At 38.7% G+C, this 270622-nt stretch overlaps 6 protein-coding genes across 13 annotated transcripts; 4 read left to right on the forward strand and 2 right to left on the reverse strand.

The window, feature by feature from the left end:
- Window positions 1-12351: 12351 nt before the first annotated feature.
- On the reverse strand, window positions 12352-138373 carry LRAT (lecithin retinol acyltransferase). 6 transcript variants are annotated; one of them, XR_003609481.2, is made up of 9 exons: window positions 138226-138373; window positions 126725-126763; window positions 121307-121395; window positions 110848-110925; window positions 104725-104853; window positions 98815-98925; window positions 89076-89309; window positions 59619-59730; window positions 12994-13079 (listed from the first exon to the last, which is right to left on the reverse strand). XR_003609481.2 is itself a non-coding variant. In XM_028104418.2 (2 exons), the coding sequence occupies exons 1-2, from the start codon at window positions 17379-17381 to the stop codon at window positions 12927-12929; spliced, it is 693 nt and encodes a 230-aa protein (XP_027960219.1). In that variant the 5' UTR covers window positions 17382-17462; the 3' UTR covers window positions 12352-12926. The 6 variants fall into 6 exon arrangements, 1 of the variants encoding a protein (XP_027960219.1); XR_003609480.2 differs by lacking the exon at window positions 12994-13079 and adding an exon at window positions 44113-45135; XR_015767767.1 differs by lacking the exons at window positions 12994-13079; window positions 89076-89309 and adding an exon at window positions 44113-45135.
- Window positions 138374-153323: 14950 nt separating this feature from the next.
- Window positions 153324-161193, forward strand: FGG (fibrinogen gamma chain). Its single transcript, XM_028104317.2, has 9 exons — window positions 153324-153401; window positions 153503-153547; window positions 153966-154149; window positions 154261-154354; window positions 156006-156136; window positions 156459-156592; window positions 157517-157701; window positions 159169-159446; window positions 160985-161193. The coding sequence occupies exons 1-9, from the start codon at window positions 153324-153326 to the stop codon at window positions 161191-161193; spliced, it is 1338 nt and encodes a 445-aa protein (XP_027960118.1).
- Window positions 161194-172843: 11650 nt separating this feature from the next.
- On the forward strand, window positions 172844-179313 carry FGA (fibrinogen alpha chain). The gene is made up of 5 exons (XM_028104376.2): window positions 172844-172897; window positions 174962-175087; window positions 175539-175722; window positions 177124-177269; window positions 177868-179313. Exons 1-5 carry the CDS (start codon window positions 172844-172846, stop codon window positions 179311-179313), a joined length of 1956 nt encoding a protein of 651 aa, XP_027960177.2.
- An 839-nt stretch (window positions 179314-180152) lies between these two features.
- On the forward strand, window positions 180153-180716 carry LOC148164847 (fibrinogen alpha chain-like). Its single transcript, XM_088021326.1, has one exon. The coding sequence runs from the start codon at window positions 180153-180155 to the stop codon at window positions 180714-180716; it is 564 nt and encodes a 187-aa protein (XP_087877452.1).
- A 10940-nt stretch (window positions 180717-191656) lies between these two features.
- Window positions 191657-209388, reverse strand: FGB (fibrinogen beta chain). The gene is made up of 10 exons (XM_028104374.2): window positions 209180-209388; window positions 199203-199326; window positions 198960-198980; window positions 195972-196163; window positions 195317-195500; window positions 194163-194390; window positions 193505-193618; window positions 193008-193133; window positions 192518-192803; window positions 191657-191888 (listed from the first exon to the last, which is right to left on the reverse strand). The coding sequence occupies exons 1-10, from the start codon at window positions 209386-209388 to the stop codon at window positions 191657-191659; spliced, it is 1716 nt and encodes a 571-aa protein (XP_027960175.2).
- Window positions 209287-225050, forward strand: PLRG1 (pleiotropic regulator 1). Of its 3 annotated transcripts, none has more exons than XM_028104433.2 (15): window positions 209287-209395; window positions 210745-210851; window positions 211881-212023; window positions 212708-212761; window positions 213571-213664; window positions 213869-213956; window positions 216409-216510; window positions 217617-217709; window positions 219799-219948; window positions 220038-220139; window positions 220662-220764; window positions 221494-221602; window positions 222763-222902; window positions 223393-223586; window positions 224555-225050. In XM_028104433.2, the coding sequence occupies exons 1-15, from the start codon at window positions 209387-209389 to the stop codon at window positions 224612-224614; spliced, it is 1548 nt and encodes a 515-aa protein (XP_027960234.1). In that variant the 5' UTR covers window positions 209287-209386; the 3' UTR covers window positions 224615-225050. The 3 variants fall into 3 exon arrangements, with proteins under 3 accessions (XP_027960234.1, XP_087877144.1, XP_087877143.1); XM_088021018.1 differs by lacking the exon at window positions 209287-209395 and adding an exon at window positions 211139-211214 and having other exon boundaries at window positions 210827-210851; XM_088021017.1 differs by lacking the exons at window positions 209287-209395; window positions 210745-210851 and adding an exon at window positions 211148-211210.
- The last annotated feature ends 45572 nt before the right edge of the window (window positions 225051-270622 follow it).

A 270622-nucleotide genomic window follows, 5' to 3' on the forward strand; every position in this document is an offset into this window, starting at 1 on the left:
GGGGAATCACAGATAAATGTGATAATGTTTATGAAACAACAGAAAAATTAAAGGATTAGAGGAAACCAACATTTCCAGGATGAATACATGCTCTTCCCATGAAATCTAGAAATACAATTATATTGACAATCTCCCATAGATTAGATGGTGGACAAACAGGAACACTTGCAAGACAGAACAGGACGTTTGGCAGCTAATCAGAGTCATCAAGGGAATGCATCACGTAGCCAGTCTGCAAGCCTACGCACCTCGCTGAGAGGTGCGCCTGCTGGGGCAGCGAGCTGGGCAACGGGCCCACGCCCTGGGAAGCAGAGCCAGCCAAAGACACTTGAAATTGGTGCATGGCCCAAACTCTTTCTTGTACATTAGTTATCTGGGCAACAGAAGAAATTTAGCAAGGAGGAGAAAAGAAAGGCCATTTGTACCTTAAACTCAGAACCAAGTGCTAAGAAGCAAGATGTTAAACCATGGAATGAGAGGAACAAAGGATTAAACAAGAAGTTTACAACGCTCGTGATGTACTATACGTTGACTAGTTGAATTTAAGTTAAAAAATAAAATAAAGAAAAAGAAAAAGAAATTGACAACACTTAGGGATAAGTGCCATGTTCATGCCTATAAAACCCAGCCTGATTAATATCACCATTAACACTGCCAGGCCCGAGATTATGAGAGACAACACAGGGCCACCCTTGGCCTTCTGGTGGTAAGGAAGACCTAGGGCCTCATCGTCCACATCCAGAGCACATAAAGCACCTTACACTCAAATACTCAATGTATATGTGTTGAGAGGAAGAAAGTAAAAAGAAAAAGAAAGTGTGGCCGGTTAGATGTTTGAATGTAAGTCTGCTACGGATCTAAAAGTGAGAGAGTGCTCTTCCTTTGGCTGAATGTCTATAGGGGGAAAATAAAAACGTGGGAGACAGTGAAATTGTACTCATTTTTCAGAATTTATTAAGCACTATACCAGATACTCAAACACTTTAAAAGAACTTATAATCTAATGCAGGAGCCTGGCAAACCAGCTGTCGACAAGGCACATGCATTGATTTTAAACCTGCAGCATGGGATGTTCTGGGTCATTTTAGCCTCTTGAACTTGGCCCTAGGCCCCCTTTGAGAATCACAAATAAAGGCAGCTGCTGGGCCTGCATCCACCAGTTCACCTCGTGCACTCCAGGTGTAGTCTTTCTGTTTTTTCCCCTCACACTGCTACAAACATTCGGTCTGGGTCCTAACGGGTGCACAGTGGGGCCACGTGAAGCTGGGAGGCCTATACTTATGAGACCAGGCCAATTCTGTGGCTTTCCGACAAGTGCCATCCTACATCGGGCTCCTTGCTCAGTGGGGAGTCTGCTTCTCCCTCTCCCTCTGCCTGCTGCTCCCCCTGCTTGTGCTCTCCCTCTCTCTCTCTCTCACAAATAAATAAATAAAATCTTTAAAAAAAAGAAACAAATACGTCAATCAGAGAAAGACATGTATCATATGATCTCACTGATCTGAGGAATTCTTAATCTCAGGAAACAAACAGGGTTGCTGGAGTGGTGGGCGGTGGGAGGGATGGGGTGGCTGGGTGATAGACATTGGGGAGGGTATGTGCTATGGTGAGCGCTGTGAATTGTGTAAGACTGATGAATCATAGACCTGTACCTCTGAAACAAATAATACATTATATGTTAAAAAAAAAAAGAAGAAGAAGAAGAAGAAGATAGTAGGAAGGGAAAAATGAAGGGGGGGAATCGGAGGGAGAGACAAACGAGACTATGGACTCTGAGAAACAAACTGAGGGTTCTAGAGGGGAGGGGGTGGGGGGATGGGTTAGCCTGGTGATGGGTATTAAAGAGGGCACGTTCTGCACGGAGCCCTGGGTGTTATAGGCAAACAATGAATCATGGAACCCTACATCCAAAAAATAAATAGGAAGAGCAAAAATCAAACACCTAGGAGCTCTGGCCCTGGGACATTCTTGCTTCCCACCTCACCTTACCTTCCCTCTCCACAGCCTAAGGAGTTGGTTCACCCTGGTTACCAATCTAAAAGATGGTCTTTTAAAGAAAAAACAAAAACAAAAACCTGTCTCTCCCCCCACCTGTCTCTCACTATGCCTTCTGACACATGTCCATCTCCTAAGCTCATTTCCTCTACAGGGGCCGCACCCTTCAGGTGGGTCTTCAGACCCATCACCTCTGTCCTCCTTATCCAGCGGTGTCATCAGCAAGGATTCTAGAGCATAGTTCATAAGAATAGAGACTGGAGGCAAAATGTTGAGAACTATAGGAGGATATTCAATCCTGTCTGTTCTCAGAAAATGGCCAAGACAGTTTGCTGCTGAATCAACAATATTAGATATATCACACATGTAAATAACGTCCTTCAATCTGTAACCTAGGCCTGTCATTATTTGTGATTCTACCACTCACGATAAACCTTTTGTTTGAAAAGGCTTTTCACCATTCCCCACTGGTGGAGAGCCAGGTTGGTTCATTTGCCACCCCTGTTTCTCAGCTTTTCAATATTCACCAGTTGAGCTGGTCTATAATTTGGAATATGAATCGCATGGCCCAAATATTAAGTCCCAAATAAGATGTGCAGTTTAGGGAACTGTGTGTGCATCTGTGTGTTTACCAACAAACAGATGGTAGAGGAACACACCTGTTGTTCTTATTACAGGTTTTTGTTTTATCTTTGTATCTGCCTTGGCATTGCTTCACAAAAGGAAGCTGCCTTATGAAGAAATCGGTATGGAATTTAGAGTGTTCACCGCGGTGTCAGTTTAGAAACTCTGTATTGTCCACATCAGAAGGCTGCTGAGCATGAACAATATACCGGCTGTAACTGGGTACACTCAGCATACCGTAACAGAACTAAAACCAGACATCAGCTGTGTTAGTGAAACTCTCCGATTCCAGGGACAGGGACCAGCTTGCCTTTCCATATCACTTTCTTGTGAGGATTTAAGATCTTCAGAACAGTTACATCATATTGAACTTTAAGCTCTACAACCAAAAAGCACAGGTAAAGATGAGGCAAGTAAATGCGCCCTCTTCCCATGACAAGACTGCTGGCTAGATGCCTCAGTATGATCTCGGAAAAAAATTGATGACTTCGTTTACTTGGTTGCCCACAATTAGGGCAATGGGATAGGATTCTACAGAATTTAGAGTAAAAACACCAAGGCTTGAGTCCCGATACTGCATTGCTGACTACAGGATCATGAACATTGAACCCTCTTAGCCTCAATTTCCCGGACTATTAAACGAGAATAACACCTTTGTGGTTAAAAATGAAGTCATTTAATATTTATAGGCCCCGTTTCTTCTTTATGGGGTAATAGTTATTAAAAAAGCAAATGTGTGTGACAGCACTTTATAAAATAATAAATGAGAAAAATGTTAGGTATTTTCTAAAGCCACCTTCAACTCAGATAGTTCTAAAACTATGGTCACAACATGCCTTCTCATTTGAGAGTGAAAACTTTCATCTTTCACCTCTGTAGCCCCTTTACCAAGCTCAGTGATTACTATATAATGGACACTCAGTACAGGTGAGCTGAATGAGAGGAATGCAGCAAAATCCGAATTCTCTGCCATGGGAATGAGTTGACTGCCTTGCCCTACCAAAAAGTAGTTAGTATACTAAGCCCGTAAGTAGCAATGTGGAGCGGTTGGTAAGTGAGCCCCCAGATTCTGGGTACCTAAGAGAGACCTCCCTGACCGCACTGTGTCGCCCTCATACCAGGAAAAAAAAATGTGTGCTTAGGAGCACATCCAAACGTGCTGACTTTAGAGCACGTGTTGTGAATGATGTGCAGTATTAGTCACTGTCACCGCAGGTCAGTATACCATCGTTTCAGCATACTACTTAAATAAATCTTAAAGCTTCCACGTTCCGGTCTCTTGCCGAGTGTCCGTTCTGCATGGCACATCAGGTCACCTTGGGTTGAAAAGTCTGGATGAGCAGGTGAAGCCACTGAGATCTGCAGCGCCTGAGTCCAGACACAATGGAAAGATGAACAACTTTTACAGAGGAAAAAATAAAGATAAAGCTCCAAGAATGAAAATGGACTCATGTCCCTAAGTAAAATAATAATAATAATGATAATAATGATAATAATAAAAAAGCAAAATAATAATAAAGGATAAAAAGGAAACCAGCAAATTTACAAATTATATTTAATCATACTTAATGACACAGCAAGGGGGTAAACTCTGAAATGCTCACACAAAGCCAAGATTACGACTCCTTCAGTTCATGCCCATTCAAGCCACATAGCCCTCTCGCATGGTGACTTAAACTTTTATTTCTGCCTCGTTATAAGAAGACAAAGACTGCAGTTCATCAATCCCACCCACTCCCACTCTCTAGTACGAACCAATGGATGGACCTACTTTGGGGGGGATCAGTTTGAGGCCTGGCAGGAAAACCAAGGAAAAGGCCATATTCAGAGAATCACTGCTCTGAAAGAAAGTCTTCTTGTTGGTTTGTCCACCTATTACTGAGGTGTCTAAAGAAAAAATGCAAAAAGTACCTTTTCTCAAAACCTCAAGATATCCATAGCTCTTGGTTTCAGAGTGGTCAGGGGAAGGAGCGCCAGCAATGTGGAGAAATCCAAGCTACGGAAGGAGGGGTGCCAGTCCCCCACAGCAGCCACAGAGAGAAACACGGATGGAGTGGCTGCTTTCCTCCTGAGGAGCTAGTCCCTCAGACGGCTGTGGTGCTCTAAAGCCATTTCCTTCTGGGTACACTCTCCTTACTTTCAGTTTTTCCCGTCTTATGTCTTAAATTCCTTTATAGCTTTTAAGGTAACTGAGACAAATGTTATTGACATTTGAAGTCCTTTCCCAGGAAAAATTAGATGTAAGGACGAAACAAAGAGAATTGACCACTGTTAATTTCTCCGACAGTCCTTCGTGACTTGCCAGAGGTGAAGTGGAGAGAGATGTGTGTGCAGTGGTGGAGTGTGGAGCTGAGTTGGGGAGTCTCAAAGAGGAAATAAATCTTGATGATGCTTCAGCATGTAGCAATTGCTACATTTTGGGTTTCCACCCAGCAGTGAGGCACCTGGTCAGATCAGGCGTCTGGACCAACATGGAGCTTACAGCTCTGGTTCTTCTGCTTGAGCAGAACCTTAGGGGGCGGCTGCAGGCTGAGCCAGGCTTAGCAGACAAGAGCGGTTTATCTGATAAATTTTGGAGTTTCAGCTCATTGATTTACTCAGTACAAACAAGAAGATTTACTTAGGAATACTAACACATTCTTCTTCAAAGAATAGATGATTCAGCCAAGTAGCAGATAAAATGATCTCAAAATTTTACATGCATTGAGATCAATATAGATCTAATGGATAAGAAACCATTATTTTGTATAATATGCGTTGAACATGTTAGCAGCTTGGATTGGTTAATCTTCCATTATGGTTTTTATGACTTTTATTTTTTATTTTTTTTAAAGATTTTATTTACTTATTTGACAGAGAGAGACAGCGAGAGAGGGAACACAAACAGGGGAAGTGGGAGTAGGAGAAGCAAGCAGGCTTCCCGCTGAGCAGGGAGCCTGATGCGGGGCTCAATCCCAGGACCCTGGGATCATGACCTGAGCCGAAGGCAGATGCTTAATGACTGAGCCACCCAGGCGCCCCTGACTATTTTAATCTGTAGAGAATCTGAAGTACTTATGAGGTTATGATGCCCCCCAAAATTCCAATAGCATTTGAATCTGAGTCTTACACTGTGTCTTAATCTCTCCATCATTCTGTGAAAGAGAAGAAATGGTAATGGACTCCCCTCGACAGGTTGTCTGGATGAGAGCCCAAGACTCTAGAGTCCTATGCCCTATGGTTTTTGTTTTTACTCCTTCCCATACCCCTCCCCCGCCGACCTTATCAGACTTTCCATCTGAACAGGTGTTCTTTTCAAAGAAGACAATAGAAATGGGAATGTTCATTGATTTAATCTCTTGATACTAATCACCACTCTGAAAGAAAAGTGCCGTTCTAATATCCCAAAAAGAGTGTTTGTCCCTCAGAAAATAATTATGAAAATTAACTTGATTTATGCTTCTTAAATGAGGCATAAAGCAGTTCACGGTATGTTCCCGTCTAAAGAATGCTGAAGGGGAAACAGAGGATGTCAGATATTATTCTGTTTTTTGAATTGTTGGGCTTTATTTGTTTACTTCCTTTTCCCACCAAGCTATGACAAAAGGAAGTCCACACTTATTTTCCATTTACATTTCAACCCATAATTTGCCTTCTCCCTTAACCTCCCAAACACCCCCTTACCTAACAATAGTGGGATGCTTATTCATCAAGGCCACTCAATCCCCTTATTGGTCAAATCCACTGTGTGATGAGAGTCCCTATCTCTCTTCTATATGGCAATGCTATTCAGATTTTTAGCTTCTAAAACTCACCCCTTCCTGGCCTCCTCACACAGTCCCTCCTTGGTCTACTCTTAACATTTGTGCCATTATTCCTCAGTCTACTTCTAGAACTGTTCTTGATCTTTCTTCTTCCCTTTTATATTTTTGTGACCTTAATCTCAACTCCTTCCACTTTTTAAAAATTCTGCATAGACTCTCCCAGATGGTCTAATTCATATCCTTGGCTTCAACCACCACCGTTATGACTCCTGTATATATCCCCATCCCCGAGCTCTGTCTTGATCATGAGACTCCAGCTTCCACTTGTCTACTCTATTTCCACCTATGAGACCAGAGGCTTCTCAAACTTACATATCCCAGACCAGGCTTGCCCTACTTCTCCCAAGGCCGACGTCCCCAAATTAGCCAGTATGTCACATACAACCAGTTACACTTATCCCGGTGCCCAATCGCAGCCTGTTATGCCTCAGACGCATTTCTTGCCTTTCTTGGCAGTCTTCTGCCAGCTGGCTTCTGGCTTAGTTGGCCAATGTGAGGCCCTCGTGGGAGATTGGACAGTGAGAAGAAAGGGGAAACCAGGGTACTATACGCATATACATATACCCCCCGCCCCACAAGACTTAGAATGGTTTCTGTTTTCTTCACTGGACCTGTCTGAGACGCCCTCCTTCTCACCCCTCAAATCAATCCATTCTCTCTTCTGCATCCTCATTGCCATTGAATTACTGCTGGTCTTCATCATTTCCCTCCTACATTTTGGTGATAGAATTTATGTCCTTTAAGTTACATCTCCTCATTTAATCCATTCTCTACATACTTGCAGAACAAGCTCTGATGATAATGAGATGTTTCTCTCTTCTTTAAACTAAAACTGATAGCTATCTTCAAAGGAAAATCAGTCACAAGTAGCCCCATTAGAATAGATCACCATCCCTTGGAACCTGTCATTGTGCAACTTGGCAACAACTGATTGGCCCAAGGATGTCATCTGATCTGAAGGGAACAGACCGAAAGGATATGGGAAGAACCAATGGCTATGAGGTAGCCAGGCAGAGAACTTTGTTCATGACCACCAATATTGCATAATGACTGGTCAGCTTAATTAGATCCTCTGGAAATTTTAAACGAGAGAGACAGAGGCCCAGCAGAGTGGAGAAGTAGAAGAAACACAAAATCAAGGTGTAAGGAAAACCATGAGGCAGCAGAAGCGTCAATACACCAAAGGTTAGGAGCGGTAGGTGGGCAGCAATAGGAGTAGCAGCTATAAGCTCAGTGGAAAGAAGTATCTGGGACAAAATCTAGAACCAAGAGGAGGGTTGTTGTGGGAACGTGGGAGCAGTGGTGAGCTGACTGGGGACATGTGGCCTTTCATCCTTTGATTCCAATATTCCCACTTCTCCACGTACCCTTCAATAAACCCCCATCCATAAACCTTACATTTCTCTTCCTAACAACCTAATCCCACCCCTAGTCATCATGTGTTTGACAGTGCTCGCTTCGGCAGCACATATACTAAAATTGGAACCATCATGTGTTTGACAAAACTGCCTGCTCATAAGGCTCACCTGAGGTACTTGGAAAGTTTAGGAAATGCTTTCTTTCCACTCCAGACTCTCATAGTGTCAAGTTCTCCATGATCTTGCCTCTTGTCTCTACCATCACCTGAGTCTAGCGTTGTCTTCCTCAAAGGAACGGTGGAACAGTAGGGGTACTTTTCAATCAAAGCAGCAATATAAACACAGGTAATTGTTCTCAGGGACTGGTAGTAATCCAACTGTGCTTTGGGTTCTCCTGGCTCTGTGCCTTTGTATGTGCTTCTCCAGGTGCCTGTACTGGCCCGGAGAAAGGTCTCTTTCACTGCAAATGTTTGTACTCCATACAACTCAATTAAGGTATCATTGAAAACTTGTTTCACGTCTCTCTCCTTCGCTGGCCCCCAACAGACAGGTATAGGCTTTGTCTCTGCCCTTCTGACACTTGTACAAGCTTATCATTGTTTTGAAACCTATTTGCTTGCCATTCTTTCTCATAAGACTAAGCAACCATAGGACTAAGATTCCAACTAGTCCATTCTCTTGTGGCCCTGCCTGGAGCACACAAAAGGTCTGCAAGAAACTAATACATTCACTGGATGAAAGCTTGCCTTATTTACGGGAGGCCTCGGGAAGCCAAAGTCATATAGAGGAAAGAAAACTGGAGTCCAACTGTGGCTCTGCCTCTGGTTATTTGTGTAATTGCGAAGTATCTCAACCTCTGTGCCTGATTTTTCATGTCTGAAACGTGGTTAGATGTTTAAGGGTTTGGCTCAGTAACTTCTGTGGTTCTTTGCAATGCTGTAAATGTGTCTCAACACTGACCCTGGGATTTGCTCCTACCCACACTTCATCCCTGCTCGATCCATAGCCAGAGTAAAATGGCAGGCCACGCTGGTACTGTTAAACATCTGGTGATTGAGTTCATGCGCAGGGCTCTATGCGTTGTTGCTGCTTGGCTTTGTGGAATGGAGAGGAGACTTGTTATTTAATATCATGCAGAAACTTTTTCTACATAATCAAGGTCGGCTTCCAGATGTAGATAACATAGATCATACCAATGGGAAGGCAGATCCACATAGTTTTAATTTCAAATGTCTAAAGCTAGCTATGTTCAGTAAAGGAAGTCTTGAAAGACAAAATTCTTCAGGCTACCATGTTCAGAAAAATATTTATGTATATCAAATTCAAAGACAAGAGAGGACAGTATATAAAATTGATTTTATTTCATGCACATATATACCAAATATAAAACTAGTTGAGCTAACAGATCTCGGTTAGATAAAAATCTCTAAACAGATTATATAAAACACAATATTGGCAACCATCATTTCTTATATGCTTCTCATCTATCACAACAAGACTTGGCCATTGATGTAACTGTGATATCACTGGGAAACATTTTTTTTTTTACATATTTGACAGTAATAGTATAAAACAGAAATGGAAAAATAAGAAATACATCTCTATTCCGAAAAAAAATTTTTAAACAACAAATCTGTAATTCTTTGCTTGTCCTTGCAAAGACACAGAACTAACAGAACAAAGATCTGGAATATCCAATATACATACAGTCACCACACGAAGTTATATTTCAGGAACTAATTTTTTGGCAGGAAGGGATGCATGACTCCTCCCTGACACCCTACCAACAGTTACTCATGAGTCAAATAGAAGGATTTGGCTAGTCTGCTGACATTTCCTTGACATGTTTGCTCCCCACCCTCACAATTACAGGCCCTGATTTGAGAGATTAAGGACCATAACTAGTCTCCTAAGAGAGCCCTTTGTCCTGTCTTGCCCCATGCCCTATCCTTCCTCTATACTTTTGGGAGTTACCTTGCTGAACTCAAACCTCCACTGCCTGTTCATAAAGTCTAAACTTCTTGGTCTGCACAAAACTTGTACTCACCTGATCACTGTTCTCTTTTTCCAACACCTCTCCTTATCAACCTTGCTCCACTCTAGCGTCTGAACCACTTGCCTCTGCCTGAATGCCCCATGCAGTTCCATGCTTCAGTCAACGAACAGTCGAGTGCCTCCCACTTGTGTGCAAGGCATGGTGTGGGTAGTTTTCCTGCATTCGCTCATACTGTTCCCAATGTGTAGAATGTCCTACTCAAAATCTGTATCCCTGGAAAACATCCCATGTTTCCAAGTCTCAGTACCCAGTCCCTATAATTTTGGCCTTATCGGTTAAAACTAACCAGGTCATTTTCTGTGCTTTACACCAGCTCTATTGCATAGTCTTAATGCTTCTATGTCAGTGAGGCCATAAACTTTGAGGTCCATGTCTCCTTCTTTTCATTCCTATTATCTGCATGGTACTTGACACATAATTTCACCTTAGCCCCGGCTAGTTCTTTGGCCTTCATCTACATATGACAACAAAATAAGCAACAAAAAGCTGCCTTAGGCAGTACTCATTTCACAAGTTAGAAGGTAAATTTAGAACAGTAAGGGACTTGCAGAATCCTAAGGATGAATCTTAACTAATGAAGCCCAGAGGCATTCATCAGAGACACAGGAATGGCTCAGTTTCTTCCATGACCGCGATCAGAGATCTGTGCTGCTTCTACCTTGTTTAGCAACTAATCAAACTGAGCACAACAAAACAAAACTTTCCTTTGTCCTAAGTTCAACAAACTCTAGAGTTGTGGAATATTGGATAAATAAAACCTTCCAGTTTCCTCTTCCTATAAATAGTAGAACACATGGGTGTGATGAAATTACCTCCTACTACTTCTCAACCTAATGCCAGATTGCCTACTTCAGATTTCTCTGACCTTCGGGAATTGCTTAATTGCTTCTTCCTCTGTATTCCCGTAGCACTGTATACACTCTAATATAGGTAGTTTAAAAATAATAATATTAATTCTAGACCATGAAATTACAACAGGTCAATGCCTGGCATATAATGAACACTCAGATGAATGAGGAATTGGATCTTACTTTAAGGATATGAAGTAAGACTAATTATGTTAATTCTAACCTTAATACTTCCCTTAGCATTTAATAAGGGATTATTATCTGTGAACACAGATTTAACATCAGGCAGTGGCTTTTGCTACCTGAAATACTGAAGTCTGCAAAAAAGGTATTTATTTAAGAGGACACCGTATATTTAAAAAAATCAATTTATTTAAACAGATGCTACAAAGGTAATATACAGTAAGTAAAAAAAACACTAATACAATAAAATTGCTTTCATGTATACACACTTAAGATAATTTTAAGTGTTTGGAATAGGCCCAGAGAGCCTTTATTCTGTGGTGTTGCCATTTTGTGTTTTGACTATTTAAAAACATTTTAAATGACTAAACACAAAGTTCGATTATTATTAAACTCCAACTGAATTTGTTGTAAATTAGTGGCAGTAAAACATCAGCTACACTAAAATCTGCTCTTAAATTTGTTCTGGTTAGATCACTGAGTAACCAACTCTAGTCTCCCCATATCACTCATTATGTGACTTATCATCTTGTGATTCCTGATAGTTTATAAGGCAATCTGAATACTTGAAATGCAAGTCTAGCTTGTGGCCTAGTTTTTATAATTTGGTAATTCTATGAAAGTATTTGAAGCTTGCTTTAACAGTGCTACATCTCAACCCTGACATTAAAACAGCCTCAGTGTAATCAATTTACACACCTGGTGGCACTAAGACACTCAGGAACTACTTCAAACAGTTATTTCCTTGTGGCATCCTTCTTTTAAGGATGGAAACTATACTTTGCAATGAAATTAAGAAATCTGTTAGAAGACAAATCTGAGGACTTTTAAAAATTATACAGTACATTAGTAAGTGCTTTAAAAGGTAAACCATCCAATGACATAAATGAAAGTTATACCATGGATGCAAGGTCATAAGAAAACAGATTAAACTTGTTTTTCCATTCACTTCTACAAATGCTCTCTAGTAACCACACTGGTATTATAAAGCAATCAAGAACAACATTTGTTTCTCATCAGTCTGTGTATATGCAGACATTTGCCTATTTAATTGGCACATACACACTCCAAGTATACAAATTACTTCAATCCTATATCCATTTACCTCTCAGAGTGGTTTAATGTCACCAGAGTGACACATAAAAGGAAAAAAAAAACAAAAATGAATGCCAGGCTTCCGAGTAAGTAAAGCCAAATCAGATTGTTCAACTGATGCTATAGTAGCTTATTTCTGCAGGAAAACACAGATTTCTATAGTTCTAGTCAGTTACTTTATCATTAAACTCTAACTTCGCCAACATGGTTTCAAGTAATGAAAGTATTTTTGACTTATTGGGAATTATATATAATGCGTGGAAAAAAAACAGATTGGGAATTTTTTTTTTGCCAATCATCAAACATGTTCTCATCTGAACGAGGGAAATTCTTTTAGTTTAATATAAGTTTTTCAATGAAACAATAAATTTACAATGAAGTTAGTGGTCTTATTCAATAAGTCTTCTAATCTTCCAACTCAGGCCTGAGAAGAACAATGATTATAGGAGAAAAAAAATAAATAAATAATCTCCTGTGGCCATCATCTTAGGGGTCGGTTCTCTTGTAATGATGAATTCTTTTTTTTTTTTAAGATTTTATTTATTTATTTGACAGATAGAGACACAGTGAGAGAGGAAACACAAGCAGGGGGAGAGGGAGAGGCAGACTTCCAGTACAGCAGGGAGCCCGACGCGGGGCTCAATCCCCCAAACCTGGGATCATGACCTGAGCCAAAGGCAGATGCCCAACGACTGAGCCACCCAGGAGCCCCTGTAATGATGAATTCTATCACAAGTTGTCATGTTTCCAAGATCTGCACAGGGCTTTAAAATCGAACTGAGAAGATTCAGAAAGCCTTTGTTCTTGGGCTTACACAGTAAGCACTTTGGGTGATTCTTAGTCACATTTTTATCCAGAATACAGTGTTACAGGTCACATTTTTCTCGACGATGCTTATACTGACTTGTGCTCTCTCTATATAAACATATTTACACACAGAATATAACACTGACATGGGGATATGAAGTTAGCCAGCCATCCATAAGAAGAATGGGATAAAAATTGCAGGAAGGGTAGTATAGGATGCCAAGCCCAGATAGACTATAGATGCCAATCCCAAGACCGCTGAAGCGAGAACACTTCTCTCATCACGAATAATTATCTTCACATTCTCACAGAACTGGAAAATAAAATTTAAGAATATTAGAAAAGGGGGCTGAACCTAAGAAGAATCACATGTACCAAATAGTAAAGCATAATTTTCTCACCTATTTTCTCTCTAACAGAAAAACCAGAATTTCTCTTATGACTTTGGAAAGAATTTAAGGTGTGAATAGTTCAGTTTCTTGATTCCACATCCCATAGTAACTGAAATGATGCTTCAGGCAACTAGGTTCACAAAGGCAACTGCCTTTGTAAATACAGACTTTTTATAGAAAACTACAGAGAATGTAACCACATAAAAGTTATTCAGGATTAACGGTTAAAACTTTAAACTGCCTGTCAATAACAATAACATATTCTAAAATTTCATAAGCAAAGGAATCTCTAATCTTGATAAAATTTAGCCTATTATTATTGGTGAATTCAGTTCCTACAACTCATCGTTCGAAAATTTGATGATACCAATGAAAACTGTCCTCAGAGGTCTCAAAATCTAAAGGCATAGAAAGTCTAATTTTTTGATCATATCCCATTCTCTGAGTAAATTAAATTCAATCAAAAATTGGCTGCTGGAGATAAAGATAAATTAAATATGATCCCTACCCCTGAGGAAGTCATTCTTCTAATATGTGAAATTGTTCTCCTTTAAAAACCAAATTTACTCAGAAGTGATGGCTTATGTTTGAGTCCTGGCTCACCTCTTACTAGCTCCAGTAAATCTCATGTAAATCATTTAACTTGTCCAGACTACCCTCTTCTCCTCCATGGGAATAAGAAGGTTGTTGTGAGGATCAGGTGAGATCTTTAATGCAAAAGTATTCCTCTACGTGCTGCGTAAATGTAAGGCATTACAATGATTATTATTACTGCTACATCTGTTGACAGTTAGCTCTACCTCATCACTGTCTGGGCAAAATTTAGCAATGAACTGCTCCATTTTTTATATGTGACTTGTGCTATTCGTGCTAGTTTTAAGCTCCTTTCCTAGACATGACATTGTATATGCTTTGAGGGTCTCCTACAGTGGCCTATATGGTCCTGGACAGCCAGGTTTCTAAATTCTTAATGGCCAGAGTATACGAGCCCAGTATATTTTAATGCACTATCTTGACTGTAAAGTTGTCTCTAGCCATACCTTTATACAATTTCTAGACAAATTCCTGTTCCTGTTAGTTATCCAGATGTTGTCTTCTTACACGTCAAACAGACGATTTGTCTCTTTCTGCTAAACAAAAACATTGAGTCCCAAATACACAATCTTAAAGTGGTGAAGATCAAACTAAACGAAGTTTTCAGGACAATGAGAAAAGGTGCTTGGCAAATAATGGGAAGATTAACTGTCTTCGTACAGTTACGCTCTTTTTGTCTTTTTCCCAATAATTGTTAATTAAGGAAAACAGAGAATCATGATGGACTCCTTTCCCCAAAAGCAGATTTTCTCAAGGAGCATCTTATTTCTAATGTCCTTATTTCTAATGTCCATTAGCCCAAGGAGGCATCTCTAGTGGTGCTCAACAGGAGGGAATGTCCTGCATTGCTAGAAGGTAGCCTGTAGCGGCACTTTTTGAGTACGGAAACCCCAGAAATTAAAAGGGGTATTTCCATTCATTTTTTGGCAATAAAAAGCAGTACCAGCAACATTAAAAAAAAGAGTTGAAAAAGCATAAGGCATAATAAGAGTAATTAAGGGCTTTATAGTTTACAGAACACTGAAATTGTTAATAGTAATATAAAACTCCCTTAATTTTATGACTTCTAAACTTGTTAAAAAGAGCTTCACACTACAAAAAAGCAAAATGTTTTCTTCCAATTTATTTTCAAATTATTTGCTGTGCTTTCATGAGGGAAAGTGCTCTTCAAAGTGTTTATAAACTTAAATTTAACTTTAAGTAAGAGACAACTTGCAACTCTCAGTGTCAGGCTTACAGTAGTATATACATAGATGGAGAACTCAACAATCAGACCCTGAGTCAAGTAATTCCTTACATCTCTGAAAAGTAGAAATCAGTCCTCCTTCAATAATAATGACCTACTTCTCTCAAGGCATGTTCAAAAAAAACAGTTCTTAGAATTGGAAAATTTGGGATGGGGATTTCCCCCCCCCCCCCCGGGGAAATCTACTCTGGCCAAATTGTTTGTTACACCATTCAAAGTGAAGACAAAAACTCAGTTTCACAAGAGGTGCTATGCAGCAACAGCAATTAAAACATTTCTCTACTTCTGTAAAACCTTACAAAGTTTCCAAAGATGAAAAACTACTCCAGCTAGTTATTTATGCAGATTAAATATTTTACTACCTCGAAAAAAGCACTTGTGACGTGTTTTGTTTGTTTGGTTGGTTGGTTTTGGTCAAAATACAGAATACAGTGCTATATGTGTTCCATGAAAGGGTAACTCCTAATTACTGGATAGAAGTACTGTTTTTCCTTAGAGAAATAATTTGCTTGGTTCCTAAGTAAATCTGACCTGTTTCCTTTTGTACACTTTTGGAGCCAGTGTTTGTAAATGTAGTGAAGTTCATTTCTAATCAGGCCTGGACTGTGGCTGTGATTCTTAAATCATTGCACACTGCTCAAACTATATTTTTATTTTACTAGATTGAGTCTGTTGTGGCTCTATAAATAATCTATAAGAAGTTTCATATATTGATGTATAAAAAGCATAGTACTTGTATGTTCTGCCACAGAGGAGAAAAAGATTTTCCCATATGGGTCAAAAAATTAATCAAGATGTGAAGCAATACAAAATCGGTTGCATGGACTCATTCTTTTGGTCCAGAAAGTATCTAAACATGAAGGTTAAAATGTGAAGCTCATTAGGTGATGGCCCAGGTTTCAGTTAAGAGTGAACATTAACAATAACCTCTTTAACAACTACAGTGAAGCCTGAGAAAGCTACTAATTGCAAATGCAGTTGCAGGCTTAAAAAGTTAACTATCTTTAAGTTAAGAGGTTTCAAAAGGAAATAAAAAATCCACCCCCCCACCCCTTTGGATTTGTGGGTAATTTAATCATCTTCAATGCTAATACTGTTTGTTTGGTTTTAAGTGCTCATAAAAATTACATTGAACGGACCTTCTTGAAAACCAATTGTTTTTATCTCTGAGGAACCCATAAACAATCCCACCTTTGGAGCTAAGGGTTAAAGGATGCCTAACAATGAGGAAGTCTAGATGGGGATTAAAGCCTTCAAAGAAAGAATTCAGAATACCAAGGAAATGACTTCTCTGAAGCCAGACACGGGAGTAAGGGATCTACCAGGGAGGTCTTCCTACTGGGAATTTTGATGGTTTCTATTAAGCAAAGGGAATTCACTCTGCAGCTTACAGATGGAGAAACCTGCATGCTTCCTTAATTTTAAAGGCACAATTTATACACAGGGTTATAGATAAAATACAAACCCTGTCGCCTTTCTTCCAATTGTAATTCTTGGGAAAATTTGCAAGCACACAGCGACAGATTTTCTCTTGACCCCCCCCCCAACCTCCACCTGCCCTTTTGTCATTTCGACGACGCTGGGTGGACACCCTGACACCTCTGCAGCAATAACTGGGTAGATTTGGAATCGCTGGCAGCGGTACTGCATTGTCACACTCTTTAACCCCCCATTTTGAGGTTACCTTCAAGGGACAACGCTATTTATTTACTTGGCCTCCTTTAGGAACACCAGAGAGATCGTTACTCATTCTAGAACTCAATCCCTGATTCCAGAGTATAGAAAAAGGTTAGAGATGGGAAAGGGTGTCCCCACCGAACCCAATGGCGAGTCACACGTGTACCTTGTCGGCCTGGGGGCTGATCGAGGTGCCGAATCTGCAGTAGGTCACAAAGTGCTCACAGTTGTTCCACAGTAGGCTGTAGGGAGTTAGGCCCAGCAGCTTCTCCGCCCGCTGCGCCACCTCTTCGTTGAGCAACGCCTTCTTCTTGAGGGACTTGTCCAGGTGATTGACCAGGATGTCGGCTCCATAGGCGAAGTCCTCCACTGTGTCCACGCGGATGCTGGCTATCCTGCCAATGACGCCCAGGATGAGACGCTTATTGGAGACCACCTTCTGCGTGCGCCCCTTGTCTTTGGTCAGGGCCAACAGGATGTCGGGCATCATGTGGGCAACACGGTTGTCGCCCAGGTAGATGCCGTAGTGGGTCAGGTGGGTCCGGGGCACTTCCAGCACGTCGCCGCGAAGGAAGGAGCTGATCTCATAGTAACTATTCCTCGCCTTGTCTTCGTCCGGGGTGCCCGAACTGAAGAGCTTGAAGTTGGAGATGAGGAGCAGCTTCTCCAGCAATTGGGACAGCGCCTCCAGCATTGGGTTCTTCATCCTGCAGGGGAAAGGGAGCGTCGGGGGGACCGCCGCTGCTCGGGCCCGGGCCGGACTAGGTGAGGTCGCCGCACTGGGGCGCTGCGCTGCTCCTCACCTGCAGGCCGGTGACCCGGGAAGGAGAGAAGCCTGGAGATTAGCTTGACCGCCCCGCCCTGGGAACTGAGGAGAATGAGGACCTGACCGAGGCAGACCGCGGGGACAGTGGCACCGGCGCTGAGAGCAACAAGCTACGAAACCCACCTGGGGGCCGTGTCGGGGCGCAGGACAGCGCGCGGAACCCTGGGCTGAAGCCTTCTCTGAGGCCTTTTAGCCCAGTCAAGGGGCGGGGCCGAACGCCGTCACAGACCCGGCGAGAGCGCTGATTGGGCGCCGGTTACCAGCGCCGCTCGCCGCGAGGGGCGCGCGGGACCGCGGGTTCTTTGGAAGAGGGCTGGCGGGTCCCCCGGGTCCGGTGTTCTTCCCTGAGACCCGCTTCCAGACGCAGGTTCCCCTTGGCACTCGCGACCTAAGCTCTTGCGGCCTCTAAGCGGCCGTTTAGAGCAGTGGCCGAGGCGCGGCCGCGCAAAAGTTCCTGCACCTGTCTGGACTGGGGCGCATTCTGGGCAAAGTTTTCGGTGGAAAAGTCCCTTCCGGCGAGATTTCTGAGCCAAACCACCTCCCTCTAAAGGGTTGGATACCCAGAGACCTCGACTTACTAAAGTGTTTGCATTAATCTGCGAAGCGTGCGCACCTCCAAAGCCTGTGGATTCCTCCCTAGAGACCTAGTCCCAAGCGCCGCGGATCGTCCTCCCTTTTACATGCCCCGAATCCTTTTTGCTCTCAGCTGGCGCGCGGGTCGGTAGAGACCCGCGCGTCCAGGTCCCGAGCTCTGGCGATTGGAACCCCAGGCGCCTCTGCGCTCGGACGCACCAGTGACCGTTGAGCGCGCGGCTCTCAACGGTCAGCCGGCGAAGCCCCCAACGACCGTCTGGAAAGCCAGATTAATGTCAAGTTTATTCCTTCGGCTTCAGGGTCAGATGGACCCTGAGTGGGTTCATCCCCCAAAACGTTGCCGCTTTCAAAGCGCAGCCGCCCGGGCTTGGCCAAGACGGATGTAGCACTGCGTTCCTTGCCAGAGCAGAGCGCCTGCCGCGTGACCCAGGCGCAACAGCGAGGGTGGTCCCCGGGAGCAGCCGGGTGAGGGCGCTGCAGAGGCGCGGTCCGCGCCAGGCTCGGCACGCGGTGTCCCGACCCTGAGCGGAGTTCGATGCTAATGCATTATGTAAATGCTTAAATTCCGCAGACAAAGGCCACAATAGAGAGCCTTGGTTGGGTCCACAAAGCTGCCCAATTCGGGGCTAATAGGTTTCTTCGGGAAGCAGATTCTCCGCTCGCCTGGGGGAGGAGGCTGCCTGTGGATGATGAATGAAGGGCCATTCATCTTACCTGGAAGAAGAAGGGGACCATGGAGACCAGGCGGGGAGGAGGCTGGCTCCCAATTATCCTCGGAGGCCCGGCCTTTGCTCCTACCCTGAGTCTGCCATCAGCGTTCTGCCCCAGCCGTCCCGTTTGCGCGTCACTTTTGTTCATCTCACAAATGATCCCGAATCACGTTAGAGTCTCAGCAAAGAGAAGTAAACTCCATTTCCCACAACCGAATCGGAAAGAGGACGATGGAGAAGGGGAGAGAGGCAGTGCACTGGAAATTTTAAATCGTTATTTCCCCAGTCTGCCCCCAAAATTTAAAGCGCAGAGCTACGGAGCTGCTGAAATTAATCAAACACCTCCGCACGTGGGCGTCTGTTAGCTTCCAGCCACACACCAGCTCAGCCGCTGGATTTAAAATCTGGGGAGTCTGTGGAAATTTTTTAAAATCTGATTCAGATCTCCGCGCACACGTTAAACTGCAGATCCCACGTCTGACTCTAAGGCTCTGGACACACTAGGCTGGTACAGTTCTAAGAAAGCATAGATGCCGGAACCTCCAATGTCAGGAGCCAAACGGCTGGGGGAGATCAAAGGAGACTTAGTAATTAGTGATTTCCGTCTCTGGTGGTCACTAATGCAGCTTATTAACGCCTACGACTGTCTCCACCTGGGGAATTTGGGGAGACAAAAGTATGGAGGACTGCCCGCCGGCTCCACAAGAGAACTCCTTTAGAGCAAAAAATATTAAGAAATCACCTCTAGACCTTCAATAGCCTCATCCCCACACAGGGTTTTATGAAAGATAGGCAGTGCCAAGCTGATTTGCAATTCCCCTGCCCCGCCTGAGGAAACTCGGCCCTGGATAACCCAAAGGAGGCTGTAGAACACTGCCGTTTGTCGCGTTTTTGAAGTCGTCTGAGACCTCTTAAGCGGGGAGTGGTTAGGAAAGATTAGGCTGCTTCACAACTGAAAAAATGCAGCGTCCTCAAATGAGCTCTTGTAGGCTCAACTGATTTGCCCTCCCCATGGTAACCCTACCTTACAAAAGGCAACTCTCAAAGTTCTCAGACTTGCATATATTTTTGTGGCTGAGCGGTCAGTTTTTGATTGCTCCCTAGAGGCACACTTCATAAATATGCTTATATGCTAATAGTCACACTCCCACTAATAGTCTGCGTCAGTTTTAGGTAAACTGGGAAGGGACAATGCTGTTAGAAGGAAAGACCCAAGAAAATCTCACAGAAATTTCTCCTTGGGGGTGCCTGGGTGGCACAATTGGTTTAAGCGTGGGACTCCTGGTTTCTGCTGGGGTTGGAATCTCATGGTCCTGAGATGCAGCCCAGTGTGGGGCTCCGCGCTCTGTGTGGGATCTGCTTAAGGCTCTCTCTCTGCCCCTCCCCCCTCACTTTCTCTCTCTGTCTCTCTAAAATAAATAAGTAAATCTTAAAAGAAACAAAGAAAAGAAAAGAAAAAAATTTCTTCTTCCTAAACCAGAAACCATTCCTTTAGAAGAAGGAGCATCCCCATGGGTTGCTAGAAAGACCTCTTGTTTTCCAGACTGTATGAAAGTCAGCTACATTCAACAAGTCTCCATGTGCAAATGCCTTAAATGCACGCAAATGGGTCGCCAGGTCTGGCCTGGGGATTCTAAAAGAGCTGAGGCTTTCCAGGTCACACACAGACTTCACTGAAAGGTCCACCGACTCTCACCCCAGCCACCGCTTCCCTATCCTCCCACTAGACAGTGATAGCATCCCCACCTGCAGTTCTCATGCCTGGGTCCGTTTCTCCCAGCTGTACAGGCCAAGACTCGCTGGGTTTCTGTGCAGAGCAGGCTGAAATTGGGCTCATAGAGCCCACCTAAATTCTGGGCTTCATCTAGGAGCCCTTGATCTCATCAAGGGTCCCAGGAGAAAGCGGTCCCACTCTCAGAGACAAGGTGCAGAGTCCGGCAGAAATCTGGAAGGCTAACGGATTTCCTACCTGCACACTTCTTGCCTCTGGAGCCTCCTTGTTCCTCAGAGGACTCTTTAGAGTAGAGGATATGATCACAAAATTCTGTGCTTCTTATGTGCTGGGCCCTGAAAGCATTTTCTCACTTCATCATTACCCTGTGAAGTATCTCCATTTTACACAGGAAGAAACTGATGCTTATAATTCTGCCTCTATCACTGTGTTGGTGTGGATCAGGACTCAACCACAGGTTTCTTTGCCCCCAGGTCCATCATCACTGGGGAAGGACTGACCTTCCATCAGTCCATCCACCTGTCATCCATTCATTTATTAAATACCTGCTATATGTCAGGTGCTGTGCTTGCCTTGGAAGTTCAATGAAATACCTAACCCTAAACTTGATCCCATGCCTTTTCTTTTTAATTTGGACTTCATTTCCCTGCTTCTCTAGTGGGGGTCTAATTTTTAGCATCAGTTATTTTATTGCAATGGTGAGGAAGGTCTGATGAAGATTCTGGTTAATAGCATTCTCTTGCCAGGAAGACCCTAGCACTTGAGTGGCCATGTAGTCTCAGACCCTCCTTAGACCTAGGTGTTCAGGTCTTGCCCAAGGGCATGAGCTCAGAAGCAGCACCTAGGTTATCCCAGACTTCTTACCTTGTACACCTTCTTTCCCCTGGCCCCTAAGACTGATAAATTTGGTTTTCTAAACTTCATATTTCAAAATTATTGCTCTCCTTTAAGATTATTTTGTTGTTGTTCTTAGATTTTTAAGATTATTAAATTTAGGGGCACATAAATACCATAATCTTACCATTTGTTTTTCTTCTGAGCTATCCTTCTGCCTTCAGTTCATTTACAAATGCTCAGGTCTGTCCCCATGGACTCAGAGGCCCTGACTGGCTAATTCTAAGGGAGTGGGGAGAATAAAGGCTTTGTGCACTTCCCTCTAGAAACAGGGGGAAAAGAGCAGACACCTTTTCATGGAGCCTCCAAACTCAGTGCTACCTGGAGTGTTAGGAATCAATTACCTCCTGGGAGGAGGACTTCCTTTCCCAGCTTCCTTCCTGTTTGGCTAGCACCTTATTATGAGGGCCTCAGTCCTGCCTATTGTCTTTAGAAAGATTAAAGGCTGCAGTTCCAGCCGGACAGGATTTAGGGTTTTTTTGTTTGTTTGTTTGTTTGCTTTGCTAACCATAAAATAAAAACATTGAGCAAAAAATGAAGAATGTACATTTACTATCAAGAATCATGACCAAAGTAAATACAGCTTCATATAAACGAATAACAGGTTGAGGCAGCTGTGACATAGAAGAAGGAGGCAAAAATCCCAAGCTGAAGGCCTTATAGAGCCATTTACAGCTAAATGAACTCAGACAAGTCATTTGTCACCTCTGAGCCTCAATGTCAACTTTCTAAAATGGGAATCACTTTTCAAAGGGATACTTGGAGGATTAAACACTATCAAATATACTCTATCATTTGTATTATTCTTCAGAAAAACAAAGTAAGGCAGGGGTGCTTTTCCTTTCTGCTTTGACAGCACAGTTATCCAAGAATGCAGTGCAGACAAAGAATATGCTTCTACTCAGAGACCCTTCCTGATGACTCAGCCCAGAGCCAGAGGGTGAGCAGAAAGTAGGCATATAAGTGCTCTGGCATTGAGTGCAACCACAGAGGGACAGTCAGTAGAGAGTGGGCCTGGGGAGAATCACACTGGGGAGATCCGGAAGCTTCCACAGAGCTCTGCTCCTCCAGCTGCTCACCACCAGTGAAGCCGTTTATAATTCATAAAAACAGAGACAAAGGCCAGTCTTTTGTTTGAAGATGCCTCTCAAAACATACAAACCCCCCAAATGTCCATGTTTGAAATGATCAAATGACATAATACCAAGGAATGACTAAAAATTTCGAGATGCCCCACGACATGTAAAGCACATTTCATTTCAAAATACAAATGATTAAATGGCAAGCCATGGGACTTCTTCTAACTTCTTCTTGCTTCCTTTCAATTTTAATTTGTCATTGTGAGGCAATAGTAAATATGAACATTTGGTGACCCGAATTTGTTAACAATAGACTCTGGCTGCATATTTGAAAGGCAAATACAACCACCACTGTATTCATATATAAAATATACAGAGAAATGAGGGATTGCTATCACCCAAACAGGACAGTATTGGCGATCACCAGTAATACTAAGTACTAGGAACAGTGAAAAATGCCATGTTATTAATTATATTTCAAAAATCCTTTGTAAATGCATAGACATTCTAAGGATATAATGACAGGTAACTGAACGCTGAACTTTCTTAATATCAGGCTTAGCTTTAGATGCTCCTATCTGATGGTGTGTGAGATCTCAGAGGCTCCTGGGGCCTATAGGGCCTCAAATATAAAGTGTCCTGAGCTGGAATAGAATGAGATGCTCTCTAAACCCTCCAAGTGTGAATGGTCCTGGGGCTTATGAAAACCAGATTACTCAGGCCCTTCAGAGAGTCTTAACTATTGTTCTTGGTGAAATTTCACAGGAAGTAATTACCAGAAAAAGAAGATAAATCACTGTCTAGTACTTAGAAAATCTAAATAGAATTCACAAATAACTGCTTTAAACAATGCAATGCCTCACTGAATTTAAAAAAAAAAAAAAGTGAGAGAAATCACTCATACTCCAGTGAAGCAGTCATTCCATAAGAGGGCAGGAGAGACAGGGCAAAAGTTTGGTAGCAGTTGGTGCTGATAATCAGTGGCTCCTTTGATTACGTGTTTGATCGTACAGAAACTTTAAATGATATAAACACACTGCTTCATTAATATTTTGTAGCAATATATATTATTGATATGTTCTTGAAAAGAATAATATCTCTTTGATTTCTAAACTGAATTTGAAGGGAAGTAAGCATATCATTCTGGTATTTTTGTAATTACATTGACTCTTAACCCACCCCACACTAAAACAAAATTCAGTGTGGTTCAGCTAAAGCTGACTCATACCTAAACAGCTCAAGCAACTATAAAAAAAAGGGGGGGGTGAGGAATTTGATTTTAAATTGTTGCAAACTTCTTAACTGGAAGACATCCAAGTGGATAGATCTCTCTTTAAGAACCAGGCTGCCTTGTTCTGCGTGGAGCACTGGATGTTATGCACAAACAATGAATCATGGAACACTACATCAAAAAGTAATGATGTAATGTATGGTGATTAACATAACAATAAAAAATACAAAAAAAAGAACCAGGCTGCCTGTGTTCTCTGTGGGCACAAACCTTCACGTTTGAATTAAGTTCACCTATTTTTTTCCTGGTTGCCCTCTACAGGGACTTCCCATTAAGTTGGATTACTTGCATTTTATTTACACCATTCTTTACATGGAAAGCACAGGAGCGGGGGGTGCTTGCCTGGCTCTGTCAGTAGAGCACGCGACTTTTGATCTCAGGGTTGTGAGTTCAAGCCCCATGTTGGGTGCAAGAGATTACTTAAAAACAAAACAAAACAAAACAAAAAGCATATGAGTGGAACCGAACTTGGATCACACAGAATTAACATAGAAAATAAATTCAATAAATTTTTCTTTAAAGATGAATTAAAAATCTGTGTAATTATTTTCATCCAATAGAAGTTTAAATCAGAAATCACTGTAATTTTAATGTTCAATTAGTTTAACTTTCAAAAAGAATAAACCAAGATATTTGTCCTTTGGTCAAATCTATTTCGTGTTCTAACACATATCTATTACACTCCTATCTGTTATTCTTTTATCTCTCTTATTTAATTCTGGAAAGTGCTAATCTTGAAGGGAGGGTTCTGATATTTTTCTATGGTATCCTTTAAGGGCACCATCCCCACTGGCTCTAATCTTTGTGGATCAGATGACATCCAGAAAATCAGAATCCTAAATGCATTTTGGAACCTGAGAATGCAGGCTTACAGTCAGCATGAGAGTGGCCTATGAGATGACTTGTCTTTTCCACTGATGACCTTCCTCCACAGAAGGGTAAATAACCAAACCATCCATGCTGTGAACCTCAGGGTGCCAGGCCACAGTCAGCAGGCCATACCAATAGGGGAGCCATTATAGAGTGATGTTGGTGCCAGACCCAAAGTTTTAGCCAAACTTAGACATCCTTGACATCATTAGTAGATTTCCTACATTCAGTCCAATATCACCCAATATTGTCACAACTCACTTTGTGATTCTAAGTAAATTGGTTCAACTCATGTCCTGTCACCTCATGTACAAAAGTGGTGACAGTATCCATTTACCTCTCTGCTGATGACTTTCATTGTCTCTTCACCTCCTGAACTTTCTGGAATTCAATCTAGCAATAGCTAGAGACAGTCATTCTCCATGCCTCACTGCCAAGTCAAATATAAGATGACAGTCTCAACTCTGTTTCTTCTGTTTCCTCGAACGATGGCCCTTCAAGCCTTTGTTTTTACTTTTGATTAGAGGGACCAGATTTTCTTATACAATGCCGCCCCCGCCCCCCTCCCCGGCCATCTGAGTTTTGCTTCATTTAGTTTCAGTTAATCACAGTTAACCACAGTCTGGAGGCAGATGATCCTCCTTCTGACATATCCTCAGAAGGTTATTAGGAGCCTAACACTACATCCAGTGCCTACGTCTTCCACCTCACTGCATCTCATCATGGAGGCTTTTTATCATCTCATCACAAGAAGAGGAAGAAGAAGGGTGAGTACAGCACAATAAGATATTTTGAGAGAGACCACATTCACATAACATTTGTTACAGTTTATTGTTATAATTGTTCTATCATTAGTTATTATTGTTAATCTCCGACTGCACTTAATTGTATAAATTAAACTTTATCATAGGTATGTATGTATAGGAAAACAACATAGCATATATAGGGTTTGGTAGTATCTGTGGTTTCAGGCATCCACTGGGGGACTTGGAACTATCTCCCAAAGATAAGGGGGACTACTGTATGTCTTTTATGGCTGTACCATTTGGTTTTCAAATAACACTTTCTGGTTTTTGTCTTTCAAAAAAATGACAATTATAAATTAGCCAAGTATTTGGAGCACCTGGTTGGCTCTGAATCTTGAGCTCAGCTCAGGTCTTGACCTCAGAGTTGTTGTGAGTTTAAGCCCCATGTTGGGCTCCACACTCGGCATGGAGCCTACTTCAATAATAATAATAATAATAATAATAATAATAATAATAATAATTTAGCCCAGTATTTTACTGTATAGATTAAATGGAAGAAATCTTCAAGATTTTTCTCTATTTATTTAATCTTTCAATGTAGAAGAGGTATCAATTTGTTCTTTTTTCAGAATGCCAAATTCAGGAAGAATAAATAAGAAAGAGTAATTATTGATATTTTTTAAAAAATGTTTATTTCCAAGATTATTGACCAAAAATGTGGCTTAAAACAACCTCATTTTAGCAATATTATCTAGAAATGCATCAAAACTAAGTATTCCTAAGTGTTCTGAGTTCACAGTGGGCATTCAATAGAACTCCCATTTAAATTTTATCTAACATTTACAATTTTGGTTATGAAGTCACACTTATTTGAATTAGTTGAGAACCTTAAATCTTGTTGGTTGATATTTCAAAATTATTCCTGTTTTTAAGATTGTATTACTTTGGATCTAGAGTCATTTTTCTGAGTGAACTTCAAAGTCCTTTTGACTCTGAAATTCCATAGATACCTTTTTGAGAAAGATGAAGGTAGCATATTTTAGTATTTTCTCATTAGCCAAATGTCAAATTTATAAAATTGTCAAAGGTCATAAAATAATAAAATATTAGCATAATTTATGTTGTATTTAACTAATTTTAAGTTACAGATTATATATCCAAAAATTGTACATATCAATAAAATGTTTCCATGTTTTTAGAGCCAAATAGATTAGATGAAGTATACCTACTTATAATATTTGCCTAATTCTGAAGAAGCATATATTTGTTTCTCTCAAATAATTAAGAACCCAGGGGGAGGGTGGATCAGACCAAGGGGTCAGAGTCAGGCAATAGAAAGGGCTAGGCAAATCTATTGAGTGTCCATAGTTCTCATGTAATGGGAATGAAAATGGGATGATATAATGTTCAGGCATGTCTACTCTGTAGCCAAATTGCCTGGGTTCAAATCCTGGCTCTTTTATTTTCATAGCTTTGTGACCTTGGGCAAGTGGTTTAACTCCTCTGGTCTGAGTTATCTCCACTTTCAAATGAGAATGCTAATAAAAATGATGGATACCTCATAAAGTTGTTGTAACGATTAAAAACTTAATATGTATATGTTCTTTGAAGACCTAGTAAGAACTCAAGAAATGATAATTTTCTTTCTGGAACACATTTAACAGTCTATTGATTGCCCATAGTACTCATGGAAATTTGCAAGAGGCAGCAAAGATCCAGAGGGTAGTAGGAAATTCTAGAAATGGAGATGGGAGAATTCTAATCTCTAATCCACTTCCACAAATATTGTTGATCTCCAGGTGAGTCTCAGGTTCTGTGTGCGCACCCAGAAATACAATAATAAATGAGATTCAATCCCCTTCCTAATGAAACACAGAGCCATTAGGTAGGGAACAGACGGACCTAAATAAAGCTTCCATAGTTCAGTGTGATGTGCTGAACAGCAGCAGGCACTAACAGTCCTGGGACACTTCGGAGGGACCAAACATTTTTAATTGGGGCAAGAACAGGGAGAGAAGGGGTAGCACCTAAGCTGTACCACAAGGAGTCAGAGTTTGCCAGGTACACGGGTGGACCTGGTTGGTGCCAAGAGGTCACGCAAAGGCACAGAATGAATAATAAAAAAGTCTTTGGTGTATTTTGCAAGTTCAACTAGAATATAAGGTGTATGCTTCTCTGAATAGCGGTTAGAGCTCCCACTGGGAGTTTGTGGTGGCCAGGTGGCGAAGGCCTCCCATGCCGCGCTGGGATTTCAGGCTTTACTCTGTAGGGAGCAGAGAGCCAGTGCGGGCTTACAAGAAGGGGAATGATTTGCTCCAAGATAACTCTGAGGGCAGGGTGGAGAATGGATTGAAGGGCAAAGAGAGAGAAACTGGAGGCAGAGACCAGTTGGACGGACACGTAGCGGTCCAGGGAAGAGAGCTAGAATAAGGCGAGGGGGGAAGGAGATGGAGGGGCATGGAAAAAAGATGAAAGATATTTCTGGAGACAAACTGCCAAGGCTGGTAACCTGGATGTAGCGGTGGTGGCAGGAGTGGTGAGAGGAATAAGGTGGGTCCAGGCATGTCTCTCAAGTCCATTATGGAGCAACTGGACCAACAGTAAGAGGAGGAGGAAGGGAGGACTAGAAACAGGGTTTATGCGAGGAAGAAAATGAGTTTAATTTTTTATATTTTCCTTCTGCTAAGGATTTACCATACGATGACAAGTATTTGAATTTCATCATTGGGTAGATTATAGGCTTAGATAAGAAGCACAGCTGAAGAGGTGAGTTGTTTTGAGCAACTTTACAATTCGTTCCTTTAACCAACGATGGAAGCTTAGAATGACTTCATGCGCTTCCAGTAATTCCAACGATGGATTGAAAAACAGCAGAGCTACAGAGAAGCTGCATTTTGGATAATTTATGTACTTCTAGCCTCCTAAGATTTAGATCAAAAAAAATCATTTCTATGGTTTTTCGTGTTTGAGATACTAATACGTGATGTGGTAAAAAATATGAAAGAGATGTAAGAGTCTGAAGTACATTCACTGTTACAAGTTGCCTTTCAGGCAAGTTTTACTGAGAATGTTTTTCCCATGTAGGATACCTAAGGATCACTTCCTGGAGCCTCCCATCAACAGCCTCTGACTGAATAGGTCTGAGGTGTAGGCAGGAATCTTCATTCTAACAAGCACCCCAGGTGATTTTCAGGCAAGTGGCCCTCACACCTTGAGAACCACCTTGACTGAAGCTGTTCTTTGCAAATCTGCCCAACCCCAGGTCATTGACAAAAGGTAATGGGGCTCAGTGAGATTGATAGTGGAGTCCTCATGGAAAGGCAACTCATACATATATACACGTGAGAACTTACAAGAAACTCCCACTACACAAGATTTTGTAACACTTTTATTAAAAATTACATAGCTACACTAGTTGTCAATGATAATTAAGAAGATCTAAATGTAGCAATGTTTCAAAGTAATAGGCAAGTTTCAAGACTAAGTGATACACTGAACTGAGCTAGTTACTGATTTGAGTTCCTTCTCGGGATGACCCAGTCATATTTCAACCCAGTTCCATAGTACATGGGTGGCTTCAACTGGTTCTGGACAACAATAATACGTAATAACTTTCTTTACCTCAAATAATGGCTTTCCTTAATCTATAGAATACCAAATACTCTTTAGCTTCGAGATTAAATCATATATGAACTGTTTTCTTAAATCTTGAGATCTAAGTTTTCAAAGCAACATTCATAACTGTTTGCACTAAGTTCTCTAAAGAGACTTCCCTCCTATTGTCTTTCTCATTCTGAAGGGAAAATTCTGTAGTATTAGTGCATAGTTATATTTTATAGGATGTTGCCGATACAAGCTAATGTCAACAACACATGGAGAAGACACAAAAGGGAAAACATTCAGTGTTTAGGTGCTCACTTAAGGATCACTCCTCAGTGAGGTGGTGCTTCCACCACCAAGAGAATTTTTCCAAAACAAAGTTCAATACATATGTTCCTAGCAATCCATATCTATACAATTAAGAAAAGATGAACTATAATAAATTTTACCAAATATAAGTGCTGCTAAAGGAAGTGGCTACCTCCCAAGGAAACCCCATGGCAGCCTTATTATAGCCATAAAAAATTAAGAAAGGAGGGGCGCCTGAGTGGCTCAGTGGGTTAAGCAGCTGCCTTAGGTTCAGGTCATGATACCAGCGTGCTGGGATCCAGCCCCACCTCGGGCTCTCTGCTCATCGGAAAGCCTGCTTTTCCCTCTCCCTCTGTCTCCTGGCTTGTGCTCTCACTCTCTCTCTCTGTCAAATAAATAAATAAAATCTTAAAAAAAAATTAAGAAAGGAGATTTAGATGTAAATACGCATATAAATAGATCTTTTACCCAAGAATGCCCTGAGTGAGGGGCACCTCAGTGGTTCAGTCCATTAAGCGGCTGACTCCTGATTAAGGCTCAGGTCATGATCTCAGGGTTGTGAGATTAAGCCCTGCGTCAGGCCTGCTTAACATGCTCTCTGTCCCTTCCTGCTCATGCTCTCTCTTTCTCTCTTAAAAACAAAAAAATGCAGTAAGTGAAACACCAAGGCTGAATTCACCCTCACCCAAGATAACCTTTACTCAAAAAAGAAAAGCACTTGTAAATGGGAAGAGAAAGACATTTTTTCTTTTAACTTTTGATACAATTACAAACAGTTGCAAAAATTATGTAAAGAATTCTCATGTATTCTTCACGCAGATTTTCCAAATTTTGCTTTATCCTTTCTCCCTATATATACACACACATATATACACATACATACACACACACATATATATATATACATTTTTTCTGAACTATTTGAGAGTAAGTTGTAGATATGATGCCCCATCACCCCTAAATTCTTCAATGTCCTTCCTAAAAGTAGACATTCTCTTAAATATCACAGTATCATTATCAAAGTCAGAAAATTAACATCACTACAATGATCTAAACTACAGATTTATTTAGGATTTGCCAATTATCCTAGTAATAATGTCTGCTATCGCAAAAGAAAATTCCAATTCATTGGTTGGAGGCAGTTGTTATAGTTGGCTCATCTCCTTTAATCTAGGACAACTCCTCAACCTCTTTCTTTCACAACATTGACATTTTTGAGGAATGCAGGCCCGCTCTTTTGTAGCATATCCACCAATTTGTGTTTGATATTCCTCTTGATTAGGTTCAGGGTATGCATTTTTGGCAGAAATGCCCCAAGAGTACTGTTGTTCTCCTTTTCATATCAGTAGGTGTGTGATGTTGATCCAGTTGATTCTGGTTAAGGGGTTACTATTGAGAAAGAGAAAAGCAGTCCCTGACACCTGGCATCTGAGAATGCCACCAGCCAGGCCTTGGGATTGCTAGGAGGTGCCCCGGCAGCCAGAGCTTGGTGTTCTTGTGTTGAACATAAACTGTTTCACAGAACATCAGTATTCATCAAGGCCATTCTGCGACCTTGTGACAAGACCCCTCCATTATCATGTCTGAACACGGACAAGACAATGAACGCTGTCATCATTGCACAAAAGGCCAAGGCTCCTCCCTCTCTCCTGGCTAAAATATGTACCCCTGTGGCTGCTCTGCCAATTACAGCTCTGCTTCAGCCCTACCCTTCCTTCCTTCTGCCTAAGATCTCCAGAGATACCCAACGGATAGGGTTACCCACACTTCCTGACAGCTTCCAATCAAGAACCGCTCTCCTTACCCCTCTCCAGTTACCTAACACCCTCTCACCGAACCACCCCGTGGTTTCCCAGGGGGTGCATTCTTCCTTACTGCCACCATTCATAATCCCAGCTTGTTCAACTATAGGCGTGCTCCCAGTTGGTCTCAGTCTGCAAGCCACTGATAATAGTTGAGACTATTTCTATGTCCTGGTGATATCTAACTTTCTCCCACAGTTTTAGCATCCACTGTTGATTCTTGCCTGAATCAGTTCTTACCAAGATGGTTGCCTGTAATGTTGTGATTTATAATAAGAAATATATTTGGTCTTCCTCCCATTTCTGACACAAACCTCCTAAAACCTTTGGAATTTCTTAAGTGATGAGAGCAATAAAGGTGTCTTTTGTTATGTTAATGAGGTGACTTTTGCAATGCCCCTAGATCACCTAAGGATGGGGGCTGTCACCTGAGGAACAAACCATGTAATTAGAAGGTTGGAAGTTTCAGTCCCATCCCCCTGACCTCCACTGAGGAGGGAATGGCTGGAGGTTAAATCAGTCACCAATGGTCAATGATTTAATCAACCATGCTTATGTAATGAAGCCCCCATAAAAACTCCAAGAGATAAGGGTTCCTAGAGCTTCCAAGTTGGTGAACACCTGGAGATGCAGGGAGACTGCCACGCCTGGAAGGAGCTCAGAAACTCTGGTGTCTTCCCACACACGTTGCTCAATGTATCTCTTCCATCTGGCTATTGTTGAGTTGTATCCTTTTACAGTAAGTAGGTAATCTCGTGAATAAATGGGTTTCCTGAGTTCTGTGAGCCACTCTAGCAAATCAGTCAAACCCAAGGAGAGACTTATGGGAACCTCTGATCTATAGCCAGTCAGTCAGAAGTACAGGTAATCACCTAGTCTTTAGACTAGCATCTGACTTGGGGCTGGAGGGGAAGAGTCCTGTAGAGCTGAGCCCATAAACTGCATGTATCTCCAGGTTGTTGTGTCCTGGTTTGCTATCTCCAGGTAGATAGTGTCAGAATTGAGTTGAATTGTAGGACACCCATTTGGAGTTGGTGTCCAAAGGATTGTTGGTGTTTAGGGAAAACTGTACTCTGATCTTGCCGCATTGAAATTGGATCTAGGAATCCAATATATTGTCAAATGGTAATTTTCCTATTTTCATTATCCTTTCTACAGTAAGAAATTAGATTTCTATCATAAGGAAAACCTTTCCATTCTCCCCTACTTATTAATATTATTTTATACTTCATTGTATTCTTATTTTATTCAGTGGGTTACAATCCATTAATATATTATTTATTTTGATGGTCAAATTATTACAAGTTTGTCTTGTGGGAGTTTCCTCAGATTGACCTGTGTATTCTTTGGATTTGTCTCTCATTCTTTGAGCATTTCTCCACTTTCTGCTACCATAAGATGTTCCAAGCTTATCTTTTCCTTTACTACCCCAATCCTTAATCAACCATTTATCCACATAGCCCTTGTTCCTCCTAGTGTAGAATGATATTTAGAAATAAAAATCTGGATACTCGGTATATTCATTACTACTGCTTCTAGGCCCTCTCAGCTGACAGAAAAAAAAAATAGTGGTATGCATATATATACGTATATACATGTCCACATACATTGTAATCTATATTTATTTCCATGTCTGTCTTTACATATTAAAAACCATGAGTTTATACTGATACCTCTAATCTAACCCCATAGGGGTCCTTGTAGAACTGGAAGGCATTTTAAATACACTCACACATCATGGATGAAAGGTAAAAAGCATGTCCTTGGCAATAGCAGCTTTAGCTGAAGAGCATTTTACAGGATGGGTATAGTATGGTTCTTATGGACAAGTGTGTATGGTGCTGTATATTAGCAATCCCTCTTTCTAACCTCTGATTAGAGTCTAGCCATAGGTTCTTCCAGCCACCATCCTACACTTACTGGTCTATCCTCCCATGTATCAGCAGTAGTAATGATGTCAGCAATGGGCCTCCACCAATCCTAGGTTGATTTTCCCTGCTGTTTCATTCACAATTAGCTGAAGAAGACTTATGCCATGGTGAAACTTGCATTTTAGCGTACAGAAACATCCTTCCAGTTTCTTTGCTTTAGCATCAGCACCAGCACTGGCATACTACTATCAGCCTTAAAATTCAAAACTGTTTGCCACGGTGCAAAACTGGTGGTAGAAAGCAAGAAGTCTACACGCAGCACATATTATGTTCATCATGAGGCTGGTATCAAGATGTTATTTTTTTCCCCTAAGATTTTTTGCCTTCAAGCTTTAGCCTTTGAGCATGGACCAAACCATATGCCACAAAGTATATGCTGAAGTCAGAATATCTCAATAGATAGTTCATGAGAGTGTAATAGAAAAGAAGAAATTAAATGAAAAGGGAAAGTTAGACGAATTGCTTGGATATGGTATAGATACTGTCATCTAGTAAAAAATATTTTCCTTATGATATTTTAAATATTGTTTTTGTTAATTTCTTGAATAATAATGTGGAAAAAACGAATATAATTGCAATTATGCAAGGATGTATAAGAGCAATAAAATTATTAAGGATGTAGAATAAATAACATGATTGATTATATAGGCACTGATATAAGAATTTACACATTCAATATTTGTCCTAGCATTAAGACTGACAGAAGATAGCTTGATGGTCAATGTTTTAAAACAATTCTTCATTTTCTTCATATGTTCATTTTGTAGCATATATTATGTTAATCACCAGACTGGTATCAGGGAGGATTATTATTTCCTCTTAGACTTTTTACCTTGAGGAATTGAAACAACTAGCCTTTGATTTTGTTTTTCCACTGTGCAATTTCAGCTACCAATTTTACATAGTACTGAATATATTCATGGGGTGCCTGGGTGGCTTCTCGGTTAAGTATCTGACTTCAGTTTAGGTCATGCTCTCAGGGTCCTGGGATCCAGCCAAGTAGGGCTCCATACTCATCTGGGAGTCTGCTTGTCCCTCTCCCTTTGCCTCTGCCCCTGCCCCACTGCTCCTGTAGGCTCTCTCCCAAACAAATACGTAAAATCTTTAAAAAAAATACATTCGTTATTACTCGAATAAAATCCACGTTTAAGAGCAATTTCTAAATGTGTTATTTCAAGCAAAGATTAATTTTAAATAAGAGAACCTGCCCTAGGTTACTATTTCCTTTGTAAGGTAATGACTCTCAATATGAATTTGACCTGGGGTGTCTGGGTGGCTCAGTCGGTTAAGTGGCTGCCTTTGGCTCAGGTCATGATCCCAGGGTCCTAGGATCGAGCCCCGCATCAGGCTCCCTGCTTATCGGAGAGCCTGCTTCTCCCTCTCCCTCTGCCTGCCACTCTGTCTACTTGTGCTCTCTCTTTCTCTCTCTATCAAATAAATAAATAAAATCTTTAAAAAATATATACATATATCAATTTGACCCATTTTTTCCTTCTACATATAACCAGGTGGGATGTGGGCTTAATGAAGAGATTGAACATTATGTAAGAACTGTTATTAATCATACTTTTATAATTAATGCAATTATATTCAAAAAGAAAAGTCTGCTCCTGAATTTCAGGGGATACAGAATTCTCCCCAGACTTCTTTTATTTATTTCCTGATTTCCTGGACAGATATTTCTGCCCTGCAGGATGTAGACCAGTCTTCTGTAACAATCCAGGGCCCCGTGTGACAAGAGAATAATGTGAGGTCCTTTAGGAGTTCAAAGGATGAAATGTTGGCCAAGATTGACTCATATTTTTTAAATATCAATCGCTTTAAGTGTATTAGTGCTAGAAGAAGGTGAAGCCTCAAGCCTACATGTACCACACATCCCATTATATCTTGGAAGCAATATTGTCCAACTCTGAAAAAAGAAATAATGCAAGAGAGGGATACCTTGTTGCAGACAGAGAGATTGTGAATAGGATCAACAATTTATTTACAAAAATAACCAGACTTCAGAAAATGAAGAATCAAGATATTAATCTTAATATTTAAAAACTATAAAAATATTTTACCAGAGACTTGAAAAATGTTTCAATATCCTGTTCAAACCAGCATCAAACTAGGCTCATGATATTCACAGTATTAAAATTTGGATCACTGTAAACATATCAATGTTAGATCAAGGCAAAGCCTCAAACCCACGTGTACCACACATCCCACTACACCTTGGAAGCAAAAATGTCTGACTCTGCCAAAAGAAATAATGCAAGGGAGAGTGTCACCTCGCTGCAGAGATAAAGACTGTGATGGGCACTGCTCTGAGAGGTAAGGTAATGTAGTGTCATCATCAAAGGCACAGATCTGGGAGCTACACTGCCTGGCTGAATCCTGGCTGGACTACCATGACCTTGGGTAAATTATTTCTTCACTGTGTGCTGTACCTCCTGCCCAGTATAATTAGGTTGTGAGGAGGAATAAGTGAATTAATAAGTGCTGAAAGACCCTCAGTAGGTCAGTTAGACTTCTAAAAAATAATGCTCATTGAATGAACTGATATAACTCAAAATATGCTAATAAGGTCCTTCTACATGCAGGACATGGTGCTTGGGCTTAGACGCTACCTCCTACAAGGATCTTTAATATGGCTGATGTGAAATTACCTGGCAAGCTTTACAAAACTGATTCAATAACCCTTGTATATACCAGCCAATGTATGTCCTATGTTCACTTTCACTTATTTAATCAAGAGTAAGTTGGGAACATATGCTATAGTAAGTGCTGGAAATATGAAGAGATGTGAGACATCATCTCTGCCTTGGAGGGCCTTCAGTGGTAGTTGAAGATGGGACAGACACAACCAATGATTACAAAAGGTGGCATGTACCAAGTGATGGCATAGACAGAAGCTATGTATGTATGGGTACAATACTCAAGTGAACAGTTATTATCAGGGTCATTCTTTTCTCAGTTAAGCATGATTGACTCAACCGTTTTCCCTTGAATTGCTGTTTCAATTCGGTATTCTGTATTTGTACTCCAGGCTTGATGTTTATTTGGTCCGCTCTGCTTCTAAACATTCTATTTCTCTGTGATTTTGTTTTGTTGTCATATTATTGTTTTGTTTAATATTCAGAAAGAGCTTCAAAGCAACTCAAGCACTGGATCCATATGTTAAATGTTTTGTATCACTAGCTCACTTTGCACAGTACATTACATGTTGGTGCCACACACACATCTATATATATATATATATATATATATATATATATATATATTAGTAAATATAATACATAGAAACCAAAAGTTAGCCCACATACCAAAGTCTAAATTAGACAAGTCTCTTTTCAATTGAAACACTATATAGATTATTTTTTTATTTTTTTAAAGATTTTATTTATTTATTTGACAGAGAGAGAGATAGCGAGAGCAGGAACACAAGCAGAAGGAGTGGGAGAGGGAGAAGCAGGCTTCCTGCCGAGCAGGGAGCCCGATGTGGGGTTCGATCCCAGGACCCTGGGATCATGACCTGAGCCGAAGGCAGACGCTTTAACGACTGAGCCACCCAGGCGCCCCCACTATATAGATTATTAAGTTCACTTTGCATATCTACAACTGGAGGATGATGCAAACAACTAGTAGGAGAAATGAAAGAGAGCAGTTAACAATGATGAAAGATTTACAGCATCAATTTTATAAAAAGCTGAAGAGATTTGTATCTAGCCGCAAGAAAATAACCTAATGACTGAATGTCACTCCATAGGGATTGTCTAAAGATCATTTCCAAAGGAAGAAGGATACAGGTACTTGGCCTTGGAGTGAAGCCAGAATCATTTAAGTTAGAGATTAGAAAAATGAAAAGAACTGCAAAGCAGCACTCCTCCAACAGTGACCTGTGGGCAGGCAGCATCGGCATAGTTAGTCAGAATTGCAAATGTCCAATTTCCATCGCAGAAGGGGGTGCACTTAGCAATCTGTTTTAACAAGCCCTCCAGGTGACTGATGCAAGCTCAAAATTTCTTAAGCACTGCTCTAAAAGATCTTTGCTGGGAAAAACGTATTTGAAATACTCATCGGAGAGGGTGGGCTTTTATTTCTCACAAAATGTCAAATCTGAATAGCAATCTAACTGACTGAGTGATTATCTCTGGACCTAAACTGGCACGGGGCACCATTTATTGCAAGTGTTACTTGCAAGCCCATTAGATTTCTGCCCCCAAAGAGATGGGAACAAGTGCTTGGCTCAGGCTTGGGAGTGCTGAGCACTCACTCTCATACCTTGAGAGCTCAGGGCCCTGAAAAGCCTGCCAGCTAAGGATTTTAGGAAAGGTAAACATGCTGGAAAAAGGGGAGAGAAGAGGGGGAAAATGGCAGAAGATAGAGTAGTGACCCAAATAGGGGAGAATGGGCCGAAAAAAAAAAGAGTAAGAAGAAAGTATGGACATAAAAATATCAGAAGAAAGAGAGGAGATTCTATCTAAAGTCAGAGTTGAGTTCAGCGAGAGGCAAGAGAACAGAGGAGTTTAAAGGAAGATTCAAGAGACTCGCTCTAAGGGTTACAGGAATCAATATGTGAAAAGTGCAGCAGTGCTTGGCAAATAGCACTATAAAAAGGCCAGTTATGACTAGGACTGCAATGAAGAAAAACAAAGTGTAAGAGCAAGAGATAAGAAAAACATTAGCTAACCATGTTCCAGGGGTAATAATAGGAGCAGCCCTTTCTGAAGTAAGGTGATAAACCAGATGACCTCTACAGTGTTTCACAATTAATGGTTCTTACATGGCTGGTATGTTAGATGGCCTGTGCATGCATGCGCGCGCGCACACACACACACACACACACACTTAACTGAAAAATACTTGTGGTATTTATTCTTATTATTTTTTTGCAAATTGAATAGGTATTTTACTGGCATATCTAGGCCATTTGTTTCAAAAAGTCATCTTTAAGTGACATGAAGAATAATTAAAAGTATATATTTATAGAGTAGTATTGCTACTAACAAATTCTTTTAAATTTTTGTTTTAAAATGTAACATACTTTAAATTTGACAAAAGCTCATAAAAATAGAAAAATCCCGTTTTAGCTGACCTAGCATATCTAAACACAATGGGGTGCCTTCTTAATTACTTCCTTTAATACGCTGAGCTTAGTTTCAGAATTCATTAGAGATCAGACTTCCAGAAGAATTTCCTGTTTGTTTTGGCTAAATTGTTATTGGTGAATTTTAGAGAAAAAATAGAACATATCAATTGATTATTCTTTGGAAAGTATGAAATGAAAATACAAGAAAGAAAATGTATCTGCACAGAACCTAGCTATAGAAACAACAGATGATCAGAGCACATCTCAGAAAACACTAGTGAAATTCAACTCTCTCATTGGCCAGTATTAGTAATGACCGGCAGCATATGGGTTTGTTCAAAGCAACTAGAAACGTATTTACTCCTTCCTTCTTAGGTTACCAGATGGCCCCAAAGAAAGGATATGATTTTTCTCTAGTTTTACTTATCCTGAAAATAAAGATCTTAAATCGAACGTATTCTAGCTTTCACGATTTCCTTGTGATTGAGCACACCAACAAAATGATGTTATATAAAGAAAACCTTAACCCTTTATGAACCAATCTAAGCATGAAGTCACTCAAAGACATTCAAAGAGGTGCTTTGTGTGGTGTTCCCTGGTACTGATAGGAAACATAAGTTTATTAGGAAGAATGACAAAACAGGCTCTTTGTTCTCAGGAAAATTGCAGCAGTGTGTGTGTGTGTGTGTGTGTGTGTGTGTGTGTGTGTGTGTGTGTGTGTGTTGTGTGAGGGAGCTGGTGAGTGGCTGTATTACTGACCATGTGCTGGCCACATGCTTCTCTGGTTAACAGAATCAGAAAACATTTCTTAGGTCTACACATTTCCTAGGATTTGGTTCTTCAAGTACAGATTCCATTATCCAAATACTTATAATGGCCATACTATTTTAAAAATCATTGTATTCTGGAGTGATGTTTAAATTCAACAACCCATGTTATTGTTATTGGTGCTAGTTAGTCCAACTGATTAGGGAAATTTTTTAATGAGTATTAAATTGGAATTACACATTAATATTTTAGTCCCTAGTGCAAATGGCTCTTTTCAGGACATGCTATAAGTAACAAAGGGGGTAGGATGAGAGTGTGAGGATGAACTGGAAGATCTAGCAACATCCTTAGAGATCAATGAATATACCACATCTGCTTAAATATTTAAAATGTGGGTGGGTTTAGGTGGTGCATGCTTCAAAATAACCATCTCCTATGGAAAGACATATGTGGACACAAATCTAGAACTGTGCCTGACTCAGACACACAAGATTAAACTTGATTTAATGCTGAATATTTAAGGAGCTATTACATTCTTAGGAAATATATTTTATTACTTTATTCAAATATTGAATATTCACTGAAATAAACTGAAAAGCAATAGAATATATAAGGCTTGCTTTTTCTAAATGCCTCCATTATGATGCAAATTAATTTCTTGGGGGCAAAAGTTTTGTTTTGTTTTTAAGACAAAACTAAAAAAATTTAGAAACCTGAAAAATGTAAATTTTCCTAAAATACTTTTATTTAATTATGTAACTATTCATAAATGACATTCACAATGAAAAAACAGCTGACTGAATCTTTCCACCTACTTAAAACTAACTTAAAAAGTAAACTTTTAGAAACTAAGACATCTTAACATAATCCTTATAATTCTCATAAATTAAATAAAAATTTTTAACTTTTCCTCCAGTAGCTTTTACTTTCCACTCTCAAAAATTCATTCTAATACCAATAAAAAACAGACCCCAAATTATACAATTTAATAATTCAAAGTATTTTTAAATGCCACAAAACAACTCTCAAAAAAGAAGTAGTTTTAATGATTTCCTTTACTAAAGATACTTTCTTATTGAAAAAGATGTTCTGAAAACAAAGGTATTCTGTTTACTACTAAATACTAGCTTATAAATTGATATGGAAAATCTGAAAAAGTGATCCAAGGGTCACAAATATTTATTGAGCATCTGCTATGCACTTAGTGCCCAGAACAAAAGAATATAAGGACATAATAGAGTGAGAACAAAATATACTCCTTATCCTTCAAGGAGCTGATGGCGCTAGAAAGGGTCTCCAACAACATTAATACAAGATAAACAGACACATGCCAAAGCAAAGCAGAAGGGGATTAAAGAGTAAAACTGGAGATTTTTTCTGCTTGGGAGAATTAAGGACAGTTCATAGGGTTAGAATCACTTGAGCTAGGGTTTATAAGGGTAATAGGAATATTTGGTTGTGAAAAGATGGACAGGAAGAAGAGCAAGTTGATGGAAATACTGAGATCCAAGACATGGAGTTGGGAAAGCAGAGGTTATATATTGGGAATGGTAAAGTCTAAGCTCTTTAGTGTGTCAAAGAGACTCTCCATTTCCTGACTAAAGTTCCCATCCTCAGACTCATCTGTTCCTATTTCCTACTTGCAAATTCTCTCTGTTCCCTGAGCTTGGAATGCCCTTTCTCCCATTCTCTCTACTATACTGTAGGTAGTCTATTAAGTATGCAATATCATTCTGTCTAAAAAAACAAAGTACAACTAATTAAAAAATAATTTATTGCTAAAAAATGCTAACCATCATCTGAGCTTTCAATGAGTCCTAATCTTTTTGCTGGTGGAGGGTTTTGCCTTGATGTTGATGGCTGTCGACTGATCAAGGTGGTGGCTGCTGAAGGTCAGGGTGGCTGTGGCACTTTTTTAAAATAAGACAACAATGAAGTCTACTACATGTATTGACTCTTCCTTTCACACACCATTTCTCTGTAGCTTGCAACTATGTTTGATAGCATTTTACCCATAGAACTTCTTTCAAAATTGGTCAACTCTCTCAAACCCTACCCCTGCTTTATCAACTAAATTTATGTAATATTCTAAATCCTTTATTGTCATTTCAATAATCTTCACAGCCTCTTCACCAGGAGTAGATTCCATCTCAAAAAAACATTTTCTTTGCTCATCTATAAGAAGTAACTCACCTGTGAAAGTCTGATCATGAGCTTGCAGCAATTCAGTTACAGCTTCAGGCTCCACATCTAATTCTAGCTCTCTCACTATCCCCACCACATCTGCAGTGACTTCCTCCACTGAAGTCTTGAGCTCCTCAAAGTCATCCATGAGAACTGTAATCAATTTCTTCCAAAGTCTTCATAATGTTGATATTTTTTACCTCTTCCCATGAATCACAAATGTGTTTAATGGCATCTAGAATGGTGAGTCTTTTCCAGAAGGTGTTAGTTTACTTTGCCCAGATCCATCCGAGGAGTCACTATCTATGACAGCTACAGCTTTATGAAACGTATTTCTTAAATGTTAAGACTTGAAAGTCTAATACTCCTTGCTCCATGGGCTACATAGTGGAAGTTGTGTTCGCAGGCATGAAAACATTAATTTCATTGTTCATCAGATCTCCTAGGTGACCAGGTGCATTGTCAATGAGCAATTAAAGAACTTTTTTCTGAACAATGGGTCTCAACAGTGGGCTTAAAATATTCAGTAAACCATGTTGTAAACAGATGTGCTGTCATCCAGATTTTGTTGTTCCACTGTAGAGCACAGGCAGAGTAAATTTAGTATAATTCTTAAGGGTTCCAGGCGTTTCAGAATGGCAAATGAGCATTGGCTTCAACTTAACGTCACCACTTGCATTAGCCCCTAACAAGAGAGTCAGCCTGTCCTTCGAAGATTTGAAGCCAGGCACTGACTTCTTTCTAGCTCTAAAAGTCTTAGATGGCATCTTCTTCTAATAGAAATCTGTTTCATTTACACTGAAAATCTATCAGTTAGTGAGGCCACCTTCATGAATTATCTTAGCTGGATCTTCTGGAGAACTTGCTGCAGCTTCTCCATCAGCACTTGCTGCTTCATCTTGGACTTCATGTCATAGAGCTGGCTTCTTTCCTTAAACCTCATGAACCAACCTATGCTGGCTTCCAACATTTCCTCTGCAGCATCCTCATCTTTCTTAGCCTTCATAGAATTGAAAAAAGTTAGGGCCTTGCCCTGGATTAGGCTTTGGCTTAATGGAATGTTGTAGCTGGTTTGATCTTCTATCCAGACCACTCAAACTTTCTCCATATCAGCAATAAGACTGTTTCCCTTTCTTATCATTCATGTATTCACTGGGGTAGCACTTTTAATTTCCTTCAAGAACTTCTCCTTTACCATTCACAACTTGGCCAACTGTTTGGCACAGGAGGCCTAACTTTCAGCCTATCTTGGCTTTTGACATGCCTTCCTCACTAAGTTGAATCATTTCTAGCTTTTGATTTAAAGTGAGAGGCAGGCAACTCTTCTTTCCACGTGAACACTTAGAGGTCATTGTAGGGTTGTTAATTGGCCTAATTTCAACACTGCTGTGTCTCAGGGAAGAGAGAGGCCCAAGGAGAGGAAGAAAGACAGGGTAATGGCAGTCAGAACACACACAACATTTATTAAGTTTGTTGTCTTATATGGGCACAGTCTGTGATACCCCAACACAATTACAATGGTAACGTCAAAGATCACTGATCACAGATCTCCCTAACAAATATAACATTAATGACAAAGTTTGAAATATTGCAAGAATTACCAAAATGTGACAGAGAAACACAAAGTGAGCAAATGCTCTTGGAAAATGGCACCCACAGACTTGTTGGACACAGGGTTGCCACAAACGTTCAATTTGTAAAAAAACGCAGTATCTGTAAAGTGCAATAAAGTACAGCACAGTAAAACAAGGTATGCCTGTAAAAGGGAATATTTAAAATCTTTGAGGGAGAGTTACCAGACTCATTGGATTTAGTGACTGTGGAAGGGTCAGAGAATACTGAGGTTTGTAACTTGGGTAAGTAGGAAAATGCTAGTATCATTGACATTGATAGGAAAGAAACTAGAAGGTACTGGCTTGGAAGAAGACAAGGCAGATTCACTCAAAAGGTATTTGTGTAGTACCTACTCTGTGCTAAGCACCAGCCCAGGCACTGGACCACAGATATGAAAGACACAGTCTATTTTCTAAGGAACCTCATGACTTCACTCACTCATCAATTTCCTTACTATCCAATTAACATTTCTGAAGCACTAGATATTAGGGCAAAATTAAATAAGAAACCATCCTTGTCTTCAAGGAGTTCCCAGGTTGGTAGGGAAGACAGTCACCTATAAAAATGATCACCAAACTTCAAGTGCTGTAAAAGAAACACACCAGAATGTTTTAGATTTTATTATTTTAAATTTAGAGAGTGGTAGTGGACCAGCCAGATGGAATTATCTGTCGGGTAAATAATAGTCTGGCCTGAAGTTGAAGAATGGCATTATGACTAGGAATGTTGGTAGATTTGAGGATCATTCACTTGGTTGCGAAGAAGGCCAATGACACTGAGTAGAGGGTGGCTAACACCTGCATTCAGTGTATGGCAAAGGGAGGAGGAAAAGGAGCCCCAAAGACGGGATAGCCAGAGTCCTGGACATATACAAGTAGTGGAAACACGTAAATACTAAAAGGGAGTGCAGGAAAATGAAGAACCTCACCTCGTGTGGCTGGCCCTACTCTTCTTGGGACCAATCAAGTGGCAAGCTGAAGAAAAATGGGGAGGAATGATCTTTAATAAGTGATTTATCAAGGATCTAATTCTGTAAAGAAATCCAAGGAATTTGAAGAGTGAGTGGTCTGGCAACTGGCCATTGAAGTAACCTTCAGCAGAGCAGAATTAGGAGAGTGGAAATTACCTTATGAGGGTTTTAGGAGCCAGTAGATGTTAAAGAAATAGAACCAGTGAGTGCTTAAAATGCTTTATAGACACTGCGCCCTACGTGGAAGAAATGAAGTGGAATGTTAACTTGAGGGGTTAAGTAGTAGGTTTAAGAGTTCTGTCTTTGCTTTTATTTGATCTTTGGGACAGAAAAACTCAAGTACTTTTCTAAGGCGAGGAAAGGACTGGCAAAGCATTAAAGATGCAAGAGACAGAAACAGAGTTGGGGATGGGGTGGGGTGTGGGGGGATGGGAAGGGACGAAAGGCTTGGGTGGAGCTTTTGTGATCCTTGGAAAGGAGGTGAAAAATTCCTTTTTCTGAGGGGGCAGGAAGGAGAACAGGGGGGCACAGAGAGAGGAGTAAAGGGAAGAGGGAGGGAATTTGAGTAAGTTTTTGTTGAGTGAAGAGTCTGAGGAAACAAGAAGATGAACTGAGGGCTGTAACTGAGTGGTTTTGAGAAGAACAGAAATAGTTTGGGACAGTCACTAATGGAAATGCAACTGGGAGTCCACTAGAGATCACTCACTACAAGTATTGTCAGTCCTGCGTGTGTTGTGGGAATTTTGTGCAGGACTGTCATGTGCATTGTAGGAAGCTTAGCATCACTGGCTTCCATCCATTCAATGCCAGGATTGCTCCCCTGTCATTGTGATAACCAAGGAAATAGCCCGATTCTTTTCTATATGCCCTGGGTTGAGAATCACTTAGCCCGACACCGCAGCAGAATCAAATCACAGTAGTACATAGCTTTCCCAAGTAACACTTAGGAACTTGAGATCAGAGGTCAGTGGTTATAAAAGCTTTGACAAGGAGACAGTGAAAGAAATGTTTCTAGATTATTTTCCTCCATTGGTTGAGAATGTTTATATCATCCCTAACCCAAACTCGGCAGATTTGGTTCCAGTAAGAGCAATTGCTAAAGACATATAGCATTTTAAAGCCAAGTACAGTTGCACAGGAGATTATTGCCAATTCAGAGACATTTTTATAGACTATGTATGTCTAAACCCTGATCCAAAGTCTGGGGTTTTATAAGCCTGGCCCTTGGCCCAGAATGTAGGGGTGAGGAGGGACTAGAGCAAAAGTCCCATGAAGGAGGCTAGGCTAAAAGGAAATCAGAGGACTTAGCTTCTGAGCGAGCTTCTGCTGAGGTCTCTGGGCAGAGCACTACTGTCCCACGTAAATATGGCTCAGGTCCTGGGAGTTTGAAAATACAGCTGCTGATATGCCTCAGTAGTCTTAGAAATACCAACACAGTAGCAAAGCTGTCTATGGAAGACTTGTACCTGTCCAGACAGAGAAAAGGCAAGTTAAATATAGCTAATCAAAATAATTGACAGGAACTGATACATAGTACTATTTCAGAGCTAGAACTCAGCTTATCTCGCTGTCTTCTGTTCCTTAAGAAATTCTCAGTATGTCTTGCTAACTTCTCTGATCATGACCACACGCTTCCCTGGGGAAGGCTAAGCTATTGGGTTGCAACCTGTTAATACTTTGGCCCTACTGTGACCCCATTCTACTTAGTCATGGCCTTCAATTAAACCTTGCCTGAATGATTCCTCAGGTTGCAATCCCAGCCCATTCCAAACACTCCCACTCAAAACACTGATGGTGATCTGTCTGGTTTTGGTCCCTGCTTGTTTTCCCAAAACCCTTGAATAAACCTTCTAACTGCAATGCCCTGCCTTCTAAACTTCTTTATCAAAGTATAGTGGCACTGATAATCTCCAAGAGCTATTGATCTCGCATATCCAAAGACCTAAAATAGGTCAAAGGTGGAGGCACCTGGGAGGCTCAGTTGGTTAAATGCCAGACTTTTGATCTCAGCTCAGGTTTTGATCTCAGGGTTTTCAGTTCAAGCCCCCACATTGGGCTCCCTGCCAAGCGTGGAGCCTACTTAAAAAAAATAATAATAAAATAAAAAGGGTCAAACCTTTTCATAAGACCCACGCAGAGTTGGAAGGAGTGACAAATGGCTTTATTTGGGGGTGAAGGAGGGCCAAAAATAATGTAGAGCCTCACTGTTGCTTTTAGCCAGGCATAAAACACCAGTAAATCAAAATAAAGAAAGTGTTTAAGTAGGAACATATTCGAAAATCAAAGATGACCGAAAAGATTATTTATATAGTAGTAGGAGCTTCTATTATACCACCTTTAGGTTTGATTGTTCTGATTGTTGATTTGGGGTGGTAAATAAATTCATCTAATTATTTATTGCAATCCTCTGGTCTTAGACTATTAAGGTATATGAATTTCTAAAAGTTTGCTATCAGAAAATGAATAGAAGTTTGGGGGGAGGTACAAGATGGCGGGGAAGTAGGAGACCTAAATTTTGTCTGGTCCCAGGAATACAGCTAGATAGGGATCAAACCATTCAGAATACCTACAAACTCAACAGGAGATTGAAGAAAAGAATAGCAGCAACTCTCTGCCAGAAAAGTGACCACTTTCTGGAAGGTAGGACGTGCGGAGAAGTGAATCCAAGGCAATATTCAGGAAGATAGATGATGGGGGAGGGGGCCTCCGTCAGCCACGACCAGCAAGTAATAGAGCAGCGGAGCACAAAATCAGAGCTTTTAGAAGTCGGCTCTGCTGAGGGACGTCACTCCAGTGGCTAAGTGGGAGGTGGGACCCTCGTGGGACAGTGTGGTCTCAGGACCCTCGGGGTCACAAAAAGACCGGGGGTGCCTGAGTGTGGCACAGCTCCCAGGTATCGGAGCAGGGAAGCCGGTTGCAGAGATGGAGCCGAGGAATGGGCTCTCAGCTCGGGGTTGCCATAAACCATGAGCCCCGGCACAGGCAGTGCGGCCGGAGACCGGGAAGACAGGAGTGATTGACTGCTTTTCTCTGGGGGCTCACTGAGGAGTGGGGACCTGAGTTCCCGCCTCCGGGGTGGAGATTGGGAGGCCACCATTTTCACTCTCATCCTCCAAAGCTGTACGGAAAGCTTGCAGGGAACAAAAGCTCCCAACAGCAAACCTGAGCAGATTACTTAGCCCGGACTGGCAAGGGTGGGGCAATTCCACCTCCAGCAAAGACATTTGGGAACCATGGCAACAGGCCCCTCCCCCAGAAGATCAGCAAGAACAGCCAGCCAAGACCAAGTTTACTGATCAATGAGAATGGCAGAACTCCAGCACTAGGGGAATACTGCACATAGAATTCATGGCTTTTTTCCCATGATTCTTTAGTATTTCAAAGTTAATTTTTTAAATTTTCTTTATTTTTTTCTGTTTCTATTTTTTTAGTTGAATTTTTCTTCTCTCCTTTTTCAACCAGCATCTTAGCAATTCTTTTTTAAAATTTTTTTAAATTTTTCATTTTTACAGTCGTATTCTATCTCTTCATTGTATTTAACCTTATTTTTTGTATATATATAATTTTTTATTTCTTTAAATTTTGGGATACAGTTTCTTCTAACAGACCAAAATATACCCTAAATCTAGTGTATGCCATTGTCCTAGTTGCCTGCCTGATCACATTCTCTTTTTTTAAAATTTTTATCATTCTTTTTTAAAACTTCTTATCAATTCCTTTTTAAAAGTCTTTTTTAATTTTCATCTTTACAGTCACAGTCCATCCCTTCATAGTATTTACCCTTACTTTTGTATATATATAAGTTTTTCTTTCTTTAAAATTTTGGGAGGCAATTTCATTTAACAGACCAAAATATACCCAAAATCTAGTGTGTGGCTCTGTTCTATTCAACAGCCAGCCTGATCATATTCTTTTTTTTCCCCCCCTTCCTTCCCCCCACCCCACCCTGGTTTCAGGTCTCTTCTGATTTGTTTAGTGTATATTTTTCTGGGGTTCTGTTACCCTTTAGCATTTTTTTAGTGTTTTGTTCTCTCATTCATCTATTCTCCTCTGGACAAATGACAAGACAGAAAAGAATCATCTCAAAAAAAAGAACAAGAGGCAGTACCGACTGCGAGGGACCTAATCAATACAGACATTAGTAAAATGTCGGAACTAGAGGTCAGAATGACAATTATAAAGATTCTAGCTGGGCTTGAAAAAAGCATATTAAGGTGCTAGAGAATCCTTTTCTGGAGAAATAAAAGAACTAAAATCTAACCAAGTCGAAACCAAAAAGGCTATTAATAAGTTGTAATAAAAAATGGAGGCTCTAACTGCTAGGATGAATGGGGCAGAAGAGAGAGTTAGTGATATAGAAGACCAAATGATGGAGAATAAAGAAGCTGAGAAAAAGAGAGATAAACAACTACTGGATCACGAAGGCAGAACTTGAGAGATAGGTGATACCACAAAGTGAAACAACATTGGAATAATTGGGATCCCAGAAGAAGAAAGAGGAAGGCAGAAGGTATATTGGAGCGAATTATACCAGGGCACTTCCCTAATTTGGGGAAGGAAACAGGAATCAAAATCGAGGAGGCACAGAGAACCCCCCCCCTCAAAATCAATAAAAATAGGTCAACACCCCAACATCTAATAGTAAAACTCACAAGTCTCAGAGACAAAGAGAAAATCCTGAAAGCAGCTCGGGACAAGAGGTCTGTAACCTACAACAGTAGGAACATTAGATTGAAAGTACCTTATATGCTTTTTTCAAGCCCAGCTAGTATCTTTATAATCATCATTCTGAACTCTAGTTCCGACATCTTACTAATGTCTGTATTGATTAAGTCCCTCGCAGTCTGTACTGCCTCTTGTTCTTTTTTTTGAGATGATTTTTTTCTGTCTTGTCATTTGTCCAGAGGAGAATGGATGAATGAGAGAACAAAACACTAAAAAAAATGCTAAAGGGTAACAGAACCCCAGACCTATCCACAGAGACCTGGCAGGCCAGAAAGGACTGGCACAATTCAGAGCACTAAATGAGAAAAATATGCAGCCAAGAATATTATATCCAGCTAGGCTGTCATTAAAAATAGACGGAGAGATAAAAAGCTCCCAGGACAAACAAAAACTAAAAGAATTTGCGAACACCAAACCAGCCCTACAAGAAATATTGAAAGGGGTACTTTAAGCAAAGAGAGAACCTAAAAGTAACACAGACCAGAAAGGAACAGAGACAATATACAGTAACAGTCACCTTACAGGCAATACAATGGCACTAAATTTTTGTCTTTCAATAGTTACCCTGAATGTGAATGGGCTAAATGCCCCAATCAAAGGACACAGGCTATCAGACTGGATAAAAAAACAAGACCCGTCGATATGCTGTCTGCAAGAGACTCATTTTAGACCCAAGGACACCCCCAGACTGAAAATGAGGGGGTGGAAAACCATTTACCATGCTAATGGACACCAAAAGAAAGCTGGGGTGGCAATCCTTATATCAGACAAATTAGATTTTAAACCAAAGACTATAATAAGAGATGAGGAAGGACACTATATCCTACTTAAAGGGCTTATCCAACAAGAAGATCTAACAATTGTAAATATCTATGCTCCTAACATGGGAGCAGCCAATTATATAAGCCAATTGATAACAAAATCAAAGAAACACATCAACAATAATACAATAATAGTGGGGGACTTTAACACCCCCTCACTGAAATGGACAGATCATCTAAGCAAAAGATCAACAAGGAAATAAAGGCTATAAATGACACACTGGACCAGATGGACTTCACAGATCTATTCAGAACATTCCATCCCAAAGCAACAGAATACAAATTCTTCTCTAGTGCCCATGGAACATTCTCCAGAATAGATCACAGCCTAAGTCACAAGTCAGGTCTCAACCGGTACCAAAAGATTGGGATCATTCCCTGCATATTTTTGGATCACAAAGCTTTGAAAGTAGAACTCAATCATGAGAGGAGAGCTGGAAAGAACTCAAATACATGGAGGCTAAAGAGCATCCTACTAAAGAATGAATGGGTCAACCAGGAAATTAAAGAAGAATTGAAAAAATTCATGGAAACTAATGAAAATGAAAACACAACTGTTCAAAATCTTGGGGATGCAGCAAAGGCGGTCCTAAGAGGAAAGTATATAGCAATATAAGCCTTTCTCAAGAAACAAGAAAGGTCTCAAATACACAACCTAACCCTACACCTAAAGGAGCTGGAGAAAGAACAGCAAATAAAGCCTAAACCCAGCAGGAGAAGAGAAATCATAAAGATCAGAGCAGAAATCAATGAAATAGAAACCAAAAGGACAGTAGAACAGATCAACAAAACTAGGAGCTGGTTCTTTGAAAGAATTAATAATATTGATAAACCCCTGGACAGACTTATCAAAAAGAAAAGAGAAAGGACCCAAATAAGTAAAATCATGAATGAAAGAGGAGCGATCACAACCAACACCAAAGAAATACAAACAATTATAAGAACATATTATGAGCAACTCTATGCCAGCAAATTAGATAATCTGGAAGAAATGGATGCATTCCTAGAGATGTATCAACTACCAAAACTGAACCAGGAAGAAATAGAAAACTGGAACACACCCATAACCAGTAAGGAAATTGAAGCAGTAATCAAAAATCTCCCAACAAACAAGAGCCCGGGGCCAGATGGCTTCCCAGGGGAACTCTACCAACCATTTCAAGAAGAATTAATACCTATTCTTCTAAAACTGTTCCAAAAAATAGAAATGGAAGGAGAACTTCCAAACTCATTTTATGAGGCCACCATTACCTTGATCCCCAAACCAGACAAAGACCCCATCAAAAAGGAGAATTACAGACCAATATCCCTGATGAACATGGATGCAAAAATTCTCACCAAAATACTAGCCAATAGGATCCAACAGTACATTAAAAGGATTATTCACCACGACCAAGTGGGATTTATCCCTGGGCTGCAAGGTTGGTTCAACATCCACAAATCAATCAATGTGATACAATACATTAATAAAAGAAAGAGCAAGAAACATATGATCCTCTCAATAGATGCAGAAAAAGCATTTGATAAAGTTAAGCATCCTTTCTTCATTAAAACTCTTCAGAGTGTAGGGATAGAGGGTACATACCTCAATATCATAAAAGCCATCTATGAAAAACCCACAGCGAATATCATACTCAACGGGGAAAAACTGAGAGCTTTTCCCCTATGGTCAGGAACATCGCAGGGATGTCCACTATCACCACTGCTATTCAACATAGTATTAGAAGTCCTAGCCTCAGCAATCAGACAACAAAAAGAAATAAATGGCATCTGAATCGGCAAAGAAGATGTGAAACTCTCACTCTTTGCAGGTGATATGATACTTTATGTGGAAAGCCTAAAAGATTCCACCCCAAAACCGCTAGAACTCATACAGGAATTCAGTAAAGTGGCAGGATATAAAATCAATGCACAGAAATCAGTGGCATTTCTAAACACCGCTTTTCTCAGTGCAAAGTCTGCCTGTCCCTGTCCCTCTCCCTCTGCCCCTCCCCCTGCCCCCCAAATAAATAAATAAAATATTAAAAAGAAAAAAGATTTTGACACCCAGGCAATATCTAAAAGGCTACTATTTCTATCAAGTTTTTCCCTAGCCATGTCACAGACCTCTCTCCCATCTCTAGATTTAGTGTTTGGATCACCCAATTTAGCCTATGTCAAAGGGTCTCATATTGACCTCTAGATATTCCAAATCCTGTCAGTTTAACAAGTGTACAAGGAGTGTCTATTTAGTAAGACTATTAGTTCACTTTGAAAGAAGACAATCATGTATTCTGCTTTTTTGTTGTTGTTGTTATCTCCTATAATGTGGGCAAAAGATAGAGGTCCCAGAATCAAAATAAAAGCTATTGATCTGCTATTTCAAAATTAATATCCTTAAATACTTGTAAGCCCCAGATATATACATGGTAATACAATCACTTAAATTGAATCATACTTTATTACTTCATTTCCTTCTGGTTGTTCTTTATGCAGAATATGATGGAAGTAACCTTGACTGCTTGAGCAGTTAGAAATATTTTTAAGTATGGGTAGTAGAGAGGTGCTGTGTTATGATGTCTATTTGAATACAAAATATCACCTAAGTAAGCACATATGCTAAAGATTGATCAAGATAACTAGTTGATTTGAAGTATTTTAATCTGATTCTGTAGGGATACTGTGTAATAGGTGGGGATGGGAGTGGTAGAGGTTGTGAGGGATTCACTGGGCAAATTGTTGCCATTGAAGTGAATCACCTGGTGGTGAATGTCATTCTCACTGCTTTGGCCATGTCCAGTTTCTCTAATTTAGTTTGCCATATTTAAGTATGTCTAATACGCCATAACTAAAATTGCATGGGACACATTTATACTAAAAATTATTCACTGTTTAGGGGCGCCTGGGTGGCTCAGATGGTTAAGCGTTTGCCTTCTGCTCAGGTTATGATCTCTAGGTCCTGGGATTGAGCCCCACGTCTGGCTCCCAGCTCAGCAGGGAGTCTGCATCTCACTCTGCCTCTCACCCTACTTGTGCTTTCTCTGTGTGTCTCTCTCTCTCACAAATGAATAAAATCGTAAAAAAATTATTCACTGCTTATCTGAAATTTAAGTTTAACAAGGCATTCCATATTTTATCTGGCAACTCTACCCCGATTATCTCAAGGGGTATTATGAAATTCTAAGAAAATTTATTTTGTTTAATTTTCAAAACTAGGCATATGCCCTATAACTTCAACTTGCGAAGGGTGGACAGAAGATCAATGTAAAATCAAAGGAAGGATATTAGGATACTAACTTTAAAAGATTATACATTTCAGAAGTCAAGGACCTTGGCTAGCATGCTCACTGTTCTATTCCTGTGCACAACTGATGTTCTAGGGAATAGAAGGTGCTAAATATTTTTTGAGTAAAAAATGGCATATATAAATGTCTCCATTTATTTTGAGAATATAAACTCTTCTCTTTTATCATCAGGAATAAAAAGCTGATTAATCCATTCCTTTTAGTAACCTCAGCTCAAAGAGCTCAAATAAATACAACAGGTAACAGTGAAGGTGAAGTATAGAAACTGGCTGTGGCTATAATCCAGATAGCCTGCCAAGCATAGACAGAGTGTCAATGGAGTCATTGTTTGTAAGATTTCAGATATAGGCATCTTTAACAGTAATGTGCACATTTGCATTACAAACTCACTCAACAATAGAGATTTACGTCCACCCTGATTTTTATATATTAGTTTTACAAAGGGACTTTGTACATTTACAAGTGATTTTATAGTCTACTTAAAGGCATTTATTTAAAAATATTCTAATTATTTGTGGGATTTCAGTAAAGAGGTGAGTCAATGGCATTCAATTGTTAAATTGTGTTAAAAGGAAAAGAACTAGGAAAATCCTTCTACGGAGGAGAGTATCCAGCAATTTCTAGAGAGGAAAATGTAGAAAGGAGTTTTGCAAGTGAAGAGATATTCTTTAAAAATACATAAATAAAGGAAATATATATGAGTAAGGAAAAGCAGAAATATGGTGATAATAATGAAGTATTGTACTATTGAGAGAACATTAGGGAAAAGATTGAAAGGGAACTCTTGGCAAAAGGCCAATTCATAGAATATGAGCATTATAACACTATAAAATAGGAGTGGATTTTTCTGGCCTCAACAATGTTTAAAATATGTATTTTTTGCAAAGATTAATTATTATATTGAGAGCCACAACTTTTTTGAAGCATACAGTTTGATTTGTTATGTCATTAAGTAAAAGCTATAAAGCACTGAAAACCTAATATAACTTAACCAATACAGTAAATGAAATCTTATTTAATTGTTTAAATCCAAGTGAAAACTGACTAAATGACTGAATCAAGTTTAGACATGAAAAATGGTCTTTATAGGCAAAAATACCTATTTTTGAAGAGATTGTTCCCGCTTGTTGTAATAGGCCAGACGCTCTAAGTGATATGTCAGCAAGCTACTTGGTAGATCTACCAATGGAAGAAAATTGAAAAGATACATATATAAAAAAAAAATTAAAACATGTCATATGGAATGTGGTGGTTCTGACATGGAAGTTACATAGAACAGCTTAGTTGGTCAAAATTAGATAATCCCTTTGTGGAGGAATCTTAGCATCTCGGTTGGATATTCTGTGTGTTTCTTTAGACCTCTAAGAACACTTGACCTTTATGAGGCATAAATATATGTTTTGCTTAAAAATTTTCCAATTTTTATGTAAAACCAATAGTAAAAATGAGAGTAGGTGACAATGTTAGTTGAATTGTTAAAAAATTTCAACTATTTGAAGATCTAATTGGCTTTATTCAGTGATTCATGAATGGAGCAGCAGCCCATCTAGCAAGAAAGGAGCTCTGAGGGACTGTACAAAATGGAGGATTTTATAGGAACAAAGAAGGCAGGACAAGGGTGTTAAAAGAATGGATTATTTCAGGCAAGGTTACTTTCCTTTAGGGGAAGGCAGAGGTCTTATCAAGGAGGTTACCCTACAAATGCTGATCAGGAACTTCCAGACTGACTTACTTAAATTCTAGCTAGTTAATATACAATATAATACTGCTTTCAGGAATAGAATTTCGTGATTCATCACTTACATTTAACACCCAGTGCCCACCACAAGTGCCTTCCTTAATACCCATCACCAATTTAGCCCATCCCCCCACTCACCGCCCCTCCAGCAACTCTCAGTTTGTTCTTTATAGTTAAGAGTCTCTTATGGTTTGCCTCTCTCTTTTATTTTTTTCTCCCTTCCACATGTTCATCTATTTTGTTTCTTAAATTCCACTTGTAAGTGAAATCCTATGGTATTTGTCTTTCTCTGTCTGACTTATTTTGCTTCATATAATACATTCTAGCTCTATCCACATCATTGTGAAGGGCAAGATTTTGGGTTTTTTTGATGGCTGAGTAATATTCCAGTGTGTGTGTGTGTGTGTGTGTGTGTGTGTGTGTGTGTGTGTGCGTGTGCGCCACATCTTCTTTATCCATTCATCAGTCAACGGACATTTGGGCTCTTTCCATAATTTGGCTATTGTTGATAATGCTGCTGTAAACATTGGGGTGTATGTGCCCCTTTGAATCAGTATTTTTGTATCCTTTGGAAAAATACCTAGTAGTGCAACAGCTGGGTCATAGGACAGTACTATTTTTAACTTTTTGAGGAAACTCCATACTGTTTTCCAGAGCAGCTGCACCAGTTTGCATTCCCACCAACAGTGTAAGAGGGTTCCCTTTCTTCATATCTTCATCAACATCTGTTGTTCCCTGTGTGTTAATTTTAGCCGTTCTGACTGGTGTGAGGTGATAGCTCACTGTAGTTTTGATTTGTATTTCCCTGATGATGAGTGATGTTGAGTGTCTTTTCATGTGTCTGTTAGCCATCTGGATGTCTTCTTGGGAAAAATGTCTATTCATGTCTTCTGCCCATTTCTTAACTAGATTATTTGTTTTTTGGGGGTGTTGAGTTTGATAAGTTCTTTATAGACTTTGGATATTAACCCTTTATCAGATATGTCATTTGCAAATATCTTTTCCCATTCTGTAGGTTGCCTTTTTGTTTTGTTAATTATTTTCTTTCCTGTGCAGAAGCTCTCTTTCTTGATGGAGTCCCAATAGTTTATTTTTGCTTTTGTTTCCCTTGCTTCCTGTGATGTGTCTAGTAAGAAGTTGCTACAGGTGAGGTCAAAGAAGTTGCTGCCTGTGTTCTCCTCTAAGATTTTGATGGTTTCCTATATCACATTTAGGTCTTTAATCCATTTTGAATTTGTTTTTGTGTATGGTGTAAAAAAGTGGCCCAGTTTCATTTCTTTGCATGTGGCTGTTCAGTTTTTCTAACACCATTTGCTGAAAAGACCGTGTTTTTTCCATTGATAATTCTTTCCTGCTTTGTCAAAGATTAGTTGACCATTGAGTTGTGGCTCTATTTCCGGGTTTTCTATTCTGTTCCACTGATCTATATGTCTGTTTTTGTGCCAGTACCATACTGTCTTGATCACTACAGCTTTGTAATAAAGCTTGAAGTCCAGAATTCTGATGCTTCCAGCTTTGCTTTTCTTTTTCATGGTTGCTTTGGCTATTTGGGGTCTTTGGTGGTTCCATACAATTTAAGGATTATTTGTTTTAGCTCTGTGAAAAATGCTGGTGGTATTTTGATAGGGATTGCATTAAATGTGTACATTGCTTTGGGTAGTATAGACATTCTAACAATATTTGGTCTCCTAATCCACAAGCATGGAAAGTATTTCTATTTCTTTGTGTCATCTTCAATTTCTTTCATGAGTGTTCTCTTTCATGAGTGTTCTATAGTTTTTAGAGTACAGTCCTTTTATCTCTTTGGTTAGGTTATTCCTAGGTATCTTATGGTTTTTGGTGCAATTGTAAATGGGATCGACTCTTTGATTTCTCTTTCTGCTGCTTCATTATTGGTGTATAGAAATGGAACAGATTTCATTACATTGATTTTGTATCCTGTGACTGTTGAACTTACGTATCAGTTCTAGCAATTTTTTGGTTAAGTCTTTCAGTTTTCTACATAGAGTATCATGTCATCTGTGAATAGTGAAATTTTGACTTCTTCCTTAACGATTTGGATGGCTTTTATTTCTTTTTGTTGTCTGATTGGTGAAGCTAGGACTTCCAGTACTATGCTAAATAACAATGATGAGAGACAACATCCCTGTCTTGCTCTTGATTGTAAAGGAAAAGCTCTTAGTTTCTCCCTGTTGAGGATGATATTAGCTGTGGGTCTTTTGTATATGGCCTTTATGATGTTGAGGTATGCTCCCTCTATCCCTACTTTGTTGAGGGTTTTTATCAAGAATGGATGCTGCACTTTGTCATATGCTTTTTCTGTAATCTATTGAGAGGATCATATATGGTTCTTATCTTTTCTTTGATTAATATGGTGTATCACGTTGATTGATTTGCAAATATTAAACCACCCTTGCCGCCCAGGAATAAATTCCACTTGACTGTGGTGAATAATTCTTTTAATGTACTGTTGGATTCGATTTGCCAGTATCTTGTTGAGAATTTTTGCATCCATGTTTATCAGGGATATTGGCATATAATTCTCCTGTTTAGTGGGGTCTTCATCTGGTTTTGGAATCAAGGTAATCCTAGCCTTGTAGAATGAGTTTGGAAGTTTTCCTTCCATTTCTATTTTTTGGAACAGTTTGAGAAGAATAGGTATTAGCTCTTCTTTAAATGTTTGGTAGAATTCCCCTGGGAAGCCATTTAGTCCTGGACTTTTGTTTGTTGGGAAATTTTTGATTACTGCTTCAGTTTCTTTGCTGGTTATAGGTCTTTTCAAATTTTCTATTTCTTTCTGTTTCAGTTTTGGTAGTTTATATGTTTCTAGGAATTTGTCCATTTCTTAGAGATTGCCCAATTTGTTGACACATAATTTTTCATAATATTCTCATAATTCTTTGTATTTCTGTGGTATTGGTTATGATCTCTCCTCTTTCATTCATGATTTTATTTATTTAGGTCCTTTCTCCTTTTCTTTTTGATAAGACTGGCTTATCAGTTTTATAAGGGGTTTATCAGTTTTACTAATTCTTCCAAAGAACCAGCTCCTGGTTTCATTGATCTATTCTATTGTGTTTTTTTGTTTGTTTGTTTATTTCTGTATCATTTATTTCTGCTCAAATCTTTAGTATTTCCCTTTTTCTGCTGGCTTTAGGCTTTATTTGCTGTTCCTTTTCTAGTTCCTTTAGGTGTAAGTTTAGGTTGTGTATGTGAAGTTTCAAAGAAGTCTTGCTTCTTGCGGTAGGGCTGTATTACTATATATTTCCCTCTTACGACCACTTTTGCTGCTTCCCAAGGGTTTTGGACTGGGCCTATTGTTTTCTTTCTAATAAGATATTTGTGCCATTCTAAATGAGTGTACCTATATAACTGCTAAAAAGTTAAATACCTACAGCCTCAATTAGCAAATGGGAAGCAGAATATTTCAGTTTTTCTTTTTATGATGATGTTGTGGGAATAATAACTCTTTGTTTAGACTCTAATTCTACACCTCATTTTCATGGGAAACCAAAATTTTATAGATACTCATTAAGGTCAAACAGCATTTAATTTAATGCAGGGAATCATGCAATACAGTTCACCAAGATAAAGGTAAAGAATAACAAAACCAGTAAGACCTCCTTAAAATGAATTAGTAAGAAAACCATTCCAACAAATCGGGAAAAATATCCTCAATTTTGAATTATCCTTAAAGCAAATTTCGTAAACATACAAAAATTAAAACTGGGCCAAGTAGCACATGGGCAGTTATAAGGTAAACCCTTTGAATATGTAGGAAGTCCTCACTTTGCACATTTTCAGTATGCACAAAATTTGGTTACCAAGATTTAGGTGATTAACACCAGTTCCCCAACAACACAGTTCCAATTTCAGTTACCATGATATGTCAACTGGGTATAATTAAATAAGTATTAATTTCACTCACACATGGCAAAGTGTGTAGTTGTCTTGCCTCCTTATCTCCCATGATGTTTTGAAAAAATGGATCCTTGAGAGAATTGGCCAAGAAAAATTAGAGTGTAGTAAAGAAACCATAACTGACAGCAGGGAAGTAAAATTGAATCAACTGTAAATGGAATTTCAGAAGAGAGAGCTGATGGTGAGAAAGTTGACACTGTGGATGTATATGTAGCCAGAGGGGATGGGTGAAGGCAAACATACCATCATAAATGGAGAAAGTGATTGTGCCTGAAAGAGGGAGAAGTCCCCGAGGAAATGATGCCTGCTAAAAAAAAACCTTCACCCAAAAGGCTTTCTCGGAAATATTTCACAACATTTGAAAGTGCAAAGGATAAAATGTTGGAAGCTGCTCCAAACTTAGCGAGGAGCATAACGAGTCAGAGTAGACTTGTGGATTTATTTTAGTTTCCTGAAGCTAAGTCTCTAAAAGGCTGAGAACTTTCCAAAGCTGTCCCTCTCTTTCTGATTCAAATATTCTATTCATGACTGTTTTCCATGACAATAATCTTTTATGTGCTCTTCCTACCTTCCCTAGAGTGTTAGATCTCCTCCCCTACCTAGGATAAGATCATTTTTCTGAAATGTTATCTCTCCAGCCTTCCACTTGTACGGGCATATCCTTGATTTATGCAATAATAGACTTTACATTTGCTTGGATCCTCTCATTAAGAAAGAGAAGAGAGATCAAGTGGAATTGTAGGCTCACCATTTTCTCCATGAATCTCAGTTCATGGGGACATGTCGTCCCCCACTTTACCCCTGGTTTCCCTTTCCTTGGTTTCCATTACCCGCAGTAAACCCCACCATCCAGCAGCAGGTGATTCTCCTTCTGATGTACCTTCAGAAGGTCAATAGTATCTCATGCTACATCACAATGCCTATATCATTCACCTCAGTTCATCTCATCACATAGCATTTTATCATCTCACACCGTCACAAGGGTGAGTACAGTACAGTAAGATTTTTGAGAGACCACATTCACATAACTTGTATTACAGTATAGTGTTATAATTATTCTATTTTATTATTATTATTATTAATCTCTTACTGTGCCTAATTTATAAGTTAAATTTTCATAGGTATGTAGGTACAGGAAAAAACATAGTATATAAAAATGTTCAGTACTATTCACAATTTTAGCCATCCAGTGGGGATCTTGGGACTTATACCCCATGGATAAGGGGGAGACTATTATATTCAGTATTTTTAATGAACTACACCCCCAGCGCTGCCCTGTATGTCACATCCAGTTCTTGCCATGCACTGACCTCAAATAAACCATATTAGTACTTCCTGCCATAATGTCCTACATACTTGTCACATCATCTTTATAGATGCTAAAAAGAAAGAATAAGCAATGAAAAATAGAAAGAACAACAGCTTTGGCAGAAAATGCCAGATAGAGAAAATGAACATACCTTTTAGGTCATCATCTATCTTGGGTAAACTTGGTGAAGCCAATGTGTCCAGTGTAAAAGCGAGATCTTTGTGAAAGGTTTCAACGTGTTCTTCATTAATATGGACAGCAATCTGAAAAACATTTTTAAGCCAGGAAATGAGAAAAAAAAAGATTTTATGAATAAGAAAGTCTGTACTTATACTTTCATTTAATTGGAATGCTAATTGGTCGGTTCTCTATTCCCTCCTTAGAAGCTCTGTTTTTGAAGATTTTATGGAACATGGAGCATACTGCTTTGTCATTCCTTAGTAAAGAAAAACAACAACAACAACAACAAAGAACAAAAACCATATAACCTTCTTCCAACTTCTCTGCTTCTGGGCAAGCATTTCTCTCTCAGAAGTTCCTGCTTTTGCTTACTGTTGGCGAGGAAGAGAGTGGCAATGAACTTTATCTGGTAGTCTGGGCAGCGTAAGTTGAAGCACCAGCAAGTATGGCCTTGCAGCTGACACTGAAATCAAAGACTCTTTGTTTCTTGGGGACTGATGACTGATTGCTGCCTCATCAGTACAGTCTCCCTGGAAAAGCATTTCCAGCTTCCTCTCCCTGTCTCTGAGAACTGAATCAGGTGTGAGGCACACCTTTTCCCAAGAACCAGGACCTCACAAAGGAGCTTTCTCTGTCAAAAGCAACGTCTGCCTCATTTTTTTTTTATTTGCATTTATTCTGCAGAATTTACTCCTGGGTCATAAGTTTTTGTTTCTTCAGTTTCATCTGGGATATCTTTTTCTTTTGTGCATCCTCCTCTTCTGGTTTAGGAACAATCTGCTCTTTTTCAGTAAGGATCATCTCAATGTGGCAGGGAGAGCTCATGTATGGGTTAATCTGACCATGAGCCCTGTATGTTCTACGCCGCATCTTGGGGGCTTTGTTCACCTGGATGTGCTCAATGACCAGAGAATCAACATCTAAACCCTTAAGTTCAGCGTTACTCTCTGCATTTTTAAGCATGTGCAGTAAAAATTCAGCACTCTTCTTGGGCCACCGACCCTGTGTCCAGCCCCACTGTTTGTCCTGGGCACACCTACCAACTCCACCATTGTAGCGACGGAATGGCACACACTGCTTCTGTAAAGTGACGTCTTTCAGATACTTGGTGGCTTTTTGGATATGCATACCCTTGATGGCCTGGGCAGTTTCACGTGTGTTCTTAAAGTGAACACGAAGATTTGAACCTCTTGATTTACATGATTTCGTAGGGTTTTCTGGGTCAAGCGAATAGTGAACCATTTTCAGAGGTCACCTCAGGCCGCTTAGGGGAAAGAGCAGCCTCTTTTTTTTTTTTAATCAGGGTGTGGCAAATCTGGCTCACACGCCAAGGTACAGTCAACTCGCAATGTGACAGGAAATGTGGAATAGCATGTCTTAAATTGATTTATATGACTGCATTAGTTCATATGATTACATGAGGTGGAGCCATGCCTTTTTCTTCTTTATTCCTAATGCAGAGCACAGTCAGTGCATGCAACATATAAGCTCTCAGTAAATGTTGTGTTAAACTTAAGAGTTTTACTTGTTTGTTGTTTTCCAAGGCTGCCCTTGTAATTACTCTTGATCCTTTCTGTGACCAATGCAAGTGCTATGAGAACTGGAACTGAGTTACACAGAGTAGGCAGGCAACAAATATCAGCTGGAATGGTATTCTGTATATATTCCAGGATTATTTTATTTTCAAGCTGTTCCATGTAAACAAATGGCACCCTCACTCTCCTCCCATCCTGTCCAGCGTGCTTAAAACTGCTGATTAGTTTTTCTTGCTCAAGATTACTAAGGCAAAAGTAACTGCATTATGCCACTGTTTTTTAATATACTGAGGGTTCACAGTTTGCCCATGCTTCCTGCTATTGCAAGTTCTTGGCAAAACTGAGATCTCTGGCAATAGCAGGTTTCACTCATTTTACAGGGTGATCTGGCAAAAATGGATGCAGCCATACTGAATGCTATTCCCACATACTTACCTACGGGTTCTCATTCAGGATATGTTCCTTCCAAATGTTAAGAAATACACCAAAGCAGAGGCATTTGAATATTTACTCTGATAAACAATCTTTCAAATATTTCCAGGTGGGGACTTTCACTAGCTATGAATCAGCTTATCCATTTCCTTATTTTTTATGACTTCACAGGCCTATGACTAGCAGATTAGTCATCGTGTCTCTTTATTAAGGAGTGAAAAGGATCCTTTTTAAAATCAAATGATAAATGTGAATTGTAAATCCCTTTTAAAAATTACCTTCATACTCCTACCATACATTGGCAGTCCTAGAAACTCCTTATCAATATGTGATGGCTCAAATTCCCAGTAATTACATAAAAAATCTGCAGACAGCATTGACTGGTGACGCTACTCACTCCTTTTCCATCATGGAACATTCTTTCATTTTCTATGACCAACAAGGCTGGATCATTTCAAGTTTCAATTATATTATGGATAATTGAGACCTTGGCCATATTGCTAAGAATCAGGTTGCCATGAGTACCACCAATGAATTCATCAATGTAAAACCTTATATTGTGCTATTGTATTTTTTTAAAACTCTAAGCAATTGTCTTTTCACAACAGAGGACAATTCAGGAAGATCATCGTCCAGGTGGATTATAAGGGCAAGTCCAGACACTCCTGCACAGAATATATTTATACTATGGTTTATGATAAAGATGAAGTGACTGTAAGAAGCTTATTTTTGGGAAGAGGAAGAGTCTCAAAACTTCCACTTGGAGTTTAAGAAGAAAGTAGAAAGGGAAAAGAAATTATTCAGACAGAAATTATTCAAACAGGAAAATAATTATTCATTATTTCTGGAAAGAAGGAAAGAACAAATTCTATGACACAAGAAAACCAATGAATCCCAAATAAGGTAGGAAGGAATGGATGGATACGTACCTAGACATAACATGGTGAAACTGTAGAATACCAAAGACAAAAAGAAGCCAGAAAAGAGAAGAGTTGTTACCATCAAAGGACTGCCAAACTGACAGCTGATTTTTCAGCAGAAATAGTGGAGTAAGGAAGTGCTACAACTTTCGGCCTATAAATATCCCTCGTAAAATTCCTTTCAGGCATAGGGGAGAAATACACTCCTTTTTTTAAGACTTTATTTTTTAGGGAAGTTTTAGGTTCACAGTAAAATTGAGCAAAAAATCACAGAGAGTTTATTTTCTTTCTTTTATTTTTTTTAAAGACTTTATTTATTTATTTGACAGAGAGAGATAGCGAGAGCAGGAACCACAAGAAGGGGCAGAGGGAAAGGGAGAAGCAGGCCTCCTGTCGAGCAGGGAGCCAAATGTGGGGCTCGATCCCAGGACCCTGGGGTCGTGACCTGAGCCGAAGGTAGATGCTTAAAGACTGAGCCACCCAGGCATCCCAAACCCAGAGAGTTTCTATATATACTTTACCCCCACACATACACAGCCTTCCCCACTATCAATATCCTGTACTAGAGTGGTACATTTGTTAAAATCTTCAAACCCATCATTATCACCAAAATTCATAGTTCACGTTAGGGTTCACTCTTGGTGTTGTGCATTTTATGGGTTTGGACAAACATACAATGACATGTATCCATCGTTATAGTATTATATATTATTCTATATATAGTATTATATAGAATAGTCTTACTGCCCTAAAAATCCTCTGTGCTTTGCCTATTCATCCCTACCCCACACCCCTATGAAGCCCTGGCAACCACGGATCTTTTTCCTGTCTCATAGTTTTGCCTTTGCCAAATGTCATATACTTGGGATCATACAGTATGTATGGCTTCTTTCACGTAGCAATACACATTTAAGTTTCCTCCATGTCTTTTCACAGGTATTAGCTCATTTCTTCTTAGCACTGAATACTATTTCATTGTTTGATGTACCATAGTTTATTTATCTATTCACCTATTAAAGAATATCTTGGTTGCTTTCAAGTTTCAGCAACTATGAAATAAAAGCTACCATAAATATCTGTGTGCAGGATATTATATGGATATAGGTTTTCAAATCATTTGGGCAAATAATCAAGAAACACAATTGTTGATTCATATGGTAAGAGTATGTTTAGTTTGTAAGAAACTGCCAAACTATCTTCTAAAGTGGTTGGTCCATTTTGCATTTCCACCTGCAATGAATAAGAGTTCCTGTTGCAGACATACTCATCAGCATTTAGTGTTGTCAGTGTTCTGGATTTTGGCCATTCTAAGAGGTGTGTAGTAGTATCTCATTGTTTTAATTTGCATTTCCCTAATGACATGATATTGAGCATCTTTTCAAAAGCTTATTTGCTATTTATTTATCTTCTTTGGTGTAGTGTCTTTTAAGGTCTTTTGGTCATATTTTAACTGGGTTGTTTTATTATTGTTGAGTTTTAATAGTTCATTGTATATTTTGGATAACAATCTAATCAGACAAGTTATTTTGCAAATATTTTCTCTCAGTCTGCGGTTTATCTTCCGATTATCTTGACAGTGTCTTTAACAGAACAGAAATTTTTAAGTGCAACTTATTGATTATTTCTTTCATGGACTGTGCCTTTGGTGTTGTATCTAAAAAGTCATCACCATACCTAAGGTATCTAAGTTTTCTTATGTTATCTTCTAGGAGTTTTATAGTTTTGTATTTTACATTTAGGTCAATAATCTATTTTGTATTTTTTTTGTGAAGGATATAATGTTTCTCTGTGTCTAGTTCATTTTGTTTGTTTGTTGTTTGCCGGTGGATATCCAGTTGTTCCAGCACCATTTATTGGAAAGACAATCTTTTCTCCATTGAATTCTTTTCCCTTTGTCAAAGATTAGTTGAGTATATTTGTGTGGGTCTATTTCTGGACTTTCTATTCTGTTTCACTGATCTGTTCTTTCATCAATACCACACTGTTTTGAATACTGTAGCTTTATAGTGAGTCTTGAAGTCCCCAACTTTGTTCTTCTCCTTCAATGTTGCCTTGGCTATTCTGAGTCTTTGGTCTCTCCACTTTAGAATCATTTTGTCTCTATCCACAATATAACTTGTTGGGATTTTGACTGGAACTGTGTTAAATCTATAGAACAAGTTGGGAAGATCTGAGAGCTTGACAATATTGAGTCTTCTTATCCATCAACATAGAATAGCTCTCCATTTATTTAGCTTTGATTTCTTTCTTCAGACTTTTGTAATTTTCCTTGTACAGGTTTTTTTTACAAAATTTCATATTTTAGTTTGTTAGACTTATACTTGAGTACTTAACTTTTTTTGCATGCTAATGTAAATGATAATTTTTTGTTGTTGTTTGTTTGCTTTTTCAAATTCCAGTTGTTCATTGCTGGCAGAGAGGAAAGTAATTGGCTTTTTATATTAACCTTATATCCTGCAATCTTGCTATAAATGCTTATTAGTTTCAGGAGTTTTTTGGTTGATTCTTTTAGATTTTCTATATAGCCAATCATCTCATCTGTGGACGAAAACAATTTTATTTCAATTTCCCCAAACTGTATACCTTTTAGTTCCTTTTCTTGCATTAGCTAGGACTTTCATTATGATATTAAAAAGAAGTGCTGAATCGTGACATCCTTGCCTTGTTCTTGATCTTAGTGAAAAGTTTCTTATAATTACACTTTTTTTAGGGATTAAAAACTCAGATTGCCACCAACAGTCTGCACCAAAAATTTTTTAATAAAAGGTTTAATGAACTTTTTAGTGCAAGTTTTTTTATGCCCTAAATGAAAGGATTGGTTAATTTTGTTTTGGTTTATGCATCTTTGTTTTGCCTAGCTTGCTTCTTTACTGAAACTTGATGGTGGTAGCTGAAAGAGTTCATTCATTCTTGGATGCTTATGTGTTTTCTTATTTTTTATTTTTATTTTATTTTAATTTTTTAAAGATTTTATTTATTTTTATTATTTGCGAGAGAGAGTGAGAGAGAGCACAAGCAAAGGGCAGAGCGAGAAGCAGGCTTCCCGCAGAGTAGGGAGCCCGATGTAGGACTCAATCCCAGGACTCCGGGATCATGACCTGAACTGAAGGCACAGGCTTAGCCAACTAAGCCATCCAGGTGCTTATGTGCTTTTTTTTTTTTTTAAGTACTTTACTGAATAATTTACATATAGTAAAATGGGCAAATATTAAGTGTACAGTTTAATGACTATACATACACACATATGTGTGTGTATACTTATAGCCATGGGACCACCTCCTATATCAAGATATTTCCACGACCTCAGAGTTCCCTTGTGACTTTCCAGTCAATAGCAACTCCCATACCTCTCCTTTGTGGTTAATCACTATTTTTTATTTCTTTCACCATAAGTTGGTTTTGCCTATTCCTGAATTTTACATAAACAGCATAATAGAGTATATCCTTGTTAGTACCTGTCTTCTTTCACCAACAACATATTACTGATAGCTAAAGGTGGAAGAAAAATGATCCCAGAAGGATGGTCTAAGGTGGAAAAATTAATGAACCAAGCAAATGTAAACATGTGTAAATCTGAAAAAAAACCTGCATAAAGTAATAATACTTATTTCGGATCTGTGGGGTTAAACAAAGTTAGAACCACAATAGCACATGTGGGGTGACCAACAAACTCATCCTTGTTTGCCTTGGAGTTTTTTGATTTTAAAACGGAAAGTCTTATTAACAGGAACACCTTCAATCCTGGGCAAAACAGGGATGTTGGTCACCTAAATATTTCAGGAAGGGTGACTGGAAATAAGGCATTGTAGCGTCCTTATATTGTAAGGAAAGGTGAAGATCTAGATTAATTCTCACTTGTTAAGATGTACATTAAATTTCTAGAAGTAATCATAAAAAACATAGAAAGGTGTGTAAGTTTCAAAATGGTAATGAGAATAAATGAAATGAATATGTTTACAAAAAAAAATCAATAAAAACATCCAGTTAACCCAAAAGAGGACAAGCAGGGAGAAAAAGAGAAACAGAAAGCCAAAATAGATAAAAATAAATCAGAATATATTGATAAACATATGTAAATTGACTACTGTAATTAAAAGACAAACGTTGTCACCTGGAATCAAACAAACGAGCATACAGATTCAGTTGTTTACAATAACCACATCTAAAACATATTGAGGCAAAGTAAAAGTATTAAAAAATATATCTACCAAATCAATAGTAATAAAAAGTTAGATAATGTAGATATATTAGTACTAACAAAATATACCTAATAGAAAAAAGCATCACCAGATACAAAATTAAAATTTCTGCATAATGACAAAAGGTCATTATGCACAAGTTTGGAACATGTGCATTTAATAACTTAACTTCAAAATGTAGAGAGAAAAACTGAGATAACTATAACAAGAAATTGAAAAATCTACCATTATGATACTGTAATACAGTCTTTTAGCAAACACCTCAAACAGCCAAAAGCAAAAAAAAAAAAAAAAAAAAAAGTCATTTGGAATACATATATCAGCAAGCTTGAATTTGGAATGTGTGTGTGTGTGTGTGTGTGTTTATGTATACATACTTGCCAATTAGAGAACACACACATATATTTCTGTACTTGCCATTAAGAGAATACATATTGTTTTCAAGCATATAAGAAATATCTAGGAGACTAACCACATACTAAGCTATAAAGTCAATCTCAACAAATTAAAAAAAAACAGTATTGTTTATTATCCCTTTATCATAATACAATTAGGTTAGAAAGTAATAACAAAATGATAAGTAGAAAACCACATATATTTGGAAATTTTAAAGTATAATAAATATCTAAATAACTCATGAGTAAAAAAGGAGCATAAAAGAATTTTAAAAAATAATAAAACAAAATTTTAAATCATGTAAAACGTCGGTATTGTGGCACTTAGAGAGATATTTATAGCCCTAATTCCTTATATGAGGAAAGAAAAAAGATTGAAAATCAATGAGCTGAGCACTCAGCATAAGAAATTAGGAAAAGATCAGCAAAACAGACACAAAGTAGAAGTAATAAAGGCAAGAGGAGAAATTAATGAAATAAAGTAAATGTACAATAGAGTAAATAAGAAACCCAGGTATTGGTTTTTGAATGAATAATAATAATGAGAAAACTTTAGCAAGGTTAGATCATGACAAAAATGCAGAAAGAACAAACGAAATCACAACGAAAAGGGGGCACTATTTCAGATGCAAAAGAGATTAAAATATAGAATGATTATGTAATTATTCACTTTTGATAGTAAATTTGAAAAAATCAAACAACAAGTTGCTAGAAAAATATAACTAGAAAAACTAATTTAAGAAAAAAATTTAAAAACTGAATCATTATAATGGTTCTGTAACCATTATAGAAATTAAATCAGTAAAGTTTTTTCTCACATAGAAAGCACCAGGCACAAATTTTATAAGGCAAGTTCTGTAAGAAGAAAAAGTAATTTTAATCATCTTTCAGAAGATAGAAAAAAGAGAACACACCACAATTAATTTTAGTAAGCTAAAATAATTTGATACCACAAAATAATAATTTGATACCAAAACCAAGGAAAATTCTAGATAAATCTCCCTTATGAAAATCAAAAAGAAAATATTCACAAACTAAATTGAGCAATGTACACCATGATCAAGTTGGATTTATTTCAAGAACACAAGGTCAAGTTGATGTTATCACTCTAATACGACCTTAACAGACTGTGAAGAAAGAAAACACAATTATGTCAATATGTTAAGACAATTATGGAGAAAATTACAAAACGTTATTGGAAATGCATTAAAGGAATTCAGATTGAAGTAAGGACTTAAATATGAGAGGCAAAACTTTAAAACTTAGAAGGTAATATTGGAGAATAAATTATTTCAAAACATAAGAATTTCTTTAAAAATTCTAGACCATTAAGACATTTTAGAGCAAATCCTTAAGAAAAAAATTTGAGGATGCCCTCTATAATGGCTGCACCAGTTCATACTCCTACTTGCAAGGTATAAAATTGCCTGTTCTCAGGATATCTTCATCAACACAGCATGCTATCAAAGTTTTGGATCTTTGGTGATTTGATTAGCAGAAATCCATATCTCATTGTAGTTTAAAAAATTTTTATGAAGATGTTCAAAAAATTTGGAGACATGAACTACATTAAAATGAATAATTCTGTTCATTAATAAATCCTGTAAAGCCATAACTAGGGCAGAAATTATATGTGATGTATATACCTGGCAAAGGATTAGTTTACAGAGTATATGGAATGTAAAAGAGAACTTAACTCAAAATCATTCAGAGAAAGACAGACAATCCAACAGAAAAAAGTGAACAAAAGACACAAATGGACATTTCCCAGAAAGGCAACAAGACTGGTCATAAACATGGGAAATGCAAATTAGAACTACATGCAGTACTACTTTGTAACCAATCACACTGGCAATAACTAAAAAGTTGGAAAGCACCAAGTGTTGGAGAGACTCTCAAATACTGATATACTGCAGGGATGAGTGTAAATTAGTACTACAGAAAACAAGTTGCATTATCCAGTAAATTTAGATGCACATACCCAATGCCTCAACATTCTACTTCTAGGTAAATACCTAGAAAAACCTTTGCACATAAGTACCAAGGAGATATACGAGAATGTTCAAAGGCAGCCATGTTTGTAAGAGCAAAGCAGACAAACAAAAACTACACCTACCCCCACCCCTGCAAAAAAAACCTACAAAAACCAACAAAAATCTCAGTGTTCTTCTAAAATAAAAATAAGTTTATAAATTATGGCATACCCATAAAATGGAGGATTCTATAGTTGACAGAAACTAAATGAATTATTTCTGCATGTCTCAACACTATTTCAGAAGATAATTTTGAGTGGAAAAAAAGACAAGTTACAGAAGAAAACAAAAGCTTGATTGCACATACACATATAAAGTTCAAAACTATGTAAAACTAAACAATACATTGGCAATACTGTACAGACAAGCAAGAGAACAATAAACATAAAATTAAAGTATATAACTAACAATCTGAGAAGAAAGAAGGCAACTTATACTTATTTCTACCTGCCGCTCCCACCACCTCTATCATGTAGATATAAGTTAACAAGGAACTCGGAGTTTTGCAAATTGTAAAAGCATCACTTAAACTGGTTTGTGCTGAATTTCCCTGCCTTTCCTTCTGCTTTAATCCCAGGGCACAAAATTATTTTTTCCAAAGAGTGGAGTGGTGGTAGAAGTAAAAGATCATCTTTACTAACAATTTTCCCATTTTTCTTCTCTCTCCTTGTGTAGAACTATTTAGCCTAAAACTTTCTAGTTATTTCAGAAACCAAAGCTGAACCAAGAACAGCTCCCTTGAAGAGTCAATAGTGTTTTCTTAAAAGCTGCCTATCTGAACCTTCCAGATAAAAAAGAAATCATTTGGTTTTTCCAGTTACCTGATTGAGATCCTACATCTGACAAATCCACTCTTAATTTGGATTAAACCGTCCATGGTCACTCACGATTAACATAAACTTCTTGTGGTATGCGTCAATATATACATTTCTAAATAAAACCTGAATCACATCTTGAAAGAACCCATTTTATATGTGCCAGAGTTCTTAAATGTCATTGTGAGATACAGACTTCCAGTATAAGTCCATAGTATGGTTTATAATTACACCATAAATTTCCCTTTGTATAAATCCATATTTTCCTCATGTCTACACTTCTTAGAGCCACACTTTTCATGAAGAGTGGTAGCTCTGTAAGACAAGGAAGCTGGTTTCTCAGTGCTTTATAAGATTAGTACTTTATTCAAAGATTCTTTGGGCCTTAATTGTAAGAAAATAAATAGAACTTAATATGAGCCAAGCAAAGTAAGATTCTCCTTAGGAATATAATGCTTTATAACATTCTTGGACTCTTGATGTTTACAACAGTTAGTGCCTATCAAGTAATAAGAATTAAAAAAAGAAAAATAGGAGAATTTCTTCCAACAAGTAGCATGAACCTCAAATAAACCAGCTTGCTGTGAAGCCTAGTAAAAGCCAGAGAAAAAACCAGAGCCATGTATTTTTCAAGACTGCATGTTTTATTTTCCTTATTGCCATTCTCAAAATGTATCTCAGTTCTCTGAAAGATGCAAAATTCCTTTATGTAACTGAGTACTTATAGTTAATATTAATATAACTATTTATTTTAAAAGTCAACTGCACCCGCTTCTAAAAAACGTCTGAGGGAGCTTACATATTAACACATAGTTCCAAGGCATACTATTATGTTTAAATGCAAAATAAAATAGACTCTGGAAAATGTAAAGGAGTTGATGCTATCAAGGACCAGTCATGTTCTGCCTCTTTTGAATGACTCCCCAAACACAAACACTATTCTACACTCTTAAGTGGACACTCTTTGTTCTTGAACTTTCTACTTAACCTCAGGGCTGGCTGGGTTTGTTCAACAGAACCAGCAGGACAATGACATGGGTTAAGAGTGTGGACTTTGGATCCAAACTGCCTGGATTGGGATCATGGCTTTGTACCTTGAGCGAGTTATTAAACATCACAAAGTCTCAGTGTCCTCATCGGGGATAATAATAGTACTTAACCTCATGGAGAATTAAATGAGTTAAGAGTCTTGTAAAGTACTTATAACAGAACCTGGCACGCATTAAGTGTTCAGTAACAATTAGCACTTGCCTGCGCAATACTCTGCCAATCTCCTGTCAGAATCCTTCCTTGGAAACTTGTGACTCTCGAATTTTCTATCCTCCATCTCTTCTTGTTGTTCTCATCGCTCCCTGATGTGTGTCAGGGATGGTGGAGCATGGCTTATGATTTTTCTCTCTACCCCAAATCTGCCATAATCCTGCTGTCTTCAATGTTCATGTGGATGACCCTTCCAACACCCTGGGCCTTGGCTTCTTCAACTCCAATGCCCTTCATCTCCACACGGATATCAACAACTCACCCCTTCTGTATTACTGCCTGCAGCTACCCCACCTGTAAAATCTTAGCCACACCATTCCACTTTCCTACCACGAACTCCTGTTATCCTCACGGCTCCGATTATACCTGCTTATTCATCAGGATTGTGACTGAGGTTCTATCCCATTCACTCCATGTGTCAGACTTTTTCCTGTTCTGCTTCCATTGCCATCTTGCTTTGGTTCAGCACTTCAACCTGTCGCTTCAATAACAGCTTCAGCTTCTCACTCCTCTTGCTCCTTTTTCCTTCTGCAGTACTTACCCAAGTGTGGATCAGTCCAGCCTTCTTTGCTAAAAGAAGTATATCACTCAACCATGTGTACAGGAGCCATTAGCTCAGGATGTCCATCCTCAGCTTAGCTCTCAGCACACAGGTGTGCAGCCACCTCCATCCCCTTCACTAGCCCTGCATTTCTTTGCAAACTTCCTGCTCCCCTGCTCTCAGCTCTCATAATGAGTCACCACGTTCTACCTAAACAACTTCCTAAATATCTCTTGCATCTAAAAACCCTGCTTTATTTCTTCTCTCCTTCTCATCATCTCTACCCATCTCTTATCTTGCCTTCCAAATATTCTTTGAGCTACCAAAGTAATCTTCCTAAAAATTCAAGTACCATCATGTTCCATACATACTTAATACCCTTCAGTAACTCCCTATTCCTGATATAAGTCTTATACCATAGCTTGACCCCAATGTCCTTTGTGAACAGACTCCTGTTTACCTCTCTAAACTTCTTCTTTTTTTTTTTTAAAGATTTTATTTATTTGACAGAGACAGACAGCAAGAGAGGGAACACAAGCAGGGGGAGTGGGAGAGGGAGAGGGAGAAGCAGGCTTCCCATGGAGCAGGGAGCCCGATGTGGGGCTTGATCCCAGGGCCCCGGGATCATGATCTGAGCTAAAGGCAGATGCCTAACTACTGAGCCACCCAGGCGCCCCTCATCTCTCTAAACTTCTTTCCCGATTCTTCCAATCTGCACCTTACACACTCAATTACTCACACTTCCTTGAATGTGCCATATTCTCTCAGACCCCCATGCATTTCATAGGCTACCTCCTTTGCAAGGAATGCCCCTTTTTCTTCTTTTTCTGGTTGGGTAACTCCTTTTGGTCTGTTAGGGTTCAGTCCAAGTGTCACTTCTTGTCAGCTCTGGTGTAGAGACTTCTGGTTAGGACCTTTCCTCTTCCTGAGCAGGCTGGTTGGGTGTCTCTCTTTGTTCTTCTATGTGTGTTACCTCTACTCAAGTACTTACCATGTTCCTGGCACCAGTAAATGGTTAGTCAATTTTATGAATAAGTGAAGGCATCCCATTTCCATAAGATAATGATAAAAATACCAATAGTATTTCATTTTATATGTCCATTTGGAATAGAGGTTTTAAAAACTGTGGTGGTGGGGCCCTTGGGTGGTTCAGCTGGTCAAGCGTCTGCCTTCAGCTCAGGTCATGATCCCGGAGTCCTGGGATGGAGCCCCACGTAGGGCTGCTCAGCAGGGAGTCTGCTTCTCCATCTCCCTCTGCCTTCTCCCCCTGCTCCTTCTCCCTCTCTCTTTCTCGCTCACTCTCTCTCTGTCAAATAAATAAACAAAATCTTAAAAAAAATTAAAAATAAAAAAAATTAGAACTGTGGTGGAGTTAGTTTTGACAGGGTCACTACTGAGTGACTGACATTCCAGGTAGCTGCTTGGCAGCCCAAGCTCTCAAATAACTGGCTGCCCAAAACCAAGAATTTGATTGATTGTTACCACTTATTTGAAGCCCAACAACATATTAAGCACCTAAGACTGTCTTTTAGGTCTCCTTCTGGAGGTAAGATGGCTTTAGCTGCTCTACACATCACATCCCCGTACATCAACACTTAATGGTCTGAGAAAGGTCTGTTTCTCTCTTGTGCTTCTTTGGTAAAGAGGCAAAAGAAATCCTTTTCTAGAACTCTACCCCGCCCCCGCCAGCCCCACCATCAGAGTAGTTCCTTCCAATCTCACTGGCCAAAGCCAGATCGTGTTCACAATCCCTAAACTGGTCTGAGGCCTGGAGAATGGGGGAGTTATTTTGGCTTAGACCAATCAGGATTTACCTGAGTTGCCGGAAGGAACAGGGCACTAAAACAAAATTAGAGTTCTAATTAAGTATGAAGACGGAAATGGCTGTTGGGTAGGCAACTGGCAGTCTTTGCCAAAACAAGTGTCATCATTGAACAAATGTTGGATGAAACCTACAAAAGTTCATATGATATTACAGTTTTAATTCTTAGACATAAATAGAATGCTTCAGTCCCACTCGATCAGGGTATCCAGTAACACAAACCTTTCTTTAATCACAGGTTCATTTTACAAATATCTGTTAAGGGCCCACGATACGGCAGGCACGTTTCCAGAGTTAGAAGTACAACAGTAAACATAAACAAACAAAATTCCTTCCTTCAAGGGACTCATTTTTAGTGTGTGTGTGTGTGTGTGTGTGTGTGTGTGTGTGTGTTGGGAGGCTGGCAGGGGGAGGACCCAGAGGAGTATTAATAATAAAGAAAATAATTAAGTAAAATAGAAAGCAGCTTGAGATACATGAGGCTGAGAACGGAAGTGTTCAAAGATTTTAGGCAACATTAAACAGGGTATCAGGTTCTCGTTGAGAAAGTGATCTTTGAGCTAGAACTTGAAGTGAGGGAGAAGACTGGGAGCAGTTGAGTCAGAGGGAGGAAAAAGTACAAAGATCTTGAGGCAGCCAGGAAAGGAGGCCTGGGCAGCTGTAGCCAACTGAGTGTCTGGGAGGGGGGCAGGGGAGGAAGGAGATCAGAGATTGGGCAGAGCCTGCTCGACCATTTTCAGGACTTTGGCTTTTACTCTAGGTGAGATTAAGGACTTGGAACCAAGGACAAGCATCATCTGGCTTACATGTTTAAAGGATCACTCTATTTGGGGAATAGATAATAGTGGGAAGTAGAAACGGGGAGACCAGTTAGGACATTATTGCATTAATTGAGGCCCGAGGTGATGGTGGCTGGAACCAGGGTGTGGCAACAGTGGAAATGATAAGTAGTCGGGCTTTTGACATATTTTGAAGACACAGGCACAGAGCTATTGCTGATGGACTGTATATGAGGCATGAGAAAAGGAACAGTCAGGGATGACACAAAGAATTTTGGCTTGAAGTTGCCACTGACTGAGAAGAGAGGGAGCTGGCTGGCTGGGGGGTGGGGGTGTTCAGCATGGGACATGTCAAGCTTGAGATGTTTACTAGACATCCAGATGGAGTTGTTAGGTAAACAGTTGGTATATGTGCTTGAGGGTCAAGAGAGACATACAAGCTGGAGAAATAAATTTGAGAGCCATTAGCATATAGGTGGTATATAAAGGTTAAAGATAGGATGAGATCATCAGGGGAGTAAGGTAACTCAGAAAGAAGGAAGGTCCAAGGACCATGTCTAGAGGCACTGCGGTGTTTAGAAGTCAGGGAGGAAAAGGAAGGTCCAGTCCAAGGGGATGGAGGAGTATCAGACAAGGAGGTAGGAGATATCCCCGGAAAGGTAACGCCTTGGAAGCTAGGTTAAGGAAGTATTTAAAGGAGGAGAAGGGTGACTAACAGCGTCCAAGCGTCCAATTATGCTCAGGATCCACATAAGATGATGACAATAACAGAGCTTTGTATTAAACAAAGTAAAGGTTATGGGAAACCTTGGCAAGGCCAGTTCTGGAGGAGCGGTTGGGGCTGAAACCCTTCTTGTCAAGGGCTCAGGAGAGTGAAGAGAAAGGAATAAACAGGAAAGTCATCTCTTTCAAGGCTCTTTTTCTGCCTTATCTGGCTTTTAAACAGAAAGGGAATCCATGCATTCCTGATTAAACTGAAACAAATGCATACTGGAATCCAGTAATCTAAACATATATCTTATCTCAAAAGAATAGAACACAAAGCAGCTAGAAAATGCCACCCATGTATGAGAATTTGCTTCATTTTCCACAAACAAAAAGAACTACCAAGAGAAACTGAACTATGGATTCTGGTAGGGGAAAGACTATCCTAAATGGGGTGGCCGCCTTCCTCTAACTTTGTTATTTGAAGCCAAATTGGTCCCCTTTACTTATCAACAAGTCAAATTTCTCCCAATGTAAATTAGTGGTTGGAAACAATTAGCTCAGCCTTAAAAGCCATTTATCTCCTGAGAACTTTAACCCCATAGACCAATTCAACCTGATTCATCCAGGATCAGCACAGGCGATTCTCAGACAAGGCCAGCCTACTGTTCAAGAAGCACGGAGAGATCTCACAGATCTCAGGAATATTAATGAACAAGACATGCCAGGGTGACAGGCCTCTGATCTCTAGACCTGCTATGCTCTCACTCCTACCCAGAAAACTGCGCTGAGGGGAATGATGTATAAACGACTGGCTCTAGCTTATCATCAGTGAATGAACACTTTTGGATGACCTTCAACCACTGCCGTCAGATCAGGTGCTAAAGAGAAAAAAAAAATTATTAAAACAGTTTCCTTCTTACAATACAAGGGTTTGCTAAATCACCACAATATATCCCCAGTGTGGTCCATTATAACAGAGTTAATTTTCTAATATAGGGTGCTATTAGCTTTTCAGAAAATCCAGGTTAAAGCAATATCCAGAATTCATAAGTAGTAATCAGTAAGTGGAGGAATGATTTGACAATTAAAAATTTCTGTGGAATAGTCAAGTTATTATTATAACTGAGGAAGCCAAGAGAGATAAGAAGGCAAATAATTTTTATCACATTTATTGAATCAGATTGTATTTATTTAATATATTCTTCTAATTTATATATTCAATTTGTAGAATTAACTATTTTAATAGCTAATAGAAACCTTAACATTGCAGAAAATCCTTTTTTGGTTGTGTTTTTGTTTTGTTTTAGTTTTTTTGATGGGGATATCGTTCCCTCGCTCCCAAAACCAAAATGTAAGCAGAAATTTTTAGTCTTCTTTGAACTTGAGCTATAAAGTACAAAAAAGGAACTAACTTTTCTTTCTCTCTGTTCATATACACCATCTAGTGGATTTATTTTATTATTTAATCAAAAACAGGAATGAGAAAAGAGTTATATGATCTAATAACTCAAATTATAGACAGTGCATAAAAATCATGCCTTATAAAAACATGGCAAGGAAAGTGTTATAAGAAAACAATTAGGGTTTGGCATATAAGCACATCCTGTCTGTACATTAAGTACACATTTGAATGTTATCTGGATCTCCAGCTTTTGACACGATTGTGAAAGTTAGAGAAGGAATCAAGAAACAATACTGTGGGAAGTAACCAAAAGATTAAGTTACTCTGGAGAAAGCAGTTAACTAAACTTTCATTTTTAACAAAATTCTTTTATCCAAGCATGCAGTATTCAGGTGTATTTCACATTATATAAACAGTGCGCCAGGGGTGCCTGGGTGGCTCAGCGTGTTAAGTGTCTGCCTCCAACTCAGGTCATGATCCCAGGGTCCAGGAATCGAGCCCCGCGTCAGGCTCCCTGCTCAGCAGGGAGTCTGCTTCTCCCTCTCCGTCTGCTGCTCTCCCTGCTTGGGCTCTCTCTCTGTGTGTCAAATAAATAAATAAAACCTTTAAAAAAAAGAGTACACCAGCATTCAATGTTTACATGTCTTACAGAAGGGCAAAATGATATATGTCTATGCATATTCATTGTGGCATATATATGTACATACGTTTATGTGTGTGTGTGTGTGTGTGTGCGCGCGCGCGCATGTGTGTGGACCCTAAATGTCCATCAGTGGAGAACTGATCTAAAATAAAGAATGGTAGGTCTATACAATAGAATACTATGTAGCTTTTGGTCAGCTCTAAATGAGCTGATGTGAGAAGTGCTCCAAGGTGGTTAAGGAAATAAAGCAAAATGCAGAAGAACGTGAATGTGTATATTACTATTTTTGTAAATAAAAAGAGAATAGTGTTTGGTCTGGGACAGAGAACTGGGTGGTTGTAGGACAGGAGTGAGAGGAGATGATTTTTAATTGTATACCCTCTTACTGAACTTGATAATAAATATAGTTTACTTATTCAAGAGGGAAAAACATTTCTTTCAAGGAGTGATCTTCAAAGAGTCAAAATATAAGATAAGGATAAATTCGCAGAAATAAACAGGGAGGTCATGAAGGCTCTATATAATATTAATTTTGATAAATATTGCCAAATTGCCCCCCAAAGCGACTGAATCAATTTATACTCCCACCAGCAATGTACAAGTGCCTATTATCCTAGACTTCTTGCTAACACAATGTATTATCACAATTTTTTGAAACTTGCCAACCTGGAAAATGGCACCTCATTGTACTTGGCATTTGTCTTGTGATGGGAACAGATCATTTATCTCGCCCGCGGAGAATGACTTGAAGGAGGCTGGAGCCGAGTCCGAGAGGCAGCGCGAGCTGCGGCCCGAAGCCCTGAGAGAGGCGGCAGGGGTGAGGCGGCGGAGACGGCGAGGCGGGGCAGATGCCCCCGCGTCCTGTGCAGGTAAAACTGACAGGATTGGGCCATGCACAGGATGTGGAGAAGGAGAGAGAGAGAGAGAAGTGGCTTTTCAATGACGTGGAAGGAGGGATTGGGGACGTGACAGGAGAGACTGGGGGAAGCCCAGGAACTCATTTTAAGAAGGAACAGGTGCCGGGGTTGAGCAGCCTGCGAGACCCGCGCGCAGAATGCCGGGAGGCTTTTGGGTGTACAAGTGTGAAGCTCAGAAGGCAGGTCTAGGCTGGAGGGGGACAGTCCTTACATGTATGAGGCTTCACTCCAGAAAGTGGGACAAGGCTTTATAAGATCATTCACACTGAATCTCAATGTGACTCTGCTTGACTGAAACATAAAATCTATAATAATGCGACTTCCTTAAGACCGGATTCAAGTACTTCCATAAATGTAGATGGGGCTAAGAATTCGAAGGATGCATCTTCTGGGAGAAGGAATGTGCAGTTTTTGAAAAGCGCTTATTAAAAATAAACCATATCTCCATTTCCATGTTTTTCAATCCTTTTAAAAAATGAATCCTTTTTTTAAATAAATGTACTTACTCTAACACTTTTGGAAGATGCAAAAATGCCTAAAAACCGCAATCCCATTACTCAGAGATAATTACTGTTAACCTTTTGGTCTTCCCTCTCTGATATACATGAGTCTGTATCAGATTTAGTTATACATATAATTCTAGGCATAGACTTTAATTTAAACATCATAATGTGAATATTTATGTACTGGTGTCCTTTAACATATTATTTTATTTCAAAATTATTTTTATAATATTATGTATATATTTTTAAATGAAAAATGTATTTTAAACTATAACATAATAGTCCCCCATACAGAGGGCCTTTCATTACTTAACCACTATCACTGTGTATAATAATTAAAAAGTTTTTTCTGGACTGCACAGAAAAGATGTCCTTTTCATTTTCATTTCTTTGTTCTGTGGTGAGGTTTCCCATTTCAACATGCTTATTGGGTATATGTATTAATGTTACTTTTTTATTTTATTAAAATTTTGAAATCAGTGATGAAACCTGCGGGAAAATATCTGCTCAATAATAGCTTGTTTTCCCTTAGAAGAACAGCAGATCTTGTATGGGTCATTAGTACATTTGCTGTTTACTCACTTTCATTAACTACTTGCTCTAACTTTGAACTTTAAGCGCTGTGAAGAGTAGCACCAAAATACCAAAAAGCCTATTGCTATTTGCCTCGAATTAAACTATGGAGCAATGAAGCCCTATTAATCTAAGTTAACTTTTATTCTCTTATCAATACCACCTCGTGGCTATTTCTCTCTGTGAGAATAAATCAGCCTGTCCTCAATATCTCAATCTAATTAGGACAGCTTTATTTTCTGATCTTTCCAGCCCCATTCTAATATCTTTGAGCAGAAATATAAAAGGAGATGACCTCATATGTATGAGGCTATAACTGAAGCACTGCTTATGGGACCAAAGGACTGGAAACAACTTAAATGTCCATCACAGGAGACTGTCACATCCATAGGACAGCATATAATGTGGCCGTTAACAGGAATTGAGGAAATTAGGAGGAATGAAGCTATAATCTATCGGGTTAAAAAAGCAAGGTTTAGAATAATATGACTTGTGTGAAGAACGGAGGTACTGTGAGTAATACTAGTGCTGGCATTTAAAGAAAAGGAGTTATATATAAATGCTTCCCTGTGCATAGAGCATAGAATTTTTTATAAGAAATCACTGACCTTCTGGAGGGGAACTGGGGTCTGGAGCTGATATAGGAAGCTGATTTAATTTTCATTCAATTTTCTGATGTACTGTTTGAATTCGGTATGCAACCATTATCTTTTTAAAAATTAAAAACTAAACACAGAAATGGAATTATTCATCTCAACCTATGGCAACCATGCCTTTGCCTCTTCTTTCCCTCACCTGCCTGCCGGAGATCTGTACAGCCTTCTCTGTGCCTCGGACCTGCACTCCCAACCCCTGATTACAATGGCCCGAGTCAGCCTCCACTTTCCTGAATTAATTCTTCACTAATTGACGCTAATGCCTTTCAGAAATGTTACAAGCCTCATGGGAAAGCTTCTGCCTGAACTCTGCACTGCTGATAATCTTAATCTATTCTGTCCACTAACAAACTATATCATTCTGACTTTTGTTTATCACTCTTCTTCCTAGTCTTTCCTCTCTGTCATCCCAAGTTTTCCTCGCTCACGGAAAACTGCACAGAAGGATCCATGTTGCTATGATATAAGGTTTAGGATAAACAGTAACTTGGATGAGATTTTACAAAATAAGGTTGAGACAATTTTAAGGAGTGGAGGGTTGACAGTAGATGTGCCTTTTCGGAATTCTGGGAGACCTGTGTGTAGAAATGGTCTGTCTGTGACATCTTTTCATCCCTGTGAGTTCTCCTTGCCCTAACATGTTCTGTTGTAGAAAAGGAAGTGGAAAAAATAAATCTTATTGATGAATTTTCCACATACTACTACCACTGGCATCTCATCACATAGGGTTCACTGGGAGCAGTATCTGTCCTGTTATCAAACCAGAGGAACATGAGCCTTAGGTTTGTGCATGAAATAGTAATTTACATTCGCAGTATTAACCTCCAATCTTGGTTCTTTTGAGTTCAACTACATGTTTTTAATTTTTCTGTTTCTTTTAAATCCAGAAGATAAAACTTTCTTTGGGAGGGGGTGGTGATAGTTCCCTCCAACCAACAGGGGAGAATGTAGCAAACAATTAAGCCAAGGAAAAGTGTTTTCCAACACACTTATGAGATCAGTCATAATATTTATATATACTCAAGCACTTTGAAATCTCAAGCTGTTTTAACCAGCTGTCACTTCGGTGTCAAACTCCGGCCATTTTAATGTGAAACAAAGGTCAACAGAGGGTTTGTCTTATTCTTTTCCTATTAGTGAAATATTTTATAATTATTGAACTGTGCTTAAACCCCCAACAGCAAGTCCCTATTGCATATTCCTGTGACCTAGGTCACATAGGATCTTATGATTATTCACAAACAAAATATATAGAAATGAAGAAAAGTGAAAGTGTCAAATTAGCATTTACAGTATTATCAACAACTCAAAATATAGACAATCAGTATGGTCTGTAAAGTTTGGCACTGATTATTAAGAAACACTTATATCTAAGACTGATATCCAACACACACATAATGCAAATTCAATTCTTTCTCTGTACCTAAAATAAGATGGCCTAATCGCTTTTTCATTGCTCATTTCAGAAACTACACTGTAAAGACCATTCTGAATTTTGCTAAATTGTTCGCCTTTAAAAATAAATTATTTATTTCTAAAGCTTATTCTTTTATTGTTTAAACCCAAAATAATATATGTCTTTGGCCAATATCTCTTTCTGGCCTCTTTCCAGACTTTTTACTCATGGGTGCCTCATGGGCCACTGTAGAGACTTCGGCTTTTACTTTGAGTAGGGGAGCCTTTGGAGAGCTCCATGAGAGGGGCAGCCTGATCTGATTAAAGTAGGTTTAACAGCATTATTCTGGCCGCTGCTTTGCTCATTGTGAGCGGGTGAGTGTACGTGTGTGTCTGCGTGTGCGCACATCTGTGCTGGGGGCTGCGGGAGGCTGTGGAGGAAGTGCTCTTGGGGCACCATTGCAAACGTCCAGGCAAGAGAAGCTGATAGCTTGGATCGGGAGGGATGGCGTGGAACCGGTGAGAAGTGGTTGGATCCTACATACACTCAAAAGATAGAGCCAATGCAATTGCTTCTAGATCAGATGTGGCTTATGAAAAAGAGGAGTCAAGGCTGAGTCCTTGGTTTCTGGCCTGAGCAACTAGAAAAATGGAGTTGCCCAACTGACGGGAGAAGACTGTAAGAGGCACAAGTCTGGGGAGTGGATGAGATTCAGGAGCCTGTTTTGTTTGTTTGAGAGAGTACATGGGCACGTGCGCATGCGCAAGCTGGTGGGGATGTGGGAGGGAGGGGCAGAGGTAGACGGAGAGAGAGACTCTTAAGCAGGCTCCATGCCCAGCGTGGAGCCCCTTGCTAGGCTCGATCTCACAACCCTGAGATCATGACCTGAACCAAAATCAAGAGTTGGGCGCTTAACTGACTGAGCCACCCAGGTGCCCCAGGAGCCTGGTTTTTAATACGGAGGTGCTAATGAGATCGCCAAGAGGAAATGTTGAGTAGGCAGTTGAATGTATGAGTTTAGTAGCTGAAAAGGAAGGTTGTGGCTGGAAATATAACTTTCAACAGTATTTAAAACTGTAAGATTAAAGATCATTTTGAGTATGGGCTCCCAAAAGTTTTTGTGGCATAAATCCCTTTGAAAGTCTATTAAAACCTTCAGGCTCCTTCCCTGAATGATATTTTAAATGCATAAAATAAAATATCTTTGAAATATTTTTGGTATATAAAATTGATATAAAGAAAACCAATTATAATGAAATATGGCATCAAAATATTTTAAAAGTTATACTATGGCAACATAATATTTTTTATTAATATACTACATGATAAGAACTAACAGTGAGCATAATAACTACAGTAACTTTAAAGAAGTTACGTGCATCAATATTTCAAGATATCTGTAACCACTGTAATGAGATGAAAATGTAATTTTTTACTAGCGATAAAGTCATAGATATAGCAAATATTATTGTTCATGTTTGCAGAAAATGCAAAGTTTCATTTAGAGGTTAGTGAAAATAAGGAAGAAATGTTTCCCTTTCAAGGTCACTGACACCAGTCTGTGGACTGCAGGTTAAGAGTCTCTGATGTGGGGACGAATACAGCCAGAGAAGAGGGGGGCCGAGGAGGCTAACCTGGGACTCTCCAACATGAAGAGGCAGGAAGAAAAGGAGAACCAGCAAAGAAAATGGGGAAAAGAAGACAGAGTGGAAGAAGGACCGAGTGACCAACTATAAGAAATGCTGCTGATGGTTGAATAAGATGAGAGATGAGGATTCATGACCTTGAGAAGAGCTGTTTCTGTTCAGGAGTGGGGACAAAAGCCTGACTACTGGGAACTCGGGCATGAGTGGGAGAAGGTGAAGTTCAACAACTGGGCTAAAGAAGTTTTGCCATAACATGAATTTTTAAACTATGAACTGGTAAGCAAAGGAAGGGGTCATGGGAGGACTTTTGTTGTTGTGTGTTTATGATGGGAGATATTACATGTGTTTACGGGCTGTGGAAGAGAGCCAGGAGATAGGGGAGAATTGAAAACACAAGAGAAAAAGGGACAATTCCCAGCTCACTGTCCTTGAACAGGTGAGAGGGATGGACTCTAGTGCCCAGGTGCAAGGGCTGTCTTCAGAGGGAGCCTGAATCGCTTATGCTTAACTGAAAAAGGAGGGAAAACAATTAGTTTTCTGGGTCTTGATTGAATTAAGTTTGAAGAAATGATGGTGGAAGAATGTGGAAACTCTCTCGTCGCTTCCATTTCCTCAGTGAAATACCAAGCAGAACCACCAGCTGCGAGTGAGTGAAGAGAGGCATGGAGAGAAGGGGAGAAATAGTGATCCAGTCCTGCAGGTGAGTGAACAGAATAGAGGAACAGTCAGACCTGTTGGGCGCATGGGCTGGTGGTCATGAATTAAAATAAAGCCGGTTGGGGTTTGGCTGCTCGGGTGTTGGCACAGTTGGCAGACAATTTAGGTTCAACCAGAGTTAATACCAGTACATTCATCACAAAAAGGCCCTGAACAAAAGATGCTGAGACATAACTGCTTCAGTGTAGTTTTATGTCTGTAGTTTTTCTAATTATAAATAATTCAAACACTGGAAACTCACTGGTACAACGGGAGCCCTGAAGGTCAGTGCTAGGGACTGGGGCCCAGGTCAGGGGAAATTGTGCATCTAGGGCTTCTGTGGCTGATGCTGCCAAGAGTAGGTGGGATCAGAGAAGCTTCAGTTCTAATGGGGAGCTGCATGGGCCCAAATGCCTGGGGCCTGTCCAGTACCCCACACAAGACAACGCATTCTAGCAGGAACAGACATCATACTGTATACATTTGCATGATGGTGAAAATGCCGGGAAAATTACTCAAGTTGCAATCACCCTATTTTTATTAACAGATTAAATCAGTATGAAAATTAAAAAGACACTGTATAAATCAAGGAACTTGTTCCTGTTTAAATATTCTTAATCCTATTCCTGCAATTGGCAAACAGCCCCAATGTACGTGCTCCCTTTCATTACCAATTCTTTTATTTACATGTCTGCTTCCATGTTGTTTTAGAATTCCAGTTCCTTGATAAGGAGTTATATTTGTATTATATTTAGGCACACCCAGTGTTTCCTAGAGTGTTCTTCATCTAGAGAACATGAATCACTAGTATTTCCAATTTTAAAAAGGTAAATTGAATTTCTATATGAAATACCTTCCTCCCAGTCACTGAGTTAGATTTTATTAATTAACAGTTGTAATATACCCATAAAACAGCCACTTTATCCACCTGGGCAAATATTAAGTCACATTTACCGTTTGAACAATGAAAGGAATAGTATATAATGTATATTCAAATACAGGCTTTCATTGGTAGTTGAAGAAATAATGCAGATACTTTATATCTACCACACGATACCAATCTAGAGTCAAAAATGAAGGATGGAAAGGTTGGTCATTAAACTGGGAAGGAGGAAAAGGTATTGCTTAAGTATATCAGGAGAACAAAAGCCAATACAAATATAAGTTTTAGATGTAGACACACATATAAGATACTATATGTTGTTGTGTGCATCCAAAATGAAAACCTAAAGAGATTGGAAAAGCCCTACCAAAGGCAACAAAATTTCAACAGTAAGCTGACTGCTACAGGGCACTTCAAAATTTGCTAAATTAATTTCAAAACATACATAGTTTTCAAATACTCTCCTTCAGACTGTTTGGGTTGAAAGGCACTCTGGGGTCAAGTGGGAAACAAAGATGTACTGAAGCCTCGTTGGTGAGGTTAATGTTGATTCTCAAAGGGGCAAAAATCCATGCTGTTGTGTTTGCATAGGAGGATGTCCCAATTACCAGGAGACACATGCTGAAGTATTTAGCGCTGCAGTGTCTTATTGTCTACAACTTAAAGTTTCACGGAGTTCGGGATAAAAAAACGTGTGTGTGTTTGTGGAGAGAGAGGGAGAGATTGAGAGAGGAGACAGAAAATGTGGGAAGATGTTGGTTACTGAATGTCCGTGAATGCCATGAGGCTGTTTATTTTACTACTCTTTCAATTTCCCTACAGATCTGAGGACTTTCAAAATGATCAATCTCCTACAACATTACTATGTACTCTATAGGAGACACACCTAAAACATGCAGGTAATGATTTATACAGAACGAATAAAAAATTTTTAAAAAAAGGAAACAATATGAATTTCATATAAACAACTCAAGATAAAAGTGATTATATGATCCGATCGCATTGAGTGTACCCTATAGGACACATAGCATTTCCACTGTCCCGTGGTCACATACTGAGCAGCCTTTGCGTAGCCGCACATTCCTCTAGTTGTGTGACCTCTGAATCCATGATCTCTAATTTCAGTTGAACCTAAGGGGGTTGCTCAGAAGAAATCAGTCAGTGTCTTTCATCAGTCCCCAGTTTCTCCAAGTCTCCAAAACGGCCATTTCTGATTTTCACTACCTTCACATGTTCCATTACTCTCTTAGCAGATGAGCTTATTTCCAACTTCCAAAGAAAACAGAAATCTCAGATAGGAAATCCTTCACCTGCATGCTGCCAGGCTTACTAAATCTGCCCTTGCTGTGTGTGGTAGATGCTGCCATTTGGCTGGTCTAACTGCCATTCCCAAGTCCCGTGTCCCTTGACTTCTCCCACCATGAGGATCAGAGAGCTTCCTCAGCCTCCCATACAGCGCCGGGCAATCAGACGGAAGCAGAAGAAGTCTCCTGGCAACTGCTGGCAACGCTTCCTGATTAAAGGACCAAGTGCAGCCCACACCACCTTTTCCCCCTTTTCCCGCCTTGATCAGGGCGAGAGGGGAAAAGGCCAAGATCGATGCGGTGATGTCAACCCCTTAGTGCTGACATCATTGACACAGAGGCCATGCCAGCATTGCTTACCTTAAATTTATTGTCCCGTGAGAAAAAAGGAACCCCTGCTTGAGTGAGGCACTACGAGTAGCTGGGTTTCAGCTATTTGAATTGAAAGCATCCCTAACTGACAACGAGCCCGTTCTTCTGGCCCCCCCATCTTGTTCCACCTTCCTAGAGGTCTCGCTCTGTTGCCTGCACCCCCCTCAGTACCTCCAACCTTTCTCTCTCCACGAACTGTTCCACATCATCAGTGTTTAGCACACTCAAGTCTCTCCCACATTAAATACTAAAATTAAACTGTCCCCCAGCCTCCCATCTTCCTCTAGTGACCGCCTTATCTTCAGCCTTCCTTTCACTCACATTCTTCTTCAAAGGGCTGTCTACACTCACTACCTCCCACTTCCCTTCTTTCCTATCCATTCCTCACCTCGAAGCATCTGGATTCGGCCCGGCCGCTTGACTGTAAGTGTTTGGGCCAAGGTCACCAACGACATCCTCACTGCAAAATCCGATGGGAATCTGTTCAGTTTTTATCTTATTTGACCCTCTCGTAGCATTTGACACCATGACCGTTCAATCCTTTTGGAAATGCTTTCTTTCCTTGAATTTTTAAAAAGCGCTCGGTCCTAGTTTTTCTTGCCTCCTCTGGCAGACCCCTGTAGGCCTATTTTAAAGGATCCTCATTTGCAAATCCCTGGCATGTTGATGTGACATGAGCAGAGAGGGATGCCTCCTCAGATTTTCTCTCCTCGGCAGCCCGGATGTTTTGAGAAGTCCCACAGACTCCCCCAAACGTGCTTCTTGCCCCACAGTCCTCCTCTGTGAATGGCACCACCATCCACCCAGGGTCCAGGCGAGAAGCATCGATCACTTCCTGTTCTTCTCTCCCTTGTTGCTCAAATCCAGTTAATCATTAAGCCCTGTAAATGCAGTCCCCTAAAGGTCCGTGATCTGCCCATCTGGCTTAGTCCTGCTGATGCTATCCCAGGTTAGGCGTCTCCTGGCACCCTCTTCCAAACCCCTCTCCCCCCCCCCAGCTGACCCCCTCTCTCTGCTGCAGCTAAAGGGAATTTATCTTGGGCGCCTGGGTGGCTCAGTTGGTTAAGCGACTGCCTTCGGCTCAGATCATGATCCTGGAGTCCTTGGGATCGAGTCCCGCATCGGGCTCCCTGCTCGGCGGGGAGTCTGCTTCTCCCTCTGACCCTCTTCCCTCTCGTGCTCTCTATCTCTCATTCTCTCTCTCTCAAATAAATAAATAAAATCTTAAAAAAATAAAAAATAAAAAATAAATCTTTTAGTTGCTCCCAAACTGCCAACCTCTCTTTCACCTCTGGGCTTTCCTGCGTACTATCTCCTCTGACCAGTATTTTTTTTCCCTAAGGCTAAGTATCGCTACTAGGAGTCTTCTGATTCTCAGTTGAAGTGGCCACTGTCTTGATCTGTGGAGACTGGGCTGGGCGCTACTGCTGTGTGTTTCCTCAACATCCTATACCCCCTTGCCATCATCGTTTGCGTTTTCTTTTGCTCCGGGAGGTCACATCTGATCTCTAGTGACCCGACGTTCCAAACAGATTTCTCAATTAGATTGTAATGCCAGGATTTTGATTTTATTTACACCAAGACAGCAATTCTTTTTAAAACAGCACTGGCATTCATCAAAGATCGTGGGTTAAATCCCTGGAATATTAAACATCCCCATTTAGTTTGAAGGGCCATTTACCCTACAGTGAAAAAGGGGCATAAATGCTGGAGCAAACAGTCATTTTGGCAGTCACTAAAAATATTATTGGGATGGATATATCCTACGTTTAAAAGCAAGGAGTGATCCTCTAGCATCCCCGAAGTATGTAAATTGGTTATTGCCTATTGCAATAAAAATTCCACGAAAGAAAGAAACAGAGTATATATGAACCACTAGCTAAATCTGTAGGTATTGCCCACGATGAAGAGGGTGCAAAATGCTTTCAAAAGCCATGACGTGACGTCGAAGTATAAAATCTAATTAAACAAAATCTAATCGATTCAATTTAATCATCAGAGAAGCCGAGGCCAACAAGACTAAAACAATTGAAAAATAAGACCCTTATGCAACAGTGTTACAAGTAAACTCAGAATTAACAATGTGATATTATTGAAACATCCGGATTATTGCCAGGATTTACTGCAATTAGTTTCCTCTACTTAATATGCATGTGCTTCAGATTATAAAACCAAGAAGTTAATTTGTATGACGAAGCAAAACATAGACTGACTGAAACTTTTCACACTTTTCCAACAATCTAACTGCCAACAGAATATAACTTAATATGCAAAATTCCGTCCAGATGAATTTCTGAGTGAGCTACCGATTCCTTGATTCGAAGGAGAAAATAATTGTTTTCTGTTATACAAGCTATGTCTAGAAAATAGAAGACCAAAGAACCATACTGTCATATTTATTGCTAAAAGCAATATATATTTCAGCACAATAATGTAACTTTCCAAAGGAAAAGGCTGTCTGTGTATATACCAACACAGACAACACCCACGAAAAAAAAGATAAAGGCTAAAAGTTCGAGAAAAAGTATCAATTTTCTCTTTTATCTATGACGTTTTGATCATTAAGATCATTTGATCTTAAAACACAAATACCAATTGTATTTGGCTTAGGAATGTGATTTGGGGCAAAATGCCTGGCAAAAACTATTATCAATGTAACCCTTCAAGTTCCATATTCATCTGCTTTAGGATTTCAGCTCTTTCCCTAAAACCCTTGTATTGTTTACAGCTGGGACTTCAGGTGCCTCTTTATCTCTATCATTACATTCTAAGCTCCCTGAATGCAGGCACTGAGCCGTATGTGGTACTGTATCTCCTACTAAGCCCCACGCAACACTGAGATTCACAAAACTAACTGAAGTTTATTTCATTTGAAATAGCTAAAATGAAAACCCATGAATAAATCCCACATCATATACTGTGGCCCCCTAGCTCTTCAAATCTGCACCGGTCACACTGGGCACTTGACTGCCTCCCAACAATTCTCTGGTGGCCATACCTGTGTGACATCCCTTCTCTGGTTAAAGACTCCACTTCTCTGGCCACAGGAGTCAGCACACAAGCCAAGCTTGGTTAATCAAAAGGGCCTTCTGGACCTTAGAAGAAACCGATTCTGGGAGAGAGGAGTTTTTTTCCTTTATGATCTCGGAATAGTTTGGCTACAAGTAGCCTTGGAGCTGTCAGGGACTGCTTCTCCAGCTTCCCAAAGAAAGCGGTCTTCCTGGTCAGCATACTGAAAGCAGAGGGGAGAAAGTGAGAGGTCAGAGGAGCCCACACCCCTACACCTCGTGGCACCTTTACTCTTCCTGCGATTAGGTTATAAGAGCCAATAAATACCCTTGACTTACTTTCACTGGCTCATGTAAGGGTTCCATCACTAGAAGCCAGAGTTCTAACTAGAGCAGACACAGATTTGTATTACTATAAGGATTCTGGGAATTTACTACGGCATCCAAAATCCTCACGTTAAGTATTAAGAAGATGGATTAGTGAGAGAGGTTAAAGTACCTTGCCTCAAGTCTCAGAGTGAATTTGTAAGGACGCAGGAAACTGTGGCAGATCCTCCAGGTTGGCTCACTCTCACTCACTCTGACACCAACATTTCCCAGTATTGCAGCTAGGGTGCAGGCAGGTGGCCTAAGTTCCTGGCAAGCAGAGGCATCAGCCGGGATTTGGATGAGAAATGAGCAATGAGAGGTGGCCACTGCATGCTCAGAGTTTGTCCCTTTTGGGGAGCACGGTGGTATAGCCAAGCAGCTCCTCTGAGACAAGGAAGGTAGACTCTCTGGTGCAAAGGGTACTGCCTGCCCAGTGTACTCCTGGCTCCCTAGAACCACTGTTCTTCTTTTTAATCGAAGTACAGTTGACATATCATATTAAATTAGTTTCAAGTGTACAACAGCGATTCAACAATTACACACATTATGAAATGCTCACCACGATAAGTGTATTAGAATGTTATTGACTATATTCCTTCCCTATGCTGTATTTTTCATCCCTGTAACTTCCTTATTTTATAACTGCAGATTTGTACCTCTTAATCTCCTTTGCCCATTTCACTCATCCCCCACCCCTTCCCCTTTGGCAACCACCAGTTTTTTCTCTATATTTATGTTTGTTTCTCTCTTTTGTTGTTGTTTGTTTGTTCATTTGTTTGTTTTTTAGATTCCACATATAAGTGAAATCATATGGTATTTGTCTTGGTCTGGCCTATTTCACTTAGCATAATACCCTCCCTCGAGGCCCACCATGTTGCTACGGATAGCAAGATTCCATTCCTTTTTATGGCTGAGTAATATTCTATTGTGTATATATACTGCATCTTTTTTAACCATTCATCAGTCATTTGGAACCACTGTTTTTTGGCTTGATTGTTCTATTTTCTTTGTCTTTGACCGAGTGAGATCCAAAACTGGTTCTATGGCTCTCTCAAGATTCTGGGAGCTACTAAGAACCTTCAATAAATCTCTTTCTGCTTAAACGAGCTAGAGTTCTGTTTGAAACAAAGAACCTTGACCTAAACAGAATTTGGTACCTGGACATGGAGTGCTGCAACCTCGCATGTGGAACCAGATTGCTGAAGATGGACTTTGAGCCGTGAAGGCACAGATACTGAGAGCAGAAAGCCGGGAACTCTTCATATGCGTGATATAAAATGTTGTCACACTGTCTCATGCTGTACTTTGGAAAGTAGACTACAATATGTGCTACTTTGCATTAGAAGAGTAAAAAAATTGGCATAGAAGGAGGACATTTAATAGCAGTCCCCAGAATTCCTAAACTCCTTCCCAAATTTAATATCACTCCGACATGGTTTTCGGCTGCCTCAGAAACTATAAAAAAACAGTGACTTATGGGACGCCTGGGTGGCTCAGTAGTTAAGCGTCTGCCTTCGGCTCAGGTCATGATCCCAGGGTCCTGGGATCGAGTCCCGCATCAGGCTCCTTGCTCAGCAGGGAGCCTGCTTCTCCCTCTGCCTGCAGCTCCCCCTGCTTGTACCTTTGCTCACTCTCTCTAGCTCACTCTCTCTCGCTCACTCTTTCTAACAAATAAATAAATAAAATCTAAAAAAAAAAAAAGAAAATCAACTGTTTAAAAAAAAACAGTGACTTAAAGATGGGGAATTTTATTTTTCTCACACTTGAAGATTAATAAACACTTAAGAGAGAGTCCATGCAGTTTATACATTCAAAATCGCAATCTCAAATCATCAATAAAAAAGTAAAATGGTGAGCAATAGGCTAAGAAGAGAGAGGAGGAAGTCACATATCGTAGAAATATCTCATTGAGTTCATTTTTATTTTGCTCACGTCTATTTCTTTGACGCTTAAAACATCCTCCCACATATTCTTTCTCCCCGTCCCCTTTCCTTCCTGTCTTTTTCTCCCTCTGTCATGCTTTTATAACCCTATAACCTGATGGGGCAGTATTCATTATTCTTCTCGGAGAAGAGAATGGCTTTAAAAAGTTGTGTAAGTTCTTCAACATTAAAAATCAAATAGTGAGACTCAGTATTAATCGGAAGTGAAGGAGATCTAGGTTTCATGAGGCCTGAAGTTAGTACAATTTGCAGAAACTTTGTTAAGAAAAATCATAAAAATTAAAAATACAAAATCAGGAAAGTGAATGAGAATAAAAACACAACCAATTATAATTTCGATAAACTTGACAAATACCACGAATGTCACAGAATCTAGCAATACAGTATAACATTTTAATTAATAAACTGCCTGACACCCTTCTCCAATGTCTTTTCTTACCGCTGTAGGCTGCATACTCTGCTTGTCTCTTCAAACGCAAATAATTTTTAAAATACACTTTTCTATAGAGAAAGTAAGATTTTCAGCATTTCTTCAGCACAGCAGGTTGACATGTATTCTTTATCATGGAGAGTCTTGAAAAATGTTTTTAGCTTCACCACTCATTTATCACATGTAAGTTTGTAAGTTGTAAGTTCATCGCATGTAAGTTTGGGAAGAAGTTCTTCCATACATGAGCTGTAAGATTTCAGGGCATTTCAATTTTCTTGTGCAAGTTAATCTTAAATACTTTATGACAACCTTCCATCTGTTTGTCATTGATGATTCATTGTAGTGGGGTGACTTCTATGCTATTTTGTGTATGTCAGTATTTGTTGTCAAATCATCAAAAAGTTATATCTTTTTCCAATGTGTTCATGTAATCTATTACTCTTCATTAATTGGGCTCAATTTATCCTTTTCTATTTGAAATTTCTCTCTCTCCATGAATTACTGCTTTTGATGTGGTCTGAAAATTTGTTACAATTTACTTCTTGATAGAAAAATATCTATTGATCTTATGTAGAAATACACAAAAAATAATTTTACTTTGGGATGCTATTATAATTTAATATGCTTCGTTGTCGACTATATTCCTGACAGGGGAGAACTTCTAGTTTTCACTGGGTGACAAGGAGAACTGAAACATCTGCTTACATGCCTAATGAATTTTGTGTTTAATAAAGTTTTACACACCTAAAGATTGGAAGAATTTTCCACAGATGGATTGCCTTCTTTCTGCACATCTTTCAAATATGTTTCTCTTCCAGTACCTATATACTTCTGGTGCTCGGGACGAAAGATCATTCATACAGCAACCAAACTTCTGGCCCCGCCTTCAATATCATGAAATTAGGTGAGCTGGTGCGGCTGAGGTAGAGATATTCCTATGGTAGCACAGTCTCCACCAAGAAGGCTAATGATAATACGCACAGAACAGCCTGGGAGGCACATAAGTATATCTGGAAAAGTCTGGCAAAAGGGTAGCTAAGGTGGAAAGAGATAATAGTCTTCCTGATAAAATATTTTACTCTTACCAACTTTACAAAAATATCTGACTATGTGAGCACAACGGTAGTGCCTTGGAAGGTGCCCAGATAAGTGAGGGGCCCTGGAGGTTAAACTTCATTAGTTTTACGGCAAATACGCCTCTGCTATTTCCATAATGTGTTTCTCATTTTAATTTATATCCAGCTTTTTGAAATAGAACTGACATATAACATTGTGTAAGTTTAAGGTAATATGATGATCTGACGTTTGTATATATTGTGAAGTGCTTTCCACAATAAGGTTGGTTAGAACATCTTTCACCTCACATAATTACCATTTTGTTGTTATGGTGAGAAAATTAAAGCTTTACTTTCATAGCAATTTTGGAGTATACAATACAGTATTGTTAGCTGTTGTCACCATGTTGTACATTAGATCCCTGGAACTTATTCATACCATAACTGAAAGTTTGTACCCTTTGACCAACATCTGCCCATTTCCCCTGCACCTCAGCTCCTGACAATCATCGTTCTATTCTCTGTTTCTAGTTCAATGTTTTTAGATTTCACATATAAGTATTTGTCTTTCTCAATCTGAATTATTTCACTTAGCATAGTGCCCTCAAGGTCCACTCATGGTGTTGCAAATGGCAGGATTTCCTTCTTTTTTATGGCTAAACAATATTCCATTGTGTATATATACCACATTTTCTTTGTCCATTCATCTGTCGATGGACACTTGAGATCGTTTCCATGTCATGGCTATTGTAAATAATGCTGCAATGAACATGGGGGTGCAGACAGCTCTTTGAGATAGGGATTTTATTTTGGAATATGTCCCTATAAGTGGGATTGCTGAATCATAGGGTAGTTCTAGTTTTAGAGGAACCTCCATACTGTTTTCCATAGTGGTTACACCAGTTTGCATTCCCACCAACAGCGCACAAGGGTTCCGTTTTCTCTGCATCATTTGTTATCGCCTGTCATTCTGATAATACCCATTCTAATAGGTGTGAGATGATATTTCATTGTGGTTTTGATTTGCATTTCCCTGATGTTAGTGATGTTGAGCACCTTTTCATACATTTTTCAGCCATTTATATGTCATCTTTGGGAAAGTGTCTATTCAAGTCCTCTGCCCATTTTTTAATTGGATTGTTTTTTTTTTCTGTTAAGCTGAAGCAAGTTCCTTATACATTTGTACTATTATCCCCTTATCAGATAGATGGCTTGCACATATCTTCCCCCATTCCAGAGGTTGCCTTCTCATTTTGTTGATCATTTCTTTGCTGTGCAGAAACTTTTTAGTTTAATGTAGTCCCACTTACTGATTTTGGCTTTGTTTTAATTTTAAGATGTAAGTCTTGTGTAGTCCAAATTCAATTCTCCCTCCATTTGTAAACATTGGTAGAGAAAGAGCAAAGAAGTGGAAATAGAACAGAACTCTTCCCCATGACACGAACATTTCTAGAAAGTTTTACTACTCTTCTTGGGAACCAAAGGAAGGTTCTTACTTTCTCTCTTTTTACCCACTTCACCTCTCTCAGTCTCAATTTCTCCCTGTATGAAATGTAAGAATTCAAAGCCTTTCTTATGTTATGTCCCAATGAGTGAATGAACTCATTGGGTTATCAGAACAGAAGCCTCAAGAGGTCTTGTCCTGTGATCATGGCAGGTCCATTTCATTTGTGAGGGGAAAGCAAAAGCAATGTAGGGAAGAAATCCCGTGTGCCTGGAGGTGGCAAGGCACACAGCACACACTGAGACCTGCTCAGAGGACGCTAAGAAAGAGGAGACTGTTTTGGGGAAATGGGATCCTAACGTGGGTGTAATGGAACACAGGTTATGGGTGATGACATGGGCAGGGCAAACCCAAAATAAACTTTACCAGGTTGCTTTGTTTGGGACTATTCCCGAAATCCATCATTTGCCATATACGTAATGGGCAAACATATATGGCCATATTTAATGTCGAGATGTTTTAAAATTTTTGGTCAATTTGAAATAAATATTATGAGAGAGAGTATATATACAACAAATGTTTAAAGGTATTCAAATCCTGAAAGGCAAAGGGCTGTGAATATGGCATTGACCCTTGGTACACACTGCCAAGTTCAGAAGGGCCAACTAATGAATATTATAATTGATGATAGTGATAAGAAAGTAAGGGATTCTCATAGCTATAACTGTAAAAATATGCCTATTGACCCGTTCCAGTCCCTGCTTGTGCAATTTCTCCTGATAACATTTCCACTGCTGCCTTCTGTTTATGATGTACTGAAAGTCAAAAGACTACTTCTCAAGGACCCTATTAACAAAGAGTAGAAATTAACAAATGCATACCTCAAAATATGACACAAGCCTGGATTTGCATACCATGAAAGAAGATATTTTTCTGGACCATATAATTATCTCTGATTTGCATGATCACTATAAAGAGTTTATTATTATAGGTTTTCCCAATTATGCCATGTATGGTCACAAAAATAAACACCTTATAAAGGCATAACACTCAGTCCTTCATAAATTAATAAATTTTATCTGAGGAATACAACTTGACACACGGTAATGACAGCTTGAAAGGATCACTAAAATTGTATTTGTAAAATCCCTTCCTTTTTTTCCATTTTCCCTCTTTTATTTAATTGATGCCTACTATTTTCTTCATATGACAGATGATTTTAAATGATATGTATATCATGGCTACAGCTCAATTTCTCTTAAAGAACATCTACATCATATATGATCTATAGCCATTGACTAACTTATTATAGAATGAGTCAGTTATCCTAGTTTGAAACAGAATCAAAGTACACAAGTATGTAAATAACAATGTCTTAGTTGAGAATTTTAAGGATTTAGCAATCACCTTCTTTGAAAGGTGTGGTCATTTGGAAGGTCACTAGAAAGGAGTGGAAATTTAAGGTCTCGTTCTGCCTGTTATTCTAAAGACCTGCTTGTCCTTCATTAAGTCAGTTCATTTCCCCATAACTTAATTTTCCTTTTTAGTAAAATGCAGATCATATCAGCTTCTTAACTGCTTTGCAGAGCTACTATGATGAAACAATATGGCATCAGATGTGAAACATTTCAAGAACAAATATGAGACATAATTATTTTAATGACCAATAATTAAAGTAAACTTCTACTTTTCCCATTATGTTTACTGTCAATTTCTCAGTCTAAAGCCAACTTAATAAATCTATTTGACAATTTAATTATGTGACTAAATTAAGCTTCATGGAAACACCATGAAAAATAGACGCAGGTACTGTTTTCAAGCAGCCTTTAATACAAAGCGCCTTCCAAACAACAGACTAAAAGTTGGCTTTCAGGGGCGCCTGGGTGGCTCAGTCATTAAGTGTCTGCCTTCTGCTCAGGTCATGATCCCAGGGTCCTGGGATCGAGCCCCACATCGGACTCCCTGCTCCGTGGGAAGCCTGCTTCTCCCTCGCCCACTCCCCCTATTTGTGTTCTCTCTCTCACTGTGTATTTGCCTGTCAAATAAATAAATAAAATCTTTAAAAATAAATAAATAAATAAATAAAATAAAAGTTGGCTTTCAGATGGTAGCTACACTGGCGAGCATAGCATCATGTATAGAGGAGTTGAATCACTCTGTTGTACTCCTGAAACTAATGTAACATTGTATGTCAACTATACTCAAATTCAAAAAAAATAATAAAAATTAATTAAAAACAATTTTAAAGTTGGCTTTCACAATAACCTTTCATTTTAAGTTCTACATTCACTAATTCTAATTCAGTGAATTAAATATGGCAATTAAACCCTAGCCACTAATAGAGCACATATTTCTCTGTGGAGTGAAATATCTGCACTTCGACACCTGCTTCCTGTTTCTGGGTTTTGGTAAAATCTAAAATTTCTCATATAATTCTAAATAGCCCCTAAGTTTAAATCCTCACCTTACCACACACTTGTGTACGAAATAAAATACAGGAGTTCTTGGCATTGGTGGGGAGGGCACTTCATAAAATGAAATGAATAACAGACTGCAAAAATTGTGAAACCAAGAATTTTCTAAAAAGTTTGTCAAAATAAAATATTTGGCGAATATCTTGTTGAGCTTTCTATTTTGTATAAAAGAAAAATTCCTAAATAGAAAAGACTGTCAATAAAGATTATGACACAGAAAACGGAGGCATTTTATTTTAACGTATCTGGGATTATAACTAATAATATTGTTTTTCTCTTTTAAAAATGTAATAACTTATCTTTTTTTGTTATTCAAGCTGTAATAATTCAGTTACAAAGGTTGCAGATCTTTCTCAGTGATTCTACACTAAAATGAAACTCTTGCTCCTAGAGGTTAAAAGTTCAGAAGCTAGAACTGGAGTGTAGGGAGTTCAGAATCTGGCCCTGCCACTCATTGGCTGTGTGCCCGCAGACAAATTATTCCACCTCTCTGTGTCTGAGTTTCCTCACTTATAAAATAGAAATAAAATAGAAATATATTTAAATAAATTTAAATAAATAAATTCTAAATAAATTCTATAAAATAGAAATACTAACAGATCTACCTAAAAGGGTTGTGGTGAGGGCTAAATGAAAACCCAAGCAGAGCACTCGGAACATTGCCCGGCACACACCACCCTCTCAGTGCCCTTGCTACATATTGTCATCGTTATTTCACATACACGTTTCCATCTTTTATTAACGCTTACTAAATGAAAGCAATCAGTGTGTACCAAAATATCTACAAATAATCCAGAATAATAATAATGGTCAAACCTTTGTGAGTGTGGCTGTCAGAATTAAAATGTCCTAAGAAATTATTCAAAGGGTTAAATTTGTAAATAGAAAGTTTATGTGAGACACACCTATAAAATGTTGCTGGGAATAAATATATGGATAGGGAAAGAAAGTACTGAGAAAAGGTCAAATTAATTATCCAGAATTTAATGAGACATTGATCTACTGCATTTTGTTTAATGTGGCCATTCACATTTTAAAAAATAATCTCAAAATGGCTTGAATTAAATTAGATTAATGAAATTGATTTTTAATGGTTGGTCGTAATAGATTTTGACATACTTTATATGTTGATTTATTTTTATTTTAATTAATTAATTTATTTATTTATTATTTTTTACGTAGGCTCCATGCCCAGTGTGGAGCCCAGTGTAGGGCTTGAACTCATGACCCTGAGATCAAAACCTGAGCTGAGATCAAGAATCAGATGCTTAGGGGTGCCTGGGTGGCTCAGTCAGTTAAGCATCTGCTTTCAGCTCAGGTCCAGATCCCAGAGTACTGGGATCGAGCAATATGTCAGGCTCCCTGCTCATCAGGGGAGTCTGCTTCTCCCTCCCCCCTCCCCTGCTTGTGCTCTCTCTCTCTCTCTCTCTCTCTCAAATAAATAAATATAATCTTAAAAAAAAAATCAGATGCTTAACTGACTGAGCCACCCAGGTGCCCCTGTGTTGATTTTTTTTTTTTTTTAATGTAAGCAAAAACAACTCTGAACCTCTGATTCTTTTTCTAGGGAATAGCTAGAAATTTTCCAGCAAGAATAGAAGAAATGTTATTTCTGTTTTTACTGCTAAAGAACAATATATATTAAGACGTAGTTAGAAGTTAAAAATTTAAATATCCATAGCTCTCTAAAAACTCTTTAAGAAAACCATACGTGTGACACCCAAGAGCCTAAACATAACTTAACTATTAAAGGTGGACAAGAAAGGAAAGGAATGGAATCGGGACGAGTTTTGCCACAGGCATATAGAAAATTCAAATTGAATAACAAGCTTCTTATAGAACTATTGAGTATTTTTTTCTAATTCACACTATCAAATAGTAGTAACCCAAAATTTATAACCCATTATAACTTAGCTAGGTTGGCCTTTATAATAAATACTTTCATACATAAATGATTAAGAATAATCCAACCAATTCTTTAACATTGGGATAAAAAATCTTATATTCTACTTACTCCATTACATTTGTTTTAGCTTGTGTTCCATATGTTTCTTCAAATCTTAAAATTTGAAGGTGAACCTCACTATAATCTTCCACACCAGCATCTTCAAATATAAGATGAGTTCTGCAGCAAAGGGTATGATAAAAAAAAAAAAAAAAAGCAAATGGGATAAAGAGGTAAAACAAACTTCCAGTTATAAAATAAATAGGTCATGGAGATGAAAAGTACAGCATAGGGAATGTAGTCAATAATATTGTAATAATGTAGTACAGTGACTACATTTATGGTGGTGAGCACTGAGTAATGTCTAGAATTGTTGGATCACTATGTTGTACACCTGAAGCTAATATAACACTGTATGTCAACTATACCTTAGTAATTAAAAATCTATAAATAAATAAATACAGTGTAAACAAGTATCATTACCAGACTCAACCAAATACTGTTTCCTGTGGAATGGTCTGAGCCTGTTGCTAGCTGGCTGTCTCCATGATAAAAAAGGGAGGTTGGCAAGTGTTCAAGGACCAAATGAGATTTTTTTTTCCTCCTAAAATCAGAATCATTAAAAGAGAAGGAAAAGAAAAAAATATTCATGAATTTACAGTGGATCAATTCCAACATTCCCTGAGTTGTGGTTCTTGATTGAGGTCACCTGTTTTGGATGTCAACAACAACTCCATTTAAAGGGCTAGGGCGATCTGGGGCATTGAGGGCTATCAAGTCATCCTGAATAGAGCTTTAGCTTCAAACCACATTTGGTATGTTATAGCCTCAATGTCCTTATTTTCTAAACAGTCTAAAATTGAAGATTTCCTCTTTGATACAATAATTACACGTACGTACAAGTACTTTTTACATTTCTTAGATACTAGAGTTTTGGGGATTTCTTGTCTCTGAAAGTTTTGTTATTCATTCAGTGTATTACATAAGATCAAAGAATGTGGTCTATAAAATGTCTAGTTTCTGAAACAGATTAAGGTAGCTTTGAGGATGCTTGGAAATAAGGTGCATACTTGTCTTGTGGGCGAGAATTTTCTATCTGTAGCTATTAATTCAACTTTTATATTATCCCAATATTCTATGTTCTTTTTAATTGTTTATTTAAGGGGTGCCTGGGTGGCTCAGATGGTTAAGCGCCTGCCTTCCGTTCAGGTCATGACCCCAGGGTCCTGGGATCGAGCCCCACGCCTGGGCTCCCGGCTCAGCGGGGAGTCTGCTTCTCCCTCTGCCCCTACCCCCTGCTTGTGCTCTCTGTCTCTCTCTCTCACTCAAATGTATAAATAAAATCTTTAAAAAATTGTTTATTTAATAATAAATAATAATAAGTAATCATTATTACTTAACTCAATAAATATGAAGACCTGTGAAAATCTTCCACAGCAATGGTATTTCTCTCTTTCTCTTTAGGTATCTAATAGACTTAAACGTCTTAACGCTTAGCGCTATGTTACCTAGCACAGGAAGGTGCATGACCACATTATCTTCATTGTGAATGATACATTTTATGCCATTTGAATTCTACCTTCCTTTCAATATCACCGTCTCCTATTTTTTCCCTTCTCATTCTCCCCTTCCTTCTCCTTTTCTATCCCTTTGTTCTTCTCCTTCTTGTTCCTTGCCCACTCTGATTCTTCTGACTTTCTTGTGTTGTTTGGTTTCAATGTCTATCATAACATACAGTTGGACTTTGATTTTAACCTATTCTAAGAGACTATCTTTCAACTGAGCAGTCTATAGCATTTACGTTTATTTGCACAACTAATGATTTTGACTTAACTTGTGAAATCTTGTTTTATGCTTTCTGTTTTAATGTTTGCTTCATTTTATGATTTTTGGAATAGTTATTCATTCGTTCAACAATATTTACTGAATAATATGTGCTAGATATTGACTTAGAACTATGTTTTCATGGCTTTTATTTTATTTAGGTGCCTAAGAAGGCACTCATTTTTCAGGTTTCCTTGTTCAAACATCACTAAGTAAAGCCTTCCTTAGTTGTTAAAATTAAATTATGCTCCTGCATTAATCTTTTTCATAACACCTTTTAATATTTTTTCAAAGTATTTTTCAATTCTTTATTTGTGGGTTATCAGCTTAATGTCTATCCCATATACCAAACTCCATGAGGATAGCTGCCTTGTCTGACATACTCATAATTATATACCCAGGGCCCAGAAGTCACTGCCATGTAGTAAGGGACTCAAAGGTTGAAAGAGAGAGTTAATTAATTAATTAATTAATAATGTAGGTAGTCTTAAAAGTGCAGATTGTAATTATCTTTTTTTTTAAAGATCTTATTCATTTTTGCAAGAGAGAGAGTGTGAGCACAAGCAGCAGGGAGGAGCAGAGGGAGAAGCAGACTCCCCACTGAGCAGGGAGCTTAACTGACTGAGCCACCCAGGCATCCCTATTATTTTTTTTTAAGATTTTATTTATTTATTTGAGAGAGAGAGCGAGTGAAGAGAGAGAGCACAAGTTGGGGGGAGGGAGGCAGAGGAAGAAGCAGGCTCCCTGCTGAGCAGGGAACCGATGCAGGACTCGATCCCAGGACCCTGGGATCATGACCTGAGCCAAAGTCAAACACTTTACCATCTGAGCCACCCAGGTGTCCAACAGATTGTAATTATCTTAAATCTTTAATATATAGACACTGTGACTCTCTACTAAGTGATGGGATCACAGACTACTTTCACTCATTTTCCTGTTTATATATTTTGTACTTTTAAATGTTTTTGATCACCATGTTGATAAAGACTGAAATCATTTTATACGAGTCCCTCCCTATTCAGAAAATATTAGCACTAGTTTGTCTTTTCATATCTGTCACCAACACTTATTTTTACTAATAGGGGCTTGAATCTTTAACCACATGACATGGTAGGAAGCATCACTACTGTGAGATGTAAATGATTTGGTTCTAGCATCAGAAATTTTATAAGTTATTAAATAATTAAATTTGGCTATAAAAATATGACATTTCTGTATCTGGATATGTTTAAAGAAAAGAGAATTTTCTGGGACACACTAAGCGATCCCCAGAGGCAAAAACAGTTGGCTGTACCATATGATCTGTCAAAGGGTCTATTGCTTTGATTCTATCACCTGTTACCTTTCCAAACATCATCTCTAGGTTAAGAGATTTTCAAGTAGAAGCTAGTATCCATAAAACTTTTCTAATACTTACTTGTTTATCTGAGCATACTAAACTGTAGAACTGTTGGGGCGGGGCTCGTTTGTATCGCCAACAGCACCCTCCATTTACCACATAATGTACTGAGTGGATATATAAATACATTAGGGGAAAATGTGAAGTCATTATAATAATGATCCTTGTGAAATAATTTGATCATTAACATGCTTTAAATTTAGACTGGAAAACCCATCTTTTTGTTTCATGTATAAACCTTTTCAGAATATGTTCAGCTCTTCTCCTTCCCTTTTCAGTTGCTTTTGGACCGCCCATTGTGCAGACAGCAGTTGCTCCAAAATCATCATGGTAATAAGCACTTACCTGCCAACATGAGCTTACAAATATAAACAATGATATCAATCCATGCCAACAATAATATGCCCTAGAATGGATCACATAACTATTTTTTTTTCATTTTTTATTTAAATTCAATTTAGTTAACATATAGTGTATTATTAGTTTCAGAGGTAGAATTTAGTGATTCTTCAGCTGCATAGAACACCCAGCGCTCATCCCATCACGTGCCCTCCTTCATGCCCATCACCCAGTTACCCCATCCTCCCACCCCCCTCCCCTCAGCAACCCTCAGTTTGTTTCCTATGGTTAAGAGTCTCGTATGGTTTGTCTCCCTCTCTGTTTTTATCTCATTTAATTTTTCCTTCCTTTCCCCTATGTTCATTTGATTGTTTCTTAAATTTCACATATGAATGAAATCATATGATATTTGTCTCTCTCTGACTTATTTCACTTAGCATAATACCCTCTAGTTCCATCCATGTCGTTGCAAATGGCAAGATTTCATTCCTTTTGATGGCTGCATAATATTCCATTGTGTGTGGTGTGTGTGTGTGTGTGTGTGTGTGTGTGTATACGACATCTTCTTTATCCATTCATCTGTCAATGGACATCTGGGCTCTTTCCATAGTTTGGCTATTGTGGACATTGCTGCTATGAACACTGGGATGCATGTGCCCCTTGTTTTCATTACATCTGTGTCTTTGGGGTAAATACCCAGTAGTGCAACTGCTGGGTCATAAGGTAGCTCTATTTTTAATTTTTTGAGGAATCTCCATACAGTTTTCCAGAGTGGCTGCACCAGCTTGCACTCCCACCAACAGTGTAAGAGGGTCCCCCTTTCTCCACATCCTCACCAACATCTGTCATTTCCTGAGTTGTTCATTTTAGCCATTCTGACCGGTTGGATCACGTAACTATTGATCAGAAACTATTTTATCTATTCTAAGTGTATAAGTAAGTAAAGTCATCTTTTCTTAAATGAAATAATGACCTTCATGGAGGTAAAATGAAAGCATTAATAATAAATTGTGTGTGTGGGTATAAGATTATATTTCTGAATATACAGAAATATTTTTGGGGCTTTAAAGTTTACTTCTGTCTAAGCTTCCAGTTAAGCTTTTGCTTCTACGTGGGTGGAGACTTTGGAAACACTCTACCGGAAACAATCTAAATGTTAGATAAGAATGGAATGGCTAAATAAACTATGATATATGCAGATAATGGAATGCAATGGGGCACTTTTGAAATAATGTAAAAAAGTAAATAATAAAAAAAAGTGAAAAGTAAAATTATTTAATCATGAGGAAATGCTCCTAAGGTTATACTTTTAAAAAGATGCAAAAACAGCATACAATATAATCTAAATATGTGTGTTTACATTTGCATGTAACTGCCACCCTTTTTTACGCTAGTTTGAATTACATTTCTGTCACTTGTGATAAAAAAAATCCTAACTAATATACTTATAACTATGCTAACAGTATGCTTTGTAAAACTGACACTTTATTTCAAGAGGCAGTATCATTCATAGCTTTCAGAGTCTGTTTTAAAGCAATAAGATAAAAAAGCATTATGCCTAAATTTTGTTTTCTGCCATGGACATATCATATCTAAAAAAGGAACATTATTTTTAATATACAGATATATTTTCTCTGTATTGATACTTCAATACCTATTCCACAGTCCTTCTCTATGATGCTTTATAATCATGGTGCCACCATACACACCGAGTTTTGGACAAATAATGACTACCCTAAATCTAAGGAATTGTGAAATTTTAAGTTTTGGAATTTATGTATACCAAGTAGTTTTAACCAATATCAAGAAATCAAAGAGAGTCTGTGTGCTTATCTCCCCACCATGTTTTCTGCCTCCTTTCTACAGGAAATCATAACTTTATCCCTAACTAAACACCCTATCATACAGAGGAAACTTTATGTGCTTTCCCCCAGACCTCTAAACAGGTAACAAAATAACACAAGAGAAAAGACCTTATCCAGTGGACTCCTGGACAACAAGGGGTTAAGAGCACTGATCCCCCATGCAAAAATCCATGTAGAGGGGCACCTGGGTGGCTCAGTGGTTTGCGTCTGTCTTTGGCTCAGGTCATGATCCCTGGGTCCTGGGATGGAGTCCTGCATCAGACTCCCTGCTCAGCGGGGACCCTGCTTCTCCCTCTGCCTTCCACTCCCCCTGCTTGTACTTGTGCTCTCTCTCTCTCTGTCAAATAAATAAATAAAATCTTAAAAAAAAATCCATGAAGAACTTTTGACTCCCCAAAAGCTAAACTAATAGCCCACTGTTGACCGAAAGCCTTACCAATAACATATACAGTCAATTAACATTTATTGTATGTTATATGTATAATATATTCTTGCAATAAAGCAAGATAAAGAAAATATTATTAAGAAAATTATAATAGAACATCTACTTACAGTATTGTATTCATCAAAAAAAATCCACGTATAAGTGAACCAGTGCAGTTCAAACCAGTGTTGTTCACAGGTCAACTACGAAAGGAAGAAGAGATCTTTTGCTCCTTCAATCTACACCACGTTCAATACCTAAAAATTGGAGAGAAAAACAGAATCACTTATTTTAACACAAAGCCTGTTCATTACTTTAAAAAAAAGCTGTTTTTAAAAATGAACTAAAAAGTTAAAGAAAGGAGACTATTGGAAATTCCCTTAAAATGAGTAACAACTAACTTGCCCTCCATTTACACTACCTCACTGACAAGATCACCATAGGCTTTTAGGCTTCTGAGTACATCCTTGTGAAATGGAAAGATCTTTATTTGCCTCATCAAGTGTCAGGAAAGATGGGCTAATTACAGCTTAAGACAGTTTACATTCTGATCTTATAAATGCAGTTGTGTGCTATTTTATACACATTTATGTCCATTAAGTATAATCTCTTTCTGAACTAAGCAATATCTAAAATACTACTCAGGATGAAGAAATTATGGTCTGAGAATAAAGTGGCTGTTAATAAGAATTGATTCTAAGCAAGGAGATGCATATCAGTGGATAAATAATATACACGTCTGCATTATTTGGTAAATGTAATAGATGTATAGTCTTTGCAAACAATAGGAAATTTTCAAGAGAAGCAAAAATCTCAGTTACTATCTTCATGTCACTGAGAGCATTCTGAAAGTTTATACCTAACCTATTTAATAATATTATGCAACAAATACAAAGAAATAAACTAAGTTCTCAAAACAAAGATTCTAGAAATATTACAGCATTATCATGCTTTTATCTTTAGCATTTATTTGACCAAACAAAACATCTCGTTCTGGGAGCATGAACTTGTTCCAAGAGAAAGGAATTGGAAGTCTGGGAGACCCAGATTTAATTCCCCAGTTTAGCTGTATCTTCTCAGGCAAATTACTCAACCTCTCTGTCTCCCTTTCCTCTTGGGCAAAATGAGTAAGATAACTACTTGGGGAAGAGAGTTGCAAAGATTAAATACCTCTGAGGATCCTACTTCATATGTTAGCAGTAGTAAACACGAGTTGGTGCTCCGTTAATTTCCCCTCCTCTTTTCCCAAATGACCATTCAAAAACCATGTGCATTTCGAACTGAATTTCTAGCTGCAAACCATTCAAAGTGAAAGACATTATAGCTGATTCATATTCTAAAATCTGAAATGGGTCTTTAAAAGCCCCTCGTATCTAAATGATTTGAAACAATATTATTTCATTAAGTTCAATAAAGTTCTCTTAAAATTTGTTGTATTTTATGACCCAATTAGCTACGTCTTTAAACATATATATACAAGTGCTGGTTTAAAATCAAGATGCTAGTCAACAAAAATGTAGCTGAACCCCCCCTTAATTCAGGCATGTAATGTAGCAAAACAGCCTGCAGTACAATAAAGTCAGCAAAGTAAACACTGGAAAGAGATAGTTGGCCTTGTTGTCTCTGTTAAGCATGTCAAAGTGCTGCATCTGAAAATATTTGAAAAATCTGCCTATTTTCCATCTGTTATATTTCTCAGAGGATAACTGAAAGTTCATGTGAAAGTTCACTGTAAGTTCAAATATGTCATATCAGGTCATTTGCAGGGTAAAGGTTCACAGAGAGTTTATTATTATTTTTTTAAAGACTGAAGTGGAAAAAGAACAAATATACTAATTGAAGCTATTTTACATTGCATTATGACCACTGCATTTTTAAGCATCATAAATAGAAATTATAAATTTTAAAAGGCCATGTGCAATGCTTAATGGCAATAACAATTATAAGGAAAGCGCCTAAGATAGTATCCTTGGGATTCTTCTTAGAGAAGAGGCTGTAAATCAATTTTCGTTGCTCTACGTATTATTTAAAGTACAACAGTTGCTATATTTTACATTGTATTGAATGCTTTGTTTAAACTGCATATTTAAAAATAGTACACAGGGTTGCCTGGGTGGCTCAGTCAGTTAAGCATCTGCCTTCGGCTCAGGTCATGATCCCAGGGATCAAGTCCAGCATCAGGCTCCCTGCTCAGTGGGGAGTCTGCTTCTCCCTCTCCCTCTGCCCCTCCCCCTACTTGTGCGTGCTCTCTCTCTCTCATAAATAAATAAAATTAAATACAGTACACAGAGACAGAAAAAAGAAACATCAAAATAGTAAATAAAAAAAAGTAAATAAATATAGCCTTACTGTAGCTGAATAGGGATGATTTTTAATTTGAAATTGCTAAGAATGCTGTTTGTGGTACATAATTTGTGGGCTGCTTACAGCAAAAGCAGGAAGCCAAGAAAAATATGTTTCATTTGGAACAAAATGACTGAGTCACTGAAAAAAAAAATCTAAATCAAATAGACATTAGTCAATATTATCTGAATTGCTGGAGCAAAAATTAAGATTTGCTTTTTGATAAAATGTTCATATTTTAAAAAATGCTTAGAAGAATATAATTTTCAGGGAAAGTAACAGTGAACATATATATATCTTCAAATACACATAAAATTTAGGACATAACTTCTGGGTTCACCAATTTAAAAAATTTTCTTTCTCTAACATACTGGTACATATGAGAGTTCAGCAAAGGATTCTAAATATATTGTGTAAAGGTGCATTCCACTCTTTCCTGTCAAATGCATGTCCTCAGCTTCACAATATAACTTGCAGTCTGTACTTTGCTCCTTCAAATTGAAAAGCATATTTGTTCTTCGTATTGCCAACTGGTTTTAATGGACCATAGCATTTATTCATAGCATTAAACCATATATACGTTAGACATATATAGGTATCTAATGAAATTAATTTTTTTAGCTGTTAAAGAAGGAAAGGCAGAATGCCTGGGTGGCTTAGTCTGTTAAGCATCTGCCCTGGGCTCAGGTCATGATCCCAGGGTCCTAGGGTGAAGCCCAGCATCCGGCTCCCTGCTCAGTGGGCAGTCTGCTTCTCCCTCTCCCTCTGCCCCCCCACCACGCTCCTCTGCGTGTGTGTGTGTGTGTGTGTGTGTGTGTGTGTGTGTGTCCGTGCATGCGCGCACGCACGTGTGCTCTCTTTTTTTTCTCTCAAATAAATAAACAAAGTCTTGTAAAAAAAAAAGGAGGAAAGGACTTCTGAGTAAGATGTAATGACTGTAATAAGGCGTGGGGCAGATCACTGTCTTCCTTGACCACTTTCGCTTATTTGGTGCTCTCTAATCACAGCTTTCCATCTCAGAAGTTATTTTCTTCTTCCCACTCTCTCTGGATTGGATGGCTAAGAATTTAAACTACCTTCTCTCCGCTACCCTCAACTTTCCCCTTGCCTTCCTGAGATTCCCTGATTCTCCCATGGCGGTTCTCCTCCCACTCCAAGCCACCTCATCCTTCTTATTTTATTTTTTTTAAGATTTTATTTATTTATCTGACAGAGAGGGACACAGCGCAAGAGGGAACACAAAGAGGGGGAGCGGGAGAGGGAGAAGCAGGCTTCCTGCGGAGCAGGCAGCCCGACGCGGGGCTCGATCCCACGACCCAGGGATCACGACCTGAGCCAAAGGCAGGCGCTTAATGACCAAGCCACCCAGGCGTCCCAAGCCACCTCATCCTTTACCAAGACTTCAACTATCACCTCTCGCAGATTGTCAAGAAAAACTTTATGTCTTTCCCTCACATACCCCCCAAGCTGTTTTCAGCTGCCGATATGTTCCATGCGGACAAAAACTTAAATGAAATCCTACCTCTGCCTCTGTTACTATCATTATTACTATTATTACTACCACGACTATCACTGCTACTGCTGCCTCACCACTATTAATACTACCATTATTACTGTGTCTCCTGAGTACCATTCACTTATGCGTTCACTATATGTCAGGCGCTGGATTCAGCCCTTACCAATAGCAACCTATTTATAGTAATCTTTGCAACAACCCTATGAGTGGGTACCATTATCCTTATTTTATACTCAAGGAACTCAGTAAGGCTCAGGACTACATCACTGTAACAGAGAGGTGCAACACATGTTCAGATTAAATCAAAGCATGCTTCTACTCTTGTGTTAACACAATTTATCTTTCACTAGTCTCCAAATATTTGATGAACACTGAAATGTAAAACAATAAGATAATGAACATCTCATTGAAAAATTACTGTGTATTTTTGGTACTGTCCTAATGCTTTATTCACTCCCCTTCTGTAGTAACCCAATGAGAGTAGATATTACCATTTTTCTTACTCTACAGATGGGTGCAATTGAGGAACATAAAGGTTGAGTGAACTTGTCTCATCTCACAGAGCTGGTAAGTGGTAGAACCAGGATTCCAGGCAATATCTCGAGAGTTCATGCTTTTTAATTGCTATTCTGGGCTAAGTGATACATCCAATAAATTTGTACAAATGCAAAGATCCATGCCCTCAAAGAGTTTACAATCTTGTTGAAGAGGTAAGAAGAGCAAGATGATAAAATCTAGGAGGTCAGATTTCTGGCCCGTCAACTATCTGTTTCACAGTTGCAAAGCTGTTACACTGGAAACAAGAGGCAAGGAAACCAACTACAAGACTTCAGAATCCTGATAAGATTCGATAAAAGCCCTCAGAATCTGGATAAGAAAACTGGCAAATTTGGATGAATATAAAATGAAGCAAATGAAGGATATTATGGAGTGAAAACTGACCTTACTGGTGATTGATGAGATAAGTGAGATATGGAAGAGGACCAAGGTCACCAGAGGCTAGGTCAGTGGGAGACTGACCATATCACCACCAAAAATGTACACATCTTAAATAGAGGCTGATGAATTTGAGGTAAGAGTAAAATTATAAATAAAAACAAATCTATTTGGATAAGTCATCTGCTCCCAGGTAAGGGTAACCACTGCAAAAGCAGATGATCATTCTGAGAGATAAAATACAGAGATCTAAGAGCAAAGGGCTGAGGACACATTTCCCATTGGTGCTATAACCCTCACGTACTTATGGCTCCCTACTTGTCTGGTGCCCTACGACAGCCAAGGAGGAGAAGGAAGAGTTAGAAAGAAGAGTGTGTGGCACCTGCCTGGCTCTGGACAAGGATCAGAAAAAGAATGGGAAACAAGACTGGAAAGACCACTGTCTAGATTGAGAGGGGTCTAGAATATCATCCATAGATTCCTAATTTACACTGGAGGCAAAGCCTATGTACTGTAAGCTTCATACGGGTAGAGCTGGCTCATGCTGGAGGAGCTTCTTGGAGTCAGGACCAAGAACCGTCTCCCACCAGAGCCCTGGATGGAATGGGGTCCTTGTATTTCAACGTTCCATTACATTTAGTATATTTAGTTCTTAAAGAGAAAGACTATTTCTATTTTAGGTACTATATCATTTTCCTAGGACTGTCATAACAACGTACCAAAATATGGGTGTTTTAAAGCAATAGAAATTTATTATCTCAGTTCTGGAGGCTAGAAGTTTGAAATCAAGGTGTGGACAAGCAGGGCCATGTTCTCTTTGAGCTCTGGGGGAGGATCCTTCCTTTCCTTTCCTAGCTTCTGGTGCTTTGCCAGCAACATTTGGTGGTCCTTGGTTTATAGATGCATCACTCCAATCCTGTCTCCATGTGCTATTCTCTCTGTGTGTCTTCACATTGTCTTCCTTCTGTGTGTGTCTTTCTCTATGTCCAAATTTCTACTTTTTATAGGCACACCAATCCTACTGGATTAGGGCCCACCCTAATGATCTCATTTTGACTTGATTATCTCTGTAGAGACCCTATTTCCAAATAAGGTAACATTCTAAGGTCCTGAGGGTTAGAATTTGAACATACCTTTGGAGGACACAATTCACCTCATAACAGGTACAAAGGTCAGCTTAATAATAAACTAGAGACCATGAAAATAGGAATATTAAATATTGTATCTTAGGGAAGTATGATTTTTAAGGTGCCAAAAAGAATCCTCCTGAAACTTAGCTCTGGATCCTAATAAGATAATGATGACTAAGATATAAAGTTTGTGTTTCACAATACAAAAACAAATGAAGAAACAATACAAATTTTAAAAAGGACAATAATGAAATACAGTTTAATAAACACATAATAAAATTTCTAAAACATAGATACTATATGCCATGCTATATAAACTTTCCTACCTGTCTGGCATCAAATACCAATCTATGAATTTTCCATCAATACTCTGAGTACCACATTCAGTGAGGTGACCTGCAAGGCTGCAAAACAAACAAAAATGACAATATGGTAACCAAAATTTTCAATACCCACCCAAATATAAAATCAAACTTTATTTCTCAGAAGTACTGTCATTAAAGTGGGGAAAAAAACTTGGTGACTTTACGTGGGTGCCATTTTGTTTTTGTTTTAATAAAGTAAGCCAATGATGCAGAAAAGCTAGTTTGGAATAACAGAAAAAATACTGGTCTAAGAATCTTGGGAACATAGGCCAAATGATAAACTTGAAGCAAAATGGGGCTAATGCATTAGCCAGTGTGGTTGTGAGAACTGACTGAGATAAAAATATGTGAAAGCACCATGAAAATTGCAGAGTGCTTCAAAATGTAGGTTATTATCAGACTGGAAGTGTGACATGAATTTGTCATTATGTTATTTATAGAATAGGAGAGAAAATTTATAAAATATGACCATCCTATTTGATAAGTTAATGGACTAAAAGTTATCAATAAATCTATTATTAAAAAACCCACTCTTCAAAAATCTAGATCTGAAGCTCTTTATAGAGCTAAGAGCTGTAATCAGCATGGGAAAATAAAATACTTTGAGTTTCAGTTGTTTGGCTTATGTGAATCCAGCTTGTGTGACTACTTAACTCACTCTGTAACTCTGGGCAAGTTATGTAACCCTGTTCTATATCAATTTCCTCATCTCTCAAATGGGGACAACAACCTCTGCCTAATAAATGAATTGTGAGAATAAAAAATAATTTTATGAGGTGCCTATCACATAGTAGGCATTCAATAAATGATGGTTACTTTGTTTCATAAAAAGGCTTGAATCTTTGTCTAAGACATATTTCTTTAGCTTTAAAACTCGGCAGTATTAAAGAAATTCAATTATGTTCAGTTTAAAATGTATTGAAGATGACCTACCAGACACATACATCTTAATTTCTGAAAAGCTTAAGTAAATTTCACTATCATGTTGTTAAAGAGTAAAATTACTACTAGTATTATTATTAGACTTAGCTTCCAGGTGCTGATAAATCAAAGCCATTGCTTTTCCAACCAAACTCTGAGAAAAAACCCCACAAAAATCAATTACTTATTTTATAATGCATCCATTATAGGTAGAATCTTCACATAGTATCTGTTTGAGATAAAGTAATTAATTCCCTACTTAATCTAAAGTACCAGTCAAGACTACTGCATAGATTCAAATACAAAATTATACAAAGAAACTAACAAAAACCTCTCATAAAAACTTGGAAGTAGAAATTCTGCTGTGGACAAGATGGAATAACCTGGACCCAATTTACACTACTGACTGAAACAACCAAAAAAACAGACAAAATATATGAAACAATAGTGTTCAAGACACTGGACATCAGGCAATGAAGAATAGTGTCCCTATGAGATGTAAAACAAATAGATGAGCCTATGACTGAGTTTCTAGGCTACACACTGGGACAGGGAATTCCAGGGGGCCTGGCAGATTACCAGAGTTGAGAACCTGAGAGTCCAGGGAGACTGAGCTGACTAGAGTTCACAGGGCAGGTGAGCACAGAGGGAAAAAGCTGTACAGACAGAGAACTCTAGACCTCAGCATAGGGCCTCTCTTGAGCACTCAGCTGAGAACCAGCCATGAGGATCTGAAGAGGCTACCTAGTCTGGCAATAGTGACGATTCTCACCAGCAGCATGGAAAAGTCTCAAAAGTGTTCAGAAAAGACTTGCCTCAATAGTGGGAAATAATTAGTTCTAGACTAGATGCCACTCTGGTCCTGTTTAACAAATCTTAAAAGCAAGACCAAAAAGGATCATACAATTTCAAAGTAACTTATCACATTCCAAGATAATAAAAATATTTACAGGAATACAAAAATATCCAGCAACCAGCAAGGTAAATTTACAATGTCTAACATACAATCCAAAATTACCAGGCATGCAAAAAATCAGAAGAAGATGACCCAAATTGAGAGAAAAATCTGTCAATTAAAACACACCTACCTCAGACGCAGATGTTAAAATTAACAAACAAAGACCATTAAAACCATTGCTGTAACTGTATTCCATGTGTTGAAAAACACAAAAAACAGATCTCAAACCCAAACACAAAAATGATCTGAATTTGCACTTCTAAAGAAAACTACAAGCCTGAGATGAATAAAACACTGCTTGTGATACTGGCAGCATAAACAATGCAGAAGAAAAGATTAGTTAACCTTAAGAGCTAGCAATAGAAACTATCCAAAATAAGAGAAAGAAGAATTTTAAAAATGAAGAAAGCATCAGCGAGCTTCTGGAAAACTAAATGACATAATGTATGTATAATTGGAGTCCCAGTGAATGGAGAGGGTCATGGAAAGTATTTGAAGAAATAAGGGCTAAAATATTTTCAAATGTGACAAGACTATATATTCACAGCTGCAAGAAGATCACAAACACCAAGTACAAGGAACATGAAAAAAAGGCACATCATAATACAATTGCTCAAAACCAATGGTAAAAAGAAAGTCTTAAAAGCAGACAAGGGGGGCTGCCTGGGTGGCTCAGTTGGTTAAGCATCTGCCTTTGGATTGGGTCATGATCTCAGGGTCCTGAGATCGAGCCTGGCATCAGGCTCCCTGCTCAGTGGGGAGTCTGCTTCCCCCTTCCCTCTGCCCCCCACCCCCTGCTTGTGCTTGCTCTCTCTCTCTCTCTCTCTCTCTCAAAAGAAATAAAATCTTAAAAAAAAAAAGCAGACAAGAAAACATGTCATCTGTAAAGAGACAAAGATAAGGAAGACAGCAGATTTCTCATCAGAAGGAATAGTGAGAAGGCAGTAGAACAACAACTTTAAAGTACTGAAAGAAAAATAACCTGTCAACCTAGAATTCTATACTCAGGGAAAATACCTTTCAAAAACAATGGTGAAATAAAGATTTGTCCAGACATAAAGAAGTGAAAGAATTCACCACCAGTAGACCTGTATTATAACGCTCTAAATGTTAAAGAAGTCCCTTGGGCAAAAGGAAACAGTGGAAACACTGATATACGGAAAAGACTAAAGAGCACCAGAAATATAACTACATGGGTAAATATACAAGATTTTTTTAACATTCAAAGCACTTTAAAAAGTAATTTATTATTATAATACCAATAAAATATAAACAATAAATAACAACATAAAACTAAATAATAATGATGTATTGTTGAGTTTATAACATATATAGAAGTAAAATGTAAAAAAAAAGGCACAAAAGATAGTAGGGGAGAAATGGAAGTAATGATTGTAAATTTCTTATACTATATGTGATGTAGTATAGTCTCACTTGAAAGTAGACTGCTAAGTTTTGTTTTGTTTTTTAAGATTTAATTTATTTATTTGAGAGAGAGAGAGAGCACAAGCAGGGGCAGCTTCAGAGGGAGAGGGAGAAGCAGGCTCCCTGCTGAGCAGGAGAGTCCAATGCGGGGCTCAATCCCAGGACCCTGGGATCATAATCTGAGCCAAAGGCAGCCGCTTAACCCACTGAGCCACCCAGGTGTCCCTAGACTGTAAGTTAAACACATATAAAAGTGCTAAAGCCACCACTAAGATAAAAAAACAAACAACAGAAAAAAAAGAGTTATAGCTAATAAACCAAAAATTGAGATATAATGGAATCATTAAAAAAAGAAAAACCTTAATTTCAAGTAAGGCAGAAAAAGAGAAAAAGGGGAACAAAGATTTAGATGAGACAAATAGGAAACAAATAGCAAGATGACAGATTTAAACCTAACTATATCAATAATCATATTAAAGTAAATGGTCTAAATATCTCAACTAAAAGGCAGAGATTATCATATTATATAAAAGAGGAAGACTCAAAAGAAAGTTGGCATGGCTACTTCAGCATCAGATAGTCAATTTCAGAGCAAAGACTACCACCAGGAATAAAAAAAGGTCATTTCATAATGATAAAGAAGTCCTTTCATCAGAAAGTCATAATAATTATATAAGTGTAACTGTCATTAACAGAAGCTCACTAGAGCACTAATTATGAAGGAGGGGAGGTAACACCCCCTAGGTGCATTCAGAATGGCTGGAATAGGAAGAAGCAGGAGTAAATAGTAGAGTATACTGTATAAAAGTTCCCTGCCCCTAAGATTTTTCTGGTGCAGGGGAGAGGAGAAATGGACTACTGAGGATGCCTAATTTAAAATATAAAACTTAAAATTTCTGTTAGACACAAGATCAGAAAATAAACTCAGCTCTGCAAAGTGTATTTCACTCTCTTATTGCACACACAATAAGACACACACATGTATTTAGAAAATTAGTTTACATTAAAAAACACAAGACAGGATTTTTCAGAACCCAAATATTATATATGTTCATAATATTTATAAGCATTTATATATATGTATATGTATATGTGTTTGTGTGTGTGTATACACCAGATTCAATAACTTGACTTTTGTTTTTTTAAAAAGGAAATCACCTGTCAAGCTCTGCGGTTATGAAAGAATATATAATATTTGTGTTCTTAAATAAAAATCCTGTCTTGTGTTTTTTAACGTAACCCAATTTTTCAAATGTCAAACTAAACCTAAATATTTCTCCAGTTATAATTCACCAACAAAATAGGTCAACAGAGAAAAAACTTCTCATTAACATAGCACAATTCAGTAGAAATGTATTAGTGCCACCCTGTGGCAAACTTCACACTTCATAAAATTTTGTACAACTGAAGAGCCTCCATTTATTGGCTTTAGCTGTCTTGGTTTAAAAAAACAATCCAATTTCTGCCATTCTAACCGGTGTAAGGTGGTATCTCAGTGTGGTTTTGATTTGATTTTACCTGATGGCTAATGATGTTGAACATTTTTTCATGTGTCTGTTAGCCATTTGTATGTCTTCTTTGGAGAAGTGTCTGTTCATGTCTTCTGCCCTGAAGAGGTTGTGGAGAAAGGGGAACCCTCTTACACTGTTGGTGGGAATGCAAGTTGGTATAGCCACTTTGGAAAACAGTGTGGAGGCTCCTCAAGAAGTTGAAAAATAGAGCTACCTTATGACCCAGAAATTGCACTATTGGGTATTTACCCCAAGGATAGAGATGTAGTGAAAAGAAGGGGCACATGCACCCCAATTCATAGCAGCCAATGTCCACAATAGCCAAACTGTGGAAAGAGTCGAGATGCCCTTCAACAGACGAATGGATAAAGAAGATGTGGTCCATAATGGAATATTACTCAGCCATCAGAAAGGATGAATACCCAACTTTTACGTCAACATGGATGGGACTGGAGGAGATTACGCTAAGTGAAATAAGTCAAGCAGAGAAAGTCAATTATCATAGGGGTTTCACTTATTATAGCGTGGAGGACATTAGGAGAAGGAAGGGAAAAATGAAGGGAGAGAAATCAGATGGGGAGATGAACCATGAGAGACTATGGACTCTGGGAAACAAACTGAGGGTTCTAGAGGGGAGGGGGCGGGGGGGTGGGTTAGCCTGGTGATGGGTATTAAGGAGGGCACGTGCTGCATGGAACACTGGGTGTTATATGCGAACAAGGACTCATGGAACACTACATCAAAAACTAACGATATACTATATGGTGACTAACATAGCATAATAAAATAAATAAATAAATAAATAAAATAAAAAAACAATTCACAGTTTTTAAAATACAAATATTCTTCTGAATCCCTTATTATAATAGTACTTCTCTGAAAATAATTTTAGTGTCTTTTGTATTTAGGGTCCCCAATAACTGCACATGGCAGGTGCTCCATAAATGATACTCTAATGAGCTGAATGTGCTTATGATTCATTAATACTTAAAACTAGAAGAATTTATCTTAAAGACGTAATGAAGAAAATGAACAAAGGTTTAGCTATAAGGATACCCACTGCAGCTTATTTAACATAGTAAAAAAAGGGGGGGCACCTGGGCGGCATAGTTGGTTAAGCAACCAGCTCTTGGTTTTGATTCAGGTCATGATCTCAGGGTCGTGGGATCAAGCCCCATGTGAGGCTCTGAGCTCAGTGCGGAGTCGGCTTGGGACTCTCCCTCCCTCTCCCTCTGCCCCTCCCCCCCCTGCTTGCTCTCTCTCTCTCAAATAAATAAATAAATCTTTAAAAACTAAAATACTAAATAAATAAAAAATTAAACAGTAAAAATATTGGAGCCAACATATATATCAATTGTAAGTTGGTTTGTACCATATACTAGTATGTCACTGAAAATGATATGGTGACAGACATTTAATGACATCATTGTTCAAAGTACATTGTTTATAAAATCAGACATTCATAGTATAATCTCATTCTCATTTGTGATATATATATATTAAAGTTTTTATGTTTATAATCCATACTGTTGTGGTTACCACAGAAGGCATGATGGACAATGCTGACCCTACCATCTGATTTTGGCTCAGATGTAGAGATTGATTTTGATGCCACACACACACCAAGAGCATATGAAAAGGTTTATTGCTCACATAATGAGGCATTCTGGAAGAGCAGGGAAGGTTCTCAATGAGGACCAAAAATGGCTTGAGAGAGTGGAGAAAGGAGACTGGCTTGGATTTTATTACAATTAAGGGGCAGGGCTGGGGTGAGGGTTTCCATATGTGGACCAGAGCTTATGTGTTTTGAACTTCTTGCTGTAGCTAAAGGAGGGAGCAATAGGTCTTTCTTGTCAGCTTGTCCAGATGCAAAGGGGAATGGTCTCTCTCTCTCTTTTTTCTTAAGATTTCTTTATTTATTTGAGAGAAAGAGAGGGAGGAGGAGGGGGAGGGGCAGAGGGAGAGAATCTCCTCCAGACTCCCCACTGAGCTCAGGGCCTGACGTGAGGCTCGACCTCACAACCCATGAGATCATAACCTGAGCGGAAATCAAGAGTCACATGCTCCACGGACTGAGCCACTCAGGTGCCCAGAGATTGGTCTCTTTACAACTTACATTGATCATGTCATTTCCTTTCTTTTACCTTGCTTTAGTTTTTTTTATTTGTGGTCAGGTAAAGTATAAAATCCTAACCATGACCTTCAGGGTCCTCTGCCCTCTCGCTCCTGCCTACTTCTCCAAGGTTCACCCTTCACCAACCTGCAACTTTTTCTCCACCCCCACCATTTGGGACTTCTCGGTTCCTGCATTCCTTCAGGAATATGCCTTCAGGCCCAGGAATGTGCGCTGTAGTTTCTTCTACTTGGAACCTTTGCTTTTTTCCAGAACCCTGAACCTCTCAACTTTAAATGTCACTGCCTCTGGAGGACCTTCATTGTCCCCTTCAGCACAGGTGAGGGCCCCCAGCTATAAATCTCCTAGGCTCCCTGAATATTCCCTTTCCTAATATTCATCATATCTCAATTAACATGTTTGTTGGGGCCTTCCAGACATGTACCAAGTGTTTCCCCTGTATTCTCTTATTTAAACCTCATAATAACCTATGTGGATACAAAGAAGAAAAAGCAGATGCTCAGAGATCGTGTAACCTCCCAAAGTCACACAAGCAGTAAGGAATAATGATAAATACTGGAAATTTCTTGAGTACCCATAGGATACAATTTGCTCAAAATACTAGCCAACGAAGATTACAAAGGACACCACTTCATGACTGGGAGGAAGAAAAGAAGAAAATATAGGTCAATTTCAGTAAGAGGTAGGCTGTAAGAGATAAACTGATTTGAAAAGGAAGGGAAGGCGAAGTCGGCTGGGAAGAAGCGCTAAGCCCCAAAGGGAACATGGATTTGAAGATCAGTATGAAGGGATCTGGCTTTAGAAGCAGCCTCTCATGGCAGAGTACTCTCTCTCTCTCTCTCTCTCAAATTAAATAAATAAATAAGTAAATAATCTTAAAAAAAATAATGTGGGTAAAAACACTCTACTAAATACAGCCCTTACTTTTTTTTTTTTCCTTAATCACCTTTTCTTATAGGTCTGTTCATCAAGTATTTGGTCAGCATTACCCTCATTCTATAATGCTGGTTTATCTGGGCACCCAATTCTAGAGTGACACTCATTTACCTGATGGATGCTATCTCACAATCTTCTGGCATCCAGTTTTACTACTGAGAGGTTTGCTATCAGTCTAATTGTGGACTTGCTGTGTTGTCTTTTCCCTTACATGCTCTTATGACTTTAGTTTTGGGTTTTTAGACAGTTGCACTGTGATATATCTGGTATGGATTTCTTTTTGTTTAATCTGTTTGGGAGTGATCGATTCTCCTCAATTCTGTGGATATATATGCTTCATCAACCTTGAAAAATGCTCTTTAGGGGCACCTGGGTGGCTCAGTCGGTAAGCGTCTGCCTTCGGCTCAGGTCATGATCCCAGGGTCCTGGGATGGAGCCCCGCATCAGGCTCCCTGCTCGGCGGGAAGCCTGCTTCTCCCTCTCCCACTCCCCTTGCTTGTGTTCCCTCTCTCGTTGTCTCTCTCTCTGTCAAATAAATAAATAAAATCTTTAAAAAAAAAAAAAGAAAAATGCTCTTTGGACATGACTTCTCCCCCCATTCTTTATATTCTCTTCTTCTAGAGCTCTTAACTGGATAGAATGTTAGACCTTATGATTCTATCCACATATTTCTGACTTCTCTCTAACTTTCCATCTCTTTTCCCTGGGCTGCATTCTAGATCATTTTCTCAGATCCATTTTCCAGTTCTTTAATCTTCCATTAATTGTATCTAATCTGCTGTTTAATCAATCCACTGAGTTTTTACTTCAATGATTACATGCTTAATTAATAGAAGTTCATTTGGTTTTTACTCAAATCCATCTAGACCTCTGGATGTTTCTTGTTCTTAACTCAGGTTTTTATTCCATCTTTATTTCTTTAAACATCTTTAACATATTTATTGTCTTCTGCATCAAATCATTCCAATTTATGATTTCCATGGACATTTACATATGTTTTGCAATTCTGGACTCCTTTTAGGTTTGATGAGGCTTTATCTGTGGAGCAGCCTCTTCTAAGGAAACATTCTGGATTTGCATTTGCTTCTTTCAGAGGTCCTGGTGATACTAGCAACCATGAATGCCTATAAGTAAATTACCAAATAAATTACTTGGACTGTAGTTTTCCCAAACCATAGAAGTAGTATACATTTGAACACCGACCTGTGTGAAAGCAGGTCTATGATCAGAGATTCTCAGGGCAGAGGCTGTTCCCCACAATGAACCCCAGGCCGAGACAGATAGGTTTCCTTGTGATCCTTCCTTCCTTAAAAAAAAAAATTAAAGTCTCTGTTTTTGAGAACCAACATGTCCACTTATTTCCGATACCATTTTATTTGTCAGCTCACCACTGTTGTTTCGAAGGAGCTCCTATATGTAAAATGAAGTTAACTGTTGCTCTCAAAAACACCTGCTTCTCTGCTCTCAGCTCAATCCTAATCCTGCCGGATTGCATTTCCACAGCTGCTCTTGATGTCCTATCTCCACGATCCAACCATTAGATCGTGGAGATATGACATCTTTCATTAGACTCAGCACGTACTGTGCTTATACCGATGAGGTACAAGTATGCTATGACCAGGAGCCAGGGACAGAGGTGGAAGGAGCATATCTTGTTATGTCACCTAGCAGGGAACCAAGTGCCCCAGGAATGAACTAAGTGCTTGTGAATTCAGAGGAGGTGCAAGAGGAAGAATTTCCACTAGATGTTGTAACATCTGTGGTTAAGCAGAGAGAGAAATAGGTAGGGTATGTGTGTTAGGTTAAAATGAATGGCACTGAAAAAAAGTGTTTGTTACTCCAAAATCTACTCTCGGCTTTTCCGTCTAACTCACTACAGTCAGTTGTTTCGATCAGGATCCATTTATTGCAAGCCTTCTTGGGGCCTGTGATAGACAGACATGAGGCATTCGCAGGTAAAAAGTAGAATCCCCAGCTCACAAAGAGCTCATGGTGCAGGGAGAGGCAGACAGAGGATTGCAGCACATCTCCCTTCTTAGCCACATGATCATTTCCTCCAGGGCCGGCCCAGATGTTTACTCACCTGTGTGTCCCCAGCCCACAACACACACCTGTACCTTGTAGTGCTCAGTAAAGCAACGGAAGTATGAAGTACATGGAACCTTCAAACATCTTATGACCAACAATCTTTAACTGCCAAGGGTTAAAGTTGAATTCCTTTTTCTGTCCTGCTATTGGTTTAGATATACCAAAGGGACACCACTGTAGCAGCTGATGGTTGTCAGAGAATTTCTGCTTCCTTTACTCTAGGCCCTGGAGATTAAAAACTATGGTGGTTCTTGAGAAAGTCCTTTTGCTACTCCTAAGAGTTTCTGCTGTTACTGGGCACTTGGAAGAATGATCAACACTTTGAAACCACAGAAAATGATCAACACTTTGAAACCACAAGTGTCCAACTACATGCCAAAGAAAGGCAAGATGGAAGGGAGAGAGGGAGGGAGGGAAGAATAAAGAACATAAAAGAAAAGACCTTACCAAAGGTACACATTCATGCTTTTAATGGTGTCTGGACAATTCTTCCCAACCTCCATATCTGTGATAGCAGATCCTTGCAGAGTCTCCTTCTATGAATATTTTGAAAGAAAATATTTTAAACTTTTATTCATGAAGAGTTTACTTTTGATTACACATGCTAAAACAAGAAACACATGTGATATATGAGTAGAATCCTATACATTTCACTATTGGAGTAAAGAAATTAATATGCATTGAAAAAGGTGTTCTGTTTCAGGCACTTTTCACACAATGTTTCATTTAGTTTTCCAAACAAACCTGTAAGGCAGGTATTATAACACCCATTTTATAGACAAGGAACCTGAACCAAAGAAAGGCTGAGGGAAGCCTAGAAGTGAAACGTGTGGGCTTTTGAACCTAGACAAACCACTTGGCTTCTCTGAGTTTCTTCATCTTTAAAACAGGACACTGACAGTATCTATCTCATAGGATTGTTGCAAATACATAATCTCTTCTTGTTCTTGCAAGTGATTTACCAAATTTGAAAGGTCCTCGAGCAATTTATTTCCAGTAAAGAGTCATGCTTCCCATCACATCAAAGTTAAGAATAAAAGTTACCAATAGGGACACCTGGGCAGCTCAGCCGGTTAAGCGTCTGCCTTCAGCTCAAGTCATAATCCCAGGGTCCTGGGATCGAGTGAGGTCCTGGGATGGTGTCCCACATCAGGTTCCCTGCTCAGCAGGAAGTCTACTTCTCCCTCTGCTTCCCTCCCCGCCGCGTGTGCTCTCTCTCTTCGCTCACTCTCTTTCTCTCAAATAAACAAAAATGTTTAAAAATAAATAAATAAAAGTTGCCAGTACATTTCCCTGAAAGACATGAGTTTTGTTTTGTTTGTCTCCCTGCATGATCATGAGGTTTTGTGTTCAGGGACTCCTGATGCAGGCATGTTCTCCCCGGCTAAGCACCAAAGCACTGGAGAGAACGTGGTTACAGGGTGATCTCTATGCCCTCCCAAAAAAGGAGGTCAGGCTCGAGTTGTGGAAAATAGGACAAAGCACCTGACATTGTGTGAACTCCCACAGTACCAGCTGAAGCTGCTTAGATACGGTTACTCATAAAAAGAGCACGTCATCAGCTTGCAGAGGCTCTAAAGCTACTGAGGACACTTTTCATTAATCTGAAGGCTGTCCACGGCACGCAGCGGCGCCAAAGCCAAAAAGCAACTTCGCCAATATGAAATTTGGTGTTACACTATGGTATATGTAATCTAAAATGTATTTGTAATATATAACACATAAGAACAGGTTACGTGTTATGACAAGCATGTTTTATATTGTGTTCTGTTACTATTCCAACAGGGAGCAGGCAGGGTTTAGGCTGTAAAGGCCCAACTTTGATATTCCCAGGCTGGGACGTGCTCCTCAAGGTATTATGGTTTCCATACTTGTTTTCTAATAAACAAATTAAACAAATTAAAATCTCCCTAGGGCTGTTTTCCTTTCCATAAGAGAAAAACAGGTCTACAGGGGAACTCTCTTGGGTAAGAGTTAGCATGTTTGGGGGCGCCTGGGTGGCTTGTTTGGTTAAACATCTGCCTTTGGCTCAGGTCATGATCCCAGGGTCCTGGGATGGAGCCCCGCATGGGGAATCCTTGCTCAGCAGGGAGTCTGCTTCTCCCTCTCCCTCTGCCCCTCCACCCACTTGGGCTTGCATTCTCTCTCTCTCAAATAAATAAGTAAAATCTTAAAAAAAAAAAAAGAGCATGTTTGTCACCACACGGGGACTGTTGAGGCTGAAGTCTGCCCCATGCTAATGTTATATCATATTTAGAATGTATCAACAGATAATTATGGCAGCAAATCACTCAAAGCAGTTACTTTTTTTCAGTAGTGTAAAAATAAGAACCTCTTCTTTAGAAGGATACAGACGAACAAAAATACACTGCACGGAAATAAGAGCCCTGAAAGGTTATCTCCACAGTAGTCATTACCAATCATAACTCTGAGCCCGTGCTGACAGCACATTTAGTAGGCCCACATGAGAGATGCCAGCGGCTCGAGGAAGATAAAGTTAATTAGCAGATCTGTGCTGTTTACACTTAAACAGTCAATTGATTTTTTGTGTGTTCCTGACAGCCAGTATTGATATTACAAATATCCAAGGACCTGCAAAAGTGTTTGTATTTCAAAAGTGGGATTGAACGTCTTTCACATTTCACAGGGAGCCAAACTCAGATGGTGCAAAGGAAACAGCGCCAATGAAAAGCACGATGTTTGCCTGAAACGTGGAGATTTTCGAACTGAAGGGTTCATAAAATAATTTACTCATTTCACTTCCCTTCCTGTTGTGACACAGAATGTATCACCTGCAGCGAAATCCATCAGCTGGAACCAAAATGAGGGTAAGAGTAGAAAGGTAAGGACTTGTACTAAAGAACTTCATGTTTGTAAGAAGCACAATTTCAATGTAAACCTCCATGTCCAAAGCAGGGTCCAAAGTCATTTTAAACGCTGCCTTGATTCATTAGTCAATAGATCTTTAATACCACACACATAAAGTAGTTTAAAACATAAATAACTAATCGAGGCAGCTGACAGAGCAGATTTATACCGAACACAGATCAGAAAGGGATTTCTAGTGCTCAGTCCTAAGAGTTATACCAAAATCTAATTAGACCAAATTAAACCGCCTTAACTGTTTATCACATGATACGCGGGCTTCTTGCTTAGGAACAGATCATGTAAATGTCAATAACCTCCCATTATGTCATCTCCAGTGACAGCTGCTCTTTTCAAATCAACGCCAGTCTCCCTGGCTATCTTGTCAAGGGCAGCAACACACTCCGGAGGATGGCGCCCCTAGCAGGGCTGACCATGTGCACGCCTGTCCGAGCCACAAGACACGCCCCGCGGCCATCGCTCCGATTGTTGAGTCCAATCACCAGTTTACATCCAATGATCCCTTTTTTTTTTTTCCCCTTTTAGAGGGAGGTACACAAAAGGTGCCCGTCAAATGCATGGCTAATAACCGATGTCAACAGAGATTTAACAGTTGGGTCCTAATAAAACTATCTGTGGGCTATTAAAGAAAAGATTAGTTTTACTCTTAAAAATTCGCTGGATTTTCTAAATAATCCTCTAGAGAGGACTGATGTAATCGATTAACTTTCAGAAACTCTAATTAATTCCATCTCTGATGGTGTCTTGAGGAGACAGTCCATGTGGAATGCTAGAGAGTGGAGAAAGCTAGAGATTCCAAATTCTAGAATTCTAGAGTAGACAGGACTCTAGTGATCACCTAATCTGGTGAGTCTTATCTTTTTAAGATATTCTTTGGGGAATCTGAGAAAACTATGGATCCTCTCTTTAGGGGGAAAAAGAACTTTTGCTCATAATTTTAGGGGCATCTCAGGTTCCCTAAAATGCATTCTTGGACACCAGATTAGGAAATCTTGACCTAATCCAACCACTTCATTTACAGAAGAAGTTAGAGTACAGAGAGGCTCAGTGACTCGTCCAGGGTCATGCAGCTTACTAATGACGGAGGCAGGATGAAGACCCTGTTCTTTCCACTTCTTGCCTGCCGGCCGTCATCTGTACTTTCACACTCTACATGGATTTGTGTGTGTGGTTAATGACACAGGTCATCAGACAGCACCTGCAAAGCTCTGCTAAACCACTCCTATTAACTGGCCAAAGAATGATTATTAAGTGTACATAATTAGAATGTATACCCACTAGTCCTCTTTCTAACCAAGCACAATGTTTTTTTCTCTTTTCACTCTCCTCTCCCTTCTCGGGTACATCTGAACTCAGCCTGTCCACCTCCCCAACTCCACCAACACTTTCTTAAAAGTCCTCCCTCCCTGGGCTCTGGTGACACTGCACCACCCGGGTTCTTCCCCTTTCCCCTTCCCTTCCCCTCACCCCTCCTCCTTTGCCTCCACCACCCCTTCTCTTTCCTTTTTCCTAACTTAACCCGATTCTCCCTCATATCCATTCCCCCCCTTGTACAGAAATCCTTCCCAGTCATAGCTTCAACTGTTACTTCTATTTTTTTTAAAGATTTTATTTATTTATTTGAGAGAGAGCAGAAGCGAGGGACAGAGGGAGAGGGAGAGGGAGAATCAGACTCCCCACTGAGCAGGGAGCCCCATGACATGGGGCTTGATTCCAAGACTTTGAGATCATGACCTGAGCCAAAGGCAGAGGCTTAAATGGCTGAGCCACCCAGGCGCCCCTCAACTGTTACTTCTATTGAAGGAAACTCCCTCCCCCAAACCTCTCTTTTTCCACCCTCTCATCTAAGAAGCTTTAGTTTCTTGGACCTTGTTTGTCCTGTGATATCTGGCTCTATGTCTGCCACCCAGCAAGAGCAGTACAAACTTTTGTGTGAGTAATTGACATTTCATGATTCCAAAGTGAAAGATAACGTACAAATAACATATTTACCGCTAATACCTGGGGTTCATAAGAAGTTTTGATAAGTCTGACACCTTGCTTTCTTTTTGCTTTACTTTCTCTGGGTAACTGATTTCTTAAAAGAGGATACAGCTCCTCCTAGTGGATAATAATATTTTAAAATACAGACCTCCTGGGGCACCTGGGTGGTTCAGTGGGTTAAGTATCTGACTCTTGATATCGGCTCAGGTCTTGATCTCAGGGTCATGAGTCCAAGCCCGTGTTGGCCTCCACACTGGGTGTGGAGCCTACTTAAAAAGAAAAATACAGATCTCCTAACTCTTAATGTATTCTGAAATGCATCAACAATAAAACTAAAGTGTACATAATAACTACATGCAGACTATTAATCATTCAAAGCTCTTCAGGTTAAGATCTTAAACAACAACACTTCTAAGGGACTTAGTCTTTTTAATCAGAGATATATTTTTAATAGTTAAAAGAGAGATATTCAGTAATGTCACTGCAAGTTACCTCAGTATCTAACTGCAAAAGGCTTTCTTGGTTAGCCCAATAAATCACAGCACTATGAAAATGAGGCCAGAGTCTAGGGTTTGGTTCAAGTATGGTCAGCAGCTTATATGGTTCCACAGCTATAAATTTCATCCTGACTCAAGGAAGATATCCTAATATTTGTCCTGTACCACAGAAGACCCAGGGCAGGGAGAGCAAACAACCAGTACAATCTTAACTCTCTGACTGGAAATCTACCCAAATATGGCAGTGGGTTAACAGTGGCTATATTTTAAAATATTCTTTTATCTAATGACAACGGCCTTCTCTCCTCAGAACCACATCAAAGTTACTAATAAAACCCTCTCAAATGTTGAGTTATTTAATTATTTTAGTGACTATATCAAATAGTTATAGCTGTAGATATAAATATATAGATATTTATCTATATCCTCTCATTCTTAACATATGACATGCTGCTGAATATAGGAACTTAAGATGATTTAATGATATTTTTCAAATTACCTTTTTCGTGAATGTCCTTTATATACGGAGCCGTGGCATCTGCATAAAATCAGGAACATAACCCAAGATCGTAAAAATATAACAATAAATGTGTTATCCACTCAAAAACGTATTCAGTTAACTCAAAGGTAACAGTGCAGACAAATCAATCCTTTAGTTACTTGCAAGGTTACATTAATAACAATATTTATGTTGTTTGGGAAGAACCAATGCCATGTGATTTTGAAAATATAATCCATCTATGTAAAGGTCTAACATTCTGTTCCCTAGAAACTGAACTTTCATTATCCCCAAAGTCATAAAATAAGGATCAAATGAAACTTATCACTTCTCTTTGTGATCTCTTAGCAGTTTTAAATCCACACTTTTATTAAAACCTAAAATTCTCTGAAAAAAGTGGATGGTATTTTGATGGGCATTGCATTGAATGTGTAGATTGCTCTAGGTAGCACTGACATCTTCACAATGTTTATTCTTCCAATCCATGAGCATGGAACGTTTTTCCATTTCTTTGTGTCTTCCTCAATTTCTTTCATGAGTATTTTATAGTTTTCTGAGTACAGATCCTTTGCCTCTTTGGTTAAATTTATTCCTAGGTATCTTATCATTTTGGGTGCAATTGTAAATGGGATCGACTCCTTAATTTCTCTCTCTTCTGTCTTGTTGTTGGTGTATAGGAATGCCACTGATTTCTGTGCATTGATTTTATATCCTGCCACTTTACTGAATTCCTGTATGAGTTCTAGCAGTTCTGGGGTGGAGTCTTTTGGATTTTCCACATAAAGTATCATATCATCTGCAAAGAGTGAGAGTTTGACTTCCTCTTTGCCAATTTGGATGCCTTTGATTTCTTTTTGTTGTCTGATTGCTGTGGCTAGGACTTCTAATACTATGTTGAATAGCAGTGGTGATAGTGGACATCCCTGCCGCATTCCTGACCTTAGGGGGAAAGCTCTCAGCTTTTCCCCATTGAGAATGATATTCACTGTAGGTTTTTCATAGATGGCTTTTATGATATTGAGGTATGTACCCTCTATCCCTATACTCTGAAGAGTTTTGATCAAGAAAGGATGCTGTACTTTGTCAAATGCTTTTACTGCATCTATTAAGAGGATCATATGATTCTTGTTCTGGAACAAATAATCCTAAAATTTGTATGGAACCAGAAGAGACCCCGAATAGCCAGAGGAATGTTGAAAAAGAAAAGCAAAGCTGGAGGCATCACAATTCCGGACTTCCAGCTCTATTACAAAGCTGTCATCATCAAGACAGTATGGTACTGGCACAAAAACACATAGATCAATGGAACAGAATAGAGAGCCCAGAAATGGACCCTCAACTCTATGGTCAACTTATCTTTGACAAAGCAGGAAAGAATGTCCAATGGAAAAAAGTCTCTTCCACAAATGGTGTTGGGAAAATTGGACAGCCACATGCAGAAGAATGAAACTGGACCACTTCCTTACACCACACACAAAAATAGACTCAAAATGGTTGAAAGACCTCAATGTGAGACAGGAGTCCATCAAAACACTAAAGGAGAACACAGGCAGCAACCTCTTTGACCTCAGCTGCAGCAACTTCTTCCTAGAAACATCGCCAAAGGCAAGGGAAGCAAGGGCAAAAATGAACTATTGGGATTTCATCAAGATAAAAAGCTTTTGCACAGCAAAAGAAACAGTCAACAAAACCAAAAGACAACCGACAGAATGGGAGAAAATATTTGCAAATGACATATCAGATAGAGGGCTAGTATCCAAAATCTATAAAGAACTTATCAAACTCAATACCCAAAGAACAAAGAATCCAATCAAGAAATGGGCAGAAGACATCAACAGACATTTTTCCAAAGAAGACATCCAAATGGGCAACAGACACATGAAAAAGTGCTCAACGTCACTCAGCATCAGGGAAATCCAAATCAAAACCTCAATGAGATACCACCTCATACCAGTCAGAATGGCTAAAAGTAACAAGTCAGGAAACGACAGATGTTGGCGGGGATGCGGAGAAAGGGGAACCCTCCTACACTGTTGGTGGGAATGCAAGCTGGTGCAACCACTCTGGAAAACAGTACGGAGGTTCCTCAAAAAGCTGAAAATAGAGCTACCATAGGATCCAGCAATTGCACTTCTGGGTATTTACCACAAAGATACAAATGTAGGGACCCGAAGGGGTACATGCACCCCAATGTTTATAGCAGCAATGTCCACGATAGCCAAACTGTGGAAAGAGCCAAGATGTCCATCGACAGATGAATGGATAAAGAAGATGTGGTATATATATACAATGGAATATTATGTAGCCATCAAAAGGAATGAGATCTTGCCATTTGCAACGACGTGGATGGAACTGGAGGGTGTTATGCTGAGTGAAATAAATCAATCAGAGAAAAACATGTATCATATGACCTCACTGATATGAGGAATTCTTAATCTCATGAAACAAACTGAGGGTTGCTGGAGTGGTGGGGGGTGGGAGGGATGGGGTGGCTGAGTGATAGACATTGGGGAAGGTATGTGCTATGGTGAGCGCTGTAAATTGTGCAAGACTGTTGAATCACAGATCTGTACCTCTGAAACAAATAATGCAATATATGTTAAGGAAAAAAAAAGAAGAAGATAGCAGGAGGGGAAGAATGAAGGGGAGTAAATCAGAGGGGGATACGAACCATGAGAGACGATGGACTCTGAAAAACAAACTGAGGGTTCTAGAGGGGAGGGGAGTGGGGGATGGGTTGGCCTAGTGATGGGTATTAAAGAGGGCACATTCTGCGTGGAGCACGGGGTGTTATGCACAAACAATGAATAATGGAACACTACATCAAAAACTAATGATGTAATGTATGGTGATTAACATAACAATAAAAAAATTTAAAGAGTTTTAAAAAAGCAAAACCTAAAATTCTCAACACTATCCATGTCCTGAGCATTCATCACTAAAATCCTACAGTAATTCTCAGGGGAAGACAATGGTGTCTCCTTTGCTTGAGAGATTATAAAAATAGACACAGGTGACCAAAAGGGTAGATTGGAGTAAGTTATCATAGGTGATGAAGTTATTCCAAAGTACCTAATTTGCAGTCAAACTGTAGTTTAAAGCACAAATTAGATACTTAGTTGTGTTCCTATGGGTTTATTTTTTAAATTAATTCTACCAAGTAAAAGCAGCTATTTACATAAGCTAAATATCACAAAGTTGATGACATAGCTTTATTAAGACTTTTACATATTCTCTAACAAGCTAAATAATTTGAATGATTTTCTTGTCTAAATGAAATTTCTGTTGGGATATAGTCCATGCTTGAGGTCAATTTCTAGGCCTTAAATATTAAAATTTAAAAATCGAATCCACTGGAACTAACAAATATTTTAAAGTTAGGACTAAGATATTTATCATGTACTATCTATGACAGCCTACTGTTAATAAAGCTTTTCATATGTATAATTTTAGTGCTACATAAGATTTTGTTGCTTGGATGTCTCATCACTTATGGAACCATTTCATTATTGTTGGGCATTTAGGCCTTTAGATTTTTGTGTATATTGTTAAGTGAGGCCACATTACCCATCTATGTGAACAAAGCTCTTGCAGAGTTAGCTGTATTTCCTTAAGATATTTCTGCCTTAAGAGTTAGTAACTAACCAAGTGACTTACATTTTCTTCTAATAATGAGAAGGCCTAACACTGTAGAGCTTTATAATAAGTCATTTATGTAAACATTGTCTTGTGTAATTATCCTTTAAAGCATGGCTACGTGGTTATTAAAATGACTATAGATGGTTTTACTTTTGCAGCAGTTAGCAGGCACATAGTTATCTCTGAGAGATAAGCAAAAACCATACAATCCAGCTTCTCTCCATCTAGTAGCTGAAGAACTAGAAGTAAAGCACAAAGTGTAATTTACTTTTGTAAAAATTTAATAACTTAATCAAAATTGAAAAATGCATGAGTAAAATCTTATTTCCTTTACATTACCCAAATACTGAATCTGTAGACACATGCTTATGCATTTCGGGGATATGCCTCTGGAAACCCTTTCTACATTACTGAGCTTTCTTTGCCATTGTACTTTACATTCAAACACTGCCATATTGGGGTGATAATCCACGTACTTAGTCTTTTTTTTTTTAAGATTTTATTTATTTATTTGAGAGAGAGAGAGTGAGAGACAGACAGCACGAGAGGGAAGAGGGTCAGAGGGAGAAGCAGACTCCCCGCTGAGCAGGGAGCCCGATGTGGGACTCGATCCCAGGACTCCAGGATCATGACCCGAGCTGAAGGCAGGCGCTTAACCAACTGAGCCACCCAGGCGCCCCCACGTACTTAGTCTTCCTAACTGAAGGAAAAGTAAATTATTATAGGGTAAGAGAAAAGACAAGAAAATGGAAAAATATCTATAGCAGTAGTAGATTTTCCCATTTCCCACTGCTCTCCAGACATTATTTCCTTCAAATGGAAAGGATTCTTTCTAAAAGAAATTATATATTGCCAATTCATCACGTGTAAAATCCTCTTTTCTATTCTAAGCCTTATAATCAATTTAGGCAAAAACCAACTCTGCCCCTCACAGATTTTGGTATGATGTAAATATGAGAAGCCGAAGAGAACGTCTGCTCTTACTAAGCCTCTGGGTTTCCTCCTTACTTCATTCTAAAATAATTTATTGACTTCAAGTTACTCCCTTATTAAAAACCTCATTCGAAGGCAATGCCCAAAGTACAAAACAAGAGACATAAAACCCTAAAGAAAAATACTACCATAAAATATTTTGTCCTCCTAAGCAGTGGTATGTTTAAAGGTACAGGCTTTGTTTTAATGTGGTGTCCCTAGTCTCCAGCACTGTACCTAATGGGCACTTAGCAAAATTTGGTTGAATTAATGTTTGAATGAACAAGAAACACTTTTCAAAACAACTCCTCTTCTAAAAGTTTCTTCACATCACATCTCTCAGTTTTCATACCCACGGATTATGTAAGCCTCTAATTTCTTATTAGCTGCCCTAGAATCCTTTATTCTGTCATGTTGAAATTCCTACAACCTACTGTAAAGATTCTATGTAAAGGCTTTTCACAGGTGGAAAATTTTCCACTAGGTCAGAGACCTTGGCACAGCAAAGCCTTACGGCAATACATAAAATAAATAGAGTTAATTAAGAAGTATTTCTTAATTACTGAGATACTCATTTATACTTTTTTCCCCTATAATGCAAGAGAGATGGATGGATTTTATAACCACAAAAGAGTAAACTCAGACATGATGTAATATATGTATGGAAAACCCATTAAAATAAATGAAGAAATTGATGAAAGATAAATGGTCCAATAATTAATACTGTGTGATTTCTCCAGGACACTTGAGTTCAGAAAAGTCACCAGCAACCGCTTTGAGATGAGGAGCAGTACCACTGGTTGAAACATTAGGCATCAGTCTCCAATTGAGCCATGCTATAGACCACACACAGAACAGAATCTTTTCATCACTGATTTCAGAGAAGGAAGAAAAATCTCACTTTGTGATTTCATGTCAAGATGTTTAGTAGAAGTGTGAAATTCAAACAGGGCACCAGTGGTTGTATTTGTGATCGTGGGAATATTGTGGTAAGGGAGAAAAGGAAGACAAGAACAAATGGATGCCACAAAAATCAGACAAAGCCTGCTTTGTCGCTGATGGATAATTCAAATGACCACTGTAGGCTTCAGGGACAATGTAAAATCCAAGACAGAGATGTAAACTGCATTGCAAATTAGTGTCATGTATTTTTTAAATGTTTCCTTGTTCAGATTCTTCAATCATGTCTGCCAGTGTTTCAATAGCCCAAGAGCAGACAGAGAGGCTCATGAAATCTGCTTTCTTGAGAAAAGTCGTCTGAACAAGTGTAAGACACAGTAGAAAATTTCCAGAAGGAGCAGAACTGGCTGTCAGTCTGCCTTCCCTTCAGTGAGGAGAACTGCAAGGAGCCCAAAGCCCAAAGAGAAGGTGCAAGGATGACCCTCTCCCAAAGGCTGCAAGGTGTCCTCACTCAAGTCACCCTCTGTGGGAACAGAGTTTGAACCAACTTTGCCCCCTCAAACTGTGAGCCTGAGGGCTACTGAAGAATTAAATGAATGAACTTAATTGTACACTGTGTTCATCAGAACTTTTTTAAAAAAGTAAATAGAGATGAGAAGATAGAAATAATCATCTTAAATTATTTCTCTATAGTTTATATTTACAAAAAAAGTTCTCATTTCTTGTTGAGAGTCTTGGGTTTTATTTTTATTTTTTTAAGATTTTATTTATTTATAAATAAATAGAGAGAGGGGGGAGAGAGCACAAGCAGGGAGAGTGGCCAGCAGAGGGAGAAGCAGGCTCCTCACTGAGCAAGGACCCACGTGTCCTGGGAGTCTTGGGATTTAAACAAAGGTAAACAACATGTTGAATTTGGTATAAACCTGGAGATAAATAAAGATCAATAAAAATTATTCTGGGTTCAGGATATAGGTAGTATTCTGTTTTGTATTCCCAAGGCCCAGCACTGTGCTCAAGAAATATTTGTTGATGAGTAAATTTTTAACTAAAATAGTGCAAATTATGTTGATATTACAGAATTCCTGATGACTACGTATGGGACTAATACATATTCCCCAAGAGTAAACCTATGTGCAATTGATAAATAACAGAAATATTGTGTGTGAGAGGCACTGTGCCAGACAAAGATGAATAAAACCTGGTCCCGTGGGTGCTTACAAGGCCGTTATACTTCACTGGAAAACAAAGACATTTACTGGCCACGGCCAGCTTCATTGAAGAAGCCCTTTCTTCAAATATAATGTTCCATGGTCAAGCACATTGTTGTCTTCTCCAGGTTTAGGAAAACTCTAACCATGTTGAGGCCTCACACGTTGGGATCATCTTCTCACCCCACGTGGTGCCCTGAGCTCATCCACTCAGGAACCCAACCATGGAGGGGCGGGGCTTCCTGGGAGGCGGGGCTTCCAGGGAGGCGGGGCTGCCATGTTGGTGGGGGTGTGGACCTTGGAAAAGCTCAAGAGACTACCTGGGTTCTTGAAGTACTTCTGAGCCTGCATGATTACTGAGGAGGGGTTGCAAACCAGGTAAAGGGTTCATCACAACCAAAGCAGGACTGCTTCGGAACTCCCAGGGAGGTTAAAAGTCTATAACTTTTAAATCTGAACAACAAGAATACAGAACTGGGCCTGGGACTCAGGGTCCCCTCACCTCACAACCTTCTGTGCCCTAGAGGCCTCAAAGCTAACTCAGTTTCAAGAATATGGCCTACACCTTTGGAGTTTCAAGAAAAACTAACTCAAGATGAAAAAAATAATCAGTATGCTATCTGACTTCCTAGTGTCTTCTAACTGCAGTAGGGGCTGACTTCTTGTCCTCAGTTTGCACTGTATACACCTCCTAAAACTGGCCTACACTATAACACAGGAGACTGAGTTTCCTGAGAATAAGGGCGTCATCTTCCCCTTTGAATCTCTATGCTCTGTCACTGTGTGCTGAACTAAAGTAAATAGTACTCAGAGGGCAGGACTATGCTGAAGAAATGACAGTGTGACAGCTTCTCACCAGGTAATTGCTTGGATTACCAGTGAGTGAGTTAATCGGTTGAATTTGTGCACAGGGCTTTGTGAGAGACTGAGATAGTAAGCATATATATTGCCTTCTTAGGCATAGCAGGGCCAAAGGACACGGGGAAATTATGCAGGAACAATAGGATAATCACTTCCATTAGAATCTAGAGATATGAGGTATCAATGCCACTAATTTCTCATTTTCTGAGTGCATTATGTTATGAACACTGAAATCATTGACTCTGAAAAGTTTATTATAGTACACTGGACACAGTATCTTCAGTAATATTAGTGCCATATGTATATGTGTGGCTTTATAGCTTACCAAACACATTCACACAGAAGTTATCAAAACTGCTTGTTTTTTAGCTTCCTCATAGCCAAATGCTTTATGTATGTTTATATTTTGCCTTATACTCACAATAAACCTTTGAGGTATTATATTTTGTCCATCCCCAAATGTGGAAAGAGGACCTTCTGAGAAGTTCATACTACTTATGAATGTGTAACCAGGATTTGCAACCAAGTTTCTCTAACTATAAAGCCAAAGTTCTTTCCAGCATACAAAATGGCCTCACAATATCATCTTCACTTTTATACTGATCCAAATATTGTAAATATCACCCTTCAGACTCATTCATTCAATAAACACCTCCCATCACATGGAAGGTTATTGATACAAAATACAAAATTCGTATGTTCAATCCTAACGCTCACTGTGATGGTGTTAGGTGGGGCCTCTGGGAAGTGTTTAGGTCATGAATGAGATTGGTGCCCTTATCAAAGAGACCCCACAGAGTTCCCTAGTCCCCCCCAAAAGGAGAAGACACAACAAGAAGTCTATGACCCGGAAGATGGCCTTCACTCAACTATAATGGCACCCTGGTCTCAGATTTCCAGCCTCCAGAACTGTGAGAAATAACTTTCTATTGTTTATTAGCCACCCAGTCTGTGTTTTATTATAGTAGCCCAAAGGGACTAAGACACGTGCCGAGCACCATCCTAGGCACTGGAGACACAGCAGCAGTCAAAACTGTCAAAATCTCGGGGCGCCTGGGTGGCTCAGTCGTTAAGCGCCTGCCTTCGGCTCAGGTCATGATCCCAGGGTCCCGGGATCGAGCCCCGCGTCAGGATCCCTGCTCAGCAGGAAGCCTGCTTCTCCCTCTCCCACTCCCCCTGCTTGTGTTCCCTCTCTTGCTGTGTCTCTCTCTCTCTGTGTCAAATAAATAAATAAAATCTTTAAAAAAAAACTATCAAAATCTCTGCCCTCTTTGTGGAGTTTCCATCCTGGAGAGGGTCTGGAAGAAGAAAAGAAAAAAAAGCCCCACAAATATCTGTCAACTGGCAAGAGCTGTGGAGAAAGATAATGCAAGGTAAGGGGTGAGGAAGGACCAGGAAGGATAGGGTTGAATGTGGCTATTGGCTATCGAGTGGTCAAGGGTAGGTGTCTTTGATAAGATGATATGTAAGTGAGCAGAGGCCTGAAGGAAGTGAAGGAGCCAGCCCATGGGTTGTCTAGGGGAAGGAACATTTTCAATGGAGAGACTAGTAAGTGTAAAATCCCCCATACTGGAGTATGTGCTGGAAGGGATGTGCTTGGATACTGGAGTAAGAGCTGGGAGATCAGTGTGTCTGCAGTACCAGTGGGCAGGTGGTGGGGGGCAAGGAAGAGATGAAGCCAGAAAAGAATCTGAGACTAGTCACACTTTTAGGTCACTGTAAGGACTTCAGATTTTACTCTGAATGTGATGAGCCACTGAACAGTTCTCTTCCAACACAGGACATGACTGACTTGCAGGATTACTGTGAGGATAATACACTGAAGAAGGACAAGGGAAAAACCAGGGAGATGAGGTAGGAGGCTATATACTATAGTCCAATTAGAGGGACGGTAGTTTAGACTAGAGTGAAAGTGGAAGACAGGTTTGACTGCAAGGGTTTTGGCCTGAGCGTAGAAAGCGTAGAAAGACGGGGTTGTCATTGGCTGAGATGGATAAGACTGGGGGAGCAGCAGATTTGGGGGTGCAGATCAAGAGTTGATCAAGATCAAGATCAAGATCAAGAGTTCAGCTTTAAACATGCTATCTCTGAGAAGATGTCAAGAAGGCAACCGGCTATGGGAATATGGATTTCAGAGGAGGACAAGTCCATGTTGGAGGTATAAGGGTGGAGTCTATATCAAGGTATTGATGTTAAATATCATGGATGAGAGTGTCTAAAGAGTGAGTCCAAGAGGAGGCCTGCAGCCCTGCAAACCTTAGCTTTTAGAGATGAAGAGGGACAGTCAAGGAAACTGAGAAAGAGTGGGCAGGGAGGAAGGAGGAAAACTGCAAGAAACTTCAAGAAAAAAGTATTTAAGGAGAGAGTGATCAGTTTGCTCCAATAACTCTGATAGGTCCAGGAAGATGAGGGCCTAGACTGACCACTGCTTTTAGCACTCACTGGCTAGTAGATGGAGGTTTTTAAGTTCCAGCTTTCCCAAAGTGAGATAAACAAGGTTCCAAGAGATTGAACAATCAAGGTCACATAGCCAATTAGCACCAGAACTGGGCCCAGAACCAAATACTGAACACAGGCTTTCAGAAGTTAGCCATGTTTCTTGAATCCCAGAGCAGGCTCTTCTTCAATAACATACTATGATCTCATCCTTCCCTTGGTAACTGTGATTCATGAGGGGGGACACTTAAAGAACATTAAGACTGTAAACAAAAGGAAATAAACATCAATAGTAGAATTGGGGGGCATAATGACAGACAATGGTTTGGTATTTCATGCCAGAGACAATGGCCCTCAAATCAAATGATACAGACTCGGCAACCAGGGCATGCCCAAGTGTCAAAACACCTTTCGGTGCAAAAAAAAAGTTTACATCTCCCCAAAATGAATTCTCTGTTCATTGTGTTTCACTAGATGATTTCCATGTAAATAAATAGATAAATAACCCCAGGCCTGATTACCCTACGTTAATGTGTATGTATAGTCCCTGTTTGAATAATGGGGATCTGATTCCCCACCCTTTTCTTCACTTGATTTCCTCCTTATAAAGGGGTCCAAAAAGGCGGAGAGAACATAATTTTACTTTAAATAAATGAAACAAATCTTTGGGGGGCAGAGGGCAAAGGCACAAGGAAGCCCTAAACCATTGAGGTACAAAAGCCACGGTTTTAACAGTCCCCACTTCTAACCTCAAATCCACGGCCGCCAACAGACCGAGTCCACCGTGTTGGCAACGCCTGCCGAACGATTTTGTAGATTTTTTTTTTAAGATTTTATTTATTTATTTGACAGAGACAGCAAGAGAGGGACCACAAGCAGGGGGGAGTGGCAGAGGGAGAAGCAGGCCCCCCGCGGGGCAGGGAGCCCGATGCGGGGCTCGATTCCAGGACCCCGGGATCATGACCCGAGCCAAAGGCAGACGCCCAACGACTGAGCCACCCCGGCGCCCCTGTAGAAGATCTTCAACGAGAGGAAAAGCAGGGGATGGACGAAAAGGAGACACAAGGCTACTCAGGCCGGGCCCGGCCGGGCGGGGCCGGGTAGGAGGAGGGCCCGACTAGCACAGGCAAGGCAGGGCAGGCAGGGAAATGGAGGCAGGCAGGCACTTTTCGAGGGAGGGGTTGAGCAAAGGCCGGCGCCCTGCCCACTCTCTGGAGAGGGGAACGGTCAGTGCCAAGCCAGGACGCGTGGTGGAGAAAAGCACGGTTAGGCGGCTCTAAACTTTACAGAGTCCAAGTGTCATCCCTCGATTGTGGCCCCTACACCTGAGGTCTCCCTCCAGGGCTGCACTCAACGCCTCGCGCCTCCCTTCCCTCTTTTTTTTTTTTCCCCCTGGGAGAACGCAGGGCAGAAAGGAGCGCGGGGTGGACAGGGTGCCCGGGATCAGTGGGAGTGAGCGCGGGGCACAGGCCGCCGCTCGGTTACCTGATGACGCGGAGTCTCCCCCAAACGCGGAGGCGCAGCTCTCCCAACCCGGCCCGTCACCCGCGCCGGCTTCGGCTGGGATGCCCCGTGGCCGGGGCCCTGCGCCCCAGCGGGAGAGTCGCCCGCCGCAGGTGCCGCGCCCGGGACTGCTGCAGGCTGCTCCCGGAAGCCCGGAGTCCGAGAACCCGCGCGCGCTCGCGGGGCGCCTTTGCTAGGTAACGACGCCACGCGCGCCCCCTGCTGGCCAGGCCGTACCTGCGCGCCGAGCCCGGGGTCTGAGCGCCCCACAGCCAGCCACGCCGGGCTCCAGCGATTTCAACAATCCTGACCACAAATCACGGTTTAGGGTTGCTGGCTTGGCTCCTTTCCTCTGATTCTGGAGTTTGTGCCAATGAGTTAGAGATCCTTCCCGCACTCCGCACCCCCTTCCAAATTCTGAGTTTGAGAAAGCAAAATCCAACAAGATAAAAATATGGCAGCCCCCAACTTCTCTTCCAAGGAGCTAGAGAACTGTATCCAGGCCAGCTTGCTTTCTCCAGCCAGGTCCGTGAAGAACCTGGTTTTCCTATACTTACAAGTACCATCTGAGCAAGGCCTGCTGGGAACACAGGATCACTGCACATATTCTTCCATAAGTATGAGAGGGATGCAAAAGAAGTAGCAGAGGGTGTTTACAAGCTAGTTAAATTTTGGTGGACAGAAAGAGGAGCTAGTCTCCTTTTTGTACTTAATACTTGAGCCATTTTGTTTCCATTAATGCACTTATCATTCTTTTTTGTTTCTTTTTTTTAAAAGGTTTTATTTATCTCTTTGACAGAGAGAGAGTGAGAGCAGGAACACAAGTGGGGGGAGTGGGAGAGGGAGGAGCAGACTCCCACCGAGCAGGGAGCCCCTGGGGCTCGATCCCAGGACCCTGGGATCATGACCTGAGCCGAAGGCAGACGCTTAACGACTGAGCCACCCCGGCGCCCTACTCTTAGCATTCTTTCAAGTCCCATGGTGCTGGCTCACCTCCTAGATTGAATTTAACAAAGCAAGAGTTTAAGTTAGGAAGGAGTAAAATTTCATAATAAAAGGAAGAAAACAGAAACCAGGCCTTTCTTTGTTACTGAATAATTAATACAACGTTTATGGATCTGAGAAGTTACGTGACTAATAGTAAAATAGTTAATATTTATGGAGCTCTTACTATTTACCAGAAGCTGTTGTAAGAGCTTTATTTATTTTATAACAAAAATAGGTTCTTATAAGATGCTGTGAATGTTTTATATTTACTAACACATTAAATAAAACAACCCTATGTGATGGATAACGTAATTATCCCCATTTTAAGGTTGAGGAAATTGAGATATAGAGGTGACACAGCTAGAAGTTAGATGTAAAGCTGGAATTTAAACCCAGGTAATCTGGCTCCAGGGTCCATACTCTCAGCTGTTATGTTATACTGCCTCTGTTAGAAAAAAATTAACTATGATCTCCTTTTCTCCTCACAACAAACCCACCAGGTGGGTTCTGTTATTGTCTCCGTCTTACAGACAAGGAGACTTAGGCTCAGAGAGGCTAAATAATTGTCCAAGATAACAGAGCTAGTGAGTGGCGCAGGCGAGAGTCAGTCTGATCCTTAACTAACCACAGGAGGGGAGATGCTATTTCCATACATTCAACAATACAGAGGGAGAAGGAATTACCAAGAAAGTGTATGAAACTTTTATTAGCTTCCAATACTGAGCCCCTGGGCTTTAGGCTCAGTCCCTCTGTGTCCTTTTTCAGGACTAACTCGGCTACAATGTCTCTCCAAGTCACTCCACCCTTGCTGTAGTCTGTTACTGAGATCAAGAACGTTGGGGTCCTTGACCAGACTCAAAGGGAGACTATTAGCCATTTTGCCTACAGCTGGGACAACTCTTCCCTGAGGAGGGATAGCATATTTAAAGGACCTACACACTGTGAGCTTTCATCCCTTTTATGGCCAGGCCTCCAGGACACTTTGGGAAGGGACAACTACGGGCATCAGTACCTCCAAGCCCTACCTGGGCAACAATGTTGCCTTCTGCAGGGGAAGAAGAGCAATCAAAGAGGAGGCACAGAGGATGTATAATGCCATCACCATATGAACAACTTGATTTCTCTCGGTTTTTGAGGTTCATTTCTTTCTCCCCTTGGAGGCAAGACCTATCTTGCCTAATACAGTGAGTTGGAGGGATCCGGGGCTGGTCGAGGAAGAAGAAAAGACCGTGAGGTGGGAGTAACAAAGAGCAAGCTCTAGTCGGGCAACACATTGACAGGTTTGCATGCGGGAAGTGGGGAAGGGGGTCCAACACAGTATAGGACCATTTGGATGCTATGACAGCACAGAGGCTTTCTCCCAGAACAGCAGGAAAGTAAGGGAACTCCTAGGGGAGAGGATGATGGGAGAGGGGGCTTACAGGTCTAGGCGAGCTGCTCAGCAGCCCCTCTGGGAGTTTCTGATCAGGGAACTCCAAAGGGCAGCAGCAGAGTAGAAGTCTTTAATAGCTACGAAAGTTCATCTTATCTAGGGCTAGCAGATATTGGATGTAGTTTCTTGGCATATGCAAAGCAGGCCAGTTCTAAATAAAAATATGCTTATTTGGGCTGTCTTTAAAATAACTGAATATGTTGTTTCGTTTTGTTTTGTTTTGTTTGAGAGAGAACACATGCAATCAGGGCTGGGGGGAGGGGCAGAGCGAGAGAAAGAGAAAGTATCTTAAGCAGGCTCCACACCAGCTCGGAGTCCAATGCGGAGCTCGCACTTAGGACCCTGAGATCATGACCTGAGTGAGTCAGACGTTAAAAGTCAGATGCTTAACCAACTGAGTAATCCAGGCGCCCACAGCTGAATATGTTTTAAATATGAAAATATGGCTTTGTTGCCCCTAGGCTTTTGAGTTCATGGGTCCCATAGCCTGTCCTAAAGAAATCAGCAAACTCGGGGCGAGTATACGGGGGCCATGTTTGGCTTATTTATGTAACATGTTAAAACAAGGATCTTAGGAAGTAGAGCCAAACACACATCTAGAATCCACAGCTCTGCTGAGCCCAGACTGATACCAGAGAGTCTCCCAGGCACGTGGCACATCCAAATTCTGAGTTCAGCGTTCTGACCTGAGAGCCCACTTTGAATGCTGGTGGGGGACAATGGCTGAAGACCGATTCCTACCTTACCATCCCCTCATAATCAGAAAAGCAGAAAAATCTAACATTCAGACAACAAATTACACACATACAAAGGGAACGGGTTAGGAGGCTGTTTTACTTACAAGAATGTATGAGGCAAGCTGGAGTGAATAAAGTGTGCCTATTGCTGCTTAATGGGGAAATCGGTTCACCAGCAGGTGGCTCTGTTGCATTACATATCAGAGGGGATTGCTCTTCCAACATAGAACCTTAAAGTAAAGTGTTTGTATTCTGGCCACTAGCTCTAGTAAGCCCTATGTAATCCGAGACATCTATAATGACATATGCTGTATTAAGCCTATTCACTATTCAATCCAACAGATTTGCCCAAGCCCTTCAGGAAGTGCAGCACAATTAGGAGACTAATTTCACAGAATATGCTAATGAACAAAAGCAATTTACTAGCCAGTCTACCTGCTTCTGGCTCCATAGAACATGAATGACATAAGTGAAATGACTACTCCACTACTCATTTTGTATTGGACATATTCTCCAACAGCAAGGGTTCTATTTCTTATATTGTTGATTATTCTTTACCTCGAAAGCATTCGAGGCCCAGATAAGTAGGTGAATGTAAGTGCACGGGATTTCATTCTAGAGATCTGAAAATCTGGCATGTCTGTAGGATTGGGGCGGGAGGCAGGATAGAGACTTTCTTCCATTCTCTGTTCCATCAGCCTGAAATTCAGGTCCAGCTTCTGTCCTCAAGCCCTTTCCTTTTCACAACATATTTTCTTCTTGGAAACTCTTCATTGTCTCTCATTGACTCAACATCAGGTCTCATTCCCAAAGCTCTGTCTCCAGCATTCTGATGCCATCACCGAAGAGAGGTCTCACTACTGCTCAGACTTAGAATGTGGGAGATCGGACTCACGTCTTTCCCCTAAACCAGTTCCTCCTTCTCGTTTTCCTCCATTTATGTCAGTGGTCACCACCTGTCCTATTCCTCAATTTACCTTTGGCCCTTTGCACCCCATCTCTTCCTCCAACTCAATCCTTTCCTGAGTCCTTTCTAGTGTACTTTTGTAAAGTGCTTGAATCTCTCCAAGTTGCTTCTTGAACATCAGCTACGTGCAAGGACTTCTGCAGTGTGTAAGGCATTGAACCAGCCTACCATTCATTCTTCTGGCAGCGTTGAGGCAGTACTCATAAAGCAATACGTATCAATAAATCAAATTACCGAAGTCTAATTTTGAACTTAAAGAGAAGAAACTCATACTTTTTTTCTTAGTCTTTTTGCAACAAGAAATGATTCTAGTGGGCCTTTGGTAGAAAACGTAACAAAGAGGAATTTTATGAGCTTTGAGATTGCTGAGCAGAAATCAGACCGCCTTATGTAAAGCAGGTGTGATCACTCCTCAGTACAGTGTGTGACACTGGTTCTCCTATGTTCCTGAGCAGAGCAATGAGCTGGGGAAGCCTGTTAATAAAATGCACATTCCCTGGGGTCCACACCCGGATACTCTGTTCAGTAGATCTGGCAGAGGGCAGAGGAATCTGTGTTTTTTAAATAAAATACAACAAAAATCTGAGGAGCATTTTAAAGAACTTGTCATGTAGAAGAAACTCTAAGTACTTAATACAGAAATAAAATATTGTAGTGACATCATTAAATTGCTTTATACAACTACTCTTAAATTAGTCATTTAATTTGTGTTATTTGATCCCATAATTCTCTCTCAGTAGCTGACTGTTTGCTAAAATTCTACCTTTAGAAGTGCATATCTTCGGTTTCTAGTTTTATCTCAGGTTTAAATTTCCATCTGGGTAGAAGTAACACTTCAGTCTGGATCAGTTATTCACGCCTTACCACATACGTGCCTATCAGAACCTGTTCTGGGGAGAACAGGAAATAGGTAGGGATTCCCGAAAGGAGAAAGAAGGTACCACAACACACCCAAGGAGGGCAAGGTGCTGGGGCCAGGCTGGGAGGCACTGATAGGACTCCTCACAGTGCTCGGAGATGTGGTGATCTGAGGCACAATCACAAATTGTGGTTGAGGTGTGTGGTGGGGGACCCAAGACCCTGCAAGGGTTTCTGAAATGTTGGCTATGACCCCTCTTATTGGTGCTAGCTTGGGGCATAGTTGGGTAAGTTGGGCTAAAGCGTGGGACCAGGACAGACAAGCCTAAAGGAAGGGGCAGATAAAGGTCATTTGGCTTTCTTTACCACACACATGAACCCTACACCTGTGTGCGGTAGACATTTTTCTTAAGTTAGTGCAAATGCCTGACAGAGCTCCACCTCACAATGCTTCATACATTCCCTTATTTTCCCACCTCCTAGTATTTGATTTAAGTTTGTTAAGGTTATACTGTTGCTCAGCGCGCCCCCCCACCCCCACCCAGCAGGTTCTCAGTGGGAGTAGCTCAGAGGCCTGTGGGAGTAGCCCAGAGGCCTGTGGGAGTAGCCCAGAGGCCTGTGTGTAGCTTCTTTCCTTGTACCTCATAGATTGGCTCAGGAGAAGCAGTGACCAGTGACTCTTGGAAATTCTTCCAGTGTTGTGGCCCTGGCATTTGGCCAACCTGTTTTAACAGACATCATTCCAACTTGGGTTGGTTTTCAAGTGTTACATAGTTTTGCTTTTGTTTTCCAAAAATAAAACACATGCGAGGTTTCCTTTGGTCAAAAAGTCACAGAGAATATCTCTCTTCTGGCCTGATGCCACCTCAGATGCGGTCATAGAAGAACTACTGTGGTTTGTCCAGGGGCAGCTACTGTCCACCAGCGCTATTTCTGATCCAGCTTGTGGTCTGATTGCCTGGCTACATCTGTGAACACATTTTGCTCTGGGACAGATACTTTTGAGGCTGGGGTAATTTGTCTTTTCTTTTCTTGACTAATCTAAACCCCTTAATATTCATATGCTCTCCCTCAAACTGCACTTTAATAGTATTCATTAAACATGTATGTTTTGTATTTATTGAGGAAGAACATTGTTTTAAGTGCTGCAGATAATAGCAGATAAAAATCCCTACCTTCGTGGGGCTTACATAAAATTTATTTTAGTTAATTTATTATTACATGACTTAATATTGTTTTAAAACTTTATGGGATTGCAATACCTTAATCCAATTTAGAAGATCTGGCTGATAAGCTACATTGGGCATATTTTTGTGGAGAAGCTTAAATGCAAGGCTGAGAAGCTTGTGTTTTCTTGGATAGGAGGTAAGGAGTCCTAGAAGGTTTTCGATGAAGACAATGACATGATCAGAGTTCCTTCACAGGATACCAGACATAACAGTAGGATGTCGATAGACTTCATCATGTCTCACGGGGTTCCTCTACTTTATTCTCACTCTGTCACTTCCTTGGGCTGGGCAAACCCAAATAAAAAAATTACGGATGTTAGCTTTCAACCACTCACCCTGCAAATACCTGCGGACCTGCAGGGGGCAATGGTGAGCCAGCCACGAGCTTTGCAACTAGCTCCGCCCCAAACCCAGCAAACCTGGCCTTATCACAGCCGGCTTCCCAGGCCACCCTATCGGACTAGCCCTGGCTCAGCCTCTCTCATTCCCTTACCCTTCTTTATTTTCCTTCACAGGCTTTGTCACCAATCGATGTTATATAATATATTGTTTATTGCTTCTTTATCTCCACCAGAGTGTAAACTTCTTGACAGCAGAGGTGGTCTGTTTTGTTCATTGTATTGAACAAGAAGGGCCTGGCAAATAGTCCACGCTCAATAAACATTTGGTCTGAGAAGCCAGTGGAGGATCGTCCAGAGACGGTGGGCATTAACTCTCTAACCAAATTTTGCATATTTGATTAAGCATTACTTTGAGAATTTTCCTAGGATAATTCTATACAGTATCTGTGTCAGAGCCATATCAGGAAGACAGGAAGAGTGTGAGGACTGGGCCTTCCAGACCCCTAATGAGATGATGCAGTATTCAACATATTCAATATATTGATGAAGTGCTAGTCGGGAAATTAACCTAAAAAAGCATATTGGGTGAGATCCAGACGTACTGATATGAGAATATCAGGTGGCTTTCAAACCCAGAGGAATGCATGATTAAGCAATTGGTTCCCTGGATCTTGGTAAATAGGATTTCCTCTGTGTTGTTTATAAAAGATGAAACACAGTGTTCTGAATTTTGACTGATTTTGTGTCTTTATGGATGAGTTTGTCCTAGTTAGCCCTGAAGGCAGGTCATTTTTCAGTAACCTACTGGCACAGTAATTATCAACCAAGAATGTAGCTTACACTCTGGTCTTCCTTGCAAAACCTTCAGTAAATATTTGGGCTTTTGCAAATAGTATCTTTGCTTATCAAGTAGAGGTCACTGTTCTACCACTCAAGGTAAAGCATACACAGCAATCTATGTTTAAAGAAGGGCAATGTATGTCACCTTTCATAGATGAAGCCAGGTCCTTCCAAGTGTCAATACAAAGTTACCCTTTATAGACAGCATGTTCTTTATGGGCTTAACTTTGAATTGAAAGGACTATAGTGCAATCCCATTCAGGTAGTAAACTAACCCAAGTAGTTGGAATTTAAAACAAAGACGCAGTCTAATCAGTATTTTATTTGCTCTCATTCAAGATTGAAGGTCAGAGCAAATGCAAACATTAAGCAAGATCAAGATGAATCATTTCATTTCTCTGATAGCATTTTCTATTCTCCCTACCTCCCCTCCTTCTTCAGGAATATATAATTTTTTTTCTACAAAGATAATTTATTTGACAAAATGACCAGAGTTCTCCTCAAACATAGTGCTGTCCCTTTCACCACAGGCTGGTATCTCTATTCGGAGGGTTAAAAAGTCCTGTCTCTCTGGAGCATATTTTTGTGAATGTTACTTGGTCCCTTTGTCATTTTTTTTTTTTTTTTAAACCATACTCACTTGTTCTTGCTATCTTCTGCTGATCACATTTGGTGGGGAGAATTGTTTCAAAGGGTGAGGGATCTCAAATGGTAGATTATGGTAGATTACATGAAGATAGAAAGCAGCAAACCAGGAACTCAGTAATAGAGACCAATTTGGCACTTAAACCTAACATTGATTTGTCTCAATTCAGGGCAGTCTCAGAACATTTCTTAAAGTCCAGCAGTATTAAAAATGGCTTCTTCTTGGCCATATTTGTCTCTGAATGCAATTCTGATTGGGATAATCCTTCTTTCTCTAAATTGCTTAATTTTCTAAAATCCCATCTATAGCACTTTTGAACACCCCTGCCCCTAGGCCAGATGTCCCAACTGACACATGTGATGTAACTTGAGGAAGTTATGAAGCTCAAAACCCAACCTGTGCCTGCTGCCCAGCCCCCAGTGAGAACTCCATATTGCATGTCCCATGTTGTTTTTCTGACTTTGATTTACATAGTGAAACTAAAAGCACATTGTTCAGAGCCTGTCAAGAAAACATTTTCATTTTCACTTTCCCTGGGCTATTTTTATGAACAAAGCAAATATACTAACTGACAAGGTTGTTTCCCTTAATGGGATATTTTTACAATTTGGCTGGGTTGATTTTCAACATGTCAACAGGTCATTTTCTTTCTGCCTACTTCGAGGAAGTCCAATTCTGTGGAGGGAGGCTATAAATTGAGCTTGTACCTAAAAATAGTATATTTATTAGAAAAATAGAAATATCTGGGAGCCTGGGTGGCTCAGTTGTTAAGCATCTGCCTTCGGCTCAGGTCATGATCCCAGCGTCCTGGGATCGAGCCCGCATATAGGCTCCCTGCTGGGCGGGAGGCCTGCTTCTCCCTCTCCCACTCCCCCTGCTTGTGTTCCCTGTCTCACTTTGTCTCTCTCTGTCAAATAAATAAATAAAATCTTAAAAAAAAAAAGAAATATCATTGCTAGCATTGATCTGAGCTTCCTTGGACCACCTAATGGATATATCTTCCTTTAATCTACAGAGACAATTCAATTCATCAAGTTTTATTCAACTTGAATGATGTAGTCAGCATTGAAAAAAGGCTTCCATCTAAAATTGAACTGAAAATTCAAGTATCATAAGACAATAAAAATCCAGGTTTAAGAAAGACTATAAAAGACTGCCGAGCCAACTTTGTCTCTAACTCAGAGAAGATAAGCAGATTAGATAGAGGTAAATATATATTCATACAACCATACACGCACATACTTAGATATACGTGCACACACATTATTTTTTTTTAATCCATAAACTTCGCTAGGAACCCATTCTCTCCGTACCTAACTTTGCTTCTCAAAATAACATCTTGTACCTGAATATTACCTTAGGTTAAGAAGAGCTTCATGATTCTATTCAGAGTCATGGTTAAGAGCTCAATTGTTGGGCTCACGGATTTGAATTTCTTTTCTGGCACAGTGACCTTGCATAGGCCACCACAACCTCTTAAAGATTCTCTTTGCTCATTTAAAAGGTGCAGATAATAATATCTACCTCCTCCACTTGTTATGAGGATTAAATGAGAGAATATACGAAATGGCAACAGCTAAACCATAGCATGACATCAAGTGTAAAGAAGATGGTCAAAATCTGTGGCTCTTTTTTTATTCCTGTAGGTCTATATCACTTGTCACCAGGTCAAGAAGTCTTAAATTAACTCTACATAATCAAATACAAATTCAGCAAACAATTTTGGAGGACAGATGAACAAGACAGAAAAGGGGTTCATAGAGTAAACTATCAATATATGAAGACCATTAGCAGTAGATGTGTATTTTCAAATCAGAACACAAACAGTTGGGTAATAGGCAATTTGGGAGATTATTATTTCAATAAACAGACCCACTGACCTCCGAACTAAATGAAATGATAATTTTGGCTTAAACACTACACAAGCTATTTTCTCAGAAAATGGACCTAGAAGTAGAAGAAATCTGATTTAACAAATATTTTTCTTTCCTGGAATTCATTAATCATTTATAATTTATCAGAGAAAAAAATGGCCCAAATGTGGAAGAGAACAACTAGTTAAAATTTAACAAACCTAAGGGATACCAGACTGAATTGCAGGGCCAATGTAGGCTACTAAATCACTGTTGATCATTTTCTCTCAAAGAGCATCTTATCTAATAAAATTCTGATTGAGATTGTGGCAGAAAGCAAGCCTTTTCTCTAAAAGTATGATTATGCATTTCAGGTCTAATGCAAGTCAGTAAAAGCCAAAAATACAAGTAGTCTACTTCTCAAGTTGGATATGATACAAGGCTCAGTCGTTTAAGTCTGACTCTTGATTTCAGCTCAGGTCTTGATCTCAGGGTAGTGAATTCAAAAGCCCCACGTTAGGCTCCACACCCAGAGTGGAGCCCTACTTAAAAAAATTGGATATGATAGAATGTCCAATTTCCTCAATTTCAGTGTCTATCAACCTTATGCTTACGAGATTTTATATATGTGTGTGTGTGTATAAATATAAAATTTAACACAAAGTAATGAATTGTTACCTTAAATTCAACAAAGCAACACTTAATGGTCTTCAGCAAAGAGAACCACTGTGACAACATGCTCTGTCAGAACACATTCTGCATGAACTCTCGTACTAATAGGAAGTACACCTTCTCACAAGGCGTGCAGTCCAGTTCCATTTAGCATTTCATCTTGGAATGGTGGCATTAATTTTGGTGGAATTTCCACCTAAATTAGACAACCAGATGCTTTCTTCTTCGGGGAGCATTACAAAATTAAACTGTGGTTAGTTACAATAGGTCATTTATTAAAGAAAACTTTCTAGAGCCTGAACAACAAAGCTTGCTCCCCATGAGCCAAATCTACCAATAATGGTCAATCTTAGAATTTTATGAAATGAAGTACTTATTTTTACAAGTTCCAATTTTCACTTGAAAACATTTGGTAATTCATAATCCTTATAAGCATTTACTTAACATTTTCTATAAATCAGGCAATGTGCTCAGCACATTATTTCATTGAATCCTGGTAACTATCTTAGGAAGTAGGCATTGTATTATAAATATGATTTCTACTTTATCAACACAGATACTGAAACTGAGAGAGGTTAAGTGACTTGTATGGAGTGACACACCTCGTGGATTGTAGAAATGGGATTTAAACCCAGGCAGATGGACTCCAGAGCTCTTAACAACTACCTATGCATATTCTCTTCAATAGGGCTACACTCTCCTTAGAAGGCAATGCTTTTGTCATCTTTTATATTTAAATTTTTAAGAATCAAGAAATAGTTACTAATACAACAAATAAATCATTGTGAATGATCGCTAATTACATGTTTTAATTATATGTACTTTGGGGAAGTAAAATGTGCATAGATTCAAAATTCTAAAGACACAGAGTATACAGAAAAATGAAGGTTTTTCCCCAACTTTGTCCTTCATTCTTCTACCCCGTACCTCTGTAGATTCTAGTGTATAATCTTTAAATGATATTCGGTGTATATGCTAACATGCATGTATATATATTCTGTTGTCTTTTATATTTTGCCTTTTGTATATAGTGTTTTGTTTTGTTTGGCTAGGAAGTTTTTTTATGTAGTCAAAATTCAACAACGTTTTCTGGGGTTTTGTGTCATATTTAAATTGACCTTCCATACTCAAGTATTATGAATGATTTCTCTCATTATTCTTCTAGTATTTTTTTAAATTTTAATTTATTATGTTACGTTAATCACCATACATTACATCATTAGTTTCTGATGTAGTGTTCCATGATTCATTATTTGTGTATAACACCCAGTGCTCCATTCAGTACATGCCCTCTTTAATACCCAACACCAGGCTAACCCATCCTCCACCCCCCTTCCCTCTAGAACCCTCAGTTTGTTTCTCAGTGTCCATAGTCTCTCATGGTTCGTCTCCCCCTCCGATTTCCCCCCTTCATTTTTCCCTTCCTACTATCTTTTTCTTCTTCTTCTTTTTTAACATATAATGTATTATTTGTTTCAGAGGTACCGATCTGTGATTCATCAGTCTTACACAATTCACAGCGCTCTAGTATTTTTATATTTAAATATTTATTTAATCTGGAATTTTAAAAAAGATTTTATTATTTATTTGAGAGAGAGAGAGAGAGCACAAGCGGGGTGAGGGGCAGAGGGAGAAGTGGACTACCTGCTGAGTAGGGAGCTCAATGCAGGGCTCCATCCCTGGACTCCAGGATTGTGACCTGAGACAAAAAAAGGCAGACACTTAACCAACTGAGCCACCCAGGCGCCCATTAATCTGGAATTTGTTTTTTGGCTTAAGAAGTTAGGTACACATGACACTTAATTTTTTTCCCCAGATAGCTTCCTAATTGTCCTAACACCAGGCTAATGCCATAACTGAATGATTTTAAAGGCTTACTTTCAGCCCACTTCAATTCAATTGTCATCAAATCATTACTGAGTGTTAAATATTGCAATACCCATGAAATTAAGTTTACAATCTAATAAGGCGGCCGTAGCATGTATATATACAACAGAAAATTGCTCTAAGTGCTATGAAAGAGGTAGAGCTGGCCTCCAGAATTGGGGGTTCGGTTTTGGAGGGGTAGGAATCGTAAAACAGGGCCTTAACGTTGTGTAGGATTTTGACAGCCACAGATGCAGGAGTGTATATGAAGTTAATCCAGGGAGACAGAGTGACATATAATAGGAAGAACACCATGTGAAAGGAAGGACTAGATGGTGCATCCTAAGGGGATGTTACACAATTCAGTCTGACTGGACTAGAGGGTATTGGAAATAGAATCAAGAGAGAAAGTGCAGTGAAAGTAGGAAGGACATTTCTTATGTTTACATTCATTAGGATAGAAGATAGGAAGTCATTAAAGGTTTTTGAGCAGGTGAATGTCAGGATCAGAGCTACATTTATAGGAAGAGGAACCTGCCAACAGTGTGACAAATGGTTTGGAGGAGGACGTGACCAGAATGTTGGAAGTGAAGCAAGTTAACAGGCAGTCTATACAAGCAGTGTAGACAAGAAATAAAAAGGCCTCCTCTATGGTGTTGGCCGTGGAAATAGAAAGTAGAAAGAAAGGAGAAGTGACAGTGGGAAAATAGTTTTAATAGCAAGTTTTGACAATCAATTAGATGAGTGATAAGGAGGGAGGTTGAAGAAGATGGGCTGGGGGTATGGTGATGTGATTGGCAATAACTGGTAAGTCAGAGAGGACAGCTATTAAGAGGGAAAGAAAAGGCAACACACTTGATTTTGTTATATTCACTTTGTTATGATGATTATGGATTATTTACCGAGTAGGAACATCTATCCGTTTTAAGTCAAAACGAATACTCCTTTGTAAGGATTAAACAGTGAAGTGTTGGTATTTCTTTCAATCTAGATGTATTTCTTCCATTCATATATTTAATTAAAATTTGCTAAGCTTGGTTTCAGTGGACAAAATGAAGGATAATAAAAAACAGGGGTATTAATAAGAGCGGTAATGCACAACTGTAAATTATCAATAAGAGATGAAGATAAACATGTTTTCCCAATATACAAGGAAACTCTAGGGGCAGAGTGAAAAGGGACAGCCCCTCCTCAATATCTCGTTTTGCCCTTTTCCTCCAGCTATGCTTCTAGTCACATATATGGGATGTGGCGTTTCCTAGCCCCTATATCCAGGTTTTCCTCTGAGGTGACAAGATGGATCCTCAGGGAAAACAGAGTAGGCTCCGGTTTCCACTCCGTGGTAGATGTGGTGCCACACCAGCTAATTCTTCCAGGCAAAGGGAAGAGTGGAGCTTCAATGCTCACTGCAAATGGAGAGCCTGTGAAAGTGGTCAACATACCGGTGAAGCTGGTCAAAAGGTAGGAACTTCCGGTTATAAAACACGACCTGGGGTGGGTGGGGCGCGCCTGGGTGCCTCAGTCCTTAAGCGTCTGCCTTCGGCTCAGATCATGATCCCAGGGTCCTGGATCTAGCCCCGCATCGGGCTCCCACCCTCGCATCGGGGTCCCATCCCCCGCATCGGGGTCCCTGCTCGGCGGGAAGCCTGCTTCTCCCTCTCCCACTCCCCCTGCTTGTGTTCCCTCTCTCGCTGTGTCTCTCTCTGTCAAATAAATAAATCAAATCTTAAAAAAAAAAAACAAAAAACACGACCTGGGGATATAATGTACCACCTGGTGGTTATAGTTAATGACATTGCACTGCATATTTCAAAGTTGCTGAGGGAGTAGATCTTGAAAATTCTTGATACGAGGGGGAACAAAAGTATTTTGTGACTACGTGTGAATGTTAACTAGACTGATGATGGTGATAATTTTGCAATATATGCAACTATCGAATCAGCATGTTATACACCCGAAACTGATGTAATGTTATCAATCAATTACATCTCAACTGAAAAAACAAACAAACAAACAAAACACAAAGAAAATGGTCAATACAAAGGGGCAGGAATATATTTCCAGGTCATTCATTCATTCCTAGGAATACTGCCCTATTGGGACCCGCTGCTTCCACCAGGCAGGCAAAGGCTCCTCCTGCCACAGCCCCAGGTTAAAAATAGGTATGTTACCTCCTCCCTTGGCCAAGAAAGGACTTGCACTAAGTTCGATTATGGCACCAGGCTTCATCTTCAGGTGGGGGCGGGTTTGTTCTGGTCGAGGTCAGCCCTCCGTATTTGCTCTCAGCCCCGTACTGGAAGAGGTTGCAACACGCAGCTTCCGGGCCCCCTCCCTCCGCACAGCAAGAGCTAATGCTTCACTGGCCTTTGCAGATGAATGTGCACTTCAGGGGGAGAAAGTTTGAGCCCAGCCAAAAAGGAGGAGCTTACACCCGTGTGCCAAATCTGGGAACCTGACTGAGTACGGGGTGGGAGCCAGGATGAGGAAAAAGCCGGGACAGACCTCCCCACCACGCTGGAAAGAAGGCCCCGTGATCAGCACCAGCCACTGGCTGTGCTGGCCACCCTTGCAGCTTACATAAAGGGACAAGTGGAGCCCCAGAGGTCACAGGGCTGACAGGACAGGGCTCGGAGCACCGGGCACCCAGGCACCATGACTTGGTCCTTGAAGCACCAACGTTTAATTCTCTACTTCTATACTCTTTTACTGCTCCCTTCCACATGCCTGGCAGTAAGTATGCTGTTTATAGAACATCGTTGTGTTACCCGGACAGCTGAAAAGCAAGAAAATATATGATACACTAGTGACATCTCTGTGTTTTTCTCCTCCAGTACGTTGCTACCAGAGACAATTGCTGCATCTTAGATGAAAGATTTGTAAGTAGTTTTCATGTTTCTTACCGCGTGAGAAGTGGGGAGGGGCTGAGCAAGAGAAGGGATTCTCTCACAAATATCATTTGGCATTTTAAGCTTTTGTGGGGGGCGCCTGGGTGGCTCAGTCGTTAAGCCTCTGCCTTCGGCTCAGGTCACGATCCCAGGGTGCTGGAATCGAACCCCGCATCGGGCTCCCTGCTCCACAGGAAGCCTTCTTCTCCCTGTCCCGCTCCCCCTGCTTGTGTTCCCTCTCTGGCTGTGTCTGTCTCTGTCAATTAAGTAAATAAAATCTTAATAAATAAATAAATAAATAATAAAACTTTTTTTTAAACATTGTTTAGGTCTTAACCTGTTTTTATTAGTAGACTTTATGCAGTCTTTTCTTAAATCAAGATTTCTAATCACTCTGTTGTATTCTCAGGGTAGTTACTGCCCAACTACCTGTGGAATTGCAGACTTCTTGTCCACTTACCAAAGTGGGGTAGACAAGGATCTGCAATCTTTGGAAGAACTCTTCAGACGAACTGAAAACAAAACAGCAGAAGCTAAAGAACTGATCAAATCAATCCAAGTCACCTATAACCCCAATGAACCACCAAAGCCAAGTGAGAAACGAAATACTGCTGACTGAGACAATGTTTTGTGACGTTCCTTTGCTGTTGCTTCAGTGGCTCCATTTGCTCACATCTTCTTATGTCTCTGATCCCATATTACAGACAGGATTGTGACTGCTACCAAGGATTCTAAAAGAATGATGGAAGAAATTATAAAATACGAGGCATTGGTTGGATCACACGAATCGAATATTCGGTAACCATTTTTGTTTTCATTTACTCTCCAAGGTGGACTTAATTTTTTTTTCAATATTCCAAGCTTCAGTGGAAGTAACCTTTTTATTTTTCCGCACTTATGAAATCCAATTGGCATTATGCCTGACCACCTTGAACACAGTGGAGGTAGGAGTTTTTAGTGCACTATGAACTGCACGGGGTTAGAATTGCTTTTTAATAATCATATGGGAGAAAGGTGTTCTAGATGTCTTCAAATGCTGTGTTGACCAGAATTATCAAAGTGGTCACCCCTCACCCATCTTGGACTTACAACATGAATTCAAACTGATGGGAATTTGGTTGTTGAAAATGAAATTCTTTTAATAAAAATGCCAACAAATCGGTGGTGGGGAATTAGTAAGCAGAGGTAGAGGGAGGATCTTGGCTACAATAGTATATTATACTGAAGGCAGAGCAGAAAAAAACGTTTTTTTAAGAAGCCAAACATAACAAAAATTGTGAACCACACTGAACCTGGAGTCTTGTATTCTCTCTTCACTTTAAAGTAAAATGTCTCTGTTGACAACTTCCCAGGGAATCACAGACTTTCTGAGCATAGGGTCTCAGATACAGTTTAGTTTCTTACTCAAATTTTTCCCCCTCAGTTGTTCTCAAAGTAGTGTAGGAAATTTGAGATAAATGGTGGCTGAAGTGATCCAGAAGGGATCTATCTTCTGTTTGGTATCAGAGGCCATTATTATTTTGGGCATTATTATTAATATTATAATTTGCATTATTATTGCCCATCATTGAAGTTCAAGGAGACTATTGTGCAGAAATTTTCTAAGGCTGAGGAGAGAAAAAAAGTGGTCAAATAGTTTGTCTATTCTCTTTTACTTCAAAGAAAGATAAAATGGTCCACGTGTTGTAGATAGTTTTCTGTCATTTCTGAATACGTACAAGCAACCCTGTGAGAAACTACAAAAACAGATTTTTACTTCCCTCAGACCCTTTCCAAAGCTATGTAAATGGAAACATTAAAAAGAAAGAGAAAGTGTCTGTTGTTTTATTTTATGTAAAATAATGCTCCAGATTCATTTCCCATGTAAGTCACAGACTGAGTCCATAAATAGATCCTTAGGAGATCTACAGTGAAAAGGAATAGCTTCGGCCCATATGAATTACTGAGCAGAATCTTTCCTTCCCTGTGAATATTCTGTCCTAAGAAACATCAGGTGGTCTTCCTATTAACCAGGTTCCTCACTCCATAGGTTGTTACCTGCTGCCCTTTATGCAGAATGTTAAAAATCTGGATGACGCTGGCACCTGAGTGGCTCAGTTCGTTAAGCAGCCCATTCTTGATCTCTGTTCAGGTCTTGATCTCAGGTCTTGAAACTCAACGTCTTGAGTTTCAAACCGCACATTGGGCTCCATGCTGGGCGTGGAGCCTACTTAAAAAAAAATCGGGATGACTGCTTAAGATGACATCATTTATTGACAAGGACTCTGTTATTTTCCTTCCCAAAAAGCTTAGAATGTTAATTCATCTCAATTCAGTAACATAATTTTATAACTTTTCCAAGAATGAAGTAATTTATCAGGAATTACTTCTTGAGAACGCATTTTGTAAAGAAAATACAGAATTACTCATCTGAAAGGAATACTCCGTTAACTTATTCTTCTGCTTGTAGATTTTTACAGGAAATATATAACTCAAATAACCAAAAGATCAATAACCTGAAACAGAAGGTAGCCCAGCTTGAAGCAAAGTGTCAGGAACCTTGCAGAGACACAGTACAAATACATGATATAACTGGGAAAGGTAAGTGAAAGGCTTATATTGGAATGATTCTTATCACAGCAAATATATAAAGCCAAGGAGAATGTTTAGGAATGTATAGGAATAATTTGGAAAGTGTTTAGCAATTAAATCTAAAGCGTTCAATTGCTTAGACTTTTCTTGAGTGGCTAAAACTAGTTTGAAAGGAATGATGATGATGCGAGAAGTAAGAAAATGCTTCTTGGGACGTGAATAGTCAACACTGTGAAAAGCTCATTGTGAAGGCTGGTACAGTCTAACATGGATTTCAAACCACAGTAAAACTATTCTTCTTCTTCTTCTCCTCCTTCTCTGCCTCCTTCAGATTGTCAAGACATTGCCAATAAGGGGGCCAAGGAGAGTGGGCTTTACTTTATCAAACCTCTGAAAGCTAAGCAGCAGTTCCTAGTCTACTGTGAAATTGATGGATCTGGAAATGGATGGACAGTGCTGCAGAAGGTATTTCCCCTCCCCGTGTGTATGTAATAAACACTCAGATCAACTTCCGCCCTATGCCAGAAACTTTTGCAAGCACTTTGTGAACATGAGCTCAGTTAGTCCTCACAATTTCCCAATTTTCCTATGAGGTACAATCATTACCTCTAGAGAGGAGGAAATTTAGACACAAGAGGTTCAGCAACTTGCCCAAGGTCACATAATAAGTAACAGAGTCCAGGTTGGAACCCAGGCAGTCTCGTTCCAATCTGTGCTTTGGACTCTATACTATGTTGGCACCGATGTTGTAGATTCATGAGAGCATATAATCACAGTATCGGAATGGCAAAGAACTAGAACGGACCTCTTGCATCCGGTAGCTCAAGATCTAAGGCTGCCCATCACGAAAAGACAAAGTCCCCCAGAGGATACAGTTAGGCTATTCTAAGACAAGGGCCCTCTGTTGCCTCTGCTGGAGCCAGACACCCATTGCAGATCCTTTAACCATCTGTCGATCTTTGATCACTGTTTCAACTAATCCTGCAGGGGGCGCTCAGAGAGAGTGAGTGCTGGAAGTGCCGTTTGGCATACGCAGATTGAGCAATGAGTTAACCTGTCCACCATCAGTATAAAAATCAGCAATATCAAGCTGGGGTTCTGAAGTCCTCTAAGTGCCTTTTCAAAACTACCACAGATTTAGAATTTGCTATGTACCAGACACTCTTTTCAGTATTTCTCTTAATTCTCTGGTGTAATACTGCAACAACCCTAAGAAATAGGCATCATTATTCCCATTTTACTGATGAGGAAACTAAGGCAGCTTGCCCAAGTTCACTTAGTAAGTGGTGGAATCACACTGTCCAGATTTTCAACAAGATATTTATAGCATCTTCTTTATGTGCACTGATAATCCACTCTCTCCTTTTGTCCATACGATTGTGTACTTAGAGGCTTGATGGCAGTTTGAATTTCAAGAAAAATTGGATTCAATATAAAGAAGGATTTGGGCATCTGTCTCCTACTGGAAACACAGAATTTTGGCTGGGAAATGAGAAGATTCATTTGATCAGCACACAGTCAGCCATACCATACGCATTAAGAATACAGTTAGAAGACTGGAATGGCAGAACCAGGTACTGTTTAGAAAGGGCTTCTGCTTTTTTTGTTGTAGACACTGTCTGGAATGTGCACTTTCCAATTATCAAAAGGCCAATAGCAAAGACAGCCTGACAAATGCAAAAAGCACATCCAACTATTTTCCACAGGAGTCGGTTTGGTTCTTGGGCAGTTCAAAGAGATAGGTCCCATCCAGGATGGAGAGTGCTTTGGTGTAATCTGCTTACCCTGGAAACATATAGACCAATAGCTAATATTTACTGAGCCACTTAATTTGTACCAGACAATGAGCATGAAATTAAAACTTAATCTAATCCAAATAACTATTTCATGAGGAAGGTACTATTATTAATCTCATTTTAGATATTAACTTTCCCAAGGTCATGTCGCTGGTAAACAGTAAAACTTGGATTGGAACTCAGGTAGTTTGACCCTACAGCCTGTCCTCCTAATGACTGTTCTGGTTGAAAGGTGAATCCAGACTTTTCAAATTCCCTGGTGCTTTAATGACAATTCATTCAGTCAATCCATGAGCTACCCTAAAATTAAATCAGCTAGCTCCTTTGGTGAGATAAAGTCCCCCTCTATGCTCACAGTTACCTGGGAGGTTTGAGCATAGCATTCCTAGTTAAAATTCAGAAAAACATCTCATCATTTTGTTATGTTTATGAAATAATGAAATATATTGTCTCCAAACATGTATTTTTAATCAGAAAGTACCATGGTCAGTAGACCTTCTCCTATGAGAACACCTCCCAATTTCCAAGTACTGGAGATTAGGGAAGAGGCTAAATATTTTCTGAAAATTTCTATTCATACACCAAAGCCCATTCTTTCCTGCACTCCATAGAATTCTGGCCCTTATTCACAGTTTTTTCCCAGGGAAGAATCTCTCAAATGTAATGACAGCTTATATTTTGTGGGCCACACAGGGACCATTTCTTTCATGTGATGCTCTAGGAAGCCCTCCTTCTTGTCACTATCATGCTGCTTTGGGAAAGAAAAATCCCTTTTGGACCTCATCCTTCAAGATGCCACGAGTGGCTAATAGAGCTGAGCTCCTTCAAGTTTGGTGCATTAATTAATGATCACTCAGTGTCATTTGCTGTGGTTTATGATAACTCTGCGTGCAATGCTAGACACTTAGTTAAAGGTGGAAAATACGAAATTAGTCAGATTCATCTACACACCTGGATTTGATATTAGGATTCTATAGGCAAAAAGCATTAAAATGGCTGATGTTTTTAGTTTTCACTGGGATGCCCTGAAGGCTTCTAGACCAATTCTGGGTGGTGTTGATGAGTTCTGAACTGGTTCACACATCCATCGCCTCTTGCCAGATTTGCAGGAAATTTGATTCAATGAGCACATTTCAGACTTAAGAAGCAAAGTTAAAAATTCCAAACAATTTTCCTGTGGAAAAGGGAACTTCTGAGATCCCTAGCAGGGGCCAAGATATGATGTCTCTGTTCCCTTCTTTATAGTACTGCAGATTATGCCATGTTCAAGGTGGGACCTGAAGCTGACAAATACCGCCTGACGTATGCCTACTTTATTGGTGGAGATGCTGGAGATGCCTTTGATGGCTATGATTTTGGCGATGACCCTAGTGATAAATTTTTCACATCCCACAATGGCATGCAGTTCAGTACCTGGGACAACGACAATGATAAGTACGAAGGAAACTGTGCCGAACAGGATGGGTCCGGGTGGTGGATGAACAAGTGTCACGCAGGCCACCTCAATGGAGTTTATTACCAAGGTATGGCTCTCTTCCTTACATACACGAACTAGTGTATAGTTTATATTTTTATGAAAGGTAAAAAATAATATAAGAAAAGGAGAAATAGTACAGAGATTGGGGGCTTATTATATAGTTCTTCATTTTAAACCAGAATTGGATACCAAACTTAGACATAAATTGGCCCCTCTCTAAAAAATCCACCACTTATGGTTATGGTATCTCTTCTAGACTTCTATACTTATGTGTGATCTGGATGGACTAACATTATCATATTTATGCTTGTTAACACATGAGCCTGGTGCAGCTTCCCATGAGCAATGTGACAGATATAACCAGTGTGAAGGAACAGAGTTAAGAGCAGGGAAGTAATGGTTTAAAAAAAAAAAAAAAAAGCTTGAGAGTAAAGGAGTCCAGCCTGAAAAGTGTAGGCACTTATTTTAGAGAGGGGGGGGTAGCAAGCTGTAGTTTGCTCTAAGGCAGGAATACTTCTATTTTTTTTTTTAAAGATTTTATTTATTTATTTGAGAGAGAGAGAATGAGAGATAGAAAGCATGAGAGGGAAGAGGGTCAGAGGGAGAAGCAGACTCCCTGCTGAGCAGGGAGCCCGATGCGGGACTCGATCCCAGGACTCCAGGATCATGACCTGAGCCGAAGGCAGTCGCTTAACCGACTGAGCCACCCAGGCACCCAAAGGCAGGAATACTTCTAAACACTAAACTTACTGACAAATGATTATTACTACCCAACAAGTATGTGTTGGGGAAGCTCTACTGATTCTGAAAGATCCATTAAGATAAGCAAGCTTACCTCTTCAGGGTACTGTGCTAGCCAATAGATGATTCTAATCCTCCTAAAAGCTGTTTAAATTTACCTATGGGTTTTCACAACGTTCTTTTTTTTTTTTTTAAGAAACCTAAAATACCTTTGCACCTACAAACCATGACTCAGAATAGCAACGTTGATAGCCTATGGTATACCCCAGTATTGGACTAGACAATCCTTTACAAGATTACATAAGATCTGGTGTCCAAGGACAAGGAGAAGGCAAATCAACGTAGTCTTCAGTATATAATGGAAATGTAGAATAACTTTCCAGAACTGTTTTCTAAAGTCCTATATTTTTTAGTGAAGTTATGTTTTTAGATGACCTGAGGTCATATGATCAGGAATTATGACTCCTGCCATTCTAACTTGCTTGTGGACAGATGGTCCATAATAGCTGATTCCAGGATGACTAAGCTCAGGAAGAGAGACTGATTGGGGAAATTTGGGGTTCTAGACCTGTTAGTAGGGAATACATTTAAGTGTGAATGTGATCAAGAAGTATAAAACAGACATAAGAGGTTGGTTCATAATAAATGTACTTCAGTTGTAAATCAGGATTTTAGGAATCTTTAGGGATTTTTCAGATAGTAGGTAACGATAAATTTGATGTAAGCAACAATGTATTTTGTAACAAACAGGCCATTCTTTACAGACTTCTTGAGGTAAGGAAATTCAAGATGTACATCTTATATGTACATCTAAATTATATGTACATCTAAAATTTGTTTTAGGTGGCACTTACTCAAAAACATCTACTCCTAATGGTTATGATAATGGCATTATTTGGGCCACTTGGCAATCCCGGTGGTATTCCATGAAGAAAACTACCATGAAGATAATCCCATTCAACAGATTAGCCATTGGAGAAGGACAGCAGCACCACCTTGGGGGAGCCAAACAGGTTGGACCAGAACACCATGCTGAAATAGAATACGACTAAGTCATTTTACCCTGAGAATTAAGCTGTTAATTTCTGTTAGTCCACGAAGTTTCAGTCATTTTTCTGAAAGTTTCATTTTCTCTTATTATATTTATTAATTTTAAGTCTTTTACCAAGAGTATTTAGCCTTATATGGAAACTAAAACTCACTTTGGATTATATTCCAAATTATTGAACTCAAGAGTTGTTTAAAATTTATTTATTTAAGATGATAACATTTTAGCTTATTTCTTAAGTATATAATGATAAAAGTGTTGCCATATTTTGCATTTTAATGATAACATGTAATTTGTCTTGCTGATTTATTTGTTTATATTATTTCTTAAATGGTTTAGTTTAAACTAGTAAACCCAGAGTAAATTCCAGCATTTCAAATGCCTAAGTATTTTTTTCATGTCATTCATCTTTCATTCTTCTTTTTAAACGGAGAGAATTATATCTTTTTATTTTTGTTTTGGTCATAGGCTGGAGACATTTAAAAGACCATTTCAAAAGTGATCTGCTTTTTTTTAAAGGACTTTATCTGAACAGAGAAATATAATATTTTTCCTTTGGGACAATGGACTTACAAAGCCTCACTTCATTTTAAGAGTAAAAAGAACCCATGTTGGGAATCCACTAACAGTTTTATGCTCGTGATAATTTATCTACATGCCATTTCAATAAACATTTTGTTTCCTAAAACTAGATACATGGTACCTTTCATTGATCATTAAAAACCATCATTTTCCTTCGATTCGGTAATTCCAAGTGGGCAATCGTTAGTAGTTCCTGAGTGCTTAGTTTATACTGAACCTTATACTTGACTCTGAGGGAGTTATGAAGAAAATGGAAATCATAGCCCTTGTCCTCCAGGGGATATAAGACAAATACAGGAGAATACAGTTTAGGCCTAAGAGACAAAATTTGGTATAAGAACATAAACACAAGTCACAATCACATAACCAAGGTTCATGGTACCCAAAATACAACTGGACCTATAGGGTTGTTTGGGGATTCTCTCAGAAAAACCTTTTAGCTCCAGACCCCTGTAGCCAGATGTGGGCACCCTGGGAGGACTGTACGCAATTCAGAACAGCGAGCCTTAGGCAACAATCTGCTCTCTCTCTCACTGGTAACTGAGGAGGTGAGTGGAATGGAACCATAACTTCATTCTGAATCCAGGGATATTGAGATTTTAGCAGCCAGAGACAGGAACTGGCAACTGTCTGTAAGGAATAGCCAAGTCTATGTAAGTTGGCATAAAGTTGACCGTGTAAAGTAATTGACTGATTTCATGAGCGGAGGATCTGGTTGTTTGATAATCCTCAGCTTTGGCTTTGGATCGTCTTCCTTTCCACAATTTTTTCCCTAATTTTCTCACTTCCTTGTTGTCATGAGTCCTGATTTTAAAATACCCTAATGAGGAGTTAAAAGCATTAAATCAACTTCTAGGTACACAACCACATACCTGTGAGGGTCTGGGATAAGAACATTGATTTACTGTTTGTAGTACTCATTCATTTATGTATGTGTGAAGTGTTCATTCAACTAACACTTCCTGAATGCCTTCATTGTACTAGCCACTGTGCTGGACTGTGGGGATAGTGCTCACAGCAGTGTCCTCCTTCCCCTCAAACCTGCTCTATTCCATCAAACAACCCAGCGGCTCATCTTCCAGTCTTCCTTATCCTTCCTTCCCCATATCATCAAGCCTGCCAAGCCCAGTTGCTAAATATTTGTTATATTCTTCTCCTTCTCTATATCCACTGCCACCATTTTTGTTGGGTTATACAACATCTCCTGTCAGGATAATGGCAATCATCTCCTTCCTGTCCTCCACGTCGCCTTCAACCTTGCCTGCTCCCACCTTGTCATGCTTCAAACTACTTTTAAACTCAGAATGCATACAGTCTACCCTTTGTGAATTTATAAAATCCTCTGGCTGAGCAATTTGGTCATAGATAAGAAGAGTTGTATTAATATTCTTAAAGTTTTGTTGTGATAATATCACTTCAGTGATTTATTCCAAGAAAATTATTTTTGAAAGAGAAAACAGCTATGTACAGAAATATAATATAGCCATATGTCTAGTAAGTGAAAAATTTAGAAAATATTTAACAGTGGAAGAATGGACAAACAAGATGATTTACTAGTACAATGGAACAGAATGCAGTGATTACATAATGAGTATAATATCTCTATATGAACATGGAAACATTTACAAAATCATAAGTGAAATTTTAAGATGAAAAACAATTCTACAATGATAATTATGTAAAAAAATTATGTATGCATATACATTTTGAACTAAATGCAGTCTTGACATGTATACATTCTTTGTACACATTTATTCTCCCCAATAAATCTAATGTAACATTTAATACTAAACCACAAAATAAATATAAAGAAACCCAAAAATTCCTGATTTTTCTCATGATCACTTGTCCAGTGCTTCTTCTAAAATGTCAATTATAACATTTTTTCAAAAACATTTTGGAGCTCCCTGTTTTTGTAAGTGTCCTGAATACGTATTTGATCTGCATGTTGGATAATCCAGCATTGATTGCTGGGTGGGGCTGACTGGTAGAGAGGAGCTTCTAACTTTCTCTTTATATACCTCTGTATTGTTTTATTTGCTATAATGCTATATTACATTTGAAGTTAATTTTAAAACCCAATGAGAGAAAAACAGATGAACTACAAAATTCTATTTGTTCAGTTACTAATATTCAGTGGTAAATATCAAAGGGCTACAGTTTAAGAAATAAAGCATGAGAAATACTTCTAGACCCAGTTGGATCATGTCTCCACAAATAAAATACAAATAGAAAGGATTATCTTGATAAACTTAAAAAAATCTACTTTTAAGTGAAACAAAGAGTTTGAGTCTTCAGAGAGACAGATTATTTTTCTTCACAGCTCAAGCCATAGATAACTTACTCAACCCTTTCCCAGATATAAAGAACTAAGGTCACTGTGAAAACAGGAAGGCTAAGTGCAAAGCAGATGGGCATGGTCCCACAGTTTGAAAAACCTACCGAGGGAAACTTCCAGAGAGGAGGGTCCTTGTAGAGGGGTACTGACACCATGACTTCAGGTCATGCAACTACAAGGCAGAGTTCTTTAATCAACAGGCTGGAGTAATCATTTACTGAACAACTATCAAGATTTTAAAATATACCCCTGAAGGGCTGTAGCTTTTTTTTCCAATTCGCTTTATGGTTAGTAGTTATAAAGATTATGTTTCAGATTTGTGGGTGGGTTGCAATGAGTGAGAAATGGAGAATGTAAGTATAGACAACACAGTTGAGAACATTACAAGAGCTAAAATGTTTTGACATACTTTAACCAGTGTAAACTAGCCAAGACATTTGGGATAGATATCTTTGGTTTATTCAGTTGATAAGAGTGAAAAACAAAGTACACACCTAACCCTGGAGAAAATGTATCTCCCTGATGATTTTTTTTCTTTTCTTTTTAAAAGATCTTATTTATTTGAGAGAGCGAAGGAGAGAGAGAGAGAGAAAGAGAGAGAGAGAAAGAGAGAGAGCACAAGCGGGGAGGAGGGGAAGAGGGAGAGGGAGAAGCAGGCTCCCCGCTAAGCAGAGACACCCCCCCACCCCAACACGGGGCTCCATACTAGGACCCTGGGATCTTGACCTGAGCCAAAGGCAGATACTTAACCACTGACTGGCCCCCCAGGCACCCCTCCCTGATGATCAAAATCTTATCATTTTGATGTAGCTCTAAAAGAGTGCAGGGAAAGAGTTAAAGATAGTAAGAGGAGATAAAGTAGATGGATAATAATAAGTTGTTGACAAAGAGACCAAGAATATGGAAAAGACTGTTTTGTGTGTGTGTGTGTGTGTGTGTGTGTGTGTGTGTGTGTGTGTGTGTGTCCCTCAGAGACGGAGGTTGAGTTAATCGAAAACCTGGTAACACCATTTTCATTCATCTGTGCTGGGTCACTCTCTTGATTGACTGATTCTCTTTTATTCAAACTTCCTTTCCTTCCTTCTATCTCCTTAATAAACAATCATGCCGATAGATTTGATGTGTTTATTTGTATGCATTCTTATAAATCATGAATTGATCTGTTGTGTTATGTATTTTTAAGTTATATAAAAGGCATTCTGTTATAAATGAGTGTTATCTGGCTGGTTCCTAAATTCTTTGTTACTGGTCTGTGTTAAGATAGGTAGAAAAATTGAGGATTAGCATGTAGAAACATTTTTTCCTATATTATCTTTGCTCAAATTATATTCACTGCAATGTAATTTTATGTCTTTGGAATCTAATAATAAATATTAGGGCCTACATTTGATACAACCTTCCTTTTTTTAAATTTTACTTTTCTAGTAATTATTTTTATTTCATTTTATGATTTATAGTTCTGTAATTGTTTAGAAATTTAACAAAACTGGTTCTTTACCACAAATACTTTGAGAAACAGTGCTAAGGTCTTCATTGTACTTACTACTTTTTTCATTCAACACTATGGTAAGATCTACCGACAATCTGAGTACATTATAACTTCCTTTGATTTTCTTTGGAATCCAAGGGTTATAAAGTGAATATTATTTAAAAAAAAGAAAGTGAACGGGGCGGCTTGGTGGCTCAGTCATTAAGCATCTGCCTTCGGCTCAGGTCATGATACCAGGGTCCTGGGATCGAGACCCGCATCGGGCTCCCTGCTCCGCGGGGAGCCTGCTTCTCCCTCTCCCACTCCCCCTGCTTGTGTTCCTTCTCTCACTGTGTCTCTTTCTGTCAAATAAATAAATAAAATCTTTTAAAAAAGTGAATATTACTTGGTTCCAAAGCTTGTGATTTTTAAAACTATTTTTAATTAATATCTAAATTTACTGCATTATGGTCAGAGAACATAATCATGATATTGGTTCCTTTTTTTCTTTTTTTTTTTAATTTTATTTTTAAGTAATTCTACACCCAACGTGGGGCTTGAAATTACAACCCCAAGATCAAGAGTTGCAAGCTCTTCCAGCTGAGCCAGCCAGGCACCCCTTGATATTGGTTCTTGAGAGGCAGATTTCACAAGATGTTCTGGGACAGAGGAATTATCAGAGAATTAATCGATCCCATAAAAGTGCACATAAATCATAATCACTCTCCAACAACGATGTACTTATCAGAAGACAATATTTTTTCCCTTAAGAAGGAAAACAAAGAAACTAAAGATAGACAGTGATAAACACAAGCTTTGGTCCAAATGTCTCCATAGCCATGGCCCCTGACAAGTACTGATAGTAGGCTGGACCTTTGATTTGTGGAACACTCCTCGGCATCAGGTTTGAAAGACTTTTGGGAAAGCTGGCAGGCACAGTTTCAAGCTCTTGCTTATTTCAACTTAATTGGGAAATATCTGATGGTACAAATGGAGATAAATTCTGGATCATGACATTTAATCAGGTTTACCACTGGGTCAAAAATGAGTTTCCCAAATCCAAAATCCAGTATTCTTTGCCCTCACTCCCATTTCCCAAGTCCTCACCCAGGTTTTCTTTTATTGGCAACTTCAAAATCACAAAACGACCCTGGTAGATGGGAAATCTCCCTAAATAAATCTAAATGTTGACTCCCTGTAAATAAATACAGTAGGCCAGATTCCACTCTGTGATGAAAGTGGCCTCTTTCAAATCCTCAGGGCCAAATATTTAAAGTGTGACTTTAAAAAATCTGACCTAACTTTAAAAGACCTTGGACTGGCAATGTTTTCCTTCCTAATTTGCTCTCCTTACATCAAAAGCTGTGATAAGGGTCGAATGAGAGAACACATGAAATTGCTTCAGAAATAAAAACAAAAGTAAATTGATTTTTTGCTGTTAAGACTAGCTTTGCTGCATGGGATTTGAATCCAATGTCGGTTAAGTTTGGCAATATAATTTTAAAATTTTAATCGTTTTTGTTTTTATTTCTTTTTTTTTCCACAAAGTTTTTTATTGTTATGTTAATCACCATATATTACATAATTTGTTTTGGTGTGTTTTTATTTCTTAATAACATTTTTATTTTTTATATATATATATATTTTTTTTTTTTTTTGCAGGAAAGTTATAAAGATACTACAGAAATTTCCCTATACCTGTCACCCAGTTTCCTCTCCTAACACCTTATAACTACCATAGTTCATTTGTCAAGACCAAGAAAGCAACTCTAGTAGTTAATATTCCCTAACCAGCACGCTTTATTCCCTTTCACCAGTGTTTAAACCAATGTCTTTTTTCTGTTCCAGGATCCTATCCAGGATACAATATTACATTTAGCTGCCACCATCTTCCTCAACTTTAGTAACAGTTTCTTAGTCTGTCCTTGTTTTTCAGGACACTGACAGTTAAGAGGCATATATTCGGGTATACTGGTCAAATATTTTGTAAAATGTCCTCCAACTGGGGTTTCTCTGCTGCTATCCTCAGCATTTTTGTTTGTTTGTTTATCTAAGCAAAATTTTACCCAAATGCGTTCTTTAAACTGCCTTGGTTTTATTATGGAATGGCCCATTTAAAATAGGTTCCAGGTGTGCCTGGGTGGTTCAGTGAATTAAGTGTCTGACTGGGTTTCAGCTCAGGGTCCCGAAGTCGAGCCCCGATTCTGGCTCCCCACTCAATGGGGAGGGGGAGTCTGCTTGAGATTCTCTCCCTCTGCCCCTCCCTCACTTGCACCAGCTGTCTCTCCCTCTCTCAAAAAAATAAATCTTAAAAAAAAAAGGCTCCAATAAAAATCACAAAGAATTAAATTTATTTTGATTATTAAATTTACTCATACTTTTAATAAATTTCTTGCTGTGGAAAGTCTAAGGTACTTAAAAAATGCTATTTCCCCAAATCTTAATATATCATTATTAAATCTTAATAAATTAAAATCCTCAGATCTTAATATATCATTATTAAATTAAATACCAACTGATATATCTTGTTTGATAATCTTTAATAGAACCACAGTGAAACCAGCAGAGAACGGTGCCAGATTTAATGGATGGTATATGATGTTAAGGTATATGATGTTAGAATGAATCCATGTTGTTGATACTGACACATGAAGTGATTATTCATCTGTACAATGGTTTTACTTTTCAAAAATAACATTTATACTTTAATGCATGTTCAAAACAAACAATTTGATAAATTTAGTAAAGCACATTATAAGTAAAGTGGTGTCTCAGTTGGTTGAGTGACTGCCTTCGGCTCAAGTCATGATCCTGGAGTCCCGGGATCGAGTCCCGCATCGGGCTCCCTGCTCAGCGGGGAGTCTGCTTCTCCCTCTGACGCTCTTCCCTCTCGTGCTCTCTGGCTCTCATTCTCTCTCTCTCAAATAAATAAATAAAATCTTTAAAAGAAAAAAAAAGAAAAGTTAATTTATCTTGAAAATGAATTATTTAATTGATGACACAGTTAAAAAAATGACAAGAAGTAAAGCAATGGGAAAAACTCAAGGACCTCACTTTCACCCATTTTTCTCCCTCTCCCTCCCCCCTCCCTTCCTCCCTCTCTCTTTCTTCCTCCCTCTCTCTGTTTCTCTCACACATACACATATACTCAGAACTACTTAGTGGAAACTTGATTAAAAGTGCAGAAGTGGAGGCGCCTGGCTGGCTCAGTTGGTAGAGCATCCAACTCTTGATCTCAGGGTTGTGAATTCAAGCCCCATGTTGGGCACGGAGCCTACTTTTAAAAAAAAAGGAAAAAATTGCTTAAGCAGAAGACCATGAAAATAATGCATCAGGACAGAGAGAGAGAGAGAACTATCAATGTATTATTGGAATATTATAGAATTTGATTTTAAAATTACTAAAAAATGATTCCATTAAATGGCTGTTAATTTGGAGACTGTTCAATTATAACAAAGTAGATTTCTTTCCTGCATAGGTAGATTAAAGAGAAATGCAGTGATCAAGATCAAGAAAAGCTTTTTTTTCCCCTTCTCAGTTTTGTAAATCCAGTTCAGAATCATTTCTGTATGTTTAAGGAAATTCCCATCTTTTCTCTGGAGCTATAACTTCCAAGGAAACCATCTGGAATCATCAGGGTACTGATGAGTTATGAAAGTAAAAGTCCTATTAGTTACTCTTATATACATCTTCAGCAACTCATTCACCTTTCACAGTAAACAGCTTGGTTAAAAACCAACTTTGGAACACCCTTGAAATGCAGGAGACCAATAGAGAAAATCAGATACACAAAGCTAAATAGCCTTGCCACTGTTTTCCAGTGAATCCTTTATAGATTAGTCTCTGCTGTAAAACCTGAGGCAGAGGCCCTGAAAGAGACTGGAAGTACCAGAATTGCCTAAATTTTCATAATTCAAGCATTTCAAATTTTAGAAATTAATTTTAGTACTTTCTAACTGTGCATTTAATATTGTTTTGATAAAATATGTCCTGTCAAAGCACTCTTATCTTCTTGTTATTAGGACAATAATAAAATTACAGATTCATATAGATCTTTGCTAGAAGACATAGTGAATATTTTCCAGAAACATCTTGCATAATTACAGCTATAGAATTTCTATTCTTTTTACATACGTTATATACCATTTCAGTCCTGCCAGATATTACAGCATAGCAAATATAGGAATCCCTGCAATTAGATAATTTTAATTTGTGGAATATTTTATTAATTTCAAAAGGACAAATAAATGAAACATCCCTCTCATTAGAGCTAAAAAAAAAATTAGGATTTTGTCATCTCTGGGAAAAATACAATACTCTAAGAGGTTGTGGTTTAAGAAACTGGAAGTTTCTCAGACTTTTCCCCCCATTTTTATATTTGTCAAAATATCCTTATTGTCACATGCTTTAAAAAAATGATACTCCTTGTATTATTTGTCACCTGTTCATCTGCATGGCTTCCCGGCTAAACAAAACCTGCTTCTTCATAGGTTATAACACAGCTTGTTCATGGGGTGGAGGGCTCAGCCTCGTGGGTGCTCGGTCCTGGAGTGCCGGGCCAAAAGAATGCCCCACAAAAGTGTCTGGTTATGGAATTCTGGCACTGGAGAGGTAACATGGGAACTTTCAATTTTGTGGCACTGAGATGTTCTAGGAACAATAAAAGCCACCATTTCTGGGTCTCCTCATGTGTATATCCAACATGCTGTATAGGCCATATTATATAATCCTCACAAGAACCCTGCAAGATAAATATTGCCATCCCCATCTGACAGATAAGTAAACTCAGAGAACTGAGTTTGACTAAACCCATGTGACTTGGCTAGATTCCAGATCTCACTTTCTGCCAAGGCCATTATTCTTCCACCATGCTGTGTTGCCACTGTGACAGCCTTTCCTTCTTCCAACAAACCCTTACTAGTGTTTACTCTATGCCTGATCTTGTACAAGGCAGTGCGCCTTGGCCTCATGAAGCTCAGTGTAGGGGGACATTAACAAATAACTTTCCAAATATACATTATCTTGTAGTGATAAAATAGGAAGAAAAACAAAACTGGGTTCATGATATGACTGCTCTGTAGGTACGTTGGCCAAAGAAGGCCTCTCTGAGGAGATACCATCTGAGAAAAGCCTTGGATGTGCAGATTCTTGAGGGAACCATGGAACGGCAGGGCTAACGGCTAAAAGTGGTACCTTGGAAATGCCTTGTTGTGGTACCAGAGCTGAGGCCAGGCAAAGGAATGTTTTCTGTTCAAACTGTTTTCCCTTAACTTACTTTCAATTAGATTATGTTCAACTGAATCGCCTGAAGCCCCCTAGATTACTTTCTAGAAACATCTTCCATATACTGTGTTCACTTCCCAAGAGGAACACTTCCTGTGAGCAAACAAAATCATCTGAAGAGGTCAAGCCTCAAGTGTCTAACCATGCCTGGCATTTTGCCAGTTTAGTCACTGTCGACTGAGTATAACTCAACTCTCCATGGAATCGCGGCCTTCCAGAACCTGGATGGATTCTAGGGTTCCCTCTGAGTTTTGCAGCTGCCTCTAGAAGTCCAAGAAAGCAACATCAGGAGTGAGCTTGATCAAAGAACTTTCCAGAAAGCAAGTAGTGAAGGAGGGTGCTGCCTTGTACCCAGGCTTTCATCCATTTATAGCAAGCTTCACATGCCTACAATGCCTGAGGAGGCAGCAGGTCAACTTTACAAATTTATACCCATGTTTTCTTGCTGAGTGAGAGCCCATGCCATTTGGGACCACATAAAGACCAATAAAATGTGTCAGTTCTGCAGTTTGTGATCTAGTGAAGGAAATGGACAATACTCCTACAGTGATAAATGTCACGAGTGGTACATGGTCTAAAGGAGTATGGAAGAACAAGAGATGGCTTTTAATTGGAGAGATGGAATCAGGTATGATGTAAAGTGTCTAGCAAAGTGCCTGGCACTTAGCAAACACTCAATAAATATTAGGTATTACTATTATCAGAATAGACTTCACATAGGAATCAGAATTTAAGACAAGGTAGGTTTGTCAGGTAAATTATAAGATGCCCACTTAAATATGCATTTCAGATAAACAAAAATTTTTAGTATAAGTATGTCCCAAATATTGCATTAAATACATTAAATACATTAAAATGTATTTGTTGTTTATCCAAAATTCAAATTTAACTGGGCATCCTGGTTTTTTGTTTGCTAGATCTGGCCAAGGAAAATTTTCATATGAAGATGAAGAACAGGGAAAGTAAACTGGCATGTCCAAAGGCATAGACACAGGAAAGAAATGATACTTTTCATGGCGCTTTATGTTCTCCAATAATTGTTAACACTCACTGAGTACTTACCATGTGGGAATCACCACTTTGAAGGCTTTACAAGGATTAACTCATTTATTCTTCATAAAAACATGTAGTTTGTCAAAAGCACAGAGTTGGGACATGGTGTACCTAGGATTATGAACCTAAGATGCTTGGCTCTGGGGGCTACTGTCTTAACTATTTTGGATAGAGGAAAAGAATCTGTTCAAGGTAACGTATAGACGGATTTCAGGGTCAGCCTATCACTACAGTCAATTTTTTAAAGAATTATTTCTATATTTAAGAGTTTATTTATTCATTTATTTATATAAGAAAGAGAGAGGGAGAGTGAGTCGGGGGGGCGGGCAGAGAGAGAGGGAGAAGCAGACTCTCTCCACTCAGCCGGGAGCCGGAAGCAGGGCTCGATCCCAGGACTCTGAGACCACGACTTGAGCCAAAATCAAGAGTCCACCGCTCAACCTACTGAGCCATCCAGGCACCCCCACCACAGTCATTTCTTAAAAGTCTGATCATCCAGCCATAATTCCTACATGCAGTGAACTATCATTTGCCAGATCTGTTTGCAGTGGGCTGCTTCTAGCCTGCCTCAGCCCCTCTCTGCATGTTGTCTCAAGTACTCAAGCAGAGGTCTGTCTACCTATGTTTCCTTTTGCCTTTCTAAAGTCATCCTCTTCCTGGAATGTGAGATCGTCCTGGAATTGCTGCTACCTTTGCAACAGCTTATCAAAAGCACACAAGCTTGGGGGAATTGAGCAAGAACTTCGGGGACACCAACCTTACAGAAGAAGCAAGGGTTGTAGAATGCATATTGACTGTATAAACAGGACAAAGAAAATGATTAATCAAACCTCCTTGCAGATTTAAATGGGATGGGCACTAGGAACGGAGGCAGTCTTCCTCTCTTTCCACTGGGGTGCTCCTCAAGAGCCAGCTCCACCCTGAGAAAAGATGTTTTCTGCGAAGATCTTTTGCCTGGTCATGAGTGTGGTGGGCACAGTCTGGGTATGGTCGCCTTTATTTTCTCTTCTTGCTTTCTCTCTGGTGTTTATTCTGCAAAGAGCTTGCAGGTCTGAGAGTCTTATCTACGTCCTCACACACTGCGAGCTTTATAAGCTTTACGCCATGGAGGCAAGTTCTTAGATGAGCCTGACACCTCAAGAGTAAGAGGGAGACTTAGCTGGACTAAAGTATAGAAATTCACAGGGGAAGCTTCCGTGTCTGTAATTCAGCCTTACAACATCGTTTGTTTACTTGTTTTATGGGAAAAAATCTTTGCCCTCTTTGTTCCAATAAAGCCTCGGGATAGTTCATGCTAGTTAACGAAACAAAGCATTCTTTTGCTAAGAATTTTAAAAATCTAATCATTAATTTATTGCTAGTTGTCCATAATACACAGAACAGTGGTTTAATGTAGTTTTCCTAAAAGGTTGTTTTTGTGTGGTTTTTTTTTTCCCCAAGAATAGCAAATTAGTTGTTTTAAAACATATTACATAGGATATTTTATTTCATATTACATAGTTAGGAGATATTAATTGAGAAGGCAATATTCTTTTTGGGAAGCAATCTTTTAAAATAATTACTGAATATCGCAATGATTTCTGAAATTTGACTCCAGAGACCTATAGAAAAGAAGAGGAACTTAATTCAACAGGCCTTTGAAACTCTTAGATCTTATAAAAACATGACAAATATGTTTAAGAAACTCAGTTACTTCTAGGCTATGAATTATTCCAATTTATTTCTTTCCCTTCACCACTCATAAAACCTACTACCAGAGCAAAAAAACTAAAGAGGGTTTCTAACTTAATTTTCTCCCTTATAGTAAACTAATAATTAAAAATTTTTTATGGAAAATAAGACTAACATCATTTGCTAACGATATTTTGGATAATGCTTAAGTTTTCAGTTATCTCTCCCTTATTGGCATAAATATTTAACTTCTGCCTGTTTTTATTGTTGTGCCATTTTATTCTGAAGTATGTTTGAATTTATAATTTTATTTCTTAAAGAGATTGTACTTGTTCTTTTAAATAAACTGTCCTTGATTGCTTGAATAATAATACTTATTATTATTATTAGGGTACTTCTTAAAAAATGAGACAGCAAATATTAGCTAATTGTAAGAGTAAACTATCCAAGGGAGCTGGCGCAGTCCATAAAGCATGTGAATCTTGATCTCAGGGTCGTGAGTTCGAGCCCCACACTGGGCATAGAGATTACTAAAAAAAAAAAGAAAAGAAGAAGACTAAACTATCTGAGATTAAAATAGTCATAACAAAATCTTTGTAAGTTAGTAGTACAAAATAAAAATAGCTAAAACTTAAAATCCATTTTGATTTATGAGGCTATAAAGTCTTGCTGGAAGAATATTTCTATGTCCTATTTCACGTCACAGGTCACAATAGAAATTCTTCTAAAAATCTGTATTTCTAATTAGAAAGGTGTTCAAAAAAAGTTGTCAGTCAGTCATGGACCATTATTTTTGCTTTCAGTCTACTCTTTTGCATTGCAAATAAAAGGAAATTATTACGTGAGTGGGTAACCTAAAAAGGATTTCCCAGTCCGATCTGGCCACATTTGTGCCCTTGGTATGTACCTGCTCAAATTACGAATCCAAGGAGAGAGAAATTAAGCTAAGATAGCGTAGGTTTTTTCCTACTGAAAGAGAAATTATAAGGGAAAGAACTCTGAACTTTTCAATTACCTTTCTATCTCCAGACATTACTGAAAATGAAAAGGTAAATTTTAACTAATTTTGTTGATTCAAATAATTTTCCGTACATAATAAATTTTCCGTATTTAAAACTCCTAGCATTTATCAAATGCTTGTTTCACATCCAACAGTGTTAAAAAATGTGTTTACCCTATCTCCTTTAATTCATACAACTCCATGAAATAGGTATTAGGATTTTCAATCAAAATGTCAGAAAGCTTGCAGAGGCCCCAAAGCAGGTACTCTTAATCTCTGGGAGAGCGCCCCCCCTTCCCTTGGGTTTGCAGGCATGCCAGTGTCTTCTTATCTGCCTAATGTTGTTCTCTTTTGTGTGTTCGAATGAATCTGTAAAGACCACAGTTATCAAGAAGGATGAATTTATAGCTGAAGGAGGAGGTGTGCGTGGCCCAAGACTTGTGGAAAGACAGCAATCTGCCTGCAAGGAGACAGACTGGCCCTTCTGCGCTGATGAAGACTGGGTGAGTGGTGGGCAGAGAGAGTGGGAGAATCCTTCCCTGTGGTGCTAGAATTGTGCACAGGCTGACCCAGTAGGTCACAGAGATTACATGCCAAATTCAAGAAGACAAATGGAAAACAACCTCACCCTGCGAGTACTATTTGAATTACCTCCCAAACTCTGGGTCATTAATAGGATTAACCGTTTGGATTTTAGTTGCATGTTCAGGCAAATCCCAGGAACCTAAGTATTATGGCCTCAAGATTTTGTGGGGCCTAATTTATGATTAAATGTACCCTCATTCCAGAATTTCTCTATGACCTCTGACTAGTCCTCTCAAACTACTTTTAAGTCAATAGATGATGTGAGCATATTGGGGAAGGGAGGGGCAAGGGCAGCTGCATGGAAACCTTCAAAATTGTACTGGATCCAAAATATAGACCCTTAATATAATTTTTCCTCTTCACTTCCAGAACTACAAATGCCCTTCTGGCTGCAGGATGAAAGGGCTAATTGATGAAGTCAATCAAGATTTTACAAACAGAATAAATAAGCTCAAAAATTCATTATTTGATTATCAGAAGAACAATAAGGACTCTAGTTCATTGACAGGGAATATAATGGAACTCGTGAGAGGGGATTTTGCCAGCACTAACAGTAAGCATTACATATTTGGTACTTTGACTTTATAGCCACAACAACACAACAAACGCCCCACATAGATATGCTGTCTCCTTATAACAACTTCCAATTTTATTCCAAAGTACTTAAAATAGAAATGCATGCCTTCATGATACCCCTGAATTTTAAGGAGGGGCTTGCTTTTTATAAAAGTAACATTCAAAAGGTTAGCTTAGAATTGTTTAAGTCACAAAGTAAGTCAGAATTTTGTACTGAAGACTAGGATTTAAATGTGTTCTTTTTTAAAGAGTATATACTGAAAAGAAGATGAGCATAACCTTCTGAGGAGATATTGTTTCTGTCTTACGGAGGAAGGAGAAAACTGAGGGATCAAGAGACTTACGCAAAGATACAAAGCTACCATGTGATGGAGCTGGGGGTCCAACTCCACCAAGTTGTTTATGTTTTGTTTTTTAATTTAAAATATAGAGCTATGTTCTATATTCTCATAGGACTATGACTAAGTCTCATTAGGATGAGGAAACACTGGATTTGCTCTGGGCATGGGAAGCAAATTTAGCGAGGCCCTAGTTCCTGAAGCCTTGCTTTGACTCTTTATATATATATATATATATATATATATATATATATATATATATATATTATGTTAAGTTCATCACCATACATTACATCATTCCTTCTGGATGTAGCATTCCATGATTCGTTGTCTGCGTACAACACCCAGCGCTCCACGCAGAATGTGCCCTCTTGAATACCCATCACCAGGCTGACCCATCCCCCCACCCCCCGCCCCTCTAGAACCCTCAGTTTGTTCCTCAGAGTCCATCATCCCTCATGGTTCGTCTTGAAATTGTTCCTAAGATTTTCTTTCCCCTTAGGTCAACAGGATCACTCACATGCCATTACTGTTGCGCTGCTGACTTTAAATTAGTTAAGTGTATCCTAAAGATATAAAGAAGACTCTTGTTGACCTAAGGAAAAACAAATCTTAGGAACAATTTCAAATCTATAGGTAGGAGGGAAAACTTCTCAGTAAGAAAATCCAAGAATATGTTTAAGTAGGTTAGCATATTGTTAACATTATTTTTAAGTCCCTGGGTTAAGGATATGATGAAATAATTGAAATGTGATCAAATTTAACCTCCTAATTATACCTTTAAAATTCCAAAGACATTTCTTCTGCATTTATTTGGATTACTAATTGCTAGTAGAGCATCTTAATTGACAGCTATGGATGACTAAAGGACATGACATTGTTCAAATACCAAATGCCTAATAGATTTGGAACTGACAAATAAAATGTCTGAAGAACAAATTGTTATTAAAAGGGAAATGATATTTAGAAATAAATTTCCTTCTTTTGCTGGCTATGATAAGCAAATCACTTAGCAGCTCCTTCACTCTTGCTCTTTTCAGATAATGATAACACATATGGCCAAGTGTCAGAAGATCTGAGAAGCAAAATTGAGATCCTGAGGCTCAAAGTCATAGAACAAGTACAGCAAATCCGCCTTCTACAGAAAAATGTCAGGGATCAGCTGGTAGATATGAAACAACTGGAGGTAAGTGAGTGTTTGGCTCTAACACCAGATTTTCTTGTTTTCGAATAGCAAGGAAAAGGAAGGCAATGGTCATTCACTGAAGACCTACTATATGTAGAGCAAAGTGTTATATCCATTATCCACCTACAAAGTAGGTATTATTTCCCCCACTCTACAGATGAAGAAAAAAAGTTCAATGATATTAAGCAAATTTTCCAAGGATACATAGTTAGTAAATTTCAAGAGCAAATATTAAGTCCCTGCTTGTCTTGTTCCAAAGCTCTGACACCACCATGCCTCTGGATCTTCAATCTCAGTCTCACTTAAGGGTCGATTTATCAGTGTTTCCTTTCAGAGGGAATAGCATCTTACTGATATGTTTTAAGACTAAGATGAATCCAAATAGTTCCTATTGCTTCTCCAGGCTAACCATAAAATACCTAACATCTCTTCCACCGAGGGTGTGACATAAATGAATAATAGAGTATTGATTGGTAGGTCTTCACCTCAAAGAAATGAATCCAGTTTCCAAAAAATAAATTAACTGCTTAGAACTGAACAGGCATAATTTCTTTATTTATATCAACCTCTTTTCTTTCCCTTTCTCCCCCTCTCTTAGGTGGACATTGATATTAAGATCCGATCTTGCCAAGGTTCATGCAATAGGGCTTTAGAACGTAGGACAGATCTAAAGTACTATGAAGATCAGCAGAAGCAACTTGAACAAGTCATTGCCAAAGACTTACTTCCGCCTAAAGATAGGCAATACTTACCACGGCTGAAAATGAGCACATCTGCAACTACGCTTTCTGGGGACTTCAAGAGCCAGGTTCAGAGGGCCCCTCCAGAGTGGAGGGCGCTCATGGAAATGCAGCAGATGAAAATAACATTAGAGGGGTCTGGTAGAGATGGAAATACCCGAGGAGACACTGCATCTCATGGAACAGGAATAGTGCCTGAAAGCCCCAGGAACCCTGGGAGCTTCACACCAGGGAGTTCTAGCACTTGGAACCCTGGGAGCACTGGGCCTGGCAGTGACGGCACTTGGAGCTCTGGGAGCACCAGCACTGGCAGTACTGGGCCTGGGAGCACTGGGCCTGGCAGTGACGGCACTTGGAGCTCTGGGAGCACCAGCACTGGCAGTACTGGGCCTGGGAGCACTGGGCCTGGCAGTGACGGCACTTGGAGCTCTGGGAGCACCAGCACCGGCAGTACAGGCCTTTGGAGTGCTGGAAGTTCTGCGTCTGTCAGCAGCAGCTCTTGGAGCTCTGGGAGCACGGGGACTGGCAGTACTGGGTCTTGGAGCCCTGGAGGTTCTGAGTCTGGAAGCTTTAGGCCAGATAGCTTCGGGCATGGGAACACCAGGCCTACCAACCCAGAGTGGGGCAAATTTGAAGAGGTGTCAGGAAGTGTAACTCCAGGGACAAAGAAAGAGTACCACACAGGTAAGCTGGTGACATCTAAAGGAGATAAAGAGCTTCTTATTGGTAATGAGAAGGTCACCTCTGGAAGCACCACCACCACTCGTCATTCATGCTCTAAAACAGTTACTAAGACTATTATAGGTCCTGATGGTCAGAAAGAAACGACCAGAGAAGTGATAGACTCCGAAGATGGTTCTGACTGTGGTGACTTATCCCATAGTTTTGCTGGTAGCCTAGATGATCTCCGTTTTAGGCACCCCGATCTGGAGAGTTTCTTTAGCAGTTCCTCAGCTGGAAGCACATTTCCTGGTAGGCATTCAACCTCGCACAGAGAGTTTGACAGTAGGACCCATGCTGGGGGCTCAGAATCGGACATATTCACACACTTAAGGGTACCTGAATTCTCTCTCGGTGGTAAAACTTCAAGTCACGGCAAACAATTTTTGAGCAGTAGTACAACTTTCAATAGAGGAGACTCCACATACGAAAGCAAGAGCCATAAATTGGTAGGTGAGGCCGGAACTGAAGAGGAACATGAAGCCCTCAAAGGAGGATATACCACCAAAAGAGGCCATGATAAAGTTCGCTCTGCCAGAGGTATCCACACTTCTCCTTTGGGGAAGCCTTCCCAGACCCCCTAGACTAAGTTCATTATTCTTGCAATGCCTCCCCAGCACCTTGAACGTCTTTCCTAGCCCTCTATTACACTTTATAGAAATTACACCTTTTGCTTGTTTGTGTTGGGGCACTAGACTGTAAGTTCCATGAGGGCGGGGACTTTGTCTCTCATGTTCATCTCTGTATTCCTAAATGCCTAGCAGTGCAGAGAATCATCACTCAATAAATACGTGTTAAATGAATGAATGAATCCCTCTGAAACTCGATTTTAAGTTTGTTTAACCAAATTCTTTCACCACTCAAAATGTGTGCTCTTGGAGTTGTCACCCAATTTGTTAATCACATTTTTAGTGTGTGTCTCAGTTGACATTGAGATCAGGTTAAAAACAAATTACCACTAAATGATGCTTAGATATCTTTGCTGGATACTTGCTGTTATCAGTACGTGCAAGTAAAATTTCAAATCCATTGAGGAAAATCCCCTTTTTGTGGGTATAAATGACAGTGCAATTTGTGGGTATGAATGCCACTCACGTGCACAAGTTTCATCCCAGTGTCAGTGCACTCTTTCCCCATGGAGGGAGGGAAGGAAGGAAGGCAGGATGGAAGGAAAGAAGGAAAAGGAAGCCAGTATCTGCCTTCGTTTAATCTGGGCCATGCCTATCTTTGTAAGGTTAAATGAGAATAACTTCTTCCAACCAGCTTAATTTTTTTTTTAGACTGTGATGATGTCCTCCAAACACATCCTTCAGGTACCCAAAGTGGTATTTTCAATATCAAGCTACCGGGATCCAGTAAGATTTTTTCTGTTTATTGTGATCAAGAGACCAGTTTGGGAGGATGGCTTTTGATCCAGCAAAGAATGGATGGATCACTGAATTTTAACCGGACCTGGCAAGACTACAAGAAAGGTTTCGGCAGCCTGGATGACAAGGGGGAAGGAGAATTCTGGCTAGGCAATGAATACCTCCACTTACTAACTCTGAGGGGCTCTGTCCTTCGGGTTGAATTAGAGGACTGGGCTGGAAACCAGGCTCATGCAGAATATTACTTGAGGGTAGGTTCTGAGGCAGAAGGTTATACCCTGCAGGTCTCTTCCTATGAGGGCACAGCAGGGGATGCTCTGATTGAGGGTTCTGCAGAGGAAGGAGCAGAGTATACTTCTCACGCGGGCATGCAGTTCAGCACCTATGACAGGGATGCAGACCAGTGGGAAGAGAACTGCGCAGAAGTCTATGGAGGAGGCTGGTGGTACAACAGCTGCCAAGCGGCCAATCTCAATGGCGTCTACTATCCTGGGGGCTCTTATGATCCAAGGAACAACAGTCCTTATGAGATTGAGAATGGAGTGGTCTGGGTCCCCTTCAGGGGTGCAGATTATTCCCTCAGGACTGTTCGCATGAAAATCAGACCCTTGGTGACCTAATAGGAGTGGAAGGGAGAGGAATCTGTTTTCTTTGCTTAGTGAAGTGGAGGAAAAAGATAAGGACGATAAAGAAATTAAGATTCTTTACAATATACTAAGAAATTTACAGGTGTAATTTTATTATTCTTTGTACTGTATCTAAATGTAACTGAGACATATTACTGCTTTAAAGAATAAAGTTATGTGAGTTTTTTTTATCTTGAAAGTAGCTCTGTGGATTTTCACATTTCTCTAAGGTTACACCAAGGAACATTCAGTACATCAGGAAGAAGGCATCTGTTGGATGTTCCTTCTATAACCCTTATGGGTCTTGTTTTGAGCACTTCTCTCCCCATACCACTCAAAATCCTAAGGCCATTGTACAGTAAAAAAGTTATTTCACCCATTTTGTTTGAACGGGTTGAAGCCAATATATATATTTTTTAAAAGATTTGATTTATTTATTTGACAGAGAGAGACAGAGTGAGAGCAGGAGCACAAGCAGGGGGAGCGGGAGAGGGAGAAGCCGGCTTCCCGTGGAGCAGCGAGCCCGACACAGGGCTCGATCCCAGGACCCTGGGACCATGACCTGAGCCAAAGGCAGACGCTTAACGACTGAGCCACCCAGGCGCCCCTGAAGCCAATATTTTAAGTTACAAATCACTGAATAGAACAATGGCTGGCCTTCACAGAGGAACTTAAAAATTATGAAGTACGTTCATGTCTTCTGTTAGCAAGCAAATCCAAGAAGGCAGGAGAAGCACTCTTTCCTAATAGAAATAGAAATCTGTTCTTTAAGCTTTTCAATGAAGACCGTAATGCACACTTAATTTTTTCCCCAGAGTCTAACAAATTTCTTTCAAAAACACATGGCATGAAAAAATGCATTTAAAATCCTTTCAATATTTTCAAGTATTCAAAAAACACTACTACTATATATTGAATTCATAAATTCAATATATTTCTATGGTCAATATTTTATTTGATGTATGTTGCATCTTTGATCTTGGCAGCCTAGGCTCTGGCCCCCAATTTTTAACTCATATTTCTTGCTAGTGAGAACTACCTGCTACTTACACTTGAAAATGTTTTAAAATATTCCAAGCACACTGGGTTCCTGGTACATTGCTCTCATTTGTGTAGTCTTTACTCCTGTTTAACTGCATCCTTTATCCTAGTAAAGAAAGAAAGAGGGAAAGAAAGAAGAAAGCAAGCAGGCAGTTTAGGGATAGGGGCCAGATCCGGGGGGAGCAGACAGAAGATGGACACAAGGGCTTGCAAATGAGTTACATAGGAAGCCCCAGCATTCTTGCATTTCCTTATGTGCAGTTGAAAATCCTTGATAGGTTTGCCTGCGTGGCTCAGTCGGTTAAGCATCTGCCTTCGGCTCAGGTCATGATCCCAGGGTCCTGGGATCCTCCCTTGCTCAGCCGGGAGCCTGCTTCTCCCTCTGCCTCTGCCACTCGCTCCTGCTTGTGCTCTCACTCTCTCCCTCTCTGACAAATAAATAAGTAAAAATTTTTTTTAAAAAATCCTTGATACAAATACACCTCCAAATCTTTGAATAATTGAATAAGAACTTCTTCAGAATTAAAAGAAGTTTCATTTATTTCAGACCTGGGAGTTCCACGTTATCTCTATGCCTGCCCCATTTGCACTCACACATATGCCTCCACAGAATTTGAGTTGGGAGTAGGAAGTGTTTTCTAGTGTCGCACTATTATGGACAGAATCGGGTCCCCAAATGAAAGTGACTCTGAATGTGAAAGGCCATTCATTTCCTATTTATTTTGAAGGCTTTGAGTTTCTTGGCAAAGAGTGGGTAACCTCTTTTCATTTACTAAACAAAAGCTAATATTAACAGGATCATGATCATCGGAGATACAATTTAGTTTCAAGAAAAGACACCAAACATCTCTTTTTTTTCCATTTTACCTTTAACCTGTTGCTCTATTTCCCTTATCCCTGAAATTAAATATTAATTTAGCTTCTCTGACTCTCATTCACGATGGAAGCCCACTTTAACTTGATTTTCACTCGGTTACTACTCTCTTGAAATTTCTCTTTTTGAAATCAACAAGAACTCCATAGTTCTACATTTAATGTCCTGCATTTAGGCCTTCTCCTGCTTGGCTTCTTTTTTAAAATCTGCTGCTTTGGTCCCCACCCTACCTCTTCAATCTGCATTTTTCTCTTGGTTTTTGATAGACTGTTCTCATTTGTCTCACCTTTCTTGGTCTTTTTAACTGGCAGTTCCTTCTTAAACCACTCCTTACATGTAGGAGTTTCTCATTACAGTAACATTAATACTCATTTTTATCAGTTGGGATGAGGTTTGATGCATGTACCATAAATAAGACAGAAACTTATTTCTTGTTCACAAAAAAGTCTATAGTAATATGTCCTCTTAGTGTCTTCAGGAAGCTGGCATCCTAGTAAAAGTCTTTCATCTTCAAATTTACCTCATGTCTTATCAAACACCATGTCCTGTGGCAATCTGGAAGATAGAGGAAAGGTAAAAGGGAAATGGAGTATCTTCTCTCTTTTAAGGTACTTTCTGAAATGTTGCATATAGCACTTTTACTTATGTGTCATCAGCCACAGCTTAGTCACATGGACATACCTGGCTTCAGGAGAGGCTGTGACACCTTGACAATACAAGGTTAATACAAGGCTATCCTAATTAAAATTAGGATTCTGTTAATAAGGAGAAGCGGAATACATGTTGAGGTAGGCAATTAGCAGTCTTAACCAGAACATCCTTTCTCACTCTAGAAGTTGCCTTTTAAAAGATTAAGCAGTCATGTCTCTCTCCTGCTTAAGGCCCATCTTGACTTTGTTGAATTAAAACTTCCTAGTTGAATTAAAACTTCCTAGCTTTGCACATAAGCTCTTTCACAAATTGGTCCCTTTCCAACGTCTACAGTCATTCACTGCATTTGGATTGCACTGAATTTTGCACTTGTATCAGAATACCAGATCCTTTAATGAGTCTGTGCCTTTACATGTACAGCCTAAAAGTGTCCCCTTCATCCTTGAGGATGCAGCCCCATAGTGTTCCTTCTGTGAACCCCTCCCTAATGCCCACCACAGGACACAGAACCAGGAATTTTTCTCTGGGCCCTCAAAGTTCTTGTTTCTATCCCCAAAATAACAGTGGATCCCTATCTCTAACATATTTATTTATGCCATTCAGTGTCCTCTTTTAGGCCAGAGCTCAGTTACATAGTGTTTTCTGCCTCACATGAGAATGTCTCACCTACCCCGGGATTCTACAGATCAGTTTTAAAAGTTTCTTCAAGTATTTCTATTGTCTCTTTTCTTTTACATTTAAATGTTTAATTAACCTAGAATTTATTTTAACATGTTATGGAGAAGGTCTACTTTTATTTTCTTGTGGATGGATAGCCAGTTATGCTGGGATCAGCTATTAAAGTATTCTTTGCCAGTGGAATCAAAATGCCAATTTTGTTGAATAAAACAAATCTATATATATGCTTTCTCCTGTGCTTGTATCACTTTGCTCATCTTTAAAGAATAGCTTTTCAGTGAAGTATTCTCCCTCTTACCCTCCACTTTTTTTCTAAGCCAAAAAAATTATCCTTTCAGTTTTTCCTTCTTTTGTTTGTTCTAGGGGCTTTGGAAAGGTCTTTCTTAATTTTGAATTAGTTACTTTTTTAGAGGTTTAGGGTGAGTCATCTTTCTTTTTTCTACTACCCTGACCTCATGTGGAATTAGTGAATCATCTTTTAACTATTAATTTCCAAGTATTTCATTAGATAATGTCCTTTTTTTTTTACTTGTTTCATGCTTTTGGAAATTAATTTTACCTTGTCAAATGTTAATATTGTCATCACTCCCAATTTCTTTTTCTTTGCATTTACCTACATCTTTCCATGTCACTTTGTTTAGAAGCCTTTCCTGAAATAATAAATTCTGAAACACGTTTTTATTTTTAATTTACTTTTTGTTTTATTGTAGTTTCTCCTTTCTTTAACTCTTTTCCTGTGGTTCTTTCACTTTTAAACTGTACTTCTTATTTAATGTAAAAGATGTTCTTTTTTTTTTAAGATTTTATTTATTTGACAGAGAAAAACACAGCGAGAGAGGGAACACCAACAGGGGGAGTGGGAGAGGGAGAAGCAGGCTCCCCGCTGAGCAGGGAGCCCGAGGCGGGGCTCGATGCGGGGCTCGATGCGGGGCTCGATGCGGGGCTCGATGCGGGGCTCGATGCGGGGCTCGATCCCAGGACGCTGGGATCACGACCTGAGCCGAAGGCAGACGCTCAACGACTGAGCCACCCAGGCGCCCCTAATGTAGAAGATGTTCTTATAAATAATGAACTTTTTAAAAAACACTTTTATCTTATACTTACCTTTAAAATTTTTTTGTTTCTTCTTTCTTTAACTGCTGCTGACTTCCTCATGATGCTTTTCTCCATCTAATGCCATGCCATCTTACTCTGCAAGCTTTATTTAGGTTAGACATTTCAATATAACCCCTCCTTGAATGAACAAATAGGTAAATGAAGGCGTAAAACGGACACGAACCTGAAAGTTTTGCCACAAAAGCACATGGTTTTTAAATATTTCTGCCGGGGAGAAAAATGATGAATTGGGGATTTAGATCCTAAGTAAGGAACAGAATAAATGTCCAACTGCATTTTATTTTGACATCGAGATGGATGGGTCTTCATCATTTAGCCCATAACTGTTGATCCTGTCCTTCAGCATGGTACATGAAGAAAACATGAAGAAACTTAATTAATTGCTCTTTTCTTAACTGAAATTACTATATTTTATTTCTACCACTTCACACAAGGTCTGGCACAAAGTGATGACCCAATAAAATGTTTGTGAATTAAGGAATCTAAGTGTTAAGCAGAACTTTAAAGGTCATCCAGTTCAACCTCCTCCTACTAAATGCATAAATCCCTTCTATATCTGTTGATGTCATATTCAATTTTTATTAAAAGAAATTATTCACATTTTGATTCATGTGTTCTGTTTACATATTTGCTTTCAGTTTCTGGAAACCCTTTAGAATAAAGAATTACATTTCCAGGAAAAATCATTAGAATACTTTTGAACAATGATTACTAGAGTTTCTTTAATAAAGGTGAGAACATTTTATAGGTTGATTTTTCTAGTGAGAAAGTAGCAGCTTAGGAAGGTTAAATAATGTGATGAGAAGGAGCACATTTGGGGATGAAGTTCACAACTTCTTATATTCTTATAGGCTCAAGCCCCGTAAGTTCCACACATCATTTATTATGAGTTCTAGGATGATGATACCGTAGTTTTAGATAAATGTGAGAGTACAGTTGACCCTTGAACAACACAGGTTTGGACTGAGCAGGTCCACTTATATGCAGATCTTTTACAGTACTGTAAATGTATTTTCTTTTTGTTATGATTTTCTTAGTAATATTTTCTTTAGCTTACTTTATTATAATAATGCAACATATAACACATATACTAAATATAAGCTAATTGTTTATGTTACAGTTGGTTAGCAGTAGGCTATTAGTCATTTTTGGGGGAGTCAAAAGCTAAACTTGGATTTTCTATTGTGTGGGGGTCTGGACTCCTAACCCCTGCATTGTTCAAAGAGTCAACTGTATTACCCATACCATTTAATTTTAATTATTTCCCAGTGTTATTGTTGACCTAATTACATTCTGTCGTGGGTTCTCCTTATAACCAATAAAACACACTTCCAATTTAGTTAGCAGACATTAGGGATGTAGCTGATGAATCAGAACAAGACCCATCCAGGGAGCTTCACTAACCTCAAATCATATCTAGAAAAGTCTGAAAGAATAAGTACATGCAGAATGCGAAAATCATAAACTAAATATTTGTTATGCCTGAGTAAAGTAGTATAACATTTACTATTTGCTGAAACAGCTTGAGAAGTAGCAACATTTAGATTTTGGTAGCCATGAATATTATAGAACTTGACTGTAAGTAACAAAATCTGCACAGAAACCACTTTGGGGATATCGCATTTTATCTATTCATATGGTTCTTTTGTTGTTGTTCATACTTTCATTAATTCAGCTACATCCTCTTTTTAACTGAATTTCAAGTACTTTGTAAATCTCATTTATGAAGAAAAATCCTTAATTAATGGGGGGTGGGGATGGCAAGGGCCTTAAACATCATAGAAGGGAGTAGTATGGTGGGGAATTTGCACCTGGGAGGAGATTCAAATTAATTCTTATACAAAAGCCGGACATTATGTCCTCCATTTCCACATAGTAAAAGCAACTCTTCAAAACCATGGGGGCAAGAAAATTTAAGATAACATTCCAGGTTTGAGCTGAGAAATAGTTACTAAAGGGGTCAGCCTTTCTTCACCTCATTGCTGAAGGTGGCTACGTGCTGGTTGCAACATAGCACTCTGAAAAATATTTGCTAAATCCACCTTTGATTCTGCCTACAATAGGTCTATGACCTCAAGGTTAGAGGCCTACATAAACTCTTACAAAACTGCTTAAAAGTATCTCCTTTTGAGAGATAAAGCAAATGAAGCAAACAATTGGTGAATCTAGGTGAAGGACATAGAGGTATTCATTAAACTATTCTGGCAATTTCTCTGTAAGACTGGAACTTTTCAAAATAAAAAATTGTTGGAGAAATGAATATAATCCAGTCAAAAAACAAAACAGAAACCTTATTGCCTGTTGGTCATAGCTTGTTTGGGAAGAGAGAAAGGGTATAGTGGTTAATATTGGTTCCAGTCAAGACTATTTGTAAGCATATGACTCTTTGAGTCTAATCACTTAGGAAATAAAATATTTGAATAAATAGAGGGTAATATCATGTTCCTGATTGCTATCCTACATATGTAAAGAATGGTTAAGAATTCATATAAAAGATAATTTATGCTAATAGAAAAGTAGCAGTAGGGAAAGGACATGAAAAGTAGCTCTCAAAAGAAGATAGACCAATGGTCATTAAACATTTTGAAAATCTCTTCCTTGCACTAGTAATTAAGATATGAAAATTAAAGCAATTGTCAAAATTTTAATTACAACATTCAGCATTAGTGAGGGAGAAGAAAAATAAAAATAAACACCTGTAATTCTGTCTGCCAACGTAAATTGATACCATTTTTCTGGAGAGTTACTTGGCAATATATATATTTTAAAAACCTTCAGAACACCAACCCCTTTCTTTCCTCCATAAACTCGGCTTCTAAAAATTTATTGTAGAAAAAGTAGGTAACACTATATATTATATATAATACAGATTATATATATATATAAAAGGTTATGGAGAAGGATGCTAACTTCAGTATTATCTTTATTAGAAAAAGGTCAGAAAGTCTAAATTTTAAGTGACAGGGACTTGCTAAAAATTAGAGTACATTCATGTGATGGAAAATTATATGGTCATTAAAAAGAATATTATAGAAAATAACATTAAAGAAGAATATTAAGTAACATGGAAATATTTGCATGACAATGTGAAAAATTCAAGTGCTAACACATGTATAGAATCACAAGAAAAACATAAAAGAGGATAGTAGCTGCTCTCCTGTTAGTGTTGAAATTATAAGCAGTTCTACTTTCCTATATTTCCCAAAATGTCTGCAAATAATGTGTACTAGTTTAATTACTTAAAACCACAATTAATGTTAAAATAAATGGAATTATTCCATTTGCTAGTTTAGCTGTAATTATGCACCAACACATTGTACCTTAGAGTTGAGTTGAGCAACAATGGAAGCTCAAGCAGGGAACATCAAGCCACATGCCCCAGTAAGGGGAGGGATGGAATTCAGAAATCAATTTCAGCTCAATGCACAAATGATAGGTAACATTTTTAAGTTGTTTTTACACTGAAAAACACTAAAAGTACAACCTTGAGAATCACATGAGCTGAGAGACAACAGAGCAGAAATAATGTTTCCAGTTTTTGAGGCCGTGTTGTTTAAACCCAAGTTAAGTGTTAAACATAGGAGGTGGTCATCTATGAAATCACAGTCATTTCAAAGATGACAACTTGCCCTAAAGGTTGCCTCATGGTCACCATTTGAGTGAAAGAAAGGCTCAAGGAGAACGATGGGAGTGTCAGGCAAGTGTAAATGTAGCTTGTATCAGTCATTCTAAAATCTAGCCTCTAGTAGCTGGTGAATCAGAACAAGACCCATCCAGGGAACTTCACTAACCTCAAATCGGATCAGAGTCTCTTGGGGACATATATTTATAAATGCAGATGCTGAGGCTTTTCCTATGTAGAGCCTCTGATGTAATAAATCTGGGTTGATAGCAGGATATCCGTATTGTAAATAAGCTCTGCAGGTTTAGACAGTCATCATGCATGATGTGTGGTGTGCAATGGTTAAACAACAATGTCAGCTAAGCGACTGCAGTTGGGCGGTATGTCACAAACCCTACATTTTTGGCCCACGTGGAAAAATCTGTGTTCAGTTTAAAAGACAATTCCTTAGTCACATTGGTTAGCTGGTTTCCTTGGTTCCTAGATGCAGAGGAACTGGAAGTTTACATCCCAAGTACATATAGCCTTTCTAGTTTTTTTTTTTTACATACTTTGTCTTAGTCGTATGATAAAATATGATTCTCATGCCACAGTGTGGGATTAATAGTTTCCAAATAATCTTTTTATTATCTTCATAAAAGTCATGAGTTAATCTTTTTTGAAACTGTTTTAGGTATTCTAATTTGAGGACACTACCTTTATATTATATTCAAAATTGTAATACTTGAATGGGCCAAATCAGATATGTAAGATTTCTTACCAAATGATAACTTAAGAAAACTTACTTCTTTCTAGATAGACTTAGATATTACACACCCTCCAGGAATGGTCTCTGTGTTTCTGCAATTTGTACATTAACTAAGAATTGACCATCAGATTGACTAATGTTTTTTGTTGTTGTTGTTATCTGTGGCTTTATTTTAAGCTCATTAGATCTTCTGTGAGTCCTCAAGGGGTTGAGCAAAGGTCTGTGGGATATTGCCCTTGGATTGGGCTCCTGCCCTTTTCCCATCCTTGATTTCACGGGCTTTTGCTATACTCAGTCTTTTTTTTTTCTTTTTTAAAGATTTTATTTTATTTTATTTTATTTTGTTTTATTTTATTTTATTTTATTTTATTTTATTTTATTTTATTTTATTTTATTTTATTTTATTTTAATTTGAGAGAGAGCAAAAGCAAGAGAGATCACAGAGGGAGAGGGAGAAGCAGATTCACCACTGAGTGGAGAGCCTGATGTAGGGCTCCATCCCAGGACCCTGAGATCATGACTTGGGCCAAAGGTAGATGCTTAACCATCTGAGCCACCTAGGCACCTCTGCTATATTCAGTCTTGCTGCAAAAGTTCTACTTTCAACTCTTTTGTGTATTAAGTTTCTGTGTGTGACTTTACTGGAAAATGGGTTCTATACAAAAAGGGGGGGGCTATCCAAGATCTTGATAATCACTGAATTCAGTCATCCAGTATTTACGAACTTATGAAAATCACATTTTCTGACAGGCTGATAATTCTGGAATCAAAGATGAGTTAGAGCTCATGATTAGTAAAGGAGAAAGGAATGTAAAACAGAGAAATTGCAGTTAAACTGAGGCTTAAAAATGAACAGTAATTTGTCAGATAGTGTTGGGGGAAAGATGCTATTAACAATGGAAGCATCATATAAAAGGACTTAACCTTCTCCGAGATGGTGGAAAATTCACTGTGACAAGAATGTAGATGTGTAGTGAAGGGGGCAGGAGACGGTGGTGGGACCAAAGAGCAAATCATTTTCACTCCCAGTTAAGGGAATCGGATTTTAGTATTTAGGCAACAAAAGCTGACATTAAGCAGGAAGGTAACTTGGTCAGAATGTCCTATTTTTAGGACCATATATGTGATGGCAGAGTAACAGAGTATATAGGTAGGGGTGAGACAGGACTTATGGCAGGGAAACCAGGTAAAAGTTGAAGTTGGATTTGATGAGGAATTAAGAGAGTGACAGCATTTCTATGATAGAAATTAATAACCTCTGCTTAGACGTAGGGGTAAGAGGGTGAGCTTCCAGACTATAAGTTTCTATAAAAATGAGTGACAATGATGTTACATTAGGGAAGGAGAGTCTGGGGGGCATAGGGTTGCCCAGGGCAGTTGGAGTGAAACGATGGGAGAAGATAAAGGAAATATTGAGTTGATATACTCATAACTTGGGGAGAAATTGAAAACACAAAAAACCCACTTAACTTTAGTTCTGGTGTTATGTGAAAGACAAAGATCCAGTTTAGGTCAATAGGCTTAACTTCTAGGGCAATAGGCAACTGCTGCTTCCTACCGCACTATTCCTCCCAAAAAACAAATGATGAAGACTGAACCCTCATTGTCCTATTGAGATTTCTGATCCCAAAGTCTAGCTAAATGGCAGATTAGTGGTTTTCCCATGATGCAGAGTGAGATTTTGAATCTTCATATGTTCAGTGTTAGTTTATTAGCTACTTAAAGTTATGATTATTCCTCTTTTCTCACAAGTTCAAAGCCTAACTCATTGGTCATGTGGATTACAAAATAAGAATACATTAATTTATTGTAACAGAGACTGGTTTAATTAATAAATCTTTTTGAAAGTTTTTTTTGTGTGACAGATCTTACATAAATAAATAGTCTTTAAAGTGGACTTTTGAACAAGGACAGAAAATTCCTCTTCCTAATTTGAAACTTTCTACAATCAACTGAAATTGAAATTATGAACACTGTCCATAATTATTGTTTCAGTTAGTTCTCAGTGAGATAATACAAATGAAGAATACAAAAGAAACTCATGTGCCATTTTAATGTCATTTCGCCTAAATACTTTTCCCAAAAAGTCACACTCACAACCATTTGATAGCTTCAGAGGGATACAGTGTGTGAAAGAATATTCCAATGACATAATATACAAAAATGTGTTACATATAGAAGAATAAAAATTTATGTTTTGGGGGTTATTGCCGTGGGAAGAAGGGTCTGATCTTCATAGACATCTTCTTCATTGAATACCAGGACCCCTTCCAGTTCATCCATACCACTCCATCATCTGTGCCATGTTTTGCCATGTCCCAGCTGTAATGTCCGCCCCAATAGTACCTGCCATTTGGATTGGCTGCATGGCATCTATTATACCACCATCCACCGCCATCTTCTTTAGAACACTGTTTTCTGGTATCTGTAGTTATCCTGAAAGGAAATGTTTGGGGTTATTAGAACTGCAGTGCTGTTGAGTTAATTCTTCGCAAAATACCCACAGAAGAGTGCCATGCACAGTACTCTTTCACTCTGGTTTTATAAGTAAAATCAAACTAAAACACAAAAGGCCTCCTCTGCCCTATAGCAAGAAAGAGAGAGAACTGGGCCTGGTGACAAGTTCATCTGCATTTGTTTCTTTAAACTGACAAGTCAGCTTTCAGCTCCTTTAGTATTAGAGAACCCTGGAAAACAAAATGAAGGTTCTAATATACTATACCTTAGAACATACAGACAGAGAAACTTATCTAAATGCTCACTACACAGAAGGTAACTGTGCTCTCGTTCCAGTTCCATCTTTTATCATTGTATGACCTTGGGTAAGTTACTTTGTCTCTCTGAACTTCATCCATCAAGTGAGGATAATAATGACAAGCTTATAGCAGAAATGGTTTAGAAAGTGACACATGAAGAGCTTAGTATCGTGGCTAGGGCCGAGGAAGCACCCAAGAAATGACAGTTATCAATAACATGAGCTGCCATTGAGGATCCCAATCACAACATTCGTAGTGGCTTTTAAAGCAGGGATGAAAGACATCATACATACAAGACATCATACATACCAGCCATCGTTGTCCCTGTCATACGTGCTGAAGTACATGCCGTTGTGAATGGTCATAGTTTGATTCTCTCCAGCCAGTTGAGAAGCTCCCTCTATGAGGGCATTGCCAGCTGTTCCCTTATATTTGCTCACAGAGAGTTGGTATTTGTTGGCCTCATTCTGTACAGTGAATCCTCCATAGAGGGCCTTCACCTTGTCACCTTTCCAGTCCTCCATTTCAATCAAAAGTTCCGTGGGTCCCATGTTGGTAAGCTGGCTAATTTTATCATTTCCAAGCCAATACTCACCTAAAGGAAAAATAAAATTAAGTCTCTCCAAAAACAACACCTCTGGAAATTAAAAACTGCCTTCCTTCCCTTATCTTTAGTTTTCACAATCTTTTTGTAAACTCTTCTTAACCTCCTAAAAACAGACTCTCAGCACTATAGTTTTTAAATGGAAACAAAAAAATTTTCCAATGGGATAATTTATTTTGATTTCCCAGTTTTTACCTGGTAGACCACAGTATTTTTTCCCATCGGCATTGGTTGCAATATTTCCAAATCCTTGTTTATACGGATCCCATTTCCTGCCAAAGTCAACACTACCATCTTGACGGTTCTGAATTACTGTCCATCCTTTGGTTGAAAGAAACAAAAATGGCACATATTCACCAATAACAAATAATCTCACTTTGGGGAGAATGTCTGAATTCCTCACCTATTTAATTTATTTTATGCCCACCTATGTTAAGTGCTTCAAAATGGATACAATAAGGAAATGAATATGAAAGGAAAACTTAAAATCTTTGGAGATCTCAAGTGCTTTATCTTACCCCCAAATTGTGAATTGTGAATCACAGGTATTTTATAACCTTTAAAATATAAAAAAATAAAATCCAAGTCAAATGGCTCATTGTTAGGTGTATTAAAGCTAGGTCTTATTTCTTAGCATTGTATGGTTTCAAAACAATTACAGCATAATAGGTGAACAACTATGGAATACTTACCTCCACTCTCTGTGGTCATATCACAGTATACTCTGTATGGTGTGAGAGAACTGTGAGGCTGAATGAGATACATTTCAGATGTTTCACCTCCATTCCTGATAATTTCCTCACATTCTGCAAACATAAGATAACATATGTTCAAGGAACAACAACATAACTCCTTGATCTTTAGTCATCAATTTTATAAGATAACTGATGACACAGATTACTGATGAATGTTTTATTTAAGACATTTGAGAATAAATTATAGAAACCGAATCATCCTTTTACTAAAAATCAAACTCAGTTTTGAGTTCTATTTCCCAAGGGGATGAAACAAGCCCTTCTCCACCTTTTATGTCCTAGGATATACATAACCTGCCAGAACACATGGGATGGAGAAACTCCTACGCCCACCCATGCTTCTGCCACCTACCCAAGCAAACACGCGCATTAGCCAGGTGGAGAGACCACCATTGTTACGCTACATCCTATTCATCAAACACTGGCGAATACATTAGGCTAAGTCAGAACACAGCATGCTTAGGGATATCTTCATGATGTGCTCTTATGTCATTAGGATTGGTTGGGGAAGAGCCACTAAGCTTTTTGAAGTTCTCTTATTTTTAGAGAGTATTTGTTCTGGAACCCTCTAGAAATACGTTTATTAACTAGTTACCTTTGCCAGACACCACAGGAATATTGCAACTGACTGTGCATGGGGTGCGGCAGTATTCCATCTGAGCTGAGACATCAGATTCTAATTTTTGTATTTTGCTTCTCAGGTTTTCCAGGATTGAACGGAGTACACGAAGGTTTGTTGGGACATTGTTGTTCACAGTCTCCTCTATATATAATTGGTGCTTTTCCAGCTCTGAGGAGTACTCGTCTACTGCATTTTCATTATCTGGAAAAATGAAATTATGAAGGAATGGTAAGCATTTTCTCCCAATAAAAAACCTACAGGTATTCAACCATACAGTTGTGATTTTGATTTTCTGAGAATAAGTTAATAGACACAGAGTTACTGTCAGGCAATCATGACATGTACTAGAGAAAATTATTTCGCCTGTGACATATACAAATTAACATAAAGTCTAGCTACTATACTAGTAACTTACCTTAGGTGTAAGCTAAAAATTATGCCTAATAATAAATACAAAACGTTCTTTATTTCTCTGGTGAGGAAAAGAGGAGAAAGCAGTGTTTAGGCCTTCCATCTCAGAAGTTCAACATCATATGGATTGGATACACTTGATTTACTTATTCATCTCACATAAGTACAGTAGAGCCTTGAAATTTACAAGAAGAATGTCATGATACCTTTGAAAAATGTCCAAATTTTGATAAGCTACTCACTGAGATGCCTATGCCAGGCTTACTCACTAGCTGATTCCTAACCACCCACCCAATAGCACTCAACATTCAGATCTCAAGATTCAAAGATTTGGTAGCGCTATCTGCAATACCATTGAGTACATCATAGATTACCCTCTTATATTCAAAACCTGAAGTATTAAATCTATAAATGCTAAATTTGACTCTGAATATTGTCTCCTGATTCACAAATTTCTTATAGAATGAAAATAAGGACTCGTGGTGAATTTTTCATAGAAATTGATTCTAGCTGAGAAGTGCTGAATGGTACTTATATGGCAAGCTGCAGGTAAAGGTGGCTAAGTGAGAACCTTAGGGTAATCAGGCTCATACTGAAAGCAATAGGATGTTATTTAGGCTAATCTAGAAGTGTTGATCTCAGAATCATGCATTCCCATGCATTTCAAGAAGTTCCAATTTTATAGCAGTATCAAACATGAAACACAGGATATCTACCTATTATTTGTTTCTGCCTGTTTTTCCACATCTCTTTTAGCAGAGTTATATACTGAAAGGTGCTAGCAGAGGACTGGGACACGGACTCCACATTGTTATTTAACTCTTCTACACTTTTTCTGACTGGCCTTTCCTGTTTTACCAAAGTATCTTGCAACTGACATCCTGTAGGACACAACACTCCCTGCAAACAAAGAAAATAGCACGCATTAGATAAAGGATTCAGATTATGGGTATTTGTGAAAATAGTACACGGTGAAAATTCAATGATATCATTAGCCAATATAACAACTTGTAATTTGATTTTCTGTATATAGGTCCAGAAATTCTAGAGACCTCAACATATTCCTATGAAGATTAAAATTAGTCCTTAGCATAGAATAAATAAAATTGGACTATGAAAATTTTACCACCTGAACAAATGAGGTGGGCAAAATACAAAATTAAGAATAATTTTTACAATCTTGGGCTCAGACTAAAGAAGACTAGAAAGGAACGCTTAACCCAAGGCCCAGTAAGTTTTGTAGTTATGTCCAAAATAAAGAAACAAAATAATGATGATGATGTGGGTCAAGACAACATTAGGAAGCCATGATGAAGATAAGCATTCTCTGCATGGGAGACCCATCACGACAAGAAACATCAGTGCACCCACCAGGTCTGGGTCAGCATGAAGACAGCCCCCAGCATCAGGAGCTTTTCTTTCTATTTTCTTTTGGCCAGCCGCTGTTTTTGGTGGACGAGGCCGATAGCCACCTCCACTGATGGGAGGTGGGGCAGGTCTTAGGCTGGGAGCCTCTTCCCTCTTCTTGTCAAGGGGCCGGTGACCACGGGCATTCACAGTGGGCTTCAGGGAACCAGGCAGAAATAAAATGTAAAAGTGTTATCAAAGATTTGACATGTAACTATTCCAATACACTCAATTTTTTTTAAAGATTTTTATTTATTTATTTCACAGAGAGAGAGAGACAGTGAAAGAGGGAACACAAGCAGGGGGAGTGGGAGAGGGAGAAGCGGGCTTCTCGTCAAGTAGGGAGCCCGATGCGGGGCTCGATCCCAGGACCCTGGAATCATGACCTGAGCCAAAGGCAGACGCTTAATGACTGAGCCACCCAGGTGCCCCTCCAATACACTCTATTTATGATTTAGGCTATCACACAATTAATGGTTTGCTTAAGGTCCATCAGCTGGCTAGTCATTGTTCTTAAATCAATAGGCTGCTTAGGTCTCCTCAGTAACAATAGAAAGAAAAACTGCATGAAAAGCTATTGCCCCAGAGGGAGTTTTGTTAAAAAGAAGCCTTAAAATAAAGCTACATCAGACTGTGAATAGTAAGGACCTTAGATTCCTGATACCTATACAATGGAATACATAAAATAGTAAGGCATCTACGCTGTCAGGAGGAATAAATATTCTCAGGCCATCCAGATTACTAAATGCCTGTAATAATTGTTCATTATTTTCCCACTTTCAGTTTTTATGAATTGATTAATTTGCCTAACTCCTATATAACAATATTTAAGAGGCAATACAGATTTATTCAAAGTGAAATTTACTTGGGATTTATTTGTAATAAGACAATCTTTGACTCTAGCGTGTTTGGAGAGGAATAAGGTACTCTGGAGCCAGACTGCTTGGATTCAAATCTTGACCCTACCACTTACTAGCTACAAAATCTTGGGCAAGTTATGGTATCTGTGCTCCAGTTTCCTTATCTGTAAAAGAGGGATAATAACAGTATCTGCTGTATAAGATGATTGTAAAGATTAAACGACTTCACATGTGACACCCTCCAAAGAGCACCGGGCACCTAGTAAGTACTCACTATTTCTATTGCAATAACACATAATAGGTACTACAGTTCAAAAGGCTTCTCCACTAATTCCAATCTTATTCTTATTTTATATCCACGAAATTATTGCGTAAACCATTCTCTTGAAATTTCCTACATGATTTCTTTATCAAACACCATAATTTTCTCATATCTAAAATAATTCTCAAGGTATGCGGTTAAAATTATTTGCTAACTTAAAATATATTACATTGAAAGATAATGAAGTGGAAAATATGCAATGCAACATAAAAGTGTTGGCTGGGATTAACTAGATTGTCCTTCAGTCTTTGTTAGCAATTACACTTTTTTAATTTTTTTATTTATTTATTGAGAGAGAGAGAGAATGGTAGAGAGCACGAGAGAGAGGAAGGTCAGAGGGAGAAGCAGACTGCCCGCTGAGCAGGGAGCCCGATGCGGGACTCGATCCCGGGACTCCAGGATCATGACCTGAGCCTAAGGCAGTCGTTTAACCAACTGAGCCACCCAGGTGCCCCCACTTTTTTTTAAATTACACTAATTACAAATTAACAAATGACTAGATGTGAAGCAGAAGCTAAACCCTCCAGCTATTCCATGAGCCTAGAAGTCAGGCAATGACTCTATTTTGAATTTTACTGTCATTTATTCATTAAGTTATAATAATATTTAACATTTAGTGAGAGGGTGCAAAGCTTCCAACCCAGGCAATTTGGCTCCAGATCTCCCTGCTTCGTCACTATAGTATTGGGATATGTGTAATTGTAATAAAAATAATAACGTGTTAGGAGTTGGGGAAAATATACATATTTCATGTGGTCCTGGTCTGTTCTACCAGGAATTTTATGAAATGTGCCTCATCTTTTATTGCAAATCAAATTACAGTAGAAGAAAAATATTTTCTTTCTATTTCGTAGTGCCATTAGTTAGCATTGATGGTCTAGCTTTACCAGAGAAAGGGGAATTAAAAATATTTAAAGAAATTCTGTGGATATTTAGGTTCATGAAGATCACTTAGTGAAAAAACAAAAACTAGAAAATCCTTTTGGGAGCCTAAACTAGTAAACTATCTCTGTAAGGATTAGCTGGTGAGTAAAAATGTAAAAGTGCTTAGCCAAGTATTTGTAAAAGTTTACTCTTACACATTCTTTACATTCTTCTTACCTAATGCAATTAACCAGACAACTATCTTTTTATCTGTATGGTTTGATAATTAAAACAACTTAGCTTTCCTTCAAATTCAACAAATGATCTGAACAAATCACTTCCTTCAAGTATTATTGTATACTCTTTATTTCTAGTGTGACAGACTATGTTATATACAAGAAATTTGATCATGATTCATTTGAGAATAAAATTAAAATCCTTTAAGTATTTATCTCCCTAAATACATTTCTATATTTTTGTTATCTTCAAACCAAGAGAAATAAATCAGCAAAGATAGTAGTTGATGAAAAACTGTTCCACAAATGAATAAATTATACTGAGCTATGTGTTTCATAACTATTAATAACAATAAACACTACTTACGATTTAGATTTTCTCACTTGAAAAAACCCAATTACTTCATTTTATATCACTGTACTTGGTCTATTCTGCTTTTAGATTAGTTTACAATTTCCATTCATAAGTCACCAGTAATTTCAAGAGATATATATTACTCTCCTTCACCAAAGAGTAATCTATCACAGCTTTTTTTCTCTTAGAATACTGCTTTTTCATTATTTTATAGTCCACAAAATTCTCAGATTTGTCCATAATTGTAATAACAGATTGCTAGAATTAAATGAAAATCACAGTACTCAGGATAACAAGTGAGAAAAACAATCTTACCGCAGCTCTGTCTCTTTCATCCTGGGAAAATAAAGGTAAGAAACCAGAAAACAAGAAATTATTATTTTGTTTTTATGTAAGAAATACTATGTAACATTCTTTAAATAAAATGGGTCCCTGAGATTAACAATTGCATTTCATAACTAAAATCGAGGTTAATTTCATTAAGATATTCATATGATTACACTGTTATATTTTATATTAATAATATTAGTAATAATATAATAAGTTTAAAATAGTCACCAAATAGTCATAATATTGAGCTTGTGACTTAACAATAAAAACACACAATAATAGCAATAATAGATTCTTCATGGTTTTAAATTTTTGGAAGTTCCAAGAAACCGTCCTTTGCTTGTGGACTTCACTGAGAGATCTTCAATCCTATATATAGCTGAGTCCTTTGTTACATAGCACTTTAGAAATGGTTACCTTCCTTAGTTAATATTTAACGCTTTGGTTCACTTGTTGGCTGAACCATTTTATCACTTAAGCAACATCTTCCCAGCAAGACTTATTTACTTGTCATACAACTATTCTCTGTTGGCTGAATTTAGAAACACCACAGTTTTTAAGTGGACATTACGAGGAAAAATTAGGACATTCCTCAAAGAAGTGTGTATTACCTTTCCAGTAAATTAGTGTAGATGCTGCACAGGCTCACAAAGAATGTGTGAAGAAATAAACATTTTTCATCTAAGCACAAAAATTTGGACCTACTCACAAGGAATCCACTAAAACTGTGAATTCACAAAAAGTATAGCACAAACGTTTATGCTTTGAGGCAATCATGTAATTAAGTTTTAAGAGGCCAATACATTAAGAATAATATTATATCACAATGTGTTTAAACTTTCTTTTAGACATTGATCAGAATAGGAAAATTAATAACTCAGGCCTTATACTCTGATAGACAAACATCAAAAGGAAAAATGTCAACTTCTCTTTTTGCTCTCACTTCTTTCCACAGTTTGTCCTTAGTAATATAAGTTAAAGTGTTCAGAAAATTCCAAACAACTGTTGAAATAATTAAAAGAGCACAGATTCCTAAATCAAAATCATTATTATTGTGATTGGGACACATAATTAACATTTATTTTTATATTACATTATATATATATATTTTACAGTATACTATATTGTTTATAAAGACAATGTTATTTTACCATTAGTGAAGCCTTCATACATCTATTTCAAATAGAGGCTCAGACACTAAATGTGGTCCATTTCCTATCATTATTTCCTGTAAGCCACCAAATCCCTCTCTCATTTTTTTATTTATTTGTTGCAATCTGGATTAGCAACTCCTACAAGAATCAATGGGGAACTCAAAGTCAACAACACTAATAAATCCCAGAAAGTGTATTGCTTTATAGCATTTTTTGTGTGTGCGTATGTGTGTGTTGAGTACGGAAAGTAAAACATTCTCGCAACATTTAAAAAATAATTTTTTGAAAGCATGTTATCCAGGTTTAAATCAGGAGAGTATGCTTTTAACTGAAGTAGGGTTGACATACAGTATTATATTAGTTTCAAGTGTACAACATAGTGATTCTACAATTATATATGTTAGGAAATGCTCACTGCAGTAACCACCTCTCACCATACACAGTTATTACGATATTATCAACTCTATTCCCTACACTGTACTTTTCATGCCCCATGACTCAGTTTATAATGCAAATTTGTACCTCTTAATCCCTTCATTTATAAATCATGCTTGGAAGCAGATTCTTGATAATGGTATGAGACCCACTAAATTACTCTTCTCTGAGCAGCAGAGATTGCACCCCCAAATTCTTTTAGCTCAAATTTACAGAAGCAAAGTATTGCGTTTAAATTAAGTAAAATACCTCTCTGGATTTTTCCAAATTTGTGTCCTATTAATCAGTATTGAGTAAATATTGTATTTTAAGATTAGCTTAGTTTTAATTTTTCTTAGAAGAATACACATCTGACCATAAAAGCAAATACATGTGTGTATTAATTTAAAAAAGACGCAAGAACATTTCTCTTCAAAATGTAACTGAGAAAAAGCTCATTTTAATAATCTGGACAGGGTCTTATGTTAATGATTTCAGATTCCTGCTGATTTGAAAAGACTATCTGATAAGAAGACTAAAACAATTTTTTTTTCTTTTAAGGTAACATTATTAGACCAGTACTTCATTTTCAAGCACTGAAACTAGCAATAGAACCATAATTTAACTTTCAGAAGTTTAGGGATTTCCAAGTTTCTTCTGGCATTTAATAGAATCTTGTACATTAAAATGAAAATTCCTTTAAATTCCCACCTTCTTCCTACTCTGACTGGCATTCTTGCCATCATCAACAGGAAGGTGGAGGACGGAAACTACCAGAATGTATGATCCATAGGAGCAGAGACTTAATGTTCATTTCACAAATAGTTCTTGAAAGCCTCCTATGTGACCGGTAGTATGCTAGGGGCTGGGGACACATTTGTGCGCAAGATTGACATGGCAGGCATTCAATAAAAAAATGGAGAATGAATGAGTGACTAGCTTTCCCTGACACATGCCTCAGAAACCAAGTCCTGATAATCATTTGTCGTACTTCATTCTTGAAAACACTAAGTTCTTTGGTGATTAAACTGATGCTCCAAGAAGTTAAGCAAACTACCCAAGGCATTCAGGTAGTAAATACGGGAACCAGGACTTGACCCAATATTGTCTGAGCCTATAGTCCATGCTCTCTGCCCATTATGCCCTATTACCCAACAAAATATAAGCATTATAAAGAATTTACCAGGAGCTTTTTGGTTTGTTTGTTTGTTGTTGTTATTTTGCCCAGCCCATGTCTTGGGGCTATCCTGTCTCAGACCAGCTCACTCACTCTTAGCCTTTATTTGTACTCTGATCTATGAGTGTGGGTGTGGCTATTCTTGTTGGTGTCAAAGGCATGACCAATGCAGTGATAATGACTATGAGTTTTTTAAATTCCAGTTCTTGTGAGATATTTTTTCCTACTGAGTTATACACAGACACACTAAAGTGCCTAATCTTACAAAGTAAATTACCATATTTTCAAAGAGAAAAAATATATTTGCCAATATTCTGCTTATAAAGATACTTAAATTTTTAAAAATGATGCTATTTGTGGAGGAGCAAGGGAGTACTATTTGTTCGGTTATATTTTCAGGTCAATGGTGCAGTGTTCTTCATATTAGCTGATACGATTACATAAGTCAAGGCCAGTAAATCAGTGACAGAGATTACAGATAATCTGTCCTGCCCGGCAGCTCTCTGGCGTAAGGAGCAGATGTGTGGGCACTGATTGTCAATGCACTTGTTGAAACCTTTACAATTCATGTCAGGCCCAGTCTATAGAACACAAGGCAATTTGTGTTCATCAAAATTTATAGAGCACTTACTCTGTGGGAAGTAGTATGCCAGGGCCCAGGGGTATTTTGGTGAACAAGATAGACAAGTGCCCTCTAATCATGAAGCTTTATGTCTACAGTGGAAGACAGAAAATAGGAACTACTTGTAATAACATATATTGAGCTTAAGTCAGGGAAAGAGGAGGCTTTGGGAATAGTAACTAAGGGACCCAACCTCTGTCAGAGAGAAAAGGGACTTGAAAGGAAAAGGCTTTTGGGCTTGAAACTTGTTTGAATGACTGTATGGTTTACGTTAAACACTTGGCACATGGTAGGTATTTTGTAAATATCTATGGAACAAGTTTATGAATGTATGAATGAGTGAATGATTAAATGAATAAAATAGTGATTCTCTTTGTCTAAATAGCCATAGCATTTGAGAAACTATACTAAATCGTTGTTAATCTCTGTGTATTTTTCTTGTCTTATCCTGAGCTACAGTTTGAGAACCACTATCCAAGAAAATTAATATGCAAGAGTTGGAGGCTAACTTGGACCAGAGCTTTGCTGGGCAAGCCTGAGACCAGTATTGCAATGACAGTTGTAATTGGTTAGCCATTTGCAATGGGAAAGCATATTGCAGGGAAGAGTAGGGGCTAGCACTGTCTCTTGCAGAGTCTCCCTCTATTGACTTGAAAAGTATCGGTTTGCTTTTCTTAAGGAAGCTGGTATAAAGCATGGCAATGGGGAAACACCAGCACATTTTCTTCACCCCATGCCAATCAGAAGAGCCAGAGAAAAGACAAAGATGCTCTTCTGCTCCTGTCACATTGATACTCAAAACCACAAGACTATAACGGACACCTGTTAGAGTGCTGCTCCCTTCTCCTGGAATGAGCCTTGAAACACTGGGCTCCAGTGGTCCTGTTAGTAGAGTGATACCCTGACCCTCTAGCCACAGATGCTTGAGCTGGTGGTAGACTCCTTCCCTCAGGTAGCCCTCTCAGCTTCTCTCCCCCAATTTAATGTTTTCAAAGGAAATAAGCAAAGAATTGACCTGACGTCACATTCATAGTAGAGAGAGAGCCTACCAACTTTGGCAGCAGAAGTAATCAAAACCTCTAAACTTGATCATTTGATTATTCTGTCAAATTTGTGAGACACCTATGTCCTTCTAATGGTACCCATTCCCCTGTTATCTTTTGGTAAGTTTAGCTGAGATGGCTTCTGGAGTTTGCTGAACTAATCCCAAGGGAAAATTAAAATCAAATTGTTAGGAATCAGACTATGTTTTAAGCATACATTTCACATTAGAAGGAAAAGCTGTGTTTTCAAACAATGCAATAAATCACTAAAGTTTTTATACTTAAGGTGTATAGTACCAGCAGTAAAATCTGTAGAAAATAAAAACTTTAATTTTATTTTGGAGTTTTTTAGTAATGTTCATTTAAAAAAATCTTTCACTACTTAATAACTATTTCTTGAATTAAAAGTATTTTCCATAAGATATGCTCAGGATTAGATTAATGGCATAGCAGACATTTATAATTTTAACTTTTCCAATCCAAGAATAACTGTCCACTTTCCTTGAGTCAAATCTTTTTTGGGGGGTGTGCCCCACATTTTTCATTTATTGCTATTATAAATAAGATGATTTCCTCCATTATATTTTAACTCTATATATGAAAGCTATTGATTTTTTGAATATTACTTTGTACTCCGCTCTTTTAGTGAATTCTCTAGTTGTTTCCAGTAGTTTTTCCAGTTGATTTCTTGTTTGTTTGTTTCTTTAGGTATACAGTCATGCCGTTTGCGAATACAGATAGCTTTACTTCATTATTTCCCATGTTGCACATGTATTTCTTTTTGTCTAACTTCATAACTAATATTTTCAGGAAAAATATAGGTGTGGATAATAATAGTGATAGCAGGAATTCTTGGTTTGTGACTAAGAGAATGTTTTTAAGGTTTATCCATAAACATGCTAGTTTTTGATAGTTCATTTTTAAAAGAAAGCTTAAAAATGCCTAAATTATAGTAGGAAAATGTTCACTCAAAATGCCTAATCTTCTTAATTATTGATGTCAAGAATTTTTTTCTGCCAACTAAACCCATTTTTGAAAAAGAATATATTTTTGCAAATAAATTAGTATCTTTTAGTTTAATGTCAGAACTACATAAACTAGACAAAATGTGGCACTAACTTACCTATAGTGGAGAATAATTCACTTTCATAAAATTTACAATGATCAGAAAGACAGACTGTCCTCATACAAGCAATTCTCTGCCTTTCATACAGAAAAGGGTTAAGATGAAATTAATTGTTGTTGAAACAGTTCATCTTTCAGCACATAGTATACACATACAATGACACACAATATCTTTCATTACAGATTTGATACCTGCAACCCCACATCAAAATTAAGGTCTCAGAGCCTTCCATCCCCACATTTAAGTGTCTAAATCTTAACACCTTATCCAATCATTCAACAAATATTGAAAGTCTACCAGTGGCAAGTTATCCAAATACTGGGTATGTGATAATGAATATCACACCATACTCACCCCATATGTCTATTGGGGAACAAAGATAATTAAACAAATATTACCATCAAACATGGTAGTATATGAACTCAGCTGAGAAATCTGAAAATGTCACATTGCTATTTTTTTTCTGTGTCAGCAAAAACACTGACACATTTTTGCAAAATAGAAACACAAGAAAAGATAAAATATGAGTCATGATCAGGTTCAATTTGGCACTTGTTTTTGTGACATGGGATGGGACTTCACAAAGTAGGAGCAAAAACTGTGATAAGCAACACTTCTCTTCTCTCTCTGTCACACATACACACCCCTCGCTTAAGATATTTATAACTGACAGTGCAGCTTTATTATGGACTAGGCCTTTCCAGGCATTATTCATAAGAATAGCTCCCTCACTGTTTCCTGTGGTCCCAGAAGCTTTCTTCTTAACTCTGTTCTAGAAACCACTTGCTAACACTACCTCAGCATTTGGGCCCATTCTTAGCATTGTAATAAACGAAGATCAAACTCCTGGAAGAAATGTCCAAGTATTCTTTTTAACTGTTTCTGACCTTAGAAATTAAAAAAGAAATGATAATGTCCACCATTCCTCCCTTTTGAATCAGTGGAGAACTAAAATCTGAAATTCATGGGGAAAAGTACTTATTGAGTCAAACAAGTCTAAAGAATATTGTATGTAAAGAGAGTAGTGTCTACAGAGATTATATATATTTAACCCTCTAAACTGAGAGTAACAAGAAGAAATAATATCCATCTTTTTGTGAGTATAAAAAAACCAGAAAACATTTTCAATGAAAAATCTGATGAAAAGATGAAAATGACACTGAAATCTATACTCATGTGACCTCCTCCCACTTACTTAAGGGCAAACAAAGGATGCAAGTATCTGATAGAGAATGAAGGGATCTCTATACTGGTGAGTTAAAAAACTAGATTAATAAAGAGAGGCCCTGGGGTGTCTGGGTGGCTCAGTTGGTTAAGCGACTGTCTTCAGCTCAGGTCGTGATCCTGGAGTCCCAGGATCGAGTCCCGCATCAGGCTCCCTGCTGAGCAGGGAGTCTGCTTCTCCCTCTGACCCTCTCCCCTCTCATGCTCTCTGTCTCTCATTCTTTCTCTCTCAAATAAATAAATGAAATCTTTTTTTTAAAAAAAGAGAGGCCCTTTCTTAAAATTTGTACTATTTGTTTTACACAGACTTCATATTTACATTAATAAATTATTCACCATAATTTACGTGGTGAACTCCTCCTATCCTTATAAAGATAAGAGAAAATCCTTCTTAGGGAAAATCCTCCTATCATTATTAAAGAGCAGCAGTGACCCCTATTGCTCAAATAAGGCAGCCCTGGATGTCCTCCAGGACAGATTCTTTCTTTTTTTTTTTTTTAACTTTTATTTTATTATGTTATGTTAATCACCATATATTACATCATTCGTTTTTGATGTAGTATTCCCTGATTCATCGTTCGCGTATAACAGTGCTCCCATTCAGTACGTGCCCTCTTTAATACCCATCACCAGGCTAACCCATCCCCCCACCCCCCTCCCCACTAGAACCCTCAGTTTGTTTCTCAGAGTCCATAGTCTCTCATGGTTCATCTCCCCCTCCGATTTCCCCCCCTTCATTTTTCCCTTCCTACTATCTTCTTTTTTTTTGTTAACATATAATGTATTATTTGTTTCAGAGGTACAGGTCTGTGATTCTTCAGTCTTACACAATTCACAGTGCTCAACATAGTACATACCCTCCCCAATGTCTATCACCCAGCCACCCCATCCCTCCCACCCCCCCACCACTCCAGCAACCCTCAGTTTGTTTCCTGAGATTAAGAATTCCTCATATCAGTGAGATCATATGACACATGTCCTTCTCTGATTGACTTATTTCGCTTAGCATCATCATCAAGACAGTATGGTACTGGCACAAAAATAGACACATAGATCAATGGAACAGAATAGAGAGTCCAGAAATGGACCCTCAACTCTAGGATCAACTAATCTTCGACAAAGCAGGAAAGAATGTCCAATGGAAAAATGTCTCTTCAACAAATGGTGTTGGGAAAATTGGACAGCCACATGCAGAAGAATGAAACTGGACCATTTCCTTACACCACACACAAAAACAGACTCAAAATGGATGAAAGACCTAAATGTGAGACAGGAGTCCATTAAAATCCTACAGGACAGAGATTCTTAACCTTTCCTGGGCCCTAGATCTTTTTTGGAATCCAAAGAAATCTATGGATTCTTTCACCAAAAAACAAAACAAAAACTCAGGTTCTGATATAAATATAAAATTTGCATACAACACAGGTAATTCATAGATCCATGAGCTACACAGGTGGGTCACTGAGCTCTATTTGTCTATCTAAAACTTTTAGGTGGATAATATAATTCTACAGATTCAACAGAGCTTTTTTTAAAAGAAGCATAATCAGCCAACAAAAAACCCGAAATCTTGCCATTTGCAACAATGTGGATGGAACTAGAGCGTATTATGCTAAGCGAAATAAGTCAATCAGAGAAAGACAAGTATCATATGATCTCACTGATATGAGGAATTCTTAATCTCAGGAAACAAACTGAGGGTTTCTGGAGTGGTGGGAGGTGGGAGGGAGGAGGTGGCTGGGTGATAGACATTGGGGAGGGTATGTGCTATGGTGAGTGCTGTGAATTGTGTAAGACTGATGAATCACAGACCTGTACCCCTGAAACAAATAATACATTGTATGTTAAAAAAAAGAAGAAGAAGAAGAAGAAGATAGCAGGAAGGGAAAAATGAAGGGCGAGAAATTGGAGGGGGAGACAAACCATGAGAGATTATGGACTCTGAGAAACAAACTGAGGGTTCTAGAGGGGAGGGGGGTGGGGGGATGGGTTAGCCTGGTGATGGGTATTAAGGAGGGCACGTTCTGCGTGGAGCACTGGGTGTTATACGCAAACAATGAATCATGGAACACTACAAAAACGAATGATGTAATGTATGGTGACTAACATAACAATAAAATTAAAAAAATAAAATAAAAGAAGCACAATCTAGTGCAATTTACCTCAACTATTACAATGTTTTTATGAGTCTGGGTTTATAAAATTTTCCAGGATGATTAACATGTTAATAGGCCCAACTAGACAGTTATTATATTGCCATAGGTATATTAGAATCTTGTTTACATTTCTACAGTTTTATTGCCTTTTAAAATCAAATTGTTTTGTATAGTTATTATATCCACGGGAAAGTTATAATATGATATAGCTTCCCAAGTACATATTTTTACAATTACGGAATTTCTTTGCAAGGCCTACCACCAGTGGCCACTGTTACAGAAAATTAATTCGTCGGCCAAGCTCACACTCAAATTCAAAGATAATTGTATTTTCAAGTAGAAACATGACCCTAATGTTTTTGATTAATTAAAAGTCAATGAATTTCTAATGAGATTATCAATTCACATTGCTATACTTTTGATAATATTTTTTTCCCTTCTCAAAGCATATGCTATATGCTCTGGGGAGAAGATCAGTGGAATTTGATTAGGTTAAGGAACAAGCAAGGTCAGTGAAATGTTTGTCTATCAAGTTTACAAGTGTCCATCTCTATCAGTTTTTCTTTTTACATAGAAAAGTAATGGGGCAGGATTGATAGAAAACTGCATTTTATCTGAGTAAAAAACAAGATAAAATACCGATACTTTGGCACCAGGATGTGTATAAATAAAAATGGCTCAAGTCTTCAGTTGTGTCTTCCACCAGCTTTGAAAAGCTGTACTCTGGCATTGTTGACGCCACATTAACTAGCAGACAAGTAGGAGATGGCCAAAAATTATGCAGTTTTGAGGGATTAAAAAAAAAAATCTATGCAGCGTAAAATAAATTTGGGGTTTTGCCATATAATGCTAAAACAAAAAAATCTTTGCAAACTTTCTCACATTGAAACTATTCTATAATATTCCTTCAACAAGTGTTAACTGGACAGTATAAGTGGAATTGCCTTTAGGAGCTAAGGCTACAAAGGCATCAGAATGCTTCCAGCCAAGTTTAGCCAAGTAGTGGAAGCAGGCGACATAAATCACAGCGGTGAGCCCCAGAGGACAGAAAGATTGAAGAGTTTTAGGGCTGACCGGGATTCGCTCTCGCCAGACCCTCCCTAGCACTGATCCCTTAGGTTCAATGAAAAAAAAAAAAAAAGGATTAAGCTTCGGGAAACACAGCGCAAACAACCACATCCCTAAACCAAACTGTTTAAGTCTGACAATACGGCAGAAAACGTTATTTCAAGACTACCTCGGAGATCTGAAAGAGACCCTTAGGGTAAGAGGTGCTATGGGCCTCCTACTTCAGGGCCGAGGCCACGCCCCCGAAGGAAAAGGCCCGCCCCTCGATCCCAGAAGGCCGCCGGGCGATCAGTACGCGTGCGCGGATTGCGTTGCATCCGGCGCCCGGGCACTCGATTCCGGAAGGGACTGCACAGTTGTGGCGGCGATTTCTGTGTTGCTGACTAGCGTTTCTTGTCTCCTGGAGCGGCGCGTTACACTGCAGCATCATGGTCGAGGTAAAGTGGCACTTGAGCGCTGAGGGGTCGTTCGCATCTGGAATGTTTTTGGCGGCTGGCGTGGGGGAACGACGGTGTTTGGAGTTTGGGGAAGGTAGAGGCTGCGAAGGGAGGCTCTCTGGCCGAGGCCGGGTAGTCTCTTCCTAAGGTTTTCAGGGATAGAGGGAGGCCGGATGGGAGCACTAGTTGGAGGTTACCCCCGGGGGCGAGAAGCCTGAGAGAATTTCTACAGTTCTTATTTGACCCTTGCGCTCGGCATTGCCCCCGGAGGCAGTGCTTCTGGACCCCTGGAATTCACCGTCTGCAGAGTAGTGTCAGTGGTTGTGTGTCCTAAAAGACTGGCAGTCCTCTCTGGTGTTAAGTTTGTGCCTTCCTTCAGCTCTTCCCCAGGAAAACCTGCCATTTTGAAGTTTTGCATCAGCTGTTCTGTTAGCCAGCCTTGTCCGTCTTAGAAATATTTCTTGATTCTTGTCCATATCCACTGTCTTCACCTTAATTCAGACCAACATCATCTTCCCTCCGGGCAAGTGCATTTGCTCCCTACTGGTGTTCTTGCTTCCATTTTTGTTTCACTCCCCCCACCCCGAAAATTGATGTTTAAAAATGTAGGTTGATCATTTTTTTTCTGCTTAAAATCCTTTATTGGCCCGATGTTATTAGAGCAAAAGGATAGACTATTGCAGTGATCTAAAAAAAAAAAAAAAAAAAAAAAAATCCTTGGTGTGGACTTTCGTCTACCCTTGGAACCTCATCTCAGCATCACAGTCCACCTTCCTATGGAACATACACAGTTCTTTTGCAGCTCCCACCATCATTGCAGCTACCAGACTCCTGTGTACATGGCATTTTCTCTCTGCCTGGATTGTTCTTACCTCTATTCTGCACAAGGCTAACTCTCTGCTTAACTAACACCTCAGAAAGATCTTTCATAACTATCCTAAGTATTTTCTCTGCCCCAGCCCCTTGCTTGTTTCCTTCATAGCAATCACCAAAATGTGTTGCTTATTTTTGTTTTCTCTTGAGAACTGGGACCATGGCTGCCTTTTCATCATTCTTTTGTTAGCTTCTAGCACAGTACCTGCCAGACACATGGTAGGAGCTCAGTAAATATTTGTTGAATACATGACTAAGCTCAGGCATGACTAATTGGTATACCTGGGGCTCTGGCCAATGAGGAGTTTCCTCTTCTCTGAACTTGACTTCTCTAGCTTGCTACAAATAGCTGTGGTGAGTGGTACAAAGCTTTTTACATATTTAAACATGTAAAGTGTATAACTAATTTGACTTTAATTTAGGTTATGGTATGTGTAATTTGTAGCTAGGTATGTGATTATATTCTTTCTTTCTAGGAGGTACAGAAACATTCTGTGCACACACTTGTGTTCAGGTCATTGAAGAGAACCCATGACATGTTTGTAGCTGATAATGGAAAACCTGTGCCTTTGGATGAAGAGAGGTAGGTATTGTTCCTTTTCAGTTGCTAGAATATTTAAGCTTCTAATGTTGGGGGAAGAGAGCAGGGAGAGGGGGACCTTTAAAGATTAGTGAGTGGTACTAACATAGGATATCTGTTCAGTAATGAATAGTGTTTGGGCATGATTTAAGCTGATTTAACTTTTTTTTGGCCTTGTCTTTCACAGTAAAAAACCCATTAATTAATTGCATTTATAAATACCCAGTAATTAGGAGAGTCCCTTTTAGGTGTTAATATTTTATAATCAATCACTTTGTATGTGCTTTCAGCTTCCCGCTGCTCTCAGAGCCTTGCTGAGCTGAAATTGTACCTGGCCAGTACCTCTACTCCCATCTTTTCTCGTTAGTATGATGAAGATTTTTGAGTGGTGGCATATTTTTGGTTCTACATCTCCAGCTCCAGTCTGGGATTGCATTATGTGCAGTGTTACTTCTTTGTCCTTTACCCTTTTAAAATCTACTTAATTCCTAAGACAAGCATTTATATTTAATTTATAAAGTGAGCTATTCTTAAAATTAATATAAGTGCATTTCTTTTAAAAATATTGGACTGATTAAGTACTTTGGTTAGTTCTAATTAATCTTTTTAGATACATCCAGTAAGGGTTATGATAGAAGCTTTTACTATACTTTTATATTTACACATTTGAAGGAAAGTATATTGACTTTGAGGTTTTTAAAAGGATATATTAGTTTCTATATATTTTTAAATCAGACCCTGGATAATTTATCATGAAAGGTTTTATATTTATTGGTTAACAAACTAAAATGTTACTTAGACTTAATGGATGCTATGTGGTGGATTGTGAACAAAAGTGTGGAAATGCACTTGGAAGTTTCGAGCTTTTTAAAATACTATTTAACTTTAAAAACTTCATAGAATTTTTTCTACATGATTAGGCAAACAGCTTTTTAAGTACTTGTGTTTCTTGGCTATCTATGAATATATTTCCATTGGCTAATGTATTAAAGCACTCAAAGATACATTCTTATGTTCATAATTTTTAAATAGTCACAAACGGAAAATGGCAATCAAGCTGCGTAATGAGTATGGTCCTGTGTTGCATATGCCTACTTTGAAAGAAAATTTTAAAGAGAAATGTCCTCAGAATGCATCGGATTCATATGGTCATAAACAGTATCCTGCCAATCAAGGTGAGTATGTGTTATCAGAAATGCCAGGACTTTAATATTTTAAAAACGGAAAAATGAAATGTTTTAGTGCCTGTCCCAAAAGGACTGATTAGAGCCATAACCTATTGAACAACTATACCGGTATTATAGTGGAAGTGTTGATTTTCTCATTGGAGTGTGAGTTGAGATTATTGGTTGGTGGATTTTTTCTTATAGGAAATAAAAAAAAAGTGATAGAATAATAATGGCAGAAATTCTTAGGATATAGAGAAGGTCACAGTGGAGACTAAAGGAAAAATTTCTAACCCATGGAAAGACCATCTATCTATTTTGGCTGTCATTCAGAAAAGTGATATTAAGCACTGACATTGCAGTGAATAAAGATAATCTTAAGATTCCACAGAGAAATCATTTACTTGGAAGAAAAACCAGAGAGTGGGTTGTTACTTGATAGGATGATCTCTCTACACACCATTACAGTTATACAGCTTTCTTAACATCATATTAGTAAATGGTCAAGAAAATAGCTGTGTACATGGTCCTCAGAAGTCAAAACATAAATCAATATATCTTGGTTCTGAGGTTTGGGTTTAGTTGGGAAAATTTGGGAAATTCGGTTGGTAATTCAGTATTCATTAAAAGATATTATATGTATATGATAAATTTGCCATTGATGATGATGATGATTCCTCTTCCTTTTTTAAGGACAAGAAGTTGAATATTTGGTGACGGGTACACATCCATATCCACCAGGACCTGGTAAGTGAGCTATTACATACTGAAAATATCTTACAGACGTTTCCGTGAATGAACCAATAATATGATTCTAATTGCCTGTAAAATGCAAGACAAGCTCAGTAGCCAGGCATCCAGGTGTAGCTTTTTAGATGATAATTAATACTCAGTTTCATACGCATTCATTCAGCAAACATTCTTAAGAACCTACATTTTTTCAGGTGCTATGCTAGGGATTCAAAGACAGTAAGAGTGCTCCAGGCTAAAACATGCTTATATGGAAGTTTAAACAGACGTGTTGTTATCACTAAACTTACAAAAGCGATAGAAGTGTTAGTATAGAAGCAGGTATAAATGATAGAAATGTCTACTAGATGTCTGTGTGTGTAGACAGTTGGCACATAAATGGAGTGGCTAGTATAATGGGGTGGAGGACAAAAATCTTAGTATATCTAGGTTCTAGTAATTTTAGAAGATGGAATTTACCATATTGAAAGTACAGGTAAATTGGTGCTTCTTGCTTAGTAATTTACATTCATTCTTGAAAACATTTGGGAACTGCTTACAGTAATGTTCCAAGATAATAGAAATTTACTATCTTGGGTATGTTAATACCAAGCTACTTGTGATTAAGTCAAATCTGAGTTATGTGGTTTTAAGTTATATTTATTATAAAAAAGTTAGAAATAAAAGACAAAACATAAGAGAAGTTTTTGTAATATTACCATCTGGAGATAATCACATGTTTTCTTCCAGTATTTTATTTTAAACCCATGTAAATGAAATCAAAGATAGCTACTAGAAGGAATTGATTTATTTATTTTTTTAAACAGGGGTTGCTTTGACAGCAGATACTAAGATCCAGAGAATGCCAAGTGAATCAGCCGCACAGTCCTTAGCTGTGGCATTACCTTCTTCTCAGACCAGGTATGAAGTATTATGCTTATAATTACAGAGATTTTGAAAGCATAATTGGTTGTTTACATTTTTTTCTCATTTTTAAGATTTCTTTATAATTATGTGTTACGTGACATTTTCCTTTATCATTGCTTACAAAAATTTAAAGAGTTGGTTCTGCACAACACATGACTGGAGACAATTACTTAGAATGTGATACTTCCTTTGCCTCAGGGTTGATGCAAATCGTAGTGCACCTACTGGAGGTGAATACCGACATCCAGGGGCTTCTGACCGTTCACAGCCTGCAGGGATGACTTCAGTAAGTTTCTCTGTGTCAGTTCGTGCTGCAGGTTTCCATCTTTAGGAGCTCGTTGCCTTATTTCCCTTTATCCCAAGAGTCTGAGGTTAAATGTTAAGTAAATGAAAAATTTCCTTGCTTGTCATTAAAGTAAATAGCAGCTGACTGAGCCAGTTAATATTTAATAGCCCTAAAATTTAAGTTGCTAGTGATTTTGCATATTTTTAGAATTTAAAATTCTAAATTCTGTGTCTGTTGCACATTGTATCTAATACTTATTTTGATATAGGTAGTGTGATGTTGCTCGTATTGTCCACTATTAAAAATACGAGGAATGCTATTGTGAAACTTGTATTAGTATGTGTTAGATACGAAAATCTCTTTTTTTTAAACTCTAAGTTGGTTTACACAGTTTGAGTTGAGTGCTGTTAGTAATGTAATATTCACAGGCTGTAGAAGTAGTATCTTATAAATGAACATTTAGAAATAGGGAAGTTTATCTATTTGTAAGTAAATGGCAGCTAATGTTACTGGTGAAAGTAATTACAAAAAGAATAACTGAAAATATCTAGTTTTTTTATCATGCTGTCACTTGAGTAACTGCAGGCTAAATGAATGAATTTGTGGTCTTCCCACCACATTTCTTCTTTTGCCTTCATTCATAGATCTCTGCCCAGGTTTTCTGTCTCCTAAGGAGGAGGTAATATAAGCTGCTTGATGGTAGGAACTTACGGACTTAAGTATTTTTGGGGTGGATGGATGGATGCTCACCATAGTAGGTGGTATATCGGCTGGAATACCTTTTAAAATAGTCCTTAAACTTCTCCAAAGGCGAGGAAAACAAAGGCAAAAATGAGCTGTTGGGATTTCATTAAGATAAAAAGGGTTTTCACAGCAAAGGAAACAGTTGACAAAACCAAAAAGACAATCTACAGAACGGGAGAAGATATTTATGGAAGTTTATCAGATAAAGGGCTAGAATCCAAAATCTTATAAAGAACTTATCAAGTCAACACTCTTGATTATTTGTCAAAACAAATAATCCAGTCAAGAAAAGGGCAGAAGACATGAGTGGACATTTCTCCAAAGAAGACATACAGATGGCCAATAGACACATGAAAGAATTCTCAACATCACTCGGCATCAGGGAAATCCAAATTAAAACCACAATGAGATACGACTTCACACCAGTCAGAATGGCTAAAATTAACAAGTCAGGCAGGAAACAACAGATGTTGGCAAGGATGTAGAGAAATGGGAACCCTCTTACATTGTTGGTGAGAATACAAGCTGGAAAACAGTATGGAGTTTCCTCAAAAAGTTAAAAATAGAGCTGCCCTATGACCCAGCAATTGCACTACTAGGTATATACCTGAAAGATACAAATGTAGTGATCTGAAGGGGCACCTGCATCCCAATGTTGATAGCAGCAGTGTCCACAAGAGCCAAACTATGGAAAGAACCCAGATGTCCAACAACAGATGAATGGATAAAGAAGAATGGTATAAATACAATAGAATATTACTCAGCCATCAAAAAAATGATACCTTGCCATTTGCAATGACGTGGATGGAACGAGAGCGTATCATGCTGAGCGAAATAAGTCAGACAAAGACAGTTATCCTCTGATTTCACTCATGTGTGGAATTTAAGAAATAGGAGCATAGGGGAAGGGAGGGAAAAATAAAAAAATGCAATCCGAGAGGGAGGCAAACCATAAGAGACTCTTAACTCTAGGAAACAAACTGAGGGTTGTGGGAGGGGGGTGGGGGGATAGGGTAACTGGGTGATGGGCATTAAGGAGGGCATGTGATGTAATGAGCACTGGGTGTTATATAAGACTGATGAATCACTGAACTCTACCTCTGAAACTAATAATAAACTATATGTTAATGAATTGAATTTAAATTTAAAAAATAAAATATTAAATATTTTTTGGAAGAGAGTTTCTCTTTTTGCTATTAAGTCGATAATGTTAAAATACAACAATGAAAGGCAATGACATTAATCCAATTACAATTACTCAAATAATAATAGGAGCTTACACAGAGCATCTACAGAGTAGTAACACTATTTTCACAGTAACTGTCTGAGATAGGCACTGTTCTTTCCATTTTACAAAGCAGGCACAGAGGTTATATAATTTTTGCCTAAAGCCAGTTAGCTATTAATTAGCAGAGCAGTGTTCATGAACCCATACACAGTGATATGTGCTCTTAACTTTAATATTCTGCCTCTGAGATTTTTAAAATTAAATTAAAATTTTTTAAAATTAAAATTAACATACGGAAAATACAGTTCTGATTAGAAGTCTCAGTTATGACATCATTTTCTATTTATGCAACTATTTTGGCTTTTCCTCTTCAATTAAGGAAAAAAAACTTATAAATCCCCTTTTTGAATTTTTCTTTTTTGAATGAACATGACATGTTAGATATGTCTTTAATGATAATGTAATCTGTTCTCTATCTAGGCCGTTATGGAGGCTGGCAATGCCAAGAACTCTGCACTGATGGCTAAAAAAGCCCCTACAATGCCGAAACCCCAGTGGCACCCACCATGGAAACTCTACAGGGTGAGTGAATCTGTATGTTACTCCACGGCATGAATGATGATTGCTTTCCACTTACCAAGAGCTCAGGAACAGAATAAGGAAGAAAAGGAGTGAACATGAGAACCGATCTGAGATGGGATGGGGGAAGGTTTTAGGCACAATCTTAAAAGACATCTTAGGAAGGAGACTTCTTTAAGTAAAAACCATGTACATATATGCATATATATATATATATATGTATATATATATACTGTATACATATATATACTATTATACCATATTATAGTATACTACCATACTACATATATATATATACTATAGAATACAGTATAAAATGTTGACAGAAAGCTATTAAGACGTGGAGAATAGATGAAATAAATTTTCTAAGTGTTTGCAGTACTTAATATGAAAGCCAGGAGGAAGAACAACATGTAACGATATTTCTTTGTCCCTATTGATTATCTTTTCAATTGTATTAAATTAAAATCATTCAAAATGTACCAGATCTAAAATGAAATGTATATGGTAGGGAAAACATAGCTACACATAATTTAATATATACATTGAATTTTAGTTCTCTAGTTATACACTAAAATAGACTTTCTTTTGGTGTACAGACCTAATAAATTTTAATAGATGTATAACTTCGGGTAATCACTGCCACAATCAGTATATAGAAGTTCCATCAACTCAAAAAACACTCCTGTGCTATTATTTTGTAGTCATACCTTTCCGTACCCCTGGCAACTGTTCACCTGTTTTCCATACTATAGTTGTGTTTTTTTCAATTTTGTTATATAATGGGATTACACAGTATGTACCTTTTGAGACTGACTTCCTTCAGCTTAATGCCTTTGAGAGTCCTCCAAGTTGTTGCATGTATTAATATATTCCTCTTTATTGCTGAGTAATAGTCCATTGTATAGCTATGTCATAGTTTGTGTGTATCTATTTACTGATTGAAGGTAGTATTTATAATCTAAAACCTAATTGTCAAATAATTTTATAAATTAATTTGAAGATATGAGGAGGGGCTATTCAAACTTGACTTCTGTGTCATAAATTGAAATTGAATAAACTCTAACTTATGTGTTGAGTCTACCCATTCTACCTTTTGTTTTATACAGGTGATCAGTGGGCATCTTGGCTGGGTTCGCTGTATTGCTGTAGAACCTGGAAATCAGTGGTTTGTAACTGGATCTGCTGACAGAACTATAAAGGTAATAGGAAGGAGGAAGAAAAAAAATTTACGACTTTTTATTTGCTACATAAATTTAATCTTATTTTCCTAGGTGGGAGTTGCTGTTGGAGTTCCTCTGATTTCTTAGACCTGAATATGGAGTAAAACTTACTTTCTTTATCAGTTCGGTGTTCCAAATAAATATGTTTGGAAAGTGGTATTTAAATAACAGGTTTTTCCAAACAGTACATACTGACTACCTACCACTGATTCCTTGATATTTAAGTTTTTTTCTCCTCTGATTGCAGAATTCAAGCATGCTTATATATTAAAAAATGTGGAAAATATAGAGAAGTATAAAAGAAAACAAACCCATACAGAATCCAACACTCAGATAATTTGAACGAATTTCTTTTTAGTATTTATTTCTGTGCATATGTGTCATTACATTTCCATCTGAGCTTTTTTCCTGTGTGATTAAATGTGTATCTTTAAAAAAATCATGATGGGACGCCTGGGTGACTCAGTCAGCTAAGCAACCAACTCTTGGTTTCAGCTTAGTTCCCAATCTCAGGATTGTGAGATCAGGCCCTACATCAGGCTCCTTACTCAGCACGAATCTGCTTGAGACTCTCTCCTCCCTTTGCTCCACCCACCCCTCCCCCGTGCGCACACACTCTCTCAAATATTAAAAAAATACATAAATAAAAAATCATGATTGATACGTGATTTTGTACTCTGCTTTTTTTCCACTTAATATATCAGAGGCATATTTTTGTGAAAAAATGAACTTTTTAAAAATGGTTTCATGATATATCATTTAGATATTCTGTAATCTTCCTATTGTTATACATCGAAGTTTTTAGTTTCTTGATTTTCACTATCACAATGCTGTAATTTTGTGCTTAAAGCTTTTTGCTGTATTTTAAATTATTTTGTTATGACAGATTCCCAGAAATGGAATTAATGGGTCAAACATTTTTGAAGTTCACACCCAAAGTACAAATTATTTTCCAAAATGGGTGAATTGATAATTTGCAGTGTATGAGAGGATCCTTTTCAACACACTGATTGTGTATCTTTCAAAATATCTACTAACGTGTTAAGTGGAAATGGTTATCTAATCTTTTAAAAACTGTCGATAAAAAATTTCTAGTGGGGTTGAACTTTTTGATACCTAATAAAGCTGTTCTTAGGTTTTTTCAACATGTATATATTTTTTTATTGAGGTATAATTGTATACAATATTATAAGTTTTAGGTGTACAGCATAATGATACAATATTTGTATATGTTGTGAAATCACCACAACAAATCTAGTTAACATGTCACCATACATAGTTACAGAATTTTTTTTCCTTATAGTGAGAATTTTAAGATCTACTCTCAACAACTTTTAGATATGCAGTGCAGTATTATTAACTATAATTGCCATGCTGAACATTATATCCCCACGACTGACTTATTTTGTAACTGGAAGTTTGCATCTTTGACTCTTTACCCATTTCACCCACTCCCCACCCCCACCTCTGGCAACCATTGATCTGTTCTCTGTATCTGTGAGCTTGGGTTTTTTTGTTTATTTGTTTTTAGAGTTCACTTATCAGTGAAATCACATAGTATGTGTCTTTCTTGTTCTGACTTACTTCCCACAGCATATAATGCACTTGAGGTTCACCCATATTGTTGTAAATGGCAAGATTCCATTCTTTTTCATGGCTGAATGATAGTCCGTGTGTGTGTACATAGATATATATAGACACATTTTTTCTATCCGTTCATCTTCTGATGGACATTTAGGTTGTTTCTGTAGGGTTTTGTTTTTTTGTTTTTTTTCTAAGTTGCCATTCTTGCCTAAGTTAATATAGTATTCATACTTTATCTGTGATATCCTTTTATATGTTAAGATTTTGTCACTTACTGCAAATATTTTCCCAGTTTGAACGTGCTTTTTAATTCTATTTTCCCCTGCTTAACAAGGGAGGAAATTGGTGGGAGATTATTTTGCACATTTTTAAAGTTTTATATGTTTATAACTTTCAATTTTTGAATATTTAATTTTAACGTTCAGAATCTAAATATTTGCTTTGGGATAATTAAGAAGAAAAATTAAATAATCTTTGATTGCAGATCTGGGACTTGGCTAGTGGCAAATTAAAACTGTCATTAACCGGGCACATTAGTACAGTGCGTGGTGTGATAGTAAGCACGCGGAGCCCTTACCTGTTCTCCTGTGGAGAAGACAAACAAGTCAAATGCTGGGATCTTGAATATAATAAGGTAAGCTTGGAGTTAAGGGTTTAAAACATTATGAACCACCATTTTCCTTTATAATTATAGAGATTTTAACTTTTCTGCTTTATTTTTAGGTTATAAGGCACTATCATGGACATCTAAGTGCAGTGTATGGTTTGGATTTGCACCCAACAATTGATGTGCTGGTAACCTGTAGTCGGGATTCAACTGCACGGGTAAATGGAATAGAACTTTGTGTTTCTTTGTAAATATATTGCATCTTACACTATGCGTATTTGATCATGGAGTCATATGTTATTTGTTAGAGAATTCAAGATAGTTGCCTTGACCAGCAGTAGCCCTATCCCTCAGTTTCTTGACTCCTATGTTTTTCCACCTTCATTTTCAGTTCTGTGGCCTCATCATGTTTATTATTGGGAATATCCTGCCTCTGAAATGGGACACTCACAAGTTCCATTCCATCACTGCAACAGTTTCCATTAGCTGTTTCCTTTAGTAGTCTCATTATACCCATTCTTATACTTTCAGCACCCTGATCTTTTAGGGTTTTTTTTTCCTGTTAGCTGCCTATCTATATTGCCCATCCAGCTTACAGGTCATTATCTTTCTTTGAAACGATTTTTCATTCTATTCAGGCACAGTTGTCTGGTAAATTCGCACCTTTGAATTGGTCTAGTTACCTGCCTGAGATATGAATACCTGTTGTCCCTGACAGTATGTCCCTTGTGTTTTTATAGATTTGGGATGTGAGAACTAAAGCCAGTGTACATACGTTATCCGGCCATACAAATGCAGTTGCTACGGTGAGGTGTCAAGCTGCAGAACCACAGATTATTACTGGTATGATTGATACTTTCTAAGTTTACAGTGTATTTGATCAGAATGCATTATGTAAAATCATAACATACACTTTTCATATTCACCAGTGACTCTTGCTTTGTTGCAGAGGTACATTGTTTCTGTGTGCATTTGAAATTTACTATGGTAACATTTCATTTGATTGTTTTTATCTCGTACTCTTTATGTATCACAGAATATGTCATACCCAATATCATGTAATGTCTGACTAGAAAATGGTGCTGTTAGATAGATTCAGACATTGTTTAATAGTAACAGAATTACTGTCTAGGAAACTGAAGCCAAAAGACAAAATACCCAGAGACCAATAATCTTTAGAGCTGGTTTGAGTCTTGTTTTGCTAATGTTAAGATTAATAATAGACCTTACGAGTAGAAAATAATTTCTTCATTTGATGCATTTTGTTAATTAAAAATCGTTTGTTTTTTTCCTTCCGCTCCATGAGGGGTAACATCATGTATTTGCTGTATTTGTTAATTGCACTTATTCTAGCTGTTCAGTTGATAGTGCTTCAAGCATTTACTGCATTTTTTTAGCATTAAATTTAAAACCAACCTAAAAGTTTGGAGCTGTAAAGTAATGAGCCAGGAGTTAGTATGACTTTCATTTAGTATGTATGTGTCTATGGAAGACTGATTCATATATTTTTATGTTTGATTTTTGCATTATTTTTCCTGATCTACATTTTGTGGATGTGTGTTTTCATTATAGGAAGCCATGATACTACAATACGATTATGGGACTTGGTGGCTGGAAAAACAAGAGTCACATTAACAAATCACAAAAAATCAGTCAGGGCTGTGGTTTTACATCCAAGGCAGTAAGTGTATTAATTAGCTTCTCTTTTTTCTTCCATTTTTAGAATAAGTATGGAAATACTAACAGTGCTACTTTGGTAGTCGTTTAGCCATTGTCATTTCCAGGCCTGTGCCACTTACGAACATGTATTTCTTTCACTTTTTTCCTATGTAGTATTTTGCTTCATGACCTATATATGATGAGGAAAATTTTCCACAAGGTGAAAAATGATAGTGTCAGATGAGACAATATGGCTAAGAACTGCGTATCAAAGTAGAGGCTAATAGAAGATGGATTTAGTGTTTGACAGAAATGCTTTTGGATACTGAGATCTACATAGAATAGTTTAACTCTTAAAGAGGAAGTTAGTATACATAGAAAAAAAAGTAGTAGGAACCCTGAACATTATAATCAGGGTGTCCATAGAAGTGGAGCGTAAGATCACAACCTGTTGGTTAAATCACATCACCCTGACCCTTTTCTGGTCACATTGATATTTTTTTCTGTCCTCCCTTTCCCCCTTATCCATTATTTCCTTCTTCCTCCATTTTTCTGTCTTCCTCACTCCCTTTGTTCCTCTCGTTCACTTTTTTTTTTTTTAAAGATTTTACTTATTTATTTGTCAGAGACACAGCGAGAGAGAGAGAGGGAACACAAGCAGGGGGAGTGGCAGAGGGAGAAAGGCTTCCCGCTGAGCAGGGAACCCGATGCGGGGTTCGATCCCAGGACCCTGGGATCATGACCTGAGCCGAAGGCAGACGCTTAACCGACTGAACCACCCAGACGCCCCTTGTTTACTTCCTTTTTCTCTCTCTTCCTCTTGCCCTCTGTTTCTTCCCTTTTCTCCCTCTCTTTCTCTGTCCAGAATAGTTTCATAACCCCTTGTCCTTAATGTGAATTTAAGGGCTTGTACATTTGTGGCTTTAGCTTAGTAGAGAGCATTGGGGAAATGAGAAACATTAATCTTGGACTTAAAATACATTTAAAATAATCTGAAGATCTGATTTGACTTGGAACAAATGTCTTTGTGTTTTTACCTCTTGGTACGACAATAATATTTTGCTGCATCTCTATAGATCCATAAGTACACATGTAGAATACAACCATAAAAAGCTTTTTTGAATTCACCATTTTATTTAGCTTGGTTTACTTAATCACGAATTCTTTTTCATCTTATTTCAGTTACACATTTGCATCTGGCTCTCCAGATAATATAAAACAGTGGAAATTCCCTGATGGAAGTTTTATTCAAAATCTTTCTGGTCATAATGCTATTATTAACACGTTGACAGTGAATTCTGATGGAGTGCTTGTTTCTGGAGGTAAAACAACATTTGAATAATAAATGTGTTTTAGTCATTTTTTTTCTTTTTGTAAATGAGTGAACATTTGTAAAATTTCTAAGCCATCCCACCTAAGTATTACAGCACAACTTGCCTGATTAATGTGTATTTGGTTGTTCCTATGTGTGTTCATGCATGTTTGTAATACATGTAGCATATTTCATGGTTTAGTCTTCTTTGAGTTCCCACATGATAAATCTAATGTATTCATGCTGAGAATTACCTAAATTTTGGTTGTGTATTCCAGAACTAGATCGCATTTTGTGGTGCTTTTTGAGCTGTATAATAAATTCTGAATTAGACACAAATGAAAGTAGACAAACCAACACTAAGAGAAGCTTGAGTGCCTGTGTCATCTAACTTTAGTCTTTATGGTCACGGTGCTTGACTCATGGATGGTGCTTAAATGTTTGCCAAGCTGAATTGTTTTTGAAAGGCTACCACGTTTAATTAGATTTTTTCCTTTAAGCTGATAATGGCACTATGCATCTTTGGGACTGGAGAACTGGCTACAATTTCCAGAGAGTTCATGCAGCTGTGCAGCCTGGATCTTTGGACAGTGAATCAGGAATATTTGCTTGTGCTTTTGATCAGTCTGAAAGTCGGTTACTAACAGCTGAAGCTGATAAAACCATTAAAGTGTATAAAGAGGATGATACAGCAGTAAGTTTTCTATTTCACATACATTTTGAAGTAAAATAAATCAACCATACCAGTTTTGCAAGTGCTTTCTCGTTTTAAAGTAATTCTTAATCTCAGGAAACAAACTGAAGGTTGCTGGAGTGGTGGGGGGTGGGAGGGATGGGGTGGCTGGGTGATAGACATTGGGGAGGGTGTGTGCTATGGTGAGCGCTGTGAATTGTGTAAGACTGTTGAATCACAGACCTGTACCTCTGAAACAAATAATACATTATATGTTAAAAAAAAAATAACAGGAAGGGAAAAATGAAGGGGGGAAATTGGAGTCTGAGAAACAAACTGAGGGTTCTAGAGGGGAGGGGGGTGGAGGGATGGGTTAGCCTGGTGATGGGTATTAAAGAGGGCACGTATTGAATGGAGCACTGGGTGTTATACGCAAACAATGAATCATGGAACACTACATGAAAAACTAATGATGTATGGTGATTAACATAACATAAAAAAAATTTAAAAAAATTATCAGAAGGGAAAATAATCTTTATAGTATTAAAGTATTTATCATCTCGAGTAATGTCTGCTCATAGATTTCTGTATTGGTTTCATTGATGCCAGCGAATCCACAGACTGTTTTAATTTTAGCCTTACTATAATTATTGGGAAAATCTTACATCAAGAATAACCACAAACAAATAAATTGCTATGCAAATTAACTTTAAAATCATAAGCTTTGGTATTACTAGAATACCTAAATAGCAATTTTATTAGAGCTGAAAAACCATGAACTGAATTTGTAGTGAACCCATTCATCCTTTATTAGGTTCAGATGATGTCAAGAGTTTGTCAGCTATTCCTAAAATTGTTAAAGAACTAAATATGTAATGCCAACCAATATAATTTAGAATAGATGCCGTATTTTTGTTAGGAAGAGAGTTGTTAATATAAAGCAAATTAATAATACTTTGTTTTAACTTCTTTAATTTTTCTATTTCCAGACAGAAGAAACTCATCCAGTCAGCTGGAAGCCAGAAATTATCAAGAGAAAGAGATTTTAATATGGCATTATCTTCATGGTGGCTCCCCTTTTTTTTTTTTTTTTTTTTTTTAAAAAAAAGCTTGGTGTTGATGATATCCAGTCATTTTGTACTCTGGCTAGGAATATAAAGCAGAAACTCACATGCTTAAATGATTCCTGCTTCATACTTTACAATAAACTGCCCCTTCGTGTTATTATTTCCAAAATAAATAGAGATCCTAGGAAGTAAGATGCAGATATCAAGCATATGTAGGTTTGTTGAACATGACTATTCTAAAGATAGAATTGACAGTTTTATTAAAAGACACCTTTTTAAAAAACACTTACAAAACTGCATACTATAATGACTTGTTTCAAGGGGAGCAGTTGCATTTTGGGGGGGTTGTTTTTGTTTTAGTCCTTTAAGAACTAGTATCTGTGACTCATAATTGCGGATTAAAGGATTTGAAGTCTTACTTATGTATGTTTATTCCACAAACAGTTTTTGAGTGCATGTTCTACAAAGTTCTGCACTGGATACTGTTCAGGAGATAGCCAAGTATAAGATGTATGTCCTCCAAGACTCTAGTAGCTTATTATAGGAATGCTGTAATAGAAATGAAGGCAAATAGCCAGAGTAGCACAGAGGAAAAGACTATCGCTTTTTTCCAGAGAGTGCTGTGGAAGACTTCATAGAGTCCGGGGTATTTGAGCTGAGCCTTGAGAGGGCAGAGAGGGAAACTGGTATTGATACCTAGGATGAGGCATAACAGTGAATGAAACCAGACCTGTGAAACTGGGATGTGTTCTAGGAGCAAAGAATCGTCTGCTGTGGTTGAGTGATGAGTACAGCTGGTTGGTGGTGGAGAAAGCTCATTTGGAGTTTGGATTTATTCCCCAAGCAGTAGGATACCAATAGAGGTATCAAAACCTGGAGGGATTAATGAGATACCAGTGGAGGTATTTGCAGCTATGGCAAGCAAGCGCTGCAGGAAAAGTGTTTCTGGAACAGTGGTATTTAAGTTGCTGATACCTATTCCTTGTGGTAAATACGAGTTTTCGAAACCCTGCTCTTAGGATCCTGATACCCCATCAGTCAAGAAAATGTGTCCACCTTCACTTTCTGTAGTTAGAAAACACACAAGAACAATTGATAGATTTTTTTTTCAAAATAAAAAAATTGCGCCATAATTTTGAATAAGCATTTCTGAAGTATACCAGTATCCCATCTTGCATGCTGAAGGTGGGAGTGTAAGTTTATAACCTTTAGGAGAGGGTTTTTTCAGAATATATTGAATTCGGCTAATTCTTCATTAAAAAGATTAGGAAATTGCCTAATAGGAATAATCTGACAAATGTACACAAGCAAGTTTACTGCACCTTTGTTCTTTAATTATTAAAACTGGCTCAGATGTCCTATCATTAAGGGATGGTTTAATAGATTATGGTACCTTCATGCAATTTATTGCTATCCATTAAGAGTGAGAAATGTCTGGACTTATACGACGTCCAAACTTTACTCTTAGGTAAAAAAAAAGCTGTGGAAGCATTTTTTGTAGAATAACTTGTTAATGCTATTAAAAAATAATGGAATAGTAATACCACATAGTTACCAGTGGCTTTGTGAGGGAGTAAAATTGCGGGAGAACTTTCATGATTGGCTTTATATATTTCTATAATGTTTTAATTTTCTATAAGCATGTATTTTGTAAACTTAAATAAAGAAATCCACTACACTTGCATCCCTGAGAGATTCTCATATACCTCCTAACAGGAGAAAAATAGAGGCGAATAGGGTCCCATCCCCAAAGGCCAACAAGAAATTACTGCTGGTACAAGGAGGTGAGAAAGATAGCTTTTCTTATCCTGCCTAGCAAAGCTTCAGCGGTTGGTTACTGATACACAAGTATCAAATTCTGAGGAGCATTTAAGAAACCCATTTCCCTGCTTCATACTGTTTTGTATTATGGTCTTGGATTATCTTACAAAAACTGCATCTACTACATGTTGATGAACCCCACGGGATTATAGGCAGAATTTCATAAATGCACTTTCTTTTTTTTAAACCTACTTGACAGAACCCCGACCCAAGACAAGCCTGAGTCTCCTACTGTGCCTGTCTTATTTATACCCAAGCTGTAGAATGTTACCAAAGGAAAACAGCTGTGCTAACTGGACTCATTTTTGATTTATGACCACATACCTCAAGTGGGCCATTAACAGTGACCGCATACATATTTTGGACAGTCCATGCCATCTGCCTCCTGTTGCAAAAAGATGAACTCTACCCACCTAAAAAGAATTCCAAGTGTACAGTATCACTAGACCTAATGTTCCCCTCTAAGTACACGCTTCTCTATCCATTTCATAGCCAAATTCCCTGAGTTTTCATAACTTACTATGTTCCTCACTTCTGATTCTTTCAAGGGACTCCAGTCCAAAAATAGTCAAATGTGTTAAACATTGTTCTTAGAGCAATGGAAGAAATTTAAGTAGTATGAAGGAGTTGACAGGAAATAAATTAATGCAATAAAAAAAAAAAAATGAAGATACAGAGTAAGCCTGAATAGTGATTTTGTGTGTGTGTACAAAAAGAAACTAGATAAGCCAATTAAGAAACAAATACAAGAATCATTAATACCCTAACAAAAACAAAAGGGGGGGAGACAATTACGTCCAATTCCATGCCATTATATTTAAAAAGCAAAATAAAGTGGTTAATTTTAAAGAAAAATATATGGCAGATTCCAGAAGATACAGAAAACCTAAATGGGTTAAGTATCCTAGATGAAATAGTTCATAGAGGAATTAACCCCTACCACTACCACCCGCACATATCACTTAAGTGCGTTAAATTTCAAAGTGGATTCTAATTTCAATGCACTATAAATTTTTATAGGATCCAGGTAAAGCTTTTATGTGTTTTAAAATTTGAGTATATAAAAATATCCAAGTCCAATGATGCACAAATGAAATAATTTCATCTTGCTTGTGAATATTGGTGGGAAAATCAGCAAAGAATCAAGCATCACTCATCTAAGTGAAATTTAAAAGTGCAAGGAAGTTTCATTATTAGGAAGTAATATAATTCACCATATTGGTTTATATGAGGAGAAAAAGCATCTTCATAGATGGTAAAGGGGCATTTTAATATAAATTGAAATCCATGCTTCATTAAAAACAAACCTATTACCATAGGAACAGATGGATATTTTTAAAACTTGATTAAATACAACTACTCTACCCTACAATAAGTTGTTGATTGGGAAATACTAGGGATATTCCTATTAATGTCAGAAACAAGACAGGGATGTGCACTTCAGTGTCTAGCTTTTTAAAGAAGGCTTCTGGACTTTTCTAACTTTTCTGGAGGTCTTTTAGAAGATGTGGAGGTATAATAATTAGAAAGCAAGGAAATAACATCACTGTTGGCAGATAATTTGGTTATACACGTGGAAAATTTAAAAGAATTGGAAGACTATTAAAAATAATAGGTATATTCAGTAAGGGCTTAGTACAGAACTGATACTCAGAAATCAATAAGCAGTAGGATCTAATAAAAAAAAAAACCCTCGTATAAAATGACCAAAAGACTTGGAATAAAATTAAAAAGAAGTGTGCAAGTCCTGTATGAAGAAACTTTCAAAATCCTCCTTTAGGAATAGAAAAGAAGACTTGGTTAAATGAAAAGCATATTACAGTCCTGGGTTAGAAACTTGATGGTGTCATTTCCCTTTAAAATCTATTAAATTAACTCAGTCCCAGTAAAATTAACTATTGTATTTTTTTTTTTAGAACTGGACTAGCTGACTCTTAGTTCTTGTAGAAAATTATAAAAGCACCAACACCCAAGATAATCCTGAAAGCAGAAAAAGGGAGGGAAGGAACTAATATGGTATGATCAATGGAATGGAATAGGGTCCAGAAATAGACCCAAATGCAAATGGATGATTAAGGTAGCCTAACATAAGATGCTTAGTTGTACTTAAACCCAAATTTAAAACTACAGTAAAAGCTACAGTTTTGGGCCAGAACAGAGGGGTGGAGCAAGATGGCGGAGGAGTAGGAGACCTGGAATTCGTCTGGTCTCAGGAATTCAGCTGAATAGGGACCAAACCATTCTGAACACCTACAAACTCAAGAGGAGATCAAAGAAAAGAATAGCAACAACTCTCTGAACAGAGAAGCGACCACTTACTGGAAGGTAGGACGTGCGGAGAGGTGAGTCCGAGGCGATATTCGGGAGGATAGACGGCGGGTAAGGGGACTCCGTCGGCCACTTCTGGCAAGTGACAGAGCCGCGGAGCACAAAATCGGAACTTTTAGAAACCGGCTCCGCTGAGGGATGTCGCTCCAGTGGCTAAGCGGGGGGTGGAACCCTCGTGGGACAGTGTGGTCTCAGGACCCTCGGGGTCACAGAAAGACCGGGGGTGCCTGAGTGCAGCAGAGCTCCCAGGTATCGGAGCGGGGAAGCCGGCTGCAGAGACGGAGCCAAGGCGCGGGCTCTCAGCTCGGGGTTGCCATAAACTGTGATCCGCGGTCCAGTCGGGCCACTGCTCCTCCAGCAGGGACCCAACAAGCGGCAGATCCGGGGAGACTCTCCTTCCTCCCCCGGGAGGAGCGGCGCGGGAGCGCACTGCAGGGATCTGCTGGGTTTGGAGACTCTACACGGGGTCGGGTGCCAGAGATAGAAACGCTCAGTCACAGGCCAGGTGAGCACGGAGTGCGGCCAGAGACCGGGAAGATGGGAGTGACTGACTGCTTTTCTCTGGGGGCGCACTGAGGAGCGGGGCCCCGAGTTCTCGGCTCCTCCGGGGCGGAGATTGGGGAGGCCGCCATTTTCACTCTTATCCTCCAAAGCTCTGAGAGCTTGCAGGGAACAAAAGCTCCCGAGAGCAAACCCGAGCAGCTTCCTCAGTCCAGACCCGGCAAGGGCGGGGCAATTGCGCCTCCGGCAAAGACATTTGGGAATCACGGCAACAGGCCCATCCCCCAGAAGATCAGCAAGAACCGCCAGCCCAAGACCAAGTTTACCGATCAAGGAGAACGGGAGAACTCCAGCGCTAGGGGAATACTGCACATAGAATCCATGGCTTTTTACCATGATTCTTTAGTCTTTCAAAGTTAATTTTTTAACTGTCTTTTTTTTTTTAATTTTTCTTTTTCCCTTTTTCAACCAACATCTTATCAATCCCTTTTTTATAAAAACATTTTTATTTTTCATTTTTAGAGTCATATTCTATCACTTCATAGTAGTTACCCTTATTTTTGGCATATATATATATATAAGTTGTTCTCTCTTTAAGTTTTGGGATACAGTTTCTTCTAACAGATCAAAATATACCCTGAATCTCTAGTGTATGGCTTTGTTCTAGTCTCCTGCCTGATCACATTCTCTTCCCTTTTTTTCTTTTTTTTAATCCTCTTCTTTCTTTTTTCAAACAACTAATCTTATCAATTCCTTTTATAAAATTTTTTATAATTTTCATCTTTACAGTCATATTCCATCCCTTCATTGTATCAACCCTTATTTTTGTACATGTATAAGTTTTTCTTTCTTTAAAATTTTGGGATGAGCTTTCTGCTAACAGACCGAAATACACCCAAAGTCTAATGTGTGGCACTGATCTATGCACCAGCCTGATCATATCTGATCATATTCTGTTTTTTTTTGTTGTTTTGTTCTGTTTTTGTTTGTTTTTATCTTTTTCTTTTTCTTTTTCTTTTTTCTTTCTTTCCCTTTCTTTTCCCCCAGTTTCAGGTCTTTTCTGATTTGTTTAGAGTATATTTTCTGGGGACGTTGTTACCCTGTTAGCATTTTGTTCTCTCACTCATATATTCCCCTCTGGACAATATGACAAGACGGAAAAAATCACCTCAACAAAAAGAACAAGAGGCAGTACCAACTGACAGGGACCTAATCAATACAGACATTAGTAAGATGTCGGAACGAGAGTTCAGAATGACGATTTTAAAGATACTAGCTGGGCTTGAAAAAAGCATGGAAGTTAGTAGAGAAACCCTTTCTGGAGAAATAAAAGAACTAAAATCTAACCAAGTCGAAATCAAAAAGGCTATTGATGAGGTGCAATCAAAAATGGGGGCACTAACGACTAGGATAAATGAGGCAGAAGAGAGAATCAGCGATATAGAAGACCAAATGATGGAGAATAAAGAAGCTGAGAAAAAGATAAACAACTACTGGATCATGAGGGCAGAATTTGGGGAGAGATAAGTGATACCATAAGATGAAACAATATTAGAATAATTGGGATCCCAGAAGAAGAAGAAGAAAGAGAGAGAGGGGCAGAAGGTATATTGGAACAAATGATGGCAGAGAACTTCCCTAGTTTGGGGAAGGAAACAGGCATCAAAATCCAGGAGGCACAGAGAAACCCTCTCAAAACCAATAAAAATAGGTCAACACCCTGACATCTAATAGTAAAACTTACGAGTCTCAGAGTCAAAGAGAAAATCCTGAAAGTAGCTCAGGAGAAGAGATATGTAACCTACAATGGTAGAAACATTAGATTGGCAACAGACCTATCCACAGGCCAGAAAGGAATCAAAATCTTTGGGATGCAGCAAAGGCAGTCCTAAGAGGAAAGTATATAATAATACAAGCCTTTCTCAAGAAACAAAAAGGTCTCAAATACACAACCTAATCCTACACCTAAAGGAGGTGGAGAAAGAACAGCAAATAAAGCCCAAACCCAGCAGGAGAAGAGAAATAATAAAGATCACAGCAGAAATCAATGAAATAGAAACCAAAAGAACAGGAGAACAGATCAACGAAACTAGGAGCTGGTTCTTTGAAAGAATTAACAAAATTGATAAACCCCTGGCCAAACTTATCAAAAAGAAAAGAGAAAGAACCCAAATCAACAAAATCATGAATGAAAGAGGAGAGATCGCAACCAACACCAAAGAAATACAAACAATTATAAGAACATATTATGAGCAGCTATATGCCAGCAAATTAGATAATCTGGAAGAAATGGATGGATTCCTAGAGAGGTATCAACTACCAAAACTGAACCAGGAAGAAATAGAAAACCTGAACAGGTCTAGAACCACTAAGGAATTTGGAGCAGTCATCAAAAATCTCCCAACAAACAAAAGCCCAGGGCCAGATGGCTTCCCAGGGGAATTCTACCACACATTTAAAGAAGAATTACTACCTATTTTTCTGAAACTGTTCCAAAAAATAGAAATGGAAGGAAAACTTCCAAATTCGTTTTATGAGGCCACAATTACCTTGATCCCAAAAACAGACAAAGACCCCATCAAAAAGGAGAATTACAGACCAATATCCTTGATGAACATGGATGCAAAAATTCTCACCAAAATACTAGCCAATGGGATCCAACAGTACATTAAAAGGATTATTCACCACGACCAAGTGGGATTTATCCCTGGGCTGCAAGGTTGGTTCAACATCTGCAAATCAATCAACGTGATACAATACATTAACAAAAGAAAGAACAAGAATCATATGATCCTCCCAAAAGATGCAGAAAAAACATTTGACGAAGTACAGCATCCTTTCTTGATCAAGACTCTTCAGAGTATAGGGATAGAGGGTACAAACCTCAATATCATAAAAGCCATCTATGAAAAACCCACAGCGAATATCATTCTCAATGAGGAAAAACTGAGAGCTTTCCCCCTAAGGTCAGGAATGCGGCAGGGATGTCCACTATCACCACTGCTATTCAACATAGTATTAGAAGTCCTAGCCACAGCAATCAGACAACAGAAAGAAATAAAAGGCATCTGAATCAGCAAAAAAGAAGTCAAACTCTCACTCTTTGGAGATGATATGATACTTTATGTGGAAAACCCAAAAGACTCCACCCCAAAACTGCTAGAACTCATACAGGAATTCAGTAAAGTGGCAGGATACAAAATCAATGCACAGAAATCAGTGGCATTCCTATACACCAACAACAAGACAGAAGAAAGAGAAATTAAGGAGTCGATCCCATTTACAATTGCACCCAAAACCATAAGATACCTAGGAGTTAATCTAACAAAAGAGGCAAAGAATCCTTACTCAGAAAACTATAAAATACTCATGAAAGAAATTGAGGAAGACACAAAGAAATGGAAAAACATTCCATGCTCATGGATTGCAAGAACAAATATTGTAAAGATGTCAATGCTACCCAGAGCAATCTACACATTCAAAGCAATCCCCATCAAAATACCATCCAGTTTTTTCAAAGAAATGGAACAAATAATCCTAAAATTTGTATGGAACCCGAGAAGACCCTGAATAGCCAGAGGAATGTTGAAAAAGAAAAGCAAAGCTGGAGGCATCACAATTCTGGACTTCTAGCTCTATTACAAAGCTGTCATCATCAAGACAGTATGGTACTGGCACAAAAACAGACACATAGATCAATGGAACGGAATAGAGAGCCCAGAAATGGACCCTCAACTCTAGGGTCAACTAATCCTTGACAAAGCAGGAAAGAATGTCCAAAGGCAAAAAGACAGTCTCTTCAACAAATGGTGTTGGGAAAATTGGACAGCCACATGCAGAAGAACGAAAGTGGACCATTTCCTTACACCACACACAAAAATAGACTCCAAATGGTTGAAAGACCTAGATGTGAGACAGGAGTCCATCAAAATCCTAGAGGAGAACACAGGCAGCAACCTCTTCCCCCTCATCCACAGCAACTTCTTCCTAGAAACATCGCCAAAAGCAAGGGAAGCAAGGGCAAAAATGAATTATTGGGACTTCATCAAGATAAAAAGCTTTTGCACAGCAAAAGAAACAGTCAACAAAACCAAAAGACAACCAACAGAATGGAGAAGGTATTTGCAAATGACATATCAGATAAAGGGTACTATCCAAAATCTATAAAGAACTTATCAAACTCAACACCCAAAGAACAAATAATCCAATCAAGAAATGAGCAGAAGACATGAACAGACATTTTTCCAAAGAAGACATCCAAATGGGCAACAGACACATGAAAAAGTGCTCAACATCGCTCTGCATCAGGGAAATCCAAATCAAAACCTCAATGAGATACCACTTCACACCAGTCAGAATGGCTAAAATTAACAAGTCAGGAAACGACAGATGTTGGCGGGGATGCGGAGAAAGGGGAACCCTCCTACACTGTTGGTGGGAATGCAAGCTGGTGCAGCCACTCTGGAAAACAGTATGGAGGTTCCTCAAACAGTTGAAAATAGAGCTACCATATGACCCAGCAATTGCACTACTGGGTATTTACCCCAGAGATACAAATGTAGGGATCCAAAGGGGTACGTGCACCCCAATGTTTATAGCAGCAATGTCCACAATAGCCAAACTGTGGAAAAAGCCAAGATATCCATCGACAGATGAATGGATAAAGAAGATGTGGTATATATATATATATATATATATATATATATATATATAATGGAATATTATGCAGCCATCAAAAGGAATGAGATCTTGCCATTTGCAACGACGTGGATAGAACTGGAGGGTGTTATACTGAGTGAAATAAGTCAATCAGAGAAAGACATGTATCATATGACCTCACTGATATGAGGAATTCTTAATCTCAGGAAACAAACTGAGTGTTGCTGGAGTGAAGGTGGGTGGGAGGGATGGGGTGGCTGGGTGATAGACATTGGGGAGGGTATGTGCTATGGTGAGCACTGTGAATTGTGTAAGATTGTTGAATCACAGATCTGTACCTCTGAAACAATGCAATATCTGTTAAGAAAAAAAAAAAGATAGCAGGAGGGGAAGAATGAAGGGGAGTAAATTGGAGGGGGAGACGACCCATGAGAGATGATGGACTCTGAAAAACAAACTGAGGGGAGGGGAGTGGGAAGATGGGTCAGCCTGGTGATGGGTATTAAAGGGGGCATGTTCTGCATGGAACACTGGGTGTTATGCACAAACAATGAACTATGGAACACTACATCAAAAACTAATGATGTAATGTTTGGTGATTAACATAACAATAAAAAATTTTTTAAAAAGCTACAGTTTTCACCAACAAGAATGTGGAAGTTAAAAATAAAAAGTGGTAATAATATATGTAGAGGTGGTGTAGGAAATCATTTTCTATTGTGCTGGTCCAGAAAATGCACTGGTGAGAACTTTGTAAGTATTAGCAATACTTCTTAAAATCACAAATTTTAACTCAGAAATTCTAGTTCTAAGAATTTATGCCATCAATGTGCTTGTGTATGTAAGAAGTGTGTATGCATTGTTCACAATAGAAAAATATTGAAAGACACGTGATTACTGGACTTAACTAGGCTAAAGAGAAGTGGATCTGATAAAGTCATAGTCTTATGTTAATGATGTCTTGCATATATACGTTTTACACAGAGCTGTCTTGTCTGTGATTGCATATGATCCCTCAAGACTTTTGAGAAGTAAGCTGGACTAATATTCCCATTTTACAGTTGTAGAATCAGCCTAGTGGGCTCAAAGCATGATTAACAGGGGGAGCCAGTATGAGAACCCAGGGTTTGTTTTTGTTTTGTTTTAAATCTCTGTTCCATTTCTCTTGCTAGGAAATGACACCGTCTTATAATTTCTCATTAATTCCCATAGGTGTTGACTTTCCATTGATTTAAAGGTCACTTTAGGGAAAGCAAATATTTATGTTTCTCCTGAACTGACAGCATTCTTTGTTAGCCAAAAGTAGCATTGGTTCTAGCAATGGCCTCAGTCCATATACCTTTCCAGCTATTCAATGCTTAACACATATATTCTTTAATCTACCTGTGTATCTACCTATTCGTCTACCATCCATTTTCTTATTCATCATCTGTCTAAATTTACTTTGAAGTCAAGGAATGCATATTTGTAGATAATATCTTTTACTTGGATTCTTATAAATTAGCAAAATCTTTAAGGATTTGGAGATCTGGGAGATTTTAGGAGGACAGAAAATTACTGATTTGAGGATACTTGTGTATTTGTTGAACTTTTTTTTTAGTTCATACACACTTAATAGGTGTTGTAGAAGATACCAGAATTATAGTGTGTGGTATCTACTCTCCTAGCTGAATTATAATCAGGGAACAAAATATTAAATGTTATATAAGGACTGAATAAGAATATAAGAGATTTCTTTCCACCAGAATCATAAAATGAAGTGTTAAATGGATGTTATATCCCACTAATGCTCCAGGAGGGGGAGGATAGTGTGTTGCAGAAAGGCAATTTTTGTGAAGGAACTCAGTCTTGGACTGTACTTTGAAGGATGGAGACTATTTAAGCAGATAGACAAGTGGGGAATGGATAGATGAACCTGTTCTTATGTTGTCCCTAGATAAGCTGGACTGGAATTAAATGTAGGCTTCTGCTACCTTTGGACCCTGGAAGATGAAAAAGGGCTTGACCTTTTAACCTGTTAAAAGGTTAAAGTTGTCCCGGCACCTGAAACTGGAGAATGTAGTCTAGGGTATACTGAGAAATTCTTTGAGACTGCAGTTGGCTCAGACCCAGAAGCCAATCATTTTCATCTGGGCACATACAATGGGCACAAACAAGATCAACTTGGTTTCTATTAGATGGGCCTGGCTAGCTCAGTCAGAAGAGCACGTGACTCTTGATCTCGGGGTCATGAGTTTGAGCCCCACGCTGGGTGTAGAGATTACTTAAATAAATAAGCTTTTAAAAAAGTGGTTTCTGTTAACCTGGACAAAATAATTTTAATAAGACACCATTTATCATGAGAAGGTTTTGAGAACTAGATCCCCACCAAAAATGAGGACCAATCAGAGTTAAAAGAAGCAGGAAAGTGCTGGGAGCTTCACCACGCCTCTTACCTCAGAGATAGCAAAAGCTGTGGCAGCCATTCCCTGTAGTCTGTGGGGACTCACATCTTGCCCACATACCCAGAGTCAAAGGCTCGACTATCACAGTGTCAGTGAAATCTTGAGTCCTATGCGTAAAGGAAGCAAGATATGTGGAAACTTCCGATTATTTGGCGGTAAAGAAATAGGAGGGGCGCCTGGGTGGCTCAGTCGGTTAAGCGTCTGCCTTCAGCTCAGGTCATGATCCGAGTCCTGGGTTCGAGCCCCACATTGGGCTCCCTGTCTGCTCAGCGGAAAGACTGCTTCTCCCTCTCCTGCTCTCCCTGCTTGTGTTCCCTCTCTTGCTGTGTCTCTCTCTGTCAAATAAATAAACAAAATCTTAAAAAAAAAAAGAAATAGGAAAAAATAAGACTTTGACCTCGCATGATTCCACTTTCACAGTGCAACAGTGGTTAAATAATAGGCAGAATTTTATTGCAAATAATTCAGATAAACAAGATCATCATGCTAATTATATGCAGAAAGATCATTTGACAGAATTCAACAAAAATGTCAGGCCAGACTTCTGAAGGAAAGAATGGGGGATATATGTCAATAATTTCTTGCAGAATAATTATTAGGAAAAGAAGCGCTAAATCATTCCTCACGGTGGAGCATAGAGCCAGGCGTAGGAATAATTAAAGTTAGGAATAATAAAAGGATGTCTGCACTCATTTTTAAAAATTCAGTGTGGTTCTGGGAACTAATTGAACTAATGGGATAAGAAAAAATAAGAAATAAGGAAAATCAAATAGTAATGACTTGTAGATAAGGCATATAAAGCAAGCAACAGAAAAAGTGTTGACACGAGTGAAAGAGCCCTGTAAAATGAGTCCATACAAGATGGATGTAGTACATGAAAATTAATAGTTTTCCTTGGTAACGGCAGTGAGCTGTTGTATATTGTCTAAAAAAAAAAAAAAAAAAACCACTTTCACACCATGAACACAACCTATAGCACAAACAGCAAATGTGGAAACTCCATATAAACGAACCAAATAAATAAAACTCCATCCAAAGTCTTATTAAATGGAAAGACTTCCACTGTTCCCCTGTAAGAAAAAAACACAAAATTTTAAATATGCCATTTCCATAGAAATTAATATATAGCTTTAATGGCATCCCAATCAGATTCTCAGTGACTTTTGTTGGATGAACTTTACAAATTGATGATCGGATTTATGTGATAAAAGATATCAAAATGTTTGAGAAATTTTTGAAAGCAGAATCACGAGATGTGGGAGTGTCTGTCCTAGCAGGTATAAAATACATGTAGAAATAAAAAGTTAAGTCAGAACAGAATAGACAGCTCAGAAACAGATAATGGTTATATGTGGAAATTTAGTACAGGCTTTGATATGGAAAAATCTCAGTATTATATTGAAATAAAAAAGCTGTGCAGTAGTCTAAGTGCAACATTTATTTAAACTCATCTAAATGTGTTATTTACCAACATAAACACCACTGAATAGATATATATTGAAGGACATATAAGAAATAACATTGCTACCTCTTTGAAATGGGATAAGGTCTTGGATAATAATAGACCCTTTTATTTGTTTGTTTGTTTATTTATTTATTTAAGCCTATGGCTAACTTTATTAAGGAAAACAAGTTTTTACAGAGAATGAGTTTAACCACTACTTAGAAAACATTCTTTGGTACCTAAAGGCAATTCTATAGGGGTACGATTTAATGATTTTGGTAAAGAAAGTCCTTACGGAGTCTGATTTATTTCTTCTAGACACTTTACCATATTTCATGTAGCTTCTATCAGATAAATTCTGGTACTAAACTGAGAGATTATATTATTCAGCAAATGAGCAAATGCTATTTGGTATATAATTAGAGTTTATCACTATTATAAAAATTTAGGTTGTGATATGATTTTTACAAAGAAAGCAAAATTCACCCCCTTGGTATAGGTTAAAATTTTTATATTAGGCTGTGATTACAGAAAACCAACCAACCAACTAACCAAACAACCAACCAACCAACCAACCAACCAACCAACCAACCAACCAACCAGTAGAAACAACTGAAATAAGCTACTACAAAATGCTATGTCATACAGCAGGGCTAACCATTTCTGAGGGTATACTAGCTGGCTGTGTGCGTGCCAAAACCACTTCGGAAAACTATTGAGGTAATAGTTCTTTTCACTCTGCATATATGTTGGCTTCTGTAAGAGAGGTAGTACTGCATATTGGTTAAGGCACAGACTCTGTGTTGCCGGTTATAGTAGCTATACGACTTTGTGTAAATTATTTACCCGATATGTAAGGTACTTGTGAGAATGAAAAGGCATAATCTATGTAAAAAGCTTTACCCCAGTGCCCAGCGAATATTAAGCACTTCCTATGTGTAAGCTATCCCCATCATCGTCACCATCGTCATTCCAGTTCTTTTCCTTTTAATGTACATCGTTTGGTATAAAAGTGTCTGCCCATGAATAGAGGGCTGGCTAACACCTATTTTTCCGTAAAAATAAATAATATGCTTCTTTGAAAAGAATATAGTAGACACTTCATTAATGTAGAAAGATAGCCACAGAATATTGGGGAAAATATTCAGAATATATAGCATCACCTTAATAAAAATCTATTTTAATATAGATCTAGAAGGATATCGATTGAAGTGTAAAGCTGGAGGCTAAAATAAATCTTTCACTTCCCATTTCATTGGGAGCTAGTAACTACTTGCAGTCAAAATAGAAAATATCACCCAGCTAATCACATCTGTTAGTTACTTCCTTACTCATACATCACTGTTCCACATCCAGACACATTCATGGAAAAAAAGCTTGCCTTTATCTTCCAGTTCTCAAACTCTGACAACAATTTATAATTCATTTAATAAAAAATTAGTTTAGTAGTAAGTTATGGTGCATGAATACTGTGGCACGGGGACTGATATGCCGCTATTAAAAAAACCCAGTAAATTTGAACATGCTGATGTAGAAAAATGGAAAATAGAAAAAAAAAAAGTTCACAGGAACATATTTAGTACGTTCTTTCTTTAAAGGTGGTTGATGGAACATGTACATCTGCTTTTGTTCCTTCTCAAAACCTCATTAAAATGACAGTAGGATTGTTTTTGGTTGTTTTAGCCATAAAGGCGAGACAGGAATAAGCAAAGAGAAAAAACAGGAACAAAATTTTGGAAACAAGTACACCTGAAACTAATATTACACTGTATGTTAACCAAATGGCATTTAAATAAAAACAAAAACAAAAAACAAAAGGCCTGTGGCAAATGGTAACCAGCACACTGGAGAAATCCTAAGCTGTCAATGAGGGAAGTAAAAAAGCAACCTAATTTATACAGCCAAATCCTCAAAGACTCAAAAATGGGCACTACTCGGAAACTGGCATGAGGGAAGATTGTTAAAATGCTGAGACCTTGTAATGAGTGACGCCCGATAAAATACAGGACACCCGGTTCAATGTGAATTTCAGATAAACAACAAACAACTTTTTCATATAAATATGTTCCAACTATTATCTAGAATATACCTATAGTGTAAAAATTATTCATTGCTTACCTTAAATTCAAAATTGAGTTGGGTGTCCTGTATTTATTTCCTAAATCTGGCAGCCTTACTTGGAAAGGACACAGTTCCCAGGAGCACCTCTCTAAGAAGGAAGGAGAGAGGTAGGTGTAGAGAGACATACACTGGCTTCTCCCATCTCCCTGTCTTGTGATTTGCTAGTGGTGTGCCATATCAGCAGAATGTAACTGGAAGACAGTTGACAAAAAAGCCAAGGAAATGGCTTTTTGACCCACAGCCACACATCATTACAGAGTAGAGGATAGAAGGATGGGTCTGGAGCTGGCTGACAGTAAGTAAATACCAGGCAATTTCTTATATGAATGATGTATAATTTTAACTTAAGATATTTACAATTACTAAGATGAATCTTGATTCATTTCTTTGTATACATGCTTTTGGTTGCCTATTTTGGTTCTCAGACATTCTGAGTGTTTCTTTCAGGGTGGGAAAAAGATATCCGCGATAACTGGAATATGAAGTGTCAGAAAACAAGTACCACACTGGAGACACTAGAGGTCCGCTTAGAAATGCCATAGGAGGGCGGTCAAGCGGGGGCCTTCGGCTTGGGTGGTGATGTTGGGGTCTTGGGATGGAGCCCCACATGGGGCTCCCGGGGAGCCTGCTTCTCCCTCTCCTTCCCACTTATGCTCTCTCTCTCTCTCTCTCTCTCTCTCTCAATAAATAAATAAAATCTAAAAAAAAAAAGAAAGAAAGAAAGAAATGCCATAGGAGTGCAGAAAGAGAGACTGCTCATTCTGACAACGGTGAGGGGTGGAGGGTGAGGCTTTGAAGAAGTTTCAATGAATCATTCCAATGAAATTTGCATGAAAGAAGGGGAGAGGGAAAGACATTGCCAGATGGACAGTGACATCAAAACTAAAGGTGAGAAAGTGTGTAGTGTGTTCTGAGAATAGCCGCGGTTTGGTGCTGCAGAGTAGAAAAGATGATGTATGGGTGTGGGATGGGGAAAGAGTTTGGTCATGTGGGAACAGCACCTTGTTGGAGGAGGGCCTTGAATACTGAGCTAAGAATTTAGCTTTTATTCTGCCAGATAATGGAAAGGCACTGGGGAACCATTCAAGGATACCAGAACCAAGGAAAAAGTTAGACCTAGACCAGGTGGATTCGAGGCCTGATAAATAGATGAGATTTCTCAGGAAGAACAGAGCGGTGGGTCTCAGTCTTGTAGAACCCAAGGCCCCTATTGGTAAACACCCAGAGGTATCTGCCATGGGAAATCTTTATGGCCCTTACTGTAAATCATTGCTTTATTCTGCTTACCCCAGTCAAAACTAATTTTGTCAAACTTTCTTTTTTCTAGTATTTAAAAAAAATAATTTTTTCTTTCCTAAATACAAAATATATCAATTCCAAAAATGTGTTTTTTTTAAAGATTTTATTTATTTATTTGAGAGACCGAGAGAGAGCACAAGCTGGGAGAGGGTAAGAGGCAGAGGGAGAAGCAGGTTCCCGGCTGAGCCGGGAACCCAATGTGGGGCTCAGTCCCAGGACCCTGGGATCATGACCTGAGCTGAAGGCACATGCTTAAACGACTGAGCCACCGAGGCACCCCCAAAAATGTTTGGTTTGTCAAATTATATTAATACTACACTCATAAACTATTGAAGTAAATACACAAATTGCTAAAGGTATTTCATGAACAATTTGATAATGCACATTACATCTCATTGCAATTTGATGTGACTCTCCTATTCTCGTGTGTGGGTGTGGGTGTGGGCACACATATATGTATTTAGACTTTATTGGTACACATGTGTTTAGGCAGAATGTTATGGACTAAATGTTTGTGTCCTTCACCAAACTCACAAGCCGAATTCCTAATCCCAATGTGATGCTCTTAAGAGGTGGGTCTTCGGGAGATGACTGGATCATGAAGGTGGAACTCCCGTGAAATAGATTAGTATCCTTATAAAAAACACCCTACAAAGCTTTCTGGTGAAGATAGAGCAGTAGGATGGTCACCTACGAGCCACGAAGCAGGCTCTCACCAGGCACTATATCTTGAGTTGGGACTTCCCAGCCTTCAAAACAGCGAGAAATAAATATTTGTTGTTTAAGCCATTCAGTCTACGGTATTTTTGTGAGAGCAGCCCAAACTGAGCAAGACAGGCTTGATATCTATAAATGGTATCACACTATAAATTGAGATTCCTTTATTTTCTTAACCAGTATACTTAAGGATCTTTCCTCCACCCCAGGTCTGTACATTACCTCATTGTTTTTAATGATATTTTATTCTATCGTGTGAATGTGCCATTATTAATTTAAGCATTCCACTTGAAGAGATTTAATTTTCCTTTTTTTAACTTGTTATTATTGACCACGTTGGAATTAACACCCTTGATCTTAGTGTGCATAATGAGTAGTTCTATAAGATAATAGCTAGCAATATAATTACTGAGTCAGCATATATAGACCATCCCTCTTCATTTTTATGTATACAACTAAATTGCTCCAAAGCCTTCAACAATTTACCTTGATTTTTGTATCTTAATTCTTTTGAATTGTTATTTCTGCTCTATAAAATTCATAAATGAGTTAAGTGGCAACAATGTAAAAATTCTCTCCCTCCCCAAGAAGAGATTATGTGGAATGTCCTTAGTGTCTTACAACAGGAAAATTTTTTGGAAAATCCTAAATGTCTGACAGAGGACATTTGAAACATTTCAGGAAACAGTAGGGTTAATTTTGGAGTTCTTTTTTTCTTAAAAATATCAAGTTTATTTTAAGACTATTCTGCTTGTGTATTGGTAATATTTTGACATAATATTTTTACAATGATTACACATGATGAGATGTAGAATTGGAAAAAATATTGACCTTCCGTTCGTGAATTAACTTTTTAAAAACAGCATTATTGAGATATAATTTGCATAACATTTAGTTCACTAATTTGAAATATACAATTCAATGGTTTTTAATATATTCACAGAGTTGTGCAACCACCACTATGATCAATTTTAGAACATGTTTATCACCCCCAAAAGAAACACCATACTCACTAGCAGTCCCTTTTCCCTCAATTCCTCAACTCTCAGCAACCACTACTCAACTTTCTGATTCTGTAGATGTGTCCATTGTGGACATTTTAAATAAATAAAATCCTGGGGCACTTGGGGGGCTCAGTTGTTAAGCACCTGCCTTCGGCTCAGGTCATGATCCCAGGGTCCTGGGATCGAGCCCCACATCGGGCTCCCAGCTCAGCGGGGAGCCTGCTTCTCCCTCTCCCACTCCCCCTGCTTGTGTTCCTGCTCTTGCTATCTCTCTCTCTCTCTCTGTCAAATAAATAAATAAAATCTTAAATAAATAAATAAATAAGTAAATAAATAAAATCCTATAGTATGTGGTCTTTTGTGACTGGCTTCTTTCACTGAGCACAATGTTTTCAAGGTTCATTTGTATTGTAGCGTATATCAACATCTCATTCCTTTTTATTGCCAAAACCTATTCCATTGTATGGTGTAGGGGGAAGCCGTTGATCCACAAGCTGGACAGACCTCAGCAACCAAAGGCTTCCCACCCTTCCCCGCTTCCAGAAACTGCCCCAAGGATACGGCCCTAAGATAGTGTTGTGGTGTTGAGACTATCTGGGTGTATATGTGACTGAACTCAGTTAAGACCTCTATATAAACTTCTAAGATTTGGTGGTCTGGTAAAGAGATCTACTCATCTTGCAGTCACCCAAGACAAGCCCGTAAGTAAGTTCCCTTGTTTATTAAACCTGCCATCTATCAATCTGGAAGACCTGCCTCTTTCTTCAGTCTCTCCCTGCCCTCTGCATTTGGGGGTGGGGTGGGGGGCAGTTTCAGGTTACAACTGGAATCTCCCAAAAAGGTTTTGAACCAGCATCTGAATATACACTTTTCCAGTCATCAGTCAGTGAACATTTGGGTGAGTATACTTTTCTACTTTCAGAAACCATAACAAATATTTGCTTGAGCACAGTTAACATGTTTAGAAGAAAGATCACAAGTTATTTTAGGACCCTTAATTTGCTAAGCAAATTAAATTTCCAGTTGTTAGTCATTTGAGCCATTCCAACATTTCTGTATTGCAAATGGTACAGAGCAGGGATGTTTGCTTAACAAAAGTTAGAAATTAAGAAACATAATGGTAGGGGCTCGGTCGGTTAAGCGTCCCACTCTTGGTTTTGGCTCAGGTCATGTACTCAGGGCTGTGAGATCGAGCCCCAGGTCGGGGCCTGCTCTCAGTGCAGCATCGACTTGAGATTCTCTCTCCCTCTCCCTCTCCCCCCTCCTTCTGCCCCTCCCGCTCATGCTTACTCTCTCTAAAATGAATAAATAAATCTTTAAAAAAAACCCATATGGTAAAATAAATATACGATTTCTAGAAAATGGGCAAATGCTTGAAGTTACATCAAAGGAATATTATACTATATCAAAATTACCATTCAAGAAAAAATAACTAGGAAACATGTTTATTTAAACCCCCTTTTAACATTTTGTTGCGGATAATATCTTCACAAACAGCATATGGTTGAATTTTGTCTTTTCTAAAAGAAATTGTCTCAATGTCTGCATCTTTTAATAATGACAATGATAGTAAAAGCAAACACTCAGAGAACATTTGCTATCTGCTTGGCATTATTCCAAGTGATTTTATGTGTATTAACTCATAATCCTCAAAACTAGAGACAGCTACATAATTTGCAGGGCCAAATGCAAAATAAAAATGCAGAGCCTGCTGTTTAAAAATGAGGAAGAAAGTGCCATTAATAATAGGTACTAAAACAAAGCTTTTTTCTTTCTTCCTCATGCATAGTGTTTTTTAAAATTTGCTACTTAACGTCATTCTAAGTAAAAATTTGAAAATTTAAATTATTAACATGAATTTTAACCTTCATCTTTATATTTTACAATGTCCGTTTAAAATGAAATTATATGAGCATTTAACTCCTATGACAAGTCATCAAAATGCCAAGTTGTATTTCCTAAGTCACACATGCATATATAGTCTCTTCTTCTCAGAACAATGGAAATGCAACGCAAAACTAACTCATTCCATTCCTTTTATTCCATTCCTTAATACATGTACGTCTTACCAACACTGTCTTTGACTTACTGATGAGTAAGGAAGAAGTGAGAGGGAGAGGAAGCATGGATTGCCTCATCTTTCCCTTTGCTGCCCTAAATTATCATTTTCAGTGTAAGTGATTGGTTAATATGAGAAGCAACATGAGTAAGAAAGGGTATGACTGAGTTCCTTGGTCATCGGTGTTTCTTATAATCAATCCCATTGCCTTCATGGTGTTTGGAGCACGTTCTGGTTTGGATGATATTTTTGTGTTTTTATCATGTCCCAGCCTCAGGGCCTCACCCAGTCACTGTGGGGTTGTGGGCTCTCTAGGGGTGGATAAATAGAAAAGGCTTCCAGGGCTTGCTTTCGGTCACCTGCTTTAGGAGTTACAGCCAGACACCAATATCCAGCATCCCGGAATTAGCATAAAGGTCACAAAACTATTGTGAAAAACGTTAAGTTTCGATTTTGGGTACTATTTGTCAGGAGCAAGCAGGCTTGTTGCCTTTTCATAATTGTATAAATTTGGCAGAAAATGTATTTTAAGGGCACCTGGGTGGCTCAGTCGGTTAAGTGTCTGCCTTTGACTCGGGTCATGACCCCAGAGTCCTGGGATCGAGTCTCACGTCGGGCTCCCCGCTCAGTGGGGAGTCTGCTTCTCTGCCCTTCCCCTGGCTGGTGCTTTCTTTCTCTCTCTTGCTTGTTCACTCTCTCTCTCTCAAATAAATAAATAAAATCTTTTTAAAAATACATTTTAAGAAATCCATAACATGGCACAAAATTAAAAATGCTTTCTCGCACAGGTCTGGATTTTGAGGTAGAGAGACACAAATTCATGGTGAATGAATGAATGCGAAGGGTGGAGGACAAAGGTATATCTGAGCTCTAGAATTCTCGACCATGCTTTCCTTTCTGATGGCTTGGAATTTTAGCAAAGGAACATCCTGGTGATCTTGGAAGGCATTAATACATATCCATGTCTTATACACAGCTTTCACTAAGTGTATCATTGTTTTGTTGATCGATAGTATTCTAGTTATTGCCCATCTCAGAACTCCCCACAGTGAAAGCAGGCTTTTACATTTTTTTTAAAAATTTTTTATTACATTCATGAACAAGCATTCTCCTATGGCTTACTGTGTTACAATCATGGCTGATGGTATGGGGTAGGACTACAATAGTTACCAAGAATTTTTAAGTCTCTACTTTCTCACACCAATGGATCCTCAGTAACCCTTCCTAAACTGGATGCACACCTACCACTTAATGGAATGCCAAGACTTCTCTCTCGTCTTTGCTCTTTCATTTATTTTTTCTGGTCCACTTGTAGAAATGTCAAACACTGAGAAATTTTTCTTTGATACCTCCAGACTTCTGCTGTGTACAATTTGTTGCCAGATGTGAATGGATTGCTTTCATTTTAGGAACTACAAAAACATTCCAAACTTGTGTTCAGGTCCTTGAAAAAGACCTTGGATCATCCTCACACACTTTGATGAAGTAGAGTGTGCAAGGTTTTTTGTTTGTTTGTTTTCAGTTCTTTACACATAAATACAAGTCTGTTTTGAAAAAGCCTGTTGGCACTTGGCTACCTAATTCTGTTACTGTATCAAATAAAAATATTGAGACTTAAGATTCATACATCATGGTTTAATTTGGTAAAAGTTGAAGTTTACTGAATTCCTCTGCCTTAAAATGGGGGGGGGCGTGAGTGTGTTTTCTACCTGTTTTAAATTTGTGGCTTTCCCATTTAAACCACATAACATTCCCTATCCATCCTGTATCTCTGCTTTATTCTTCTTGGTTTTCATTTTTAATATAACTTATTCATTTTAATTGTCTATTTCCCCTAATAGAACATCAGCTTCTAATAGCAGGGATGTGTTGTTCATCACTGTATCATCAGCACTTGGAGCAGTGTCTGGAACATAGTAGGTTCTCAGGATGTTTTGTTAGACAGTTGAAATCAGATATTCTAAGTAATTGAGAAATTGGGAGAGTCACCTTCCAGTGATCTGATTAGATTTTTTTTTTACCTTTGTAATAAAAATAAAAGATTGAATGAATTATTAAACAATGGGGGATTGGAAGTAATTTTAATGAGGATAATTTATACTTTTATGAATTTAAAATGTAATTAACAGTTAACTCTCAGCAAAATCACACATTTGGTAGATACTTTGATGGCATTAGGCTGAATTTAGAAAGTTCGAGTTATAACCTCACAGCGTCTGTACGGCTCAGTTTTTCAAGAAGTGGACCTCTGGACAATTTTCTTCTTTGAGCCAATTACACCCTCTGCTGCCTTTTTTTGGTACAGCTTGTGGTTTAAAGATCCTACAATGATCCAAAATTGCTTGAGATTTCTACATCTAATGTCCCATTCATCGTGTGTACATTTCTGAGGAACTCTGAAGTCTTGAAGCACTGTTATAAATATGTTCTGTGTTAGATTCTTGGCTAATTTCTGTCTTGAATTCCAAAATTCAAATAGGTGAGGATAGTCTGAAGGCCAGTGGTGAAAACATTTCATCTGCCTGGGTACAACACTCTTTCCTGTAACTCGACCCTGAGTGGAAAGACGCCCTGGTGATAAACATCTTTTCCCTGTGGCTTCATCATTCACTGAATTTATCAAAGGCGAGGACTAACATGCTTTTCAGGCAGCCCTTCTTTATAGCCATCATTTGTGGTGCTTAAAAAGTAGCAACTGGAAATTTCTGAGACCGGAATAAAAATGGCCCACCACTGCAGTATTTGATTGGTGTCTCTGACACCGTTTTTAAAAACAATGCTATGAATATCTTTAAAATTTCCAGACAATTCAGTTTTTCCACCATCAGCACTATCCTGATGATTCTCTCAGGTCATATTACCTTTTCTTCTGATGAGCTGGCTGCCCCTCAGGAGGAGGAGAGGGTAAGCCTACAAACTGCCCACGCAGGTTTGACTCTGCCCAGCCACTGATTCTCAGGGCCACGCGCCCACTGGCAAGTTACCAAACTTCTCTGTTTCTTGATTTCCTAACTCCTAAGAACAGTACCAGCCCCATAGAGTTGTTGTGCCCATTAAGGAGTAAAGTGGTGATAACAGGGCCAGCAAATAGGAAATACTCGTCGGTATTAACTACTATTTCCCCTGAATACAGTGATTTCTAGCATTCTTAGTTGCTGCTGACAAAGTCTTCTATAATTGCCTGAATATGTTACAGGTTCTTTACTCCTCGTTTTAACCCCCAGGACATTGATCTCTCTGAAGGCCATTGGCAAAGCAGTTCTTTTGTTTAGGCACAAATCAAGACAGCAACACCATCCACAGTCTAGGCTATTTATAGGTTTCCCTTGCAAATGTGTTTTCAATATCATCCCACGCCACACACTTTTCTTCTTCCACAGCTTTTTTTAACATATGTAAAATATATATAATACACTTGAAATATTTTACTTTGTTAATTGCTGTTTAATTTTTTAATTAAAAATACTAATGAGAGATTATTTATTGGTTATTTATAATCAAACAAGGGTGAATTTTCCCCACTATCCAGCCTCCCACCAGGTATGTACCTGTGCATTCAGTTCTACACCAGCTCCCTTTCAAAGACCCAGATTTTTTTTTTTCCCCTGGAGGAGAGAGGCAAATGGTAAAGATCTAATATCCCTCTCTTCTTCATTCTTAGTGAGAGAACCCTTATATTTTAGGGGGAGGGGGCAATGCATCCACTTAAAATGCTACATCTCTCAGATGTTTTTTGCAGCTATGAGTGGCCATGTGGGAAAGTCCTAGTCAGTGAGATTTAATCAGAAATGTTGTGGGGGCCGGGGGAACCGGGTGGCTCAGTCGGTGAAGCATCTGCCTTTGGCCCAGGTCATGATCCCGGGGTCCTAGGATCGAGCCCCTGCATTGGGCTCCCTGCTCAGCGGGGAGCTTGCTTCTCCATCTCCTCCCCACCTCTGCTCTCTCTCGCTATCTCTGTCTCTCTCTTTCTCAAATAAATAAATAAAATCTTAAAAAAAGAAAGAAAGAAAGAAGAAATGTTGTGTGAGACTTCCAGAAAGGTTGATTTAAAAATGTTGCCACAGTAGGGAGGTGTGGGATTTTCACCCATTCTCTTGTCAGTAATTAAGTGTGATAGTTGGTATTCCAGCCTCCATCTTGGACAAGAGGTGACCTTGAAGATGGTAGCCAAAGCTGGGATAATGCCCCAGAAATTCAGAAGCCTGAGATCTTTATGACCACAAGGCTGCTATCCCAGCCCTGGACTGATCACCTCTAGACTTCTATTATGTGATAGAAAAAAATAAACTTCTGTCTTCCTTAAGCTACTGTTACTTTGGCTTTTCTATTACACATAGCCATATAGAATTTTAATACATATAGAAGCGGGTCCCCATCGGGGGTAATTCAGATGGGAGCTTATCGAAGTCTCAGGGCAGGGAAGGGGAGAGGAAATGGTCTTTTGTTGAGTGACCAATGGTCAAGGTGCTGGCAACAGTGAGAGGAAGTTGTAGCTTCTCTGCCAGGGGCAAGACGACAGGCTCACGGCAGTGCAAAGGATGGTTCCCAGGTGTCGGCTTGGCTTCCTGAGGTTGCCAGGGGCTAGAGTCAGCATTTGGCTGACCCTGTCCTCGGGAAAAGTTGTAAGCATCTGCTCTGTTTCCCTTGATGCTTCTCCTTTAAATCTTAAAATTCTAATTTGGGAGTCAAAAATAATAATTCTATGAATAGTTTCTTTCTCTTTGAATTCCTGCTCTAACAATCTTAATTCTCCTCTGGGAAATAATGATTGCTTCTGGCTGATGAGTGGAAAGATCAGGAAGTAAGAGAGAGAAAAACACAAGGATTAGTATTGATGATACTATCTTACTACCAGCACCTGCCACCAGAAGTCTTCAAGCGCTGTGATAATATGAAAAAGAAATACTCAAGCAAATCACAATTGGTGCAATTTCTGCTTATTTTTGTTAAATAAACTAACAAAAGAAAAATATTCACCAAACCTCCTAAGAAGTATTGTCTTGTATTGAGCATGCCTATTTTAAGAGAAAATTCTCAAAAGGGTAACCCGTGAATATAGTAGATCTTGCCCGAAAGTAAGTGTGACATTATCAACCTTCAATAGATATTTTATGAATGAAAACCAGCTCTTTGAATATAGAGCTTTGCCTTATCTACCACTCTCTCGGGAAGTACTTGCGATCACATTGCTTCCAATGCCTTTGGTGGCATTAAAAGTGAATGGAATTATTGTTTTCCGGAAGGAATTACTTGTAGAATTTTTCATTTTACTCTTATAAAGTGTGAAAGTGGAGGTGTATTATAGCCAACCCTTTATACTGGGAGCACTGCAAGAGAAAAATGTGGAGAGTATCTGTGAGATGGTAGGGAGACCAGAACAAAATAGGGAAGTAGGAAGAGGTAAAAACAAAACAAAACGAAACTGCCAAGTACTAGTATCATTGGGATACTGGTAAAGAAAAAAACAAACCAAAATTCCATGGATGAGTCTGTGACTGGGAGAAAGCACCAGAGATCGCTTTCACCGGGGTCAGAATGCCACCCTCTCTTTGTTCCCCACTGGGGTTTGACAAATTTGACATTCACCTACTTTCAACAGAATTTCAAAATACTGGTAGAAATAGCTTTCAGGCATGTTCCCCAGATGCAATGAAAGTAATTGTTTTATTTCTGGGTCTTAGCTGTAGCGAATTCTCTACTGTCTAATTTTAATAAGATATTAATCTTTGCATGATTCACTCATTTCATTCATCAAACGTTTATTGACATGTCATCCTTCCTTCCTTCCAGCACAGATGCACATCTTTCTCTGTTTTTATTTCTTTTAGTTATTCTAATTGGAAAACCCCTGGAACTATATGCACAATATATATGCACATACTTATCTAAAATTGCTGAATTTTAAAAATCATTTATGAAAAAACTGAAGTTTTGACAACAGCATAATAAATATGATTATTCTCGGGTATAGGAATTATAGTGTGGGCAAAACAAGTTATACGTGATTTCCAAGTGTGCCACAGATTTAATTTCAAACTATATTATTTTGTAATATTGATTTTGCTAGTTCATTTGATCCATCTTTTATTTTTTAAATTATGAAACCATAGATGGAACTTTCTAGCTATCAGTCCATTCCAGCCAGTAAGAATTTATTTTATCAAGTATAGTAACAGGAGAGTGAGATACATGGGTTAGAAGTCGTATGAGTGGGAAAATTCTTCAAGTATTCGACCATAATTGTATAGTTTTATATTGGAGTCTAAACTTAAACTTGGATTGGTACGTAGTTATTTAGTTGTTGAATCCACCAACTTGCCTAAATGCAGAAGCCTTTTCACATTTAAACCATAAATTGTTCAGTACTGAGACTTTAACCAATTTTTGATAATAAATTGCATCGATAAATATGTATAAAGGAGAATGAATGCATTAATGTTATTCTATAGTTTAACTTGAATCAGAGCTGAAAAATGGTGAGATAGTCCTTTAAGTACTTTCTGTTAAATACCTTGTAACGGAGACTTGGGTTTGTTTATCCATTCACCCATCAGTGGATACTTAGACACTTGGGTTGCTTCCACTTTTGGCTATTGTGAGTAATGCTTCTATGAACATGGGTGTACAAATAGCTCTTTGAGATCCTGCTTTCAATTCTCTTGGGTATATGCCCAGAAGGTGAATTGCTGAATCATATGGCTATTCCATTTTTAGCTTTTGGAGGAACTGCCATACTGTTTTCCATAGTGACTGCATGCACCATTTTACACTCTCACCAACAGTGCCCAAGCATTGCAATTTCTCCACATCTTTGCCAACACTTGTTTCCTGTTTTTGTTTGTTTATTTTATTTTTTTTAACATAGTAGCCATTCTCATGGGCTTGAGATGGTATCTCATTGTGGTTTTCATTTGCATTTCCCTAATTATTAATGATGTTGAGCATCTTTTCCCGTGCTTGTTGGCCATTTGTATATCTTCTTTGGAGAAATGTCTATTCAAGTTCTTTGCCTATTTTTAAATAGGATTGATGATATTTTTCACTGTTGAGTTTTAAAAGTTCTTTACATATTCTGGATATTAACCCTTTATCTTATATATGATTTGCAAATATTTTCTCCTATTCCATTGATTGCCTTTTTATTCTGTTGATCGTGTTCTTTGACACACATAAGTTTTACATTTTGATGTAACCCAACTTGTCTATTTTCACTTTTGTTGCCTGTGCTTTTGATGTTATATCCAGGAAATCATTGCCAAATCCAATGTCAAGAAACTCTCCTCTCTTTTCTTCTGAGAGTTTTATAATTTTAGCTCTTACATTCAAGTCTTTAATCCATTTTGAATAAATTTTTGTGATTGGGGTAAAATGAGAGTCCAATTTCATTCTTTTGCATTTGGATACCCAGTTATCCTAACATCATTTATGAAAAGACTATCTTTTCCTATTTAATTGTTTTGACATCCTTGCTGAAAATCATTTGACCATATATATGAGGGTTTATTTCTGGTCTCTCTATACTATTTCACTGGTGTATTTATTTGTTTTATTTTTTTTATTATGTTCAGTTAGCCAACATAGAGTACATCATTAGTTTTTGATGTAGTGTTCAACGATCATTAGTTGTATATGACACCCCGGGCTCATCACAACACGTGCCCTCCTTAATACCCATCACCTGTATTGGTGTATTTGCTATGCCGGTAGTACATTGTTTTCATTCCTGCAGCTACGTAGTAATTTTTGAAATTAGGAAGCATGAGACCTCCAACTCTGTTTTTCTTTTTCAACATTGTTTGGCCATTTGGGATCCCTTTAAATTCCGTATGAATCTTAGGATGAGTTTTTGTGTTTCTGCAAAACAAAAAATAAAAAACAAAGGGACACCACTGAAATTTAAAAATACCTGGATTGCCTTGGGTAGTATTAACATCAGAGTTTTCATTATTGGTGATACAAAATTAATCTCTACTTTGGAATTGTTATTCAGTTTATAAAGGAGAAAGGAAAACAGCCAGGTTTAACGAATTTCCAGAGATACAGATATTAAAGAACATTCACTCTGTGCCTTTGGGACTAGGAACTAAACATGTTCCTAGTTCTCGTCCTACGACTGGCTCATCTTTTTTTTTTTCTTCCCAACCTGCCTTCCTCCTAACAGAACTAGATATAAACATTCTGGTAGATGTGCTTCCAATTTTTTTTACTGGCTAATTGACAGAAATTCAAAAAGTGAAATGCTTGAAGCATCTGTGCTACTTTCAGTTCCAAAGTAAAAGGGCTTTTATGATACTCCCTGGCAAATAATAGTTCTATTACAAATGTAAACTCCCTCCCTCGCTCCCTTTGGTAATAGGCCTTTAACTACCCCCAAGGGATTTTGCATTGTCCATTTGGCCTTTGATTTTTGTTTCTTCTCTTCAGAACTGAGAATGTGAACCTCTTTAACAAGTCTACTTTTTAAATAAATCCTATGAAAGAGTCTAATGATATGTTAGGACTTTGACAATCATTTTTTTTCCTTCCCTTAAGGGCCATTCATTCATCTGCTATGTTCACGTAGATAAAATCTAATAAAACATCATGATTTTCAAAGTCATTTTGAAATAATGGAAACCCTATCCAACCCTTTAAAGAAAAGAGCTTACTTCAATAGATTTTGCGGAGTATCCTAGCAACCACTCCATAATTTCTCAAAGTGAATTTTCACTAAATCCATGAAAGAGACACTTCAATTTTAGTTTCATTTTTTTCTACATCATTCCAAAAATTGGATCTTCTTAGATATCTTCACCCTTGAGACTTCATTTAGTGACCATTAAAAACATATTTGTTGTTATCCTGATCAGGCTAGCTCCTTTAGTAGAAGTGCATTCTACCAAACCATAGATAGATGATAGATAGATAGATGATAGATGACAGACAGATAGATAGATAGATAGATAGATAGATAGATAGATAGATAGATAGACAGATGATAGATATTTTTTAATTGTATAAGCAGCTTGAAACTTAATGCAAAAGTTCAACATGTATTTGTGTTTTTTGGTTTTACTTCTGTATATGCAAAAATACAAGACCAAACCTTGTTGATCCTCAGGAAATATTGACAAACACTGAGGCTTGGAAATCACATTCATTCTTGTTAATCTTGGTTTTCCTGGGTGATACGAATGAGAGAAGATTTATTTGGTTATGCTTTCCGATATTAGTTGTTTCCAACTTGATGACTTTAAAAAAAAATTCTGAATGCAAATCCAAATAGAAATTTTTCCCAGGTGTGTCTCAGGTGTGTGGACAAGTCAAGTGTGAAATAGCAATAAGTGAGCATATGTTCTGCAAGTAGGATTCAGGATTGAACAGGCTATTAAAATTAAATAGCGCTAACAGTGCAGCTCTGAATAACCAGGGAATAATGCCTGCATAGAAAATTTATGTGTGTGAGCAAGACTTGTTTTCATCTTTTTGCTATCTCGAAAACCAATATGAAATTGTTATGTGCATTGGTCTATGGGGATTTAGAATTCATACACTGTTTACAAGACAGTTACTTAGTGTTTGCCTATCTGTCTATGTGGATGTGTGTATAAGGTCATGCATGTATAAAGGCAGAAAATGATTTTAATTAGCATTAGGAAAATTTAGTTATAGGGAGAGAATTTTCACCATCTAGCAGACTTACTAGTAATGTTTCCTTAATGTATTCTGGTGAAGTAGGCATTTGGAATTCAATATTTATAATGATAGCCTTCTTCTGGCAAAATGCCCATTAACAGAGTTGGAATTTAAAGAAAATACTTTTTCTCTTAAAATATTTGGGTATCTGATAAATGTTTGTTGATTTCACCATACCATGTATTCTTTATGAAATCTTTATTTAAGTGTAATCTGAATTATTTAAATGTAATCTTTGATGGCAAAATTTAACAAGTCAGGAAACGACAGATGTTGGCGGGGATGCGGAGAAAGGGGAACCCTCCTACACTGTTGGTGGGAATGCAAGCTGGGGCAGCCACTCTGGAAAACAGCATGGAGGTTCCTCAAACAGTTGAAAATATGACCCTATGACCCAGCAATTGCACTACTGGGTATTTACCCCAAAGATACAAATGTAGGGACCCGAAGGGGCACATGCACCCCAATGTTTATAGCAGCAATGTCCACAATAGCCAAACTAGGGAAAGAGCCAAGATGTCCATCGACAGATGAATGGATAAAGAAGAGGCGGTATATATATATACAATGGAATATTATGCAGCCATCAAAAGGAATGAGATCTTGCCATTTGCAACGACGTGGATGGAACTGGAGGGTGTTATGCTGAGTGAAATAAGTCAATCAGAGAAAGACAGTATCATATGACCTCACTGATATGAGGAATTTGAGAAACAAAATAGAGGATCATAGGGGAAGGGAGGGGAAAATGAAACAAGGTAAAACCAGAGAGGGAGACAAACCATCAGGGACTCTTAATCTCCGGAAACAAACTGAGGGTTGCTGGAGTGGTGGGAGGTGGGAGGGATGGGGCGGCTGGATGATGGACACTGGGGAGGGTAGGTGCTATGGTGGGCACTGTGAATTGTGTAAGGCTGATGAATCACAGACTGTACCCCGAAACAAATAATACATTATATGTTAATAAAAAAATTTAAAAAAAAGTGTATTCTTTGAGTCATCTTCGAGCTGTCTAAAAACTGGTTTGGCTTTTTATGTCCTTTTTGTTTATTTTTAACTTGTTTACTTTAAAGATTATTATTTCTTAAACTTTTGATCTTTAGCACATTGGATCCTGCTTTATCTCATCTCCTTTACCTTTGGTTTCCTGGAGGGAATGGGGTTATTATTAGTTTGGGGTTCAGTATTGATGCTGTCAACAAGGAAGTCTGGGCACAGAGCAACGGTGGCAGGAAGGGCCGACACCTTGGTCATGGAAGATATTGAAACCCATCCACTTCCCCGTCTGGGCCTCCTCCTTTGGCTTTCTTCATCCCCAACTCCCTCAGTGTCCATTCTGCCAATAATCTTAGCCAGGGTGATTTAAGGATCCCACGGGCTGAGACGGCTTTTCAAGACAAAACACATACGAACAGCACGCTTGAATTCCTATGACCTTAGGCAGGCCTCGGTTCACCAGTCACAGAACAGCTACTGTTGATGGAATAACTACTGTAAGTTGATTGCGTGCCATACATTTGCAGCAGATAGGCTATTTGGAATTCAAGAAGCATTTTCCAAAAAAAATATTGTCATCCTTGTATCTAGGTTCCTGGGTCTGTCAGGGAATGTGGACCAGCTTACCAACTGTTTAATGAATCCTCCCCATCTCTTCTTTGATTTAAAAAAAAAAAAAAATCCTGGTACACTGAATTCCTTTCTCTACATATTTACAACCATCAAGGACTTAGGTTCTTATGTAGGTTAGTTTTTTTTTTTTAATATTTTTACTTATTTATTTGACAGAGAGAGACACAGCGAGAGAGGGAACACAGCAGAGGGAGTGGGAGAGGGAGTAGCAGGCTTCCTGCTGAGCAGGGAGCCCAATGCGGGGCTCGGCGCGGGGCTCGGCGCGGGGCTCGGCGCGGGGCTCGATCCCAGGACCCTGGGATCACGACCTGAGCCGAAGGCAGATGCTTAACAACCGAGCCACCCAGGCGCCCGCTTATGTAGGTTAGTTTTAAGACACTCCTTAGGGTTAGGTGGAATAACTAAGGTAGAAATAGACAGAGATGACAAAAACCAGGGCAGGCCGTGAGCTTCAGCCACAGAAACCTCCCCTGGGGACAAACAGGAGAACTGGGGTTCCAGCCCGAGGGACCGAGGGAAGGACCGGAGGCAGATACGGGCCCAAACTTGTCTTGTTCATTTTCGCTGGGAGAACAGACACAGAGACCAATGCCTTTTAGTATACATTTTATTCTTAATAAAGCTAGACAAATTTATAAGCAGTTCCCTAAAATGGGCTGGGTGAGAGATTGATACTCCAAAGAGAGCAAATGAAGTCAAATGGAAATTAATTATATAATTACTAATGGATTTACTCTCATCTTGATGACCTCAAACCAGTTTTTCCTTAATGTCTCACACTTCTCAGTCTCCAACTCCACCCCCTTGGGGACTGTGGGCATCCAGCCAGGGCCCGGGAGAATTGAATACTGAAAGCAATGAAAAATAGCACAGTGATGTTGCCATGCCCTTAATTAAAAGAGAAGGGCATTAAACTATGTCAAAAACAAAACGGTGTGTTGTTGTGAATGCTGGTGCTTGAGGAGAGGCAAGTCTCATTAAGGGAAGATGAAGAGATGCGGAATGGGACTTGTGGCTACTTTCAAAGGCTTTAACCATGGGTGGCACGGATTCTTTTTGAATCGGTTTCTTTCCAATGTTTCTATGTGAGTCTGGACGGTTGCCCCTTTTGTCCCCCCACCCCCACCCCAGGCTCAGTTGGACCCCCAGATGGAACAAAAATGTGACAAGAAATGTAACAAAAGAAAGGTAGATACCTGAGATAAACTGGCAGAAAGTGGGAAAAGGAAGAGAAAAAAGAAGGACCGAAGAGAGTATCCAGGGGGAAGATTTCTCAGAGCACAACTGAGAGAGTAAGGGCAGCGAGGGACAGAGAGCAGGAGAGAGAGAGGTGTGAGCAAGGGAGACAGAGACAGAGCACCGTGGGGGAGAGAGGGAGGGAGGCAGGAGATTCTGTGCAGATCTTCGGCTTGTTAGATGGAACTAACAGGGAGAGGAACTTTGATCTTGCAGCTCTTTAAGCCGGGCTCAGAGTGGTGCTGTGGGCCTGGCAATGCTTATTTAAGTCAGAGAAACCTGAAATCTTCTAGCTTAAGTTCCTCGTTCTTAATCCTACCTCACTTAACGTCACCCAGGAAGCTTTTAAAAACCACATGGACCTGCCTCCTTTCCCAGAGATAGCCATCAGCCTGGGGAGAGCCTGGGTATTTAAAAAAAAGCTCACACGGAGCCTGCTCTGTGCGGCGGGGCTTGGGAAACTCAGGATTGCTCTGGAGACGACATCGGGCAGCGTGCAACTGGCTGCCTGGGTTTGCAGGGTGCTGTTTGTGGACGAGGTGTCATTCTTAGGAGTGGGCCTGTAACTAAGTACTGGCTTTGTATGAGTTCCTTTGAGGAAGAGGCCCCCCAGCGTGCTCTCCACACAGACATTTTCTAAGGCCTTCGGGCTCCTCAAGAGCCAGAGATAACCTGGAAAAATATGGCATCCGATATAATTCTCAAATAGCTTCTTTCAACTGTATCATTTCTACATCATAACATCTTTCTCTGGGAAAATAAAAGTGCCTATTCACCCTTTGGTGAACTCTTCTGCTGCTCAGATATACAAAAAGGGAAGGAAGCTCCTTAGCTTCTAACTGTCAGTTAATGTTGTCAAACTTCCCAAGCACTATAGAATTTTGTTGTTGGTTAATAAACAATTCCTGCAGCTGGATTTTTAAAGCAGGGGCCAAGAATTTTGAAAGAAAAGATCATGCCTAGCTAACGTATTATCATATCATTATTGTTTCATAGCTAATCTCTAATGAGCACCTGTTATGCACGAGACATTGTATTAGGTGAATTATGTAGGGAATATCATTTCATCATAAAACTCTCTTTTTGGGGTTCAGATATTGTCGAGAGTGATGACAGAAGTCAGCGAAAGATTTACAAACAAGTTTTGTTCGCATTCCCTAAGAAATCACTGTGGTATAATGGACTGCTTGGCGCAGAAGTTAGAAGCCTGGGAGAACTTACTCATGTCTCCAAGTTGTGGCTTCTTCATTTATTAACTGATGTGTTGAGACTGGTCGATTTTATAAATTATTGCAAATAACATAACCTATGGAGCCGTGGAATCACTGGGTTGTAAGACCCGAAGCTAACGTAGCACGCGTGTCTGCTCTACTCCAGTAGAAAAGAGCATAAAGTTAAGATAAATTAGGAAAATCATGGTCAGAAGAAGCGGTCAGATAAAACTATGAGTTGAGTGCAATACTAACGTATTTTTGGCAGACAGTGCTTTAGAATTTCCATTTCCATTATAAATGTTACTATTTTTGATTCTCACTCACAGCTTCCTTGGGGGTAACCAGGATGTATATCACCTCGCCATCCCTGGGAAAAAGCCTGGGAATGTTATTCTTTCTTAAGAAATTCTACAGAAGGAGCAGTCAGTTTTTGTTTTCTTTCTTGCAGTGCGAAGCAGTGGGAAAAGTAAATGAAAGGTTGCCTGATTGCTAAAACAAACATACAAAGAAATGGAAAAGCTTGACATTTTCACTATGCATTGCAAACATTTCACAAATTTTAATTTTACTAAAGAAGAAAATCATGTGAATTGTTTCTCTCTAAAATACTCCACTTGAAAAGGCAATTCAGTCTCCTAGCAACCAACACTTCTCCAGATGAGAAAAATGTCTGGAGGAAGAGAGAAACTACAATTACACACCATGAATAGGGTAGAATTCTCATGGGCCTGGAAGAGAATCATAAAGGGTCTCCTAGCCCATTTCCATTCTCCCGGTGTCAGCTGCTGGGATCCTCAGAGGTTCCAAACGGGGTCACCAGCAAGGTCAATGTAGTGTCCTACCTTATGCCTGTGCCTGGTGCTGGGCCCACTTCCTTTCCCACCCTCTTGGAGCTTTGCCCTTTCTGGGAGAGGGGGAGGATTTTTATAGGCAAGTACTGGAAATCCTCTCAAGCAACCCTGTCCAAAACGGTAACCACTAGCCTCGTATGGTTACTTAATTTAATTTAATTTATTTTTTTAAAGATTTTATTTATTTATTTCACAGAGAGAGACAGTGAGAGAGGGAACACAAACAGGGGGAGTGGGAGAGGGAGATGCAGGCTTCCGGCTGAGCAGGGAGCCCGATGCGGGGCTCCATCCCAGGACCCTGGGATCATGACCTGAGCCGAAGGCAGACGCTTAACGACTAAGCCACCCAGGCGCCGCTCGTATGGCTACTTAATTTTAAATTTTAATTAATTTAAATGAAATGAAATGAAAAGTCAGTTTCTCATTCATACATGTTCCGTTTCGAGTGCTCGACAGCCACATGGGGTAATGGCTAATATATTGGACTGCTTGGGCTTAGAACATTGTCCTCACTGCAGAGGTCAGGGCTGCTCTGCGGAGTGCTGGCCTGAAGGTTTCGGATGGAGAAACTTCAGTTAGGAATGGGTTGGCTGTGTAGGGAGACTTAAGATTGCCTCCCTGAACTTTTAGCTCCATGTTCAGATGTTTCCTTACCTTATTTCTACATTAGATACTTGGTGTTTTTCTGTAGTTGGAAAAGTAATTTTGATAACTGCTAAGTTACGTTATGAATGTAACTAAGGGTTACGGACAGGAAGAACGCGAGAGGACAAGTACTTATCTGCGATCAAGAAATTGACGTTTTCTACACATTTACATCAAAAAGTTTATAGCGGCAGTAGGAACAGACGGCCACAAATAACAAAATTCACCTCAAGATAACTCGAGACAGAACAGTCTGAGAACCTTACAACCTATTCTTTTTGGTTCCCATTTTGGGATCCTGCCATTTGGCTAGCATGTGAGGTAATGCTGGTGTTCATGGTTGGAAATGAACAAGGATTTCAAGACAAATTGGGATTTTTCTCCTAGATTTCCTTATCTTCTCTGTTTCTCTTTCCTCCTCATATAGAGCCTTAATCAGCTATTTGGGTGCCCCATCCCATGAAACAACTTAGAGCGTTAAGAGAGAAGATGAAGCAGGAAGGGCGAGTAGCAATCTTGTATTCTGATTCTATCTGCACTGACACTTGAGGGTACTGGACTTCAAGACTAATCAGTGAAATATCCAGTGCAGGCCACCACAAACACAAATCCCCCAACCGGAGCCTTAACTTCCAGCTAGCTGCAGGGGGGCCCAGCACAAGCCATATGTGCCTGTCCAAAATGGACACTCTATTTTGACAGCACTGTTCATTTGGGATGGAGGGGCTTTGGCTCATGCTGTAACGAATAACTCAGCTGAATCCCTATGTCATGAGTCAAAGAGACTTCTCATGTTGAAGTGTTCATTTTAATTCCAGAGCTTCCATTGTTACATCCACATCTATAAAAATTTGACCCATGCCACCCAAAATCAGTTCGAGGTTGATCTTTCCTTTTCAATATAATTGAAAATTCTTTCAGCAAAAAATACTCTTTTCACCTGTAAATCTCTAAAAGTCTTTTAACTTGAGAAAGTATGTGTCAGACCGAGCGGTGAAGTAGTAGAAGAAACATCAAGAAATCTCTGAAACTTTGACCTCGTTTACATAAGGTGTGGATTATTAAGACATGGCTAAACGTAAAGACTCTGAGCTTATGTGCCCCAAAGACGCTGCCCATGACATGATTGAACAGCATTGCCAACAGGGAGGGTATTTATGGACATACTCAGCAAATGATACAGCACCCCTATTTGCACATGGCTGCCACATTCAGGGCGGAGACCACGGCAGAGAACAACCAGATGCCCAGGCCTGGTCGAGAGAGACTGAAAGTTGTCAGCTCATGATTTTGTTTCCTTGATGTGCAGAGCCGGCAGCTAGAAATCCGGAGCCGAGTAAAGGGAAGGAGAAAAATCATCCTCCTGGAAATCAATTGACAAATATTATATCAAAGGAGAAGAATGACAAATAGTCTCCAGTAAGACTCAGTTTGGTAACTATTTTTACGCAGATCGACTTAGTCCTCAAGCCCCCATTTCTGCCTGGTGGTAGAAAAAAAACAATCTTGCCAATCCAACAAAATTCAATCACTTCTGGTTTGAAATATAGTCAGGCCAGGATTTAAACTTAGTCAAGTAGAGTTTTTCTGGGCTGCCCCCCTTCACAAACACACGCCTACACCTATGCACACTTCCCTCCTGTGTTGGAGCTCTGGGACACAGAGCTTTTTCTCTCCTGTGGCTCAAATTGGCACAGGGTCCCCTGTGAAGCTATTTTCTCCTATGGCTCCAAACAGGAGTTGGGGGACAGGCCTCCTGTGCTTTTGGATATCTAAACATATTTGGGGTTTCAGTACTGCCTCTTTCTGGGATGAAGATGCTGATGACGAGGTGTGGGGTGGGGCACGGAGTGGCCATTCATCCTTCTCCCTCCAGTCTAGGGAGGGTGGCCCTCGCTTTTCTGTGTAGAGGGAAACTGCACACCGTTGTTTACAGTGTGACCTCAACGCCCCCAATGCTCTACTCTCTGGGCCTTTGGAAACACAAATCCTTGGGTCCCTTAACAAAGCCAGATTCCTGCACATGAATGAGCGGCTTCCTAGTTTGTTGTTTCCGTAATAGATTTACAGAAATTAATTTAGCACTTTAGTGATATCTTGTTCTAGGTCTGAACCCATCCTCCTCCTAGAAACAATGAATGGCGTTGATTCATGGAGTGGAGAGCCCAGGGGCAAATAGAAGCTTTGAGGGATCACTGGGAATGATGAATATATGCCAGTTACTAGGTCAAATATAATGCTATCATGAGGATGATCGTTGATACCCGTCACGTGCTGAGGTTTTGTCATTTGCCAGGCGCTGGCCTAATACCTTTCTTTGCCTTTCTCATGTAATCCTCAGATCTGTTCTGTGAAGTAGGCACTAGTCCCATCCTTTACTGATGAGGAAGCCAAGTCTTGGGGAGCATGGGAAACATGACCAGATTATCCAGCCGGGAACTAGAGGAGAAGGGATGTGAACCCCTGCGTTCTGACCCCGGGGCCCTTACTCAGAACCACCACATGCTGATTCCTCCCTGAGTGTCCTGAATGTCCCCCAACTATGCGGCAACTAAAAATATGATTTAAAAAATTTTTTAAATTTTTAAAGCATTTTCACCATATGGTGTTAATTATGTACACTTTCATGCTTTGAAAGAAAACTCCTGAGATAAGACTTTTAGAGCACTAAAAAGAAAGAGCTACCCAATTGATTTTCTGAAGTTACATTACCCTAATATGAAAAAAGAAACCTGATGAAGATAGTCTTAAAAAATGAAACTTTTGATGTGAGATAATATTAGGAATATATATGTATATTTCTGTCACTGGTTCCTGATACAGAATTCCAAAAACCCTTGTTATTTCCCAAGTGATAAGAGCACTAGGAGCACCTTTTGTGTTAATGAGGTAACTCCTGGATGGCTCCTGGATGGGGGCTGGTCACCAGAAAGACCAAGCCATGATCAGAAGCTTGAACGTTCCACAGCCCAGCCCCCTTCTCCAGAGAGGATAGAGAGGCTGGAAATGGAATTAATGGTCCATTATGCCTATGTGATGAAGCCTCCATAAGAATCCCAAAATACAGGGTTCTGAGAGCTTTCACGTGGGTGAATCCCACATCCGTACGCCAAGAGGCTGTACCTCAACTCCACGGGGACAGAAGCCCCTCTGCTTGGGACGCTCCCAGACCTCTTTGTATCTCTTCATCTGGCTGTCATCAGTATCTTTTATCATATCCTTTAATAAACTGGTAAGCATAGGTAACTGTTTTTCTGAGTTCTATGAGCCACTCTGGCAAATTAATTGAACCAGAGGAGAGTGCCCTGGGAACCTCTGATTTATAGCCAATTGGTCAGGGTCACAGATGACAACCTGGACTCGTGAAGGCATCTGAAGTGGGGGAGGGGCAGTCTTGTGGGACCGAGTCCTTAACCTGTGGGATCTGATGCCATCTCCAAGTGGATAGTGTCAGAATGAGTTAAATTGTAGGACACTTTGTCGGTATCCCAGCGAATTGTTTGTTATTGGTGGAAAACCCCCATCCATTTGGTGACCAGAAGTGAATATTTTGTCTGAGTAGTAAAGGAGACAAACACTTGACTGATTCACACGTTTATATTATTTGCCAGTTCTTGAAGATATTTGAGTTGTCACTAAAATCATTCATGTTTGTAGATATTTAATCATCAATACAACTTATTAGATCTTTTTAATTTGCAGATATATCTCTTAAAGTGTGTGACCTGTAGCTCTTTCTAATTTTATTAACTACACATTTTGAATCCTGCTCCTGAGATGTCGCAGAGGGCCTCCACAGAGTTAGCCTGTCAATCACTAGCACTCACATCTCCAAGTTTCATTCTCTAATTATGAAAGAAGACTCTTCTACATATTAGGACTGAAATCACGAGCTATCAGGATAGCTATAAATGTGGAGGTTTGCAAATGTCTTGGTATGTACTAGCAAGTATAAAATAATCACCTATCACAGCCAAGTAAGGCTTAACCTAGAATATATTAAGGGACAGGGCTGCTAGGAATCAACACATTGAAAGCAACAAGGACTGGCCCCGGGAGACAAGAAAATACATTGAAATAAAAAAGAAAGACTAGAAAATTCAATCTGGGATGTTTGTTTATTAAGGTATAATTGACATAGAACATTATATTAGTTTCAGGTATATAACACAATGATTTGCTCCTTGTATACACCACAAAATGATCACCACTGTAATTCTAGTTACCATCTGTCACTAAACAAAGTTAGAACAATTTTTTTTCTTGTGATGAGAACTTTTAAGATTTACTCTCTTAAGAATTTTCCAGTACGCAATACAATATTATTGACCCTGTTCCCCATGCTGTATACTACATCTGCATGACTTATTTTATAGCTGGAAGTTTGTACCTCTTGACCCCTTTCACCCGTTTTGTATGTCCCCCAACCTCCCTCTTCTCTGACAACTACCAGTCTGTTCTTTATATCTATGGATTTTGTTTTGTTTTTTGGATATAAGTGAAATCATATGGTATTTGTCTTACCCTGACTCATTTCGCTTAGCATTATACTCTCAAGGTTCATCCATGTTGTTGCAAGTGGCAGTATTTCATTCTTTTTTTTTTTTTATGCCAGAGTGTGAGTAGTAAAGGAGACAAACACTTGACTGATTCACACATTTGCATATGTAAACTACACCTTCTTTATCTCTTCCCCCATTGATGGACGCTTAGGTTGTTTCCATATCTCGGCAACTGTACATAATGCTGCAGTGAACACAGTGGTGCGTATATCTTTTCAAACTGGTGTTTTCCACTTTCTTCAGATTATACCCAGAAGTGGAATTACTGGATTATATGGTAGTTCTATCTTTAATTTTTTTTTACAATTTTTTTATTTTATTATGTTATGTTCATCACCATACATTACATCACTAGTTTTTGATGTAGTGTTCCATGATTTATTGTTTGCGTATAACACCCAGTGCTCCATGCAGTACGTGCCCTCTTGAATACCCATCACCAGGCTAACCCATCCCCCCACCCCCCTCCCCTCTAGAACCCTCAGTTTGTTTCTCAGAGTCCATAGTCTCTCATGGTTCATCTCCCCCTCCGATTTCCCCCCCTTCATTTTTCCCTTCCTGCTATCTTCTTCTTCTTCTTCTTTTTTTTTAAACATATAATGTATTATTTGTTTCAGAGGCACAGGTCTGTGATTCAACTTGAGGAACCTCCATACTGTTTTCCACAATGGCTATACAAATTTACATTCCCACCAACGGTGCACGAGGGTTCCCTTTTCTCCATATCCTTATCAACACATTATTTCTTGTCTTTTTGATAACAGCCATTCCAACAGGTACAAAGTGATATCTCATTGTAGTTTTGGTTTGTATTTCCCTAATGATTAGTGATGATTGAGCATCCTTTTGTGTCCATGAGTATGTCTTCTTAGAAAAATATCTATGTTGATCCTCCGCCCGTTTATTAATCAATATGTATTTTTTTGCTATTGAGCTGTATGAGGTTTTTTTAATATATTTTGGATATTAGCCCCTTATCAGACATATGATTTTCAGATTTCTTCTCCCATTCAGTAGTTTGCCTTTTCACTTTGTTGATGGTTTCCTTTGCTGTGCAGAAGCTTTTTAATTGGATGTAGTCTCACTTATTTATTTTTGTTTTTGTTGCCTTCGCTTTTGGAGGCAGGCCCAAAAAATAATTACCAAGACCAATGTCAAGGAGCTTACCCCTTATGTTTTTCTTCTAGGAGTTTTATGGTTTCAGGCCTTACACTTAAGTTTTTAATCCATTTTGATTAAAGAAATGGTGTAAGGTAATAGTCTAGTTTCCCTCTGTTGCACATGGCTGTCCAGTTTTCCCAGAACCATTTATTGAAGAGACTGTCCTTTCCCCATTGTATTTTCTTACCTCTCTCATTGTAAATTAATTGGCTTGCCTTGTTCCTGATCTTAGAGGGAAAGCTTTCAGCTTTTCACCATTGAGTAAGATGTTAGCTGTGGGCTTGACATATATGGCTTCTATCATGTTGAGGTACGTTGCCCCTACACCCACTTTGTTGAGGGTTTTTAGGTTGGATCTTGTCAAGTGTTTTTTCTGGATCTATTTAGATGATCACATGATTTTTATTCTTCATTTTGTTTTGTGTAGCAAGAACCTACTCCATATACCTAAACAGACCCCGAGGGCATTGGGGAATTGAAGAGTCAGTGATGTTCTAATTGCCTCACAGATTCATTATGAAAAGTTTAGGTTTAACAGCCTTTATGTAAAAGGCAGGATTCAAGTAATACATTAAAGTATATGATAAATATTTAATTTATTATATAAATGCCAAAAATATATTCAAAATAGAAAAGGGTCTTTTCACGTGAAGTGGGGCCAACGATAATTATCTGGAAAATTTACCCCATCCTTTGACATTATTTGGTTGGATAAATCATTAGTCTGCATATCACAGTTTTGAACAAAAAAATTAAAAATAAGACAAAATGTCTTTCTACCCATATGGTCTCTGCAAACTGTCTCCTTGGGGGAAATTTGTAAATGTGAAAATGAATGTGCAAGAAAGAATCTGATTTGTTGGAATGAAGTGACTTTCTTACAGTTTTGGAGAGAGAACTGTACCCAACACCCAGGAATAACTACTACCAAAACCCCTGGCCTATGCTTTGTGCAGCACTGGAAAATCTGTGCATGACCAACAGCATTTCCCAAGTGATGGTGCTAGATTTTCTACAGGTAACCTGGAAAACTTTAGCATTCTAGTGAAGTGATGTTATACTATGGTGGTATGTTTGTTGGGGGTAGGGAAAATAGCCCAATGGTGCATTATTATACTGTGCTGAAGTCAGACCATTGGAATTGTCAGATCCATTTTACAGACTTCAGACAGTCTCTCCTATACGTTCCCATAAAGAGATTCTTTCAGGAAGTACTTTACCAGCAGCGGGCAGAAAATGAAAACCCTGAGATCTGAATAATGTTAATTAGCTGCTGACAACCTCTGAGGTGGGGAACTCTATCCACCATGTTTAGTCTTCTGTTTGTGTCTGATCAAGGATGTAGGAAGTGGCTGGTTGTCGGTGCAAAACAGAAATATGGAAATTAGAGAAGATAGAGAATGGCGAGTAGATCCTGTGAGCCTCCAGGTCCCATTTAAATTAAAAGGCCGTTTGCCACCCAAGTATGTCCTGATCCATTTCAGGGTATAAGAATACCTCTTTTATTATACCCAAAGCAATTCAGCTAGGATCTGATACTGACTAAGAAGGCAATTTAACCTCAAAGATGTATTCCTATCTCTACATAATTAATGTTTTGTTTGTTGTTTTGTAGCAAGGAGGGAGTTTGGAAGTTCTTTGGAAAAATAAACGTGGTGTATAGTTAAAAAAATAAAAGATTGTTTGGAAGTTTTTTCAATATCCCATATATGTGAGTTTAAACATCTATGAAAATATTTGAAAGACTATTTTGTGTATACAAAGAAAAGTGTTTAGTTACATGGTTTGTCACTCAGGGCTTTAAGGTTTTGCCACTTTATCCTGGGGTTGTATGGAAGCTGTGCTGGGAATTCTATCCGTATGAAAAATGGCTGAATGTGGAAAATTAACATTTCAGATGAATATCTTATGATCCTAAGACCTGAAACTGTAAAAATACTAAAAGAAAATGTAGGGGAAAAGTTTCTTGATGTTGGTTTGGGCAATGATTTTTGGAATTGACACCAAAAGCTCGGGCAACAAAAGCAAACATAGACAAGTGGGATTGCATTAAACTAAAAAGCTTTGGCACAAGAAAGGAATTGACAGAATAATGAAGGCAAACTTTGGAATGACATAAAAAGTATTTGCGAACCATATGTCTGATAAGGGGTTAATATCCAATATATATGAGGAACTCATAAAACTCAATAGGAAAAAAACAAATAATCTGATTGAAAAGTCAGCGAAGGACCTTCTTCAAAAGAAGACATACAAAAGGTGCTTAACATCGGTAATCATCAAAAAAATGCAAGTCAAAACCACGATGAGGTATCACCTCACACCCGTTAGAGTGGTTATTATCAAAAAAACAAGAGGTAACAAGTGTTGAGAATGTGGAGAAAAGGGAACCCTAGTGCACTGTTGGTGGGGATGTGTGTTGGTACATCCATTATGGAAAACAGCATGGAGGTTTCCCAAAATATTAAAAATAGAACTACATGATGATCCAGCAATCCCACTTCTGGATATATTTCCAAAGGAAATGTAATCAGCATCTTGAAGATGCTGCACTCCCATGTTCATTGCAGCATTACTCACCGTTGTAAAGATTTTGAAACCACCTAAATGTCTGTCGACGAGTGAATGGATAAAAAAATATATGTTATATCCATTATGCTAAGGGAAATAAGACATAGGAAGGCAAACAATGAATGATCTCATTTATATACGGAATCTAAAATAGAGTCATAAAAGCAGAGGGTAAAATGATGGTTGCCAGGGGCTGGGGATAGGGAGGAATGGGGAGGTGTTGGCCAAAGGGTACAAAGTTTCAGTTATACAAGACAAATAAGTGCAGACAATCTAATGTACAATATGATAACTATAGTTAACAATACTGTGTTGTGTAGTGAAATTGGCTAAGAGGGTAGATGTTAAGTATTCTCACCACACACACACACACACACACACAAGAAAGAAAATGGTACCTATGGAAGGGGACGGATATGTTAATTGGCTTGACTGTGGCGATTACTTCACAATGTATATATATATCAAAATATCAAGTCATACACCTTAAATATATACAATTTTTGTTTGTCAAGTATACCTCAGTAAGGGTGGTGACAAAATTTTATGATGGAAAAATCCATTAGCTCACATGGGCTTCTCTAGGCTCTCTCTTGCAGGTCCTCTCGGCTCCCAGACCCCGTTATCTGGACAGAACATCACTGAACTTCTGGACCTAGGCCATCTTAGTATTTTGGGCTTTATGATCTCCTACTTACTTGTTTCCTGTGATAGTTCGTTTTGGACCTCAATTCCAATTTTAGCATATATGCTGCCGAAGCGAGCACTGGACCTCAATTCTACAGCTGACAAATATTTGCATTTCGTCTAGGGCTCAGCAGTCATGAAGATCTCAGTTTTACCACACTCACACTGAAGGTGTTTTAGTAAGAACAGACCATCCTAGACGCCCTGGACCAGCCAGAACTGCACCGTGTGGAGCGGCAAGTCAAAAGCAGCATAGACAACTGATCTAAATGAAACGGACACAGGTAGGCCTTGGGGAGACTGAGAGTGAAGGAAGGCCTGGATTTCCTCTGGCATTTGCCACTTGCATGGTCATAGTCCTCGCTGTGGCCAAAGCAAGTCCAGTCATCTTGAAAACTTCATTTTTAAAAAAATGGTAAAGAGGGGTGCCTGGGTGGCTCAGTCGGTTGGGCATCTACAGACAGCGTTAAATGGTCTCAAGCACATAAACTAGTGCAACTCCTGAGCAGGATTGGTGCCATGATTTCATTCTGCATATACTTATCTCTTTGCCTTATTGCCCTGAGTGTGAATTCTGTTGGGTCACAGAACCTCCTTCGTCTGAACAACTCCAAAGACAAAAACATTTCCAGGATCGATGATTTTTAAATTCACCTCTTTGACCAGCCTTGCCTCACCTTTTCCATTTTCATGCTTTATCATAATAATGATGGAGGGAGGGGTAGGCAGTTTAAAAAAGAAATATAAAGAAAGCAACTAAGTCAAGTGGTAATCCTGAAGATTGCTGTCTGGTCTGTCAGCCAATCGTTTCCATGATGAATCCACTTACACTTACTTTTCAATATTGATCTGTTTATAGGGCACGAACTGGTAATTAGTTATTGACTCTGTGAAAACAAATTATTTATAAAGCATTTATTCTATGATGTCACAAGATACAAATGAGCTTTAGAATGACCGATGACTTTTCAAAACAGTTCCGTTTATTCCTAAGTACGAAAGTCCCCGGTGGCTACCATGCTTCTTATGAGAAATCCAGTTCTAAGTGATTTGAAAACAATCATTCTGAGAGCAGACTTTAAAAAAAATAAGCTAGTATATGTGGTGAAATAATAGCTGAGAGTCAAAGAAGGAAAGAGAAGAGCTTGACAAAGCTATTTTGTTCAAAGCCGTATCCAAAAATTTGTGAATTTCTAAGGTTTCCATTTACCTTATGCACATTCACAGCTACTCCCCCTTGGCAATGCCCTTGGGCAATTGCTCCGAACCTATTTTTGGTATGTTATTGGACAGGTCACTTCACATCTCTGCACCTCTATTATTTTTTTCAACCTTCCCTTAAAAGTAGCATGTTTTCAGGTG

This window comes from Eumetopias jubatus, unplaced genomic scaffold, assembly GCF_037043125.1.
Source record: "Eumetopias jubatus isolate StellerSeaLion01/CBP00866 unplaced genomic scaffold, mEumJub1_p1.0 scaffold_2, whole genome shotgun sequence".
Taxonomy (NCBI): Eukaryota; Metazoa; Chordata; class Mammalia; order Carnivora; family Otariidae; genus Eumetopias; species Eumetopias jubatus.

Coding starts and splice junctions, on each gene's coding strand:
- PLRG1 (XM_028104433.2), top strand. Junction 216,511..217,616: donor CACCATGGAAACTCTACAGG/GTGAGTGAATCT, acceptor TGTTTTATACAG/GTGATCAGTGGGCATCTTGG. Junction 220,140..220,661: donor GTCGGGATTCAACTGCACGG/GTAAATGGAATA, acceptor GTGTTTTTATAG/ATTTGGGATGTGAGAACTAA.
- FGB (XM_028104374.2), bottom strand. CDS start 209,388: ATGATGCTGCAGTGTAACGCGCCGCTCCAGGAGACAAGAAACGCTAGT. Junction 193,619..194,162: donor TCCTGTGGTGTCTGGCAAAG/GTAACTAGTTAA, acceptor TTATGTTTGCAG/AATGTGAGGAAATTATCAGG. Junction 193,134..193,504: donor TATGACCACAGAGAGTGGAG/GTAAGTATTCCA, acceptor TTTCAACCAAAG/GATGGACAGTAATTCAGAAC.
- FGA (XM_028104376.2), top strand. CDS start 172,844: ATGTTTTCTGCGAAGATCTTTTGCCTGGTCATGAGTGTGGTGGGCACA. Junction 175,723..177,123: donor GGATTTTGCCAGCACTAACA/GTAAGCATTACA, acceptor TGCTCTTTTCAG/ATAATGATAACACATATGGC. Junction 177,270..177,867: donor TAGATATGAAACAACTGGAG/GTAAGTGAGTGT, acceptor CCCCTCTCTTAG/GTGGACATTGATATTAAGAT.
- FGG (XM_028104317.2), top strand. CDS start 153,324: ATGACTTGGTCCTTGAAGCACCAACGTTTAATTCTCTACTTCTATACT. Junction 153,402..153,502: donor TCCCTTCCACATGCCTGGCA/GTAAGTATGCTG, acceptor TTTCTCCTCCAG/TACGTTGCTACCAGAGACAA. Junction 159,447..160,984: donor CAATGGAGTTTATTACCAAG/GTATGGCTCTCT, acceptor AATTTGTTTTAG/GTGGCACTTACTCAAAAACA.
- LRAT (XM_028104418.2), bottom strand. CDS start 17,381: ATGAAGAACCCAATGCTGGAGGCGCTGTCCCAATTGCTGGAGAAGCTG. Junction 13,080..16,841: donor TCAGCCCCCAGGCCGACAAG/GTACACGTGTGA, acceptor TTTATTTTCCAG/TTCTGTGAGAATGTGAAGAT.
- LOC148164847 (XM_088021326.1), top strand. CDS start 180,153: ATGGATGGATCACTGAATTTTAACCGGACCTGGCAAGACTACAAGAAA.